A 274,402-nucleotide genomic window follows, 5' to 3' on the forward strand; every position below is an offset into this window, starting at 1 on the left:
CCCAGACTGTTCCCCTTTCTTCTCCACTGTCCGATTCCGCTGCCATCCGCACAGGCTGCCAGCGAACCACAACATGAAGCAGATGCTTTACACTGAATCCTCCCTTTGGTTTTCAAACTTAGATCCTGGGGGGAGGCCAGCACCTTGACCCTGGTTGTTGCAGCTCCCTGAGAGATGCCAGGCTGAATGCAGGCATCGACGTGAGCATCCTTGCCATGGCAGCTGGGAGAGAGATGGTTGCTTCTCCAGGTAGTTCGACTCTTGCAGGTCACTCTGTCCCACTGTCAGATAATCAGCAAAGAGCTGCCAGTGGCTGTCTTGCCTTTGGCCAGGAGGAAAGCAGGCTGGGTGTGAGAGGGAGCGTTGTACACTGGACCAGGGGGGCCACATCAATAATTATTGTAAGCCGCTTAGAGTAGCTCCATGGTGAGATTAGGTGGCAAATAAATCGAACAGAGAAATAGATAAAATTAATACAGTGGGGAGGAGAGGAGTTTCCCTTGCTGGTTTGTTTGGAGGGGAGGGGAATTTTGTACATCCAGACTTTATAACCTGTGGACTTCAACTCCCAGAATTCTTGGGCCACTCAGGAATTCTGGGAGTTGAAGTCCACAGGTGGTTGTTATAATTGCCCACCCTTGATGCAGATTGAGACAGGTTAAATGTATTGGAAAAGGCAACCAGGAACTGGGTGAAAATCAGGGTTTCGTCAGCATTACCTGGGCTAACCTGAGTAGGCTGGGGGAGCTCAACAGCAACAAAAATGAGCTTTTCTCAGACACATATATAGAGTTTTTAATTCTCTTTTGAAAATGTTTTACAGTCAGGAGCTGTTTGGTAGGATGTGTGGCAGAAAAAAAAATGTATATTATTTATTTTTATTGTTTTAATTTGTTTCAGATTTTTTTACTACTGCTTTTACTTTGTAAGTAGCTCAAGGGCAAACATACATACCTAATTCTCCTTCCTCCTCTGTTTTTTCCCTGCAACAACAGTCCTATCTAGAGGATTGTGCTGAGAGAGAATGACGGGCCCAAAGTCACCCAGCCAGCTTTCATGCCTAAGGTGGGACGAGAACTCACAGTCTCCTGGTTGCTAGGTCAGCATCTTAACCTACACCAACCCAACTCTTTTAATTTTTTTTAAATTTACTTTTATATTTATCTTTTCATTATTTTTAAATCATCTTGGAACCCAACCACATTTGTTCTAAAGCCTAGGGGCTCTTTAACAGACTGTAAGGTGGGGGGAGAAAGCAAAGAACATTAAATGCAACTTCTTAAAGAGTGATTGTTACTTCCGGTGCACCAGTGGGTAACATCAACATGTCCAAACTAGCTGTATCAGCACAGCTAAAGCCTTACCCTTTATACAGAAAGCTAATGAGAAAAAAAAAAAAGGCCAGTGAGTAAAACAGCTGAGGCACGGTAATCCGCTGTGCCGCCCCTCAGCTGAGCTTCAAAACTGCAGAAGTAAAGGAAGCCCAACCGATCGCCAGAGCAAAAGGTTCTCCTGAACCCGTGTGAACCCTGAGCAGCCCACCCCTGCCTTGGAGATCTTCTAGTCCAACTCCTCTGCTCTGGCAGGAAACCCTATACCATTGTTGGAAGAAATATCCTTCTGGGTTCAGTTCCAAGTGGGGGAAAAGACAATAGAGGCTGCTTGGAAGGTTTAATGGTGGACAGGACCACATGGCCCGGAGCTCCAGAGTGAAAAGGAAGGATGATCACATGCTTCAAGGTGAAGGAAGAGATCAAGAAAAAAGGCTGAGGTGCTGAGAGTGCCTGGGTTTTATACCCTCTGTTGGGATTTGAATTTGAGCTTGTATTCTGACTGGTTGTCAGACTCCCATGAGGCCATGCAGGGGCAACTCTGTAGGCTGTCCTGAGTTCCAGGCTTGGTTGAGTCTTGCTGGATGATGCACTGAAAGGGCTTTGGGCAATTGCTATAGTTTTACCTGGAGATCTTTGCTATGCAAAGTATTCTGGCCTAGGCCTTAATGGCCCACCCATTAATAAAGGTGGGGGTGAGTTTCTGCTTCTGAGGTGAGTTTCCGCTTCTGAGTTTCTACTCTTTTTAGGGGAAATATTCTGCCTTTTTAATATTTCCTAGGATATTTCAATTTTCTAGGAGAGGGGTGGGTGCCAACCTCCTACACCATTTCAGACAGATAGTTGTCCAGTCTCTTCTTAAAAACCTCCAGTGTTTGGTGTATATATAGTGGTGTAAATTATATATGGTGGTGTATATATGGTGTAAAAATACAGTTGAGAAAGTCCAGAAATATTTCACAAGAAGAGTTCTCCACGCTTCTACTCTTTGTAGAATACCTGATGCCACCAGACTTGAAATTCTAGACCTAGAAAATCTAGAACTACGCCGCCTTCGGTCCGATCTAAGTATAGTGTATAAAATCATACATTGCAATGTCCTACCTGCAAATGAATACTTCAGCTTCAACCATAACAACACAAGAGCACACAATAGATACAAGCTCAAGGTTAACCGCACCAAACTTGATTGCAGGAAATATGACTTCAGCAACAGAGTGGTCAATGTCTTGAATACTCTACCTGAATCTGTGGTTTCTTCCCCAAACCCCAAAAACTTTAACCTTAGACTGTCTACTATTGACCTCACCCCTTTCCTAAGAGGTCTGTAGGGAGCGTGCATAAGCGCACCAACGTGCCTACCGTCCCTGTCCTATTGTTTCTTTTTATTTTTCTTATATGTATCCATTTCATGTATTCATAACTATGTTTATACTTATACCTGTTATCTTATAATTACTTGACTAAACAAACAAACAAACAAACAAACAATTGGCAAAGCAACATCCCAAGCAGAGAATTTCTTGTTGCCTCCATACTTTTGCACACACAGGTGTATGCTCACTTTGGTGCAGCAAACCCACATGTGGGATTGTGGTGCTATTTGAGCCAGTCACCTGCTTACTCCATGTCTTAACAACAACACTCATGAACATCCACCTGCTTGGATCTCCTTCATGGAAAGATTCTTCCCCAACCCTTTTCCCTCTGGAAACTTCTAGTTACATAAAGGACGGTCTGCATGGCTGCCAGCAAAATCCCATCAGTCATTTGCAAAAGGCAGCTTTACTTGGAACAGCTTACATTTGCAATAATATCTTTAATACCACCAAGCAACAACATGGGAGGGGGGTGCATGAAGGGAGGCTCAGCCAATCTCATTGTATACATGTTGTACTCTGACAATAAAGGTAATAATAACATCTGCCTATCCCAGATCAGTCCTTGGGAAGGACTTAATAGGTGGACAAAAATGCCAAATCCAGTCTGAACATCTGACTGACTAGGATGAATCGTACTAATAATAATAATATGTTGCATTGAAATATCTGAAGGAAACACCGTTTGCCTCAAGCAAGAACTGAGCAGATTTATCTAAGCCGTTAATGAAGATATTGAAGAGTACTGGGCCTAAGACAGTACCTTGTGGCATGCCATTGCTTACTTCCCTCCATGTAGACTTAGACCCATTAAGGACTACTCGTTGAGTAGGGTTTGCCAGCCAGTTGCAAGTCCATCTAGTGCTGGTGCTATCTATTCCACCTTTTTCTAGCTTACTAAGAAGCAGGTTGTGGTCTACTTTGTCAAATGCCTTGCTGAAATCTAAATATATTATGTCCACAGTATTTTGATGGTCTACTAATTGTCACCACCTCCAATATACACTAAATAACAGGGGTGGGATTCAAATTTTTAATCATTTATGTGGGCGTGGCTTAGTTGGTGGGCGTGGCTTGGTGGTCATGTGACTGGGTGCACATGGCTTGGTGGTCATGTTATTGGCTGGGCGTGGCCAACTCAATATCACTCACATCGAGACACGCATCTCCTCGCCTAGCCTCTCATGACTGGGGATGCTGCAACAGTCGTAAGTGTGAAAAATGGTCATAAATCACTTTTTTCAGTGCCATTGTAACTTTGAATGATCACTCCACACAAGCAAAGTACCAGCAAAAGAAGGGAAAAAAAACTCCAGAGAAGTTCCTGAGACAGGAAGTCTAGTCCTGCCAAGAATGTAATAAGGGTTAACGGAGAGGCAGTTTCTGTAAGCAACACCAGAATGTTTCCTTCCTGCCTTCCTTACAGGATTAGGCCAGGAATTTCTTCTAACAACTGGTTCTCTGAACTGCTTAGAATGTTAACAACCGGTTCTAGCGAATAGGTGTGAACCCCACCCTTGCATGTGTGGGGGGGTGGGGCACACATGCAGGTAAAATCCCACCCCTGTGTGTGTGGGGGGCACACATGCAGGGAGTCACATGCACATGCGTGTGGGCGGGGTGCATGCATGGGGGCTACATGTGCATGCATGGGGTCACAGGGGTTGCATGCGCATGCACAGAGGGCAGGGCGCATGCATGGGGCATGCACACACATTGCATTTTGGGGATGCGCGTGTGCACGCTTTGGGCCCTTGGTGCCGAAAAGGCTAGCCACCACTGATCTAGAGGTTATGTTATTTGATATGGCTTATATTGTCATCCGTGCTGCTACAGAAGCCAGTCGAAGGGGATGGGATCGAGCCTACAACTGAGACGGACAGCAGTGGAAAAGACATTTATTTCCCTGCACCAGCTGTTCCTCAGCTCTGCGACATCTCCCTTTCCATGGTTAACCACACACGGCTGGCCTTCTCCAAGGCCACAATCCAAGCGCCCAAAACTCCCCCCCCACAAGCCAATTGCAATGAATCATAAAATTACCAGCTCCGATTCTTTCCGAGAAGGAAACAGTAGACACCCTCCTCCCCCTGATTCTAGGAATTCTGGCTCAAGAGCCACGAAGACAAAGTTCAGAAGAAGCCTGGCCAGAGGATTGCCTTCGAGCCATACATGGCCACCGTGTCCCCACAACAGAGCCGAGAGAGAGAGAGAGAGAGAGAGAGAGAGAGGGGGGGGGCAAAGAAGGGGCAAGATGGACCTAACTCCCACCTCAAACTAGGGGTGGGGTCAGTCACTCAGATCATCCAATAATGGGATTCTGCTGCCCGACAATGTGCTTGCAAGAGCCACATTAAAATAGGGCCAGCGTTGACAAAAATAGGGCCCCTCTGTAGCAAGGCCGAAAGTGAAAGCTCAGAAAGGATCAACACACACCTAAAGTCCCTCAGTACACAGAGATTAGTCTTAAGGGTTGCAAACACACACACACACACACACACACACAGAGAGACACACAGAAATTGTTTTACAGGGTTTTTTTTTCTTCCTGTTCAATCATGTCTGATTCTCAGAGACTTTCTGGACAGGTCCCTACAGTTTTCTTGACAAGGGTTTTTTTTTCCCCCAGAAGTGGTTTTGCATTGCCTCCTTCCCAGGGCTGAGGTAAAGTAACTGGCCCGGTGCCATTCAACAGGCTAAGGCAGAACTAGAACTCACAGCTTCCTGGTTTTTAACCCGATGCCTTTGTTCAGTACACCAAAGTGGCTCTTCACATAACATTCAAGCAAACTCCAGTCTTACTGAGCCCATGTACTCATTTTTTCACACATGCACCTACCATCCAGATGAATGGTACATGCATACATTTATTTCTTTTTTTAATAAACTTTATTAAGTTTTACAATTAAAATACACAAACAACACTCAAACAAATTGGGAAGGAAAGAAGAACAAAAAGGGAAAAGGGGTAAATGATTAAAAACGATTATATCATCAACAGTTTGTGGTTCCTTATTTATCTCATTATTTTGTGCCATATTTCAAATTAATATTGAGTGCAAATATCTAATTACTACTATTAACACTCCTCATTCACAATTTTTTATTATTATTATTATTATTATTATTATTATTATTATTATTATTATTATTATTATTATTATTATTATTATTATTATTATTATTCGGTCTATCTTCTATCAATCCAGCATACATTTATTTCTACATGGCTTGCCATTTAAAATGGGCAGGGGTTGTTCAGATCGATGTCTAATTTTAAATAAAAATTTGGATTCCCAAACAACCCATGGGAAGATCAACCAGTGGAAAGGGCTTTTAATCGATTTGAAAAATGCTCCAGATTAAATTGCCTTTGGGAACAAGCAGAATGCAAATAAAGCACATAAACAAAAAAACAAACAGTTAAAACAAAAATGATTGTCAGGCACAAGAAATCAGGATTGTTCAAATGTGTACGAGTTATGGGCACGGAGGGACTCCCAACTGATGACGTGTTTGACCTCTCCCTCAAGGTCAGCCTGGTTATCTCCTACAATGACTTCCTTGTACTCACTTGAGCACTTGAGCACATGCCTCTTCCAGGCTAAGGGACAAAGTATCTCTCCTCTCACTGATGAAGGAACCCAGGGATGGGCTTCAAAAATTTTAGCAAAGGGTTCTCTGCCCAGTGGCTGGGTGGGCATGGCCTAGTTGGCCTCCTGCACCACAGCGGTGGGGCATTTTTGCCCTCCCTGGGCTCTGGAGGTTTTCCTCGAGCCTCTGGGAGAGCAAAAACGGCCTCCCCGGGCTCCGGAGGCTCTCTGGAAGCCGGAAACGGGCCCATTTCCGGCCTTCCTGAACTTCCGGGAGACCTGTTTTTTGCCCTCTCCAAGCCTCCATGTATGCCCTGAACTTACCTGCATCCAAAATGAGCCGTGTGGGGACTTCCAGGAGGGGAAGGGGAGGGGTGGGCGAGGTCAGCCAGGAGAGAGATTTGGAGGTTCTTCAACCTGCACAGAATTTTAGCTAGGGGCTCTTCCGAACCCCTGCGAACCCCCAGCAGCCCAGCCCTGAAGGAACCTAATGATTGAAAAGGAGACATTTTGGAGTCTGATACACAGAATTTTGAATGCCTCTTTCAACTCTGACTTGACGTTCCTGTTCTCAGGGTGAGGCATTTTCTATTCTTTCTGCTTGCCAAAGAGAAATAATGAGGGGTGGGATTCAATTTTTTTAACAACTGGTTCTGTAGGTGGTGGGCGTGGCTTGGTGGTCATGTGACTGGGTGGACATGGCTTGGTGGTCATGTGACTGGCTGGGCATGGCCAACTCAATATCACTCACATCGAGGCACTCATCTCCTCGCCTGGCCTCTCATGACTGTGGGGATGCTGCAACAGTCATAAGTGTGGAAAATGGTCAGAAGTCATTTTTTTCAGTGCCATTGTAACTTTGAATGGTTACTCCACACAAGCAAAGAACCAGTAAAGGAGGGGAAAAAAAACTCCAGAGAAGTTCCTGAGACAGGAAGTCTAGTCCTGCCAAGAATGTAATAAGGGTCAACGGAAAGGCAGTTTCTGTAAGCAACACCAGAATATTTCCTTCCTGCCTTCCTTGCAGGATTAGGCCAGTAATTTCTTCTAACAACTGGTTCTCCCAACTGCTTAGAATGTTAACAACCGGTTCTAGCGAATAGGTGCGAACTGGTAGAATCCCACCCCTGGAAATAATGTTTAGGGAGACATTCTTCTTCCTCCCTCTGCCATTTTGGGGCAAATATTTTTCCTAAGAACCACATCATTCTTATGGAATTGTATACAGATTTTTTTTTCTTATTCGTATCCATTTCATGTATTCATAACCATGTTTATACCTATACCTGTTATCTAATAATCGCTTGACAAAATAAAATACATAAATAAAAATAAATTTCACTGGTTGTTAAGCGAATCACTGCGGTTGTTGAGAATCATGCAGTTGATAAATGAAGCTGGCTTCTTCTATTCACATTGCTCGATCACAAATGGTGATCAGGTAACTCAGGACACTGCAACTATTGTAAATACATCCTGTGGTTGCCAAGTGCCCAAATTTTGATCATGTGACCGTGGGGATGCTACGATGGTTGTAAATTTGAGGACAAGGTCACTTTTTTCAGTGCCCATGTAACTCTGAACAGTAGCTGTGGGGATGCTACAATGGTCATAAGTGTGTGCAGCAGCCGCCAAAAAAGCTAATGCAATCCTAAGTTGCATTAACAGAGGGATACAATCAAGATCAAGAGAGGTACTAATACCATTTTATAAAGCCTTATTAAGACCACACCTAGAGTCCTGCATCCAGTTTTTGTCACCACACTATAAAAAAGATGTTGAGACTCCAGAAAAAGTGCAGAGAAGAGCAACTTGATTGATGAGGGGACTGGAGACTAAAGCATGTGAAGAACGGTTGCAGGAACTGGGCCTGGCTAGTCTAGTGAAGAGGAGAACCAGGGGAGACATGATAGCAGTCTTCCAATATTTGAGGGGCTGCCACAGAGAGGAAGGGGTCAAGCTATTTTCTAAAGCGCCTTTAGGCCAGACAAGGAATAATGGATGGAAACTGAGCAAGGAGAGATTTAACCTGGAAATTAGGAGAAACTTTCTGACAGTGAGAACAATCAACCAATGGAACAGATGTTGCCCTCAGAAGTTGTGGGAGCGCCATCACTTGAGACTTTCAAGAAGAGATTAGACTGCCATTTGTCAGAAATGGTGTAGGGTCTCCCGCTTGGGTGGGGGGTTGGACTAGATGACCTACAAGGTCCCTTCCAACTCTGATTATCTGTTATCTGTTAACTGTGAGGAAAAAATCGTAAGTCACTTTTTTTCACCACCACCATAACTTTAAACAGTTGTTATGTAAATTGTTGCTAAATGCCCAAATTTTAATCATGTGACTGTGGAGATGCTATAATGGTCGTAAATTTGGGGACCGGCCATAAGTCACTTAGATGGCTTTAGATTACAGAGGCTCCATTTATTCCTTGTAGCTAAATAGCATTGGCCATTACCACAACAGAGCAATGGGATCAGAATAATGTCATAAATTAGTATAAATTTTAAAACAATCATTACATATGTGTGGTTGAATTTTATAATTTCCTGTGTGCATATAAACATGCACACCACACGCTAGCTGGGAGTAAAAGTCTATACGCGTTAAAGTTGCCAAGTTTGAAAAACGTCACTGAAGTGAGAAAATAGCTTTGACTAAATTTTTTTCTTCTTTATGGTATTACCATGATAGGCATCACCCCCTAGAGGTCAAATCATGATATAACCATTGAAAGTTTGACAGGCATAAGCTCTGTCCATGAACACCCTTTTTCCTAGAAGCTGAATTACTTAGGATATGAGAGAGAGAGAGAGAGAGCTTATCTGTTTACAATTTGGAAGGCTGAAGGATGGAATGTGGGGTTGAAAATTGGCTGTTCAAGTAATTTTTTTAAAAAATCTTTGTTTTCTTTCCGACAGGTTTTTAGGGCTGTTTAGCTATACATGCTTGCTTTTGAATTGTAGTGCTAGACAAGACTCTGGGACTGCAAGGAGATCAAACCAGTCAATCCTAGAAGAAATCAACCCTGACTGTCCTTTGGAAGGACGGATCCTGAAGCTGAAGCTCAAATACTTTGGCTGCCAGATGAGAAGAGAGGATTCATTGGAAAAGATGTTGGGAAACATGGAAGGGAAAAGGAGAAGGGGACCAATGGCAGAGGACGAGATACAGTGGAAACTCAGGTCACGAACGCTTCTGTTTGTGACCAAATCAGATGATGACCAAAAAATCTACCCGATTTTTGAATTGGGTCACGATTCAAAAATCGGGTGGCGAACAAAATCGGTGCAGAAAGATTTCTTTTCTGTGCTGATTTCCCCTTCGGCACCATTTTTTTTGGTCCATGCATGCGCAGTTGGTCGTGCTTCCGGTCATGACCAAATCAATTTGCAACCATAGTCCTGGAACAGATTATGGTCATGACCCAAGGTTCCACTGTAGTTAGATAGTGTTATTGTTCTAACCAAGGCTTATTGAAACACTAACAAACACACATTAATCCCCTAACCCTTTTTTCTTTATTTCAATGGCTGTGAATTTTATTCATTGACAGCCTGTAATGAGTCTCAAACAGTTTGTCAATAGTCCCATGGAAGTCTGCCAAAGTCCTTCAGGATAAGTCTGATAAGCACCCACCTTTATCTTCCTTGAAATGCTGCCAACGACTAAATTTCCAATTAGTTATACGAGGCCAAACGGAGCACAAATTCAACACAGAGCTTCACGTTTCAAACCGACCAGTACGAACAAAGTTGCTTCCTGCAAAGGCTCATGTCCCTTTGCTCTTCCTTTATGTCTTATGGGAGGGCCAATCACCTCTAAGCCTTACTCCCAGGTCACCCCTTTTGTCTTAACTGTTCTCGCCTTCTGGCAGCTCTGCACACATGCGCACTGGGAACAGGCTCCCCTTGTTCCTCTGCCTCGCTGCTGTCAGATTCTAGAGGCTCTGGAGTCAGCACATATCTCCCAGATGGCTCTGGCTCTGTATCGGACGCAGGACCCTCGTCCAAGTCCTCCCCAGACTCCCAGACTGGCCCATGTTCCTCCCAACTGTCCGACTCTACTGCCATCTCCGCAAGCTACCAGTGGACAACAGTCATTGATGCAATGAATTTGGCAAACACCCAAGAGACAGTGGACACGGGGAGGCGCTGGCATGCTATGGTCCACGGAGTTGCAAAGTCAGATACGACTTAGCGACTAGACAACAACAACACCTGCTTTTATATCTGTGTGTTTTTGATTAGGTCTTGAGCTCTGGCAACCCCTTGGATAAGTTCCTCCAGTTTTCTTGGCAAGATTTTTGGAAGTGGTTCACCCTTAACTGTTTCCTGGGCTTGAGAGAGGGGGACTGGCTCAAGGTGGCCCAGCTGGCTTCATACTTAAGGCAGCGCTAAAACTTATGGTCTCAATCAAACAATCAACCAATGGGACAGTTTGCCCTCGGAAGTTGTGGGAGCGCCGTCACTTCAGACTTTCAAGAAGAGATTGGACTGCCATTTGTCTTCTAAATGGTGTAGGGTCTCCCGCTTGGGCGGGGGGTTGGACTAGATGACCTACAAGGTCCCTTCCAACTCTGATTATCTGTAAAAAAAAAAATCTGTCTCTTGGTTTCCAGTCTGCTCTTAAACTCCATGTCACAGTGACTCTTGTTTATCAGGTTTTTTTTTTATCCTGCCTTTATTATTTTATAAGCAACTCAAAGAGGTGAACATACCTAATGCTTCCTCCTCCTCCTATTTTCCCCACAACACTTGTGAGGTGGCTTGGGCTGAAAGAGAGTGATTGACTCAAAGTCATCCAGCTAGCTTTCAGGCTTAAGGCAGGAATAGAACTCACAGCCTCCTGGTTTCTAGGCCATACCTTAGCCACTACACCAAACTAGCTCTCTGTAAAAAGTGTTTGTTGAATTACTCATAAAATATTTATTACTGCGCATATAAAATTAATGCGAGCCACATTGAAAGATGAACTCGAAAAGTGGGGCAATATTATTATAAAATCGGTAGATAAAAGGAACCAGATAACCAATTGAGAATAATACTCAGAAGGAAACAGTTCCTGACTACAGCTCCAATTATCCCAGCTCCAAAACCCCAAAGGAAAAAGTCATGTTTTAACTGCCTTTCTGAAAGTCAACAGGGTTGAGGCCAGTCATAATTCAGGGGTTTGCAGCAAAATCATCCCAAAGGGCAGTTGCCAAAACCGAAAAGGCACCCCTGTCACATCACATAGAGCCTAGAATCATAGGGCTGGAAAGTACTCAAGATCTTCTAGTCCCATGTTGGCGAACCTATGCCACGTGTGCCACGTGTGCGGAGCCATTTCCCCTGGCATGCGAGAGGTCGCCCGGAAAAGCTTCACTGCGCATGCGCCGCCACCCGACAGCTGATTGTCGGGTATCTGGCGCACATGCACAGGGGGCAGAGGGTGTGTGTGCAGGAGATGCATGTGCATGTGAGGGACGCGCTGCATGTGAGGGGGAATCACACGTGCATGCGCAAAAGATGCACCCAACATGTGAGGGGGAATCGCGCATGCATGAAGATGCACACTCACAAGGGGAATTGCACATGCATGCGCAGATGTGTGGCGCAGGAGGGGGGTCATGCATGCATGTGCAGGGGGCGTGGGCGGGGCAGCAGGCATTGCCTTCTGGGTGCTGGCACGCAGTGCGCGTGTGTGCATGCGCAATTATCGACACGGGAGCCAAAAAAGTTTAGCCACCACTGTTCTAATCCAATTCTCTGCTCAAGGCAGAAGAGATCTTATACCATCCCCATCAAATGGTTATCCTGCCTATTTTTGATGGAGCATCCACAGCTCCTGGAGACAAGCTATTCCACTGATTAACTGTTCACACTGTTCGAAAATTTCTCCTTCTAGTTCGGATGTAGAATAGAATAGAATAGAGTAGAGTAGAGTAGAGTAGAGTAGGATAGAATAGAATAGAGTAGAGTAGAGTAGAGTAGAGTAGAGTAGAGTAGGATAGAATAGAATAGAATAGAATAGAATAGAATAGAATAGAATAGAATAGAATAGAATAGAATAGAATAGAACTTTATTGTCACTTTGTACACTAATTGGCATACATTAACATTTTGTTGCATACAGCTCTCAAAGGGGTCACCACCTCAAATACCACCTCCAGAATAATGGCCTGCCACCCATTGCTTCTGGTCCTGCCCTCTGCTGCTTAAAGAGAATAACCCCCTCTTTTTTGTGACAGCCCCTCAAATACTGGAGGACAGTTATCATGTCCTCCCTAATCCTTCGGTTAAGCCAGCAAGGCAAACTTATCTGCCGTGTTGTTGGTTACCTCAGGTTTGGTCATATGACTGGGAAGGCCATGGCAACCATTGGAACTTTGAACCCGGGTTGTAAGTACAGGTAGTTCTCAACTTACAGCAGTTGATTTAATGCCCTTTGAAGTTACAATGGCACTGAAAAAGTGACTCATGGCTGTTTTTCACTTATGACTGTTGTAGCATCTCCATGGTCACGTGATTTATATTTGGATGCTTGACAACTAATGGTTAATAATAATAATTATGATGGGTAATAATAATAACAGATAATCAGAGTTGGAAGGGACCTTGTAGGTCATCTAGTCCAATCCCCTGCCCAAGCAGGAGACCCTACACTATTTCTGACAGATGGGAGTCCAATCTCTTCTTAAAAGTCTCAAGTGATGAAGCTCCCACAACTTCTGAAGGCAACGTCTGTTCCATGGGTTGATTGTTCTCACTGTCAGAAAGTTTCTCCTTATTTCCAGGTTGAATCTCTCCTTGTTCAGTTTCCATCCATTATTCCTTGTCTGGCCTTCAGGTGCTTTAGAAAATAGCTTGACCCCTTCCTCTCTGTGGCAGCCCCTCAAATATTGGAAGACTGCTATCATGTCTCCCCTGGTCTTTCTCTTCACTAGACCAGCCATGCGCAGTTCCTGTAACTGTTCTTCATATGTTTTAGCCTCCAGTCCCCTAATCATCTTGGTTGCTCTTCTCTGGACAGTGTCCTGGAGTCACTGGATCCCCTTTTGCAACTTTCTGACAAGCAAAGTCAATGGGGAAACCAGATTCACTTAACAACCGTGTTACTAATTTAAGAACTGTACTGATTCACTTAACAAATGTGGCGAGAAATGTCATAAAATAGCGCAAAACTCGCTTAACACATTTCTCACTTAGCAACATAAATTTCGGGCTCAGTTGTGGTCACAACTTGAGATCTATCTGTAGTAAGTTTTAAGTAGGTTGTAAAATACTTCCATCCTAACTCTGAACAGTCACTGTGTATAAATCAAAGGCTAATATATCTTACTCCTTAAAGTAGAGACGATGTTATGAAACTGAACTGTTGAAACACAGCACAGGTATTCCTTGACTTATGACCACAATCGAGCCCAAAATTTATGTTGCTAAGTGAAACATTTGTTAAGTGAGATTGCCCCATTTTACGACCTTTCTGGCCACAGTTGTTGAGTGAATCACTGCAATTGTTAAATTAGTCCAACGGTTAAGTAAATCTGGCTTCCCTATTGACTTTGCTCGCAAAAGGCGACCACGTGACCCCAGGACACTGCAACTGTCATAAATGTGAGACACTTGCCAAGCAACTGAATTTTGATCACATTTTATCATGGAGATGCCACAATGGCCACAAGTGTGAAAACTGATCGTAAGCCCCGTTTTTCAGTGCCCTTGTAATTTTGAACAGCCACTAAACCAACTATGTTGTAAGTTGAGGACTACCTGTATAGCCCTGTTCCTCAGCCAACAGAGATCACAGGCGTGGAAATGATGCTGGTTGCTCAGGAAAGAAAAACCAGGTTCACTACCACTCTCCCCAAAATGAAGAGCAATAGAAGAGCATTTAAACCAGGGGTGTCCAACCGTGGCAACTTTAAGACTTGTGGACTTTAACTCCCAGAATTCCTCAGCCAGCAAAGCTGGCTGAGGAATTCTGGGAGTTGAAGTCCACAAGTCTTAAAGTTGCCAAGGTTGGACACCCCTGATTTAAACCCTTAGAATAATCCTAGGAAGACAAGTTTCTAAAATATTTCCAGCTGATGATTGGGTTAATTACAAAGGACTTCCTTCTAGAAGCTGTTCCTGGTATTGCTACGGCTGCTCCCTTTCCAGAAAGAAGCGCTGCTGGCACACAGAAGTGGCCCAGAAGCGTTGATGGGAAATTGGACACTCCTGGCTGGAATGTCCCTCAATCCGAGAAGGGAGTGGAGGGGATTTTCCAGGGGAAAGACCCAAGGAAACGCCATCTCCCAAGGCCCATTCAGATTGCCTCCAGTGCAATTATCTGAGGAAACTTGGGTTGTTTTCCCAACATGGTATAAGTTACACAACTCTTGCAGCATCCTGGTGGTCATTTAATCAAAATTTGGATGCTTGGCAAGTGGCTCATATTTATGTCCCGGGGTTATATGATCACTGACAAGCAAATCAATGGGGAAACCAGATTAATTTTTTTTTTTGAAAATATAGTTTATTAGTTTTTACAATTAAAACCAACCAACAATACATACACAAATAAACAAAAAAAAGAAAAGGAGAAAGGAAAGAAAAGAAGGAAAAATTTAGAGGAAAGAAAGAAAAAGAAAAAAAGAAAAAAAAAGAAAAAGAGAAGGTTAAAAGCATTCTTATTTTTACAGTTTGCAAGATCTTTTTTCATAACCTTAATTTATGTCATGTACACACACCTGTTCTTTACTTATATCACTACCTCGTTATTATAGATTAATACTTTTCTCTTATGCCTTGTGATATATAATTTATCTTTGGTCAATCCAATTATACCAACAATTCCAGCTATCATAATATAGTGAAGTGTCTTTGTTTTTTAGCGCCAAAGTCAGTTTATCCATTTCTGCACATTTTGAAATTTTTTCGATAATCATTTCATCTGATGGAATTTGATGTTGTTTCCAGTGTTGAGCGAAAGCTAATCTGGCCGCTGTTAGAATGTGTATTGTTATATATTTAGCTTTTTTGGAAATTTGTTTATCAAAAATCCCTAGCAGGAAGGACTCTGGTTTGTATTCGATCTGCTTTTTTGTAATTTCTTCCAACCAAGTTTTGATTTTCTTCCAGTACTTTTGGGTTTCTGTACAAGACCACCACATATGGAAAAAGGTTCCTTCTTTTTTCCTACACTTCCAGCAATACGGACTCATGTTAGGGTGCATCTTCGCTAACCTCGAAGCGGGGAGGTGCCATCTATAAAACATTTTATAAAAATTTTCCTTATATGCTGCTGATTTGGTGATATTATTTCTACCCCAAACTTTCTCCCATTCCGCTAATGTGATGCTGCGCCCTACATTCCTACTCCAAGCGATCATATTTCCTTTTACGATTTCTTCTTCTAATTCTGGGAAACCAGATTAATTTAACAACCATTTTAGTAACTTAATAACTGCAGCGACACTTAACAACTGTGGCAACAAAGGTTTAAAAAGGGGCAAAACTCACTTAACAACTATCTCGCTTGGCTATGGTTGCTTTTAAAAAACAAACAAAACCCTGACTCCAGGTCTAACATCTCAATTCAGGAATGAACCTGAAAGGTTCATAGAAATGTGAATTGGAAAGCAGCAGCAGCCGGCTCATCGAATCGTTCCCCCTGCAGTGTGCAAAACAATCCTCAAAAATAGCTGGAAGCTCCACTTCCAACGTCAACATCCACAAATTTTCATCGGTTCACTGTTGTTATGAATCTTATCACTAGGAAGTTTAGATGAAATCCAGGTCGCTGCAATTTAGAACTACTGCAGTTAGTCCTCGGCTTACAACCGTAATGGAGCTTGGAATTTCCGTTGTATGTCGAACTATGTTAGTGCACTTGTACTGCATGTAGACAGGCAGAGGCAAATGGAATCAAATCATGGGCGGCAGAATCTGTAACAACCGGGGAACACTTCAACATGGTATGTCATCATGACCTCATTATGCAAATTAATATACTGAGACGATGGCAAGTTAAGTCATGCCGTTTCTGTAGACATTAATGACCTAGCTATGAGTGGCGCAATGGCCTAGAGGTGGAGCTCTCGCCTCACAATCAGGAGGCTGTGAGTTCAATCCTAGGTAGAGGCAGAAATTTCTCTCTCTGGGCACAATGAGTATATATCTGCTGAGCAAAACTCCACATTGGTGACAGGAAGGGCATCTGGACATTAAACACTCTGCTAGCTCCATTCAGTTGCCCAGACTTTACCCTGCAAGGGATTATGGGGTCGTTAAAAGATGATGATTCATGACCCGTGTATCGTCTGTTGCTCCTCTCCTCCTTGCAGACACCCACAATCAGAGCTGGGATGTGGGGGGACTGGCAAGGAAGTAAATTTTGAGGAAGCACTAAGAGCAACCTAAACTTCCAAAGGGCACCGAGATGCCTTGGAAGGCAATGGACCCTTTCACTGGAGATCTTTGAAGCAAAGGTTGGGTGGAGTCCACCATACAAACTAGAGTTTTAACTAAAGTAATTGCACATCATTTCCAAATTTTTTAAATTATTTTCTGGACATGTAAGCCTCCCCCCCTCCAAAAAAAGAGGGGGTAGACAGAAAATCAGAAAACTCCCATATACTGATAGTCCTCAACTTACATTCATTTGTTTCAGCAGTGCTGATAAAAATGTCTTACAACTGGTTCTCACATTTATGACCAATGCAGCGTCTTCGTGGTCATGTGATCAAAATTTGAGCATTTGGCAACTACTTAAGAGTTGCAGCATCCCAACGTGATCCTCATTTGCTACTCAAAGGTGCTTTTTTTCCCTTTCAAAAGGCCACTGGACAATTTTATTTGAGGAAGAAAAGGAAGTTATAAGCTTCACCAGTTATAAGTGATATAACCAGTATCAGTTATTATAATGGATAAGCTTCTTGGATAAGAAGCAAAATGGTCTCCCTCTTCTTCCTAAAAAAACCCCCACAATAGTCCAGTTGCCTTTTGAAAGGAAAAAAAAGCACCTTTTGAAACAATTATGACTTGGTTTACAGAGAATGTTCACAGACATCCTTTAACACCTTCCCAGGGGCTTTCTGATAAGCAAAACCAATGGAGGAAGCAGAATTCACTTAATGACCTGTAAAATCGGGCACAGCTCACTTAACAACCACACTTAACAATGGAACTTCAAGCCCCAATTTTGGTCTTAAGGAGAGGTCTACCTGTAAACCAGGGGAGGCATTTGCAGTTCATAAATTCCAAGTTCCAAAGCATAGTTTGGCTCACTGTGCATGACCCCAAAGAGAAAAGTTAAATTGCCACGAGATAATTTCCTTCCTCTACTTGGGAGAACAGGAAACAGAGCCGCTACATACATATGCCAACAGGAGATTTCAAGTGAAAGAAGTGCTAAAACTTTATTTTTTATTTTTTTTGCAACACAGGTGATTCCAAATAATGGCCTAAGCAAACTCCTAAACTACTTATAGGTGTCTGTGGATTTCTCCTCATTTAAGTCAGTCACTCCCTTGATGCAATAGAAGTTGTCTTCTGAAGTCCAGGTGTGATTTTGGCAGGAAACCTCAAAATAACACTTCCAAATCAGCCCCACACCCCCCACCGTTATATGATGTGAGAAGACATGGAGATTTAAAGGATGCCTTACATTTCCCAGTGGTCCTTTCCTTCTTAAACAAACATACATATTTCAATCATCCAACAATCGTGTGATTTTACAAAAAAATTCATTAGAAGAGCTTCTGAAAGCTCTTTTAAAAAAAATAAAAAAATAAAAAGATGTATAAAATGGAAGTCCCTCTGGATCTTAAGGTCTTCTGTGTGGTGTTGGGCAGGAATGATCTCCAATCCGGAGGGCATTTGGCTTGAAAGATGGCAGACCAATTCCCAAGATGTCAGTGGCACATCCGCGAAGTCATGTCCTTCTGTCAAAGAGAAATGTCACTTAGAATGTCACTTAGAAATCACATAAAATAAATACATTAGAAATCACATTTTCCAAAAAATAAATAAATAAAAAGTTATTACAGGTCGTCCTCGACTTATGAGGAGATTGAGCCCAAAATTTCTGTTGCTAAGTGAGACCGTTGTTAAAGTGAGTTTTGCCCCATTTTATCTTGTTTTGCCACAGTTCTTAAGTGAATCCCTGAAGTTGTTAAGTTAGTAATAGGGTTGTTAAATGAATCTGGCTTCCCCACAAACTTTGCTTGTCAGACGGTCGCAAAAGGGGATCACTGCAACCATCATAAATATGAGTCCATTGCCAAGCGTCTGAATTTTGATCACGTGACCATGGGGATGCTGCAATGGTTGCAAGTGTGGAAAACGGTCATGAGTCACTTTTTTCAGTGCTGCTATAACTTCAGATGGTCACTAAATGAACCACTGTAAGTCGGAGAACTACCTGTATATTAAAGTAGCCCATGAATTATGACTGGTCACTTAATGACTATTCAAAGTTCTGCTAGCCCTTCCTGGGGGCACCTATGACCCCATTTTGAAATTTTAATGGCCGCCTCCCCTCCCAGGTCATGTGACTCCACTCTGGGCACTCTGCCATTGGCAGAGTCCTGCAGTCACATGATCACATTTTACAGCAGTGTTGCCAAAAGGCTGCATTTACTTCTGGTTTTCAGCAAAACCAGCCCATAGGAACCACTGGTTTGCTTAATGACCGCCACACAAACACACAAAAAAGGTCATTAAACCAGGTAGGACACATGGATAACCTGATTTACAAGCATCAAAGTTACGACAGTGATAGGCAGGCTTCATTATGGTTGTAACTTGAGGACTGCTTGTAATTCAAGAAAGTATGAGGTGCTCTCTGAGTCTAGTTGCTTTCTTGCTGACATTTCATTACCTAATCTAGGTAATATCTATCTATCTATCTATCTATCTATCTATCTATCTATCTATCTATCTATCTATCTATCTATCTATGTTTCTCCTATTTATATGTATGGTATTTAGGTTTCTTTGGGTATTTTCCCACGTCTTAATATTTGTGCTTTTATTATAGCGATGTTTCGACAGAATCTCATCTGCCATCCTCAGGCTTGTGTATTGGGTTCTTTTTAATCTTGTGTGTCAGTCTTAGCAGCTTAACAAAAAACAGCTGCTAAGACTGACACACAAGATTAAACAGACGAACACAATACAGAAGCCTGAGGATGGCAGATGAGATTCTGCCGAAACGTTGCTACAACTTTAAAAGCACAACTATAATGATGTGGGAAAATACCCGAACCATACATATAAATACACATGAAAACTTAAGAAAAATAATAATATATATATATATATATATATATATACATGCAACAGGATCTCAAAATTAATGCAATTTTAAAAAAATTGCAAGAAAAGTAAACAAACTCATGTAGAGCTGAGTGGGAATTACATTCAGAGGAAAATAAAGATAGGCCTTAACTTACAACCATCCTTTCAGTGACCATTCAAAGTTACAGCAGCACTGAAAAATAATGACTCAGACTTATGACCATTGCAGCATCCCATAATCACATGATCAAAATTTGGGTGGCTAGTACCTGGGATGAATTTATGACAGTTCCGCTGTCCTGGGATCATTCATCATCATTTGTCACCTTCCCAGCTGGCTTCCGACAAAGTCAGCTGAGGAAGTCAGGTTCACTTAACACCTTGCATGATTTGACACTGCAGCGATTCACTTAACAACTGTGGCCAAAGAAGATCGTCCAATGGGACAAATGGGTCTCATTTAACAACTGCCTTGCTTACCAATGGAAAATTTGGGGTTCTACTGTGGTCATAAGTTAAGGACTACCCATATTTTCTTTTCAAAAACAGTCTGTTCACCTTTATGTAGTAGGCTGGTTTCAATATAGGGAACAGTTAGGCAAGACTACTGCCGAGAATGGAAATGTATGCTATTTTAATTCCTTTCTATTCCAAAGAAGACAAACCACCTAAACCAGTGGTGGCTAACCTTTTTGGGCTCCTGTGCCATCTCTTGTGGCATTCACCTATGGAATAGTCTTAGAAATGAGGACTTCAACTCCCAGAATCCCTCAGTCAGCATACTGGCTGGGGAATTCTGGGAACCGAAGTCCAGACATCTTCATGTTGCTAAGGTTGAGAAACACTGGGTTATATAGTGCTTCTATTATTACATGACTATTTTCATTCTGTTTTTGGTTTTGTCTATAGAGATTTTATTGTTTTCTTGCCGACAGTTGTTAGCTGCCTAGAGTTACCTACTTAAGATAGCCAAGTACCCTTTCTAAATAAATAAAATGAATAAATCTCAATAGTCCGATGTCATTTATTCCACTTGTCTACAATAAAGATGTTGGAAGGACTGTCCAGCTACAGATGGAAAGCACCTGGGTGTGCCACCCTTTCCTTCCTTATTTCTCTTTTCTTCTGCACATATATTAATGTTTATACAACTTTGTTAAATATCTAATCCTAATCAATAAGTAACTAAAACCTCAAGTTGATGACATGCATTTTATATATCAGAGTAACGAAAGGGAATAAACTTAGTACTATATATTCTTGTTTCTCTTTTTGTTTTGCAGAGGTATTAATGTTGATGCAACTCTGTTAAATATCTAATCTTGATTACCATAATAAGTAAATAAAACCTCAAGTTAATGACATGCATTTTATGCATCAGAATAATGCAAGGAAATAATACTATATATTCTTTTTATATTCATTTTTTCAAAAGAACACTTCCATGGTCTTATTTATACCTTCCTTGTTTTTAATGGTTATTTAAGATGTGTTTTTATTGTTTTATTGAAAGCCATTCAAAAATGGGCGATCATATAAATTATATACCAAGCTTCAGCAATAACATGTCCTAATGAATTCTGTGGCTCTTCGTTAAATAAAAATGCACCCTTTTTCTTTTAAAATGACCAAACTCTTCAGAAATTACCAAATCCCACTGTTCCGGGGTGAAACTTGAAGAACAAACTGCTGAAATTGTGCAATACCTGGGGAGCTCAGGAGGGGGAGCCCTCCATCCCTCTCATCTCAGGTATCTGAACCAAGGCTCCCCAAGTGGGACATCAGCAAAAGCGGCCACCACCACCACCCCACTCCCCTGCACTCACCAGAGGCTCCAATTCCTTGTTGTCTATGAGATTGAACTCTTTTACAAAGTAGTAGAAGTGCTTGTAGCATGTATTCACGTGGGCTTCTGAGCCCATCTGGGCGATACGGTCAAAGTGGTGGATGTAGACATGGACAAAGACGCGGAAGAGACGAGAGAGGATCTTTTTCACAACCTGGAGGAAGTTCTTGGGAAATGGAGTACCTGTGGAAGACCACGACAATTAATTTTGCTTCCTTCTTCCCCCCCTCCTTTTCCCATCTTCCTCCCTCCCTCCCATTTCTTCCCTTCCTTCCTTTCTCCTTCCCATCTCCTCCCTCACTCCCTCCTTCCCTCCCATCTTCTTCCTTCTTTCTTCCCTCCCATCTCCACCCTTCCTTCCTTCCCTCCCTCCTTCCCATCTCCTTCCTCCCTTCCTCCCATCTTCTTCCTTCTTCCCTCTCTTCTTCCTTCTTTCTTCCCACCCATCTCCACCCTTCCTTCCTTCCCATCTCCTTCCTCTGATCTTCTTCCTTCTTCCCTCTCATCTTCTTCCTTCTTTCTTCCCTCCCATCTCCACCCTCCCTTCCCATCTCCTCCCTCCATTCCTCCCATCTTCTTCCTTTTTTCTTCCCTCCCATCTCCTTCCTTCCCTCCCTCCCTCCCTCGGTTTATTTAATCAATTTATCATATCCACAGCAAGAAAGATGGCAGACAATTTAGGTAACTAGGCCAGTATTAAGTATGCAAGTTGCATATTCCCAAAATTGGAGAGTCCCTTTCCAGCACCCAGTAAGAGGAAATAAAATAAGGAAAAGGAGTCTTGGGTTATATTACTCTGTAGCTAAAATAGGTAACTATTATTTAAGATTTTACCAAGATATAAACTGAGTTTAGAACACTGTGCTGAACACTAATCTGAGAGTTCAGTCAGTTGTGGCTTAGTCAACAGACTAATTTAGAATTAAGCAAGCAAGCGTGAAGGCAGCTGTAGAAAAGACGAATCAATATCCATCATGGAGTGCAAAGGCAGCGTGTGTGTGTGTGTGTAATTAAGAGAAGGGAATGAAGGAAGCTGCTAGCTTATAAAATTTGACAAGGAACATCATGGATTATATATTACCTGAAACCCAGTTATCTGAGTTCTGGTTTGAAATGTAATAATTTATTAAATCTGTCTGCTGCCCAACTCTCAACCGCTGAGCATTTTTCCCCTTTTCACCTCTGGAACTGAAGTCGCCAATCACAGGAATAATCAAAATTTCATGAAACTGAATCCTCTCATGATTGCAACCATTTAAAAAAAAACATTCTGGGCCCCACAGCTTTTGCACAAAGTCACGTAATGGAATCAGCACTCAAAATGCAGATTCCTTTCTATATGTAAGTGGCTCCATTCATGAACTGCTTTCATTGTTCAGCAATTTCTTCTGTGTTTTAGCCAATATTTGTCTTGGGGAATCTTACGTTCCTTAAGAGCTGCCCCTGCCAGTCCAATCCATCTGTTTTTACTTTCATCTTTTCAACCACTTAAAAAGGGTTCTTATAGAGCAGGGCCGTCAAACTCCTGGCCCATGGGCCAGATGTGTCACACTCTGACCATCCTACACCCCAATTTAGTGAAGGAGGAAAAAAAAAAATCCAAAAATGTCACGTGATGCTGCCATGACAATGTGAGTCTGACACCCGTTTAGAGTCTCAACCCATTGCATTTGTTCAGCCTCCTGTAGGCATCCCCAGTGACACGCCTAAAAGACAGTTTCAATCACACCATTCCTGCATTTCTTAACTTTTCTAAACATACTAGAAAGCCCGTGTATCTAGCACTTCATCCAAGCTTAGATCTCATCCCGCCCCCCAAAAATATCTAATTAAGATAAAGGTTCCCCTCGTGCTAGTCATTTCCAGCTCTAGGGGGTGCTGCTCATCTCCGTTACAAAGCCGAAGAGCCAGCGCTGTCGGAAGACGTCTCCGTGGTCATGTGGCCAGCATGACTAAATGCCGAAGATGCACGGAACGCTGTTACCTTCCCACCAAAGGGGTCCCTATTTTTCTACTTGCATTTTTTTTAACGTGCTTTCGAACTACTAGGTTGGCAGAAGCTGGGACGAGTAACAGGAGCTCACTCCATTACGTGGTGCTAGGGATTTGAACTGCCGACCTTTCTGATCGACAAGCTCAGCGTCTTAGCCACTGAGCATAAAAGCAGAGTTTAATGATTACATGTAGTCCTCAACTTGCAACCATTCATTTGTTCAAAGCTACAATGGCACTGAAAAAGTGATTTACGATTGGTTCTTATACTTATGACTGTTGCAGCATCCCTCCTGTCATATGATTAGAATTCAGGCACTTGGCAACTGGTATTTATTTAAGACAGTTGTAGTGTCCCAGGATTATGCAATCACCATTTGCACCCTTTTCAAGCTTGACAAGCAGTCAATACAGAAAGCTTGATTCGCTTAAGAACTGCACAACTGTAATGACTCACTTAAAAACTATGGCAAAAAGTGTCTTAAAATCAGGGGTGGATCACTTAACCTTCTTTAGCAAATTCTGGTCCTAGTTGTGGTTCTGTTGTTAAGTCGAGACATTTGCTAAAAGAGTTTTTCCCCATTTTATGAACTTTCTTGCCATAGTCCTTAAAAGAATCGCTGCAGTTGTTAAGTTAGTAACACTGTTGTTAAGTGAATCTGGTTTTCCCATTGACTTTGCTTGTCAGGTCACAAAAGGGGACTCCAGGACATGGCAACCATCATAAATATGAACCAATTTCCAAACATCTGAATTTTGAGATCATGTGGCCGCGGGGATGCTACAAAGGTTTGTGCGAAAAACAGTCATAAGTCGCTTTTTTCAGTGCTGCTGTCAAGTTGACCAGTCATTAAATGAACTGTTGTAAGTCAAAGACTACCAGTAGTTGTAATCCTATGACTATTAACTATAGGTAGTCCTCGACTTAGAACCTCAATTGAACCCATTTTTGTTGTTGTTAAGCAAAACATTGGTTAAGTGAGTTTTGCCTCATTTTACAAAACTTTCTTGCCCCAGTTGTTAAGTGAATCATTGCAGTTGTTAAGGTGTCAGGGCTCCAACAAATCCACCCTCAATCCAACCTCATTCAAAAGTCTCTAGCCGCATCTCAGAGAAAAGAAAATTGATTTATTAGAGGCTGCCATGTTGGCACGTGGCTGGGTGCAGCCAATACTAAATTACATCATACATTTCCCCCTTGACCCTGGTCTTCCCCCCCACCCCCTGGGTGTGACTTCTGCAATGGGACACATACATCTCCAAGAGTCATCAATCATGACCTCCAATAACCTTCTTATGCTCCGACAAGTTTGGGCTACTGGGATGATTATCTAGGCATTTAAGGAATGCACTGTTTTCCCCCACTCCCTTTTTCTGGCAGCTAAAAAGATGAAAGGAGTATCTTTTTAGTTGACGTAAGGTAATAATACAGCTGCTAAGTGAATCTGGTTTTCCCATTGACTTGGCTTGTCAGAAGGTTGCAACAGGCGGTCACATGACCCCAGTTACTAAATGACCCCGGTTACTGTCAAGGGCTAGCTGTGCACAATTGCATTAGTCATTTTTTGCATTGGCTCCACACCATAAATCTTACATTCATTTTCTGATCAATTCTGTAATTTTCTTCCTGTTTTTTTTTCAACCTCTTCCCAACCAACTCACCAACGTTCGTAGGGAAGAGATCCTCGTTGTTGATCTGCACTTCAATCCAATCCATGAGAAGGTTCATGTATTTAGGCGCGGAGAGGGCAGTCGGCTTACGATATTTCTCATCCTGCCACCGATACTCATACTTTGGACCGCCAGACATGACGGGGCAGGATTTTTCCGTGCAATAATCACTGATTGTCCCATAGATGAGGTTGATGCGGTTGAAGAAGTCCACCACGTGAACAGCTACCCAATCGTTCAGCTCCTCATCGTGAGGGAGCTGCACAGCCAGCTTTAAATCCAGCCCAGCATTCAGGGAGGCCTGGGCCTTTTTGTGAAGCTCAAAGCGCTGTGTCCCAGGTTCAAATTTCCGTTTAGGCCGGAAGGTCCGATCCTTGTTAAAAACTTGTTTCAAAGGATTGGCCATCTCTTGCTTCCCCAAAGTTTCGAAGATCTAGAAATCCACCACCACGTGCCTCTCCAGGAGTGTGATCACTACAACCAACACCACCTTTAAATCTCCTTTGGAATTCCACTGGTGAACTTTGCAATCTGCAAGGCAAAAACATATAAAAGGAAGTTTGAGAGAAGTGGGAAAGGACGGTTTCAAAATAAATTCTAAAATTTGGTTCTCCGGGTACATCTTTTATATTCTGTTCAAACTCCCTATTCTGTCCTGTACAAAGGCAGATAGATAAACTCCACAAAGCATCCATACAAAGTCTTTTTTTATTGGTTCATCAGGCATCCTCAATAACTCACAGTTATGACAAGATTCTTCTCAATGTCCAATCCTTTGCATATCTGTCTTTCTGGGTAAAAAGATGGTTATCTCTTATCCCTTTCATCCCATATCGCAGAGGCAGGGGGTAGAGATGCTACCATGAGGCTGTGTTCAGGCAAGAGTGAAGAAACCTCCCCCAACCCACCAAGGGTCAATCCAGTGACCAAACAGGGTTACATATGTGGCCACATGACATGAACTACATTTCTCAGGATACCTTAACTACATTTACCATGATGCATTCCCTTAAGGGGACAGCTCTCAATTCATAACTAACTATCCCAAATCCCATTAACTCTAAACTGTCTGGACAGCACACTCCCATTTAAAAAAACCAAGATAGAATTGGGCAGTATTTAGATACGTGACTGGGTGCCTTCATGGGAATGCAACTTTGAGAAAAAGAGTCACAATAAGTAAGACATACACAACAGCAATAGAGATAGATATCAATTTACAATCCTAATGGAGCCTGCCTATTGTAGCAATAGCACTTAGTCTTATATTACAGAGTCAGCCTATTGCCTCCAACAATTTCGGTCCTCATTTTACCAACCTCAGAAGGCTGAGTCAACCTTGAGCCTGGTGAGATTTGACCTGCCAAATTGCAGGCAGCTGGCAGTCAGCAGAAGCAGCCTGCAGTACAGCACTCTAACCCAGGGGTCCCCAACCACCGGGCCCTGGACCGGTACCGGTCCATGGATCATTTTCTACCGGGTCGCCGGTTTGCGCCACCATCTTATTTCGACAGAAAGTGCTTCCGGGTGAGCTTTTCCGGTTGGAAAGCGGCGTTTGGGTCCTGAAGGAATCCTCGCACCTTAGTTTCATCAAAGGGGGGGGGGGCAGCTTCGAACGAAGAGCTGTCCCGATGGCGGAGGAGATCAAAAAAGCACAAAAAAGGTACAAAGGAGGAGTTGAAGGTGGCGGGGAGAAGCGGGGGACAGCTGGCTGGCCGGTCGCTCGGCTCGCCTTGTCATGATGCCAGTACCGGGACGCAAATCATTTTGTGATGCCAGTACCGGGCCGTGGCACAAAAAAGGTTGGGGGCCACTGCTCTAACCACTGCGCCACCACGGTTTATTATGGTTGTAAGTCGTGACATCCATGCGACTGATCCGATTTTACGACCTTCTTAAGCAAACACTGTGGTTGTAAAAACAAATCCATTGTTTGTTATGGGGCGTTTTTGCCAAAAACCTGTTTCAGCAAAAATGCAGCGTAAAAATATGGTCCTGAAACTATGGAATATTGCAAATGACCATAAACATGGGTCTGCTGTCAAGTACCTGACATGCTTGGTCACGGCATGTGACTGCAGGACAGTGGCCATCATAACTTTGGAACCAGGTCATAGGTAGCTCTGGGGAAGCCCTTCATAAGTTTGAATGGTCATAAATCGGAACTAGCTGTACTATGAATGACTTGTGCAAGAAGGAAAGCATTCTCAGCCTCAGAGAAAAAGTGAGGGACTCTTGATTTCTTAGCATCTTCTCTGACTTGAAGAATCTTCATTGCTTTTAAGCTTCCCACATTCCTAACCTTCTGCACATATCACTGAATAAAAATAATAGAAGTTACTCCAGAGCGTAATAGCTGTGAGGGGAGCCTGACTGAGAAAATGAGGGGAAGGGTAACAAAAAGACACCCCCTCTTCTAAAACCAGCTGTTTAATTCCTTTAAGTTTCCTTTAATTGCTTCCCACTCAGTGGCCTTAGAAGAATCTTGCCCCGTCTGATAATTTTCCAGGGGTGTGTGTGTATCTGAATTGAAGATAATCATATCCAAAACCCAGCATCTGGTATCCATCATGGAATGCTTGCCAGACCATGTGTCATGCCCCTGTTGGGAGTCTGAATCCGAGAAGGAAGCCAAACAGCTGACAGGGCATGGGAGTGTGGCTCCGGTTGACTATGGAGGAGGTTGGGGAAGGTCAAAGACCCGCTGGGCAGAGCAGGGAGAGGTAGAATAAGGGAGAGGGAGTTCAGAGGAAGACCCAGGCCCACCCCCTCTTCATCCTAGGGCACACAAGGAGGAACGGAGAAGAGAGCAACGTGGGTTGCGTGGCTTACGGGGGAGGAAAGGGCCCTGATTCCCTGCATTAGCCACAGCTAGGAAGACAGTTGATAAGAAAGGCAGGCTGCGTGAAGCCGGGAGCAAACGTGATTTATCCTGTGTTGTCGTGGCTTATCTGTGTTCCTAGCATCTTCCCAACCATGTGAGTTTTGCTGTGTCTTCAAGTCTGAAATTCTTGCTCCTGCCCTGCCAAACTAATTACTTCAGTTTGGCTTGTTTGGACTTTAAGTTAGTTTGAGTTGACCATGTTTTGGATTTAATTTTCTGCAGTCAAAGGCTGTTCCTGGGAGAGTTTTTCTCCAGCCAGAAGGTAACCTGGACACTGGGGGCAAAGTTGGAGATAATAAAGGGACTCTTATTGATTATCTGACTGGGTTGCCTTTGTGCCACACCCCAGGTCATCACACCATGTGAGCAAAGCCTAAAGTTCATTCCCAGTACAGCTAGACTTCCTCTGAACATGGAGTTTCCTTATCTGCTTCTCAGCCCTGGGTATAGACTCAGCCCCAATCTATCCAAGTTCCCTTTGGATTGCCTCCGTTGGCTACTGAACAGACCTCTGTGAGAAAGCCACAAAGGGCCAGTTTATCCTTTCCACAAACTGATATGCACAGGTAGACATCTCCTAATGTTGGACGTTCCACCGTTCCTGTTTGGGGAGAACCTATTGGCCATATGTATAAATATCCCAAATAACTCTTCATCCAATCTCATCCAGAAAGCCACGTTTTGAGAAGACTCCCCTAATTCTCCAAAAGGCCTCTCATCAGAATGCAGCCTGGGAGCAAGTACATAGAAGGCAGCAGAAGACAAATGCTGTGACTCTTCGTTTACTCAGAAACCACCCAGAGTCTGCCATCACCGCATCCTGTAAGCACCCATTTCTGTTCTGTTAAGAAAGCGGAAATCCAGTGAACGTTTACCCAACTTGCAAAAAAAAAAGGAGAAGAGAGCAAAAGGCCTCCTTTCGAAGCTCAAGACAACAAATTACTAATTTTCCTCTGAAATGAACTCGTTGGCTGCAATTTAGCTCAGTCTTTCCTAAACAACTTCTCTCTTTCTCTCTCCCCTCTGAGTCCAATCACCATAATCCATAGCAACATCAAAGATCTTGGCCAGCTGACATTATGGGATGCTGGAGGAATGGGAGAAGGCCCAGCTGTGGGTTGTGGTAACAGGAAAAGAAATAGGGAGAGGGAGTGCCATTTTGAGCTCCTGAAGGAAAGGGAGATTATAACTTCAGGAAACAAAGAAAACTTGTATTACAGAGATTAAAGAGTCTGGGGTAAGGAAAAAAAAACATATCTCAGTTTACAGTCTGTTTGGTGCTGGCCTAAGATTTCCAGGAAATGCATAAGCCAGGCTTAAAAGCAATATCCTTCCCTTCTTGCATGATGTGGTAACTAAGGTAGACTGACTGTGCTCAGGGTGGATCCATTCCATTGTCAAATCTATCTATCTAGTCATCACCTGAGACTTTCAAGAAGAGATTGGACTGCCATTTGTCAGAAATGGTGTAGGCAGGGTCTCCCGCTTGGGTGGGGGGTTGGACTAGATGACCTACAAGGTCCTTTCCAACTCTGATTATCATCTACCTACCTACCTACCTACCTACCTACCAATCTATCATCTATCTATTTATCTATCTATCTAATCTAATCTAATCTAATCTAATCTAATCTATCTAATCTTCCACCCACCAATCTTCTACCATCCATCCACTTATTATATTTTTATTCCTCCTTTATTCCTTATAAGAAATTCAAACTCAAGGCAGGGAACATACATAATATTCCTTCATCCTCCTCTTGTCCCCACACAACATCAACCCTGTGAAGTGGGTTGGGCAGAGAGAAGTGACTGGCCCGAAGTCACCCAGCTGGCTGGATGAGAACTCACAGTGTGTCCTACTTACTAGGCCAGCATCTTAGCCACTACTCTAAACTGGCTCTCCATCATACAACACATGGATATGACTTGCTTGTAATTCACTGCATTCTGAAATCCTCCTCTTCTTTGAGTTTTGGATAACTCAAGGCAGTTTGCGTAAGGCTGCCACCAATTTCCACATATAACAACAACCCTGTGAAGCAGATTCGTCTGAGAGGGGGGAGAATTGTCTCAAAATCATTCAGCTGGTTTTGATGCCTAAGGAAGACACTCACGATCTTCCAATGTCCGGGCCAGCATCTTATCTACTACATCAGGGGTCTATGTTGGCTGGGGAATTCTGGGAGTTGAAGTCCACAAATCTTAAAGTTGCCACGTTCTGTGACTCCTGCACTACACCAAACTGGCTCTGGGTTTGAATAACGCCAATGAGAAATTCAGGAAGGAACTCATCCCAACTGAAACAGAGACAGCAGAATTTATCTCGAGCTGCTGACCAGGCAACACGTTTGTTTATTGACTGTGTTTCTAAGCAACTCCACATCTGTGGTTCTCTGGATGCTGTGCACAATTGAGGTTTACGTTATGCAGAGAAAACTGCCACCACCAAAAACATCAGAAACTTGGGCACGTCTAGACTAATGAAGGACTAGGGCTGACATGATAGCAGTGTTCCAATATCTCAGAGGCTTCCACAAAGAAGAGGGAGTCAAACTATTCTCCAAAGCACTTGAGGGCAGGACAAGAAGCGATGGGTGGAAACTAATCAAGGAGAGAAGCAACCTAGAACTAAGAAGAATTTTCCTGACAGTTAGAACAATTAATCAGTGGAACAATTTGCCTCCAGAAGTTGTGAATGTTCCAACACTGGAAGTTTTAAAGAAGAGATTGGACAACCATTTGTTTGAGATGATATACGGTTTTCTGCTTAACCAGGGGGTTGGACTAGAACAGGGGTCGCCAACCTTTTGGACCTCAGGGACCACCAAACTCATAATTTTAAATCCCAGGGATCACTAACCGGTTCTGTGGATGTGGCCTAATTTATGGGTGTGGCTTGGTGGTCATGTGACTGGCTGGGCATGACTTGTATGTAAATATTATAAATATTTATATAAATATTGAATTTTTTTTTATAAAAAAAGAGCTACTTTTACCCAAAACCAGGCAAAGCAGGCAGGCAGATTGAGTTGCTCACAGAATCACACATACATTCAGAGATCTATCTATCTGCTATTGGCTACCTGAGTCTATCACATAAAATTTGCTTGCCGTGAGTCTGCACTGAATAATAGAACCTTCAGTCCTAAGGAAGGTTCAGCTATGCTTAAAAGCAGATCTGAAGAGCTAAAGACTAGAAAGCAAGAAACCCAATAATTTCCTGCTTTCTAGCTAATCTAAATCTCCCGGCACAGCAGAACAGCTGATGGTCGGGGAAAAAAAAGGAAAAATAGCAATTTAGCAGGCAAGTTTGCCGGGTAAGGAGTGAGTGGGCGGGAAGGGTTCCCGCGGGCCATGTGTGCGGCGCAGCCTTGTGTTTCTGTGCAGCCTGGATTAATTGCTTTGGGGGCTCTGCGGTTGACATTTCTCTGCAGCCCACCAAAATTTTCTCGCGGACCACCAGTGGTCCCCGGCCCACTGGTTGGCGACCGCTGGCCCCTTCCAATTCTGTTATCTATTCTGTTCTGCTCTGTTGTTCTGTTCTGTTCTAGTTGTCAGCTACTTGACAATTCTATAGAATAGAATAGAATAGAATAGAATAGAATAGAATAGAATAGAATAGAATAGAATAGAATATCCTTATAGAGGAGATGGGCAGCATAAAAATGTAATTAACAAACAAACAACAAATCCATTCCTCTTAATGGCTGGGAAATTCTGGGAACTGAAGTCCGCTTAAAATGGCTAAGGTTGAGAAATCCTGATCTACAGAGATGATAAGCAGGGGAAGCGATCAATTTACAAAACCACATTCAAAATACAGATGGACAGCAGAGGCAAAAGATTTTAGAAGTGGCAGAGGAAGAGTGTCAAAGTGGGTTGTTTTTTTTTCCCTACCAACCCCCAAAGGTGAAGTTCCTCAATTCGGTTGAACTGATGCAAAACCTCAATGAGTAATACTACTGAAGTGCATTGGTGGGACAGCTGCCCTCCACCAAAAAGGGGAATAAAAAAATTAAAAACCTCGTAATCTTATTTATATAGAAGGGCCACTCCCTCTGCCATTTAAACTTTTTGGAAGAGGGTGTGTTGGCTTCTGGCTGCAGGACCCTAAAACAGCAGCAAAGTTGAAGGGAGAAGGGAAGACTCACAGAAAAGAGCCAGTTTAAAGCGGGGAGAGATCATCCTTTTTGCCTTATTTTGTAAGTTAAATTTTCACTGGAGCGACAGAGTGGAAGGGAGCCTCAAGGTCATCAAGGCTAACCTCCTATCAAAGGCATAGCTGAGATATGGCTGCCCCATCTCAGCTTAAACTGAGTTTAGTGTCACCCAAGGCACTCAATTCCACTGCCAAACAACTCTTAATTCAATAGCTACATAATGCATGTCAGGTCATCGATTGTTGCTTATTCATATGAATAATAATTAAAAATTACACTATAATCAATTCTCATGGCTTCTCTGGATGAGTTCCCATATGGGAAGAGAGGAACAATTTATCATAATTAGCATCTACTCTTTCGGTCTTACTACAGGTAGTCCTTAACATACAACATTCATTTAGTGACCATTCGAAGTTGCAACAGCACTGAAAAAAAGTGACCTTTGGCCATTTTTCACTTATGCCCTTTGCAGCATCCCCAGGATCACGTGATTTATATGTGGCTGCTTGACAACTGGTTCATATTTATGACGGTTGCAGTGTCCCGGGGTCATGTAATCAGCGTTTGTGGCCCTCTGACAAGCAAAGGCAATGGGGAAACCAGATTCGCTTAACAACTGCAGTGATTCACATAACAAATGTGGCAAGAAAAGTTGTAAAATGGAGCAAACCTCATTTAACAAATTTTTCACTTCGCAACCTCAATTCTGGACTGAGTTGTGGTCGTAAGCCAAGGACTACCTGTACTAGATTGACTCACTACATCTGGGGTTGGAGGAAGATTTGAAAACTTCCAGCACGTGTGTACACTTATTTAAGCACCATTACATGTGAATTATGTGCAGATCAAGATCCTTAGACCTGGATCCTTTGTCTTGCATTCACATGATCCATTAATTATCCAACCACTACAGGTAATTATCCGTTTAACCACCCATTTTATGACCAGAGTTATGACCGTTGGAAGTTATGATTTATGACCAGTCCTTGCACTTATGAACATCACCAGGCTCAATGTTGACTCTGCCTTCCATCCTTCTAATGTCGGTAAAATGAGGACCCAGACTGTTGGGGGCAATAGGCTGACTCTGTAAACTGCTTAGAGGGCTGTAAAAGCACTGTGAAGTGGTATATAAGTCTAAGTGCTATTGCTATCACAGGAGCCCCACGGTCACGTGAGCAAAACTTGGACACTTGAGAACCAACTTCTATTTCTGATGGTTACTGCACCCCAGGGTGACATGATCACCACCTTTGACCTTCCTATGGGGCTTCCAACAAGCAAAATTAATTGGGGGAAGCTCTTTAACTACCACGTGATTTGGGTTTTATGGATTTTCCCTTTATCCCTAGTAAACGATGCTGGAACAAAGAGGAGGGGAAGTATTTTAATAGCTCCGTTTTTAAACAAGGAGAAGTAGATACTGGTAATCAGAAAAGTAGAAAAATTTTGTGCTATCCCCTTTCAGCATACCAAAATCACATCTTGTTTTTTAAAAGACAAAACTAAGGCTTTGAATAATCAGACTTCTGTCTTCTTAATCGTTCTTTGAAATGATCACATTTTCAAGATGAGTTCCAGCTACAGGAAATTCTTTGTGTATTTCTAAGTGGAACTCAGCCAGGCTTTTCAGAGAAAATCTCAATTCCCTCCATCATGTTAGAAATGACACTTCAACAGGATGTTGGTTTGGACTGATTCTGTTCTGCTGTTCCAGAATACAGAGAATTTAGCCTGCAATCTTAAATAGCTAAAACTTCTGTGGTGAATTTCCTGATTGCTCTAATTCACCCTCAGGATTCACTGCCTGAAAAATAGGGTTACTACTATAGTAAGTACTTAGAGGGCATAGGCAATATGAGTTAGTAGGAAAGGCTAGGATAGATAATAAGTCACTTAGTAGCAATAAACATTTATCATCTTTAGAATACAAAACAATCTGCTGAAATTCACAAGGTTATTTTGAATTGTGTGCACACAAGATAGGATAAGTGCCAAAACTCCAAACTTGGCACTTATGAAGAACACATTAAATAGCATTGAGCTAAATACTGTATAAGCAGCCATATAATAAAGAACCCAATAATATATACTCAATGACTTAATACACCACACAAGACTATGCTAAAATGGAGTTGGATTAGTTGGCAGATCAACATACAAGGGGAACCCAAACACTGTTTTAAGAGGTTGTGGGAACTTTGTATTAAACAAGGTATATTAGTTCTGGGTTACAAAACTAAAAAAAAAAACAAAAAACAATTAGCTGTTGTCTAGATTTATGTAGCCCTGATCTGGCAGCCTAGGTCACTGAGTAAACCAGTGGTTACAAGAAAGCAAACCATATTTCTTAATCTGGTTTCAGTTTGTTGTATGAAACCCAGCAACTGTGAATGAAGGCAGGAGAATCCATTCAGATTTCCTGGACTTGCAAAAGTTATTGAAACTCCGACAACTCTCTTTCCCAATACAGCTCCACCCCAGTGCCAAAACAAATCTGGAAACGTATTAAGCAACACCATTCACAAGCCTGCTGTCCTTCAGATTTGTTAAACTATAACTTTCATCGTCCTCCACCATCTTGGCTGTCTGACAAGAATGCAGAACTACCAGGCTGGGATTTTGAGATGACCAGATGTACAACCCATCACGTTTGAGAAAGTGGGGTGCAAAGCTTTTATGTGGTGTTTCTTGACCTCTCTTCTCTCAGGACCTTTCCCCACTTATCAAAATCATGGAAAACCCCTAATATATTTGATATTTATTGATATTTACTATATTGAAAATTAAAACTGGCGCCACTGCTGCTTCTCATGATAGTTTGGTGGGAATTGTTTAATTAGGCTGGCAAATAATTTTGATTTTGTGGACCCCTGAAAAGTTTTTGGGACCTGCAATGGTCCCAGGACCACATTTTCACAAGTTCTAAAGATTTGCTGAGACCCTTTCTATCATCCAAGTAAAAATGCTTGTACTATTTCATTCAGCAGTCAAAATCATTTTGCCAATGCTGCTAGCTGTGATGAGGATCATGAAAAGAAAAGAAAAGCAATAGAACATTTTATTCTTTAAAACAGTGTTTCCCAGCCGTAGCAACTTCTAAGATGGGGTGGATTTAAACCCCCAAAATTCCCCCATCCTGGCTGGGGAATTCTGGGAGTTGAAGTCCACCCATCTTAAAAGTTCCCAAGGGTGAGAAACGCTGTTTTAGAAAGATCGAAAATAACAACGCGGCCTCCACATCACTGATATTCACAGCTTATTTAATCGCAGAAACCAGCTCGTGAAACTTTCCATACCACGGCGGTAAACCGGATCAACGATCCGGAGTAGGAAATGTTGTGAGGTCGGGCGCATCTTTCCCGGCCAGTTGCCAATCTCATGAAGAAAAGCGCACGAGGGGCGATCAAGGTAATCCTTGGCGGAAAGCATTTCTTTTCCTTTGTGCCCTTCATCCTAAAGGGCCGTTTGGAGCCACTGTTCCTCCTACTATGCCTTTACTACGTCGCTCCTCTACTATGTCTTTACTACTCCCGCGGGCAAGGAGGGCTGGATTAGGTCAGAAGACAGCGGAAATCCAGCGGCAAGAGGCGCTGCTCTTCACTGCAACACCGGATTAAAGAGAGCCGGCGACCGTACGTTTGCTGGGGAGGAAAATGCAACACAAGCGAAAGAAAGCAAAGAAAGGGATTGCGGACGCGGGCAGATTCACACGTGCATCCATACCTGCCTCGGTCTTGACGAACCTTCCCAACGCGGGAGAAAAGGCTCGTTTCTCTCCGCAGCCCGAAACGCCGTCTGTCCGTCCGCCCTGCAGGCAAGATTTGAACCAAGCGCCACCCCTTCCGCCTCTCCTTACCGTCAACCCGGCTTCCTTCCCTTAAACGGATAAGACCCGTATCTTTTGCTTGTAAGGATGGCATGGGGTGGGGAATTCCTTTCCCGGAAATCCTTCGCTGGAAAAATCAAGCGGTTTTTTTTTATTGCCCTGCATGGCCTCTCCACGTGGACAGAGGAGATAGATGGATGAAGGTTTATTTTTATTTTGGTAGATTTTTGTTCTGCCTTTTTTTTTTTTGGCTTACTCTTCCTGATGGCTCTTTCTATTCCCCCCCCCCAACCGCAGCAGCGAAGGAGTAAAGAATAATATGGTTAAAAACACTTAAATGAAGTTGCTGCTTAAATTCATCAACACTTATATTAAATTTGTTATCAGGGAGCCCAATTTACAGAGATAGCCAAAGGATATATAAAAAAAGCTTGGACATTTTTTTTAGCAACTCCCCACTACAGAACCTCCAGAAAATGAAACATCTAAAAATAAAAGAAGATAAAAATTATGGTTTCATTCCATGTCACCTTCACCTTCATATTCATTCTTTTAATTCATATTATTGTACTGTCCTTTATTGCTTCATTGGTTTGCTACTGTTAACATTTTAATTATTTTTTTCCTTTTTACGCTTGTAAGCCATGACAAATTGGTCAGCAAATACATTTATCAAATAAATAAATAAATTTAACAAATTCATAGACCCAGAACTAGTGAAAGCTTCCAAGAGGGCAGTTTAGATAGACCTCAACTTATGATTAGTCATTTAACAGCTGTTCAAAGTTATGATGAAGTTGCACCCCCCCCAAAAAAACACTACTTATTACCCGATTTTGAAGTTACAATGTTCTTCCCTCCCCCTGAGATCACATGATCATATTTTGGTTTCTCAGCAACCAGCCTTCATTTATGGCTAAATACAAGGCCTGGAGCATGTAATTACAATTTACTAAGGTTTTGCTGGAAAATGGCATTTATTTCCTGTTTGGGGCAAAACCTATTCCAAAGCGAACAATGGATTTGCTCAATGACCACTGTGTTTCCTTAAAATCACTGCAAATAAATGTTGCAAAATTGAGTCGAGTCATATAGTAGGAAGTTAGCACCCACCCCTCTCACTCCCACCCACTGTAGGAAGTTAGCACCCACCCCTCTCCTAGAAAATTGAAATATCCTAGGAAATATTAAAAAGGCAGAATATTTCCCCTAAAAAGAGTAGAAACTCAGAAGCAGAAATTCACCTCAGAAGTAGAAGCTCACCCCCACCTTTGTTAATGGGTGGGCCATTAAGGCCTAGGCCAGAATACTTTACACCAGGGGTCCCCAACCACCGGGCCCCGGACCGGTACCGGTCCGTGGAACATTTTCTACCGGGCCGCTGGTTTGCTGGGCGCCATCTTGTTTCGATGAGAAAGTGCTTCCGGGTGAGCTTTTCCGGTTGGAGAGCGGCGTTTGGGTCCTGAAGGAATCGTCGCGCCTTAGTTTCATCGAAGGGGGGAGGGCGGCTTCGAACGAAACTAAGGCGCGAGGATTCTTTCAGCACCCAAGGCAAGGTGCGCCGAGCGACCGTCCCGAAGCCGTCCCGAAGCCCATCGACAAAGGTACAAAGGAGGAGTTGAAGGTGGCGGGGAGAAGCGGGGGACGGCTGGCTGGCCGGTCGCTCGGCTCGCCTTGCCTTGTCATGCGTGCTGATGCCGGTACCGGGCCGCGGATCATTTTGTGATGCCGGTACCGGGCCGTGGCACAAAAAAGGTTGGGGGCCACTGCTTTACATAACAAAGATCTCCAGGTAAAACAATAGCAATTTCCCAAAGCCCTTTCAGTGCATCATCATCCAGCAAGGCTCAACCAAGCCTGGAACTCAGGACAGCCTACAGACTTGCCCCTGCATGGCCCCATGGGAGTCTGACAACCAATCAGAATACAAGCTCAAATTCAAATCCCAACAGAGGGTATAAATCCAAGGCACTCTCAATATCTCAGCCTTTCTTGACCTTCTCTTCTCACCTTGAAGCATGTGATCATCCTTTTCACTTTGGAGCTTCAAGCCCAGTGGTCCTGCTGTCCACCATTAAACCATCTTTCCTAACAGCCTCCATGTTTCCAGTGTCTTTTTCCCCACTTGGAACTGAACCCAGAAGGACATTTCTTTCAACACCGCCATCATGACTTATGACCATAATTGCCAAGCTCAATTACGGTCATATCTCAAGGACTACTTGTACAACCAACCACAACACACAATTAACAAGTAGAACAGCTTGCCTTCAGAAATTGTGGGTGTACCATCATTGGAGGTTTTTAAGGACAGTCATTTGTCTGAAATGGTATAGTGGACAACCAGCTAAATATGAGCCAGCAGTGTGCAGCAGCAGCCAAAAAAGCTAATGCAATCCTAAATTGCATTAACAGAGGGACACAATCAAGATCAAGGGAGGTACTAATACCACTCTATAAAGCCTTAGTAAGACCACACCTAGAGTACTGCATCCAGTTTTGTTCACCACATTATACAAAAGATGTTGAGACTCTAGAAAAAGTACAGAGAAGAGCAACCAGGATGATTATGGGATTGGAGACCAAAACATATGAAGAACGGTTACAGGAACTGGGCCTGGCTAGTCTAGTGAAGAGAAGGACCAGGGGAGACATGATAGCAGTCTTCCAATATTTGAAGGGCTGCCACAGAGAGGAGGTGGGGTCAAGCTATTCTCCAAAGCACCTGAAGGCCAGACAAGGAATAATGGATGGAAACTGATCAAGGACAGATTCAACCTGGAAATAAGGAAAAACTTTCTGACAGTGAGAACCATCAACCAATGGAACAGAAGTTGCCTTTGGAAGTTGTGGGTGCTTCATCACTTGAGACTTTCAAGAAGAGATTGGAATGCCATATTGTCAGAAATGGTGTAGGGTCTCCCGCTTGGGCGGGGGGCTGGACTAGATGACCTATAAGGTCCCTTCCAACTCTGATTATCTGTTATCTGAGCAGAGGGCTGGACTAGAAGACCTCCAAGGTCCCTTCCAGCTCTGTTCTATTCTAATACCTGATCTGGTCAAATACAATCAGATTGAAATATCTAGAATCATGGACTACATCAACTGCTGTCTCAATACTTATTTTCAGTTTGATGGACTTCTATAACAACAAATCAGAAACATCCATAAGATCATCACTCTCACAATTCATACACGAAACCATAATGCAGTGTCTAGAAACTACAGAACTCCCATGCAAATAACCGAAAGTATGGATCTGGTATGTATGTGACACCATCATAATAAAAAAGGAGCAATTGGAGAAGATACATGAAACAATCAACATCTTCAAAGGACTAAAATTCACAAAAGAAAAAGAAAACCCACTACCCTTCCTAGCTTCCTCATTAGCAGAGGAAATAGTGGCAACTTAGAAATACAATATAGAGAAACAGCCCACACTAAACAAGTGTTCTGCTACCAAATTAACAATCCTACCTCTGAAGAGGAGTTGTGTAAGAATGTTATTCAAATGAGCACAAACACACTGCAGCAACCCGGAACACCAGAAAAAGAAAAAAAAAGTTCACCTATACAACAACAACATTTTCCAACAAAATGGATACCCACCCAACTTTATCAAAGTGTCTGACCACTACTGCACAATCAATGCAAATTATGAAAAGGATAACACTTGTTTTTTAAATTTAACAAATTTGTATTGCCGCCCCCAAAACATCAGAAACATGTCAGAAACAAATAACAGATTATTACAGCCATACAGCTTCATCATAGCACACAACTAAAGCCGTTCAAAACATCGTAAGTAAAACACACAACCCAGTAGCCCAAGTATAAAAATAGGAGTCATCTACCATTGTGAGGACTGTAACAGCCCCTGTGTTTATTTATTACATTTATTAAATTTATAGACCATTTAGGAGAGGCAGAAAATGAATAGAGTGCTATTAGTTTGTGATTAGAATGTGCTAATAGAGCACATTCATGAACACCAACTAGCAATAAGAAGGCACAGTGAAAACTCCATAATCTCACAACACAGAAGATCAGAACACGTTCCCTCCTGCAGCAAACAACCAGATAAGCAGGGATTAATACCAGACAAACAGTGAAAGAGAAAACAATACCCTAATCTTTATCTCAATCTTCCTTTCAAAAAAGAAAAAAAACAGCCATATGTTTCAAAATATGTTGTTATTATTTAGTGCTCCAAGTTCTTGAAACACCTAACTTCAGCATGCTGGCTGGGGAATTCTGGGAGTTGAAGTCCACACAACTTATAGTTACCAAGTTTGAGAAACACTTGTTTGAGGCAGGGGTGTCAAACTGGCAGTCCATGGGGCTAGTTGCATCACATGAAGGCCACGCCCACCCCAGCTCTGCGAAGGAAAAAAACGTCACAATATGTCATGTGACGACAATGTGACACCACGAGTTTGACACCCGTGATTTAAGGGCTCTTGAATAGCCATGTTCAATTTGGTGCTCCCAGAGTTCCTGCTTGACTTCCTTCTTGTGAGGAATTCTGGGAATTGAAGTTCAAAGTTCTTGGAGGACACCAGACTGGGTGTGGCTGTTCTGGAACAGCTGTATCTGTTCTGGAGAGTTCTATGGAAGCAGAATGTCCCACCAGGGCCCCCATTGTCTGGTCTGGGGATGTCATGTTCTGGAATAAGGAACGCAGCCGAGAATGGGTTGCGAAAGCCTCTCTGTGGCCTTAGCAATTGTTCTGCTTCTTGAGCCTTGCCTTTCTCTGGCTTGCCTGCAGTGCGACCCCAATTTCGCCAGCCACTTTTCCTCTTATGCCCCAAAATTGAGTCGTAAGTCTTGGGGGCTCGGTGTCGTGCCAGTGGCAGGACGGAGGCTACGGGGCTGGGTTCAAGATACTCTTCAGGAATTGAACCTCAAGATGTCCCCCGAGATCCGTGAGTTGTCTCCCAAGCAGGGCTGGCCCATATATCTATTTCTTCTGGGCATCAAACAAAGCTCAGTCCTAGATTCTCCAAACCAACATATAACTAGGGTTGCCAACTCATTCTGGCTCAAAGGACCAGGTTATTTGCTCCTCCCCTTCTCTTATGAGTCACTGGATCTCTCTCTCTCTCTCTCCAATACAGTAGCCGAGTCGAAAAGGAGGCTTCACCAGTTGGATTTCTGTTTGTTGCAAGCTGCTTAAGACATAACAAACCAGCTTAATATGTGGGAAAGGGATGTTCTAAGCCAGGGGTGTCAAACTCGATTTCATTGAGGGCTGCATCAAGGTTGTGTTTGACTTTGGGAGGCCAGGATGGGTGTGGCCAGGGGGTGTGGCCAACATGATGTCACTCACGCCAGGGGTGCCTGTGTGGGCCCAAGCACTCTGCCAGCGAAAACGGAGCTCGAGGGGGACGCATGCGCCCACCCCCGAGCTCCATTTTCATTGGCACAGGGCTGTAGGAGGTCGCCACAACCAAAAAAGAAGCCTTGAACGGCTGTGCGTGGCCCTCCCGAGCTCCATTTTCACTGGCAGAGGCACCACAGGCCGGTCCTTTGCAGAGCGGCCCTGTGGGCCAGATCTAAGCACCCTGTGGGCCACAGGCCTTGAGTTTGATACCCCTGTTCTAAGCCAGTGGTCTCCAACCTTTCCGGCTTTGCAGACTGGTGTTGGTGGTGGTGAGAGGGGATGGTTCTTTGTGAGTGGCATGTGCATGCCTGCAGCTTCATTTACGTGACTGGCAGGCCGCGTGCCACCCACACGCATAAATGGAGAAGCACACTTGCCACCAGGGGTGGGCTTCAAAAATCTTAGCAAATGGTTCTCTGCCCGGTTGCTGGGTGGGTGTGGCCATGGTGGGTGTGGCCTAGTCGGCCTCCTGCACCATGTCAGGGGGGCATTTTTGCCCTTCCCGGGCTCTGGAGGCTTTCCTCAAGCCTCAAGGAGGGCGAAAACGGCCTCCCAGGGCTCCTAAGGCTCTCTGAAAGCCGGAAATGGGCCATTTCCGGCCTTCCCAAACTTCTGGGAGGCCTGTTTTTTGCCCTCCCTGAGCCTCCGCCCTGCATCCATAACGGGCCACGTGGGGACTCGGGTCGGGTCAGAGTGGGTGGGGCCAGCCAGGAGTGGGATTTGGGGGTTCTCTGACCTGCACAGAATTTTAGCTAGGGGTCCTCCCAAACCCCTGCGAACCCCCAGCAGCCCACCCCTGCTTGTCATCCTCTCTGTGTGCAAGCGGAGCTGCCTGTACCTGCCATTTCTGCCCAGTTCTGAACAAGCTGCAGCCTGGTAGTGGGCCATGGCCCAAGGCTGGGGACCCCTATTCTAAGCACTGTTGACAGTTCAAGGTCTGGGCCTACCTAGAGCATATTGCTGCCTGTTGAAATAGCCACTATTCTGCCCCTATAAAACAAGAGGCCTTTAACAGAATAATAGTTCAGTTTGTGGAACTCATTGCCACAAGAATTAGTCCCCAGAATTGGAAGAAAAGGAAAGTTTTAAGACAATAAGTACCATACTGACACTTTTGTCAAGCATTGATTGATTTCAGATATTCCCCCAAAAAATCTAGATGGAGATGGCTTGGATGTCTACAATTCTCTTACTTTCTCTCCTTCCCCCACCCCAACCACCTCTCTCCAGCTACAAAGAAGTTGCACACCATAGCTACCACGGTGTATGAAAAACTTGATATGTTGTTCAAAAACCACACCTACAAACCAGGTAAATATACAGAGGCAGGTTACTACAGGTCACAGTCATTTTCTTGCCTTCGTTGTGAATTACCTTTGCCATATTTAATCATCAGGTAGATGCAAATGCGTCAGAGGTGGTATTCAGCAGGTTCTGACCAGTTCTGGAGAACTGGTAACGGAAATGTTGAGTAATTCAGAGAACTGGCAAATACCACCTCTGACTGGCCCCGTCCCCATCTATTCTCTGCCTCCCGAGTCCCAGCTGATTGGCTGGGTTTCCTTTTGTTGCCCTGCACAGGAGAACGGAGCTGGAAAGCAGGTTAGTGGGGTGGGGAGGGAATGGAGATTTTATAGTATCCTTCTGCTGCCACGCCACCAAGCAATGCCCTGCCCACCAAGCCCCGCCCACAGAACTGGTAGTAAAAAAATTTGAATCTCACCACTGATTAATGCTTTTACTTGGTTTAGTAAGAAATTTACTTAACTCACCTTTCAACTTACTTTTTCTCCTTCTGTCTATGTGTATTCACTTTAAGCTGTTTTTCTCTTGCCTTCTTGGGTTTGCAAGACACACAGAACAACAAGCTAGCATCCTGTGCAAATTCAAACCACGGGTTTGACTGATGAGTACAGGTAGTCCTCGACTTACAACAGCTCATTTAGTGACCGTTCAAAGTTACAACGGCACTGAAAAAGGTGACCTATGATCTTTTTTTACACTTACGACCATTGCAGAATCCCCATGGTCACAGGATCAAAATTCAGACGCTTGGCAGCTGGGTTCATATTCATGATGGTCAAGATGTCACAGGGTCATGTGATCTGCTTTTGCGACCTTTTGACGAGCAAAGTCAATGGGGAAGCCAGATTCACATAACAACTGGGTTACTAATCGAACAACTACAGCGATTCTCTGAATAACAGCAGCAAGAAAAGTTGTAAAATGGAGCAAGCTGACTTAACAAATGTTTCACTTAACAATATAAATTTTGGGCTCAATTGTGGTCATAAGTCGAGGAACACCTGTAATTGTAAGGAGTGTTGAGTCAATATTGATTCCTGGTCACTGCCTTAGCCAGTTTTCTGGCAGTTTTCTAGGTAAGATTTCAGAATCATTTGCTATTATTGACTCCTTCCTAGGGCTGAAAAAGAATGACTAGCTCAAAGTCACTCAGCTGACTTGGTGCCTAGAAGTTACAGTCTCCTGATTTCTAGCCTAGAAGTCCAAAAATAATCACAATATTTCTATTAAATTCAAATAGTAAAAAATCCTGCCATTCTCAAGACTTGCTGTTTCATAACCTGAGTGTTTAAAGAGATTTGGATCTGGATTTATGGAGATTGGAATCATCATACCACAATTCCCAGAGTCAGAACAGAAATGACAGATGAACAGTAATTCTTAAAAAAAGAGAATAGATGGAGAAATTGTATAGGCACAGCATTGGATGAAGTCAAAACAAATAAATCATATTATGGCTCAGTATCTCAGCCATTATCTCCCTAAATCAAAGGGATTTTGTAAATCCAGTTGCTGAATTGTCCAAATTCTGGGAGAGCCGAAAATCTTATGATCCGGATATATTCTGCATATTTACTAAATCCTTTTAAATTTCAGCAAAGCTGTTCCCAAACATTCATGCATTGGATTGCTTGGCATCAACCACCAAGTCATGTTTGTCACTCACAATTTTATGGATCTGTATTCTCCATACCTCACTGTCTCGCACTGCCTCCTTCGGAGCATCTATGGCAGGGATATCAAACTCGATTTCATTGAGGGCCACATCAGGGTTGTGTTTTTCCTCGGGGACCAGGGTGGGTGTGGCCAGGGTGGGCGGGCCAGCTTGACGTCACTCGTGTCAGGGGCGCCAATGGTGGCCCCAGCACTCTGCGAGGAAAAATGGGCTCACGAGCTCTGTTTTTGGCTGCGACAGCCTCCTGTAACCCTCTGTCAGCGAAAATGGAGGTCCATTTCTGCTGTCGGAGACACTGCGGGACGTTCCTTTGCTCTTTCCAGGGTGGCCCTGCAGGCCAGATCTAAGCACCCTGCAGGCCAGATCCAGCCCCCGGGCCTTGAGTTTGACACCCCTGCTCTATAGTCATCTCAATGTCATCCTTTATAGTGCCCAGACAAGGTACTTGGGCAGTGGTGGCTAACCTTTTTGGGCTCCTGTGCCAAAAATTGTGCGCTGCTGCTCGTGCGCTCGCGTGCCAGCACCCAGAAGGCAATGCATACCCCCCCGCCCCCTGCACATGCGTGCACAATCCCCCCACCCCCCCTTACCTGCACTGCGCCTCATAGCTGATTTTCAGCTGGTTTGAGGCCTTTTTTGGCCTCCCAGAGGCTTGAAAAAAGTCTCTGCAGGCCAAATAGGCCCATTTTATCACTTCCGGTATTAACAGGAAGTGACGAAATGGGCCTATTTGGCCTGCAGAGGCTTTTTTCAAGCCTCTGGAAGGCAGAAAAAGGCCTCAAACCAGCAGAAAATCAGCTGTGAGGCACGCACATGCATAGTGAGGTAAGTTTGCCTGCGGCTCACGTGCCGGCACAAATGGCTCTGCGTGCCACCTGTGGCATGCGTGCCATAGGTTCGCCATCATGGTACTAGGGCGTCCCCAGTGGCGGTACTCTACCGGTTCGACCCGGTTCTAGCATATCGGTAGCGCCGAAGAGCAGCGGAGACTGAACCAGTTCTCTCTGCCCCTCTGCTACGGGGCCCACCCGCCTGCCCAGGCTCCCATACTGACCTTCATTCCCAGCTTTTGAAGCGCAGTTGCTTTGTGTGGCACAGCAGATTGCCACACGTCAGTTGCTGAAGCGACAAGGAGAGTGAAGGATTGCTGGAGGTGAGTCAGAAAGCCTCTGCGCCTGCGCAAAGTGTGTGTGTGGCAGGCATGTGCAAAGTGTGTGCGTACACGCAAAGCGTGCCCATCAAGCCACGCCCACTGAATCAGTGGTAAACTTTTTTGAAATGCACCACTGGGCATCCCCTTCTCTTTTTTCCACTGATCACTCCCAACATGACTGACTTTTCGAACGAGTCAGCTTGCATGACACAGCCAAAGTATGATAACCTTTGTTTGGTGATTTTGAGTTCTACAGTAGTGATATTTTTGGTGAGGTTCAGTCTAGGACTTTGCTGCAGTCTATGGGATGTGTAATGATCATCTCCAAGTTCAAAGCTGTCCACCCTTCTCCTATCTGCCTTTTTCCGAGTCCAGGTTTCGCAGCCAGAAATAAATAGCAATTGAAAAAAAGTATTGCATTGACTAATCTGCATTTGGCTGGGAGGCTGATATCTTCACAATAATGCTAGTTGTTTTGGTTGTGTGTTCTCATATTTCTGACCTGTTGGATCTCTTGGTTTCCCAGGTGATCTTCCCAAAAAACTGGATTCTATTTTTGAAGAACAAATCCAAATGCTACAGGACGCCATCGTTGACAGTGAGCTTTCCTTGTTCTGTTTCTGAATTAATTTGAAAGCTGACGAGAATGCCTCTTCTAAGACAGGGCCTGCTGTAATATGGACCACGAAGTGGAGATGCCTCTTCTAAAATGGGGCATCCTCTAATGCAGAGGGGTCAAACTCAAGGCCCGCGGGCCAGAGGGTGCTTAGATCTGGACTGTGGAGCCACCCTGGAAACAGTGAAGGACTGGCCCGTGGTGCCTCTGCCAGCAAAAAGGGAGCTTGGGGGAGCTGTGCGTGGCCTTCCGGGGCTCCGCTTTTGCTAGAGGAGGGCTGCAGGATGGCGAGCTGGCCACGCCCACCCTGGCCACACCCACTCTGCCTCCTGAGGTCAAACACAACCCTGATGCAGCCCTCAATGAAATCGAGTTTTGATACCCCTGCTCTAATGTCAGGCCAGTGGAATCTCCCAAGATGGGCTGGTGACCTGCCCAGGGGGTGGGATGCTACCGGTTCGGCCCGGTTCTATAGAACCGGTAGCTCCGAAGAGCAGCTGACACCAAACTGGTTCGCTGCGATGGCCTTCTGGTCGTCTGTTTGGCCCACCCGGCCGCCCAGGCTCTTGGCTGTCCTTTATTTCCTGCTTTTTCAACCTCAGCTGCTTTGCGCGGCACAGCTGAGGTTGAAAAAGCAGGAAAGAAGAGGCTTTTCAAATGCTGCGCACCCGCGCGCAGCACTTGTCAGCTGTCCGGGCGGCACAGCTGATGATTTTTTGTAAATGCTGCACACACACACACACGCAGAATGCCCTCTCACCGAACCGGTTGTAACACTAGTTTAATCCCACCTATGGACCTGGTCCTTCTTCTCAGATGGCACCGGGAGGGTATGTTTCCCTTAATAGAGCAACTGTCAATAATTCATCACGGATGAAATCCTCTTTTGATGTGGCAGTGGGTGTAAATGCTTCTTCTAAGGTAAAACTTATTGAGGATAAAATTCCAATAAGTGCCATTGAAAATCACGAATCTTCTGCCTGTTGAGCGGCTCCTTGGTTACCTATCCAAAAACCTTTAAAAATTGCAGTGGGATTTATTTCTGAGTAGACCTGCAAAGGAATATACGATGAATGGATGGAATGCCTCAGCTTGGTTAACTGTTGAAATTTTTTCCCCCTCTCTCATAGGCAGACTCAAGTGTGAAAACCACTGTGGTAAGTGGGAGAGGAGAGCTGTTCTTTAAAGCAAATGAGAGATTCTGCACACTACAGTATTTTCATCAAAAAAAAAAAGTCAAGTTTTTTTTAAAATTTATATATGAACATTTTGAATACAGTGTATTGTCCAGTCATACCATTTTACAAGAGAAAAGAAAAGAAAAAAAATAGTAACATATATGCTAATAACAATAGTAGTACTACAACAGAATGATTTAACCATATTTATAATTATGTTAGATTATTTGTAATCCTATTGATTATATTAGCATACTTATAATTACAAACAATGTTCATGTTTAATTTATACATAGCAATACTCCTTCTTCATCTAATTTCTACCTCTTAACTCTAACCACTGATAAAATCTATTCCACATTAAGTAATACTCTGTATCTCCTTTATGTTTTATTTTCAATGTCAGTCTATCCATCTCTGCACAATCCAATATTTTCCGAATTATACTTTCATCCGATGGGGTGTTCTCATTTTTCCAATATTGTGCAAATACAATTCTCGCTGCGGTCAATACATGTAAAATTAAATATATCGTCTACAGTAGTTTCATACATGGCCTCCTCAGAACCATCTTCTTGTCTCTGAAGGTTCTCATGGCACCTTCCTTTGCAGTGATTCAGAAGACCCGAAGGAAAGCAAATATACATATCCCAGGATAATGTTGCGGGATCCAATGTGGGTCAGCCACAGTGATGGGATTCAAAATTTTTTACTACCGGTTCTGTGAGCATGGTTCTGTGAGCGTGGCTTTGTGGGTGTGGCATGGCTTGGTGGGCATGGTAGGGAAAGGTTACTGCAAAATCCCATTCCCTCCCCACCCCACTAACCTGCTTTCCAGCTCCGTTCTCCTGTGCAGGGCAACAAAAGGAGACCCAGACGATCAGCTGGGACTCGGGAGGCAGAGAATAGATGGGGGCGGGGCCAGTCAGAGTTGGTATTTCTCTAAACTACTCAAAATTTCCACTACCGGTTCTACTGGTCAGAACCTGCTGAATACCACCACTGGTCAGTCACTGGGTCCAGAGGTTTAGTCTTCTGAACTTTCAGACTCGTGCGGGAGCCCATCCTCAGGGAATTTAAAGTCTAAAGTTAGGGTCACCATATCTATTTGTCCATTTTTAAAATTCATATTGCAATTATTATGAAAGACTTGCGTTTTGAAGAATAACTGAGACCTGTGAAGTGACCCCAAATATATGACTATTCAAACTTCATTTATATCACACAGCAAGAAAGTCTGAATCACACTGATCATAGGACAACAACCCCATTAAGACCCAGACAGACTATTTGATCATTTAATTTAATATTATCTGCTCTTAATTGGCAGCTGTCCTTCCAAATAATTTATTCCCCTCACTGGCTTTTCTAACTTTAGATGCCAGGAATTAAATTAAATTAAAATTTCTGCAATGTTTGACTGAGCTCCAATTTCTCAACTTGATGATGATGATGATGATCTTGGAGTCTTAGTGGACAACCAGCTAAATATGAGCCAGCAGTGTGCAGCAGCAGCCCAAAAAGCTAATGCAATCCTAAATTGCATTAACAGAGGGACACAATTAAGATCAAGGGAGGTACTAATAGCGCTCTATAAAGCCTTAGTAAGACCACACCTAGAGTCCTGCATCCAGTTTTGGTCACCACATTATAAAAAAGATGTTGAGACTCTAGAAAAAGTACAGAGAAGAGCAACCAGGATGATGAGGAGATTAGAGGCTAAAACATATGAAGAACGGTTACAGGAACTGGGCATGGCTAGTCTAGTAAAGAGAAGGACCAGGAGAGACATGATAGCAGTCTTCCAATATTTGAGGGGCTGCCACAGAGAGGAAGGGGGTCAAGCTGTTTTCTAAAGCGCCTGTAGGCCAGACAAGAAATAATGAATGGAAACTGAACAAGGAGAGATTTAACCTGGAAATAAGGAGAAACTTTCTGACACTGAGAACAATCAACCAATGAAACAGAAGTTGCCCTCGGAAGTTGTGGGTGCTTCATCACTTGAGACTTTCAAGAAGAGATTGGAGAGAGTTTTTGGGGTTTGGGGAAGAAACCACAGAGTCAGGTAGAGTATTCCAGACAATGATCACTCTGTTGCTGAAGTCATATGTCCTGCAATCAAGTTTGGTGCTATTAACCTTGAGTTTGTATCTATTGTGTGCTCTTGTATTATGGTTGAAGCTGAAGTGTTCATTGACAGGTAGGACATTGCAATGAATGATTATTTTTCTAATATGTATCCATGTATTTTATTTATACCTATTATCTTTTAAGCAATTGACAAACCAAATAAAACAAATAAGTAAATAAAAATTTTATATACTATACTTAGATCGGACCGAAGGCGGCATAGTTCTAGGTTTTCTAGGTCTAGAATTTCAAGTCTGGTGGCATAAGGTATTCTGCAATGAGTAGAGGAGTGGAGAACTCTTCTTGTGAAATATTTCTGGACTTTCTCTACTGTGTTAACATCAGATACGTAATATGGGTTCCAGACTGATGAGCTGTATTCAAGTATTGGTCTAGCAAATGTTTTGTATGCTCTAGTTAGTAGTGTGATATTACCAGAGAAAAAGCTACGTAGGATTAGGTTAATAACTCTTAATGCCTTTTTGTCTATGTAGTTACAGTGGGCTCTAGCACTTAGATCATTAGAGATGAGTATTCCAAGGTCCTTTACAGAGCTTGGATCATCAACAAGGTCTTGATTATTCAGCTTGTATTTTATTTTCTGATATTTTTTTTGCCAATATATAAGACAGAGCATTTATTTGTTGAGATTTGAAGTTGCCATTTGTTTGACCATTCTGATACATAGTCAAGATCTTTTTGAAGGGTAGCAGTATTGCCTGTGGTATTGAACAGGTTTACATCATCAGCGAAGAGAATGCAATTGCTCTTAATATGATCACAGAGGTCATTTATGTATAGTATGAAGAGAGTTGGTCCTAGAACACTGCCTTGGAGGACACCACTGTTGACAGGTACAGAATTTGATAGGATGTTTCCAATTTTGACCATTTGTCTGTTTGACAGGAATGCTTCTATCCAGTTATGAAGGTGTCCAGAGATACCATAAGATTTTAGTTTTAGGAGTAGTTTGTCGTGTACCACTGAATCAAAGGCTTTACAGAAGTCTATGTAGATTGCGTCTATTGTTTTGCCCTGATCGAGGTTTGTAGTCCATATGTTTTTGCAGTGTCAGAGTTGAAGATTACAGGATAGTTTTTTTCTGAAACCAAATTGTTTATTAGAGAGTAGGTTGTTTGTCTCTAAGTGGAGGATAATGGATTGGTTAATAATTGATTCCATGACTTTACAGGTGACGCAGCATAAGGAGATTGGTCTGTAATTTTCAACGAGGCTGGGGTCTCCCTTTTTGAAAATGGGGATGACCGTGGCTAGTGACCATAGGTTAGGCAAGGAGCTGCCCCTGAAAGATTTTTCAAAGATTATGCTTAGAGGTTCGGCTATGGCAGTGGATAGCTTTTTAAAGAAGTAGGCACATATTCCGTCCGGTCCAATAGATAGAGATGGTTTTAGATTGCATAGTGCTTTTTCAACATTGTCTTCTGTAAAATTGATATGTATTAGATCATTGTAGTTGTCTGTGGTTCGACTAGGAAATACTGGGCATGATCCATTGCTGTTTACAAATTATGAGCCAAAGAATGTGTTAAAGATGTTGGCTTTAATGGTGTTGTCGTTGCAGTCTTTACCATTAGGTCCTATCAGGGGTGGGATGGACCTTGAGTCTTTTAGTTTGTTGTTTACAAAATTGTAGAAAGCGTGGGAGAAATTGGTGCGTAGAAGGTTTTCCTCTTGTTTAATGTGATAATTGGTGCATTCGGTCTTTATCTGGTGGCATAAATTTTTGTATTGGCTTTTGAAGTTGGCAACGTGACCAGACTTGTTTTTCTGCCAAAGTGATCTCTTTTTGGATTGAAGCTTCCTTATTGTTATGGGTAATCTGTTTTTTCTAGTTTTGGGAGTTGTTATTGGTACATATAATTTGATGACTCTTTTGACTTCAAGTAAAAATATGATGTAATGGTCTTCAACAGTACTGCATCCAGTGAATAGAAATTGCCAATTAAGGGATGAGAGATCGTTGTCTATAAGATCGTAGTTGCCTTTTCTGAAGTTATAATTGGGGATTACGTCATTGTGGTGATTTTTGTGTGGACGTATGTTGAGACAAAAGTCAATCATGTTGTGGTCACTGTTGAAAAAGGGTTCTATAATTTGTATTCCCTAATTTGAATTCAAACTATTGCAGAAGATGAGATCGAGGCAGTTGTTAATTCTAGTATTGTTGGTTACGTTATTCCAGTCCCAGATTTGTTACAACATTGTAGAAGGTTGCATGTATGGGTTCATTGTCACATTCGTTTAAGGTCCAGTTAACATGAGGTAGATTGAAGTCACCAAGAAAGATAAAAGTATGTGGGCAGGATGTTGCCCACGTTAGTAGTGAATTTAGCTTGTTTACATGTTCAATGTCATAATCAGGGGCTGTGTAACATAGTAAGAATCGAAATGTGATATTTAAGGACAGTTCACAGACGATGGTCTCAGGAAGAGCAAGCTTCTGGGTAACTTGGATGTTTTTTAGATGTAAGGACTTTTTATAGAAGATAGCAACGCCACCTCCTCTATGGATTTCATGATCTGATAGGTAAACATGATAGTCTCTTATTGAGGTAATGAAGTCAGGGAGAGATGCGTTGAGCCATGTTTCACAGACAAATATGATGTCGAATTTAGCCATATTTAGTAAGAGGAAAAATTCAGGTATTTTATTTACAAGGCTTCTTGCATTGAGTACCTTGCATTTAAGGCCATTTGTAGTTTGAATTGAGGTAGTTAGGGGCATGCATGCCTAGTCTTGTCTTCTTATCTTGCTGTATTTCTTTGAATTGTTCTATGGTCAGACTGGTGTCAGCTTTGATGGTGTCTAGCCAGCGTGTTCTTTGACAATCTTGCTTAACAAATCTAATAAATTCCTTAACAATTTCTATCTCACTTTGTTCAGAAGACAACCAAGACTGGTGTTTGGTGGGGGAATTACACAAGATTTCTCTCTCACCAGTCCAGGATTTAATATTGATTTTTGTGGATTTTTGCCATGAGTCTGTTGCATTCAGCGGTCTATAAGTCTGGTCAATGAATAGGCAAGCCTGAGTTTGACAACATTGGCAGATTTTTTTAGTTCAAGAGAGAGCATCTCACCTACCAACTCAGCTACAGGGCATTATAGATCTGAAGGCAAGAAGGTGTGTTGACGTGTCCAGAGATGAGGGGTACCTGCAGGGTTTGGTCAAGATAGTCAAGATGGAACAAATGATGCACCTAAAAAACAGGGACTTTTGGTCATAGATTGTCGCTATTATCTTGGTTTTTTTGGCCAAACTCTGTGGATGTATGCCTGTTGCCTGTCCGCTGGTCCTTAAACCAAATAGGTCTTTTGGGGGGGATTCTGCTTCAGTGAACAGCCATGCTTGATGCAGCTGCTTTAAGGAGTTCCAGAAAGAAATTCCAGGTCCATGCCTTCTAAAGCACCTTTCATTCCTGAACCAAGCCCACTGCAGTGCCTTAGTAGCTCTCCCTTCCAGCTGATGGAGATGAGCATTTAAGAAATACAAAATATAACAAACAAACAGACAGCTGTCCAAGATTCCACAAAGGCTCTGTTTCCCAGCTCTGTAACATTTTTGGTATGCCGAATATTTATTCTATTGAGCAGTGTGCGTGCGTGCACATGTGTATATTTGATATAAAATATTACACCTTTTCTTTGGTGACGAATTAATTTGCTGTTTCTTTTTTTTCCAGGTGTAAATCACTATGAAGCTATCTCCTGTGAGACATGCAACGCAACCAAACCAACTTGTTTTGGCTATAACTGCGAGTATGGATCATTTTTCCTTCCTTCCTTCCTTCCTTCCTTCCTTCCTTCCTTCCTTCCTTCTTCCTTCCTTCCTTCCTTCCTTCCTTCCTTCCTTCCTTCCTTCCTTCCTTCCTTCCTTCCTTCCTTCCCTCCCTCCTCCCTCCCTCCCTCCCTCCCTCCCTCATAATTATTTAAACTTTGGAGCTGGCAAAAATAGCCCTTATTATAAACAATATTAAACAATATACAGTGAGAAAAATGGCATATGTGGGCCAATATATTGTAAATTTTTGTGTAATCTGTTCTATTTTGGCTAAAAGTTTTGTATGGCATGTACTAGTTCTGCCTCTCACTTCTGTCAAGTCTCACCCAGCTAGGGAAGATCGAGAAAACAAGAATTATTGTTTCTTGCAACTGGGGCTAAGTTGCTGCTTATAAAATAAGCTTGCAACTCTCTCACCTTTTATTTCTTGATTTTTAGCAACGTTAAAGTGTGTGGACTTCAACTGCCAGAATTCCCCATCCAGAATTCTGGGAGTTGAAGGTCCACACACCTTAAAATTTTCCAGGTTAAAAAAAACATTGATTTAGATCCAGTCCCTCTTTGTCCCAAAGTTTATTTTTTTCAAGAGGCAACTGGACTTTCTGATTTTTCTTTGAAGATGTTTTACTTCTCATCCAAGAAGCTTCTTCAGCTCTGATTGGATGGTGAGAGAATGGAAGGATTTATACTCCATTCTAAATGAAACAACAATTTCATAAACTCATGGCATAACATAGGAGAAAAAACACATCAGGACTAGATTCAGCAGCCCATCTGCATTTAAAACAGGGGTTGCCAACCTTTTGGACCTCAGGGACCACCAAACTCATACTTTTAAATCCCAAAGACCAGAGACCCTTGGAAAATCCCCCAAAAAGTCTGCAGGAAAATTCCCCACCCCATTTTCCTACTGATTGATCATTCTTTATTTGGGATCTCAGGATACTGTCTTCAGCTCCGTTCTCAGGGGGAGAGAGAGAGAGAGAAACTTTTGGCTCCATGCAAGGAAAGCAGCAGAAGCAGCAGAAGTCTTTCTTTCTCTCCCCAACTCCACCAGAAATGAGTCTTTGTGAGACTTGTCATGCCGGCGCAGCTTTTTGGAACAGGATGCCTTGCAGGGTCCCAAAGACTCATTTCTGGTGCAGTTTGGGGAGGAGATTTCCTTGCGTGCAGCCAAAAGCAGAAGATGAAAGAAGTGGAAAGAAGCAGCCCGGTGGCTAGGCCAGGTACGTGGGGCAACTTCTCCCCCTCCATCCTTCCCGCCCTCCCCTCACTACCTCATGTTGTTCGCAATGCAAGCGACGCAAGCATTGTGTTCCCGCACAGCCTGGATTATTTAGTTAGTTTACTTTATTGTCATTGCACCTCGTACAACAAAAATCAAACACCATCTTCAATGCACATCATGACCATGAAAATAAACACAAACACACATCCTTCACACTCCACATTAATTGCTGGGGGGTGCTCTGGGGGTGACATTTATCTGCAGACCACCAAAATTTTCTCACGGGCCACCAGTGGTCCGCGGCCCACTGGTTGGCAACCACTGAATTTTAAAAGACACAGGCCACTCCTTTGAAGACAACAAAGCCCATATTTTGGACAGAGAGGATTGCTGGTTTGAAAGAGGGTTTAAAGAGGCCATGTATGTCGAAGTTGAACAGCCCTCTCTCAACAGAGGGGAAGGGATATGACACCCTCTATCTCCAGTCTATAACACAGTCCTTTCAGCAGTTCCAAGAAGGCTCCACACCAATTTGTACTACTCAGGTGACACAAATACAACTACAAGTGGTCTCAAGACTCTCTAAAAGAATGCAAACGACCAGCTGTCTGCAAGGAGTATAAATTCTTCTGCTCCCCCACCATCCAGTCAGAGCTCAAGAAGCTTCTTGGATGAGGAGCGAAATGCCTTCAAAGAAAATCCAGAAAATCCAGTTGCCTCTTGGAAAAAAATCATCTTTGGGACAACCATGTCCTGGATGACTGAGAATCTCCATAGACTTTGATCACTTTCCCTTTCTTCCCACAACCTCCATGCTATCAGCGTAAACAGGCATCATCTTATGGAATCATGATTAGGTTCCAGCTTTTTTGATGCAATGGTGATATATCCACAAATCTCAGAGGAGGGAAAATGCCATGTCCCTGTTGGAGTGTGACTCCGAGGGAGAGGAGGAACAACTGACAGGGAGTGGGAGTGTGGCTTCCAGAGGAAACTGGGGAAGGGCACAGGCCCGCTGGGCATTTAAAGGAAGACCCAAGCCCATCCCCTCTTCATCCTAGGGCATGCAGGAGTGGATAAGGGAGAAACAAGAATGGCGTGGTCTAGTGGGAGGAAGGGGCCCTGATCCCTTTCATGGGCTGCGGCTGTGAGGACTATTTAAAAGGACAAACTGCGCATGGGACAGTGCTGGAAGCGAAGCATGAAATAATTCTAGTCTTTCAGTTCTTATCTGAGTTCTGGCGTCCTTCCCAGTGTATGTATTTCAATATCTGTGGATGTCTTCAAGCCTTTATCCTGCCTTGTCTTATTAATTGCTTCAGTGTGGTTTGTGTTGTTGTTTTTTCTATTTATAATTTATATGTATTTTGAGTTTGAACAGCATTTCTTCCTTTTCGCAACTGTTTGTGGGGGAGTTTTTTTCTCCAGTCAATGATAATTGGAGCTTTGAAGCCAAGTTGAAGGAATTAAAGGGACTTCACCTGTTTTTGTGACTTTGTTGCTTTTGTATCCCACCCTGGGTCATAACAGAAAAGCTCCTTAAGGCAGCTTTTTGGGCAGTTACGTACCTCGACAAACCAAGGATGAAATTGTCTATAAATATGGTAGACAGGAAGGAAACTATAGAAGATAACCATGACATGGTTTGAAAACAACAATTTGGGGAATGAGTCAAATGGCAATTTCCTAGTTCCACAGATCTTGTCCATTTGACTTTAAAGGAGGACAGGACTGGTGGAGATATGCTTTAATGTCGCCAGTTGCCACTCTTTCCTTTGACAGGCTGAATCATTGTTAACACCGCGGTATCTTGTAATGCCCTCAGGCATTAACTTTCCCCTTTGAAGGACTGCCTTTCCCCAGTTACATCTGAGAGATCCTTGGGGCTATCTGAGCGTGCTTGTTTTCTTGCAGATGTTTCATTACCCTAACTAGGTAACATCATCAGTGCCAGTAAGGTGTGCCGTTTATTGTCAGTTTATTTTCTGGTAGCTTGCCCTGTCAGGGTTGGTGGGGGAGTTCTTAGAGATTCTTTGGTTGGGCTCTTTGCTGTTGGCTTCTTTGGCAATTTCTTGATTGGGGTATTGTTTCCTTGATTGTTGGTTTGATGTTAACCTGGGTGTTAATCTGTGCTGATCTGTGCGCCGATTGCTGATGGAGAAGAGCGTTTGGATCTTTTTGCTCTTTTTTTGCTCCCTTTTGCATAGTCTATAGATGTTGTTGATGTCTATATGTCTATTGGTGACTGATTTGTCAGAGGGCCAGGCTTCTAGAAATTCCCTGGTGTTTTTGGACTGGGCTTGGTCTAGGATGCTCACATTTTTCCCATTTGAAACTATGATTAAATCAAGGGTGGGCTTCAAATTTTTTTAGCAAAGGGTTCTCTGCCCAGTTGCTGGATGGGCGTGGCCTAGTCGGCCTCCTGCACCATGGCGGGGTGGTGGTGGATTTTTGCCTTCCCTGGGCTCCAGAGGCTTTCTTTGAGCCTCGAGGAGGGCGAAAACGGACTCCCCGGGCTCCGGAGGTTCTCTGGAAGCCGGAAACGGGCCCATTGGATTAAATCTGTCTATAAATTGTGAGATTAAAGAATTTTCATCATGTCTTCGGATTGCTAGTTGGTGTTCGTGGATGCCTTCTGTCAGTCTTCTGCCTGTTTGTCCTACATAGTGGTTGTTGCAGTCCTTACACTGTACGTTGTAGATGACTCCTGTATTTTCCTTCTGGGGTTGTTGGGTCTTTTGGGATGTTTTGAAGGGCTTTAGTTGACTTTGTGTGCTATGCAGATTCCATGTGGTTGTAGGCGTCTGCTGGTGGTTTCTGAGATATTCTTGATGTACGACAGTGTAAGTCTTGTGTTGGTTATGCTGTGTTGTGTTATATTGGTCAGGGACTTTTTGATAAAGTTGCGTGGATATTTATCAAAGAGTCACTGTGAGTGAGTTCACCATATACATTTTCTTAATAAATAAACCAGTTAAGTGGTTAATTTAAGATTAGGATTTTGCATATCCTTGTGAGGATTTGCACAACTTCTCGCTTATATTTCCATGTCTTATATTCCTTTTATGCAGATCCTCAGAAAAATGGAAAGATGCCTTGAATGGACTCTATGAATATGTGTAAGTCTCATTGTATTATGTTCTGGTCACAAAATAAAACCTTGAAGGTTGAAGGCCAAAAAGAACCTAGAGCAGCCATGGCCAAAAATAAGGATAGAAATGGCCCATCCAGGTGAGACCATAACACCTGGCAGCATCTCTTTGGATTGTCTGTAGTACCTCAAGGTTTCAGATACCACCTGCAAATAGATCCTGTTGACTAGAGTGATCAGGGATTGAACTCCTATTTCCTTTGTATTCATTTATTAATGATTGAACTTTTATCCCATCCTTATAGATGGGTTGACATGAGTGATCTTCACACAAGACTCCAAGCTGCTGGTTTAGCCAATCAGATTTAACCTATCAGATTTAGCCCTATTCAGATCTTCCCTTTGGTTGGGTGACCCCAGAGAATTGTTGAGTAAATCATGTTTAGAATAGGCTGCACTGCAAAGACTATGGTTTGTCAAAATCATGCAGGGATGTCTATGGGATCAGCCAAAAGCACAACAAGCTCTGTGTGTATAGAACAGGGGTGGGCAAACTTTTTGGCTCGGGGGCCGCATTGACTTTTAAAATTTGACAGATGGGCCGGGTCAGCACAAGATTTTTTGGGAATCGCCCCCCCCACCCTTCCCCCCCCTCTTCTCCTCCTTCCCCTCCCCTCGGAGGCCCCCTGAGTCAGGAGTTGCTACCACCAGCGCTGGCTCCACGTGGCTCCAGTCCCGCGTTGCCTCGGGAAGGGAAAGGCAAAAAGGAAGAGCCGCGGCGGTGCTTTGCAACGGGAGCAGCGGCACCGGAGGCTCAGGCTCAGCGGCTCCTGGTTTTGCCTTTTCCTTCCCAAGGCAACAGCGGACTGGAGCCGCACGGCTGCGCCGGCGGTAGCAACTCCTGACAGCCCCAGCCGGACACCTGAGCGGAGCCCGGGCGAAACTGCCTGTTGCTGCTGCCGGAGCACCGCCGGGTCGCCTCCTCCAAGCAGCCTGCCCGCCCGCCGGGCTTCCCCTCTGCCGCGCGGCTTGGGGCCAGGCGCGAGCGCCCGCGAGTTAAAAGGAAGCCGAAAGTTGCTGGGAAGTTGCTCGGGTGCTGGGAGCAGGCTTTTAAAGTGCTGCCCGAGCAAAGTTTAAGCAGCCCGCCCGCCTGCCGGGCGGAACCCTTCCTGCTCCTCGGCGGGAAGACGCTCCAGCCTGCAAGCTTTGCCTTTGCAAAGTTTAAGCCTGGAAGCCCCGGAAAAAAAGGGGATCGGCGGGGACTCACCTTCGGAGAGGTCGCACTCGAAGGTGATTTCGAACTCCCAGCCGAGGCCTTTGCAAATTTCTTTTCTTTCCTACCTCTAGATCGCTCCGCACTGTTTTGCAGCTTTGGGGGCCACGCGGCACAGGGCCACGCGGCATAGCGCAAAAAATCAGCGATTTTTTTTCAGGGGCGGGCCGGATTGGACAGACCAATGGCAGCAATTTTTTTTCAGGGGCGGGCCGCATTGGACAGACCAATGGGCCGGATGTGGCCCGCGGGCCGTAGTTTGCCCACCCCTGGTATAGAAGGTCCTGGTTTTTTTTATTTTTGAATGAGGGAAGGGGACACATGACGTGAGTCAGCTTGATATACAGGTTAAGGTGCTGGATTATAAACCAAGAGATTGTAAATTCTAATCTTCCCATAGCATGAACTAGATGTATAAACTCAGGTCAGTTAATCAAACTAGGCTGGTAGTTTGGGAGAAAATAGGAGGCAAGAGCATTATATATACTGCTTTAAAATATAAATATATATGCATTACTTAGAATTAATTTTAATATTTAAATGTAATTATTATAAATTAAATTTAATAAATAAATTAAAATGATATCATACAGGGAATGAGGATTCAGTATTATCATGTGTATGTGTGTGTGTGATAATACTGATATGATATGATAATAAAATGCAAAACAGAAAAATATATATCCAACACCACCAACAAATAAGAAAGAAGCAAACAAAAAAAAATTTATACAGGAAAGGAAGAAAGAAAATAACCCAAACATCAAATAAATTTAACATTAAACATATAGATTTCACCCCTGCTGGATGCCTGGAAAAAAAACAAAGAATTTTTTTTTTAAAACCCTGATAAATTCTTCTCCCCTTTACATAACAGGTCTACAATTAGTTATAAGCTTTCCGGATTCAGTATTATCTCATTGTCCCTTCGGATTGGGCTTCTTTTCATTTTAAATGTATTTAACTTACTTTAGAGCAAGCTTTTGTGCTTTTCCTGCCTCAGAATGGAATATATTGTAAGAACAATGTACTGTAATACAGTATGGAATGGAAGCAATGGATGATATTTATTTAAAAATAATAGTAGCAATAGCACTTTCACTTATATACTGCTTCACAGTGCTTCACAGCCCTCTCTAAGCGGTTTACAGAGTCAGCATATTGCCCCCCAACAATCTGGGTCCTCATTTTACCGACCTCGGAAAGATGGACGGATGAGTCAACCCTGAACCTGATGAGATTCAAACTGTTGAACTGCTGGCAGCCGGTGATCAACAGAAGTAGCCTGTAGTAACGCACTCTAACCACTGCGCCACCATGGCGTTTGTGAGCCAGTTTATTTCCCCCTTGCATTCATGTGTGGTGTGCAGAATAAGTTAGCACCACAAGACCTAGGCTAGTTACGAGGACCATCTTGCTATTAATGGTGCTTCTCATGAGTGATATAATTTGAATGCTTTCCCATAGAAAGCAACCATAATATAGTATATTTAAAATGCATCCTGAAAAAATAGAGAAGCTAATATACAGGCAATTCTCAACTTATGACCACACTTGAGCCTAGAATTTATGTTGCAAAGTGAGAAATTTGTTAAGTGCGCTTTGCCCCATTTTACGACTTTTCCTGCCACATCTGTTAAGCAAATCACTGCAGTTGTTAAATCAGTAACATGGTTGTTAAGTGAATCTGGCTTCCTCATTGAATCTGCTTGTCAGAAGACGATCATGTGACTCCAGGACACTGCAACTGTCATAAATATGAGTCAGTTACAAAGCATCTGAGTGAAAAATCACGTGACGCTGGAGATGCTGCAATGGTTATAAGTGTGAAAAATGGTCATAAGTCACTTTTGAACAGTCACTAAATGAATTGTTGCAAGTCAAGGACTACCTGTAATCAACTTTCAATTTCTGCATGGGCAGTTTGATTAAAGTTGTTTTGGGCCCTGTCTGGCAAGAATGATGATTCTTGTTAACTTGAAGAAGTACATATACATGCATATATGTATTTAATTCTAAAAGAGAAACAAGGAACTGATAGCACATCTAACCATGCAGGAAGATGATCAGATTTTGCACCAACCATTCTGTGCAAATTTAGCCATTTTTCAAGCCATTTTTCATTTTTCAAGTTAGAAACAAGATGTAGTAATGTTTCTTACTTATATGCCTTTTTCTTTTCTTTTCTTTTCTTTCAGGAAGAATTTGAACAAGTAAGTAGATAATTATCTGCCAATGAGTGTAGGCTTTTAATTAAACTAGCTAATAACCCGGCATTGCCTGGGTATTTCTTTATCCCAATGCTGTATTAGACAGGAAAATCCTGTAGTTGCGACTGACACCGTTGTACTGTCTCTGAAGCTCTAGATGTAGTAACTCTCTTGCGCAGCGTTGCAAATCTTCTATTCCTCGGGAGTTTCTTGTCTATGTTGGCGTTTCATTTTTGTATCATTTGATTCAGAGATGGCTATTCAGCAGGTTCTGACCAGTTCTGGAGAACCAGTAGCGGAAATTTTGAGTAGTTCGGAGAACCGTCAAATACCACCTCTGACTGGAGATCTTACAGTATCCTTCCCCTGCCACGCCCACCAAGCCACGCCCACAGAACCGGTAGTAAAAAAAAAAAATTGAATCCCATCACTGGTTTGATTGCACTTGGCCAATCATCTGACGTTTCCTTGGAAGCCTGAGGGCCCCTTAGCAGAGGGACTCCCCCCTTGTGGACTACTGTGAAGCCGTTACCATGGCCACTCCACTGTGCTGCACAGTAGAAACCATTTTAAGGTATACACACACACACACACACACCCCGAGGGGATGTTAGGGGTGTCTTACCCCCCACAATATGTTTTTCAGAGGGCAAGTCATCTGTCTACCACATTTGGTTGAAATTGCTCGCAGCATTCCAGAGTTATGCTGGAACATACACACACACACACACACACACACATATACATATACATATATATATATATGTATGGTATTTAGGTTTCTTCGGGTATTTTCCCACGTCTTAATAGTTGTGCTTTTAAAGTTATAGCGATGTTTCGGCAGAATCTCATCTGCCATCTTCAGGCTTCTGTATTGGGTTTTTTCTTAAATCGTGTGTGTCAGGCTTTGGCAGCCAATCAGGATGAAGAAAAAAACCATTCAAATAAAGCACAAAGCCAGCACCAAATTCAAACAGAAACGGCTGTCAAAGCCTGACACACACAATTAAGAAAAAACCCAATACACAAGCCTGAGGATGGCAGATGAGATTCTGCCGAAACGTCGCTATAACTTTAAAAGCACATTTATTTGGCAAACATCTGCAAAACACGTTGCTGCTGAAGATTCCTCTTTAGACAATTTAGACAAGGCAGTGGAGGATGGGTGGAGGTGTTTCACAGTTGGAATTGGATACTTGGCAGTAACCCTATAATTAATCCTTTGTCCACTGCCTTGGCAGCTGGCTAACAGATTCACCTTGGCTAAATTAGATTCTTTAGTGCAGACAAGAACAAATCCTCAGACATAGCTTTCATGACAGGAATGTGAGATAAAACTTTCTCTTTGACTGTCTCCTGGGCCCTCTGGAAATTCTCTTCTCCCTGAGCTAGGATGGATCCCCCTTGCAGTCATGTAGGAAGCTGATGGAAGCTTCTATTTTTCCTGAACTCGTAATGATCAAGATTGAAGGTGACTGATGATTACATTACTGAGGGTTGAATTGTGCAGGGTCTTTGGTGCTCTGAGCTTGGATAGTTTGTTCTTACAATTTACGTTGGTTGATGCTTTCATGTTTTAGTTGTTCTACACTGCCCAGAATCTCTGATTGGGGGACAGAGAAACAAGGTGAAATAAGCCAGAACGCTCCAGTGGTGGGATTCAATTTTTTTTACTACCGGTTCCGTGGGCGTGGCAGGAGAAGGTTACTGCAAAATCCCCATTCCCTCCCTGCCCCACTAACCTGCTTTCCAGCTCCGTTCTCCTGTGCAGGGCAACCAAAGAAGACCCAGCCTATCAGCTGGGACTCGGGAGGCAGAGAATAGAGGGGGTGGGCAGTCAGAGGGAGTATTTGCCAGTTCTCTGAACTACTCAAAATTTTCACTACCAGTTCTCCAAAACTGGTCAGAACCTGCTGAATATCACCTCTACCAGAACCTCTTGTGACATCATCTGATGGTTGTATCCACAGGGAACCAGAGGTGTGGGCATCGGCCCTAAGACAAGTCCCTGCATTTAGGTAAGTGCCTATTTCTTTGGAAGCCATGGGGAAAAGAGAGAGCTTTAACGCTGCAAAAAGCTCCTGGTACAAACAGGGAGAAAGGGGAGAAGGGGAACTTAGCACTGTGTGCAGAGGATTTTGGGACAAGGATGAGGTGTTGAATAGATATTGCCAAAGCTGCAAGGCTAGACTGAGACCCCTTAAGGTAAGGGTCTTCAAACATGGCAAGTTTAAGACCTGTGGACTTCAACTCCCAGAATTCCCAAGCTAACATGACTGGAAGAGGAATTCTGGGAGTTGAAGTCCACAGGTCTTAAAGTTGCCATTTTTGAAGACCCCTGCCTTAAGGCAACACTGGACTCTCACAATGCAATCTTCCTTTCTTTTTATCTTCCCATTCACATTTTTTATTGAGTTATAAAGTATTATAAAATACAAAATACAAAGTAAATAGAAAAGCAATAGGGCAGGGGAAGGGGAAAGAGAAGTGAGGAAAGATAAGAAAGAAAAAGAAGCATTGACTCTCTCTGTTACAGTAAAATAAGGCATTCACCTCAAATCACAACTTTTTGCTTTTCTGTAATGGTATGAACAAGCCATTTCTTTAAAGATCTATCAGTCTAATCAATAAAACCCAAAGTCAGAGTTTCATTCTTTTCCACACCGAGCACAAAGTTCAGAAGCAGTCTCCGTGTGGAAACAAAAGTGCTTACATTCTTTTCTTTAATCAAAGTGGTCAGTTTTGCCATTTCAGCCAATACCATCAACTTCTGCAACCATTCGTCCATAGTAGGAATCGAAGTGTCCTTTCATTTTTGTGCATACAATAGTCTTGCTGCTGTCAACATATATAACAATGAAGTTCCAATTTTTTTTCTCTAGTTCTTTTTCCATGAAACCCAAATGGAAAAGTTCTGGTTTCATTTTTATCTCTGTTTTCAAAACTTTTTGTATTAAAATATGAATCATGCATACTCCAATTTTTTTTTAACTTTATCACATGTGCACCAGTGGTGGGATTTAAAAATGTTTACTACCAGTTCTGTGGGCGTGGTGTGGCTTGGTGGCCGTGGTAAGGGAAGGATACTGTAAAATCTCCATTCCCTCCCTACCCCACTAACCTGCTTTCCAGCTCCGTTCTCCTTTGCAGGGCAACAAGCGGAGACCCAGCTGATCAGCTGGGACTCGGGAGGCAGAGAATAGATGAGGTTGGCGGGGCCAGTCACAGGTGGGATTTGCTGATTCTCCAAACTACTCAAAATTTCCACTACCAGTTCTCCAGAACTGGTCAGAACCTGCTGAAAACCACTTCTGATGTCCACCATAGATGATAAAAGATCCCCGCTGTACTTTTACATTTCCGGCATTCATTTGACAAACCTTTATACATCTCCATTTCTATGTGATCACCCCATCCAGGAAACAGCTTGCCCAACCTAAGGCTTTCTTTTTTCTTTCTAAGACTAGGTACCTTCCGCCTCTCCAAATCAGGTTAGACTACAACTCCCAGCAGCCTGGGAAACTGGAAGCTGTGGTTCAGCAAAGTCTGGAGGGCCACAGGATACCCTCATTGGACACTTTTCTGCAATATATATTTTGCTGAATGCAGTTCATTTTTTTAATGCCTTGTACATAAAAAATGCTGATGGCTGACATGTATTTTGACATATTGGTTTAGTCCTCCCCAAGGTGCTTTTCAAAAGGTAACTGGAGTTTCTTGATTTTTTTTTCTCTGCTAAAATATTTTGCTTCTTATCCAAGAAGCTTCTGCAGTTCTGACTGAAGCTCTGATTCAGTTCTGACTGACGTGAAAAATTTTATAGGAGAGGAAAAAAGCCCCCCCCCCAAATAATAATAATAATAATAATAATAATAATAATAATAATAATAATAATAATAATAATAATCCCATTGCCTTTTGAAAAGCACCTTTGGGACAACCATGACCTGGATGATTGAGAATCTCCATAGACATTAATTTAGTTCCTTAGCAAGGAGCATGCATCTTAAAAGTCGCTAGGTTGAGAAACATTGATTGAAGAAGACTTCTTAAAGGTTTTTAAAGTTGAAGGATTAGGGGAACTTGCTCTTTCTTTCAGGTAAATACAGGTAGTTCTCAACCTATGAAAATAATTGGGTCCAGAAGTCCTGTTGCTAAATGAGACAGTTGTTAAATGAATGCTGCCCCATTTTACTAACTTTCTTGCCATGATTGTTAAGTGAATCACTGCAGTTCTGAAGTTAGTCACGTTTGTTAAGTGAATCTGGCTTCCTCATTGACTTTGCTTGTCAGAAGGTCTCAAAAGTTGATCACATGACCTTGGGATACTGCAACTATCATAAATAGGAGTCAGTTGCCAAATTTTGATTATGTGACTGTGGGGATGCTGCAATAGTTGTGTGAAAAACGGCTGTAAGTCATTTTTTTCCCAGTGCCTTTGTAACTTTGAGCGTTCACTAAATGAACTGTGTTGAATACTACCTGTACAGATTTGTAAAAAACCATAATTATGGAATCTGTTAAGCAGAAATGAGGTCAGTAAATAGTTGAATCATCCACAAGAAACCAAGGAAACCAAAACAACAAATCAACCACCACCCATGAATTCAAAATAGGAGCTGAACTGACATCTTTCTAATAACTAAAAATAATTTCTCATGGTTATGTTTTTCTGTTTGTCTTTCAGTCACTGTACTGCCAAAAGGTAAGGAGTGATAGTAAGGAAGAATGTCCAGGGAAAAGGTCTCCAAACTTGGCAATTTTCCACAAGTCAGTTGAAGTCCACAAGTCTTAAAATTGCCAAGTTTGGGGACCCCTGGTATAGGGCTAAATGGGATGGGGTTTGTGTCTTAGTTCACACATTATTCAATTGATTAGCAGAAGTAAAAACAAAATCTAGCTATAACTTACACAAGAAGGCCAAAATTGTACTGCATCCATCCATCCATCCATCTATCCATTCACCCATCTCTATCTATCTATCTATCATCTATCTATCTATCTATCTATCTATCTATCTATCATCTATCTATCATCTGTCTATCATCTATCATCTATCTATATATCTCCATCCATCCATCCATCCATCCACCCACAATAGCTGCCCATTTTAGACAAACTGGCTTTTAGATATATGGTGTCCTTAGTGCTCTCTGAGCTTGGTGGTTTTCCTGCAGATGTTTCATTGCCCACTTAGGTAACATCATCAGTGCCAACAATCATCTTAGATATGTGCTATTCTCCTTTATTTATTTATTTTTAATTGTAAGCCACCTAGGGTTGATGCGGAGGCAAGCAGCCTTGAAACTGAAAAATAATAAAACAAAATAAGTTATTTGGTAGAAAGTATGTAGCACTGCCTCTTGTCCAATCAGATTCTTGTTCCATGTTCTGTATGCCCAATCAAATGCTGTCCTAGTGGGGGTACGCAACCTGGGGTCACATGGACTCCTGAAAATCATGTTGCTGAAATTCCAATGCTGAATATTGGTGGAGTGATTTGCAGGAATGAATGCAAAACCTCCTTAAATAAAACACTCTCATTCCCACCCTTATTCCCTCTCCACCCCATTCCCTGCAAGGAAAAAGGCCCATAATATTTAGTTCTGCCTCTTCAGTAGTAGCTAGCTGGGAGGGTGACTTGATATACTGTCAACTCATAAAACATTCCTATGCCTGTTTTAGTAGTTGCCATAAAAAATGGGGGGGAGGGGGGGGGAGGAAAGCTGGAAGAGCAGTGCAGCAGTTTGGAAGCGAAAGTACATTCCAACTCTTATCTTTAAAAGATTGTAACTAAAATACCAGAGATTTTGCCCACGAATATATTTAATTGGAGAACATGAATGATGACACCCAGCCTGTGAATGTGCTCAATTGGAGAATCTGTGGGAACAGGGTCACAGGGGACTGTAAATTATATATGCCAGAGTTGGCTTTATACAGGGCAGTGTCAGTATGTCGCCTGTAATGAATCCTTTGAAGTTTTTTGAAGTTTGGCTCGAGAATCATGATTTAATTAGAGCGATTGCTGGAATCCTGACACTGACCACAAGCAAGACGAGGCAGTCAGAAGTATTTTGATTTGCATATAATTGGTGCAAAGAATGGAAATTTGGGTCAGGCTAGGATTGATGCCCACAACATTCAGTTGCACCGTATCATGATGGTTCTTCTCCTGAAATGCCTAGCTACAAACTCAAGACCCATGAAGGGGATGCCACAAAGAAGAGGTGTGTATGTGTGTCAACCTATTGTCCAAAGAACCTGAGGGCAGGGCAGGAAATAATCAAGAAGAGAACCAACCTAGACCCAAGGAGAACTTTTGATAGTTAGAACAATGAATAGTGCAGTGGCTTGCCTCCAAAAATTGTTGGTGCTCCAACACTGGAGATTTTTAGGAAGAGATTGGACAACATTTTTCTGAAATGGTATAGGCCAGGGTCTCCTACTTCAGCAGTGGGTTGGACTAGAAGTTCTCAAGCTTCCTTCCAACTGTGTTATTTTGTTACCTGAAAGTTTGCCCATTCCTAATGCAGTCCTGGCATCGAGTGGCCAAAATCCAGGCAGAATCAATTGCAGGTATTCGTACACTTATAACCGGAACTGAGCCTGCAGTTTTGTTGGTAAATCGTGACAGTCATAAAATAGGTCACCACTTTATCGTGCTCAATTTTACCTTTTTTGCAGCAGTCTTTAAACCAGCACTGCAGTTGTTAAGTCAACCCATTGTTCGCTACGGGGCCTTTTTTTTTTTTGCCAGAAACCAGAAATAAATCCTGGTTTCTGACAAAAACGTCATAAATCGAGATCATGGGATGCTGCAAACATCTGTAAATTCAGACTGGTTTCCGAGTGCCCAAAATGTGATCAGGAGACTGTGGACGGATGTCAGAACTTCAAATCCGGATCATAATAGCTTTTTCAGGATCCAACATAACTTTGAATGGTTGTTAAAGCAATTGGTTGTAAGTTTAAGACTATCTATGCAAACTGAAAACTGGATTTAAACTTCATCTGAACATAAGAGCTGCAGTGGTGCAGTCGATAGAATGCAAGTACTGCAGGCTACTTCTGCTGATCACTGGCTGCCAGCAGTTTGACAGTTTGGGTCTCACCAGGCTCAAGGTTGACTCAGCCTTCCATCCTTCCGAGGTCGGTAAAATGAGGACCCAGATTGTTGGGGACAGTAGGCTGACTCTGTAAACTGTTTAAAGGCTATAAAGCACTGTGAAGCAGTATATAAGTCTGAGTGCTATTGCTATTGTTATATAAAGGAGAATATTTGTAGCTCAGGTTGAACTATGGGGTCCTTAGTACTCTCTAAGCATGGTTGTTTTCTTGTAGGTGCTTCATTATCCAAACTAGATAAGTGCTAGCACAGTGAAATGTTTGCAAGACAACAATTAAGCTCCCTGTTACCTAGTTAGGGTAACGAAACATCTGCAAGAAAACAACGCAAGCCCAGAGAGCACCAAGGACCCCTCAATTTCAACCCTGGGCTACCAATATTCTCCTTTATTGATACAATTAAGTTCGGAGAGCACCAAGGACCCTTAATCTGAACATGTGTTAAGCAACCATTCAAACTACGTATAATGTTAATACAATTTCTCCTCATGGCTTTTGTAATTGTCCTGTTTTGTCACATGAATCATCACAATTGAGTGACAATTTTGGGAAGGCTCCGGCAGCCACATCCAAAGATTTAGAAAGGGCACAATTGCTGTTTCTGCACATTGTTGGCGCAGCATTTGAAATGTTTTGAGAGATGTTTTTTTTTTCTTGTTCCAAAATGAATGGGATTGAATCTCCCACCTCAGAGAACAGCACTGCACTTTGAACTATAAACTAGCCGGCCATAATTTCAACCTAATTGTGGACTGTGCGTAATTGCCTTAATATGTTTATGATTTGGTGGGTCACATGAACTCAGAAAATTCTAGCATGTACACAGAAGAAATTGAAGAGGCCCCTTTGTTAAGAGACCCTTTGAAAGCCCGGATATAACAAAATCCTTCAGCAAAGGCTCTTTGTAAAGACAAAAATGTGATGATATTTTAGAACAAGGGGTAGACATTTTCCCCCAATTACTTGTCTATGACAACAGGAAATTCCAGAATAAATGGATAACTTTTTTAATTGGAGAGACATAAAAACTGGGGATCAGATCCGTTTTTCAATTTGTGGATAACCCATTTGGAGTTAGGAGGAGGTCAAAAGGAGAAAAAGTTTGTTGATGATCCCAAGCTGTTCAGGGTAAAAAGAAAATGAAAGGATTGCAGAGAGAATCACGAAGACACCTCCACATTGGGTGACTGGAGTTCTTCCGTATGGGACAGGGAGGTGAGGAGCTTAGCTGGTTGCTCTGGAAACATTGCAAATGCCTTACGTACTGCAGTTAGATATTTCAGCATCATTTGGATCAATAGCCCACTAAAGACCATAATATAGGGACAGTATTTCTCAACTGTGGCAGCTTGAAGTTATGTGGACTTCAACTCCCAGAATTCCCTAACCAGCTATGCACGTAGCTGGCTGGGGAATTCTGGAAGTTGAAGTCCATACATCTCCAAGCTGCCAAGGTTGAGAAACACTGATCTAGGACACTTTTTCCTAATTACTGAGGGCAAACAAGAACCACTATTAGGGATGCCTGCAGGTCATAGTCCCAAAAGTCAAAAAGACAATGGTGTGACCAAGAAACTGTCAGTTATATGCAATAAAACCATCTTCTATAATCATAACTTTGTGGACACCTCTGGAGGACAGTATCTTCCCATTTTATTTTATTTTTGCTTTTGAGATTTTGGATGAATAGGATTCTGTTGCAGGTGATGCTTGGTTCAGAAAATATCCTTCTTTGATGTTTGCATTTATCCTTCTTCAAACTTCCTCTAATACACCATTAACTTTAATTTCCTCCTTTTTATAGCCCAGATAACCTGAATTTTACAAGTAAGTTTCAAGAGCATGAAGATTTAATTCCTACAAAGAATGAGTTCAAGAGGTCCAGAGATCCATTTGTAATTTGTAATTGTTTAACATGCAGTGTACCAATGTAGTTAGTTTCCCCTACAAATGGGGGAGAGGAGAGACTAACCCCCATACCCAAAACTAACTCCAAAGTGATTCAACTGTTCATCAACTTATACAGATATTTTGAGACCACACCCTGCTAAATTATGATTTGCTTAACTGTGGTTTGAGTAAAACGCCAACAGCTGAGTTTACAAATTTGCTGATCCCAAATCCAAACCACATAATTGCAGGTGAAATGTGTGCTTTTATCAGTGCCTGACATTATTTTATGTTTAAAGTATTATCTTTAGCAAGGCAGTTTTGGGGAAAGCTGTTTCAAATCAGACTGCTGATTCTTAAGTAAGCAGGGATATGTTATTTTAGGCAGTGCTATTACTAAGTTACTTTAAGCTGCTTTACTGTACTTGATTACTTTCATTTGACTGGCTACATCTGCAAATCTTCACTAATGTGGAACCAAATCTTAGGAAGGATATGTTAGGAATGATACTGAGAAGTTGAATCTTTTTTTAGAAGGTAACAAAGTTCTCAACCTTGGTTGTTTGTTTGCAGACATTTCATTGTCCAACTAGGCAACATCATTATGCTACTGGGTGTAGGGTTTGCAATGAAGAGGTAAAGAAGGAAAACATAGGAAGAACGGTTGGAAATGGATGTTTTCCCTGGAGAAAACAACGAAGAGATATATTAACTGTATTTCAACCGTTGTTATGTAGAACCTCTAGGGCCCAATTGTTCAGTTATTCCAGAATAATTTTAAATTGTCAGGAAGTAGATCTTTGTTGGATATCAGGAATGATTTCCCAGCTGCTTAACAGTGGAATAGGCCAACTTGGGAAGACCACACTCACTGGACATTTTTAATCAGAAGCTAGATAACCACCTGTCTGAAATCTTGTTAAAGATGAATTCCAAATCTGGACAGAGTTGGGCTAGAAGATCTCTAAATTCCCTTCCAATTCTTACCTACCACAATTCCAAATATTCTGTACACCTAACACAGTCTGAAGATGATAATGGACTATCGCTCACATTATTCCCAACTGTTACACTAGCTAGGGTTGAAGAAAGCTGGAATCTAATTTCATGGGCCACACACTCGGTTACTCATAGCAGGGATAAAGAGAAATGCCTTAAGTCCATTTGTTTTTCAACCATAGCAACTTGCAGATACACGTAATCCTTGACTTACAAGCACAAATGAGCCCAACATTTCTTTTGCTGAGCAAGAGAGTTAAGTGAGTTTTGCCCCACTTTGATCTTTTTTGCTACACTTAAGCAAATCACTGCAGTTATTAAGTGAATCATATGGCCATTAAGTGAATCTTGCTCAACTTCGCATGACGGAAGTTGTCTGGAAAATTACAAATGGTGATCACGTGACCCCAGGACAGTGCAACCATCATAAATACATGCCAGTTGACAAGTGTCCAAATTTTGATTATGCAACCATGGGGATGCTGCAATGGCTGTGTGAGAAGTGGTCATAAATACCTTTTTTTCAGTGCTGTTGTAACTTTGAACGGTCACAAAACAAAAGTTGAGGATTACCTGTATATGGAATTCTGGGAGTTCAAGTCCGTGTATCTTCAAGTTGGCAAGACTGAGAAAGATTCCCTTTAGTTAAGATCAGCATTTTTTATTGAGAGAATACCACCTCTTAGATCAGGGCTATGAAATTCAGAACCTAATTTAAAACACTCTTTGAAAGTGGTCGCACCTGCCAAACCAGGCCCTATTTTGCCCAGACCAAATAGAAGAGGCTGATCTTGCTCTTCTTGATTTACTGTCCAGTCTACAATGCTCCATAGACTGTTCCCAAGAAGTGTGGCCTTCAAAACTAACCCTCCACAAAGTAGGTGGTTTTTTTTATGATGGTCTGACTGAGGCCATTTTGAGACTTTAGCGCTGACAGTCTCCTTGCTACAGGTTATATAGCAACTTCAAAATGGCTTCTTTCCATAAAATTTGGCTAACTTTATTGAACACCAAGTTGTTGCCAAAGCTGACTCACTGATGATTTTAAAAAGGGGTTGTTCAGACTTGTCCCTGGAGCAATCAGTGTCTAAGTGGAACTTTTAGTCCAGTGGTGTCCAACCTTGGCTACTTTAAGACCTGGACTTCAACCCCCAGAATTCTCCAGCCTGGATAATTCTGGGGGTTGAAGTGCACAGGTCTTCAAGTAAATAAAAGGAAATATATGTGTCCTAGGATAATGTTGCAGGATCTAATCTGAGTCGGTCTTAAATTGGCCAAGGCTGGACATCCCTGCTTTAGTCAAAGACAATATTCAAGTGAATCACAGCAAAGGGGATGTTGAGTCTGAGCCGTTGGTAATTAAAAGTCATATATTTTGATTAGAGGTAATCTACAGGGGAAAACATTTCTAATGAACCGAGACACTCCTTAGAACTTTCTGTGCTTTCCTCAATTACCAGCCCAAGTATTGAAGGGCTTGTTTTGTCTTGGGCTAAAGTGAAGCTCACTTAATAAATATGAAGTGGTGGGAAGAGTTATTAATAATACCTGTGGGTTTCCTCTCTCTGTTCATAGGTATAGGAGATACTCTGTCAAAAAACTGGCTCAAAATGATGGCTTTGAAGGATATGGAAGAGGACGCCACTCTCTTACAACTACTTGAGCCTAGTTGTTGAATTGTTGAGTTGCTGTTTCTTTTGTGTAACACAAATGTGACACACAAAATAAAATGAAGAGATCCATCCAAACTGCTATCCTGATGATTAATCCTACTATATCCACATACAAATTGAAGAAGTTTATTTGCTTAACATCCCTGTTCCCCAGCAGCGTGGGAAATGTCTTGGAGCCTTTCTGAAACAAAACGGACACAAAAAATGATAGGTTCCCTCTTATGGATCAGATTAAAGTGACTGGGTGAAGGCAGCAATGATGACTATTCACAATCTTACCAAACGAACTATGATTAAAACTCCTTTAAAATCTGGATTTCAATCTATTATCTGTTGTTAAGCGCCAAGAGGCAATTTGAACCAAGCGCAAAAGGGTTAAAAATTCTGCATTCACCATTAAGATTCAAGGCACAATTCAAAAGATTTTTAAATTCTGTAAGTTTTGAAATTTTATTCAATCATCTTGACACAAAAAATTCTTACAGCAGCTTTGTGGTATGTGTTTTGTGGGGGAATGTCGATAGTAAATAACTTTTTCTTTTAAACATAACATATTGTACAATTTTCAGAAGGTTTTTAGAATCACTGTAAGAGAACAGACTCTACATGCTAAAGTGACAAGTTTTTATCCAGGAATATATATATATATATAGATATATATATATAGATATATATATTTAAAATCCATTAACTTCAAGGAGCATTTGCCCTTTTAAGACATTTCTGAATAGGCACAGATTTCCCAACCCCCAGGAAAATCTGCACTAATTCACAAAAAGTCAACAAATAACACTCCCGGCTTTGCTCCTTGCAATAATTGCTTCACCAGCCTCTGCTGCAATATTGGGAGAATGCTAAATTATTCTCAGTAAATCTTGCAGCTCGGCTCCCAATAGACATAATTACTGTACTGATATTTAAAAAAAAAAAGACCCCTGACCACACAGAAGAATATTGAGGCACCAAATGTCTTGAAACATAGAGGACATAATGCAAGCCAGAGACCAAAGGGTTCTGTTGGTTCCATCCTGTCCCCCCACCCCACCCATGACACCGTCTCCCCAAGTTCAGGATTCTAAATATCAGTTTTTGGAGTATCCAATAGTAAAGTTTCATTGTGGGAGAATTAAAAAAAAAGGGGTTGCAAGGTGCAATTTCTCATTAACTTAACAATCAAGGTGTCCCACCCTATTTGTAACTGATCATCACTAATATCTTCCAATCTTGCGGAAGAGAAAAAGACAAGTTTGTCAGAAAGAAAGAAAGAAAGAAAGAAAGAAAGAAAGAAAGAAAGAAAGAAAGAAAGAAAGAAAGAAAGAAAGAAGGAAGGAAGGAAGGAAGGAAGGAAGGAAGGAAGGAAGGAAGGAAGGAAGGAAGGAAGGAAGGAAGAAAGAAAGAAAGAAAGAAAGAAAGAAAGAAAGAAAGAAAGAAAGAAAGAAAGAAAGAAAGAAAGAAAGAAAGAAAGAAAGAAATTCACTGGCTGCAACTATGGAGTGTGGACACTTTCAAAAACAAACTGTCACTAGATTGTGGCCATCTGCTTAGGCTTTGTAAAAGCTGGGCATGGCAGATTGGCCCCACTGTAGGATTGTTCAACCTAAACATAGAAGAAAGAAAAAATAACCACAAAACCCCCAAATCTACACAGACACAATGACTTTGGACTTCTAATTAGGGTACCTTTTGTTAATTTCAGAAATGATATATTGCATTGGGCTTCAAACATTCCTGTGGGAGCCCATCCTGATGAGAGAGGATTAACCAATCCCAGCCTCGGGCAGCAGGAAATGCTCTGGAACAACCGTAGGGAAGGAGGGAAGATGCATCCAAATTGGTTGCAGAGGAGGGACATCCTGACGTTTTTCTCCTTTTTAAGCGCGGGCAGTTTAAAACGAGGAATGGAATTTACCTGCTCTCACACCGGGAGAGGTGCAAGCAGACCCAGGGATGCTGTTGGGTTTCCAATATGGACTCTGTATCTCCTCTACCCCGTTTTCTCCTGGCCAGGATGCCAATCGGGGATCTCTTTGCTATGGTCGGACCGTTCCAAACAGAGGAGAGCACAAGTTCTAAGATGTGTAAACCGCAAGAAAATTAAAACAAAAATAGAACGAACACAACAACCCAGGAGGGAGGAAGAAATGGAAAACACATGCCCTGGGAGATCAAACATGCGCACAGAGGGAGAAAAATCGAATGCTCCACTGGTTTCAGTCCATGAGCCTTGGGATGCTGCTCATCTGGGGGGGCCAGAAGGACGAAGGGCTGTGCCCGATTCCAAGAGTATTCAGCATTTTGACAGGGTTTCTTTGAATTCTGACAACAGATTTCCCAATAAGGTTGAATCATCGCATTTTCCATCAATGGACACAGAGTTTTCTCCCTGCCAAAGGATGCATTGAAGGGGCGGAGGGGGGGAAGAGAGAGAGAGAAAAAATACTTTTTAGGGTTAAGGTAGCATGATTCTTAACTCTTTGTTTGTATCCCTTTATTACATCCAATGCATCTTCCTCCTCCTATTTGCCTCACAACAAGTACCTTGTCAGGTGAGTTGGGCTGTGAGAGAGAGACTGGCTTAAAGTCACTGGCCAGTTTTCATGCCTAAAGTGGGACTAGAACTCACTGCCTCCTGGTGATTAGCTCAAAGTCAGTCAACCGGTTTTCATGCCTAAAATGAGAACTAAAACTAGTTTCCCCCATTTCAAGCCTGGTGGCTTAATCACTAGATCAATCTGTTTCTCATAATCATCTTTCTTCTCATCTGCCTGGGAACTGAATCATGTTTGTTCTTTTCTCCTATTCTTACGAGGAGATGTCAATATTTACCTGTCTGTTAGGAAGCAACTTCATTATGGCTTTAGCAGGGAGTCAGATTGAGAGAGGTGTTAAACAGACAAGATTTAACTTACTTCTTCTCTTTATAAAGCAAATCCAAGTTGGAAGTAGACAAAATATACAATGCTACTAATGCCACTACCGGTCACCTGATGGCTATCTTCCTTGCGTTCCGTAAATGGTGTGTTTAAAGAAGTAGATGCATATAAGTATTACTGCAAATACTGAGTAAATTACAAGAGCAGCCCCTATTGTGTCAATTCCAAAAAATTAAACAATTTCTTTTGCATTAATTGTTGGAACTGATTTATTATTTAATACTGATATTCTAACCAAGGATGTTATTAAGAGTATAGATAGACCTCACTTAATGACCATTTGTTTAGGGATCATTCAAAGTTACGACTGTGCTGGAAAAAGGGATTTACATCCAGTCCTTGAAGTTGTGATCATGACTTGGGTGCTTGGCAATCTTTGCACATGTTATGATGCTTGCAGATGCCTGTGGTCATGTGACGTGATGAAATCTGTGGGTGGCCTTGAGGAAAGAGGGGAAGAAATGCTACCCAGGAAACAAACCAGTCATGAGAAGCAGGAGCCCCCAGTGGCCTAATGGTCAGAAAAGGAATCTTAGTAAGGATTGATCCTAATCGTTCAAGTGGCAGGGGGGAGTTTGTACTTTCAGACTTGCAGGATACTGATAATGTAACCACACCATAAAGTAGAACTAGTTTGTCCTGTTTGGTTTACCTGGGAGAGCTGACAGGTGATCACCTTTTGTAAGCCTAATAGCCAGATTCCAACAGATTCCAGATTTCAATGGCAAAGCTGGCAAAAGGTTGCAAGTCAGTCATGTGATGTCTCATTTAAATCCCCGCATGCGGGATTCGCTGAACAAACGCAACCGGAAGTGCCAAAACTTCCATTGTAAGTTGGTACGGTCATGTGACTTTCTGCTTTCCAATCACATCACCTACTTAGCGAGAGAGTTGCCATTTTGAATTAGAGTCATTAAGTGAGGACTACTTAGATATTTTAATTTTATTGTGGAAGTAATAAAATCTAGAGACGAGAAAAGTCACTACCTACTAGGGAATGCCTGTGATTAAAATATCTGGTTTCTGCAATTGCATCATATGCATGATGGGACAGTGTCCTATTACGCTTTATTATTTGTAACTGACTGATTAAACATCTGGTAATGCTATCACCACATATCGGTTGCGCAATTTTGTACTTTGAGCTTGGTTTTTGGATTCACCTTTTTCACGAGTAGGCAGACATGATGGCCCTGGATAGAACGGCTGTACATGGATGCACAGACCCCCATACGTTCAACAACTGAAAGAAAAAAGAAAATGGTTAAAGGGCTTCCATCCCTTCCCCAAATACAGTAGAACCTCTGGTCACAACCGTAATTCATTCCGTAACTTCGGTCACAACCCGATTTGGTCGTGACCTGAAGCGAGACTGACTGAGCATGCGCCTACTAAAAAAAAAAATGGTGTGGAAAAGGAAATCAGCCACAGCCATGTTTGATCGCCACCCGATTTTTGAATCGTGACCCGATTCAAAAATGTTGTGAATTTTTTGGTTGGAACCCGATTTGGTTGTGGTCAGAAGTGTTCGTGACCAGAGGTTCTACTGTAAGGCTTTTGGATTAAAAAAAAAAAAGATTTGCAGAGTTTTAAGGAGTGCGTATCTACATGAGCCACTGATTTAAGTAGATCACTAGCCAGTCACTCAGGCAACAAATGATGGAGAGAGGGAAGAATCCCAAGTGCCAAAAATCATGTTTATCTGACTATTTTTTTTATTGACAGTTGGGGTGTTCTGCTCTTTTTAGTGCCTGTTTTCCTTTTCCATTCTTCAGAACAGAAACAAGCCATTTTTTCCCCAAGGCACATCATTCTCATATATATCCCTAGATTTTGATGACATCACATTTGTGCAGATGCAGCAAAATTACTGAGCACCAGCAAGTAATTGCACTGAGACAGTCAGCATAGTGAATCTGTTACAGTGAAACATCTCCTCTAAGAAGAGATGCTTTTGGCTCACAGAATTAGCAGTTTTCTCATGGGAAGTCATTTGAGAAGCACTAGCAATTACGTTTTTCCTTCTAATAATGAGGCAAAACTAGCACAGCAACTCACACTACGTTCAATAAGAAGCCTCCTGCAAGCTTGCATGGTTTTAATGTCCTTTTAAAGATCCCAAGATACCTCTCTAGGATTTATTTATTTATCGCATGGCACGTGCACATCACATTTCAATAAAAACACAAGGGAGAACAATGCAAAATATGAAACATAAAGTCTAAAATATTATAAACCTCTTTAGGAATTCCTAGCTGAGAGAAGCAGATTTTTCTTGGCTGGTAGGAAATTGTCATTTCAGCTGCTCCATTAAGCTTCCATGGAATTTCTGGAATTAACTTTATTCTTGCTTTTTTTATTTTTTTCTGATGATAAAGTATTGTTTGCCCTCTGGGTGATGATTGTAAATTGTTAACAGAGTAACAGATTTGGAAAGGGACACTGGAGGTTTTCTAATCCAATTCCCTACTCAAGCAGGAGACCCTATACCATGGACAAATGACTGTCCAATCTCTTCTTAAAAATCTCTAGTGTTAACCTAGGTGTTATCAGGGTAGAAAAGCTGGCTTATACCCAGGGCACAACATATTTACTATGTAGAAGATCAGTGTTTCTCAATCTCAGCAAATTTAAGATATGTGGAATTCAACTCCCAGAATTCCCAGCATGTTGGCTGGAGAAGTTGAAGTCCACATATCTTAAATTGCTGGGATTGAAAAACACTGTAATAGACAATCCTGCATCTGAAAAAGGGGACCACCTCAGTCAATCTAACTAAATGTTTCCTACTCTCAAGTGATAGCAATTTTGCAGCATCATAGGCATGGAAAAGCTTGTTTACATTTTCCAAGTATTTAATCTATTAACCAGGAATATTCTGCATGCAAACCACAAATTATTTGGGAGCAACAAACTAGCAAGAACTATTTTCCTTTCGAGTACCTTTTACAAAAGGCTTAATCTCACATTCTTGGTTTACTTCTTTTAAACATAAATATATATGCTTTACACATATATAAACAATTCAAGACGGTAGATAAAAACGACTGCTGCATTATAAAAGAACTAACCCAAAATTATATTGGCACACTGAGTTTAAGAGAAAAGGAGCAATGAAGAACCATTAGGGGAAAAAATTAATTTTGGAACAAGAAGTTACATTTGTTCCAGCAAAGAAAAACTGCACTGTACTAACAACCATCAACATTTAATTATAGCATAGAGTTTTGGAATGTAGGGTACACTTTCAGAAGGAGCAAACTTTTGTAGCCCAAATTTTCAGAATCCAACCTTGTTTTCCCCAAAATAAGACCAAAAAAAGGCACCAGGTCTTATTTTAAGGGGATGCTATCCACTGACTAACTTGTGTGCGTTGCCCCTGGACTCCTTTTTGCTGTCAGAGGTCTTCAGGAACTTCTTCTGCGGCTGGCAAGACTTTCCTGAAGGCCACTGCAGCTGATAACAGAGCTCTGGATCAATCCGGGGCTCTGTTATCAGCTACAGAGGCCTTCAGGAAAGCCTTGCCAGCTGCAGAAGAAATGGGCTGGCAAGGCAGGTGTCGGGGTGTGTGAGGCCTGGCTACAACTGTCCAAAAGTAAGTAGTAGGGCAGCTCCATCCCCCCATCCCCACCCTAGCTTAATTTTTACCTGTGCACTCTGGAGTGGGCGGGATCTTAATTAGGGCTTATTTGGGGGGGTAGGGCTTATTTGGGCGCACATGTAAAAATCAAGGAGGTCGTATTTTCAGGGAAACAGAGTAGTTGGAGTGGATTGTGAAAAATACCCAGCCTTTCACAACCTAATATTCCCTAGATGTACTGGGAAGCAAGGTCCAGAGCTTAGAACTGGGAAACTCTGGAAGTTACAGTCTCAACAAATGGAGAACTGCCCGGCTGGGAAGATTAGGAGGTTACCTCCTCTTCAGCATTAAGAAACCAGAGCTAAAGAATGGCTGATTGTCAACTGTCTGAAGAACTTTGCAAAATGAGGGTTCACCAATCTTCGTGTCATCCTGAAGTAGGGAAGTTGATGCCCAACAGCAGAGTGGTGAGCCAATATACACAAAACTGTGAGTCAAGGAGTCTTCTTAGCAGGAACTCACCAGAGAAATGATGGTGGAAGCAAATTTTTGCCAGGAGGTGATGGAAAGGGATGGTGATGCCATCAACTTTAATTGAGCTAGCATGCAGGTCCCCCAACTCCAACAGCTTGGCAAAAGCATCACTGTGGAAAATGCAAAGAGGAAGAAGCTTAGATCAGCAGTGGAGGAAGTTGGAAATTACAGAATGGCTAACATCTACCTTGACCTATCTGATATTAGAGGAGATTTATAAAACTTATTCCAAGCTCAGTCTATATTTACTTTCTGTAATTAGAATAAAAGAGAATATATGTAATTAGGAGTTGAACTGTGGAGTCCTTGGTGCTCTCTGGGTTTGGTTGTTTGCTTGCAACCAATGCCTGGTGATGATGTTATCTGGTTGGATAGTGAAACTTCTACAAGCAAACAACCAAAGCTCAGAGAGCACCAGGGACAACACTCTTTCTGTAATCTTCGGGGATGCTTCCTTTATTGGTCATCTGCTTAATGTATTCTTTAGACAACATTAGAAAAAGTCAGATCCAAGGTATAATACAAAAGCTGTTATCATCTGGTTGACAACAAAATTCTCCAGACAGCTATTTATTTTTATTTATTCATCTACAGGCTTACTACTGTAACACAAGATATCATGAAATTGCTACAATACTTTATACTGTACATCTGACTAATCTATTCCTCAAGTGTAATCATCTGGAATCTTTTTCTAATTACATTATTCCTCACATTCTGTGCTAATTTTAATGCAAACAACTATTTCCATTAAATTCCCCATTGAGGCGTTCTCACAGATACAATTAAATACTCAGGGATGGATGCGGTGAAGGGAAACATGCTCACTTCAAACCACTTTAACTCTTTCCAAAATGTTTCTAGAGTGCCACAGTTGATGTGATTTTTAGCTACATCATCCTAAAATCCTGCATGAGAACGTAAGCTTTTGCAAGTTTTACAAATTTCAGAATTTTTCTGTGCAATTAACCAAAGTTCAAGAGATTTTAAAGCAAACATATTCATTTTAAGAACGTGCAGGGGTGATTTTTAGCTGTGAGAAATACTCTGCTACCCATAGGAATTATGTTACGGATTTCTGAAATTAAGTTTGAGTGTGTGTAACTGAAGTAACATCATTTTCTCCCCCTCCTTAAGAGTTCTTTGATTCTTCTTGCATTCTCACTGAATTTTAAGTACAAATTCATCAAGTCACAACCACATCATTGCAAGAATAATGCTGATCTATAGGTAACAGCGCAGCATATTTCTTTCAACAAATGAAGCACAAGTTGCTTTTCTTCAGGAAGAACCATTAACCTACCTATAACAGGGTGTCGTAATTAGATAAGAGGCACAACTGAAGTATAGCTTGAAGTCTAACTTTTCATGTGTTGAGCCTTCATCGTCCTGCAGCATAATGATAAGTGGAGGTAAATCACAGGACCAAAACTAGTGGATGAGACTTAGTTTAAACATTCCTAAAAGAGCTTCATCCCAAACAGATACTGGGAAGGGGAGGGAATCAGAAGGTCACACATCCTTTAAAATACAATATCACATTTTATCCTCTTTGATAGAACCCAAACATTTTAACTTCCTGATATGGCCAAATGTTTGATTTGATTCTCTCCTCATACACAGCAACAGAAAGCCAACTCCATTCTCCATCACTGCCTAGAATAGTGTTTTTCAAGCTTGGCAACTTTAAGATGTGGTTGACTTTATCCCCAATCTCCCTTGGGAACCCTACTTTTACTCTTCTGGGAGAGTTGCTATAATAGGAGGAAGCCTCAACCAAAAGCCTGCAGGGAGCTCATTTCCCACTTCCTTGAAGGAAGTATCTCCAGTTGCCCCCAAGTTCGGATATAGGTAGTCCTCGACTTGAAACCATTCGTTTAGTGACTGTTTGAAGTTACGACGGCACTGAAAAAGTCACCGATGACTGTTTTTCACCCTTACGCCCATTGCAGCACCAGGATGGGGAAAAAATTCACTCAAGCTAACTAGTGAGGGTCATCTCTTTGAAAAATAAAAAGTTGATCTTAATATCTCTTGAATCCCTTTTAATATTTTCCCAGCAATGAACTACATGCATTAGCAAAGGATAACAGGCTCTTACTTTGACTATAAATGACAAGGTCCCTTTTAGTTTTTGTGCCATGGCAATACTCTGCAGGGTGAAAACAAACTGGGTTTCATTTGAGACTCCTAAGTTTGGGAAAAGACAAAAAAAAATTAGAATGGGATAGCAGAATGTAGTTAGATTTACATATACAAAGTGAGAATTATACCTTGATTTCAAAATCTTATTTCTCACACTCAAATTTCTTTAAAATACTTAACCATTTTTCCCACTAAAGAGTACAAAGCATTAGCAGTTTAACAATAGGCAAAATCATCAATCAGCATTATTTTAATATGTACTGAAGGCAGGAATGGAAACTGCTAGAGAAAAGTACAGATAGTCCTTGACTTACACCAGTTCATTTAGTGACTGTTCAAAGTTACAACAGCACTGAAAAAAGTGACTTACAACCATTTTTCACACTTATGACTGTTGCAGCAACCTCATGGTCACATGATCAAACTTCAGATGCTTGGCAAATGGTTCACATTTATGATGGTTGTGGTTTCCCCAGATCATGTGATCCCCTTTTGTGATTGACAAGTGAAGTCCATGGGCAAGTCGGATTCACTTAACAACCATGTTGCTGACTTAACAACTGTGGTGATTCACTTAACAGTTGTGGCAAGAAAGGTCATAAAATGGGGCAAAACTCACTTAACAAATGTCTCTATTAACAAAATAAATTTTGGACTCCATTGTGATCATAAGTCGCGGACTACCTGTACCACTATAGGGAAAATACATTTGTCATTATCCACTTTAACTCGAAAAGTCATTCACCTTTAGAAAATACTCTGCATAATGGGAACCAATTAAAACTACTGTTCCAAGGATATGCCAATGGGCTCATATTCTGGTCCTCAGGAATACCTTTACAGAGATCGTATGTCATGATCAGACAGCCAACATCTTTTGGAGATTATTTGGGCTGACAATGGACCCGCAACAGCAAAAATCTGTTCAATTCTAAATCCACACCTTTGAAAATTAATCCCATAAACTGAAATACAAACGAGACGAGGCGATGTTCCTCTAGAAATTTAAGATAAACTTCCAAGGTTTGGCTCAGATGGAACTATGATACGTATTCATAACAACATATGCCCCATCCTTCAAGATTCTTTACAAAGGCTTCTTTGAAAAACTCTTTCCCACCCCTCTCACCAGGAAGCAGTCAGTCATACCAGGAGGCAGCTGAAAAGGGACAGGTATCCCATCGTGGATGGAGGATCCTTCCGGCCGCAGCATTTTAGTATTCAGGGAGTCCAAAACGTTCAGCTCCATGCTCTTTAGGAAACTGCTGCTCTTATTTTCAAAGATTACAGAAACGGTAACCTGGCTATCATTCTGGAGGTTCCCCTGGATATCGTACGTCTGCAAAAAAAGAACCATTGGAAGGGAGAGGACACAGGAGAAATTAGGAGCTCCGTGATGCTGCTGAAAACTGGTGTGGAAAACAAGAGCAAAGCATGGTAGATCCTGATCATAGTTCAAAAAAATCAAGAGAAACCAAAAATTGGAAAATTCACCTGGACTACTCACCATTTTAATGTAGGGATTTTCAGCAAGAAGAGTATAGCTTGACATAGGCTGGGAAAGAAGGAGAGAGGAAAAGTCAAGATGAGCAAAGGGGAAAGAAAAGAATGGTGTGACTTGGGAGCTGCCTATACAGCAATGAAGTGATCTGTGGATTCAGTGCAGCGTATCTATGGAGATTCTCAGTTATCCAGGTCATAGTTGAAAAAGCACTTTTGGGACAACCTTTTTTCACTTCTCATTCAAGAAGCTTCTTCAGTTCTGACTGAAGAACTTCAATGAGACCTGAAGAAGCTTCTTGGATGAGAAGTGAAATGTCCTCAAGGAAAAAATGAAGTTTTTTTGAAAAAACACCATTGGAATTTCAATGCAGTAGATTTAACAACCAGGTAATAGCAATAGCCCTCAGACTTATATACCGCTTCACAGTGCTTTACAGCCCTCGCTAAGCAGTTTACAGAGCATATTGCCCCCAACAATCTGGGTCCTCATTTTACACACCTCGGAAGGATGGAAGGCTGAGTCAACCTTGGTCTGGTAAGATTCAAACTGCCCAACTGCAGGCAGCAGCAGTAGCCTGCAGTACAGCATTCTAACCACTGTGCCCCCGCAGCTCTTAATGGTTGATTACAGTCCTAATAACCTCAACCAGGGGATGGGGAACTTTCTGTAAAGTACCAGATGCTGGGCAAAGCTGCTGCAGAACCATGCCACAGCTGTTAGGTCTTCCGGAATCTCAGTATCCCAGCTATTGAACCATTACAACCTTTCTGCGCTGATCAAATTTCTCACCGGCAGTGGCTCTTCCTCCAGAGTTCCGTTCTGCACGGATTCTGACTGTGGCTCATCCCCTCGCTCACGATGCTTTGGACGCTTCTTCTCTTTGGATTTTTCCTCCTTCTTATGCTTCTTCTTTCTATGCTTGGATTTCTGTAAGTCCACATAGACCAAAAGTCAGCTTCCTGGTTCCTCAGCTGCCTCTTGGCTCACCAGTAAAAGCTGTTTTATTTTGGACAAGTCACATATCTTGCCAGAATCTGCTGCTAAAACTCATGCTGGCCAACCTAGCCCTCTGCCTAAGATATTGCTGATCAAAGACAGTTCAGAAATTATAGTAGATCCAAACCATACTGAAAATATTCCCAGATGAGATACAAGTTGCCATTATCAGAAACTGGTCAAGAAGCATCTGTTCCCAGGCAAAATACAGAAAAGTGGAGTTCTCTAGGCCGCTTACCTTTCCTTCATCTTCTTCCTGAAATTCCTCCTCTTTCTTAGGTTCTTCAGATTCCGTTGGATCTACACTGACTTCAGGCAGATCCTGCTAAAGAAACAAACTGGGATAATGAAAGCCAGCTTGGTCTAAGAGACCATATTTGGGAACATCACAGAAAATATGCAGATCAAGTCATCCAGGTATGATCCCTGTTCATATTAGTCCAAAGTCCTCAATGTAGTCAGCCTCCTTCTCCAAGCCTCTTTGGGAATGGGCCACACAAAGGAGCCCACCAACTGAAAGTCCATGCCGGCATCTTTCCTCAATTAATGGGGTCCCCAAGTCCACTCAAAGCATATCCTAAAGCTGTAAGGCAGAAGAGGGCAAACCCCTTTTTTTTGCATTTGGCTTTCTGGTGTTTTGATTAAAATGGAGATGTTAAGTTTATTTTAATGCTTAGTTTTGCTAAAAAAAACAACAACTCAAAACCAAATAAATAAAACCACTTTCTCATAATTTGAAGGTTTGTCTCCAAAATTCGGTAGCAAAAAGTACTCCACTCCTCCACTCACAATAGAATTCCCTATGCCTCCAAGGCTCGAAATTTTGGGCCTAGACAATCTAGAACTGTACCACCTGTGGTCCAATCTAAGCATAGTTCACAAAATTGTCTGCTATAACATCTTGCCTGTCAACGACTTCTCCAGCTTCAATCACAATAATACACGGGCAAACAACCAATACAGACTTAAGGTAAACCGCTCCAAACTCGATTGCAGAAAATACGACTTCAGCAACAGAGTGGTCAATGCCTGGAACGCCCTACCCAACTCCATTGTTACAGCCTCAACCCCTCACAGCTTTAACTCAAACTGTCTACTGTGGACCTCACCCCATTCCTAAGAGGTCCTTAAAGGGGGCGTGCATAAGCACCCTGTCTTACTGTCTCCATTTATCTGTATTTATTTCCTTTGTTCCTGTTTATGTTAATACTTATACTTGTTATCTTGTACATGCTTGACAAATACATAAATAAATAAATAAATAATCATGGGGAACTCGATGGGTAGTAAAAAAAAGAAACTGGTAAGTTACATATAACCTGTGGGTTGTTCATCCTAGTTATAAGAATATCTTAATAGTTCTCAATTTGTAATCAATGGCCACAATTCCAACTATGAGCTCACAAAAAGATACTCTGTCTTATTATCTGGCCCACTTTTCTATCAACCTGGGTATCCTTAGGATAAAAGTCATCAGCACGTGCAAAGATGATTTCTCTCAGTTGTAATGAGTCTTGGAGAAAACAAGTGAACAGCAGAAAAAAAAACCTCCTCTCCCAACCTGTATATACATGCACTTCTGTATTTTAGGAAATGCGAAAAGCATCACCTGTCAAGGAAGTTAATAATGATGTAAAAGCACGGGAGGAATCACCATTTTTTTTTTTACTGCATATATTTATATAAAAACTATTTATAATAAATAAATACTGAACTTGCAGTTGTTGTTATGGGGAGGAGGAGGGGAGAGAGAAAGTAGAACCTCCCGCAGGAAATAGAATACTCCTTCCTAAAACAGATTATGCTTTCCAGAAGAATGTTTTTTTCTCAAGACCACAAGGGCGGGAAAAATCACTTCTCTGCACCCCCTGAGGTCATAACACTCAATACCACTGTTAATGCTAATGTTAATTTAACAGCATATTTAATTTGGATCCAAAATAGCAAGGGAAGGGAAGGATGCTATGAATCACCTTTTTGTGACATAATAAATTATTTACCCAGTTCACCTGGATTTTCTTTGCTAGAGCTCCCTTCTCTTCCCTGGAACCAATGTTTCTAGAGAAGGAGATATTTTTCAGAGGTTCTGCTGCACATTTTATAAAGGAGAGACTAACCTTTGCTTCCATGGCAGCGACAGGTGGTGGGGTATCAGAAAGCCACAGGTCCACATCTTGAGCCTGGAAAAACCACCCCAAAAGTATTATGGACAATTATTACAGGACAATTTCAAGCATTCAAAACACATCTTCTTCTATAGGGTTCCCACACTGCACTAGGCAGCATGTCATTTGCTTTGTTTGAGCTCAACAAGAGATACTCAGCAACTGTGATCCTGAATAAACATTATGTGTCCCATAATGTTTACAGGAATATTGTATTCCTTAATAATATGCTTAAAGCTACAGGTGCAAGAGTTGCCACCACCTGGCAGTTCTTGATTACCTACTGTGTTATATGCAAAAGAACTGCAAGATATAGTTATTTAAATCCCAGTCTAGAATTCCGGTTGTAACTGCAAATATACTATGTTTGTTCAGAAATATTTGCGCATCTTTATTATTTGCATTGTAAATATCTATAATAAATATATGCATAAATATTATAAACAGTATATATATAGGATTTTATTAAGTCAGAAACTTTGAAATAGGCTACATTTCACTGTTCCTTGTGGGCACCTATGCCTATCGAGAAGCTCTTAAAATCTTCATTGGACTTCTGCGATTGTAAAAAAATAATATGGCAGGCAGAAGCAACGAAATTACCTTTTTGTCATCTTCATCTGCTTTTCTTTCTCGCTCTTTTCTTTTTTCTTTCTCCCTCTCTTTCTCTTTGTGCTTCTTTTCCTTCTTTTTTGGCTTCTTGCTTTTCTTTTCAACCGGGGGGACTTGAGTTTCTTGAGGAGATTTAAGACTGTCGGCATTTCGATGCCTCTGCACGGGAAGTGCCTCACTGTCTGTTAAAGGCCTTAACAAAAAAGATGATAAGACCTTCAATGAAATTCCACCAAATGTCTCTCCCAGCTTCCAACAGCACTTCAGGGTCAGCAGAGAAGGTCAGAGTGAATTAGTTCCACTACATGTGATGAAATATAATTCAACACAATCTAAAGAGGATCACATGAAAGTAAGTGATGTTTATTGAACAAAATTGTTAGAATTCCATTTGTAAAATTCTTCAACATAAAAGCAAGCTTTTAAATTCCAGAGAGTGAAAACTGAGAAAATTTCATCTATCATTTTCCCAGATTGAAAAGGTGCAACATTTTCAATTCAGATCATTTTAAATATAGAGCTGTATGGTCTGAAAAAGAAAAACACGGCTTCTTTCCTGATTATTTTTGTAATCACATTCAGAAAGCTTGGAAATGATCCCTAATGCAAATATAGTAAATTTTTTATTTGCTCACTTTTTAACTTTTTCAGATCAAAATTACAATTTATTCATTCCCCCCTATCCCCGGCTTCCACATAGTCAGAATTTCTGCTATTGATGACAAATACAGAACTTCTGCAAAAAAAAAAATGTCAGCCTTTATTAAGCGGAAAAACAATTCAGAAAAGAAAATTATTGTCCACTTGAAATATATAATTTAGTCTTCTTGACAATTTTGCAAATTTGTTGTATTAATCTTGAAGCAATTGGAGATTCCTCCTTGGTACAAAACTTTAATCTTGAATCTCATTTTACAGGAAGTGGGTGGAGGAGTAGAGGAAAAGGAACAGCTCACACTGTAAAGCCCAACATTTTTCTCAATCAAATTACAATTTCTCAAATCTCTGCTAAAAGATTGGGAACATGTGTAAATGTAGTGGCAGGGTCACTATTCTTTTATTTAAATAAGATTGTTGATAGGATTCAGTGGTTATGCAACCAATCATCATAGACTGGCTATTTTATTCCAGAGAGTAAATGTAGATATTTAGTGCAAATTTAGAGATTTGGTGTTAAGTTTTCTGCATAAACAGCTGACATTTGCAATGTTGTGTTTTACAGTGTTGAACAGAAGCAGTTAGCCTTCTACGCTGTCAAAGAGGGAACTTACCTGCCAGAACTCCCTGAAATCAGACTGTGTATGAGAGACAGACAGACAGAAAGAAAAACAATATGACTACAGGATATGACAATTTCTGGGAATGGAAATAATCCAAAGGCAAAACAGAGAAATTCTATGAAATTCCAACAATGTCTTTCAGTGTTGAAAAACAAATAAGTTTTGCCTCCATTTGAAATTTAGGGAACTAATATAGTAAGATTCTGAAACTAATTGCTAATTAATAACTATTTGCCCTCTATTAGTTGAACTCCAAATCCCATCAAGATTAATGAGCATGGTTTAAAGCTGGGGACAGAAGAGATGCTGTTTAGAAACACCTGGAAAGTGCAGATTTCTCCATTCCTTCTCTAATGGCATAAGGAAGATCCAAGCCTGCAATTCTCTTTGGAAGATTCTTAATAGCAATAGCTATAGCACTTAGACTTATATACTACTTCACAGCCCTCTTTAAGCGGTTTACAGCCAGCATGTTGTCCCCAACAATCTGGGTCCTCATTTTACCAACCTCAGAAAGATGGATGGCTAACTTTGAGCTGGTCAGGATTGAACTCCTGGAAGTGGGCAAAGTCAGCTTGCAATACTGCATTCTAACCACTGTGCCATTACCAATCTTGAATTCCCTTAATGCATCTTTATATTCAGATCTCAGATGTATCAAGATAACATTCAAGTTGCCATTCTATAACTAAATTTGTAAAACCAGCTGTTTAGGAATCAAAGCCCAAGTCTTTAGCTTGTCTAATTTATGTAGAGTATCTGAGTATACCACGTTCAGTATTCAATAAATTCCACACTCGGTCACATTCAGCACTACATATTGGCATGAATCTTAGAGGGTTTTGCAAGAGCTAAGATTTGTACTCACTTATCTAAATCAATATCCAGTGCCTTGTAGGGATCATTTGGATCCTTGTCATCCTCATCACTGGGCAGAGCATTCTATGTAAGAGGCATAAGAGGCAGAAAATGAGTAAAAGGTATCCATTCTCAAGGAAAAAGTATTGTGATCTCTGTTTCTCAAGGGTGCTTTATATTTCTCCCGTTTATGGTGTCCTAAACCAATTAATCCCACTTCTATCATTCCCCCTCCCCCCTTGATCAAACAGTTTTGGTGACGAAAGCAACACTGGAAAAAGTATTTGTTGGCTGCAGTTCACATTTATTTCATTCTTTGGTGCGACTTACAGGGTACTATCTCTGAATGCCAGGAAGATAGCCTATTTTGTTGAAAAACAAACATCCATCTTCAAGCTGTGCCATCCTTGTAAAATATACCAAGAACAGGACAGCTTAATTTTGTATGACCTTGGGCCTCATTCAAAAGCTCTCTAACAGTGGTCAATCTGAATCTGTGGCAGATATTTTTCCCTGGAAAGAAGGGGATTGAGAAAGAGAGAACTAGCACCTGTAATTACTTGAGGCTGTGCTCCATCCATCATTTCTGTCAGGCCCTGCCCACCATTCGCAGAGCTAGGCCCAGATCTAGCAACTGGCTTAAGGGTCACACAATGGAACAGGAATGTGAATCAAAGTGCCCTTCATTTATTTATTTATAATCGGCCTTTATTATTTTTATAAATAACTCAAAGTGAGGAATATACATAATACTCCTTTCTCCTCCTATTTTCCTCACAACAATGACTTTTTGAGGCAGGTTGGGCTGAGTGGCAATAACTAGATCACAGTCAGTCATCCGGCTTTCATACCTAAGGAGGGACTAGAACTCACAGTCTCCCGGTTTCTAGCCTGGCAGATGGAAGTCTACAAAAAAAGGCTTAAAGCCCTGCGGCACTTACTTCTGGCATCTCCTCTGTGATAATATCCACGTGCTGGGCGGGCGCAATATCCTCATCGCTCTCTGTGTGCAGGGAATTGTGGCGACGGTGCTTGCCCCATTTTTCTTTCTTCTGCTTCTTTTTCTTCTTGTCTTTCTCCAGTTTCTGCTGGTGCCGTCGCTCCTCTTCCAGCTTCACGTACTGGTCAGATGCTGGTAAGCCTGATAAGGCCAGAGGAGAGAATGGAAGGGATTGGATGGAGGCCGGCTACTGAACGAAAGACAGCTTGCAAAGGAAAGCTTTCATTTTGATTAAGGTGCCGTCAAAACAACCCGATTTAAATTCCAAGAAAAAGTGACAAGCCTGAAGAAATTGTTAGCAAACTTTGCTAACAGATGATGCACAGATACATCACTGATCATCCCGTGTGAGAGAAGGGAAAATATTGAACCATATCATTTCTACCTGCTATCTTTATACATAAGAGAGTGTTTTTCAACCTGGGCCGCTTTAAGATGTGTGGACTTCAACTCCCAGAATTCCCCAGCCAGCAGGTTGAGAAACACTGACATAAGGTAACAGTGAGAAAAAGTTGAGATCTCTCACCTGTCACCTACCAGCATTCATTTCATAAAGTTATTTGAAATATTTCATTAAATAGAGTCATGAAATAGATTGTAACTTGGACATATTCAAACCTGCCTATTTTTCTTTTCCCAGTTTTCTTCTTTTTTTCTTTGCGTGTTGTGTCTTCTAGATTTTAAGGGTCTGATTGATAATTCTCATGTTAAGACCATAATGGACAGATCCTTTTACAGTCTTAAGTTGAAACAGTCACATGACTGAATCGATTTTATCATGGATAAAATCTTTTTATGGTGGTTGTTAAATAAACATTGCGGTCATTAAGCAAATCCATGATTTGACTGTCTACTATTGACCTCACCCCTTTCCTAAGAGGTCTGTAGGGGTCGTGCATAAGCACACCAACGTGCCTACCGACCCTGTCCTATTGTTTCTTTTATTTTTTTATTTTTCTTATATGTATCCATGTATTCCTAACTATGTTTTTACTTATACCTATTATCTTGTAAGCAATTGACAAACCAAATAAATAAAAAATAGATTTGCTGTTGGTGCATTTTTGCCAAAAAATGGAATTGCCAAGTTTCAGTAAAATCATTGTAATGTGGTCACAAGACCGTGAGATGCTGCAAATGGTCATAAATGCAGCCCAGCTCTGGTGGGGGAGGGAGGCGACTGTTGGAATTTCTAGCTCAGATTGTAAGTCCCCCTTTTCTGATTGGTGATAACTCTGAATGGACATTAAGAAGGAAGACTACCCGTACTGACTTTTTAAAAGTCGGCTAGAAAGTTTCTGACTAAAAAATTGACTGATTGAACTAACCAGTTAAATGTTGCAGTCCTTAAAAAGAACTGCTGCTTTGAATGTTATTGTTTGTCTCTATGTTGCACTCCATTTTTAAGGATTTCAGTTTACTGTATTATATTTTACAGGACTTTATATGCTTTTTAACCAAAGTACTTTTTAAAAAAAGTACTATTAATAAGAAACCAATATAGACCAGGTTCAGAAACTGCATGAATTGCCCTAACAACAATTCATACCTTGATCATTGAACGCTTGGATTACTGTAATACACCCTATATGGCTAGATTGTAGAAACAAATGCATATGTTATGCCAGGCATGACTATGCCCAAATTTATTTTGGCTATCCAGCCAGGTGGCCTTTTCCGTAGTGGCCCCTTTACTTGGGAAAGTGTTTCTTTCAGAAATACATGCAGTATCCATGCATTCTGTAAAATGGTTAACAATTGTTTATGCTAAAAATTGTTTATTAAAAATTGTTTAGGTCCTAAATCAAAGTCATAGACTTGGGGTGTATGTATCACATCTATACATGTGCATCTGTGTCAAGAAAGATAAATAGGCCCGGAAAGGGCATGAATGCTGGGAATTGGCTTTCCTGGAGAAACAGAGGGAACTCTGCTCAGTTTTCTGTCCTTCTCTTAGCAGCCAGAATTCTTTCTTTATTAACTATGCTCATGACCTGATTTTCAGATTCCTGTACCAGATTTTTTTGAACTTCTGAAAACTTTGGGGTTTCACCAAGCCTCCCAACATTTCATTATTTTTGAATGATGATTCCATAAACAATGTCCTTTAAATTTGACCAAGGAATATAGACTAAGCAAATGATGCTGAAATCTGCCATAAAATTCTCTTACCAGGAACTTTTAAAGGAACAGAGAGATCGATCTGAACCACAGGTATGTGCTCAACACCAGGGCTATCTTGGTACCTCTGCAGAAAGCAAAAAGAAGAGAAATTTAGTACTAATGTACAGACTCAGCAGTCTGACAGATGCATGCAAACACTTACATTAAAAAAACCCCCAATTATTACATAAGTATCACTAGCACTAAGTCACTATTTTTATTCCCCCAGATAAGCCTTGTTTACCTTTTGTGGAGATGGAGAACTTTTAATGTAGAAAGGATTGTTTGCCTGCTCCTGTTTCCTAACTTCTCGACGCTTTAAAAAAAAAAAGCAAACAAAAACATTCAGAAATAGGATTGCTGTGACTTGGGTTTCATTTATGAAAGGAAATTCAAAGGTATTTCTTTTCCCACTTGAATAAAAGCTAAGAATCCTGGATAAAAGTAGAAAAGTCACTTGCATTGTTAAAGAGCAGGTAAGGATTGAACAAGTTACAATTAGTCAGACAGCTTCAGTATTTCAATCAAAGGACCAGTACATTTTCCCATTAAAAAAAAGTGTTAAAATGACTAAAATTTTGTTAAATCATGAAATGTTGTGAGAACCTGGAAATCACACGTACAAAGTTCCTGGGGGTCCTTCAAGACAATTTTTTTTCCCAAAAAATGCAATGAACTTTGAAGCCTGCCTCCAGCCACCTTATGCACCCTGGAACTGCCCCTACCCATTCACCCAGCTTACCCTGGCCAGCTCCTCCTCATCCATTTCAGGCTGCCGTTGCTTTGAATGCCTTTGCTCTTCGTCATGGAATATGGTCCTTGGTTTTTCATCTTCAGAATCACTGTCTGAAGGTGGCTCATTGATCCAAGCATCGAGATCCAAACTATGAAAGAAATGAATCTCTGTTTCAGGTTATGGGAGAAGACGGCAGCCAATCTTTTAATTTTCATCCTGTTGTTAAAACAGAGGTTGCCAAGGACCCAACCCTACATAAACATAAATATAATCTCCTGGTTCTTCTAAGCACTATGGCTTATGAGATGGGCCAAGGCGACAGGCTATGGAGCTTGAGGCTTAATTTTATCATCCTACGGGGAAAAAGCAGAGCATCTCACCCTTCTGGGACTGGAACTTTCTTCTGAGCTTTAGGTGCTACAGGGTTAAGCTCCCCCGCAAATAAGGCAGTCACTTCTTCAGCCACAGGGACCTCTTTGATCTGAAGCTTCTGGATATATTTCATGAGCTGGAGGATGCAGGAAGCCTAAAGATCAACAGTGAATGAATGAATGATGCGTTCTTTCACTCCAAACCCAGCAAAATGCAAAGCTGAAAAGTCAATTTGGCAAAAAAAGAAAAGGAAACAAAAAAGGCAGATTTTTCTTACTCTCTCCTGGACTTCAAGATCGGCACTCTGCACAAACTGAGGCAGGCGGTCAATCATCATTTGGGTCGCCTCCTGGGCCACTTCCTTCTCACCAGCCTGTTCCTTTTGCTGGAGAATTGAGGCATAAAGCTTCACCATGTTTTGGACATAAACTGCTTGGATGTGGCCTGGAAGCGTGGTCACTTTAGGCCGCAGCATGGCTTCAAGGGTCTGCTGGGGTTCTTCAAGGTGTCTGAAGTGAAGAAGAAAGCTTAGGGAGTTTTTTTCTCCTCCTTGTCCAGGACAGGAAAAGGGGAGTCATAAGAAACGCTTCAGGCCTCAGCGACAAGAGAGAACTTGGCCTTCTGAAAACCCTTCCTTTTCAACCACTAGATTCCTGGGCACTTACTCTGAGAATTCTCCACATATCCAAGCTGCAGCGTACAGCACCTCACAGATTCCGTTCCTCTGCGTGTTGCTGGCCAGTAAGTGAGCATTGTCAAGAAGCATGGCCATCTGGGACACAGCAAATTTGCGGATGGCCTTCACTCGGATTGCCACGTCTAACATCTGCGAGGCAATGAGATGGCCGTGCCTTGTACCTTCCAGTCGTGTCAGCTCCACTAAGATGCTGATGTACCTGAAGCGGATAAGAAGAGGTACTGATGTGCAAGCAGAGAAACCAAGGGGAGACTATTATTATAAAGAGGAGGCCCTTCGGTAAATTTCATGCATGCTTCATGTACACTGCAATTTTCAATGATTCAAATGTTAATATCTCTATTATCCTTACAGCTTCTACACACACAAGTACTCTACTTAACCGCTTGTTAATTTCTTCCTCAGCTTGCTTTTGGTTTTCAAATTCTAGTTTCCAGCCTAGGTGCCCCTCCCCACATCATTATATGGCCATCGGTAGCTTCTGCTTTTTCTGTTCCTCTCTTTGTTTGTTCTGCCTAGCCTTTATCTGCTTGTATCAGAACGGCTCAAAAGTAATTAGCTATAGCTGCCTGCTCCAACTCTCCTGTTTCGGGTTATGTGAATTTCAGGGCTGCTCCAACAGCTATCTCCTCACAAAATCCTATTAGAACCATGGGGTACAACAAGTATTAGAGCAATGGGGGTACAACAAGCATTATTACTAATTTCTAATTTCACACAATGCTGAATTAGAAATAAAATTTGCTCAAGGGATGTGTGTGTAAGTGAATGTATGTATGTGTGTGTATGTGTGCGTACAGAAGCAGAGTGAGCAAATATGTACATTTGTATATGAGTAAACATTTTTCAACAACTTTTTTTACCAAAATCTATGTAGATTTGAAAAAGCAGAACCATTTAAATTCTTTGGGTGTTGTCTCTCTCTGCGTGTAAAACAAACAGCAGTTTTGTTTGAGGTTTGCTTATTGATTTTTTTTTAAAAATATAACTGTTAAAAACAGACTTTGCGGCTCTAATTACGAGGAAACCCAAAATAATCCAACATAAAGTGCACATTCTGAGGAAAGCAGCAGTTAAAGAAAGCAAAAAAGGTTGAGTAAAACTGATAGATATAAGGATGTGGGCTACATTTGGGAAGAAATGCTATCCATAAAAGAGAAACAGAAAAGAAGCAATAGGATATATAGTATGTGGTTTATTAGCTATTCATTGGTTCAAGAACCCTCCACACCACATCTCCTTTATGGGAATTTTGTTCATGTGTCCATGGGGTTGCTGCAATGGCTGGAATTTCAAAGCCTGGTTGTAAGTCCCTTGGTTCAGCACCGTCATAACTTTGAACAAATGGACACTAAGTGAGAATTACCTGTATTATGCAAGATTTAAACTTTACTTTGGAGGAAAACATTGTATAACCTTCTGAAATACTCCTGAGGCTATAAAGCAGGACCCAAGTATGTGATAAATACTGACCATTCAAAGTTGGTGATGTACTGGTAATTGGACTGGCTACATATATCAATGATTTTGGTTAGCAGCTCATCCCTGTAAGTTGTCCCTTCAGCTTTGTCCACATGGATCATCAGCTTTTTCACAATTTCCATCAAATTCTTCTTGGACACCTGTAGCAAGAGCCCAAACAAACAGAAACTCGGGCACCAGTTACCAAATGGTCTCTATACAGGACATGGGAAGATGCCTATTTGATGCAGCTTGGCAGAAAACCCATAGGATGTAGCAGTGAGCTACACCAGATACTTCATTCTGGAAACTTTTGACCCTCCCAGTTTCTTTGCTGTCTTGAAAGTGGCTTAGGGATACAACTGCTTAAACAAATAGTAAATGAATAAGCTATCTTAGATTCCCTTTTTTCCATCTCATTATTATCAAGACCGTATTAGTCACTCTAGTATCTAGGTTACTAGTTAGAAAAACAAATTAGCCAGGATGCACAGTAAGTATTAAACCTACCATTCCATATAGAAGATCCAAGGCTCGGAGGCGGATGGATTCATCTTTATCGTCCAAGCACTGGAGAATGAGATCCTTATGAGACTGTACTGATTTAGGATGTGTTTTCAAGATTTTGGACATTGCCAGCAATCCCAAATACTTCACTGATGTAAAGAAACAACGTACACACACACAAAAGAAAACACAATTCAGAAAAACCTCCTTGTAAGGGCCCTCTCCATTTTTGCAAGAACAACGTTCACACATGGTGATACATAGATCAAATTCCAGTAGTCTGAAGTTTTGTTCTGAAATAGAGGGTTACCTTTGCCAGTGTCTGTTGGATCTAGTGCATTTACTACACAAACAGAAGGAACATAAGCAATAAGACATTGGTCTTTATTGCTCTGACCAGTTCTGTATTTTCTATTTCTATTTCTAGACTTGCCAGCTAATACTACTTTGGAGATGTCAGGACTAAGGAGGCACATGCAATTGATTCTTTTCCTTCTTCTTCTTCCTCTTCTTCCCAAGTTCACCAATGGTATTAAAAGAGCACCATTTTGCATGTATTAATGGTAACAACAAAGAAAAAGAAAGTCCCCATTCTACCGTTGTCTCAAATTAAAATCCTCTAGAGAACAAAATTCTTTGAATTCCCAACCATCTTGTCTGCTAAAGATAACAAATTTGAAAAGCACCAGCTTGGGGAAGGTTAACATACTAGAAGCTGTTTTATAAAATGTGTCATTCTTAAATCAAATCAAAATTTATTTTCTCTTTCTTTCTTTCTTTCTTTCTTTCTTTCTTTCTTTCTTTCTTTCTTTCTTTCTTTCTTTCTTTCTTTCTTTCTTTCTTTCTTTCTTTCTTTCTTTCTTTCTTTCTTTCTTTCTTTCTTTCTTTTGATAAAACATTCTTTTTCTTCTCCTTTCTTATACATAAATACATACCTATCACTTTACTTCTTTGGGGGATAACACATCCAACTTTCACTTCCATTTAATAGATGTGGACAAAACACAGCCTTAGGCTATTTTGACGTCTTTTGATAAATTGCATTCTTTTTCATATGTTATCCACATTTTTCTAAAGCATAAGTACATTTCAAAATTCCCCATCCATTTTCCCATCTGTGGCAAACTTTCTGCTATACAAATGCATGTGCTTAGGTTTACGTGTAGCAGTTACTTCATGTTCCCTGTCAAACCTAAAAAATCTTGGTTTCTGATGCATTTTTTTTAGATCCATGCTCCTGGTTGCATTATACCAGCAATCGGACATGAATTAAATTTTACTTAAGTTCTCAGACAAACACATATCATCTGCATACTGGTGTTCATACATACACACATACATCCCAAACTAATACATCATTAACATCAATAAACATTCAATAAACTGAGCAACCAAAGAAACTTTACACATCTGTGATTTACTTCCTGCTCAGTGTTGAACCATTTACTAACCACTACACTATATATGTTTTACTATAATTATATACTGTACTTACTATATTCAGCAAAACATTCCATAATTTAAGCCTATTCATTTTAGCAAATGCTTTCTCTAAACTCAGAAGTGGCTGGGAGAGACTGAGCATCACCACAAGCAAAATGAATACATGTATATGTATATGTATATATATGTACAATATTCAGCTTTGTTCGGGTATTTTCCCACGTCATTATAGTTGTGCTTTTAAAGTTGTAGCAACATTTCGGCAGAATCTCATCTGCCATCATCAGGCTTCTGTATAGTATATACAGGCTTCTGTATAGTATATACAGCTTCTGTATAGTATATATAGGCTTCTGTATATACATCATACATGTATATCATCAAGCTTCTGTATAGTATATACAGGCTTCTGTATATACAGAAGCCTGATGATGGCAGATGAGATTCTGCCGAAACGTTGCTACAACTTTAATAGCATAACTATAATGACGTGGGAAAATACCGAACAAAGCTGAATACTACATATAAATACCCGCAAAGCTTAAGAAAACATATATATATATATACATACATATATATATATATATATATATATATATATATATATATATATATATATATATATATATATATATATATAAAGAAAACATATACATACATACATACATACATACATACATACATACATATATATATATATATATATATATATATATATATATATATATATTTTCTTAAGTTTTCGCGGTACTTACATGTATGGTATTCGGCTTGGTTCGGGTATTTTCCCACGTCATTGTAGTTGTTCTTTTAAAGTTGTAGCAACGTTTCAGCAGAATCTCATCTGCCATCATCAGGCTTCTGTATTGTGTCCGTCTGTGAGTCAGACTTTTACAGTGGTTTCAGATTTAAATTTGGGGCAGCCTATTGCTGTGCCAGAATGGTTTTTTTCTTCATCCTGATTGGTTGGGAGTCTTGGTCTGTGTTTATTGGTCTCGGAGTTTGCTGTGTTCTGCTTGATTGGTGTCTCTAATATCTTCTGTCTGTTTTTTGGCTCTTTTTGTATCTTGATTGGCTGGCAGCATTGTGTTGCTTTATTGGAGGCCTTTAGTGCAGCTTGGCTTCGGGTAAATGGACGGCTATCATTAGTTAGGAAGCTGGGTTTCATCTGGGTGCCTGGTTGGGATGTGTTTGAGCTGGAAGTATCAGGGGGGATCTGTTTGTGCCCAGGTGTTTGCCTGGCTTGTGGTGTGGAGATTTTTTTGTTTGTGAGTGCAATATATATATGCAATGTTTGTGAGTGCAAATATATATATATTCATTCATTTTAGCTATTTCAGTTTTAAAATACGGTGCCCTAGTTCCTTGGCCTTAATTACTACTACCTTCCAAGGTGGCAGCTTCTCCCATACTTACAGTTTTGGTCTGAGTCTTCTATCAGGATCCTCAGCTTCTGCACACAAAGCTGCAGAGACAGTATATATTTTATTAATCTCTTCTGCTGAGCCAAGGATTTTCCTCCTTCTGCACCTTAAGGCCTTCTATTCTTTATAAATGTCAGTAGTTCTTGCTAATAGTGGAATTAGTGGAAGACCATTCCATAACTCCTGGTGGAATATAGTAAGGGCACAGGGGGAAGAGAAGACCTGCTATAATCTCAACATGGATGGGCAGCCCAGTTCTTACTGAGGGCTCCATTTCCTGGGGGAGCTGCATGATAGGGCTACAGAAAGAAGATACGGCCATAATAATAGGAATCAATTTAGTCTCTGATCTGATCTGTATCTGATTAAGGCAGCAGGCTAGAAATCAGAAGACTGAAAGTTTTAGTCCACCTTAAGCATGAAAGCCAACTGGGTGACTTTGGGCCAATCCCTCTGCCTTCCTCCTTTACCAAAGCAACCTGGTACTTGGGATAGTGCTAGTATACACTGAATATGAAATTTCATTCAATTATCACAGTCAATATTTTTTGATGGTCTATCCTTTCATGAACATGCTATCTAACCTTGACATGGGACAGTGTTCTTGTTTTGGCTCCTAATTATTTTGTTTAGACAGCAGCCATACATGGAGAATCTTCCTACTGATCCCTCAAGAGTATATTCTGTGAGGACATCCCTATGTCCCACATATTGCTGGAATTACATTGCTAAGCTGGCCCATCTGCTCCTGAATTCTTTGGTGTGTGAGATACCAACATATAAAACAGGAAACATCTAGCTACCTGCACAGATCCCCTCTACATCCAATCTAGGTGTATAATTAAGATACCACAACATTCAAAGCCAACACAAAATAAGAGACAGACACCAAAAGCAAAAGCCTGTTACCTGGATGCTTGCACTGTGGTTGGGCATTCCCGAGGAAAGAGAAATTAACACTGTGAAAGAGTTAAGGATGCACATGTTTAATTTTCAGTCAACTTTTCCTGGAAAAAGCTAACTTTCAGACATATATTTATAAAGTATCTGCTTTTCTTTTTTACTATTTAGAAAATGTAATATACCTCAATGATACTTCCTTACCTGCTATCACTGTGTTCACGCACTCGTAGAGGAGTGACATGGCTGAAGTGCTGAGGAAAAAAGACAGACAAATGACTGAATTATGAAACACAGTTAGCCCCAGAAGAAGTTTCACCAGAAAGGTGACTGTTATGTACGGTTTCAATAATTTAAAGAACTAAGGTGTGTAAAACGTTGAAAAAAACAACTCATTATTGCTTCAGAGAGCCTTATTCATAGTCAGCCATAGTTTAGTCATCTCTTGTCTAGATTATTATAAAGTTTATGTGAGCTGCCCTTGAAAACCACTCAGAAGCTTCAGCTGGTCTAAAATGTGGCTCCACCAGCAGTCAAATGCATGCCATGATACTAACCATTACACAAGTTGCATTGGTTACCAATAGGCTTTCAGGTGCAATTCAGGGTGCTAGTTGTCAACTACAGGAAGTCCTCAACTTATGACCACAATTGAGCCCCTAATTTCCATTGTTGAGACACTTCTTAAATGAGTTTTGCCCCATTTTGACCTTTCTTGCCACAGTTGTTACGTGAATCACTGAGCTTCATAAGCTAGTAACATGGTTGTTAAGTGAATCTGGCTTCCCCATTGATTTTGCTTGTCAAATGGTTGCAAAAGGTGATCACGTGACCTTGGGACACAGCAATGGTCATAAATATGAACCAGTTGCCAAGCACCTGAATTTTGATCACATGATCATGGGGATGCTGCCAAGATTGTAAGCGTGAAAAATGGCTGTAAGTCACTTTTTTCGGTGCCATTGTAAACTTTGAATAGTCACTAAATGAATTGTTTTAAGTCGAGGTGTATAAAGCTGTATAAAGCTTATTTGAGGGTTCATCTTTCTCCTATTATGACTGCCCACTTGTAAGATCTGACAGAGTTTGCATGCTTTGAGTCATATCTATTAAGACAGCAGCCCCCAACCTTTTGGGCACCAGGGAGAGTTCTGTGGAGAGAGGTTTTTCTGCAGACCAGAGGGGGCGTGGTTTCCCATGCTGCCTGCATCCTGTGGATGGGGCTTCTGGCATGCCGTGGACTACTGCCAGTCCAAGGACCAGGAGTTGGGGACCCCCGTATTAAGGCATGTCATGATCTGATGAGTCTCGGGAGACAGGCCTTGGTTGTACCATCTGCTCTTTGGATCACCAATCCCCTCCTCCTCGCGGGGTCCAAACAGCCCTGATCCCACTCTTTTTTAGAAGAGCTGTTTCCCCAGGCCCACTGTGACTGGTTTTGCTACTGGGTCTGTTGTTGTCTATTCTGACAACTTTTCCTTTCTATGGCATCAATTGTTGCACTGGCTCTTTATGTTTTTCTATATCAGGGGTGTCAAAGTGGATTTCTTCAAGGGCTGGATCAGCATTGTAGTTCTCCTCTGAAGGCCGGCAGCAGGGGCACCAGGGAGGGATGGCAGTGGAGACGACGACAATGGATGCCTCCTGAAGCACCCTGCCGGCCAAAATGTTTTCTCCCTCCATGGCCTCCCGCAGCACTCTGCTGGCTGAAAATGGGCTGTGTGGCCTGTTTTCGGTCCATTTTCCGGCCTGTTTTTTTGGCCCATTTTCGGCCCAGTTTTGGCTGGCAGAGTGCTGCAGGAGGCCATGGAGGGTGAAAATGAGGCGTGCCCCCCCTCACATGCAGTCCGTTTTAGCCGCCAGAGGCACTGCAGGCTGGTCCCTTGATATTTCCAGGCTGGCCCCGCAGGCCAGATTTAAGCACCCTGCGGGCGTCATCTAGCCCGCAGGCCTTGAGTTTGACACCCCTGATCTATATCATCACTTCAAGTAATCTTGAGTGGGTATCCTATAGAACAAAATGATCCACGGACCGGTACCGGTCTGCGGCCCGGTGGTTGGGGACCCCTGCTATAGATGGGATAGAAGGACAGACAAATACAATTATGGAAAAGCAGAATCAACATTTGATATTTTGTTGCATGAACATTCTTCTGTATACAACATTCTTCTATATTTCATTTCTTTTGCAGAATGAAGGATTTAGAATAACTTTCTGCTTTGATTTGTTATAAATCAAAGACTGGAAAGAGTGGGAATGCCCATTTTGCTTCATTTCTTGGAAGCAGATTACTTTTAAAAATATGGATAGAGTTGCCATGAATTCTATTTAATTTAGAAAAGTGACTTTGTGGAAAAAAACAGGATTAAATGGACACTTCTTTCTTCCATCTAGTCTATAAGTAGTTCCAATGGCCTCATTTATCCCACTTGCAGTTTCCATGATCACATTTTGGGGATTTGGACTAGCTCCCTTTTACGGTCATTTGCAGTACCACACAGTCACATGACCACAATCATGAGCATTGTTTTGCTGATTTCCAGCATTTATTTCTGGTTTCCAACCAAAAACAGCCATTGCAGAAAACCAGTTCACTTAACGGCAAATAAGGATATAAAATTACAGTCATGCTTAACAACAGCCACAACTTACAACCATAATTCCAGGCTCAATTACAGTCATAAATTGAAGACTACCTGGACTACCTTCAAAGGGATAAAACAACATTCTTTTTGGTGCTGTCTGGGGAATCACGATTAAAAAATTGCATAATGGTGACAAATAAAAAAGACAGTCAAACCAATGCCAACACCCAGGATACCAATGACTAACCTTACCCAGAAGCACAAATAGTTTTATTGAATTATTTAATACTGACATTAAAATATATAGATGGCTGATTAGAGCCATCTCCCCCAGCCACCAAATGAAAAAAATCTGGAAGAATTATCTGACTTACCTATGTATTAGATTGGTCAGGGGTTCTATCAATTTCTTTCCTAGCCTGGGTTCCAAAGGGGTGAGAGCACCAAACTAAAAAAGAAAAGAAAGGGGATTACTTGGTAGTTGCCTCAGCATATTTGCTAATTCTGTAAACATGAGTAGACATACAGCAACAGACAAGAACCTGAACTGCTTCAGAAAACTACACTATTAGGTAAATTCAAACTGTCAATTAATGAACTGGCACAGTGCTTAAACCTAATCTTAGCCATAAAATATTTTGTTTGGTTGTGGCTCAGTGTGATATGCAAGCCTATGAATTGTTTAGTATAACTTATGTGTAGTATTGTGTGGGAACAACATCAATATGGGTCTTTCTGACAGTGATGAAAACCTACCAACCAGGGTTCAGTCCCGATAATTACAATCTTTCCACCATCAGTAGCAGGATTCCTCTCTATGCATTTGCTCAGAAAGAGAAGAGTTATATTACAGTCATCTCTTGCCTGTTGGCTTTTTACTGGTATCTGGTTGCATAGTGCAGAAAGGGAAGGCTGGATTTGATCTGATCAGCATACCTCTACTCTGTGGAGACCAGGGAGATACTTAGCAGGCTAAAAAATGTTTGGATTTAAAAACCATTTGTTGACCTTAAACAGTGATTGCAGAAAACAAAGGAGGATTCCAGAATTCTGCTAGATTATAAGAAAGGTCAGTCAATCTATTATCTTATTATTGTCAGAAATTACCCTGGAGAAGCCCACGACAAGGACGTATAAGCAAAAACCCATCCAACAAATGGCTCAGTAGCAACTGATAATCAGAGAGATACTTATATTCAAACACAGAAGTTCCATCTGGCTCTTAATGATTAATAAACAAATAATTGTTTATACTTCCCCCAAAATGCCTAGCACCCTTTCAAAGCCTTTAGTATAAATTATGCAGCAAATTTTATGAGAATTTTAGTCCTGAATTTAATGTCCTGTGACATTTTACTATATAGAGATCAAAAGGGAAAACATTATCTATATTACAGCTTTCTAAGTTAAAGACCATGTCTTAAAAAAAAAAGTGTGAGAGGGTATTTTTGCCTTAATCATCTCTGCCTCCTTCAGCCATTTTTAGAAATTAGGTACCCCAGACTTCTTAATCCTATCCTTCCAAACACATACACACACTGCAGAGAGTACAGCGTTGCAGACACCTTCATTTTTCCTATTCTACAATGGCCAAAGATAGGACTCCAGAACATTCACACTGGCAGCATGAAGGTCAACATCTATCATTTAAAAATTGTCTGCTTCATTCTCCCATGGGACACATATAGATAGAATATAGAACATAGAATAATAGAGCTGAAAGGAACCTTGGAGGTCTTCTAGTCCGACCTCCTGCTCAAGCAGGAGACCTATAATATTTCAGACAAATTGTTGTCCAGACTCTTTTTGAAAGCCTCCAGTGATAGAGCACGCACAACTTCTGAAGGCAAGCTTGGTTAATTGCTCTCATCGTTAGGAAATTTCTCCTTAGTTCGAGGTTGCTTCTCTCCTTGATTAGTTTCCAACCATTGTTTCTTGTCCTGTCTTTGGTGCTTGGGAAAATAATTTGACCACCTCATCTTTGTAGGAGCCCCGCAAATATTGGAACAGTACTATCATGTTACCCCTAGTCCTTTTCACTGGACCAGACATACTCAATTCCTGTAACCATTCTTTGTATGTTTTAGTCTTCAGCTCCCTAATAATTTTTGCTGCTCTTCTCTGTACTATTTCCAGTGTCTCAACATCTTTTTAATACTGTGGTGACCAGAATTGGATGCAGTATTCCAAGTGTGGTCTTACTAAGGTTTGTAAAGCAATACAGATATTTAACAATAACTTGTCTAAAAAGTCCTCCCTCCATGACAGTCATACCCATCACATTTATAGTTTTTATATTTCTATTACTGCATGCCACTTACAATTAAGTAAAGTGACAAACTTTTATAAAGACATTATAGCAAGGAATCTTTTAAGGGAGAGAGCTATTACTTATATGAGTTTATAGCAAACTAATTTTTACACTATTCCCTGAAATTTGTAAAACTACAAAAATGAAAGCTAAATTTCCTTTTCCTCCCTTAGCAGCAACTAGAAGAGTGGCAGAAATGTAAAGGAAATCTAAGAATATGAGAAAGAACTACAGTGAAGAGGCCATACCTTAAAGGTAAAAAATATTTATCTGGGTGCATAAAGCCCTGGCATCTGCAGTTACAGAAATCTTGGCTATAAGAGGCCCATGAAAAGCTACTGCCAGTCAAAGTAGATTAGGCTGAATATGCTTCAAAACCTTTTTGAAAAATAAGCTTCCAAACATGTGGGAGCATGCCTCTCTTTAAAGCAGCTGTATCTTTTTTTCAGCAGGCTATAGGATTTGACCATCCTGTAAGAATCACCACTTGCTTGCTCCAGCCTTGTCTGTGCTGGCTAATTGAACCAGCCACTTTGTGATTGACTCCACAGTTCAGGGAAGGGATCCTTGAATGTGGAATCTGCTACTTGCACATCATTGTTGGGAAAAAAAAACCACTTGACCCAGAAAAACTTTCAAATTATAGGAAGGTCTTAAATGTGTAAACTTTCTAGGGGTTATTTGTAGCTTCACCTCTCCCACTATGAAATTACCCAGCATGAGAAATCTTGGCCATTCCCTCTTGTCAGAAGTATGGTATCAAATATTCAGGAAAAGATTTTATCCTATGTAACTCACATGCTACGGAATGGGAGCATGTTCAGCTTCAATATTTAGGGCAACGATAACAAATTTATTTTCATTAAATTATTATTCTGCTTACTTTAAGGGCTAATTTTAATTGTATTGTTATTTCTTATTTTGCATTGTTATTGCTATAAGATTGTTTAAATCTTGGCATAAAGAGACGTGGGATAAAATTCAACAATAAATTAAATAAAATGAATTACATATGAATCCACAGTCAAGTTTTTAAGGTAGAAAAGAGTATGTTTCAGCAATCACACAGGTGCCAGGGAAGCTCTTTCTATTCAAGACACCAGATAGCAGCTGCCAGACCCAATTCTGTATTCCCCAGTAGCTGAGATACCTGTGTAGATTCTGGTATTGTGAAAGCATACAGGTAGTGCTCGATTTACAACCAGTCACGTAGTGACTGTACAAAGTTATGATACACCTACCTTGAGGCTATTTATCAAAGTTCTGACAGTCATCTCCCCCACGGTCATATGACCAAAGTTTAGGCACTCAGCAACATGGCCATTTGCAGCATGTTGGGGTCATATGACATCTTATGACAGCTTTGCTGAAAATCAGCATTTACTTCTGTTTTTTGACAATCTTTTCCCATAGCAAACCGTGGGTTCACTTACAACTGCCACAGAAAATATCATGACCTGTTTTGCAACCATCAACAGTTACAATGATGGGTAAACTCCATTATGGTCATAAGTCGAGGACTACCTGTATAGGATCAACAGACGGAAGTCCATGTATTACTGATTATGCAAACTCAATCCTATTTAATTCATAATTTTGTTTTTTGTAACCATGATTGCTTTTGGAAATAAGGATGGGAAGTTAAAAACAACCAGTAATGGAACTGCTGTCAAGCAGAATCTTTTTTGCTCATTCTTGTTTCCAATCTCATTTTTCTGTCTGCCTGGCAGATTTCAACTAGTGCTTGCCTGAAAACCAACAATTCCCCTCCAAAGCCTGCTGCTTTTCTCCACATCAGTCTGTGTCAGCTGCTACACCTCTGAAGTGACAGGGTTGTGTTTTTCACACCACATATACTGAGAAGAGATACCAGCTGCCAGGACCTGCTAATACTTGCCAATTTTATAATTTTAATGAGGACCCAGTTGTTAGTGGATGACGTCATCAGCTTAAAAAAGAGTGGAGCAAGAGAAAGATAATTCTTTGGATTGCGTCTGGCTAGCTCACATATAACATTCACAGCAGCTGATTGGACACCTGGAGGAAAAAAAAAGAGGGTGGAATATCTTAGTAAGAGGGGCTGTGAGGCTCATAAATAGCAACTAAGCAACACTTTTTTCCTTAGTTAATGTGCAAAATAATCCATGTAAAACAACTTAGAGGGATTTGGAAATAGAAAAGTCCATCCGATTCCTGCCCCACAAGAATGTTCCAATGACACACGAAAGGAGATTTCTAAGTATACAGTATCTGAAATACAAGCATGCTCACAAGATATAGTTGAAACTTGAAAAACATCTCCTCGTTCCCACTATGCTACTGTTTAAACTGGCAAAGAATTTAAGTTCTTTACCCTAATACAAATGGGAAGGATGAGTAGTGTTTTCACAGTCAACAAGGGCTTCGTGGCTACCAGGTGGGATCCATGCCGAGGTCCTGCATTTAGATCCAATTGCATACCCCAACCTTCCTATAAACTTGGTCTTCCAGTCGCACTGAACTATAACAGCCAGCATGCCCTAGACCAGGGGTGTCCAACCTTGGCAACTTTAAGACTTGTGGACTTCAACTCAGCAAAGCTGGCTGAGGAATTCTGGGAGTTGAAGTCCACAAGTCTTAAAGTTGCCAAGGTTGGACACCCCTACCCTAGACCTTGAGAGCACTAAGTTCGGGAAAATATGAGCTAGCTCCCACGCTGTAAGGACAGAGAGTAAAATAGGGAAGATGGTAACTAGGGGGATGGTAACACTGAGTTTTTGCCTAGAAAAAAGCATGGGGTGAATAGTATTAAGTTAGAAGGCAGAAAAGTAGAACATTAGGGGTGTTCTTGGTATAGAAAAAAGAACATTCCCCCCCCCAAGTCCAATAATAGACTGTTTTAAAGGAGCAGCAAATTCTGATCTGAGAGAAAAAAGGCATATCTACGTGTATTGTCTTCTCACATTCTAAATTTAATTAAAAAAAACACTTAATCCATATTCCCACATCAAAACTTTCTACCTGTCAAGGCCTATTTTGTCTATCACAGAGGTTCAGTGAGGGAAATGGGAACATAAGGTACAAAGCTGCTGTGGTATGTAACAGCTGTGCTAATCAGCATATTTAATTTAGCTCCAGCGATGCTGCTAATAAACTATTTTTGGGAAGCAAGATAAAGCTTTGAGAGCTTCATGAGTTAATCCGTCCCACATTTTCTTTTGCACTTCACACTCACCCTGTGCATATGCGTAAATAAATGGCGTGCAAAGCTGTTTATTTTGGTCCTAGAATGTCATAGCATCCCCAGTACAAAACTAAGGAATCTGGTATACAAGTAACATCTCTATTACTGCAAAAGACCTTATCCAGATTTATTTAAATGTACACCTTCTTCCCAGGTCAAGAGTCCCAAACTGCTTAGAATCTTCTGGATCACTAACCAGGATCTGGGTCTTCCAGTTTCTCCTTAAGGCGGGGGAATGCAGGCCGAAGGGATTCAGGATATTTCAAAAACACTTTATACATGATTAACACTGCCTTCTTTCTGATGTAAGGCTTTGTGTGAGACATCTGCAGAGAGAAAAAGCTTTTGACACATATTTTTGCAGCAATTAAACCAAGAGTCCTTCATTTAATCCTTCAGAAAACACTCCTAAAAATTCAGGGGGTTTCTTTCCTGTGGCAAGAAGGAAGAAGACATCCATTTCAATGTGATTTCAAGCCATGAAATTGGTCATGATGTTATCAAGGGGTAACATATACCTATTTATTATCAGTTAGATAGCCTATAATGAGAAGTTTATCACATCTAAAATCTGTGGATTTTCCTAGCTTTTAATAATCTTTGAGGTCTCACAGCCTGGGAGGAACAGCTTCTTAATTACGTTTGCAGCATATTAAGCCTCAGAATCTAACTCAATGCACCATACACAAGTGGAAGGCCTGTCTGACCATAGGTTTTAGCAAACAGGCCTTCTGAAAGTTGCTTTGGGGGTGGGGTGGGGGGCAGAATGAAAGGAGAAGAACACAATGCCACCCGTCAAAAGAACTAGTGACAACAGTTTGCTCTGGCTTTGGGACCAACAATTTGCTACACTAAGTCTGTATAAATAACTAAGTATGTATAACTGATAATTTTAAAGAATCCAAATGTAATATTTTTGCTAAGAAAGACATTTGAACAAAAAAGGTAATCTATTAAGAATTCCTGTTTGTAACTAAAATGGTAACACATTTAAATAAAACTATGTTTAATTAATGGATGTTAATTATTCTTCAAATAACATTTGAATAAAGTTTTTCAAGTTGCCTTGAACAAAAATCAAGTTGTGTCATCAGAAACTAAACTGGAGCCCCATTAGTAATTGAATTAATCCTATGAAATCTTGAAAATTTCCCATCCCTTCATTATATTTATTTACATCAGGGTTTCCCAAATCGTGGGGCATTTCTCCCTTAGGGAAATGTAGATAGAACGCAAGAGAGGTGTGAAGGACCTTTTTTATTTTTTATGTCTTTATTAAAAATAAAAGTTCCATTGTATCATTTTTATTGTTAATCTGTGTTCATTTCGATGTTTGGCTTTTTAGAGGAAGTGTGTACATTAAGGTTACACTAAAGGGAGCTGTAATGGCATAAAGTTTAGGAACCCCTGTTCTACAGGTTTAAAATTTAGATATCAAAGAATGGGAGAATTAAGCATCAGAAATCTATTTTCTTACCCTGCAATCTCAGTCAATCTCAAAATGCTCAATAGGTTTGGACTTGGTTAGTACTTGGACAGGAGAAAAACAGAAAATCCTAGGGCTAGGATCCATACTGGAAAGATTAAAAAAAAATCCCCAAATAATAATGTCTGTACTGTTACCAAAAAGCTCTACATACATACTGTTATAGTCACTAGGAGTCAAATTCAACTTAGGACATTTTAAAAATAAGTCAATAAGGATTTGTGACTGTAACCATTGTGTTTTTGCAACATTTCCCTGCATGTGACTGGACCACAAAATGCGTCTCCACTGCTCCTATAGTCAGCTGCTCTTGATATTCATTTACTTTGAAAACATTTCTTCCTCATTTGGAACTTCAAAGAGGGTTTGCTCAGAGTGAACAATGCAGGTAGTATGAATGGCCAGCCACTCTCCAGCTACTCACCAGAGTCATGATGTCATTTGCCAAATCTCTAGCAAGATCGGGAGTCACAAAACAGGACAAACCTGTTAGCGCAACTCCAGTATCATACTGATTGGGGCTACTCAGGTCCTAGAACAGTAAGGTAGAAAGGTGGGAGGAAGAGAGGGGGCAAGTGAACGAGAAAAAAAAATAGTATTTTTAAACTTTTGGAAGTCTGCTGCAGATTTACAATATTTACATTCAAAATTCATTGTCAATCACATACACTTTTGAAAATGTCTATCACTAAATGACTCACTCTCCAAAACATAACGTATCATCTACAAAAACTCTTTTTGGCTTTTAGAATAGAATAGAAATAGAAATAATTAGAATAATAAGAATTAAACTTATTAGAATAAGAATAAGAACAGAATAGAGTGGAACAGAATCATCAGGGTGGAAAATTTTGGAAGTTTTCTGGTCCAACCACCTGGCCAAGGCAGAAGACCTTATACCATCCCAGACAAATAGTTGTCCAATCTTTTCTTGAAAGTCTCCAGCAATGTTTCACTGATTGTTCTCACTGTTAGGAAACTTCTCCTTAGTTCCGGGCTGGATTTGCTTTCACGAGATTCCACTCACTGCTTCTTATCCTACTCCCAGGTGTTTGGGAGAGTAGCCTTCATATATTGGAAGACAGCTATCTATTTGTTAGTTCCCTTAACCGTTCATCATTTTAAATATACAGAAACTCTTCTTAGCGACTGTTCCCTCAGATGAATCTGTTTGCTTACTGATGTCATCTCTGGAGACCCTTCTTGGTGCTCTGCTTTATGAGAAGAAGTTAGAGGCAATGAAGATTGGGCTTTTCAACTACAGTGTTCCTCATTTCTACTGTCATTGCCTTGGTGCAAAAAGAAACGCAGAGAGTCTTTTTTGAAAGGAAATTGAACTGTTTTCAATGAAAATAAAGTCAAATAAAGCTTTGAAGTGTTTTGTTGACTACAGTTCAGCATAAGTATAATACAGGTGATGCAAGCCTCTTTTGGGGAATTTACCTTTCGGATCTGGTTAGTTGTCAGCATTATAACATCTGTCCCTTCATGAAAGCATTGAGAGGCAGCCAAATATCCGATCCTCTGCAAAATGAATAAAAAGTAATCACTACTTAAGACTCAATAGAGTTACGGTCCATCATCTGAGAAACAAAGAGTCTAGTAAAATATAGACTGTAGGTGGTACAAAAGAATTACATTAGGGCAACAGTTGGGGGTATCAAAAAAGTACAATATAATAGAAATAAAATGACGGGAGAAATACAGAAATAGTTCTGGATGTACAGTTTAGCTTTCTAGACCTAACTGTAAAAAGTATATTTAAATATATGGGCAATATCAAAATTGAAAAATCAGACAGCGACCCAAAAGGAGGCATCTAGCAATGATGGGGTTTCAGTGCCCTGCATAACTTCTGACACATCTTAGTGACTAGTAATATCAGAATTTTGTAAAGTAAATATTATTTTGTTGACAGAAAACAAGATTGTGTAATAATTTTTACTGAGTAGAACTTAGCCTGCTTTTACATTTTGATTTTTTTAAAAAAAGATACAAAATGTTATGGTTCCAGGTTCAGCAAGCAAAGGTCATTCTGCACAGAATTTAAAGTCCTCAATAACAGCAATTCTTGATGGTTTCTAACACTCCAAATTTCATATAGAGCACTTACTTTAAAAGTGAACTTGGATGCACTCATGACTTCAATAATGTTGAATGCTGCCCAACTGATATCATAGCCCAGCATCTGCAACTGTTAAAGGAATGGGATGTCACATTAATCTCAAAACAAGGGATAAATCAAAGTTCCCAATATATTTCAATGTATAAAATATTTGCTTGAATATTTTAACCTGAGTTTATATAGGAATACTTTTGAGATTGTTGAGTTATGGGCCCCATATTTTGGCTTGCAAGATAGCCTCTACATCAGAAACTTAGTTTGCATAAAGCAATGAAAGCACATCCTGAATAAAGCTGAACTATGGTTGTCTTTCTGGCATACTCACCAGGATGCGCTGAAACTGTTCAACAATGTCTTTATAATTAGCTGAGCTGGGATGATGGTCAATATTTAAGAGCTCATTAGCTGACAACTATGGCATATGAAGAATTCTAACTTGTAATAAAAGAGGAATAAATTGTAAAAGTATCAATTAATGAATAAATGAAAAATAGAAGTGTTACGGGGTTGGGAAACTCAGTCTAAGCCTATACAGTGGAGTTTATTAATACATGTATTATTTATTATCATCAATACATATGTATTTATAATACATAAAGTGAAGGTGTGTTATGAATGAATGAAAATGTATCTCAAAAAAGAATGAATTTGCATAATCTACACTGTTGTGGTTCATATGAAAATAGAAATTCACAGGTAACAGAACATGTGGGTATGAAAACTGGAAAGGCACTACAGAGCCAATTATTTTTATACATACACACAAAAATCTAGAATAAAAAGGTGAATTTATGTACCTCAGTACAGGGGTCCCCAACCTATGGGCTGTGGCCCACTAGTGGGCTGTGAGGGGTTTGCAACAGGGCTGCAGAAATGCTGGCGCAGATGAGCATGCACATCCTCACTCGTGCAAATAGATGAGCGCGTGTATGCTCCATTTGCATGAGAGCAGGCACCTGTGCATTCTGCTCGTGCAAATGGACTTGCACATATGTGCGTGCTCGCTGGCTACTCATGCGAAACCACCCTCTCTCCTCCGCCAGTCCGCAAAGCCGGAAATATTGGGGAACTCTGCCTTAGTAGCTGGAATAACTAATTTTAAGACATGTAAATACTAGTAGAAAAATAGTTTATTTCAACAATATTATTTGAAAAAAGAACAAATTGTATATATTAGAGCAAGCTTCTGCTGATTTTATAATAATGAAGTCATTGTTTTGTATCAAGAAAGTTGTGAATGGGAGCTTGCTTAACAACCCACAATCTTCACTTAATGACAGGAACTGGAATGCAAGGATTGATGTTGCTAAGTGATGGGGTCACGTGATGTCACACTTTTCGACTGCATTGCTTAGATATATGATGGTGCTGGTGATTTCTTTTTTTATTTTCATTCTTCATTCCATTAGTTTCTTTTCCTATGTTTCTTATGCTTTCCTGTGCTTTGCATAATGATACTTACGGTGAAGGGTATCGCACAATATATCTTTATATTTATAATCAAAAGCCATGCCAAAACAGCAAAGAACACCACAATCAATACAAAACACAAGCTTTTAAATTAAGGGACTGCATATTATTAACACTTGAAATTTATTATAGCTTCCATAAGCTGGGCTGCTTACCAATGCAAATAAAAATAATAAAAACCATTAAAAACATACAACCCAATAGGCAGCCCCAACTAAAAGAATCCAATTATTATAAATCAAACCATATGGCCACATAACATTTCTGCCTTAGAGGCCTTTCAAAAGTTGCTGACAAACTGTATTTTTAAAATGATCGAAGGAGAAATGATTAAACACAAAGGAGTTAGGCCCACCAAACACATTTAGTCAGACCAGTCAAACCTAGTCATTTATACAGCTGCTTAGCTTTAACCTAGACAATGTAAAACAGAGGTGTCAAACTGAATTTCTTGGAGGGCCAGATCAGCATTGTAATTGTCCTCCATGGGCCGGCTGGGGGGAGGAGATGGGACGGATGCCCTCTTGCAGCACCCTGCTGGCCAAAACAGGGCATGGGGGGGGGGGGCTGTCTGCGGCTCCCCAATGCCCCATTTTTGCTAGCAGAGGCATTGCGGGCCAGTTCTTTGCTATTTCCAGGCCGGCCCTATAGGCCAGATCTAAGCACCTTGTGGGTTAGATCAGTGGTCCCCAACCTTTTTTGTGCCAGGGACCAGTTTCACGCAGAAGCACTTTTTCAAGGACGGGGTGGGTGGGTGGGTGGGTGAGTCCGAGTTTGGTGGTTTGCTTGCAGACGTTTCATTATCTGACTAGGTAACATCTGATGTTGTTACCTAGTCGGGTAATAAAACGTCTGCCAGCAAACCACCAAGTTCAGGGAGCGTCAATGCCTCCTCATTGCAACCCTGAGCGACAGATAGTCCCTGAAGGACAGCTGAGAAGCCCTGCTTCTCGGCCCTGCCTTCCTCAGCCCCATCCCTCAGGTGTCTCCCTCCCTCCCTCAGCCTCATCCCTCAGGTGTCTGCCTCGTTCCTCTCTCAGTCGCTCTCTCGCTCCTCCACCAGCCCAGGAAGAAACTGCTTCAAAGAACCCTGCAGGGTGGCTTTTCCTGTCGGCGCAGCTCCTCCGAAGCGCCCGTTCACCCCCACCCCGCCACCCACGGTTCAATCCAGCGCTCCGTTCTGCCTGCCTGCCTTCGTTTCTGGTGGTTTCGGAGCGCAGCTCCTCCGAAGCGCCCGTTCACCCCCACCCCGCTGCCCGCGGTTCAATCCAGTGCTCCGTTCTGCCTGCCTGAGTAAAAGAGGCGAATAGTTATTATTCTCAGTCGAAGCTGCTCCGAAACAAACGAAGGCAGGCAGGCAGGCAGAACGGAGCACTGGATTGAACCTGGATTGATTGGCGGCGGGGTGGGGGTGAACGGCTGCTTCAGGGGAGCTGCGCTGACAGGAAAAGCCACCCTGCCGGCTTTGAAGCAGTTTCTTCCTGGGCTGGTGGAGGAGCGAGAGAGCGACTGAGAGAGGAACGAGGCGGGAAGAAACCGAAGCCACTGAGCCAGAGAGCAGGACAGGCTTTGGTTGCTTCCTCCCTCCCCTTCTTTCATTTGTGTCCTTGATCCCTGATCCCAGCAGCATTCACCGAAGGCGAAGAAAGCCGCCATATTTTTTTTAAATTTTCTTTGCGGCCTGGTGCAAAGTGATCCACGGACCGGTACCGGTCCGCAGCCCGGTGGTTGGGGACCCCTGGGTTAGATGCAGCCCACGGGCCTTAAGTTTGACACCCCTTGTCTAGAAGAACTTTAATTGACAGGTCCCAGAAAAAGTCAACTCTGTCAGATCTTACAGAATGGGCAGAAATGACAGGAGATAGGCGGTCCCTTAAATAAATAGGCTCTATGCTATTTAGAGTATTAAAGATAACAACCTTAACTTAGAATTGCACCAGGAAGTCGATTGGTAACTAAGGGAGGTCACAGAATATGGGCAAGGCACGGCTATCCATCATTGCTTGTACTGTTAGGTGCTGTACCAGTGTAGCTTCCAAATGATTTTCAAAGGCAGTCACATACAGGAATGCATTGCAATAGCTCAACCACAAAGCAATCATATCCTTTACCAGATCTTCCAAGAAATAAAATGCTGTTAATATATCATTGAACAGCTCTGGAACTTTCTATCTTAGGGCATTCTAAATGAAGAAAATACTCACATAGGTGAGTTTGCAAACAGCATTTGCTTTCACAGCAATATTATCCTGCTTCAGTTCTTGTTTGATCTCATCAATGCATTGAGAGATGTACTTTGCCTGGAAGATAAAAAGAAAAAGTAAAGTGAGGTCATTGATTATAAATAGCGTCAAGCCAGAATGACCCAAATTACTGACAGCTGTAAAACAATTCACAAATAATAAGTTTGTCTGCCCTAAGGACACAGGCAACAATTTCTATGCTGAAATGCAGTAGGACTGACTGTCTTTAAGAATTCATCTGTTTATCTCTATGACTAATTCTGATATTGGAATATCTCTATGACTAATTCTGATATTGGAATTTCCCCCCAAATATCAATAAACAAAGTATTAGAAATCCTCTCACAAAGAGAGTAAACTGTCTCCTGCAAGGATAGGTGACTTGAAAACTTTCTGCATTGGATGTGATTAAAATATCTAATTATCTATATAAAGACACTCTTTTTTGTTGCTCTTCGAAAAGGGACTGGAAGAAGGCAGTCAAAACTGGGAGACTGCTATTTAAATCATGATCTAGTCTAATAATTTGTTAGCAGGATAGGAAAAACATGATCTACAAAAAGTCGTCAGTGATCTCTCATCACTGGTTAGTGATGATGGCACTAAAGAAAGAGGCTTATGATTAGTCCACAAAGTTTGGCCATCACAGTGTCCCTATGGTCATGTGATGATTCAAGAGCTTGGCAACCAATGAGCATTTAGGATGGTTTCAGTGTCTTGCAGTCATATGACCTTCTCTAATGGCTTTCAACAAGCAAAGTTAATGGGGAAGCCTACAGTAGGAAGCTGCAAGTTGCAATTATGTAATGTTGCACAACAATTGTACATGACCTGCTTAATAATTACAACTAGTTGCTGGAATTACCATTACAAGTTAGTGCAGTCATGTGATTTTTTTTCATTTTATGACCGTACTGTTAAGTTCCTGGTCCCAATTATGCTTGTATAATTGTATATAGAGAGCCACTGTGGCGCAATGGTTAGCATGCAGTACTGCAGGCTACTTCTGCTGACTGCCAGCTGCCTGCAATTTGGCAGTTCAAATCTCACCAGGCTCAAGGTTGACTCAGCCTTCCAAGGTCGGTAAAATGAGGAAAAAATTGTTGGGGGCAATATGCTGACTCTGTAAACCGCTTAGAAAGGGCTGTAAAGCACTGTGAAGCGGGATACAAGTCTAAGTGTTATTGCTATTGTAAACGGAGAACTACCTGTACTATATTACAGGTAGTTGTAGTAGGCTTTGGCCAGCAATGTGGCTTCCTGGAAAGTTCTTCATTAGAAAACCTACCTTTGCCATGAAATTATCTGAGGAATACATAAATAAATTTGTGTTAACATGCAGTAAAAAAAAATGCATGTTAATTTTAGATGCTAAACAAATCTCAACCCTTCTCCACAACTAACTGAAGTATTTGGAAGTGAAATTAAGAAGTATTGAAGAAGCAATTGTGGAGCTTCTGACTGTTGATAGCTCTTTTCCAATACTTCATCTCAGACTTACAGAATATTTGGAGGATTATGCAAACTTGCAGCTAATCCTACTGTACTGTTATCTGACTCTGCCAAATAGTTTCAGATTTCTGCCAGCCACACCCAACACTATGGACTCTCTCATCATTTGCCTCTTGGAAAATGCTTTTCGTCACAGGATTTTGTCCTATCAACTCACTGAGGCATATGAAGTGATTGTGAAAGGGCCAGAAAAAGAAACCGAAGCTCTACAACTCTCAGTAAGAATTCAAAGTCAAGTAACATGAATTTAAGACAGAACTTTTCAAACTTCAGGAAAGAGTACACAGCTCTGTTCTAAAGCATCTGCTCTGAATGCAGACAGTCATAGGTTCAAGTGACAAAACAGCTCAGGTAGCAAAACAGAAGCCCCTTCTTTAGCATGATATTTTGGGGAGTCATTGCCTGTTAAAATAGACAATATTGGATCAGATGAATAATCCAACTAGAATTCATTTTTGTAAACTGCTCTGGGATTAGGAAAAAAATATGGAGGAATGAATGGCCATTCACACTTGACACTCAGAAGGTCAGACTAGGGAACCACAGAAAGATACAAAATGCAACCTCTTCTCTGTGCATCAGTAAAAGCTAACTGGGTTAACTCAGCCTAGATAAAATGATCAGAGCTATGATCCACATGGGAAATGCGTAGAAAATTATCCTATGTTAAGGAATGTATAGGGCTCAAGGAATTCTTAATTTCTGAGGACATACTTGGAAACTATTAATTTTTTAAGAATGTGCAACTGAAAATTCAGATTACATTTCAATGTCATGTTTTAAATTACAAGTAGTCCTCAATTTACAATAATTCATTTAGTGACTGTTCAAAGTTACAATGACACTGAATAAAATGACTTATGACCATTTTTCATTGTCTTCTTGTGACCAAAATTCAGACACTTGGCAACTGACCCATTTATGATAGTTGCAGTGTCCCAGAGTCACGTGGTCACCTTTTGCGGCCTGCAGACAAGCAAAGTCAATGGGGAAGCCAGATCACTTAACAACCGCATTACTAAGTTAACAACTGCAGTGATTCACTTAACAACTATGGCAAGAAATGGAGCAAAACTCAACTGTCTTAACAACAGTCTCACTTAGCAAGAAAAATTTTGGGCTCAATTGTTTTCGTAAATTGAGGATTACCTGTAACATGTAAATCAAAAGCTACCAAATCTGGATTATGGTACAAACATCTGAATGCAACTATCTCTTTGCTCAGGATAGTTTTGCTCAGATTGGATAGCTCGATGTAAGTCTCAATTCATGGCCTTTAGAACCTTTGTTAATTGCATAGATGAAACACAACATGTTTCATGTTCTTGCTTAACCATCAAATTCTCTGGATGACTTTACAGAATGACTGGAGTACTTTCTTGCCATGTTAATTCCCGGGATATAAAAAAGATAACTCTATGGATGCTGATTTGAGCTACTGTTGGTCATACTCCATTGCTTTCAGATTTTGAAACAAGCAAAAAGACTCAAATTTCCCATGTCTCTGCAATTCCACCTGGAATATGAGATGCTGAGAGAACTCCTTGTTCAGTATGCAACAGATCTTTTAGTATATAATTCTTCACACTAAATATTTGATGGCTATGTCACAGCAGAAGCATACAGATGCTATGGAGCCCATCACTTGCATATCTAATTCTCCAGATCAGGCTGAATAGTTCTTGTACTTGCCAAGAAAAATGCAGCTATTGCTCTTATAAAATGTGCCATTCCCAAAGCCAGTGCAAAATGTGTGGATATGGGTAGTTCAACCTGTTGACAGCAAACCCACAAGTGAAAAAAACTTCACCTCTGAATCTCAACAGTAAGACAAAAACTGAGCAAAACCAATCTGATATTTTATGTAAGTGTTGAATACCCAGTTTGGCAGGGAGAAGGGGTCAAGCATGGAGCTAGCCTGGAGTCACTGCAGAACCAGCAAATGGGCGTTGGTTCTTACCTGATACGCCTTCTCGGCGAGCCGCGAGGAGCATCCAGAGACTGGGATGTGCTTCTGAGTCCTCTTCTTGCAGGCTGAGCTTTAGATGAGGAAACGCTCCGCCCCTCACGTGGTATCGCGCAGCGTCTCCCCAGTTTTTGCGATAACGAGAAGAGAGGTGATTAATTCTTTCTAATCTACTATTGGCTCCTTGGCTGAAGCAAGAGTCCCCACCAGACGGAGAAATTAGGGTGGGGCTGGATGCTCCTCGCGGCTCGCCGAGAAGGGGCGATCAGGTAAGAACCAACGCCCATTCTCCTCGAGCCGCTCGGAGCATCCAGAGACTGGGACATACCAAAGCTGGGCTGTCCTACGGGTGGGACTCCGTCTGGCCCGAAGGCCCCTCCGGATCACTGATGATCCTCTGTAAGACCCGTCGGCCAAAAGAGGCCTCCGCTGAGGCGTACGTATCTATTTTATAATGTCTGATAAACGGGGACGGAGAGGTCCAGGTGGCTGCCCGACAAATGTCAGCGATGGGGGCTTGCGTGGCCCAGGCCGTCGAGGTGGCTGCACTTCTGGTGGAATGGGCGGTTATTCCACCCGGAGCGGGCAGGGAATGGGAAAGGTAGCACCTCGCAATGGTGGCCCTGATGCAGCGACTGATGGTGGAGGGAGAAACCTAAGCCCCAGTGACCTGGGTTGAAAGGATAGGAAGAGGGATTCCGACTTTCTCATGGATTGAGTGCGCTTAATATGAATACGCGAGGCCCTTCTAACATCTAGGGAGTGCCAGAGGACCCCCTGCCCCTGGAGGGCCTAGGGCAAAAGTTTGGTAGAACCAGATCCTGTGACCTATGGAAGGGAGAGTTGACTTTTGGTAGGAAGGTGGGGTCGGGACGAAGGACCACTCGGTCTGCATGGAACACGCATAGATCGCTCCTGACTGACAGAGCTGCTAATTCGAAACTCGACGAGGAGAAGTAATAACTACTAGAAAAAACTACCATAAAGGTGAGAAACTGAAGGGATGAGTCCCCAAAGACTCGAACGGGAACGAGTAAGATAAATGAGGACCTTGATGAGGTCCCATGTGGGAACCTGTGAACAGTGAGAGGGCACAGGTTGGTGGCGCCCCTAAGGAAAGATCTAATTCGGGGTGATGAGAAAGGGAATCGTAGTTATCACAGGAGACCACGGTCGAGAGGGCAGAAAATTGTAGTCTCAGGGTGTTAGGTGCGAGCCCTTGCGAAGGCCTTCCTGAAGAATTCTAGGATCTGAGCCACAGAGGGAGAGAGGATCAATCTGAGACCCGCTACACCACTTGCAGAACCCTTCCAAGTGGCATCATAAATTCGTGTAGTGGAAGGTCGCCTGGCGGCCAAAATAGTGTCGATGACTTGACTGAGGGCTTTTCACTAGTCAGGTGGATCCGCTCAACCTCCAGACGGCTAACTGGAGCCATTGATGCTCCGGATGCAGAAGGGGCCCCTGAGAGAGGGAGACCCAGTCCGGGGGATCCTCCATGGAGGCGTTACCGATAAAAAGCGGAGGTCCGCAAACCACGGTCGCCTGGGCCAATAGGGAGCCACCAGGAGAAGGACTGCCCTCTCCTGAATGCGTTTCTGTATTACTCTGGGAACTAACGGGAGCGGAGGGAGGCATATAGGAGCCCTGGGGGCCATGGGCAAAGCATGGCGTTGAGATTCTCCGACCGGAGAGACGGATACCGGAGAGAAGAACCGTGGAAGCTGAGTGTTGGACGGAGAGGCGAAAGGGTCCACCACCGGAAGGCGAATATTCTGGACGCTTCCTCGGTAGGGATGGATGGAGACTCCATTCTGCCTGGTCCACCGTGGCCCTGCTCAGCCAGTCCGCCTGAGTATTGTCTACTCCGGAGATGTGTACGGCTTTTAGAGATAGGAGGTTGGATTCTGTCCAGCGGCAAAGGCGCCTCGCTTCCCTCATTAGCTGGATGGACTGGGTGCCCCTTGCCTGTTGATATGGGCATTGGCCTTGACGTAGTCCGTGAGAACGAGAACGTGATGTTTGCGGACCTGAGGAAAAACTGCACAGGGCCAGATGGACAGCGTGAAGCTCTAGCCAATTGATACTGCACCCTGCTCGGTCGGGCGACCATTTGCCCTGTGCCGAGAGCGAGTTGAGATGAGCGCCTCAACCGGACAGGCTAGCGTCCGTAGTGACGGAGAGTCATTGAGGTTCCTCGAAGAGGTGGCCTCTGTTGATGGCGGGATTGGTCCACCAGAGAAGAAACGTGAGGACCCTTGGAGGGACCCTGATTCTGGCCTTCGAGTTGCTTCTTCCAGATCGTTGGAACGGAGCAGGAGCCACTGGAGGGATCTACTGTGTAGACGGGCCCAGGGAATAATAGAGATGGGTGACACCATTTTGCCCAACAATTCAGAGAAGACCATCAAGGCCACCCTCCTTGAACGCCTGCTCTGTTTGACCAGTGCTTGAATGCTAAGGAACCTCTCCGGAGAGAGGAAAACTCTTTGAGAAACGGAATAAATTATGGCACCCAAGAGGTTGATTCGGGTGGAAGGGGTAAGTTGGCTCTTTGCCAATTGACTAGAAACCCGTGTGCCCATAAGGCGAGAGGGAGACCCTGGTATCCCTGACTGCCTGGGATTTGGACGGGGATAGAATAAGGATAACGCCCAAGTAGCAGTGGAGGCGGACGGGAACGCTCCTGAGATGAGCCGCCAGGGCCGCCGGGACCTTGGTGAAGGTCCGGGGCCGATGCCAGTCCAAAGGGTAGGGCCACGTATTGATAGTGAAGGCTATTATGACAGAACCTGGGGAATTTGTAATGGGAGGGCCCTGATTGGAATATAGAGGAATGCCTCCAAAGATCTATGGGAGATAACCAGTCTCCCGCCTGGAGCCTAAAAGAATAGATTGCAAGGAGTGCATATAGAACCTACGTTGGATAAGGTGACGGTTGAGCCGTTTCAAGTCCAGGATGACTCTCCAACCCCAGAGTGCTTGGGCACCCCAAAGAGATGGGAGTAAAAGCCCTTTTCTCCCTGATTCGGAGGGACAGGTTGCATGGCCTGGATGTCAAGAAGATGATGGATGGCTGCATCCATTGGTGCACGTTGGAGGGATCCCTTGAGGAGGGGGGATGGGATGAAATAATCAGGGGGGACCTGAACTCCAGGGCGAGACCAAACCTGATTGTGTCCCTAACCCATGCATCGGATGTGGATATGTCCCATTGGGCAGCGAAGTGGCTGAGGCGGCCGCCAATGGGGAGGGAGGAAGAGGCTCCACCTTCTGCGGTAGGGCCTTCCTCCCGATCCCCGAAAGGGTCTCTTGTAGCTGCCACCGCGTCTGGTCCTGTCGTCCGGGACCGTGCGGTCCTGGGATCGGAAGGAAGGGGTCTAGGGTATCTGGACGGGAAGGGGGTAGATACTTTCTCTTACTGCGGTCCTCGACCAACAGTGGTTCCAAGCTGGGCCAAACAGTTTATCTCCCTTAGTGGGAGCAGTGGCCAGCTTGACCTTATTCTTTACGTCCGTCTGCCAGTGTTTGAGCCAGCATGCGGCGAGCCGTGACGCGCGATGTGATGGCCCTGGAAGAGAATTTTACCGACTGGTAAGTGGCGTCAGCCGAGAACTCGGCTGCAGCCACTGACTTCGCTATGTCCTGGTGTGCTCTGAGATTGGAAGCGGGGCGTGTTCCTTGAGCTGAAGTAGCCAGCGGATAGAGGACCTTGTGAAAAGGAAGCGGCCATAGCTGATTTAATGGCCCAGGCGTCATATAGGTGGGCCCTGCGCAGCGCCAACTCCGCCCGCATGTCATCAGGTTTCAAGGCCTCTAGGGCCTCACAAGGAGTAGAGGAGAAAACCAGACCCACAATGGGGTCATCAAGTTCCGGAGTGTTCAGAAGGCTAGATAGTGCCGAATCGAGATTAAGGAATCTCTTGTCTTGGCTAGAGGGTGTAGGAGGGGTCCCTGTGGAGGTGAGTTGCTTCGCCACCGGATCCACGAAGATGGAAGGGGAAGGGATGACCTCAGCTTCCACCACTGGTTGGGTGAAAATGAGTCCTCCGGGCCCTCTGGGACGGGGGGAAGGTTTGCAGGGGACTGGGGAAGAAGGCCAGAGACATACTTGGCCTTAAGGAGGAGGGACTTGAACATGTGCGGCTTGAACAGCCCCCAAAAGTGGGTTGGTCGGGGAAGTGCCCTCGTCCTCCGACATCTCCCCTCCATGATGTCAGCCTCTAAGAGGGTTTCACTGTAGCGGGAGGATCCCATCTGGGAGTCCTCTTCCTCTTCCCTGAAATCCCCAAAGTCCCCTTCCTCCTCCACCTGGGCCCCAACCGGAGGAGGGCTGTCCCTCTGAGAGTACCTGATCAACCGGGGGACCGGTTGTGGAAGGGATCTGATGGATAAAGAGTCGTGCTCTGAGGCTCATGGAGAGAAGACTGATCTGGTCATGTGTTGTAGTCCTCTGCAATGCTCTGGCGGATGGCTGATTCCATCCAAGCCCTGATGTGAGGCGGAACCTCGGAGGTAGAGGGTTCGTCCTGGCGCAGACCAGCAGCAGTGGGTGTTAAAGTGGTTGGAGGAGGAAGTATTGACGGCTCCGGGCGGGACTCCCTGAACGCCTGTCAGACTCTTTTTCCAACGCTTTGTGGCGCCTTGAGGCGTCACGTTGGGAGGCCTTGGGAGGTTCCTTGTCCTGTCTAGAGCCCTTAGGTTCCTTGTCCTGCCTGCGCAAGTAGTGGGACTTTGCCTTAGCCTTCAAGGAAGGACGTTAGAGGGATTGTCGTCTGCCATGTTAGATAATAAATACTAGCAAGGGCGGTTGGCTCGCCCAGATCAGGCCTGGATGAGGCAGGTGACGATGAAGCTGGCCCGCTCCCTTTTGGAATTTGTTATGTACGGAGATAACAGAAATATATATACTCTAATTTGTAATTTTTCTTCTCCCTTTATTTATTTTTATGTTTTATACCAGGTGAATAAACAGGTTCTCGTATACCTCTATATATCTATGAGAAATATTGGTGTACAAAAAGAATTTTTTTTTTTTTGTATTTGTATTTCACATTAGGTGACAATATGCAATACATTAGCTTCAGGAGCTAAACAGCCCTGGTTTTAAAAATATCATATATTATTATTATTATTATTATTATTATTATTATTATTATTATTATTATTATTATTTTTAATGTCATTGTAACTTTGAACAGTCACTAAACAAGCTGCTGCAAATCAAGGATAATATGCATTGTAGCCACAGATTTTTCCAATGGGATTAAAACCCTCTGTCAGGAATTGAACTCTGGTGTTTTGTTTTTGTTTTTGAAATCTATAGAAACAGTAACCGTAACAGGGAGAACTGTATCTCAGTACAGGCCAATCAGTCAAATAAACGCCTGAGGCCTAGAGTTGAAGAGAGGGCCTCTGGCAGCAGGCCTCAGACAAGAAAAATAAAACCGGAGGGGGCTGCAACTTCGCCCAAACGGGCTGCGGGAGGCCAACAAGTAATAAAAGAGCGGGCCAGGTGGAAGAGATGGGCAGCTAAGCTTTAACCCAAGGCCTGGAGCTCCAATTCACCGCAGTTAAAGTATTTAAAATGGCGCCCGACCACGATGCGGAGCCAAAATGGCGGCCGCAAGCTGAACCGGCTGGGACGCCTTCGGAGACGGAAAAGGAGGGCTTGCTGGTCAGCTCAGCTCCTAGGGCCCTAGGGGCGATGACCCTCCCGATCGGCGTTAGGGTGGGGGAATCCAGCAAAAAAGAAATGCGTGCCACGAGGCAACGCGAGGCAGCGACGCGATCTGATAAGGGTGGGGGGTCGCGCTATCGCGCTGCGAGCCCACAGCTTCGCCCCAGGGACGGGGAAATTTTCCCTTAAGTCCAGACCCTTTGCGCAGGAGGAGGAAGGAAAGGCAAACCTTATGAAGACGAAGTTGGAATAGGCAAGAAATAGGCAAGAAATGAGCGATCAGCCAAGGAGCTCTCTGAAAACACAGCCTGACTCTTCGAGGCTGAGCAAAGACTGGGAGACGCTGCGCGATACCACGTGAGGGCGGAGCGTTTCCTCATCTAAAGCTCAGCCTGCAAGAAGAGGACTCAGAAGCACATCCCAGTCTCTGGATGCTCCGAGCGGCTCGAGGAGAAAGGACAAGGACTGATCCCCTCCCCCCAGTTCCTTGGAGCCTTATTTAATTGTTCCCAAGACTGGGCTGCCAGAACAAGGAGATTCCTGTATTATAGGCAGAACATAATAAAGTAGTTAGCTTGAGCTCTACATGTGTAGTTCTGACAATAAACCAAAGGCAGCCATAGGCAGCTGGCCCCCCCAAAAAACAGCAAGAATTCTGACATCAGCAAGAAAAGACAGGAAAATGCATATGAAACATTTAGAAAAAACATTATGTAGTTTTCCTTTAATAGGTGTGGACCAAGCATGTCAGTCCAAAAATTTCACTGAATGGTCTAGGACAGGGCTGTCAAACTCCAAGCCCGCGGGCTAGATGCGTCACGTGCTGGCCACACCCATACCCGGTTTAGCAAAGGGGGGAAAAGTCCCAATACGTCATGTGACGCCATCGTGACGATGTGAGTTTGACACCCCTGGTCTAGGACTTATAGTATTGGATTTTGAGGCCATGGAACTTTTTTGCAATGGAATATGGTGCAACAATTTGAGTAGCTGAGGGAGTGCTAGTAGTAGGGAAGTACTATACATAAAAAAATTAAATCCTTCTTATTGCCAGTCTTGTCTGCAAAGATTACATATATAGATCTCAATCTGTGATAGCTATGTCTAAAAACAAGCATGCACATAGATGTATCTATCTCGGCTTTTTCAAAAACAGAGACTAATTCTGGTAGCAAATTTAAGTTTGCTCTCGCCTATTTGAGACTGACTGTTTTTGAGTCAGCCTGGACTCCTGGTGACAACCTGGACTAGTCCCTGAAATTTTCTTGGCAAGATTTTCAGAAGTGGCTTGCCATTGCTTTTTTCCTAGGGTTGAGAGTGATTAGTTCAGTTACCCAGCTAGCTTTGTGCCCAAAGCAGGACTATAACTTAACAGTACAGTCTCCTGGTTTCTAGCCTGATGCCTTAACCACTACACCAAACTGGGTCTCTTCTCTGACCATTGAGAATGCTATGTACTCTGGGGAGAATATAGTACAATGTGTTCTCAGGAAAACATCCAAATATTATGACTGAAATATTGATCAATCATGTCAGGATACAGAATCTCAAAGACAGTGTCATTTCCTTATCAAAACAGATTCTTGCTAGGATGGAGTGATAGCTATGGACACTTGGAGCTTTTCAATGAAAATATAAAGTATCCTGAGAACACTATATGGAGGAGGAACAGCATTAGCAAAAAGAAAGATCTGCCTTCCCCCCCTCACCATCACACTTTGGTCTCCCATCTGAAGCTGCTGAAGGTGAAGTGTGATTTTTTTTAACACTCTTAAATAAAGAGTCATTCTGAATTGCAATTGGCCCACTGTGGAATATATTCCTGTGTATTTTACAGTGCATATTAATCAGCTGGGCAATAGCAACTAATGGCAGCTACAGAAACATTAATCTAAAACATATAAGATGTATGTATTTCAAGCATGGCATCACCAAGGCAATTTACACCCTTTTCTGTTTACTGAAGGTCAAAGCATGTACATTAACTGAAACAATAGCCTAAAGCTAGGCAGCCACTTGGCATTAGATCAAAACTTAATTCTGGCAAACTACATTAAATCCTGACATGAGACCTAGAAAAGAAGGAGAGAACTGAAGGTCATTGTGGAACAGGGAAGGGGATAGGAGAAGCCATTCAGATCACAATAAGCAAGCCGTTTAAGAGCCTAAAAGTTGGGGAAAAGGTTGGAAAGGGGAATGAAAATGGAGGGGAAGAAAGAGTAAATAGGAAAAGCCATCTGAACAGCCAACTTCTGCCAGCTTAATAAATTATCCATCATTCTGATAAAGACAGTATGAGCTAAGATACAGATACTTTTTTCACTGTAATTCCAGTAATTGTTCTTAGAGGCCAAAGATGACTGCTGGATGAATCCATTAAAATGGGGTGATAAATATAAAAAGTTTCACCTATCTTTAATTCTTAGGCTTGGAGCAGAAAGCACAATTTTGCTCTCCCACTTCCACTGTAGATTTTCATCGATTTTTCTCATACCAAATATTTTTTCTAGAATAACTAGCATGGTATAAAATTACAGACTGCATTTCTTTTTGCAAAACACAGAGCAAGGAAATGTGCTATGCCCATTAGCCAGATGATAATTAGGAAAATTAGACAGCAGAGGTCTTTGGAGAATTGGACTTATTAAAATGTAACTGTAGATGTGATATGATGAGAAATCAACTTTATTGGAACATCAAGCAAAACAAAAGAATCAAAATTCTCATTTCTCATGCATGCTCTTTGGCCTGATATTTTTGAAGAATGGATCTTGTTTTGAAGAATAGGTTTGGCAACTGTAACATACTTCTTAAAGCACAGGCTGCATATTCAAAAGGTTAGTTCCCCCCCCACACCTTCTAGGGAAGCCATTGTTTAAAAAGTCAAATTATTTTAATGAATAGCATGAGGCTCTTGCACTTATAAGAGGTCCAAAGCACTTTTTCTGCGTAAAATTTCAAACAGGTTCAGTTCTTAATTCTTTACATTCTGACAAGATGGTCACATCATATGCATGCACAATGCCATCCAATGGCAGTAATATTTCAGGAGTCTGAGAGCCATGTGAGAATATAATCAGCATGAAGATACTACCTTATGCAGAGAGTCTTCATGCTGAGTGTAGAGACCACAATTGGAAAAATATGCATTAAGCCCGGGAAACAGAAAAAAATTAACGAGCTCAAACTGTTTCCTTCCTAATTCATTAGTATAAAAGGAAGTCAGGGAGGAGAAAACTTAAGTCAGACTTTTAAGATTCAGTTAAGATGGCATATATAAATAGAGTTCCAGGCTTAATCCTGATTTGGCCTTCCTCACATTTTAATGAATTGTTTTGGTCATTCAGTCTAAACTTAGTATCAAGCCTTTGGAGTCATAAGATTTAGGACATTAAAAATGAAAGATTTTGGTTGTTTTTCAGTGTGCTGAATTCTTCATAAAATTCCCACATTTGGAGTTGGTAAATTATTATACTTCCAGGAGGGAATTGAACAGCCACTTTTAGTTGTCAATCAAACTTTCATTTTCAGCATAAAAATCCAGGGGACATATGAAATATAAACTTTCATTCATAACCAACTTTGACATAAAAGAGCTTTTAATTTATTAATTTATTTTAATTTATTTAACATTCAAAGTCCTAAGGCTATGTATTAACCTAGTCCTCCTTTTTGCTCCATGGCATATTTGTGGGATCAGAAAATGAGCAACTTGCTGTTCTGCATGTCATAAATTCATCTGCATACAAGAGCTGCTATTAAGCTCTTTATAACAGTTTCAATATGGGGATAAGCTAATAACAACTGTCTTCTTCAAAGAATCAAGCTATAATCAATATAAAAAAACATAGCAGGAAATAGATGGCTGATTAAAAAGCCCCTGCACAATTACATCACTTTCTCTCCCAAATTTCCCATGGCAATTCCAAATCTATCGGTGAATCTTGTATATGTCTACCATTTTATTATAATCCCAAACAAAGCATGTAAGTCTGCAGTGTCACATATTTGAAAATGCTTCACGTGGTAAACATGGAGCCACATGACAATGCCATAGAAAACAGATTTCTCTGTTAAAAGTTTCCACAAATCTTACACAACCACAAATAACTGCTATGCTCAGAACCCATAATGCATTATTCCCTCCACTATAGGGTGTGAAGAAACCAGCAGCTTTCATTTTCATTGTTTTAATTGTCAGGTTTAAATAGACAGCAACCCACAAATATAAATCTTAACTGAACTCTAGTTAGCACAAGGTGCATTCCATGCTTAGAGATAAGTATTTATTTATTGAAAAAGACTGGGCCATTATACAAAACTTATTCTAAAACATTCTGCCTCCATCCCTGTGGTTTGCGCCCAACCTCCTGTCCTTTCTGTAAGAGCCTGAAGACTTGGTTCTGCCAGTTGGCCTGGGGACCCAATGGGGGAGTAACACACTATTGGTCTAACAGCTGACCCCACCTCCTCCCTGCGTATCCTTCTCCCTCCAGGCCCATCTTTTAATTCAATGGTCCCCAACCTTTTTGGCACCAGGGACTGATTTTTGTGGAAGACATTTTTTTCACGGACTGGTGGTGGTTTTGGTTTCATTTACTTGCCTGCAGGTCACCTCCAGCTGTGCAGCCCAGTTTCTAACAGACCATGGATCCGTACTGGTCCTTAGCCCAGGGGTTGGGGATCCATTTTAATTCACATTGCTGTATTTCCATTATTTATTTTTTATTATTCCACTGTTTTTCAATTGTAATATTTACATTTTTAATAATTTGATGTTTGCTGTGGTAAGCTGCCCATAGCCCCATGGAGAGATTGGGGGGGAATAAATAAATAAATAAATAAATAAATTTTACAACCAAGCTGGATGGCTCAGAAGGATACAACAGAACACAAAAGAATCATACAACCAGCATAAAAACCATTTTCAAAGCAAGACTTCCCCAATACATGAACATTCAGATTTACTGTGAATGCGTGAGTATGGGTAATAACAAGAGTTTTATTATGGGTGAACAACTTACCCATAAACTACAAGTCAGACAGACATCAAAAGCCAAGCCCTCTGTCATATGGCCAATACCTTAGCTTTCTTTATAGAGGTTGTCCTTACGATACAAATGGGTCCATAATTTCTGTTGCTAAATGAAAAATTTGTTAAATGAATTTTGCCCCATTTTGCAACCTTTCTTGCCACAATTGTTAAGTGAATCATTGCAGTTGTTAGGTTAGTACCACGCTTGTTAAGTAAATCTGGCATTCCCATTGATTTTGCTTGTCAGAGGACATAAAAGGTGATCACATGACCCTGGGAAATTGAAACCATCATAAATATGAATCAGTTGCCAAACATCCAAATTTTATTCAAGTGACGGTAGGGATGCTACAACAGTTGTAAGTGTGGAAAATGGTCATAAGTCACTTTTTTTCAATGTTGTTGTAACTTTGAACTGTCACTAAATGAACTGCTGTAAGTCAAGGACTACCTGTAGTGATTTGTGGTAATTTCCTATGATTTTCTTACTGAATTTTAAAAAAAAGCCTGAGTGGGATACAGTAAGATTAATTCTTCCCAAGACTTTTATTTTTAAAATACTGGTATGTAACCATAGAAGAGGTAAAAAAGCAAAAAGCTTAGTAGTAGAGATGCTGCTCCACCAGTAGGTCTGCTTTACAATTCATATCCTGAAGTCTTATTCATTGCTAATTGCCACTGAGGCATATAGTAGTCTTTTAAGTTCAATCAACATGTAAATAAGGTAACAAAAAGCTAAGAAATTGTTTAAGACTTTAAGGCATTCTTTTTAACCACAATTTAATCTATGGGTACAATAAACTATACACTTTAGCTTATTAAATTAAACCAGATGTGCAATTTGTTTGAACAAAAGAAACTATATTTAAATATTTCAGTTAGAAGATCTGAAAGCCACCTCATAATGGAGAAAAACTATGTGGTTGCTAGCTGTTGATAGTGACAATGGCACATAATCAAAAACTTCAAATGTGGAAAGCTAACATAAACTAAACAAGGTTAAGAGTAATTATATACTAGTCCTTGACTTAAGACTGATCACTTAATGATCACTCAAAGTTATGACAGGCTTCTCCAAAGTTACATATGACCAAATTTCAAAGTTCATACAGCCATGCTGCCTGCAGTCACATGATCACATTTTGGGCATTTAGCAAATGGTCATATGACTACAATTTTTTGTATTTACTTCTAGTTTCTGGCAAAAATACACCCATTGGCTAAAATTGGTTCATTTTACAATTACTGAAAAAAAGGGCATAAAATTTGGTGCAGTCACATGGTGACCTGCTTAATGACTACAACTTACAACTATAACTCCTATAGTTTGGAATTCATACATAAATTTAAATTTAATTTCTTCACATTCTTGTGGTAAATGAGAGGTGTAGATGAACAAAACAAAACTTGGCTAATTATGATAAATTATTTATAATTGCATCAAAAGACTAAATGTTCATGTTGTAAAGGCTATAAGACTCAGCCATTTCCTCTTTTTTAGGGGGTAGATTATATTAGGAGTCATTACAAAACAAAGTACAAATAGTTTCTCACTCACCCAAGGGCAGCTGGGAAACCAATACAATGTAGTAAGTGCTACATTCCTTAAATATAATAGATACATAGCAAACATTTCAAGGATGCAAGCTTTGCAAAAATATATAATTTGAAGTAGCTTTGTTAAAGGTTCTTCCTACACGTGCCCATATACAATTTATAAATTTTTTTGGTGGAGGCAGGACACAGATCAGAACGCTATATATACTTCCAAAGAAAAGAATATAAATCTAATATAAATACTGGATACTTGCAAAACAAAGATGGGATTTTCAGAGAAATGTTTTAAAATCAATGCGTAACTGCATGAACTACACTTTCCTTAATTATACCTGAGTCCTGAGACAGCAACCTGTTCCACACTAAACCATGGCTTGCTTAACCATTTTAAATTCAGTATCTGAGACATAAAATAGATTGGGTGGCCATTTGGTGGCCAGGGGTTCACTTAACAGTTTTGGGAAGGATTAAAACCACAATGAGTGGGATGATGAAACAAAGAGAGCAGGAGTGGAGTCATTCTCCCCTGCCTCCCATATTAGAGGTTTTTTTTTTTTAAATGGCCCATTATATACAGTACAATGTTCCTATATTTCCTATCATGAAAGAGTAGAAAGCTGTGCTGTAAAGGCAGAAAATCATGCTGTGAAATTTTAATAATTTTAATTGAAGTAGCATACCAGGACTGTAAAGGTCAGTTTTGCAGGCCATATAGCAACCACTAGTCATGTTTGGCTACACTCTTGGCACATTCAACAAATGATTTCAGTCTTTGTCTTGGGGAACAAGTAAAAAATAGTTATTCCAGTATTATCTCAAGGTGGTGGTTAAAAGTAGAATTGCGGCTAAGTGAGGACAGAAGATTGTTGCCACAGATTAGTTAGCTACAGCGATCAAATGGATTCATATTTCCAAGAAGCCTCCCTTCCCCCCACAAAAAAAAAATTAGGCATGAAGGTAACTTATCTCCCTTCCTGAGGGTCCTCAATATAGGAAATTCAGCAATAACCAGCTTTGTTGATTGAGTAGGTTTACTGCAAACTAATCAGGCTGCCTTAGAAAAGCTACTTGTCTGAGCGTCAAACCCTGTTTCCACACACCTTCAATGGCTGTGTTTGCAGAGCATGTTTATAATGAACTAAACCATGATTTAGGTAATTGTCTGAGTTCATACAATATACTGAACCATAAATTAGCCACAGAGGATAGGTTTATTCAACACAACAGGGTAAAATGTGGCTGGCTAGGTCATAGCTGTGGCATGCAAACACAGCCAATATAACCATACTCATTTAGTCTTATCACACATGTATTTACAATAGTTACTTATCTTTAAAAGCATATATGCAAAAAAAGTTGCACTAGTAGTAATGTGTTATGACTACCAGATACTTGCAACATTCTTGGGGGACTTTAGAAGTCTAACTAGGGAATCTATTGTATGAATTCATTTGCAAGAATTCAACCCATAATCTTAGGTAAGATGGGACATAATTACAGGACTGTTGAAAGACAAGATAAATAATACAATGGTGCATTCAAACACAAGCAGAATAAAGATGTTTATTCCCAAGTATTAGAGCGATGTAGTAAAGTATTTTGAACTAGATCAAGGTTCAAGTCCATCCTTATCCACAGAAGAACTGTTATGAGGAAAATTGCAGAAGTGCTATGTACGCCACTTTCAGTTCTTTGTTGGAAGAAGAGTTTGCAACACTGGTCTACTTTGAGTAAATGTGAAATAAACAAATTATATATCAGTGATAAAGGACTCCAGATTTTTTGTTTGGTCAATGTATTTTACTGACTTTTGTTACTGAAGGCAGGGGTTTATTCAACTGTAAGACCACAAAACCTAGTCTAGTAAGAGCTTGATTATATCCGCTTATATAACTATGTGGTTAATTACACAGAGATCTTCATAAAATATTGCCACAGCATAGTGACCAAGTCACTGAGATGCAACACAGAAAGCTCTGTCCAAATTTATCTTTTTAGCTACTATAGATAGCCTTAAAAAAAATTACACCTTTATTTATGAAATTTATCTCCCACTCCCTTTCAGAAATGCAGGACTGTCTTCCAATTTTATACTCACAACAACCACGCTTGAATAGGCTGGGCCAAGAGTCTGTGATTGGCCGAAATGAAAGGTTTTTAAAAATGCTCACATGATGACAATATTACCAATTTATCTTGCAAAACTACAGTTATGGAAGCTGAATAATGTCACGTTGAAAATGTAAGATGCTATTTATCACAAAACATATTTTACCTTTCTTTTATCAGAAAGGCTCTTCAAAAGGACTACAAAAATTAGTGATATAATACAGCACAGTTCCTATTCCAGGGTTTTAATGTAAAAGATACATTTATGGGAATCAAAAGGGAGAGGAATAACAAACTTCAAGCACCAGGTCCAAAGGGAGACCTTCTTTCTCTATTGTACTAATAAAGAAATCTTGCGCAACTCTTCTCTTTCCTTCCTTAACAGAGCTACTAAGATTAGAAACAAAGATGGAAGATCAGAAAAACCTAAAATGTTTAAAAAAAAGAAATCATATCCTCTTATCCTGAGGGACAAAATAGATCAGAGAGAGCAAGTTCTTTGATTGAGCCACTCCCCGCATTTGGTGTTCCCGGAGGGAAACAAAGGGTACATATTTCATTATGCAAAAAACAAAAACCAAAGGAAGGGAAAGGAGAAGGCAGCATGGGGTGGGAGGAACAGCAACAAGTGCATCCACAAATTCTTAAACCAGCTTTGTCCTTAATTTGGCTCCTTGAAGAAGCCTCGGGCTTCATTTCGCATGACATCCAGCTGGCATGCAACTAACTGTCTGGGGCTGAGGGAACTGGCAGTCTAACACATCTGAATCACCAGGTCGGGGGAACTTGTGACTTAAAATCCGACAGATGATGAAGAGGGATGCGCTATCCCCGACATTATGGCCTATCCCACCCTTCACGTCGCCCCCCACCCGGGTTAGGCTGCCAGTCTCCTCTGCTCACCTCATCCTCCTTATGGTTGCGGATGCCCCGCACCAGGTCCTGCAGGTTCTTGTCAAACATGCGGTCGATGCTCCCCTTCACCATCTTCAACGCCATCGTGGAGAGGGAGAGCCGACGGAGCGGGAGAAGCCAAACTAAATGAAAAAGAAGGCAGCGTTCCACCTAGAAAGGAAGACACGCCACAGGAGTCAGGAGTCAGGCAGAAAAAGGCAGGTCGGCGGCGGGTCACATCCCGCGGGCTGGAAAGAGCGTCGCCGCTTGCCCACCTGCTCCCCCTTTCTTTTTTTCCTCGCCTACCGCCCCACCGGCGCTTTTCTGAGGTAAAAGCCGGAGCGGCGGACAAAATGGCGGACAGTCAGCTGAGTGAATGCAGGCCACACCTCCTATCCTCCAGGCCGGCCTCCTGTCCCAGCATCACGACCGTCTTGTGAGGACGCGGCGTTCAAGTTTAGTGCACTGTAGGAACTATCTGAAATCTATGGTTGTTCCATAGAGTAAGTTAGTGAGGGTAGTGAACTGACGTCACATCCGTCTGGCGCTCTATATCACTCTATATCTGGCGTCTCTATATCACTAGCTTTGCTCATTGGGCTGTTTGAGTCCACGCTGGCTTCTTATTCTCCCACGCCTAAGTGCGAAAGCAACAACCAGAGAAGCACGCAAAAAACCTCTTAAACATTTTTTATTTTGCTTATACGATGTTACTGCAAGAGATTGACAGGGATATCCCGCTATAGTTGCTTGATAATGACTCTTCCGCGTTGTACTGAACTACAAACCACTCGGTCTAGGATGTTTTATGAAATCAATCCCTGTGGTTAGTTTTATGGTTCAATGCCAACCATTGTTTAGTCAGCTTACTTTTCTGGATTTCCAGAGTAGGAATGGAAAAAATCTAGATGATCGTTAAAGCTGAAGCCCATATTTGCTTTTATTCTCTCGTGATTTGGAATATTTTGCTACCGTTAATCTAGAAAACAGGATTAAAATTAGAAGCATGTTTGTATTAACTGGCAAGCATAGTTAACCCACTATTCTGAGTTTATATGATACTGAATTATAAATTGGCTTCATATGTTGGGACTGTACATTATATCACATCACTTTAGATCAAGGTTGGGTATTTTGTGTTTTTGGGCTGACTGCTATTACTATTTTAATTTGTGTTTCTTTTAGTTTTAGAATACTGCTTTAATCATGTTTTATTATGCATTTTATGTTTTTATTTCTGAATTCAGATTTGAATTTTTACTTAGAGAAAAACAACTATAAATTATTGTTAAGTTACATTTTAATATATTTTATCCTGCTTTTCATTCAAACAGAAGTTATTTGGATAAATAGCATTAAAGGTAAACTGATGAGCATTTTATATTGCTGCATAATAATCATAAATGCAATGGCTATGAACATGCAGCTGTCAAAGTAATCAAATATTACCTACTGTGAATGCTTTAGCATGTTATACAAACCAGGCATGATGTGCAAACCTGTCTTTATGTCTTGTTCAGTTTTGGATTAGCATATATGAATTCATTCAAACCATGGTTTACTATAGCGTACAAATCTGGTAAATAGGATACATCTATTTTGGACTGCAAACTCATTGAAGTGGGCACTTCTAAAACTTACATAGATATATTAGATTAGTTTGCGCCAAAATCACTCTTAAAAGCTTTTCTGGTGAGACAGAATCAAGTCTTTCTCCTAATATGACGTACTTGCTGTTGCTCTAATTCAATCTAAAAAAATCTGAGCTAAACCAAAATTCAGCATATCCTGAGTCCACTATTCTATCTCAATAATAGTGAGTCTCTTATAAAGGAAGCAGACATAGCACCAATTTTTTTCTCAGTCAGTAGCTGTACCATGATGCCGAATAATTAGTTTCATTTTGAATTCTCCTTTTCTGAGGCTGCAGGGATTTTTCAATCTCAGACCAATATGGATTTTTCTGGATTGAGCAAATTTGCTTTAAAATAGTGCAAGGCTATAGTCTCAACAGACTGTCTGCATCAGTGTTGTTCAGAGATCAAGACACCAGTACTAATTGGTACACGGTTTCTGGGACATGTTCAGAGGTCTGTAGTCCAGAGATTATTTCCAATGGAACCTCTAACTCTGGATTTTGTTGTTGCTTCCCTCTTCCCTCTTCATTAGAATTCTATTGAATCAAAATAGTGTTTCCAGTTTGGACGAGCCATGTTACAGAAAGTAACAGCCACTGTTATGCATAGATTTTGATGGCTAATATACACAATATGATAAATCAAAACCAAGCACACTTAGACAGCTCTTCTGTGTACATTTCTATTGAACAGATATAGCTTTTCAGTAAATATTTACACAATTTTAGCATTGTGTTAAAATACTTGTATTACTTTTTCCTATATCCACCTTATTTAATATAATTCAATTAAAATATGTAGGATAATTATTTAATTAAAAAATAACTAAAACCAGAAAACATGCATTTGAAACAAGGTCAAGTGCACTTTAGCAAAGTAATTAGAATTGTACACTTCAGTATAATATTCCGATCTTCCCCAACCCAGGCATTTGAGATCTTTTGAGCTGCAACTTCCTTCCTTCCCAGCGCATCTAGAGGGCACTAAGCTAGAAATGGCAGTTAAATATGATGCCAATATACAGTATAGTTGTGCTTATTTTTTCCAGCTGAGGGCAGTACAACACAACCCCATAGAAATATGTCTTTAAAAGCAATATTTTGGATTATTGCATTGTTGTCTGGCCAGACAGACCACTGGAAAAGGGATTGTTCTTTTCATTTATTATAAAATGGCTAGTTGAAATACTACAATATTATATAACATGCTTAACCAGCTTGGGGTGCAGTTTGTGATTATAACATTGCAGTGAGCCAGGGTCATGGGATTGTGATTGACTGATCTAATTTATATAGCTATCCATCTCATCAAAAGTGATTCTGGTGGGTGAACAACAAAACTAAAACAGTGAATAAATAAAAATCCATTTATAAAATCCAATTGTATCCAATTAATCCAATTATAAAAGCATTTAAAAATATAAAAACCAGAACAAACAAGGAAATGAGACAAAATGATGTTAATAAGTTTACCTGTCCCCTGGGACCCCCAGGCTTGCTGGCATAACCAGGTCTTCAGGGATTGTCAGAAGTGGTTGTTAGGCCAACCTCCTTTGGGGGGAAGAAGATTCCACTTCTGAAAAGGCATGCTGCCTATAGCTTGCCAAGTATAGTTCCGTAGCTGACAGAGCCCATAGCTTTCTCTGCTAGATCTAGCTGGAAGGGGCAGTCCCTCAAGTAACCTAATCCCATGGTTTTGAAGTTAACACAAACAACTTGGATTGTACCTGGAAACAAACTGGTAACCAACACAGCTCTCAAAGCAGAAGTGTAACGTGTGTTCTACCATATAATTGCTTGTGCAGCCACATTTTGCATCAGCTGAATTTTTTGAACACTCAAGGACCCCATGTAGAATGCATAGCAGTTGTCCAACTGGGAGGTGAAGAACAGGGAATGGACGACTAAGTTTTCAGAAGCAAGATCAATGGGGAAGCTGGTAGGAAGTGAGAAGTTATGGTCACATGTGGTCCTCCCTTAATGATGGCAACTGAGATTAGAACCGCTGTTGCTAAGCAGCAGGGTCATGTAATATTATGGTTTTTGACCACATCGCTTAGTAATGGCTGATGATCCTAACTGCCGTTATAAACTGATGACTACCTGTATTCTATCTTTTATTTAGGACTCAAAAACAAGAGAAATAGTGCTCCCTACTTCTATTTTTCTCCAGCAACAATCTTGTGAGAATTGGTTCAAAATAACCCAGGAAGCTTCTGTGCTAAGGGTCCCAAGAACCAGCACCTCTCAGCTGTTGGTCTTGTAATCACTGTATCACACTGGTTTCTCCCCAGTTGGAGATGGAGAAGCTATCCCCACTCCCCACAATCACTGCAGTCAGATATTTTACTACAGTACAAAATTTCATGGAATAGTAGCATCCTGGTTTCAAGTATGTCATCTAAGTTCAACCAGGCAGAATTTTCTAAAATGGGTGATGTGTAGAGTTTAGGGAGAAGAAAATGTTCTTGTCTCCAAATTCTGGCTCTTGTTCAAGAAACAAGCATTTCTAGATTTGATCAGCATTTTTCCTTTTAATTGTGTGATTTGTCCTGACAGAACATGAAGAAATACAACAAAACAGATTACCCTAATTTTCCTTCGCATTCCAGGGTGGGAAATTGAGAATACATAATCATAAAAGGTAAGAGAGATGAGAAGACTAAATGATAAAATATAGTTGCTAAAAATGTTAAGATACATTTTTGTGTCTAAGCTCATGTATATATTTGAAGAGATCCAGGGTAGCCATATTCCTGGTACTGCTCTTGAACTTTTAATAGTTACTATTAAACTATTTGTAGAAATTATATCAGTGAGGTTTCCCAGTTCAGAACTAAGAGAACCTAAACTGGAAGTTCTTGAGGTATATGATTAAAACCAAGGATTGGGCTAGTGCTGGTGGAATATATGTATCCTATCTTAGCTACACAAATTAATGTGTCCAATTTTGTACTGATTGTAAAATTGATCAAATATGACTAACTTTTTAAACTAAGGGGATAGAATTACCTTCTTGCAGTTTTCTGTCAAGTTGTACAATGTTTAACCATGGTTTATTAAATAAACATAGTTGGCTGGTTTCAGAGTATGGTAAAGCCTTAAACTTACAAATCTCAATGGCAAGACCTGCACAATGTTCCAAGGAACAATGAAAGAACAAAGCTAAAATGTACAATATATTCGAAAATATACAATATATAGTATTCCAAATACTAAAACATACCAAGTTCAGAAAGTTGTGTGAATGCAATGTGTATCAAATTGATGAGACTCATATTTGCTTAAAAAAACAAGATTTTGCATGAATTCCCCAAAGATAAATCATGGAAGCGTTTATGATACAAAGCAGATAACTACTGGAACGTGTTTCTGTGCCACATGTGTTGAGAAGCAGATAAAGGCATACAGAACAGCTGAGAAGGAACAAGGAGAAAAAAACTTTCTAGCTTCAATCAGCAACCAGCTGCCCCAGAGAGAGTCATGTTTTCCATCATGAAGTTCACTAATCTTGGAAAATGACTGGTTATTATAGTTATCTACAGCATCAGAATATTGGAAGCTATCTTCTGCTACAATGTCTATGGAGATTCTTAATCATCCAGGTCCTGATTGTCCCAGAGGTACTTTTTCCAAAAGGCAACAGGACTTTCTTGTTTTTTCCTTTGAAAATGTTTTGCTTTTCATCCAAGAAGCTTCTTCAGTTAAGTGGGACTTCTACATTTTCTCAGTGGAGTTCCTTCTACATATTTAGAGAAAACAGACTTCAATTGTTAGATTTCCCTAGCCATTATGGCCAATGTTGATAGACTCAAAGAGTGATGAAGCCAACCCTCTGCTCCGTGTAGAAACCCAAAATGAAGCTCTGTTGACTGTTGGTTAGATCAGGGGTCTCCAACCTTGGCAACTTTAAGACTTGTGGACTTCAACTCCCAGAATTCCTCAGCCAGCTTTGCTGAGACTTCAACTCTGGGATTTGAAGTCCACAAATCTTAAAGTTGCCAGGGTTGGAGGCCCCGGGTTAGATTACTTTACTTCATTTAAATCAAGGCTGTCAAACTCCCGACCCATGGGCCGGATATGTCACACATTGGCCATAATGGCTAGGGTTTAACAAAGGTGGGGAAAGTCACGACACGTCACATGACGCCACTGTGATGTGAGTTTGTCACCCCTGACTTATACATATCCAGTGTGGAGGGGCCCACCAGTTCTCTGGCTAATTGGTTTTACTAGTAGTTTTGTCTGAACTCTATTTAGAATTTTTTTTCAATATTGCTAAATTGGAATGTGATGTAGGCCTTAGTTCCTAGTCCCCCATTTATTTTTGGTGCCCTTCCCTGAAACTTCTAATTTCTAATTCATCTTTAGGTGAAGTGTCCAGAACACTTTTTGTGGTGAGGTCTGACCAAAGCAAAATTAAATGGATTTTATTTATTTGATTTGTCAATTGCTTAAGTATAAACATGAGTAAGAATACAGGAAATAGGTACAAATAAATGGGGACAATAGGACAGGGACGATAGACACAATTGTGCAGTTATGCATGCTCCTTACAGACCTCTTAGGAATGGGGTGAGGTCAATAGTGGATAGTTCGAGGTTAAAGGAGTAGGGGTTAGAGGATGTAACAACAGAGTCAGGTAGTGCATTCCAGGAATTGACCACTCAGTTGCTGAATATTATATCCTTTATTTGGAAATGATACATCAGCTGATACAGCCTAAATCTGCAGCAGCTGTTTTTGGAGTCACATCAGATTGCTGACTCATATTCAATTTGTAATCAACTATTTCAACAGTCTTTTTTGCAAGAACTTATTTTATTTTATTGGATGTAAAGGCTGCTTGACTTCCGAAGACTGTGAGTGGTTTGAATTTCCAAAATAGGAAACAAAAGAAAACATGCACACCAGTGTTCCACAGTGCAGTGGAGTGTGATTACTTTATCTGATCTTACTGGGCAGGCAGGAACTACTGAAGCTAGGTGGACCGCAGTGGTGGTATGCTACTGGTTCTGCCTCCAATGATCAGCTGAGAAGAGGGGAAGAAAATCAACTGAGAGGAGAAAGAAAAGTGCAAGATCGGCCCTCTCAGCTGCGCTTTTCTTTTCTTTATCCTCTCAGCTGTTTGGCGCTGCAGGCCTCAGCTGGTGTGGGGAAAGCTGCACATGTACGTTAGGTCTGTGCACATGTGTGCACAATCACCAAACCAGTAGTGGAACAGGTAGGATCCCACTGCTGATGGATCCTCAAATAACCTAGCTTATTCCATGATGGGCTTTACAGGTGATAACCAGCACCTAAAATTGCACTTGGAAATAACTGGCAATAAGTACAGCTCACAAATCAGCAGTGATACATTGGCATGTGATCTACCCATAGTTGGCTATGTTGCTGTATTCTGGATCAGCAGTAGCTTCTGAGTGGTATTCAAGGACAACCTCATTTTGAAAGCATTGTAGTAACCTAATTAAGAGGTGACTAAAACATGACTATTGCCAACCTATGGATTTGATTTTTGTTGCCTCAGTGAAAGTAAAGGATTAGATTGTGCTGTTGTCTGTTAAATTTCACATTTCAGTCCATTTCTCAAGTCATTGATACCACACATCTGGGAAGCATCAGTGTTGGAAAAGATTGTTCTACTGGCTTAATTCATGAAACAATTGAGCCATGGATTGTTGAAAAATAAAGCTTATTACTTAGATCTATATGACAAAAATACCCAGTTGAACTAGCTCTAGCAATTCAGCTGTGCTGGGGAAACAAAATCCATTGATCTATTTTGTGTATCAAGAAAGATATTTGGACTGAAAAAGTCTCCCCCCCAAAAAAACAAACAAACAAACCCCTAAGTCTATTCATTAAGAATTCACTGCCAAAGTCTTGCAGCCCAGAATATATTTTATATTTTTAATAATGACTGGTTGCAGCAGTCAAATTATGTTTAATGTTGAATTCCTAATAATGGGGAGGAGCTGGTTATCTTATCATTTTGGATTTATAGAAACCAAAGTTTAAGATTAATGTTTGACCTCTTCAAATTTTGATTTCCTTATAACTCAAATGAGGATTGTTCCAGATTTTGACTTCACTGTTCTACAGAAAGCCAATTTGGTGTAATGGTTAAGGATCATCAGCCTAGAAACTATGAGTTATAATTCCACCTTAGGCACAAATATAATCTTGGGCTAGTTATTTTCAATCCTAGGAAGGCTGCAATGGCAAACCACTTCTGAAAAATCTTGTCAAGAAAGTTGCAGGGACTTCTCTAGGCAGTCTCCGAGAATCAGACATGATTGAATGAAAGGAAAAAAAAACCCTCTAGATATGGAATATTTCCAAGGTATAATTTTGACATTAGAAAAGCAATAAACATGGATTAACAGTGTTTTGTGTAACATGGACTGCCTGGGATATGGTGGGTTAGCACAACATATTAAGCCTTAATATGATCTTTTAATTTTGATGAATTATATTGTTTCAATCCAAACTTACAGTAAGCCCCATTATACTAGTTGTTTGGGAATAATGCAGTAACCATGGCTAACTGAACCATAATTAAGCTAATTTCTTGTTTACACCTGTAAAAGTAAGCTAAAACAGTGCCAATTTTACCATTCAATCAGATTGCTTCTTAGGTATGTATAGTGTGGAGAGCAAAACCTTTATGCCACTTTGAAATCTACTAAGATGCAATACTGAAAGTTATGGGAGTTGCTTCAGTTCCAACAGATGTGGAGAACACCAATTTTGGAGACTACCTTGAGCCAAGGTTGCTCAGTAAAAGACATATGTATCTTTAGCTAAATTAACCAACATTTAGAGTCTTTTTATCATCAAGGGGGAATTAATTGAGGATCTGGGGTTGAGGGCAGCCTATTTTCCTACATTCAATGAATACCAGAATTTAAACCTGAAACAGTTTGATTTTGTTGAATCTGTTATATCTCATAGAAACATTTGAAGATAAAAGAGTGGGAATTGGTATAGTACTTTGAATTTTGGAGGAAGTGCAGGTTAAACATTTAATTTCAGTAATATTAAACTGTGATGCAAAAACAACTTCACATAGCCATAGAACTATTTAAAACTACAGTATTGCCATGAATAAAGTGTAGAGGGAATAGGAAAGAGAGGGTGTGGTAATGTTTATTGCCTGCTATATATTTCAAAAGCAAGTGGAAAATCTTTGAAATGTAAACCACTAGATTTGAATTTTGAGAACACTGATAAATTTTGCTGTGGACTTGAAAAGGAAACATTCTCAGTGCTAGCTATACTTTGTTTAGCTTTAAACATGCAACAATAAAGGTTGGTTTATTTACATTCACATTCATGTGCAGAAAGTTGTGATCTTGAAGATGGAAGGACACTTTGGAATTGTCCTTGAGCAGATGCTACAGAGGGACTGAATTCACTCCCTATCAGCAAGAAATGCTGACACAGTTTGAACAGCTTCTCAATGACGTCTCCTTTCAAATGTTCTGTACCAACAGCTGCAGGGAGCATCTGCCTGCACGTTCCAAGCATCCCCATTTCCCTTTGCAATGTGCCATGAAACCTCAAATTTACTAACAGTAAAGCAGTAAACAAGAGACAGATAGATGAAAAGCTGAAATTCTGTGCCTAGTTCTGATATGTCTCTTGAGCACAGTGAATAGGGTACCAGGGTATTCCACCTCTAATAGTTGCCAGGGAAGGTGATTTAATTGGAGAATTGCTTTGCCCACCTTAGAATCTCAGGGTAGCAAAAACGTTTTCCTCTTCCCAACCTCAATATTATCCTCGTGAGGTAATCTAACTGGTATTTCCCCAAATATATGCATTACCTGAACTTTTCTGAGAATACCCCCAGCACCTGCCAGCAAACAAGAATTATTTGGTATTTTAACCTCAAAGTCAAAAACAGATTTCCATCGGAAATAAAGACTTGGCATCATGACTTCACTTGTGCTGTTTTAATTCTCATCTTGATATTTGTAATTACGTGCAATATACGATCAGGAGGTCATTTTCCCAGGGCAAAGAGTAGGATTCAATTGTCCTTATGTCCCTTGCTACTCCTCAGAATAAATCGCTACAACATTAATTATGGTGTATTCTTATCACTGTGGCGGCGCGGGGGAAGCTTGACGGCAACGGCAATTTTGAGACAAGACCCAGCCAAATGAGCCCAAAACAGGAAACCTCTCCATCTGGAAAAGCATCCGCCTTCATTCAGAGGTAGATTGTGCTTAATTAAGGCAGGGAGTGAAACCTTTCCAGGCTTGCCTTGTCATCTTTTCCATGTCTCTCCCTCCTCCCCCAATCCCCCTTTTCTACGTGTGAACATAGTCTGCGTTGCGTGTGTCTACTATTTATAAGTCGAATACATACCTGAGGAAAATCTGACGTGCGCGTCGTGACATCTCGCGTGTGTAGGGAATCGCTCTGTAATATGTGTGTGTTTGAATCGCTTTGTGTGTCTGTGTGGTTGAAAACACGACTCTAAACGATTTAGGGGACTCATTGAGATTTCAGCGTGAGCGTTACTACTTTCTTCGTGCGTTGGAAGGGGGGAAGCATCGTGAGGAGGAGGAGTTCGCGCGCCGAGAGAGAGAGAGAGAGAGAGAGAGAGACGAAATGTGGGGGCCGAGGCGGGGAGGAAGCGCGAGCGCGCGGCCGCCGCAGCCGGGGCCTCCACTGAGGGCAAGTGAGGACAACGAGGCGCGCGCGCTCTGGCCAAGGCAGACAGGTCCGGGCCCGCTCTTTTTTTAAAAAAAATTGACTCCGAGACTCGCGCTCTTTTTTTTAATCCATCGAACTTCCTTCTTAGTGTACACAGGGGAAAAAAGGCTGGATGGGGAGAGCGCGCGCGCGCGGTGTGTGTGGGGGAACAGAAAGTGGTACAACGAAGGCGGGCGTTCTTCCTTTTATCTTGGCGCCGCGCGCCTCTTCTTGGTTCTGCGCGCGCGTCCATCTCCCTCCCTCCCCACCCTTCCTTCCCCTAGGCTTCTCTTTCGAATAATTCACTTACATCTGGGACGTGCGAGCGTACGTGCGTTCCCTTAACGAGCCCGAGTGCGTGCGCGCCAATCTCCCCCCAGCTCCTCGTCGCGCGCGACGCCACCTCTCCTCCCCCCGCCTCTACGTGAAGCTATAATTTTTCTTAAGAGCGGTGGAGTGAAGGACGTAAGACCAGCAATAAAAGCTGTACTGTTACATTTTGGGTTGACGTTCTCCGCCCGCACGGTTTTTTTTAAAAAAAATAATTGCCCTCCCTCTCCCTTCTCGCTGTTACCGTCATCGCCCTCATCATTACCACCACCTCCACTGGGCGGCCCCTGCCTTTGACGCCGGCGGGGGCGGCCCAAAATGGCGGCGGCGCGGCTGCTGCTGCTGCTATTGCTGAAGAAAACCCCGGCCCGGCGCGAGCGACAATAGAGAAGAGAGAGCGCGTGAAGGGAAGGAGCGGCCGCTCGCTCGCGGGCTGGTCCTCCTCAGCCGCCGCCGCCGCCGTTTCGCTCTCCGCCGCCCCGCCGCTCTAGCATGGTGCGGGTCCGCCGCCACTTGCTCCCTTTCGCCGCCCCGAGCTGACCTATCCTCTCACTGAGGCTCTGCTCGCTCTCTTCCGCCGCCAGCATGGGCGAGAGGTTGGAGCTCAGGCTGAAGTCGCCAGTGGGAGCGGAGCCGGCCGTCTACCCCTGGCCCCTGCCCGTTTATGTGAGTGTGCGGGAGAGAGAGAGTCGTCCTTGGGGAGGGGGGAGGAGGTGAAGGAGATCGGGGTGTCACGGGAATGGGGGGGTTGTCTTCCGAAGGAGCGGGGAGTCCCAGGAGGGTTACTTTTATGGGCACGGTAGGAAATGAGAAGGGGAAATGCCTTTTTTTGAGAGAGAGAGAGAGACGGGGAACCCTGCGGGAATAATTTTAGTAAAGTAAAAAGGAATTTGGAAGAAATTAACCTGAGGTGGGGGGGGGAATGCAAAGGAAAAATCCGGGTACACTTATTCGGTGTCCTGGATGGCACGTCTGTTGGGAGTTATTAGAAATAAAGGGGGAGAAAAGTTTGGGAAAGGTACAGAGTGGGAATCGCAAGGGTTTATTTTTATTTTTGGTACGAGGGAACTGGAGGCTGAAGTGAAATCGGGTCTGAGGTGGCCTCGTGGAAAAAAACCCAAGAGTATTATGGTGGAGGGAGAGCGAAATAATGTGCTGTCATTGTAGTGAGGTACCTTACAAAACTGAGTTGGGGAGGATTGACAGGCAGCTGTTTGGTGTCACTTCGGCAGGTTTTCATTTAAGATTATATGGAGTTCCCGTGAGAATTGCTTTTGAATTTTGAATTCCTGCTAAACGGAAAATGGAAAGGGTATTTTTGTGCTGGGGAAATTTAGTAACATTTATTTAGTAACATTTATTAGAGTAAATAGGTGCAAAAACTCCTTGGTTTGGATGCATTATGGGGGGGCTATTATGTAAGGCATAGCTAATGGGAAGACCTGATTGCATTATGATAGAAAAACTGAGGGGTGCTGGTACCCTCTTGTTCCCTCCCTTCTAGTTCCTTTTCTTTCTAACGAAAGAGAAAATAATCATGAAATTTCATCTTCAATATTTTCTCCTCATCTATCTAAACCCTCTTTTCTCATCCTCCCAGACTTTTTTTGTCTCAGGCACTCGTCCTGGCTTGACCTCCTCATAACCTAAGTTCTCAACTGTCTTCTAAACCAGATATATTTGGAGTTGTCCTTTAGTTACATTGCTGCCAATTTTCTTCATGCTAGTACAATATGTGTTCTGAAAATGTACTGTTTTCTCTTCTACTTTCCTTTCTCAGACTTTAGGTTTTCCTTTTGATTGATTACCTTAATAAAAACTTCCTTTCATTCCTAACACATTTATAATGGTTTTTACAATTTGCTATCACAATCTATATGCAACAGCTTCTAATGTACATATTTTTACAAGGAAGTTAAGACAAATTAATGCAGAATTCACATATTATCTTTATCAAGTTCAAAAGATAAACTATCTTAAAGGTAGTCCATCTCTTGAATGTCAATTTTTGGATTCAACTATGAGAGAGGGTCTTTAGGATTATTGAAAACATTTTATCAAACTACTGGCTGCATTCAGTGTACATATGATATTTAAATGTGTGAACTCTGCCATGTATGTTATGAGAATTCAGGAAATAGAATTAATTTAACCTTTAATATCATAGCTCAGTTAACCAAGTATGTGACAAACATAACCACCATGAAAAACAGGATTGTGGATTTGATGAAGCTTTGGTCTATTATTGCAAAATAGCTCTTCCATTCTGCTGAAAGTACTGTATTTTATATATTTTGTTTTCTTGATGCCACTTTTGCAGTCTTTATTGTTTGTTTGTTAATCATAGCATTGCAAAATTGGAATCAATTTTGAAGGTCATCTAGTCTTAACTAAATTTCTTGATGAATTCAGGATTATGGTATGCAGAAAGGGTTGCATTCCTAATGGACAGCTGCCTACATTCAATGTAGCTTTTCCATTGCCTTGGGGCTTATTTTATTCTTTTATTCTCACTGCTATTGTGATAATCTAACTTCAGAGAAGGGGGTGTCCTTACAATTCAACTGTTGCCTGTCAAACTCTGGAATTTGCTTTAGCCCCCAAATCCTCAGTTGACCCATAGATAGCTGGCCTCCCTCAGGACACTGTGTTGTTGCTTTCTTGGTTCTCTGCCAACTCTTTGGTATTCCCCACCCTGTCACTTTTTTAAAAAACTTGCAAACATTCCTTACATCCCAGGCCAGCCATTTTAAAATAATCCTACTTTTCCTGTTGTGTGTGACTCATTACTTGCAGATACTCCCTGTCCACACCCAAGCAATATTTGTTCCATTCTGTTCCACCCTCTCTGACTTTTCTACACTCCATAATCTCTGTCTGCAGCCCTGCTCAACAGTCTCATGTTTTATATTTTCATGTTTAATTACTATTGATTAAAGACTTATCTCTTTTTCTCTTTTCTTTTTCTAAACACTTTAAATCAGGGGTCTCCAACCTTGGCAACTTTAAGCCTGGAGGACTGCTGGCTGGGGTATTCTGGGAGTTGAAGTCTTCCAGGCTTAAAGTTGCCAAGGTTGGAGACCCCTGATTTAAATAACCAGACAGCGGGTTTAATACTACATAAGAAAGGTTGTAATTTGGAACTATTGTTTCTGTATGAATTAGAAAGTTTGTATGAAGACTAGGATATTATTTCTACTCTAGGTAAGAGTTCTGAACAGGTAGAAGACTGATTATAACTAAATAAAATAAATGGAATATTAATTAGCTTTTCTTTTACTTCCTTTCTTCAGGCTTACATTTTTTGAATTGCTTTGGACTGAAACATAGAAGAATGTGTAAAGTTAACTTTCTGACTGTATTGAATGAGGAATATGTTTCACTTTCCTCTGTTTTAAAAAGGAAATGAAACAGTAATGGGAGGAGGAAGATAGAATTGAAACCTAAATAAAGAATACTTTGCAAATTTCCCTTTCCTCTATTTAGTCATAAATGCACAAATTCATTCTAATTAATTCTAAGTTGCAGTCCATATTTGGTTACTGCTCACATCAGTGATGACGCTTCATATTATTTTTGTAATGCCTTAGCTGCATAATATTTTACACATTTCACAAATTTTGTCTAACCTTTTGTAATGAATCATTGTGTTTTGTAATGATGTGGCCCTGGGAAATGACAGTTAAGAATACAGAATGTATGGGGGTGTCAGAGAGAGAGAATGTGTGTATATGTAAATCTTCACATACTTGCCATACCATGTGTTTGCTATCTTAGCAGGGGTGGGGAATTGCATTTTTTGTTGGAGAATGGGAGTATAGTATTTTTTTAAAAAAAAACAACACTTGGCATGGAACTGTTTGGCTATTGCATTGTGTGACATTTCTCCATTTGTATTCCATATTTCACAGTTTAAAGGAGGTAGGGTGTACAATACGTTGAATTTGAATGATGCAGATCAGAACTGGGCATCTTTTTTTGGATCAGGGGAGGGACCATAGCTTTTCTGCCTGCCAGCTGGTCAAAAATGGCTACCTGATGCATTACTGGAAGAGGTGGGCTGAAAATGTTCAGCCTGATTTTTTACCTTGGGGAGGTTTTAAGAATAGGAATAGAAACATACTGCTTTGAAAAGGCTATATGTTTTCATTTTCAACCAAAGAACCACCCAGACACAAAGTTAAGCGAAAGCCATGCTGCTGCCCTAAATGAGGTACTTTGGTATTGAATTTCAGTGACCTGATCTTGAGCTGCCAGAAAATTATTTGGTGTGGATGTTTCGACTGCATTTCAGCAGATGATATGAGGAATTAGAATAACCTTATTTGTGGAAAGATGAATAAAATCTCCGGGCTATCATTGGCGTTATGTCATCTTGGGTCCTTAGTTATCTGGTTTCTAAAACTTCCTGCTTATTCACAAGGATGAGCTATTTTTGACTGTCATTCTCAGATACCATGGAGCCTACAATTGTTCATGTGGTCTGGTCTTGTCTGTCTGTCTGTCTGTCTGTCTGTCTGTCTGTCTGTCTGTCTGTCTCTCTCTCTCTCTCTCTCTCTCTCTCTCTCTGTGTGTGTGTGTGTATGAGAGAGAGAATTTGTGGTGAGGGGGGGGGGGTTGCACCCATAACTGATGTGTTTTTTAATTTTACTTTTAATTTCAGTATAAAGCCTACAGTAATTGTAATCCACCTTGGCTATAATCCTAAGTAAATGTACATGGGAGTAAGTGCTATTAAACTCTGCAGATCTTAGTAGGCATGTAGTAGGTACATTAGAATCTTTATTGAGTACTGGACTAATTTCCACAGAGCATATTTTGCTTAAGGTGTGATCATTATGAAACATTGTTTTCTTCCTGTACATTAGTGTTTTACTAATGTTGCTAATCTTTGAAATTTTGATTTTCTTTTTCCAAAGCTAAAACAACATATGTTAAAGGAAAATATAGCAAAAAATACAAGGATATACTTTTCTAAGCATGAGGTGAAGACCCGTTGCTCAGTGCAATGTAGTGAAGAAAATCTAATTAAAAAGATCAGAAAGTAGTTAATAAAAAAGGAACTAATTTTTGTTGTAAGGCTGTTTCCAGTCAGAAAGTTCCATGCCAAAATCCACTAGCTAGGCAAAATATAATCTGGCCTGGTGCACAGAAGCTTTTTCCGTCATCTCTTATAAATCAGGCCAGTGGGTTTATCTGATCTAGAAGCCTCTTTACTGTGATTAACATTGTAGTAGGTTAGTGATATCTAGAGGACTATATTTTTCTATCCATTGCTCCTTAGAAACAACTGAATGCAAGCATTTCAGAATTTTATTCTCCCTTTATTCACTAAAGGTGTGAACCATAAAATGCTGTGCTGTGGTGCCTGCCATAAGTCCCCGGGGAATCAATATGCTTTGGTTGCTCCATGGCAACTATCTGCAATTGGTTTGACTGGTTTTCCCACAAAATAGTTCCCACTGATGAATGGAGTGTGTAAGTCTACTCATGTTCTTGTGGAAGTTCTAGCAATGCATTAAGGACAGAATACTTATTTTATTGGGGTCTCAAATCTTGAGTGTGACAGTTGTATGGCATCCTTTCTTAGAATCTGGTACTTCTGTTATGGATATTAACCTGACACATTTCAGAATCTGTTTTTGTTGTTGTAGCAATGTGAAGTAGTCTATTGTGATTGTCCAATCCTGGCTGTCTTTATGATTGCCAAATAAATCTGTAAGATCTCTGCTGAATCAGCGTATCTGGTTTCCAACAATAGGCAACCTAGATGTTCTTGAAAAAGTCCACAGCCTACCTATCTGAAATATCTGTTTAGTGACTTTGGCTAATCATTACCAGCTTAAGTAGTCCTCCAAATTTTTTTTATTCTGCTTATTTTCTTTACCTCTATCCTGCTTTTATTATTATAAATAACTCAAGGCAGCAAACATACTCCTTTTTCCTCCTATTTTCCCCGCCAGAACAACAACCCTCTGAGTTGGGCTCTCATTTTATCTATCTAAATCATTTTCATATGTAAATCATTTGTCATCACAATATCTCATGACAGGGAGTTCTTCAGAATTGTGTCAAGAAGTATTTTCTTTCTAAATGTCAAACTCCCAGCTTTGGAAGCCTTTCCCCCTTCCAAATTAGCTGCAGAAAGAGAGAGCGAGGCAAGCCATTGCAGCAGAAATGTGCAAAATCTTTAAAAAAAATCTTGGAAACCAAAGGAGCTAGAGGAATATTGTACTGTAGTCAAATGAAGGCTTTATTTTTCTTTCTTTCCCTCCCCCCCCCTTCCCCTCCTCTGGTATAGAAGCTATTTGGCATCAAGGGGAAGAGGGGGGGGTCTGCTGTGGTTTCGGAGCATAGCTCTCTGACGTCAACAAAATGTCTCTTCGTTTCACTGCTCTAGTTCTTCTTGGTTCTGCAGGCAGCAAAGTGGGAATTGTCTGTGTTATATGTGGCAGGTGACGAGAGTGTTCCATAGAAAAGGCCAGGTTTGAATTTTTTGGCAACAGGACACCTCAGGAGACTGGAGAAGAAATTTCAGTTTCTTCCTCATACTCGGTCCTATCTTACTTTTTTCCCCCTTCATTGCCATAAAAGCAGTTCCTGACAACAGCCTCTTTGGAACATGGAGCTTAAGTGTTAGCACTTATCATCCCATTTGTACCTAAGATTGTACAAGACATAATGCAGATCTTCCAGGTTGTTTTTTTTAAAGCAATGTGGCTTTTTAAAAACTCTTAATCATGGTAGTCTCTAGCCTGATCTAGCCAAATCTCCCTAGATCACTGAAAGGTTTCTACCAGCTCTGCTAATGCAAGAGCTATAAAACAGAGAAGCAGCATATTATACTTTGGACCTTTGCTTGCCTAGCAGGCATTCTGCTACTAAGTTACCAGCAAGGATTTGTTTGTATGTTGGATTATTTCAAGTTCCAGATTCATATATTGGCAGTGCCTGTTAGAAATCCAGTATTTTTCCAGTGGCTAAGGATGGAATATCAATACTTTTACCACCAGTTATCCAGAATAGCCAAGTAGCAAAGCTGTTTATTATATTTGAACTTCATTCTTTGAAAAAGCTGCTGACAGTTAATAGATCCCTTTTTTCCTACCTCCCCTAACCCTTTCCTTGTGAAGTAGCATAGTTTAAGAGAGGAAGTTTACTCTAGTTGATTTTCATGGCTGCATGAAGATTTGAACAAAATTATCCCAGTGGTTTTCTCTTCTGCTTTCTTAGAAGTCATGTTGGGTTGGAATGATGACTAATAGTTGGGGTTTCTTTAAAAAAAGTTTATAAAGCCAATTTACGAGTCTACATACACCCAGAGTTTATTGGATAAGCTACATGTGCATCATAGTGATAAAAAAAACCCGGGACTGCTAGAGACTGTAATATTTGCATAATTGCTTAGCTGACAGAGGGGAAGGCTGCTGGTGTCACGATGTTGGTTGTTAAGAGCTTGGGAGGAAGATGTGAGATGTGTATTCCCCTGCAAAGCTAATTAAGGCTGTGGGAGAAGGATGTCTTGGTGTTCCAGATACAATCCTCCCACTGGTTTTCATGTCACAGTGAAGCGTGTGTCGCTCTGCCTCCCACCTTCAGGTTCCCTGAAAAGGGATGTAGAGGGGTTTTCTGATGAATCAGATTCGTAAGATGATTCTTACAGGGTTGAATAACCTCCCTGTCCCCCTCAGTGACTCAGAAAATATTTTCTGACGTTGACCTCTGGCATTCAAAACATCTGCATGTGAAATAGAAGTGGGGTGTTTTTTTTTTGCTTGCTTGCTTGCTTTCTGGCCACTTGTGAAAGCCTTTCATTACCACCACCCCACCTCCTGTCTTTTGCCAATGCTAAGCAAGAGGGGTTAGAGATTATTTAGGTTCTCCATAGTCACTGGGGTTAAAAGGCGATTTCACTAAATGTCTTCTAGGACAGGGGCCTCCAACCTTGGCTACTTTAAGCCTGGCAGACTTCAACTCCCAGAATTCCCCAGGAATATATATTTCTTCCACTGAGAATAGCAAAAAAGAGAAGAAAAAAGCTTTTGAGTGAAATTCAGCTTCTTGGGTGCATCTGTGCAGTTTCCTTGCAGAAGTATGGGAATAGCCTGTTACTGCCTTTTTGCAGGATGTCTTTTTTTTTTAAACTTCCCAAACTAAACTATACCTCTAATGTTCACTTGTAGACACCTCTCAAAATGCAGGTGGTCCTCAACTTACAACCATTCATTTAGTGACCGAAGTTACAATGGCACTGAAAAAAATGACTTACGGCCGTTTTTCACATGACTGCAGTGTGAAAAACGCACATTCTCATGGTCACATGATCAAAATTTGGACACTTGTTATATATTTATGATGGTTGTAGAGTCCTGGGTCATGTTACCACCTTTTGCGACCTTCTGACATGCAGGGTCAATGTGGAAGCCAGGTTCACTTAACAACCATGTTACTAACTTAATAATTGCAGTGATTCATTGAACTGTGGCCAGAAAGATTGTGAAATAAGGGAAAAATTACTTAATAACTGTCTTGCTTCGCAATGGAAAGCTCAATTGTGGTCATAAGTCAAGAACTACCTATATGGTCTGTCTCCTGATTTGGTCTGCTGGAAGCTACCATCTGCTCAGCCTGAGAATAGCAATAATTGGCTGGAAATCAGGCTATTCACAAGATATTCCATGAACTCCGTTTCCCTAGGAAGTTTCAGAATTTCCTCAGAAACTATTGTAGGTTCTTCAGTTAGAAAATAGTAAAAGAGAAAGATAATTACTTAAGATTTTTTTTTCATCTAAAAGCTCTAGCAGAAGGAGAGTAGTAGATGAAGGACAGTAATAAGGCCCAACATGTTGATTGAACCTTATCAACTTCAGGCTATACTTCAAAAATTCTCTGTAAAACACTATATTGTTTGAATGGTTCTGAGGCACATACGTATGAGCTGGCACTATATAGTAGTGATTTTGCAGTTCATGGATGGAGTGAAAAGGTGGCTGAGGAGGGTTAACCAAAATTTTCAGAATCCAGGAGACGCTTATTTGTAGTTGCCTGATTATTAACTGGGAATTATAAATTTTGATCATATTTGTTCCATAATACTATCTTGAGCGAAACAGAGTTCTTGATTAGACCACAGTTGGATCTGGCAAAATCTTTGCATCACTACTTCTTGGTTCTTAACTCCAAACACTGTGGTTGCTTAATGAAACATCATGTGACCATGACTTAAGATTTTACTTCCACCTTCTCTGTTAACTGCTTGTTGCAAGCTAATTGGGTAGTGTCCAAATGGCAATTGTGCGATTGCAAGATGTTGCAGTGGTCATAAATGTGAGGTTTGGGCACACAGCCTTTTCTTTTACATTGCTATAATTTCAGACCACTGCTAAATAATAAAAGCGCCTAGCTATTTTATTTATTATATTTTAAACCATCAGCAATTTGAAGTGCAACATTTGTATGTGGGACTAGACAACCCATGACCTCTTGGGTCATTCTTTCACAGATATTTTCTTTACCAGATTCCTCAATGATAGAGCTTCTAATCTATTACCTTCACTGGAAAAACTGAGATACATTCAGAAATGCATCTCCCTTGAAAATAATTGAACTGTTGAACTGTATAGCATAGTCAAATATAGACACATGTTCTATGACATTTTATATTATGTCATAGCAATAGAAATAGCTGTAAACTTATGCAAGTAGTCCTTTGACTTACAACAGTTCATTTAGTGACCGTTCTAAGTTATAACATAACTGAAAAAAAGCGAGTTACGACCATTTTTCACATGACTGTTGCAGCATCATCTTGGTCACATGATCAAAATCCAGATGGTTTGGCAACTGACTCATTTATGACAATTGCACTAACCCGGGGTCCTGTGATCCCCTTTTGTGACTTTCTGACAAGCAAAGTCAACGGGGAAGCCAGATTCACTTAACAATCAGATGATTAACTTAACAACTGCAGGGATTCACTTAACAACTGTGGCAAGAAAGGTCGTAAAATGAGCTAAAATTCACTTAACCACTGTCTTGTTTTGGGCTCAATTGTGATTGTAAGTCAAGGACTACCTGTATACCACCCCATACTGCTTTACAGCATTGTCTGGATGGTTTACAATGTTAGCATACAGTATTGCCCCTAACAATCAGTGACTTCATTATACTGACCTTGGAAGGATGGAAAGCTGAGTCAACCTTGAGCCGGTCAGGATCGAACTCCTGGCTGTGGACAAAGTTAGCCTGCAATACTGCATTCTAACCACTCTGCCACCGGGGCTCATAAACTGTTTTATCATAATTTTTATGTCATAAAATGTTTTATAAATTTTGCCAAATTTCATTTCCATTGGAGTCACGTGTCTTGTATTTTAGATGCATTCTGTAAGTTAGCAAGTTTGAGCTTTTGCTCTATTGTGTACCATTTTGCCCAGTTGAGGATTACAGGAATCAGAATTTTAATAGTATATGAATATTGTCTGAACCCAGAGAATCTGCTTATTTTCTGATGAGGAAGGAAGCTGTTTCATGGGCATTTGGAAATACAGGATAGTATTAAACTGAACTGGAACTAGAACCTTTAAAGAAGACCTCAGTACAGAGTCTACGCTTCAGAAGTGTTGCTTATCTTTGATAACCAAAGTTTGATGATAGGATGGATTAATTTAAACCAGAGCAATTAAAAGTCTGATTCAAATCATAAACTAAGGCTTCTAATTCTGTATTTCCTAAACTAATGGTTCCTAAAATTTGATCCATAGTAGTGTACGAGTGAAGTCTAGTACATGTAGCAAAACAGAATTAAAAATAGTTTTATCAGAGGAGACAGTTAAAGTTATTAGTTTAGATGCGTATGCTTCATGTGTCATGTGTCTCAAAAGAGAAAAATCCTTTTAAAAATGTAGCCAGAATTGAAGGAGACAGCTAAAGTTGTTTGTTTATTTAGATGCGTATGTCTCTAAAGCCAAACAGTCCCACGAGAACACAAACATCTTGTTAGGTTTGGACTTTTTTTAAATGTAATTTTGCAGTGATATAGATATGTCCAGGGGAGGAGAATTGTATTATAGCGTTGGTAGGTACCATGTTACCAGTCCTTAGTTTATTGGTTCCTAAAATCTTTAAATAATAATGCAGTGATCCACGTAAAGAAAATGCTTGGGGGTTGATGACTAACAAATAACACATCTACCCAATATTGGAGATTTCCATATGACCTTCTTGTCAAGTCAAAAATTTGTTTGATAGTCTCCTCAGTTTTCCTTGTCCATTAAGCTTTCCACCACTCAGCTAGGAAACTATATTTAAAATAAAAGTAATATAAGTCAAATATATTATTTAAAACATTGATTTTTATTAATTTCTCACTTAATACCCATTCCTAATTTTGAAAGAATGCTATTTTAATATTTTGAAAATGATAGAGAACTATTTATAGTACTATCACAGAGATTTTCATGTGACTCATATGCTGCTTGTTTCCAGTTTATCTGAAAGTCTTTGTATACTGTTCACATGATCTTCTGTTAGAATTCTGTTAGAGTTATTCACAATATATGAATAGAAAGTCAGAAGGAGGAGCTATATGTCCTGCACAACATAAAGGATGGAGATGTTCAGTGAAGTTCTGCATACCACATAGCAAATTCAGTTCATGAGTGCTTTAGATAATGGTACAAAATCTGTCTGGTTCAGAAAAAAGGTTGTTTTTATTTTAAATTTGAAATAGCTGAAAATATAGAGGGCTAAGAACATAACATTTGGAAGCAGACTTTCCTATCAAAGAAATTGCACTTCTAACTTTCTAATATTTTAAGTGTATTGTTTAAATTCTTAAGCTTTTACATTTAAGTTTCTTCATATTCTTGTAGAGCATGTAATTAAAAGATTCTTATGAGTTAAGATATTTCCATTTCTAATCCCATCACTGTCTTGAATTCACTAGGAATATGGAAAGCTTAATCAGATTCTATCTGTAGTTTCTATGTTTTCGAATTCAGTAAAGAGACCAGTGTTAATTTCTATTTATTTGTTACTAAAAGGAGATAGTTGAGATGAAAAGGACTCATAAATATGGGCTATTCTTTTGCATAAAATTTTTAGAAGAATCTTGTTGGTTTTTTGTGATATGTAGTTTTTATTAGGAATCTTTATTATAATAGTAAAATCTAATATAAACCAACCTTAAAGAAAGAAAAGTAGACAGTAAGGAGTAAAAAGTGAAAAAAAAGAGAAAAGTAAGACAATAATAGAAAAGAAATATAAAAAAAGTGACTTCCAACTGTCATCACAATAAATATAAACAAATTTAGTGACTTTACCTCCTCCAAATTAACAAACATTTATCTCTTCATTCCATATCCCTTTTCTTATCTATAAACAAATCCATAAAGCATTATCTTTTGAGTCCTGGTGTTAGCAGAAAGTCCATAAAGGGTTGCCAGAAGTTATAACAACTTGTTTTAACATTGATCAAATAAACCAACTTTATATTCTTTCCTGTTATTTCTAAAAGGCTTGATCTTTGATTTATTCAAATATTGTTGTAAGATTTGGTTTCTCTTCATTTCTTCTTTGTTGCATCACATCAAATTTTTTAAGGCTGTAACATGCTCTTTTGTAAATCCAGTAGGAAAAAAATGATCTAAGTCACTCTTTTGATTTTATCACTTGTATTTCTCTTTTAAATTTTAAAACTCTTTTAAATTTTAAAACTTTCTTTTGTAAAATCTAATGAAACATCCTTTTCTAAGTCATTATATTGCCCTGTTAGTAGTAAATCTCCTTTCAATGCCATCTCTGTTTCATCAGATGAAATTTGTTTTACATCTGTTATTTCTTCAACAATATAGAAACATATATTATTACTGACATTGTTGATATTGTGCTTACTATTTTCCAATTCCCTTATTCAAAGTCTCCTTCAATATTTTAATTGTTAAACATTTTACAACATTTTATAAGCTTATTCCTTGGTACCTAATTTTTGAAACCCTGAAATTGCTTATCTTTGTTTTGTTTCGTAAAAACCAAAACAGAATCTATTTCCCATTAGAAGCTGCTTGTTTTTTAGTATTAATTCCAAAATCTTATGAAAAAGCTTCAATACTCCAATTTTACCTGGACCCCTTTAGTCAATTTCTAACATTAAAATCTTATTTAGCTTTTTGCTGTTTATTTCAGTTTCTTTAAATATATAAGTTTATTATTATTTTAATTCAGGATTAAAGGTAGACTCACCAGGTGTTTTCAAACATGTTGTTCTCTAATAGCTTAGAACTGATTAACAAGTAGTTTCTGAAAGTGATTAGAAAGTGAGATCCATGAACTTAAGTATCCTTTAAAACTCTCTGTCTTGATTTGTAAGCAAGAAGGTGGATCCCTTTGTCTCCCACCACTCAATCCAGGGAAAATTGCTATCCTGTGGTCTCACGAGGAACAGCAGTTTGAAGTATATATGGGCAATCTTCTGTCCTCTGTTTATCTGAATAGGTTCCAAGGAGCCAATTCCTTGGTCTTTGCTGCAGTCATTGGCTTTGCATCTTCAGTTCACCCTACTTTCCCCAGAAGTCATGAAGAATCTTATTGATTTTGACTAAGGATCTAACTAATTTATATTTCTGCTTTCCACAATTAAACAGATGCTCCCAAGGGCCCCAAGAAGGGTATAAATGCAACAGCTTACCTTTGCTGTCTTTCTTTAGCACCTGGGAATCAGAGATTGGCTTCTTCTAAACATGAATGTTCTATAGAGCAGGGGTCCCCAACCCCCAGGCTGCAGCATGCCAGAAATGGGACTGTTCAAATGAGCAAAGCCCCACCTGCACATTTGTGTCATACAGACAGCGTGCAAAACCATTCCCCCTCCGGTTCACGGAAAAACCTCTCTCCGCGGAACCAGTCCCTGGCATCCAAAAGGTTGGGAACCACTGCTATAGAGATATCATGACAAGCATTGGTTTCTACTCTTGTGTATTTACTATATGAAATAATACATTTTTTTTGACATGCTGCATACAAAATTTGAAGATAAACAATAAAGAAACCTTATTATTCCCTTTTGTTTCAAAATTTAGCTTTCGGAAATGAAATATAATTGCCCTATGGATTCCATTTTGGAAGTGGAACTAGCTCCTCTGTTCCCCTGATACAGAATGCAACTGGTAGTATTTCGCATAGCTTTCATCATTCTGTGGTGCCCAGAGATAAGATTGCAGTAGGTTGATCTAGTGCTGTGTAGAAGATACAAAAGGAATACTTTTCACACAAATGTTGGGGAGAAATAGGAAGTACAGAATTTGTGTTGTGTTATTCTTTATGAAATGTTTTAATAAAGGAGGTTAAGTTTCCTTTCTCTGCTTTTGCAAACAATGTTTAATAAAGCAAATGACTCTTGTACTGACAGCCAACGTACATGATGTCACTTCCTTAGATGTCCTGAAGCCACCTCTTTCTGTTTTTTTTTTGTTGTTTCAGGACAAACACCATGATGCTGCTCACGAAATCATTGAGACAATTCGGTAGGTGTTAAGGCAAATATGCACTACAAAGCTTTCTCTCCTTTACGTTCCCAGGGCTGCATCTCAAAACAGCAAGTGAGTCTTCCGATAGGGAAAAGATGAAGAATGGAAACTTGGTTCACGTTAGGATTCTATACTTGGTGTGTAATCTCAAATTCCTAATGATATGGTATGCTTTTCCATACAGACATAAAGTACCATTTCTGGGTTCCATTAAAAACTATGAAACAAAAAAAAAAAAAAAAAGGACATATAGGACATATATTGCAGTAAGCCATTATTTTGCAACCCTGGTTTGTTGGCTGGATTCACCCATATTACCAAATCATAAATTGTGGTGAACAAATTCTTTGAGTCATACAACATCCTAATTCAAAATCAAATCCCATTCTGATGTCGGAATGGGACAACTTGCTGCAGCCAACTCACCGCAGGACAATTCAACAATTCAATTGAATTATTTAAAACAGTTAAAAAATATTCTAATTTTTCTGATACACATTTCATTTTGTCCTTCCCTTGGCATCCTTTCTTTAATGATTCTATTCCACTATTTCTTTGATATTAGTGTAATTCTTGTTCTACGGCAAATTGGCCATGGTGAGTTGTTCCATGGCAAATTGTCATATACCCTCTGATGTTCTTATGCTGCATACATCTAGCCACTGACTGACTTAGCATAAGGGGGACTATCTTGGTGGAGGTGATTACTAGATTAACAACAGATTCCCCCCTCCTCTCCTCCCTCCCTCCCTCCCTCCCCATTTTTTAATTGGGCACAGTATTTGGATCTTCACAGTATTTTATTTATGTCTTTTAGCTTTTGGGTCAATTTTATTTTCTTAAGATTGTAAGCCGTCCAGAATTACTTTGTGGTAAGGCGGGCAGCCAGTAAATTTTACAAACAAACAAGCAGATAAATAAGGCAGCCTCTTAATTGCAGCAGTAGAGTGTCCAACAATAATCTTTCACTTCACCTGCAGTCTGATTCTTATAACTAGATTTGTCAGGGATTGGACCAGGAATCCTCCAGTGCTTTCTAGTGCCAAGAGTAACAGCCTATCAGTGCACAGGTTCAAAGGTGATCATGTACCTCAGTCACTGCAGCTGCTAGTGAGGAAGATGATGCAATGTGTCACCTTGGTTTTTCCCTCAGTAATTATAGCTGTGCATCTACTTTGGGAATTGTATAGTAAGCAGTGGACTAGATTCTCTGTATCCCAGGTTAGCATACATTGCTTGCAGTTTATCCTTTTATCCTAGGACATAGGGATGCATGGAATCTTTGTCTGTTCATTATTCCTGGTTGTGTAGATCTGGATGCTGACAATATTTCTGACTAGTCTTCAGGTTACTCAACTGTGCTGTGTTCTGACTGAAAATGTACATTAAAATCAGGTTTAACCTGTCCTCTAAACAACAGATTTATTACTGTTACATGTGAGACCTACAAAGCTTGAAATATGTTCACTGTAAAGATTATCACACTAGATGTATAGCAGGTATGTCAAACTCACAGCCCACAGGCCAGATGCGTCATGTGCTGGCCTGCTCCTGCCCGGTTTAATGAAGGGGGGAAGTCCCAATACATCACATGACGATGCCATGAGGATGCGAGTTTGACACCTCTGATATATAGGATCAGTGCAGATCCCTTTGTAACTTTGGTTATACACAGTTGGTTAGTTTCTCAGGATTAGGTTTCGAGAAGTGAAATTTGAGGACATTCAAATTTCTAGAGAAATTTGAGGAAACTGGAGGAAAAAGCAAAATTTTGAGAGCACATTGTAATAATTAGATATGAACTTAATACATTTAAAACATAAATGTAACTTAAAATGAATGCATTGACATATTTATGAAATCTATAGAAGTTACAGTCTACATACATTTGTTTTAATGGTGCTTATAATTTGAACAAAACACAATAGCAACCTTAAAACTATAGACATTCTATCTTTGTTCAGAAAAGAGTGCAACGAACAACTGCATCATTTGTAAAGATGTTAAGTTTTAGTCTTGGAGAAATAGGGATAAATAAAAGTTGAAAAAAAAACTACTTGTTTTGAATTAAACAGTATATTTGAATAAATTTTGTATTCACAAATGATCTTTGATACTTATTTATATGGATTCCTGTATGCTAAACACTTTCAGTAAATATTAACATATCTGGCCTTTGGCCAGACAATTCTCATCAGCATTAATGCACATATGTGTACCTACCTGTACATGCACACGTACTTATCCATACATACTTCTTTGGTAGGAACATTACTATTGATAGCAGGACTTTCTTTGCTAACCAGTGGAAACAAAACTGAGATTTTGTCTCAAAAAAGAGGAAACCACGAAAGAAAGTAGTATAGTATGTTGCTTTGAATATTAATTGGGACAGAAAAGATTCAGTCCTTCATGTATGGGAATTATTTCACCTTTGGTCCAATAGTTTGATTTTAGTAGTGCAGTCATTGTTCTAAATAGCTACTCAAATACTCTTAGCTGAATTCTACCAGAAACTTCCTTCTGTCTCTGCCCCTTGTTGTAACTCTCTCTGATTGCAATAAGTAGCATTCTCTCAAAGACCTCATTGACTCTGTTATGAATAACAAATGGCTTATCTTGTAAAAAAAACTACTAAATCTAAGCCTTCAGATAACTCCTTTCTTTGGCTCAGTGGGATGTGGTTTTAAGTTTCTTGGGCAAAGCAGCAATTGCCTCACTCCTATTCCTATTGCCTTTTAGCGTTGTTGATGCAATACAAAAGATAACAACCTTTTATGGAACTCTCAAGTGAAGAATAAGCTGCAAATTGCTTTGCCCAATAACAGACCTTCTGTCTGACACAACCTAGCTGTTTAAAATATTATCAGTTTTTGAGGTTCAGGCTTATTGGGATAGTTTATTGGGAAGAAAGCAAAAACATGAGTACACCTAAGAGTTCCTTCTCTAAGACTATGAGCCAGTTTGGTTTAGCTGTTAAGGCATCAAACTAGAAAGCAGGAGATCATGAGTTATAGTCCAGACTTATCCATGAATGCCAGCTGGGGGGCTTTGAGCCAGTCCCTTTCTCTCAGCCCAAACTACCTCACATGTTTGTTGTTATGGGGAAAATAGGAGAAGGAAGGAGCATTAGGCATGTTGTCTCCCTTGAATTATTTGTAAAAAAAAACTATGTATGATATGGGTCAAGGAGAAAGGGAGATATGATAGAAATAGTAGTTTCCCTTTCTGAAAATTCTATATGTGCCTTGAGACATATCACAAATCATGGCTTAGCTAATAAACCAGAATTGGTAACTTACTTTGCTCAAAACCAGTGACCATTGTCTCTCCAGAAAAAGAATATAATTTGTGTGTTTGCCTCTTATCTCATTTTTATCTTGTTTTCATATCACTTCTTCCCAATGTGTTAGCCTGGTATCTCCAGGCTGAAAAAAAACCCACCACTTTCCAGACTCTCCATCAGTAGAATATAACTCATATTGCTTTTTATATCTTCCATTGAAGTTATAGGGTAGGTTTATGTGAGCTGCTTATGTTGGTGGTGTTTTTTTTAAGGACTAGCTGTTGGGGAGCTAACAGATAAAGTGCTTATATGCGGTTGCAGCCCCCCCCCCCTGCAATAAGTTATTGCTTGCCAGCATAAACATCTGTCCTTGCTGATGGCGATAAGTGAACATTTTCTCTCCTTTAATGTAGAGTTCTCCCAGTGAATAACCATCATTTTAGTTTCTATTGCCCCAAATCTTCAGCCTTTACAGTACAGGTAGTCCTCAACTTACGACCACAATTGAGCCCAACATTTCTGTTGATAAGTTAGTAACCCAGTTGTTAAATGAACCTTCCTCCCCCATTGACTCTGCTTGTGAGAAGGTTGCAAAAGGTGATCACATGACCTTGGGACATAGCAATGGTCATAAATATGAATCAATTGCCAAGCATCTGTATTTTGATCATGGGAATTTCGGGAACTGTGAAAAAACAGTCATAAGTCACATTTTCCAGTGCCGTTGTAATTTTGAATGGTCACTAAATGAACAGTTGTAAGTCGAGTATTTATACCTGTATTTAGCATTGCTGCTTGATTGCAGCATTGCAGAAATACATAAAATGTTGTCAACATCAGAAGGGAGGAGCCGTACATCTATAGTTAACATCTGCTCCGAATGATGAAGTCCAAGATGTTAATCCCTGGCATCTCCAATTCCAAGGATTTGTGGTAGCGGGCAGGGGACGTTGATGGAAATGCCATTTAGTACTGTCAGATTAGACCATGTTGGTCTCAGTGGGCTTACATTATATTGCAGCCTTCTTATTTCAAAGAAATGAGAGGAACTGAGCACCTAGTATTTCAGGTTGATTACATTATTCTTCGTGGATGTTGATAACTGAAATAATAGGTATAAAATAGATTAGTAGAAGGTCCCACCTCCACCCCATCTATGCACTGGTTTGTTTGATCTGTTTTTAACTTTTGATGAATGTAATAATGTAATGTTTTAACATAGTAATTATTTTATTCTATTAAATATGGTATTGTAAGCCACCCAGAGTTGCTTGGTAGAGAGATTGGCGGCAAACTAATTTCATTAAAAAAAAACAATAAAATAAAGTTTAACTGCCTTAAATTTATTTCTTGGAGACTTGAAAATAGCTATTATAAGACATAAGACATAAGACATAAGAATTTATTTGTCATTACACTCGCAAGCGGGTGCAACGAAATGAGGTGCTCTTCTACAAGTAAAACTAGACAAACACCACTAAAAAAGAAAAAGAAAAAAAAATTAAACTAAACACAACCAACCATACAATAATCTCTATACAATTTAAAAATGTAAATACCCCACTACTCTCAGCCATTAAACTCCACAAAAATCTTATGACCCCGCATTCAAACTCAAAACTGCACTTGGATAAAAACTGTTCTTAAGTCTGGTCGTCCTTGTTCTTAATACCCTAAATCTCCTTCTCGATGGTAATAGTTCAAAGAGTTGATGTCCCGGATGAGAGGAGTCATTCAATATGTTAAGTATCTTCCTCCTACATCTATTCCTATACAATTCTTCCAAAGAGGGGAATGAGCAGCCAATGATGTTTTGGGCCGTCTTGATCATCCTCTGAATTGCCTTTTTCTCTGCCACTGTGCAGCTCGAAAACCATACACAGAGACAGTAGGATAATATACTCTCAATTGAACTCCGATAGAAGGTAGTCAATAGACTCTCAGCCAGTTGTTGTTTCCTAAGAATCCTTAGTAAATACAACCGTTGTTGTGCCTTCTTAATTAAAGCAGCGGTGTTTGCACTCCAGGTCAGGTCATTTGTAATGATGGTCCCGAGAAACTTACATTCAACCACCTGTTCCACACGAACTCCCTCTATATACAGTGGCTGAATGTCTGCTCTTTTTTTTCTATAGTCCACTATAACCTCCTTAGTCTTCTTAATATTAAATAGAAGATTATTATTTTTGCACCAGCGGGATAGCTGTAATACCTCATCCCGATATGCAGACTCATCATCCCCAGAAATGAGTCCTACAGCGTAGTATCGTCTGCAAATTTCATTATCCTATTGTTGGGATGTTTATTTGTGCAATCAGATGAATAGATTATGCTGAATACCTGAGAAGAATATTTATTTGCTCCAGTTGAATAGGTGTTTTTTTTTTTCTCAGACTGCCAGTGAACCTCATATGATGAATAGTAAATGTATTTGGACTGGTAGGGATCTTTAAAAATAAAAATAAAAACATAGGAATTTAGGAGAGTTGGTTGAAAGATTAATTGATCTTCTTTGTTTTTGTTTTTCAGGTGGGTCTGTGAAGAAATTCCAGACCTCAAGCTTGCTATGGAAAACTACGTTTTAATTGACTATGATACTAAAAGGTGAGAAAATGATAATTATTTAATTCTTCAATAGGGATAACTTATTGTATAGCAGGACTAAATGCAGCAATTAAAGTAGGCTTGTGAATTACCGTTGCAGTTACAAAAGGTCTCTGGATAACTGGTATAGAATTAATGTCAGATGCTGTAAAAATAATTTTTAAAATATAAATAGTGCTTTTGAATATTTCTGTTACATTTTATATTTCTGTTATATTTTGTTATACCTGTATTTAACAGCTGAATATAGCAGCTTATTTACATAATGCAGGTAATCCTTGGTTAACAATGGCAATTGGGACCAGAATTGCTGTCACTAAGTGATAACGTTGTGAAGTGTGATGTAACAGGAAGTGCTGCTTAGCAACAGCAATTCTGGCAGTCCTGATCGCCAAAATTAAGCAAGGGTTGCCTGTGTCAGTAACCAAGGACCTCACATGATCGCAACTTCCTGCAGACTTCCCCATTGACTTTGCTTGTGGGAAATTGGCAGGGAACACTGGAAATTGTGTTCATGTGATTGTGGGGAGACTTTTATGGCCCGAACTCTGAAGATTGATTGCAACTATCAATTGTTCAGTGCCCTTTTTAAGTTTGAACAGTCACTGAACTAAACTGCATTGGAGCAAGTGACAAGGAGCTTAAAAAACCCTTGAGAACATATCAATTCAGTTGGCAAAAGATCAATTGTTGGCAAAAGTTTTCATCTTTATTCCATCCTACCAAATCTGAATGATTATTTGGATCCCCAGAACAGTCTTCTTTGATTGCAGTTGTGCTTTGCAACCCCCCCGCAAAACAAGGCCTATTCTATTCCCTTGTTAGCTTCCATTTGGCATGATGTTTTTATCTGCTGAGTTGCAGATTTTGGTATTGATGAATTCTTTTTCCTGGATCCAAAATATAATTTGTTTTGAGACTGTGTTTTATTGGCTTTTTGTTTTTCTTTACGTTGTCAGCATTTTTTAACATATTTGCTAAAAGGCAGATAAAAAAAATACTTTAATAAATAATAGCCCCTGCATCAAGTCTCCTGCCCCCTCCCTCACTTTTTAAACTTTTGCTGCAAAACGCTAAGCAGTAAATGAGTAGTCTGACTGCCACTTTGTGTTTTGTCTCTTAAGGCATGTAACCAGAATTGGCATTAATGAAGGCCTTTGTGGGAATCCTGATTTCATTGTTAGGGGTTGTTCCTTTTCCACTTCAAAGTAAATTGGAAGCAGATGTTACCAAAATAAACCATAGCATTTTAAAAAAATTATTATTTATATCCCTGTTAGGAGATGCAGTGTATCTTAAAGATGACTTTGGACCTTTAAATATTATTCTGCTGTGAGTTAATCTGGAGCAGTAGTCCAAAGGGTTCTGGGCTGACCTGCCAAAATAGCCTTAGGGAGCTTTAGATTATCCATTACTCTGGAATTCCTGTCAAGCAATCTTAACTGCATCTTTTAGGCAAAGCTACAGTTAATAAACTTTAGGTTTCTTATATTTAATAAGAATAAAAAAAAAATCATAAGAATAATAAAATCATAGGATTGTAGAGTTGGAAGGGACTAAGGATCATCACCCCTCTGCAGCATTCAGGAAAAACTGCTTCTTTCATCATTGAGAGATGGCTACACAGCTTCTTTTTAAAAGCTTATTGGTAGTGTTGTATGACTAAGAAGATGTCTGAAGGTTGAGCCTTCAGACAACATTACCTGCATGATTTGAGAATCTTCATTTATTCTCAACTAAGAAGATTTTTCTTCTATTTATGAAATCCAGTGGCTAAAACTTATATGTTCACTTCTTCTGCACATGGTTTCTGTGGCTTTGTGCATAGTTCTTGGTCATCTTTCGTGTAGCTTCTCTTTCTGTACCTGAAAATTGCTATTATGTGTGCCCAAAATCTTCTTTTCCTCAGACTGATCATTCTTACCTTTTTCTCACAGGGCATGCCCTCAAATCTCTGAATCACCTTTGTTGCTAACTCTCTAACCCCAAATTCTTGGAAATGTACAGGATTCCAGTTGTGGTTTCATTGGTGCCCAGTAGAGAGGAATAACAACTTCTTGTTTCTTTGGTACAGTTCTTCTTGTAATGCAGAGTACATTGCCCTTGTCTCTCACATGTTCATGCTGATTAATGTTCTTTGACAATGACCATACTCAAATCTTCAAGCAAACTCCCCATCTTATATGTGTGCTCTATATTTTTCTCTAAATGTAATTACATTTCTTCCAGTTGAATGATGTCTTGTTCTCTATCCAGATTTACAAATTTCTTTCTGCCACTCTGTACGTTGGCTGAACTTGCAGTGAAAACATGTGTTAATTGTGATAGTTCATAGTGTCTTCCTTAACTGGATGTTCTTCCTATTGAGTATAATGGCTATGGACAATGAAAATTGTGGCCTAACTTCTGGATGACAGCAGGCTTAGGAAAGCTAGTTTAGTCCTTTCTTTGTGTTTTTTAGTAGGTAAAGAACTCCTTGGGCATAATTCATTAGAAACTTTTAATTGTTTTTAAGTTATTCTTTGTGTAATTTTTTGAATATCTAGCCTTTAACTCCTAGAAGGTTTAAGTACTAAGGACAGTGATACATGCGATAAACCACAAATGAAAAGCAAATAGCAGATAAAATTATTAATCAGATCAATTAGATTAACTTTTCAATTGCTATGAAACAATAGCTTTCAAAGAAACAATATGATATATATTTAAAGAAACCGTTAAACAGATTTCATGGGGCAGAAAAGTTCTGTCCGATATTCTGATTAAAAGAGGAATAGATATAAAGGGAATATACAAAGAAGCCTCTACAGCTGATTTCAGTGGCAAGACAGGACCCTGCAGCATTAGGATTTAATTAAGGAGACCCTGAAAATAAATTTTGAAATTGTAGTCACTTGTCAGTAAATAATTTTTTTTTAACCATGATACTTTCTGCACATATGCTGATTGTTGATTATTTGAACTTCACTTTTTTTAGCAAAAAATGGAGAAGTTTAGAGTTTGAGCATTGACCTTAATAAATTCTGGAATGGGGTGGAGGTTGTTTATTTCATTTTTTTGTAGAGAAACTGAGTTGTTTGCATGCTATTCTTCCCTTGTGAAATGACAAAACAAATACTAAATCCTGCATGTCATCTTCAACCTAATCAAGGACCTGTGTTAAACATTAACTGGCAGGACTCAATCAAAGGTTGAGCCTTTGCAGCACACATGGGAGTATAGTTTCAGAGTATAATCTATGTCACTCCATTTTAATTCATGAGCCTTTTTTTCCAAGAGAAGCAAAACATTTTAACTTTGACAAATTCTCTTCATGGATTAAATCTTCAGTACTTAATATTATACCAAGAGGCTGGTACTATGCCTTTAGGATATTGGTTAATGCTATCCCATTTGTCAATAATTGCACAATACAATGGATAATGTTGGCAAACAAGATTGCTGCTCATTACCAGTTTAACTGTTTGTGAATATCATGAGTCAATCTGGTAAATTTTTCATCTGGGTTTTTTCCCCCTTTGTGCTTTCCCTCTGTACTTTACACTTTGAAAGGTACGGCTGTTAATTAATGTGTAGGTAGGCATGGTTTATCAGATATTCTTTGTTCTTTTATTAAAATTCTGTGATCTTCTCTGGCTGTACTTCAGTTTTGCATTTGAACCTGCCTTCCCTGGTTCCTGATTTCTCACACTTCACACAGCACATGACACTGAAGGACAGTTTTGCACAAGTAACTCCAAGTAGCAACTACAGAAGTAGTTAGCAACTTCAGAGGCAAAGAGGTTTTCCCGCTGCTGATGTGCCTGTTCCGAACATATGGATTCCAATGTTTATGGAAACTGTAGGCATATTTCTCTAGGGAAAAAAAATGTACTTCTGCATTCTCATTGCAAGAGTTAGATAAGCCATTGGTCTCTTTCCAAATAGAGGGAGTGTGCTACTATGAATGCCACTGAGGTATCCTGAGATACCTTTTGAAAATACAAACACGACAAGAGATAAATTGGAAATTGACCACACACCCTTGGGATTAGGCAACAATATTGGTGACTGTTCAGTTACAAAGACAGGTTTATTGCTGACATGCTCCAATATGCTCTCCTGTTGTTTTGGCCGTAGCTGCACAGCTCTCTGCACTGAAGCTTGAAATCTGATTATGCCATGGACATGTGACTGCCATGTCCCTCCCTTCTTTCCTCCCCCTCTATCCTCATGACCTGAGATGATTCTTTAATTCTTTCATCCTCAGTTAGGTTGCCTGGTTTAGGAAAAAAAAAAAACATTAGTCCAAACAGCTCATATGATGAATCTGGTATGCCTAGAGCAGCATTCTCTAATCTGGTGCCCTCTGGGTGTTCATGGGATTACAATTTGCAGACTATTCAGCTAGCGTAGGCATCAGAGGGCACCAGGTTGGAAAACGAGTATCATTTACTTAGACAATCAATTGTCCCCTAGGAGAACTTCGGCACTGAAATATTTTGAAATGCTGCTTCTGAAAAATCAGAATTATTAATACCAATAAGGGTGCACCAGTGTCCATGCATTTTAATGCTGTCATGTTAAGCAGTGTAAAAGTTAATGAATTGTGCTTCATTGTTTTAAATGTTTCAATAAAACATAAGTTTGAAATGAAAATGTAATTTTATTGGCAGCGCTAAAGTTTCTATCCTCTTACGTATGATTGAGTCCCTGTGAACTCAGTAGAACTAATTTCAGAATAGACTATGTCACAAGAGTATTTTTGTTAAATGTTTTTTTCTAGATAAATATTTGAATTGATTTACTTGTGGCTACTGGTAATAGGTTAGATGTATTTACTGACAGCTTGTATTGAAATATATATCCAACATGTTGATCCTATAACCGTGGTGGCGAACCTATGGCACGGGTGCCACAAGTGGCATGCAGAGCCATTTGTGCTGGCACGAGAGCCACAGGCAAACTTACCTCACTGCGCATGCCCACGCCTCACAGCTGATTTTGGGGGGCTGGTTTGAGGCCTTTTTCGGCCTCCCAGAGTCTTGGAAAAAGCCTCTGCAAGGCTTCTTAGGCCGAATTATAGGCCCATTTGACAAAACAGGCCTATAATTTGGCCTAAGAAGCCTTGCAGAGGCTTTTTCCAAGCCTCTGGGAGGCCGAAAAAGGCCTCAAACCAGCCGAAAAAATCAGCTGTGAGGCGCAGTGCAGGTAAGGGGGTGGGGGTGGAGATTGTGCACGAATGCGCAGAGGACGTGGGGAGGGGGCGCGCGCATTGCATTCTGGGTGCTGGCACGCAAGTACGGGTGTGCTGGCGCGCTCACAGTTTTTGGCACAGGAGCCCAAAATTATTAGCCCCCACTGTCCTATAACCTTTAAGGAATTAGAAGATACTTCAGAAAAAATTTCTGGAGAATTGTCCAAAGATATAATTAATACAGTTTCTAAAGGATGTTTGTGGCTGGGCAGACAATTGTAAGAATATTGAGAGAATATGTATTTGCCTAATGGATTACTCTTGTCTTTTTATCTCATTATTTTAGTTTTGAAAGTATGCAAAGACTTTGTGACAAATACAACCGAGCTATTGACAGCATTCACCAATTGGTATGTGTTCCTTGCTATTTTGTTTTTGCATTTTTGCATTTTGTTGGGGCAATTGGTTTCAAGGTCATCAAGCAGTACAGCTTATTTTGCTGATTCACTACAGGTGTATGTTTTTAAAAGTGGCTCACTAACCAGTAATTGTCTGATCAATAGCTAACTAGCAGCCAAATCAATCCCCAAATTTGGTAGGTGGTGGGGTGAATAAGGAAATTTCAGTCTTTACCTATCTGTCACCATAAGACATAGGAGGTCCTGCTGGACTGCTTTTCAATTCCAGCATAGTATTTTCTGCAGTAGTATTCTTGATTGTTCTGTCTTCAAAAAAGTATAAAAAGAAACATCCACGCACATAGGTAGCCCTTGAATTAAAATGATTGGTTGCTTAGTGACTATTTGAAGTTATGACATACCCCCTCAAAAAGCAATGGTTTTGTGCAGTGCACAGAGTCAGCATATTGCCCCAACAATTTGAGTCCTCATTTTATCAATCTTGGAAGGATGAAAGGCTGAGTCAATCTTGAACCACTCAGAATTGAACTCCTGGAGTGAGCAGTGAGTTAACCCTGAAGTATTGCATCCTAACCACTGAGCTACCACGGCTCTTAGATGAACCACCCAGAATCATTGGGACTAAGGTAGCAAAGAAATTTAATTAATAGTAATAATAGTGAATAATGAGTTAGGAAAACAAAGCTATATTTTATATTTTAATATTGGAATATCTTAATTTTTAATTTCAGCATATGTGTACCACTTTTGCATAAATTACAATATAATGATACAAAATATAACATCAAATATTAATATTAATCAATTAGAAATAATCATTGTGGTAAGTAAAACAACTGAATAAACAGACAAATCCAACATTTATATATAAATTTATATATGTATTACCTTTCCTGTAGAGGACCTCAAGGTGTAAGCCTTGGTTAATCACTTTTCTTCTACCTTTTCCCCATTTTTCGTTAAAGAACATTGTGAAACACTTTAAACTGAGAACCAGAGTGACTGGTGAACTTCAAAGTGGTATGGGGATTTGAACTTGGGTCTTCCAAGGAGCAAAATGATAATCCAGAAGACTTTTTCCTTATAGTTTTGCCTACAATTTGATAAAGTTAGAACAAAAGCCAAGCCTGTCAAGCTGATTTGAAACACCAGATAAACGTGAGATATAGTAGCCATTAACATAAGTGTCTACTGCATAATGTCTACTGCATAGAGGAGGAAAGATTGATCAGTGACAATTAGCCATAATGTTTGTAGGGAATGGTTATTTTAGAGACAGCCTGTCTTTAAACATCAGTAGCTGGGGGCAGACATGACAAAGAAAGCCTGTTGCTTTCAGGCTTTGTTTATATGCTTTTCAAAGCGACTTGTTGGCCAACATTAGAATGTTGCTCAGCTCAGGAATGCTGAACAAAGGGAAATAAAGAGCTGCAAACCATAGTTTATTTACTGTTTAGAAAGCACAGACCATGATGTATATGATTTTCATTACTACCAACAGTACACTTCGTTAGAATTTCGGTAGCGTACATGCTTTACTTAATTAAAGTAGACTAGATGTAAGTTGATTATACTAGGGTTAATGCTTCTATGGTAAGTCTAGTTACATAGCAGATGTTTGTCATAGGGTGAAGGATTTACTCAGTAACTTTTCCAGCCTTCTTATTCGAATAATGTTCTTGGTGCTGTTGATGTTATGAACAAGTGTTGAGGGGAGTTTTGCACTTTAAAAGCTGTTTTTGCTATAAGGAACAAATTGTGATTGAGATTAAGTGGGTTTCTTGTTTCATTCTTCAGTGGAAAGGAACCACCCAGCCCATGAAACTGAATACCCGCCCTTCCAATGGGCTACTGCGCCATATCCTACAGCAAGTATATAACCACTCAGTGACGGACCCAGAAAAACTCAACAACTATGAACCCTTTTCCCCAGAAGTATATGGAGAGACTTCTTTTGACTTGGTGGCCCAGATGATAGATGAAATAAAAATGACTGAAGATGACCTCTTTGTAGACTTAGGCAGTGGTGAGTGTTCACTACCCATTTCTCTTTTCTGACTGGACTCAAAATAGTTCAAACAGAATTGCTATACTGTTTTCTGAATAACCAGTCCATAGCTTGAAATTTGTGTTTTGTTTACTGGAAAATGATGTTCTTTGGCTTTGACTTTCTTCTGTCTTGATGAGCTCAGTGCTGGCTTCCAATAGACAGCACCAAGTTGGAAATATAATTTACTGTAATGCAAAGCTTGGTGACTGGAATTAGAAACCATGGTGGTTTTCCAATTTTGACATGATGGAAATAGATCATAATTTTGGCAATTGACATCGTCAGTGTCCAACTAGGTCATTGAGAACCACAAAATGAGGGAGGTAACTAGAGAGTGTGGGAGTGTGGATGTGGGTGGAAATAAAAATAATAGCGTGTGGCATCAAGCTCTTGCCAGCCAATGGTTGTGATGTCTCCAGCATGTGTTGTTTTAGCCATGTGAATTTTTTTGTCCCTTAACATCTAGTACTTCTCTTTAAATCTCTAGGTGACTCCAATACTATATTCCTCTTGTGTGCTCCTATGCTTCCAAAAAGTGCTTGGGTTCATTTGTTTGATTTGGAAAAAGACCTAAGTTTAATATTTCTTATAATTGCAAATTTGAAAATAGTGTTGCCGGTTTTGGCTAAACCCAGAGCATAAAATTCACTAAAATAGAATCTATTAGTTGGAAAAGCAGGAACTTTAGTTAATGCAACTAACAGCATTTCTGTGACCCTGTCACTGTCAATTTGCCCAGAAAAAACAGTGGGTGGCAGTTCTGGGTATCTAGGGAGGGGCTGAACCTTCCTTTGTTGAAGAGCAGCACCCTGTGCCATATGGCAAACCCACAGTGAAACTGAGAGGAATGTTGCAACCAATATGGGGGGGAAAAATCTACTATGCAATCTGAAATTGTTGGGTTCATCTAGAATAGTTTTTTTTTTTTTTTGACTGAATGATTCCTTCTCTTGCAGCTAGGTAATTAGTTAAGGGGCAGAGGAGAGTTAAAGTTTCCAGAGTCTTTCTCTTAGTCTTTGAACTCCTTGTTGATTCTGCTGTACAAATTCTTATTTTTCCAGCTGTTATGGTCATGCTAATGTGAAATCTTAATATATTTTTGACTAAGGTATTTCCCTATTGCTTCTGGATAGGCAGTAGAATTAGCAATGTCATGCCTTGCTGTTTATTGTTATTATTATCATTATAGTTTATTTATTTGTATCCTACGGTAAACATATCCAACACATCCTCCTCCTCCTATTTTCCACACAGCAACAACTCTATGAGGTTGGCTGAACTGAGAGAGAGAGAAACTGGTTCAAAGTCACTCAGTTTCCTACTGTTTTGTCAATGAAAAAAGAGCTACATATGCTTTCCCCTCCCTCCCTCTCTCTCTCTCTCCCTCCCTCCCTCCTCAGTTGGTGATTGTTTTGAAGTTTCCCCTCCTATTTTTAAGGAAATAAAGTTGTATTTGAAACATTTTCATGAGCTGATAATATGGGATTGTAAACTAAATAAACCATGGCTTGGAGAAAAAGGCAAAATCTGCTGAACTCTAATTGTGAAATATCGGTGGCATTAAGTGCGCACAAATCTATCCATGTATTTCTGAAAACAGACTTGGCTTTAAGTATCTGGACTATTGCAGTGATGTTTTGAAAACAGCTCTGGAAACTTCAGTGGACTGAGAATCTGACAGCCAGATGTCTGTCTGACATATATAGCCTGAAATGTTTCACTCTGGTCTTATGTCAGCTCCGTTGGTAACCTTCTTTGCTTCAAGCTTAGATCAAAATGTTAGTTTTGCATTTAAACCTAGTTCTATATGTTAATCTGCATTTCTAACGTGTAGCATTAAGAAAAATCCTGGACTTCGTGAAGCAAGGCACTGCTGTGCAAGGCACTCTCTGATCTACAAAATAACACGTTTAGAAGTTTATTCATATCCTTGAAGTTCTTATGTAAACTTTACTCCAAATTTAGCTTCTCATGTGACATTGCGGCAGTCCTCGTAACTTTAGTACTCTGTTGTCTTCTTTTAGGTGTGGGTCAAGTTGTGCTCCAGGTGGCTGCAGCAACAAACTGCAAGCATCACTATGGTGTGGAGAAAGCTGATATTCCAGCCAAATACGCTGAGGTAACATAGTGCCTTGAGTTAAAATTGTAATATATGTTAGAAATCTGGCCAGAGTGATTATATATACCATCCATTTTTTAAAACACCGTCTTCAACATCCAGTGCTTAGATTAGTGTTGCTTAGCCTCAGTCAGCAACTTTAAGATGTGCAGATTTCAATTCCCAAAATATCCGAGTCAGCATGCTGGTTGAGGAATTCTGGGAGTTGAAGTCCACTGAGATTAAAAAACACACTGGTTTAGTTGCTCAGTTTTACAGATTGTGGTGACAGTTAATAAATAGTCTTCCCCAAGAGTAGAGAAAGGAAAGAAACAATATATGGACCCTAAAGTTATTCAGAATTTTTCTGGCTTCTAAAACTGAATGTCAGGGCTAAGAACTTTTCAAAATGGCAGCTCAGGTACTTATTCCAGACCCAATCACCTTATTGTTTGTTATCAAACTGCATCTTATAGTGCTCCGGTAGTAACAATTCCAACATAGAACTGCCCTTGCAGAAGGTGAAACCTTACTTGTGAAGGAGCTGCCCAATCTACCTTATTGTTGGCTGGTCGTTTTTTTTTCTTCCTCATTGTGCTTGTTGTCTGAGTTAAGCCATATCAGTAGTTTTAGATTTTGTAGTGGGCTGTATTAAAAGGATTCTTTTCTAAGCCAAATACCAAATAGAAGGTTTGGGTATAACACATAGAAAAGGAGGTGGCATGTGGGCACCAGAATGCATTGGCAGGCTGGGCTTCAGCAGAATTGTGACTGGAAGATGGGATATTGCTTCTCAGAACAATTTCTTAGGAGGTGGGTGGGTAAAATATACAATTCAGGGATAATTTCTATTACAGGGAAGGCTGCAATAGCTACCAAATTTGGCTCTGTAGCAGCAAGGGCTATATGTGAGGCTGCCTTTGAACAGCATAGAAATCAGTGCATAGTTTTATTTGCTTTTTTCCCTGAGAGTCCCTGGTGCTCTCTGAACTTGCTTGTTTTCTTGCAGACCTTTCATTACCCAAACTAGGTAACATCAGTTTATATTCTAATCTAGTGGCTTGCCCTGTCAAGGTTGGTGGAGGAGATCTTTGGTTGGGCTGTTTGCTGTTGGCTTCTTTGGCAATTTCTTGATTGGGGTATTGTTTACTTGATGGTTGGTCTGATGTTAATCTGGGAGTTAATCTATGCTAATCTGGGTGCTGATGGCTCCTGGAAAGCTGCTTGGGTCTTTTTGTTCCTTTTTGGGCTGGGTAATAGTCCCTTTTGTATAGTCTATAGATGTTGTTAATGTCCATGTGTCTGTTGATGGCTGATATGTCAGAGTGCCAGGCTTCTAGAAATTCCCTGGCTTTTTTGGACTTGGCTTGGTCTAGGATGGTCACATTTTCCCAGTTGAAACTATGATTAAATCTGTCTATATGTTGTGAAATTAAAACAGTCTTCATTATGTCTTTGGACTGCTAGTTGGTGTTTGTGGATGCATTCTGCCAGTTTTCTGCCTGTTTGTCCTACATAGTGGTTGTTGCAGTCCTTACATTGTATGTTGTAGATGACTCCTGTTTTTTCTCTGGGTTTGTTGTGTTTTTGGATCTGCTTAGGATGTTTAGAAGGGCTTGTGTGCTATGTTGATTCCATATGCTTGTAGTAGTATGTTGGTAGTTTCTGAGATATTCTTGATGTATGGCAGTGTAATTCTTTTTAGGATTTGTGTTGGTTGTGTTGTGAGTTGAGTAGTCATGGACTTTTTGTTAAAGTTGTATAGTAGATATCCATTATTCTTTTTTCTTCCTTTTAACCTGTAGATGCCAGGTATTTTAAGTTCTTGAAAGCATATCCTCTGCCATTGATTTTAGTTCCCATCTGAGACTAGGACATGTTTCTCTAACCCATGGCCATCTGTGCTCCTTGGGAAATAGCTCTCACAGGGAATATTTTTCTGAAATTCTGTCAAATGGAGCAATCTGAGTTGAAATCTATACAGGTAGTTGTCAACTTACAACCACAGTTGAGACCAGAATTTCCATCGCTAAATAAAGCAGTTTTTCAGTGAGTTAGACCTAATTTTACAACTTTTTTTTTTGCTATGGATGTTAAGTAAATCACTGCAGTTCTTAAGTGAATTACCTGGTCGTTAAGTGGATCTGAACCACAGTGGCTCAGTGATTAGAATGCAGTACTATTACTTCTGCTGATCACCGGCTGCCAGCAGTTTGGCAGTTCGAATCTTACCAGGCTCAAGGTTGACTCAGCCTTCCATCCTTCTGAGGTGGATAAAATGAGGAGTCAGATTGTTGGGGGCAAACAGGCTGACTCTGTAAACAGCTTAGAGAGGGCTGTAAAAGCATTGTGAAGCGGTATATAAGTCTAAGTGCTATTGCGATTGCTATCTGGCTTACCCCATTAACTTTGCTTGTCAGGCACTGGCTGGGAAGGTTGGATATGGTGATCACATGACTCTGGGATGTTGAAGCCATTGTAAATATATGCTGATTGCGAAGCGCCTGAATTTGAACAGATGACTGGGGGATGCAGCAACGGTTGTAAGCATGAGGGCTGGTCATAAGTCATTTTTTTCAGTGGCAATGTAACTTCAGATAGTTGCTAAACAAATAGTTGTAAGTCAAGGACTACCTGTAAGTTTCCTAGTGCCAAGTAGGCTGCTACTCTGTGAAAGACACTATAAGTGTTGAATTTTTCAAGTGGTAAACCCAAAAGCTGTTCAACAAGTCTTGCTGCTAATTTCACCATGCTTCTGTAAAGATAAGATTAAATCCAGCTACCTTCCACATCCTAAAATGTTATGTTAATGCCAGTGCAAATTTGTGTATGGTAGCAGTTTTTCATTAGATACTCTCATAGTTGCCATTTTCTTCTATTTGTGGAAATATAATCTCTGGATTTTCTTTTTATTTTAATAATTTTTTGTTTTTATTTCTTCCACCTTTTCTAGACGATGGACAAAGAATTCAGAAAGTGGATGAAATGGTATGGGAAAAAACATGCAGATTACACAGTAAGTGAAACTAAACCACAAAGTTCCTTTTAAAACCAAGCAAATCTCCTTTCATAGCCCTAATGTAGATAATGACTTTTTATTTTAGTGTAGGAGTTTCTGAGAATTATCTTTGAAGTCAACTGCAGATTAAAATTAAAGTTGATCTGAAAAGTCAAAGGAACTCTGGTCCTTTTGGTGATGAAGAAAACTTTAATAAACCAGAATATGAATTAATCATTTACAAGTTCAGGCAACTCGTGTGCTCTTTAATTAAAGTCAAGTTACATTTCTTCTTTGTTTGGACTCATCTAAGTTTTGACTTGAGGCTTATGTATTGTCCATCAAAACCCAAATGCAGTTCTCATTCTCACCTTGAAAAAATGTCTTCACCACAGAGCAGGAAATGATATACGAATATGGCCTTTGAGCCAAGAGCTTAGAGGATATAGTATTGTTCTGGCATTTGTAAATTTTGCCTTTGAATATGTAATAAAAGAGAGCTACTTCCTTTAAAATTTAGACCAGTGTTTCTCAAATTTTACAACTTTTAAGATGTGTGGACTTCAACTCCCAGGTTCTAGAATTCTGGAAGGCTACACATTTTAAAATTACGAAGGTTGAGAAAGACTGTTTTAGACAGGTGATTTAGAGTTTGGCATTGATATACTATCTGGGAATTTCTTCTTGTGCTTTGAGTTAAGACTTAAAACTCTTTGTAATTCATGTAAACTGATAACAGGGAAGTATCACCACAATTGGCAAACTAGGCAGGTACTTAGGGGTGTATTGATATTAAATCACTTAGATTTGAATGGCTGTTTCTAGAATCTTTCTCTTAAGGATGTCATCCCTCCCTCCCCTGAAGGCTTTCCATGTGTCACTTTTCCCTCTCAATTTTCTTAAGTTATGTTCCAAGTTATTAATAAGGGGCCTAGAAATAGAGATGGACTTAATGAGATGGTGCAACTTGCAAGAAAATGTATGATCCAGTGGTAGGTTATAATTTTTCCTTAAAATGCTTGGATTAGGGAGATGATCTGGTTTAATGTCTCTCTGCACAATCGTTAGCCAGGAATTTTAAAGTGTTGAAAAGCCATTGCTTATACATAAAGTTAATTCAAAAATTGACACATTAATGCTCAAGGCAGCTGTCTCCAAGGCTGGGAAAAAATTTGCTTAGCTATGTTGAATATGAACAGGCCATTATGTCTATTCCTACTTTTTTTGGTTTCTTGTTGAGTGAAAAATAATGAAAAAAGTAAATGAGGCTGTCAGGAAAAAAGTCAAGTGAGATTAGGTGCCACCAAGTCTCTTCGAAATGACGTAGACATAGAAAGATAAGTCAAGTGAATTGTTGAATCCTTTTATCCGGGTTAAGAAGAGAATTGCCCAAAATTAGAATTCAGATTAAATTGGTGAGCTACAAAAGCAGAAACCAACATCCTTCACTGATAGAAGATAAATGAGACATGCCATAAAGAATATGTATTCATTTGTGTAATTCATTCAGCCTATGTATCTGCCCACTTAGCCTACAGTGTAGAGCAGCCTACACAATTTCCAAAAAGCAAATGTTTATCTGTCTCTGTGTGTCTGTCGATCCATCCATCTCAGTATAATATAATGTATTGAACCAGAAGTAATTGAAAAACAATGAAAATCCCGTTCCCTGGGGATTTTATTTCCCCATCACATTTCCTTCCTTCTTTCCTTCCTCCCTCCCTCCCCAAATGACTCAGGGCAGGGAACAAAATCTTTTAAAAATAAAAAACAATTAAAATCTCCATCTCCTTTCTTTTTGTTTCTCTCCCCCCCCGCCGCCCCCTTAATAGCAACATCATAGCCTTCGCCCTGCTCATCTACCCTGTGCAAGGACTGCTTAACAGATCTACTCTTTTGCCACAAAGAAAGCCAGCAGAATATTTACTTGTTTCTGGATGAATATATTTACCGCCCATTTTTCAGCGGGAACTTCAGCCCGCTCAAATATTTGAAAAGCCCTCCAGTCCCTCCTGTGGTTTTGAAATAGAGCCATGTTTAGCCAGTGTTCCTTTTTTATTATTATTTTAAAAATAGCTGTGTGTGCTTTTCCAGGCAGAACAATTCCTTGTGAGCCAAGTGTATCAAACAGTGGCTGTTGGAATGAAATTGTGTGTGTGTGTGTGTGTTATTATATACACAGGCAGGCAGCCAGGTCCTGGTTCTTCCTACTGTGAGGGTGTGATGCATTTGCTGTGGGTAGATTTCTTTTCTCAGATTTCTTTTTGAGCTCTAAACTCCAGAAAAGCAGTCTTTTTGGAAAGGGACTGGTTTCTTAATGTGATTGGCCCTCTAGCCGTATGTCATTCTAGTGCTCCTACTTGGGATCCCAGCTGCCTCTTTGGCTAGATTCTGGTCTTTACTTGCCATAAATGTAATTCCCATGCCTTTGGTAGATAGGCCTGGCATTGGCATATGTATAGAAACCTGAATCAAAAACTTTTGCTACATTTAGAATAGTCCTGAATTAGAAAACGCTTGCCGAAACAGGGAATGTTTAACCAAATAGTACTGCAGAAGGAGACACATGTTAGTCTATGGCTGTAAAAAAGTCAGGAGTCTGATAGACTCTTTTAATAAAATTTGTTACAAGTAGTCCTCACTTAATGACCAGTGACTTAGCAGCTGTTTGATGTTACGAGAGACCTCTGTATGTTATTTATGACCCATTTTCAACACCCTCACCCCCACATGGTTACATGATCACATTTTGAGCATTTGGCAACTGGCTTGCATTTATAGCCAATTTGCAGCATCTCATAGTCAGGTTTTTGGCATTTTTTTTTTTTTGCCAAATTTTGAACTTTACTTCTGGTTTCTGACAAAAACGTCCATTGGGGGAAAACATGTTCATTTAACAACCAAGGTGTTCACTTAACGGCTCCTGCATAAAGGATCATAACATCAGGTGCAGTCGCATGCTAAGCACTTAATGAAGGCCATAACATTCAACTGTACTTCTGGCCTTAATTCTGGTCATAAATTGAGGATTATCCATAATCAGAAAATTATCTTCCTGATTTTGAAATTAGTAGCAGTAACTGGCCTGGATCCTCTAGTTAAAACGTTGGTTATCTCTGTTTTGGCATATATTGTGGAGCGTGATTAAAACGTTGATGTGCCAAATCTTTTCTCTTGTGTAACTGTTCTCACAACTGTTTGGTTCACACAGCATATAAGCCACAAAGTACTATTATCCTGTGTCTGGGCCCCATATCTGTGCTCAGATTCTCAATACCTGTTTTAGGTCGTGGTAAATTGTACAAGCTATTGACACCATGTGCTGTGTCTGAAATACAGAATTATATTTCCTCTCCAAAGTACATTTTCATTCTGAAAGCTGAATGGTGATTGCAGTTGGGGGCTGTTTAAGTCTTCTGCCTATTTGGAATTCCTGTCCTTTCCTTTTGGGTCAGAAGGTAGGATGGGAAGTAAGAATTCAGAATGGAGGAAAAGGTTTAAGCATCTACTCTTCAATCCTCTTTTAATAATTATACTTTGCATAGTTGCTTGTGTGTTTTTAATGTTGGGAAAAAAAAAAAAGCCTTTGGGATTTACATAGGCTTAGTCTTCTCTTGAAACAAGTAACTGGTTATATTAGAATCACAAATGAACTTTGCAAATGGATTATGTTCTGTTTCATACCATGTTTTGATGCCTTAACATTCAACATTAAAAAACCATAGATTCTCCCTCTTCTCTATTCTATGTTGTAATAGATATGTTTGGATTAGATACCTAAAAAGTGGCTTAGTTTAAATTTGAATTTCAAGGTCCTTTTTCCTTTAATCTATTTTTAGCTGGAAAGAGGTGATTTCCTCTCAGAAGAATGGCGAGAAAGAATTGCAAACACAAGGTACAGTTTTAACCTGGGTTTCCAGGGCTGCCATCCTAAATATACAATTGTTTGATAAAAAGTCAGTCTCATCTCCCACTTTGAGGATTGCTACTCAGTATCCCATTAGCTCCATTGATTTGTTAGCAAATAATATTACTGTTCCCTGTTTCTTGGAATTTCAGAGATAATATATTCACAGAGCGGGGGACATTCTGTATGGGAAAACAGTGTAGAATTTAAGCATAGCTTTCCATGGTTTTGGGGTCAATTCCCCAGGGAGGTGGTGGACATCCATCCCTTTGATGGATATATCCAGGCATATCCAAACATTCATCTGTTGAGAATGCTTTAATTTGGACTTCTGCCCTAAGTAAGGGTTGTATTAGAGGGCCTAAATAATCCCTTGATTTTGCTATCTTTATATGTTTACATACAAAACTAAATGAAGTCAAAGGATATACATTGCTGTTCAATGGCAGATTCATTATTGCCACAATATAGCTTCAGAGCAGTAGCAATAACAGACTTATATACCGTTTGATCATGCTTTACAGTCCTTTCTAAGCGGTTTATAGAATCAGATTATTGTCCCCAACAGTTTGGATTCTCATTTTACTGACCTCGGAAGGATGGAAGGCTGAGTCAACCTTGAGCCAATGAGGATTGAACTCCTAGCAGTGGGCAGAGTCAGCCTGCAATATAGCATTGTAGCCAATGCACCATTACAAGGAGGTCCTCTTTTTTGAAAAATTATCTCAGCCCATTCTTTAAGTATTTTTAATTGTACACCACCCAGAGTTCCTCTGAGAATGTGATGGGTGGTCTCTAAATTTGATAAATAAATAAAATAAATTCCTCTGCCTACGCAGGCAAAGCCTTTTAGACCTTAGATGGGATGGTGGAGTTCGGTTCTCTTAAGGCTATGTCATTCCAGTATGCCAAACTCCAGTGATCTCTTAAACATTAGTTTCCATTAGTATAAATTCTGTGGAGTATTATTTGAACACAGATACTTTTTTGAAGAAGAAAAAATTCTCACCACTAAATAAGGGAATGAAGCTTTAGTCTATTTCTTTTTGGAAAGATTTCTCTGAGTGTAGGTCAGGGAAGAGTAAATAATCTGAATTATAGCACGGGGTTGGACAAAATGTAAATCCAGATCTGTTGATAGATCTCAGAAGGAATTATAATAAGATTTAAAAAGGATTTATATTTCCCAAATATTTAATAACAGCAACAAAACAGCCAAAAAGGCCTCCTTAAAAATACTTAGGGAAACTTGGTTTGCATATTTATGTAGACGCTTCTGTGAGCTTCATTTTCAGTTCTGATACTCAAACCAAAAGCTGGGCTTAGAATTCTTTAATTGTCTTGAATTTGTTTTGTACCAGATTTCAGTTAGTAGAACTCTAGAAAAGGAAGCTCCAGAAAACTAGAGAAATTACATACATTTCTTGAAGTTTGTCTGCTTTCATTCTAGTTCTTCTCCTTCCTGAAATTTAGAAGAAAATGAAATTGTATACTGAGTCTGATACAATTAATTGCTATTACAATGCTCTTTGTGCTGCACAGTTGTCATGTAAGGCATTTTATCAAAAGCCATATGTGATTATAGGTAGTCCTTGATTTATGATCCAGTCGTGGGGGAGGGGGGAAATCACGTGACTGAACTTTGGGTTGCTTGGCAAGATATGCTGCAGTCACATGACTCTTTTAGAACAGTTTTGCTGAAAAGTACCACTTCCAGTTTTCAGCAAAACTGCTCCAATGGCAAACCATTGGTTTATTTAGCAACCACAGGGCTTGCTTAATGACGACTGCAAAAAAAGATTATAAAACCAAGGGAGTCACGTAACCAATCTGCTTTACAACCTTCGTGATTCACCACTATGATACGGGGCAGGCTCCATTACGGTCATAAGTCAAAGACTTCCTGTATTCAGTTCTTTTACAAACAAAAGAACACTTTGTAAGTTTCTCTGGCTTTATTTAAGTATAGTGAGTTAAATTTTGTAAGAGGTAAATGTTCCCCTCAGCAGAAATCTGTTTTAAGCCTTAATGGGAAATGAAGATGTTTTTTCCTTGTTTTGCTAACACACCGTTACTTTGCAGTGTTATCTTTGTGAATAACTTTGCTTTTGGTCCTGAAGTGGATCACCAGTTGAAGGAGCGATTTGCAAACATGAAAGAAGGTAATAAATCCAATGTTCTTTGATTAAGACTTTCTTGAGTTAAATATACATGCACATGCATGCATGCATACATACATACATACGTACATACGTACATACGTACATACGTACATACACACACCAGGCTGGAATGCAGCTACAGGTATGGGGGGAGGGTTTGACTTGTGATTGTAACCATGAAGTTTATATAAACTGACTGTGCCTTTAATTTCAAATGTTGCATCCTAGAGCTGATGTCTTTTATCTACCTTTTCTTGGCTTTGTCTCTTCTAAGATTGTAAGCTCCCTGAGTTCTCTTATATGAATGTTAGCTCATAAAGCTTAATATACATGGAAGCAATCAGTATTAGTAATATCAGGGACTTCATTCTTCCTATCTTCCAAATATATTCAATGATGCAATTACATAACTTTAGGCCAAGGATCCCCAAACTTGTGGACTTCAACTCCCAGAATTCTCCAGCCATCATATATAGCTGGCTGGAGAATTCTGGGAGTTGAAGTCCACAAATCTTAAAGTTGCCAAGTTTGGGGACCTATGCTTTAGGCTCTGAACTTCTGAGCACTCTCCCCTTTAGCAAATAATCTTTACATGCTATTTTTATTACCCCTATCCTTCTCCCTCCCTCATTTTATTGAACAAGGCCTTGGGCTTTTGACCTATTTTATATTTATCTTGAAGCAATAATATCATTTGACCTTGAAACCCATGTAACCTACTTGATTTTCTCTAAGAGAAACCTTAAAGCTTTATGAAGAACTCTGTTAATGACCTCTTTGGCATCATTTGTGCTATAACCACAAATTTTAGAGTTCCTTTGAAAACAAACCAGAGCAGTTTTGTTTGATGCCAGCTACAAGGCCCTTTGATATGTTGGTGAACACCCCACCCCCCCAATGTTGACTGCCCACTTCAGAACTCATGTGCCAGCATGCTTTCAGCATAGATTACCATAGGATCCTTGATACTCTCTGAGCTTGGTTGTTTTCCTGTAGACATTTCATTATTCAACTAGGTGGCACCATCAATGGTAAAAAGCAGTGGGATTTGCTCTCTGCTTATATACAAGTGGCTTACCCTAGGAGTATTGGTGAGAGTGTCCTTGATTAGGTAATGTCTGCAAGAAAACAGTCAAGCTCAGAGAGCGCCCTGAGTTACAGATATTCTCTTCTGTAGGCATAGGTTGTTATATATATGTTGTTTTCTCTACAGTGAGGGTTGTGGGTAGTGATCAAAGGAATCAGATTTTGATCAGGGCTTTGAGATTGTGGCAATGGTCCATTTATTTGCCATCTTCATGGAGCTTCCTTTACATTAAAAGCATTAAGAGTAATATCTCTTGGCTATGTTTACATTTTGTACCTGAGCCTGGTAGCCTTATTAGCCATCTGCAGCTTTAAGATGAAGACAAGGTGTTTAGGCAAATGAGTGGGAGGCATCTCAGTTTGGCATTGTTAGAGGAAGTTGTTGGATTAAATAAGCTTGATCTGATCTATTAGGGCAGCTTTTAAGTCCTGCTTTTGGAACAAGCATTCCAGTCTTCATCCTTAGCCAGAAACCTGACTTAGGTTTGCCTTACCTTATAATTTATTTTAATTACCAAGGGAGAGATTTGGCATCTGTTCTTGAAATGTGATCCACTGCACAGTCCTAGAGCTATACAATTTCTTCTCTGGTGCTTATTCTAAATAAAGTTTTGTTTTTTTTTACTTCACCTGCCAGGGAGTTGCCCTGTATTCAAATCCTCTTGGGTGTGGTCTTTGGAGTTATAGCCAGTTGTTCCCTTTCATTAGGCCATTCATTTCTTAAGCCATCAAGCACTCTGAAAGCTCTCACATTCTCAACCAAAAACTTTCTCAAAGGCAGATTCACAGTAAAGTTGCTGAGCTGGTTTCTTTACAGATGTAGTGCTATTAAGACATGCCTTTAATAGGGATTAGGAATGGCTGAGTAATTATCTCTTATTTAACCATTTTACTTATCTGTTACAGTAAAACAATGAAAAGTCATGTAGCACCTTTTAGGCTAAATTCTTTTATGGCTTAAGCTTTCACCGCCTAAGATTGCAGTCCACCCCTTTCACCAGATGCATTAAATGTTGTGCTGAGTCATAACATGCAATTTAGACGGATCCTCAGCTGTGGGAGAAAAATATATGCATGGGTAATAAAAATATATGTATGGTAATGCATTTGGGCATCAAGACATGTTTATTGTGGCCATTTGGGTACATGAACACTTCCAAGCCATTATCTGAGCTATAATTCACCCAGAGGTTTAGCTTGACTGTTATAATCCAGCTATTTTATGAAAGTTTCCTACTGCTTATATTTTTCTTAATTTTGAGATGGTCAGGCCATAGACCATATGCGTCCCCCTATGATCCCCACCTCCAAATGCCCTTTTTGCTCTGTGTTGTTGGAGATTTGGGGAGGAGATTAAAGAAAAATGGGAAATGTCTCCCTGAAAAGTACCCGGTTCTCCACAACTTCCTCTGTTACCACTCTGTTTCATGGAGGGGTTTACCTAGCAAAAAAAACAACGATCAAACCTCAGGGTATAGGTATTGCCTCTTAATCCTCCAGCTTCAAATAGCAAAACCTGCCAACTTTTTGCTGCCTCAAGGAGCCAAAGCAATTAAAATACGGTCCTCCTAATATAACAAAAATGTTCACTGACTCACATTCATAGTATATAATGGTTGCTTTTGTGAAGAACAAAAGATCCTAAGAGCGATTCTTTATAATTTCCCTTTTTATGCAAGTAGTAAATCAGGAATGTCCAACCTTGGCAACTTTAAGATTTGGGAGTTGGGCAATTCTGGGAGTTGAAGTCAAAAAATCTTAAAGTTGCCAAGATTGGACATCCCTGCAGTAAATTATTTTTGGGGCTTTCTATAAACATCAAATTGACATTGGATAAACAGCCTAGTCTTGCTGTCTGTCTTCTCCAGTTCATTGTTGTTTTCCAAGAAGATAGGTAGTTCTCCATCATTTATTTTCTCCTGTATTTTCTGTCATTTTTTTTTGCAGTTTTGTGTTTCTTGGCCTCTATTTTCTCTGTTTTAACAGGGTGGTTTTGAAGGATTGTATATGAACTGAAGATTAATATTTACATATACAGAGATTTGTTTTTCAAAAAAAAGTAATAATTTTTTATTTTGCTCTTTTCCCTTTCCTTCAACTATTTAGACAGAAACTGAGAGCTCTGACCGCCAATTTTATCTACAGGTAGTCCTTGACTTACAACCGTAATTGAGCCCAAAATTTCTTACGTTGCTAACTTACACAGCTGTTAAGTAAGTTTTCCCCATTTTACAACCATTCTTGCCACACTTGTTAAGTGAACCATTGCAGATGTTAAGTTGTAACACGGTTGTTAAGTGAATCTGGCTTCAAAAGGTGACCACATGGTCCTGGGACACTACAGTCATCATAAATATGATCCAATTGTCAAGCATCCAAATTTTGATCACCTGACCATGGGGGAATGCTACAGTGGTTGTGTGAAAACCATTCTATGTCACTTTCTTTAGTGCCATTATAACTTCAAATGGTCATTAAACAAATGGTTGTTAAGTCTGGGACTAACTGGACTTTAAACATATCCTCTGCCATTATACTCAGCATTTATATATATATATATCACTTGAAAACATTACTGATCTCTGAAATCACCAGATAGGTTAAGCTCATCGGATAGAGACATCACGAAATGAAAAGATATGTATATCTTTATGACATGAAATTAAATAACTTCACACATTTTTTCCTAACTTGCCACTGCTAAGGGAAATTAACCTGTAGCATATTTTTTCCCAGGTGGTCAGATAGTATCTTCAAAACCTTTTGCACCATTAAACTTTAGAATAAACAGTCGAAACTTGAGTGGTAAGTTTTTGGCTTTTTCTTGTATATTTTCTTGTGTTTTAAGCTGCACATTGAGAAGTAACTCAAGTGACAAAACATTCCCAGCATTCCTCCCTCCTATTTTCTCCACAATAACTCTGTGAGGTGACTTGGGCTAAGAGAGACCAACTCGCCAAAAGCCATCCAGTTGTCTGTCTTTCATGCCTAAGACAGGACTAGAACTCATAATCTCCCAATGATTGGCCCAAAGTCACCTAGCTGGCTTTCATGTCTACGGCGGAACTAGAACTCAGAGTCTTCTGATTTCTAGGGCAGCATCTTAAGCACTCCACCTATGCCCTCTAGGTGTTTTGAACTCTAGCAGGTTTGCAAAACTTGTTCCTCCCTCCTTTTCCACTGAACCTATCCTAAACCTCATGTGTTTATAAGAGTGAGGTCTGAGGGAGGCATTTATATGCTTGGACCACAAGAAAAAGCTTCTGGTAATTAGGAATAAAGCAACATTCTTTACTAGGTGGAAGTTGGGTGAATACAAATACAAACCCATTTCTGTCCTTCCTGCCGAATGCAGAAACCTGGTGGGATTGGGACATGAAGGTAGGACTTGCATTAGCACCTTTGGGTCCACCCTCCTCCCTTTCAGTCCTAACATGGGGTAGTGATTGCCCCCTTTAGGTTTTGCTGCATCTAAATCTATATACGGTTGGTTGCAATTGTATTATAACCGCCTTTTCACTCCAGGGATTCTACTCCCACAGATTGGAGCTAAGAATACTTAGCTTGTGTTGGTGGTTTTGCTGCAATGACCTAACATAGGTGTCTTTACAAAATCTAATACCATCTATATGTAGTTACATAAGCTAATTACTGAAGAAAACTTCCTAATTCTGTCACCTTTTATTTATTTCTTTCAAAGATATTGGCACTATAATGAGAGTTGTAGAATTGTCACCACTGAAAGGATCTGTCTCATGGACCGGGAAACCAGTTTCTTACTACCTGCATACTATTGATCGAACCATAGTAAGTATTTGTACAAGCTGCACTGAATGCCAATCAACTTCCTGGTTCAATTCAAGATATTTTGGTTATTATCTATAAAGCCTTACATGGCATTGTACCTTGTTGTTTGAAGGACCGGCTATCTCCAATGGTCTCTGCCCACCTGGTATGTTCCAGCAGTACAGGTGCTATGGCATGTTTTGTTTTGTAAAGTAATTACCATGGCATCCAAAGTAGTGGTGGGATTCAAATTTTTTTACTACCTGTTCTGTGGGCATGGGGGTGTGGCATAGCTTGGTGGCTGTGGCTTGGTGGGCGTGGCAGGGGAAGGGTACTGAAAAATCTCCATTCCTTCCCCACTCCTGGGGGAAGGTTACCACTGGTTCTCCGAACTACTCAAAATTTCCACTACTGGTTCTCCAGAACTGGTCAGAACCTGCTTGAATGCCACCTCTGATCGCAAGTGAATAAAAGTTATCATAATTTATATTCCTAGAAGGCCAAGTATCTTTTAAAAAGAACCCTTTGCCTAATTATACCTGATTGGCTCAGTATGAATTTTTAATGTTGCTTACTTTAGATTCTTCAGAAAGCTGGAAAAATATGTATGGGAGGCTTTTGATTTCTAAGTACATTGTCCACTATTTTCTCTCTCTTTGTGAAATGCATTATAAACTTCTTAAATGTTTTTTTCTGATGCCCATTTGTCATTTTCACTTTCTTTTTCATTTTAGCTTGAAAATTACTTCTCTAGTCTCAAAAATCCAAAACTCAGGGTAAGTGATTGTTATTGTCAACAGATCTTATTCTTCCAAAGAAGAAAATAAAATAGTGAAAACATTAAATATTAGTCCTTCTGATTTTGGAAACTTTTGTTTTCCTGTAAGATAATGAAGTAGACATAGCTCTTCTGTGTCCATAGGATTGCATCAACTTGTATGTTTCAGTTCTGTGATGGCACAGAAAAACGGCAGAATACGGAGCTAGCCCTGTTTTGAATATCTGTACCTGGCAGATATATTTTCACTATCATGAACATTCATTTTAAAATTAGGAGGAAAAATGAACAAATCTTTAAAAGTAATGATACATTGAAAAGTATTACTTATATAACTTGCATATAAGTCATCATGGTGAATACAAATGTATTCATTTCCTTAAAAAATACTAAGATGTTTTGGATTCAGAAGTCCAGGACTGTCACTGTCACTTTCAATAGAGTCTGGATAAAGATTAGTGACTAATATATTGGATAGTGGATCACAAGAGTGCAATTAATTCAATTTTCTGTTCTAAAGATACTTGAATAATATTAAGAGGTTAATCTAGAGCCTTTGTCCTCCTCAGTTAGCTGAGGGACGGTACTCAACTATTTCCTTTATTTTATTTTCTGCAGGAAGAACAAGAGGCAGCTAGACGTCGACAGCAAAGAGAAAACAAGAGTAACACAACAACTCCAACAAAAGTCCAAGAAAACAAGGTCTGATTCCAATTAAGGCTTCTTTACATATTTACTGATAATCTATATAAATCTCACACACACACACATAAAATTCGGCAGAAAAGAATCTAGAATCTGCATTAGAGTAATACTTTCATTAGGATTAAATGATACAGATCAGTTCTCAAAACTTTAGTCGATAAATTTCAGTTAATACCAATAGCTAGTTGGTCATCTGCTTTCCGTTAGATGTAGGCTCCTATCCCAGCTGTCTTTCTGGACTCGTGAGAGCTGTTTTTGAAAACATGATAAAACTACTTTAGTTTGTGTGCAACATTTTTGTGTTGCCAACAGTGAATGATGATACTCTTCAGGATTTCAGACCTAAGAATGTCAGGGGAATGGCTCTTCTGAGATCTTCTTCCTAGCGTAGCAGGCATTCCTATTAAATTGCAGTTTTTCCAGAATTCCAACAGTAGAATAATGACTTGGTTGATAAGATGCTCTAGATTGGAATGAGACAGAAGAGATATGATGACAGAATAGATAACATGAACAGTAAGTCAGTACAGGTTGTCCTTGACTTATGAACATAGCTGCGACTGTTGCTAAGCAAAACAGTTGTTAAGAGGATTGTACCCAACTTTGCGACCTTTTCTCATCACTGTTGTATGTGAATCTCTGGAGTTGTTAAGTAAATTACTTGGTTGTTAAATAAATCCAGCATCCCGCATTAACTCTGCTTGTCAGAAAACAGCTGAGAAGGTTGCAAAAGTGACCACATGATCCCAGCATGCTTCAATTATTGTAAATACACGTGGCACCCGAATTTGGATTAGATGACTGTGGGATGCTGTGAGGGTTGTAAGTGTGAGGATTGACTGTAAGTTGCCATTGTAACTTTGAATAATTGTTAAATAAACGGTTGTATGTCAAGGACCGCCTGTGTTTGTGGCAAGTACACCCTGATTGCCAGCCAATTTGAAGCTCTAGAAATTATTATATTATAGCAGGGGTCTCCAACCTTGGCAACCTTACGACTTGTGGACTTCAACTCCCAGAATTCCTCAGCCAGCTGAGGAATTCTTGGAGTTGAAGTCTACAAGTCTTAAAGTTGTTAAGGTTGGAGACCCCTGTATTACAGTACTGGCTATGGAGAATGGAGGAGTTTAACATCGTAATGCATGTCTTTAGAGCAGTATTCCCCAATCGTATGTTCTTCAGAAGTGCAAGGCTTAGGACTGATTGGGGTATTATTGATTGGGATTTGTAGTCAAATGGATCCAGAGGCTGTATTAAAGGTCAAGCCACCCAGTTTGCTGTTTCATAGATAATTACTCTAAGCCATATATTGAATTGTCTCTGATTCCTTTAGAGATTACCTTAAAAACAAAAACCACACTTCTCTCAGGGATGAAAGGATATAACAACCTTCCCTGGCACAGTAGGCTTACACAGGAAGGTAATTATTAATATGCTATTTTCTTCTAGCATAGCTGGCCTTCTTTAGTTGATGGCAACTGTTCAGGTCTCCTGCAGAAAGATAATTTTTTTATAGTTCCACTTGATGGTAGTACAGGTAATCCTCGACTCAGGACTGCAATTGAGCCCAAAATGTCTGCTACTAATTGAGACAGTTGTTAAGTGAGTTTTGCTCCATCTTGATGACCTTCCTCGACACAATTATTAGATGAATCACTGCAGTTTAGTAAGATGGTTATTATTAAGTGAATCTGGCTTCCCCACACAGACTTCATTTGTCAGAAGGTCACAAAAGGTGATCACATTACTCTAGGACACTGCAACAGTCATAAATATGACCCAGTTGCCAAATTTTGAACATGTGACCATCGGGGATGCTGCATTAGTCGTAAGTGTGAAAAACGGTCATAAGGTACTTTTTTCAGTGTCATTCTTCAAAAAGTCACTGAATGATTATAAGTCAAGGACTACAGGTACAACAGTTCGTTTAGGGACCGTTCAAAGTTACAACGTCACTGAAAAATGTGTCCGTTTTTCATGGTCACAACTTTTGTAGCATCCTTATGATCATGTGATCAAAATTCAGATGCTTGGCAACTGGTTCATACTTATGACCGTAGCCGTGTCCCAGGATCATGTGATCCCCTTTTGTGACCTTCTGACAAGCAAAGTCAATGGGGAAAGCAGATTCAATTAACAACCAGGTTGCCAACTTATCAACAGCAGTAACTAATTTAACAACTGTGGCAAGAAAGGTCGTAAAATGGGGCAAAACTCACTTAACAGAAATTTTGGGCTCAGTTGTGGTCATAAGTCAAGGGCTACCTGTACTTGTACTAAAGACTGAATTTGGGATGTTGTTTTCGACTACCCCTCTCCACAAGGAGAAAGATCCTTTTTTTTTTTCTTGACTCAAAGTTGCCTTTTCCTTCCTTCCTTATTTCTTTTCTTTTCTTTTCAAAGGACGATGGTGCTGAAGAAGACAAGAACCTAGGGGCCAACACTGTTAAAAAGCCGTCTCCTTCCAAAGCACGCAAGAAGAAGCTGAGCAAAAAGGGAAGGAAGATGGCTGGTAGGAAGCGTGGGCGTCCCAAGAAAATGAACGTGGTGAATGCCGACCGCAAGATCAAGAAGAACCAAACCGCACTGGAGCTTCTCCACGCTCAAACTGTATCACAAACAAACTCATCCTCTCCTCAGGGTGAGCCTTACAGCTGGGGAATGCCAATCCCCTTAGAAAAGATCTTCTTTTCTGTCAGTTTAGGCTGGTGCAACTCAACCTCAGTGACTTTTTAACTATGTGGACTTCAACTCCCAGAATTCCCCAGCCAGCCATGCTGGCTGGGAAATTCTGGGTGTTGAAGTCCATACAGTTAAAAGTTACTGAGGTTGAGAAACATTGATTAAAGCCATCTGACCCAAAGCTATTGTGCAGCAGCATCTCCTTATAGTCCAAAAGGTGCTTTTTCAGGAGGCAACTGGACTTTCTTGGTTTTTCTTTTGAAGACATTTCACTTCTCATCCAAGAAGTTTCTTCAGCTCTGACAGGATAGTGGGGAATGGAAGAGCTGAAGAAGCTTTTTGAATGAGAAGCGCAATGTCTTCAAAAGAAAAAACTAAGTCCAGTTGCCTCCCGAAAAAGCACTTGTGGGACAACCATTACCTAGATGGTTGAGAATCTCTACAGACATCCCCATATAAGAACACAATTTTTTAATGTGTGCCGATCTTAGGTGTTTTATCTTACTTTGCAAGAGAAATGGGGATATGGTCCATTGGTGCGCAGACTTCCACATGGGAAACTAACACACCGAATGGAATGCTTAAAACGTGCTGATGCTAAGAATCTAGCATTTGTTTGTTTTTGTTCAGACATTTTTCCTGAATTTGAAGTAGTTGTTAGTTTGAAATTCAATTGCTGGTAATGAAGCAGTTGGGCCCATCTGTTAAACTTGACTTCAGTGGTATATTTGAACTGACTGAAATTTAAAATTGCCCAATTGAGTATAGATGGGCAAGGACTGATCTGCTGAGATCCCCATCCTTGATCGGTTTTTATCTTGCTGCGGTTGGATGTAGCTTTCATATATGCTTTTGTTAGTTATAGTTCAGGTGGACCTCAACTTACAACCATTCATTTAGTGACTGTTCAAAGTTACAAGGGCACTGAAAAAAAGTGGCTTATGACTGTTTTTCACATTTACGACCATTGAGGCATCCCCATGGTCAAAATTTGGGCCCTTGGCAATTGGCATGTATTTTTGACAGTCGCCCTGCCCTGAGATCATGTGATCGTCATTTGTGACTCCCAACCGGCTTCCAACAAGCAAAGTCAAAAGGCAATGCTGGATTCACTTAACAACTATGTGATTCACTTAACAATTGCAGTGATATACTTAACAACTATGCCCAAAAGGTGGTAAAATGGGGTGCAAGTCACTTAACTGTCTTAACAATGGTCTATAGCAGGGGTGTCCAACCTTGGTAATTTTAAGACTTGTGGACTTCAACTCTGGGAGTTGAAGTCCACAGGTCTTAAAGTTGCCAAGGTTGGACACCCCTGATCTATAGCGTATTTTTAAAACTGTGAACTATTTTTAAACCGCACTGGGGGGAAATTATGTCATAGACCAATAATTACATCAAAGGGGAATGCTGAATGTCTAATCCCAGACTGGCCAAATGGACTCCTTCCAATAGAAAGAAGCTTAATGGACCCATGTTCTCTTTTCACACAGATGCCTACAGGTCACCTCATAGTCCATTTTACCAGCTACCTCCTAAAGTGCAGCGGCATTCGTCCAACCAGCTCTTGATTACTCCTACTCCACCTGCACTACAGAAGCTGTTAGGTAAGGGCCTCTCTCCCATTTTGTTGAGCAGTTCATATTTCTTGACATAGCATCTGCTGAAGGTGTAGAAAGAAAGGCTCACAGTTTTATGACCCCCCTTCCAGACTTTCTGAGGATTCACCTAAACTTCAGGATCCCACTTCCCACGTGGGCGAATTCATGCACTTGCAGGATCTCCATCACAACCTATAAAAAATAACCGGTGTATTTTCTTCTTAACTATTGGGATGAAAGTGGTTGAAGATAACCCAAAATAGATATTGTGGTAGTGAAGCCTATCAAGCAGGAGAATGGTGGAAAATTATTTGGCAGATTCAGTAGTAGACATTGGAAGCTGTGGTGCGTGGCCTAGAGGTGGAGCTCTCACCTCACAATCAGGAGGCTGTGAGTTCGATCCTAGGTAGAAGCCGATATTTCTCTCTCGGGGCTTACTAAGAATATATCTGCTGAACAAAACTCCGCATTGGCAACAGGAAGAGCATCTGGCCATTAAAATGCTCTGCAAGCTCCATTCAGTTGCCCAGATTCCACCCCGCAAGGGATTATGGGGTCGTTAAAAGAAGAGGATGATGAATAGTAGACATCTGAAGGAAAACAGCTTCAGCTGTGGAATAAAAGGACAAGGCTCCTCTTAAATCAAGTCTTGGAATTTGTTTTCGCTTCCTAAACTGAATGTACATTTCTTTCATATAAAATTTTAGTTCTGTTTTTTTTAAAATAATACTTTTTCTTTCTCTCCACTCTGGTTTTCATTCTTTTAGGGATTTAACTTACTGAAGCCATTTTAAAATTTTTGTTATTAGGCGTTATCTATCAATCCTTGATGCTTTATTGTAGATAGGGCTTCAACACTAGATTCCAGTCAGATTTTTTGCCTGTTTAGTATCTCCACTACAAGGCAGGGTGTTTAAGATTCATGATAACCATATCCCAACATACTGAAAGTGCATACATATCTCTGTTTCTTATCTCTTATTCCAGATAAACTCAGAATATGAAAAGTACCTTTCAGCATATCTCTTGGGAGTTGCCAGACAAAGCAGTAGAAAAACAAGTTCTCTCACTAGAGCCTCTGTGGATAAATAAGGTTTATTTTTAATACAAGGAGGAAGAGAAAAGGCCAGAGGTCAACAGATTGCTTATCTGGATCTACTAATCAATTACAGAATGACTAGCAGGAGGTAGTTGAGAATTTCTGAGTCTCACTTGATTAATAAGAGTAGCATGAAAATATTCTTTTAAATTAAAGAGCTGGAATGTATGAAGTTTTAGTAATCCCGGAATAGATTTTAGTATTTGTGTATTCCTAATGTAGATGCAACAAGCTAAAATTGTATAAAAGATAAATGTACTAATACTGCTTGCAGGCTGTTCATTTTGGGTTTTTTTCTGTCTCCTTAACTTACAGACTCTTTTAAGATCCAGTACATGCAGTTCATGGCTTATATGAAAACAAATCAATATAAGGCAACTCTTCAGCAGTTATTGGAACAGGAAAAGGTAGGTGGCCCAACTTGGTCCTTTAGGAAAGAAACACTCTCGACTCCAATTGTAGCAAAACCATTACTTTTACTAAAGCCAAGTGGTTACAGTAAGCAAAGCCAGGACGAAGCGTTTGAGTGGGAAAATTCCTCTGGTTAACTTTCCCTTTCTTGGCCCACCCTCCCATTACCACCCCCACTCTCTAGTCACATTCAGACAAGATGTTTTGGTAACTGTTCCCCCTGTAGTTGGTTAGATGGATAAGTGCTGCATTCCAAGGGTGAAATTCAATTTTTTTCCCTACCGGCGTGGCTGTGGGTATGGCTTGGTATAGTAGTAATAACAATCGGGTGAGTTTTTTTATCGATTCAAGTCGTCCCGACCACCAGGGGTGGGATTCTACCAGTTCGCACCCATTCGCTAGAACCGGTTGTTAACATTCTAAGCAGTTCGGAGAACCGGTTAGAAGAAATTACTGGCCTAATCCTGTAAGGAAGGCAGGAAGGAAACATTCTGGTGTTGCTTACAGAAACTGCCAGGTCCTCTTATCAGGTTCCCCCCTTGCCTCCCTCTATTCTCCCCACCACCAAATGTATAGGAGACTGACATCTAACAAAGCACAGATTTGAGTGCTTGAAGGATAGCAGCTTTGATATTAGACTGTTTTTTTTAAAGGACTGCCAATTAATTGCCAATAGAATCAGATCACTCCATACTCCAAGTCGATCTTCCAACTGAGTCTAAAAGGTTGACCTCTAAGGTCTTTTTCAATTCTGCTTCTAAGATTCTGATCTTATTACATTTGTTTCCCTCCAATCCTTCTCCGCTTATAGTATCTATATGCTTGTAACCCTGTTATGTCACATTTCAAGGAATGACATATTATTTTTCTGAAGTGTTGGTGTTTCCTTCCCTTTTTTGTTCTCTAGGAGAAGAATACTCAGTTAATGGGAAAGGCTCAGCAGTTGTTTACTCACTGCCAGGCTCAGAAAGAGGAAATCAAGAGACTCTTCCAGCAAAAGCTAGACGAGGTACAGTGAGGAGTGGGCTACTGTACAGATTGCAGGGCAAAAGGGAAAGCTCTTCGATGCTGCGGGTTGTGAACTGCACCCCAGTCAAGGAAAAAGGCAGAGTTGGTAGATCCCTAACTGAGAATTAAGTCCAAATCTGAAAATGAAAGATGTAATGAATTTGACATTTTTAGAATAGGCCAAAGTTCAAGGGATATAGTGTAAATGTGGGCTTTTTTTCATTAATAACAATCGTGTCTAACAATTGCGATAATGGTGGGCTAAAATTTAAGCGATGAAAATTAATTACTACCTGAGGTGGATGTAAAGTAAGCTTAAGACTTCACTGGATATAACTCTGAGGAATCACTCGGTTTTCCGATGGAGTTCTTTTAATTTCTACAGTGCTTTTCCAGTGATTTAGTCCAACGTATTTCTAATAGGGGAAGTGAGATCAATGCATAATATCAAACTTTGTTGTTCTGAGTAAAATAAAAAACAAATCAAGAGCAGTTCTTAATAAGTAGTACACAAACATTATACCTACTAAAACACTATATTAATTGCCCTATTTTATTGCAGTGTAAACAGAACTTTTGTTTCTTTTTGTTTTGTTGGTGCCTTTGAGTCAGTCTTGACTCCTGGGAAATGCCTGGACATGTCCTTCGGTTTCCTTGGCAAATTTTGAAAGTGGTTTGTTGTTGCTTCTTGTAGGACTGAAGTAGCTTGAAGTCATCCAATATGGCTTTGTGCCTAAGGCAAAACTAGAACTCACAGTCTCCTGATTTCTAGAATGGTGCTAACAGGGTTTCTAATATTCAACAAAATCATTGCCTTTTTGTTGTTGGAAAAATAGTAGTTCTAACTGTTTCTGTCCTCTTCCTTTTCCTTTGTAGCTGGGTGTTAAGGCACTAACATATAATGACCTTATCCAGGCCCAGAAAGAAATTTCTGCTCACAACCAGCAGCTGAAAGAGCAGACCTTACAGCTGGAGAAAGATAATGGTGAACTCAGGAGTCAGAGTTTACAGCTGGTTCGTATTCCTAGATGCATTAAGCCACAGTTTTATCTTGTTTTGAAACCAATCACAAATTCCAGTTCTGCCTTTAATGTTAATTAAGATTGTCATCCTCCCTGGGCCTCCAGTCCCAAAAATGTAAGATTCTGAAATGAATGGGGGATTAGTGATTAAAAACAAGGCTTTCCATTTAGGAGGTCCCAGGAACATGGAGACTTGCACCAGTTGAAGACAGATTGTGGTGGGTTAGATGTAACAAGCTAGTGTGAAACTTTGTACGCAGGTGTGAGCAAAAACCTGTAGCTGGACTACTTTAAGCCAAATGAGCTGCAGTCAGCAGCAGAGCACATGCTTTAAAAGTTTGGAGTTCTTAGAATTTTTCCATCACTGGAGTCTTATCCAGCAGACCCTGCCTAAGATGGCCAGACAGAAGAAGCTAAACTGGAACTGATAATCTAATATGGGATACATCACATTTTATATCAAGAGGAGAAATAGATTTATATGGCATGAAGTGTTGTTTTGACAGTATGATGTAACATTTTCCAAATAATATATGTCCCTGTTCTTTTTTTGCCTCCTTCCAGCTGAAAGCTAGATGTGAAGAACTAAAGTTGGACTGGTCAACACTTTCACTGGAAAATCTTCTCAAAGAAAAGCAAGCATTAAAAAATCAGATTTCTGAGAAGCAAAAGCACTGCTTGGAGTTACAGGTAGCGTATGGCCAGGATGTAATAATATATTTTGTTAGCATTGACTTCTAATGTTGCCTTTAAAAAAAAACACTGGGCAATGAATTCAGCAGTGCTCCTTGGTAGTCTGGTGGGTGACCAGGTGCTTCACATGACTAATTCCTTATCTTCAGAGGGGATTACAGTTGATGCAGTTCAGGCAAAATAGGGCAGCCTATTGAGCAAGGAGCATTTACCACAGCATGTTTTGCTTTCCTAAATGGAAGAAAGTGGAGCAGGGTTTGTTGAGTTTTTAGAGGAATCAAAGGAGCTTCACGATCGAAAAATGTGAAGGGACTATTATTCCTAAAATATCTTATTATAATAGTACCAAATGCTTTTTAAAAGTCAACTGGACTTTCTTGGGTTTTTTCTTAAAAACATTTGGCTTCTGATCCAAGAGATTTCTTCAGTTCTGACTGAATGGTGGGGAATAGAAGGATTTATATTCTTTCCTTAGCACTCTGAAGGCCTGTCCTCCTATTCCCCACCATTCAGTCAGAACTGAAGAAGCTTCTTGGATGAGAAGCAAAACACTTTCAAAGAAAAACAAAAAACAAGAAAATCCTATTGCCTTTTGGAAAAGCCCCTTTGTGACAACCATGACCGGGATGATTGAGAATCTCCATAGACCAGGGGTGGGCAAACTACGGCCTGTGGGCCACATCCGGCCCGTTGGTCTTTTTAATCCAGCCCGCCGAAGATTGGTACAGAATTAAGGTTTGATGTGAACGATTGAATGATTGCATTCATTTGATTTTGACTTGTAATGACAGGTATTTCGACACCAGGTAGCGCATTAGGCGCAGTGACTTGATTTTGCGGAGATTTTGCAGTTTTTTATATGTATCGTATCTTGTGCTGACCCGGCCCGTCTGTCAAATTTTAAAAGTCAATGAGGCCCCCGAGCCAAAAAGTTTGCCCACCCCTGCCATAGACGCTTATGATAATAACCTTTAATAATGTTCTTCTCCTTCCTATCATTTTAAAGATCAGCATTGTGGAGCTTGAGAAAAGCCAAAGGCAGCAGGAACTCCTGCAGCTGAAATCCTACATGCCTTCTGACGAATCGCTGCCAGCCCAGCCACGCCACAAAAACCATCTGAACCGGGAGGCGGAGCCTGACCACAGCACGCTTCACCTGGAGCTGGAGTGCCCCAAGTTTCCCGTGCCCCAGGTCAATGGCATGAGTCCCGAACTGTCCATAAATGGCCATGCCACACCTTACGAAATTCACAATGCACTCAGCCGACCAGCTTCTAAGCAGACTACTCCTCAATATCCACCTGCCCACGTGGACCAAGACATAATTCCTTGCACCCCGATCCATAGCTGCAGGCAGAAGCTGGACAAAGGCTCAAATTTATCCCTACCAGATTATACCAGGTTTTCTCCGGCTAAGATCGCCCTCCGGAGGCATTTGAACCAAGACCACGTAGGCAGTGGGAAAACAGCACCCAGTGAGAACCATCAGAGGTGAGGAGCAGGGTGGTTCGGTCGTGTTCTCCCCCCACCCCCCCTTTGGTGGTTACCACCTTGAGTGAATTATCACTGCAGGTAATCCTTAGCTTACGACCACAATCCAGCCCAAAATTTCTGTTGCTAAGCGAACAGTCTTTAAGTGAATTTTGCCCCATTTTACGACCTTTCTTATCGCAGTAGTTGTGAATCACTGCAGCTGTTAAGGTAATAATATGGTTGCTAAGTAAACCTGGCCATTATACAAAACTAGCCTTCTCAGTATTACAACCATGAACCATATATATTATCTAGGATTGGAAGTTACCTTTGGGGTAAGAGTGGCACTCTGGGTAGCTATGGAGGATGGATACTCTGTGTGTGGGTGCTACCTTTGGCTGAATCCTGAATGGGGAAACTCTGAAAGTACATGGGAAGCTGGCAGAGCACGATCCTCCAGACTCGCTTTTATTAAGAATGCCTCTGTGTTTAGAGGGAAGCTGCATCCCTCAGTCAGTAGAAGAACCTGAAAGCATTCTGTGGATGGAAGAGAAAGAGAGGGTGGCAGATAACGGTCTTTGAAACTACATTTCCCCCCCCTCCCCTCCAATATCTTCCTTAGCAGCCATTTTGGGCATAGATAACAGTTGGTCTGGGATGGAGCCTGCAGTGTCTTTTCAGTTTTCAAAAGGCATAATAATTCTACTACCTTGATGCATCAAATATTATCTAACGAACCCTTTCTTCCCATTAGAAATCTATTAAGCTGTTAAGATGTAAACAATGAGCCTTTTTGAAGATAACCAAGCTATCAGAAACATTTTTTTCTGACACATGGAAGAAGGGCTTTCTCTGCATTTTTTTCTTGCTAAAGGATGCACTGCAAAAATCTTTGTTTTTAACCAAGCAGAAACCTTCAAAAGTTTTTTTGTTTTACGTTTCAGGGCTGAACATTTAAAAGAAAATGGCCTTCCATTTCAAAGCCCTTCGGTATCAAACGGCATGAAGATGAGCCCCCTGGAAGCCAGACCCTCTTCCCCAGCGGCCTTCCCAGCTGGGAGTGAGAAGGTAAGGAATTTGGGGACGATGCCTCTGAACCTCTCGGGGCAGTTCTTGTACCGAGCAGCCGCGACTGAGTGGGAAATCTTGGTGCAAATGGAGAGCATGCTAAGGGTCAAAAATTAACACGACTGAGGTGGACTTAGGGGATGCAGAAAAAAATCGCTGAGTAGAAGAACCAAATACAGATAGCCTTTGATTTATGACCAATTGCTTAGGACTGTTTGAAGTTAGAATGGACTCACAAAAAAGTACTTACAACCTGGTTCCATAGTTCTGTCAACCTCTTTGCCACAGTCAGATGAATGCATGTCAGAGATTCAGCAACTGGCCTGCGTTTGTGGCCTTTGCAGTATTCCACAGACATGTAACTGCGTTTTTCACAAAAACACTCCATAGGGAACAATGGATTTGCTTTACAACTACCGCACTTGCTTAATGACTGTCATCAGGATCAGTCACATAGGTCACCCACTTTACCACCATCATGACTTACAACCGTAATGGGCAGGTTCCATTACAGTCGTAAGTTGAGGATTAGCTGTAGCATCTTGAACCAACACAAATACAGTTACTTCTGTAACTGTCTTTATCCATAACACTCAGAAATAAATCAGATCATGAACAGTGCATTGATGCAAGTACTCTTAACAATTGGCTATTGTAGTAAATAAACCGCAAGGGAACAGCAATCAAAAAGGAGAAAACTTGAGTCACATCTTAACCTGGCATTATGATATATTAATCTCAACTAAAAAATTGTAATTATGATTTAATTATATTAATAATCTCAGGTTTAGATACGTGTGGCGCCAAATGGACTGTGTGCAACAAGCACTCTATTAGTTTATTACTTTTATGATACTTTCTTAAACCAGGATTACTGGTAGAGTTATGTGCAAGTCTGATTGGTATTTTTTCTAGCCAAAATGAAATGCAGAAAAAAATGTACTGCTGGACTAAAGAAAAACTCAGGCTAAAGTCCCAATATTTAAATTCCTAATGTGAAATACATTTGTCTGCTTCTTAAATGTTTTATGAATCTACACAAAGCTTATTCTTTTCCCAGTCAACATTTTTATTGAATTATAAAGTATTATAAAATACAATGCTTATTCTTGATGAGGTGTGGAAGAGGAAGAGAATATATCTTGTTTTGCATCTCCTTCAAGTTTAAATGGGCTTTGTAACCAAGCGCCAAATTGTAATCAAGCTTGATTAAAAAATGAGGCATAATTTGTTTGCAAATTAAAGTAAACATGATGGCATAACTATTTAAATCAGATGCACTGTTGTAGAAACAGGTGCAGATAAATTCATGAACTCCAAAACACAGCTGTGTAATGGGCAGCGTGAGACCAGATCTAGTTCCCATTTCTTCCCTTCTATGGTTTCCTTTTATTTAGGAACCAATTCCTCCATTAGTTGATTAAAATATAACTCCCAGCATCCTTCACTTGCAGGCTTTAACATCTTGACAGAATTTGGGCTATAAGTTCGCCATTCCAGAATAATTTACTTACTGGTTTGTTAAATTTATATGCCACCTATCTTGCTATCACGTGACTCTGGGTGGATTACAACATGAAATGAATTGTCATTTTCATGACCATAATTCACATCAATGGCAATCTGAATTCCATTCAAACTAAAACTGCCATTCCGTTGTAGAGTCTGGTTATGAAGCAATCATACATAGATGGAACAGAATTGCTCTTTTCTAACTCTAATCACTTCTTTGTTTTGGACTATAATTTTGCCCCCTCATGCTTTCTTATTGGTTTGCAAATCTTCTGTTTGCATTTTTAAAATGCACACTATTCCCTATCAGAGTTTTGCAGATTATTTTTTTGTAATAATAGTATATTCTCAAGAATCTTTTTTTGTAAGTTATTTACGCTATACCCATTTTTTTAAAATTGCAAACTGCACCAAAAAAATCCTGCAGATATAAGAGTTAGCACCCTTTTTTTTCAGGCTTATGCAAAAAAAAAATACTTAACTACTTTAATAAGCAGAAAAAGGGATGCTGTGCTTGTGTGTGCAGGAGGAACAAATCATTTTCAAAGAGGTAGTCCTCTACTTGTAACAGTTTGTTTAGTGTCTTTTTGCAACTTTCTGACAAGCAAAGTCCATGGGGGAGTCAGATTCACTTAACAACCAGGTTGCTAACTTATCAACTACAGTGATTCACTTAACCACTGAGGCAATAAAGTTCGTAAAATGGGGCAACACTCACTTAACAAATATCTCACTTAACAATAGAAATTTTGGACTCAACTGTGGTCGTAAGACGAGGGCTACCTGTATTTATATCCTGTATGTGCACGTATATAAAGTTTATGGCTAAAGTAACCAGGGAAAGTAGCGAATATTCTTCAGACTTACATTCTCGCTATTTGTGTCCTGATCAGAGCTAGAATAGCATTCTGCGCTGTATATGTGTTGTTATTATTCAATCAGCAATCAATAATAGCTTGCTCAGACTTCCACAGCCTGGATCCCTCTAGAGACGTTAGAACAGCAATGCTGTAATTCCCAGTTGGTATAAGCCAATAGGTTGTGATTCCAACTGAAGGGCATAAGTTTGGAGAAAAGGCGAACCATCTATTGTGCAATATGACTTAGCTGTAAATTTACTATATACTCTTTGCCATAGTGACACAAGGTTATTGAAATATTTCCTCATGCACCATAGCAATCCTAAACACAGCTGCTAAGTATAAACACTTGGCGTGGTAAGTGTTTTAGTTGGGCGAGCGACACCATTGCGGTTATATTTCCCTATTAGATCATTAAGTAAAACATGAACTGTTTGTGCGGTATGTGTGTGTCTATGTTGGCTGGCTGATGCAATTGACCTTGTCTGCATCTGTAAGAACTTTTTTTTTTTTTTGGGTTTGTTTGACGGGGGAAATGCTTGCGATTCTTCAGAACGCCTCCTTGCACCGAGTACTCGGCCAACAGCCATGGCCCAGAAGCACTGGCTGATGATGCGAGCTGCATTTTTGGCATTGTCTGCTTTGTATGTTTGCAGGCTTTGCGCGAGAGGACGTCTGCGAATAATGGGGAGACCATCACCAGCCTTCCCATCAGTATCCCCCTCAGCACAGTGCAGCCCAATAAACTCCCTGTTAGTATTCCTTTGGCCAGCGTAGTCCTTCCTAGCCGTGTTGAGAAGGTGGTGAGTAGGGGTACTTTGTTTTCATACACCCCCCATAACCCTCGCTGTAAAGCCAATTGTACCATATTACAATGAATGTATAGCATTATTTAAGTGCGGTGTAAGATGAGGGAGCATGCTTCCCTCGGGTACTTTATTTGTCTATTTTTATCCTGCTTTTATTATTTCTACAAATAACCCAAGGCAGCAAATATACCTAATATTCCTTTCCCCTCCTATTTTCCTCGCAACTATCTTATGTGGTGGGTTGGGTTAAGAGAGAGAGCGACTGGCCCAAAGTCCCCCAGCCGCTCTCATCCCTAAGGTGGAATTAGAACTCATAGTCTCTCAGTTTCTAAACCGATGCCTTAAGCCAGGGGTCCCCAACCACCGGGCCGCGGACCGGTACCGGTCCGTGGAACATTTCCTACCGGGCCGCCGGTTTGCTGGGTGCCGCCATCTTGTTTGACGAGAAAGTGCTTCCGGGTGAGCTTTTCCGGTTGGAAAGTGGCGTTTGGGTCCTGAAGGAATCCTCGCGCCTTAGTTTCATCGAGGGGGGGGCTTCGAACGAAACTAAGGCGCGAGGATTCTTTCAGCACCCAAGGCAAGGCGAGCCGAGCGACCGTCCCGGCCGTCCCGAAGCGAAGCCCATCGACAAAGGTACAAAGGAGGAGTTGAAGGTGGCGGGGAGAAGCGGGGGACGGCTGGCTGGCCGGTCGCTCAGCTCGCCTTGCCTTGTCATGCGTGCTGATGCTGGTACCGGGCTGCGGCACAAAAAAGGTTGGGGGCCACTGCCTTAAGCGTTAGACCATATAGTTTTGTTTCTTGCTGCCTCTTAACTGAACTTACTAAACCCCTTCAAAAAATCTTTTTAAATTCGATACATGATGACTGATTCCTAAGAAATTACACCTTTTTTCTTTTTTAAAATCACTCTTATATTTTTCATTTATCCAATATATCTATTTGCTTTCTATACATGTACTATAAAAGGAGGTTGTTAAATCTGTGTTCAGCGCTTAAGCTACTTTGAGCAGCTTTGTTCTAGCTTCTGGTTTTATTGTTGAAGTTGTCAAGCTGTTAAAAAGTAACTATTTGAATAAAGTCTAGTTTAAATACTTGGTATGTGAATGACAATAACCTTGTGGGTGATACTGATTGTATAGAATATTGTCTTTCCTAGATAAAACAACTATAGCTTGAATGACTGACCACAAATTTTGCATGGAGGACATCCCAGGTTCAGTCCTGATTTCAGTGGCTAGGATGAGGATAGCCAATCCTTTAACGGCTCTGGGTTGCACTTAAAATTTTTGTGGAGACTGAAGGCAGCAGCGCATGGAGCAATGCTTTATAATGAGCACACTGCATCACACATGTGGCCAGAGCCTGATTTTTCCATGTTTTTTTCACAGTTTGGACCTCTTAAATTATGTCATTGCTATTAACGCCTGACACCCTAGTGTTTATTTGTGCGCAACCTCAGTATGATGGGAAGCCATGTCATTTGCTTGCAGCCATCATAGTTAGAGGGTCTCTGAGGGCTTCGAAAAAGGATGTGACCACATATAATCCATGGGCTAGAATGTTAGGTCAAGGGTGATGGGCAGAGAATGACTGCTAAGCAGAGTAGACAACTGAGATGGCTAAATAGTTTGACATGGTTTAAAACTGTTGCTGTTATCTGCAAAGAGAAATGCTTCCTCCTAGAAAAATTAGAGTTCTGAATGTAACTGTGTTTTACTTTGTTTCTGACCACTACTTACCAGCATAGTAACTTTACACAAGCATAGTAATTTTAAAAAGTACTTTTTTTTTAACCAAAGTTAATTTTATTATACTTCCTTTTCCAACCATCTCCTTTTTCTCCCTTTCTTCTTTCAGAGAAGCACACCTAGCCCTGTCCATCAGAACCGAGATTCCTTTTCAACACTTGAAAAACAATTTGGTGCTAGTTCTCACAACAGCATTAGCACTGCTGCTGGTAACAAGCCACTGACCTTGGCTACCTCAGGTGAGCTCCTTCTTTTCCTACTGCTGCTTTCCAATTTACAGTAGGTGGTGTGTTTGAGAGGGTAGGGATCAGTTGATCCACTTTGGAGAGAATGCCTGATATTGATTGTAAATAGCATGAAGAAAGCTATTTCTCCAGGATTTAGCCTCTAATGACACTCTAATCCCAGGAATATCTGTAAAGAACCTCTTGAAGATCTTAATTTACAGAGCAACATATATGCATTTATTTTATTTTATTAAAATTTTATTTACCATCTCCCCTATAAGGTAACTCGTATGCATAGTTTTACATGTTTTAATTTGCATAGTTTTATATTTTTTTAACTTTCTATTTATCTTTCTATGATTTGTAAGCTGCCCAAAGTTGCCTTATCGGAGAGATAGGCAGCATATATATTTAATAAATAAACAAAAATGTGAAGCGTGGCTAAAACAATTAACCAATTCCCCTGATATCTAATTTTTTTCATTCCTCATTACACAGGTTTTTCTTACATGTCTGGCTCTGCACCAATTGGCGGCACAGTTCCAAATAGCCCTGGCCCATTGAACCCGGCTGCTGACAGTGTAGCTATGGAGGAAGTGTCCAGTTCAGGAAGCTTGTTCAACTCCACTGGGTCTCGAAGTTCTACTCCACAGCATCCCTCCTTGCTTACATCGTCCTCACGGAATTCTGGACAAAACTCACCTGCACACCAGCATTCCGCGAGCCCAAGGTTGAACGGCATCTCCCAGAGCTTGGGAGGGGTACTGCAGTACATAGAGAGTCAAAAAATGTTTGCCGAAAACGCCAGAGGAGACCCTCCATCGGACTCTGCCTTTTCTGACCCTGAGAGTGAGAGCAAACGAAGGATCATCTTCACCATCTCCCCTGCCACAGGAACCCTCAAACATTCTCCATCAAACAAGCACAGCCCCCTCACCGCAAGTATCCGGGCGGATTGTGGCCAGACATACATGCAAGATGGGAAGAAGCGTGGCCGGAGGAAGCGGTCCTCCACAGGAATGCCGAGTGTGAACTCCGGGGTGTCACCCAAACGCAAATCATTGCCCCCCATGGCTGGGCTCTTTGCACAGCCTTCTGGATCTCCCCTTAATATCAACTCCATGGTGAGAATCGAGGTTTGAGCTCTGCAGTTTTAAGACCAGATCATTTTGCCCACCTAAAATAAGGCCTTAACGGATAACCAAAGCCAAAATTTATTTTGAAGATGGATGTTAGGTTATTGACCAATTCTTTTGTTAATAGAAGATCCTAGGTTAAATCTTAGTATCAGTCAGTCCATTGTTTTATTTGAGCAATGATTACACAATTATATGAAAACATAATTAAAAATAATTTTCAAACTTGCATAAGCTGAAACTCTTGGGCCTGTCTTTGAGTTCAAACCTGCTTCATCCCCAGAAGAGTGTTTATCATGGGAAATGGTGCAGAGGTTGATAAACATATAGCCTATTTGGCTTAAGATAGATTCCAACATAATTAGAAATTGTTTCCTGAATGATGACCAATAGGATTTTTCATAGACTGATGATCTTTTGGAAATTACAGGTAGACTTCTATTTACAACAATTCATTTAGTGACCATTCAGTGTTAAAACATCACTGAAAAAGTGACTTATGACCATTTTTCACACTTAACAACTATTGTGGTCTCCCCATGATCATGTGATAAAAATGGCAACTGATTCGTATTTATGACATTTGCAGTGTCCTGGGGTCATGTGATCACCTTTTGCAACCTTCTGACAAGCAAAGGCAATAGGGAAGTCAGAGTCACTTAACAATCGGGTTACTAACTTATCAATTGCATTGATTCAGTTAACAACCGTGTGGCAAGAAAGATTGTAAAATGGGGGTAAAACTCAACAAATGTCTCATTTAAGAACAGAAAATTTGGGCTCAATTGTACTTGTAAGTCGAGGATTACCTGTATTTGAATAGCTGGATAAATAGCATATATACTGTTTTATCATGCACCAAAGATAATTGTATGGTTCCCTTTGAGAATCTGTTAATCAGGGAACTATAAAAAGTTTGGAAAGTTTTGGTAGCCTTGTTTTGAATAATCTCCTTAGTGTTTCTTATAACCCCTTGCATTAATTTCTGCCATCCTAACTGTGAATGAAATTAAGTTGCTTTTCTGTATATATAGGAATAGGCAAGGAATAGTGCTCACTTTCTCCTGTGGAGGGAAGCAATATAACACAGGTTGGGATCTTCCTTGAGGTTTTATAATCTAAATAGGAAGGCCTACTCAGCTCAGTTTGGTCCTATGGTACAAGTTCCTCATTTCTGACCTAAATCTTAGGCAAGTTATTCATCCTAACAAAGCCAGCTGGCATGGCACAGATTTTCCACCCTTCCCTAAAGAATTGTAAACTTGCAGTGTAAGGCAGGAGTGGGCAAGTGTGGCCCCTCAATACCTGTGAACTTCAACTCCCAGAATTCCTGAGACGGTGATACTGGCTCAGGAATTCTGGAAATTGAAGTCCATAGGTCGTAAAGGGGCCATAGTTGCCCACTCCTGGTCTAAGGAACAATTTTTTAGACATGGAAAAGAGGCTGTTTGCCAGGAGCCTTGGTGGCACAGTAGTTAGAATGCAGTATTGCAGGCTAACTCACTGTTCACTGCCAGCAGTTCGATTCTGGCCAGCTCAAGGTTGACTCAGCCTTCCATCCTTCTGAGGTCGGTAAAACGAAGACCCAAATTGTTGGGGGCAAGAGGCTGACTCTGTAAACTGCCTAGAGATAAAGCACTATGAAGTGGTATATAAGTCTAAGTGTTGTTGCTATTGCCAACCACCTGGACCGTAATTTCAGGATTGTGGAATGCTATGACATGTATGCATGAGGAACACTTGTAAGTCACTTTTTTTCAGCACTGTCCTAACTTCAAATGGTCACTAAGTGGATGACCCTAAGCTGAGGACTACTTGTAATAACTCTCCACCTAAAAAATAATGTATTTCCTTTCTCTTCTCCAAAGCTGAGTAACGCTGTTGGCAGCTTTTAATAGGGATTGAAACGAACAATTTTTGGAACCCTGAGAGCTGTCTTTAAAAGCAGAATCCCTAGAAACACAGTTAGCTCTTTCTTCCTGCCCCTTGTCTTTTTTTCAATCCTTAAATGTTCTCTTTTTGTCTTCCCTCCTCAGGTCAGCAACATTAACCAGCCTTTAGAAATAACAGCCATTTCTTCCCCCGAAAACTCCCTGAAGAATTCTCCTGTTCCATATCAGGACAATGATCAGCCACCTGTGCTGAAAAAGGAGAAGCCTCTAATTCAGACCAATGGCATCCATTACTCCCCGCTCACCTCTGATGAAGAACAGAGTCTGGAGGATGACCATAACAGCACCAGGTGAGTAGTAGCAGGTGCAGTCCTGGCGTGAGGGGCTGCTTCAAGCCACATATGGTCTCAGATCCCACAGCATTTCTTTCCTTAAGCCTGTGCTTAAGTTTGAAAACGTGTTTTAGGTTACTTTACCATGTAATAAAAGTGCTTTTATTTTTTCGACAGGCAAACTAACTGTACTTTCTGGTTTTTTCTTTGAAGACGTTTCGCTTCTCATCTAAGAAGCTTCTTAAGTTCTGACTGGATGGTAGGACAATGGAAAGTTTTAGACTCTTTGCAGACAGCTGGACATTTGCATTCTTTTAGCGAGTCAATTAAGGTCACTTGGAACTTTAAGGACCTGCTAAAAGAATGCAAACCAGCTATCTGCAAGGAGTATAAATCCTCCCATTCCCCACCATCCAATCAGAGCTGAAGAAGCTTCTTGGATGAGAAGCAAAATGTCTTCAAAGAAAGTCCAGTTGCTTCTTGGGGGGAAAAAAAAAGCACCTTTGGGACAACCATGTCCTGGATGACTGAGAATCTCCATAAACACTTACCATGTAATAATACTGTGCATTTGTAATATGTTCTTGATCCCACTTTTGATGTGACTTTTGAAACTATTACTTCTCCTTTGGGTGCCCTTATTAAAATCACACCCTAGTGATGTTTGCTGTCTTGTAGGGACTGACTTAAATTCTCAGCATTTAGAAATAATCCTTGATTTATAACCGGTCGCTTCAATGACTGTTGGAAATTACGACAGACTTCCCCAGAACTACTTACAACACGTTTTCAAAGTTATGGTGGCCATATATACACCTAGTGGTCCCTTGATCGCATTTTGTGCACTTGGCAACTGACTCATGTTTGTATCTGTTTGCCTGCAATTTGTGACTTCTTTGCCACTTTCCAGATTTACTTCCAGTTTCTGTCAAAAAGTGCCTAGTGGGAAAAACAGATTCATTTAATGACTGTTGTGTTCGCTTAATAACCACAGTGGTCATTAAAGACTATGGGTGTCCACTTAATGATTGCCACAAAAAATATCAAAAAATCTGGTCCTATCACATGATGCCTCACCTCACAACCTCTGTGACATGACTGTAATTCTGGGTTTGATTACTGTCATAATATAATGGTCTTTTAATAATATGTAACCTATCATCATTCTTAATTATTGTCTGATTTTCTCTCAGGAGGGGAAAGAACACATTTTATTAGAAACCTTAACAAACAGTAGTATGTTAAATTAAATTCCTGAAGGGTGTTAAGGGCTTAGGTAAAATTCCCTGGCATTACAGCAAAGAGACCTGATGAATGTAGTGTTTAGTTTTTCATTCTAGAACTATAATCCACAGGAATCTCAAACTAAAATGATTATGAGGACCTCCCTATTTAATATGCTTGAAATGTCTGCAAGCAAACAACCAAGCTCAAAGAACACCAAGGATCCTACAGTTCAGCCCTGAGCTACAAATAATTCCTTTGTTTGGTAGTTTGCTTGTTGGAAGCCAAGGGGCAGTTAGAGGTCATGGTCACATGATGTCCTCGCTTTATTACAGCAGTGAGGACTGGTATTGCTGTCACAGTGTGATGTAATATCTCATCACACTTTACAATCACATCACTTAACAATGCAAATTTTGGTTCCAATTACCATTGTACCTCGAGGACCTCAACCTAATATTTTGTAACATACTGTTTTGAGGCAATAACTGCAATCAAGTGCTTTCTGAAGCTCCAGTGGCAGTAGTTTCTTTCTTTCTTTCTTTCTTTCTTTATATTTATTGGCTGCCCAACTCCAGTTGTCAGATGAGCAAACTTCCAACTGTGAGTTGGAGCTCTTTTCATGGATGTTATGTTGGATTCAGATCATACAGAACAGTTTAATATTAGATTTTCAACCATTTTTGGGTTCTTTTAGGACTTGGGCAATAGCAATAAGACTTATATACTGCTTCACAGTGCTTTACAATCCCCTCTAAATGGTTTACAGAGTCAACAATCTGGGTTGTCATTTTACCGCCCCCAGAAAGATAGAAGGCTGAGTTACTCTTGAGCCTGGTGAGAATCGAACTGCTGGTAGCCGGAGGTCACCAGAATTAGCCTGCAGGACTGCATTCTTACCACTGTACCATCATGGCTGTGGGTGTATGTTTTGTGTTATTATCCTCTTGGAGGATCCATGACCTGTGCTTTCTAACATGTCTGTATATTAATCAAATAATCCTTTTTTTCTTTCCTAGAATTGAAAGAAAAATTGCGACAATATCTCTGGAAAGCAAATCTCCACAAAAGCCGCTGGAAAATAGTAAGTTTGTAGACCAGTGGGTGGGCATTTGATAAGACAAAATGGATTGATAAGGACAAGAATAAACTCTACCACTTGTGGTTATCTACTTGTCATAAAGCCTTTCTAAAAATGTTCAAGAAAGCAAGGAGCCACAAATTGTTGGCCTAGCATGTGGCCCAGCTTCCCATTTTTCCCTCAGCTTCAGTCTGGTAGGTAGTTTGGTTCGCTGATGGTAATGTTTTTTGTTCTGCTATGTTGCTGTAGATTTAGAATAGATGTAGATTTCTGTGGGGAAAAAAAAAAACTAAAAAAAACTGCAAACCTGTTACCAGCATTAACACAATTCACCCGAAGCATCATGGTCCAATAGCTGTTACTGAAATCAAAATGTGTGAATTCACTGTGAAGTGTTTAAAAAAAATAGGTGAGCATCTAAGTTTAGGTAGTGACGGAAATACTATTTCAAAAGATGTGAAACTACTGGCCCTCCTAGTTTTAATCATTGAGTTGATGGCTGAGTTCAGATAGCTTGTGCTCTGTTCTAAGTCAACATATCTTTTGTGGTATGAATCTGGGTGGCTATTTTTAGAAGCCATAGTGCTGGACTAGATGGATTTTGATCCAACCAAGATAGGCTGCTGTTCTCTACTTGTGACGAATGCAGAAGTCACAGAAGTCGCTCTCTTTCCATTACGAGTCCTTGCACAGTAGACGATTTATGTATGGCAGGTTCCTAGCTCCAGAATTCTGGTAGACAGTCTAGCATTTTCTCCTTGGGACCTTTTAAAAAAGCCAACCCTGTCTAAAAACAGTCCCCTTGTTTAATTTTATTTCTTTCCCCAAAAGGGGGAACACGTTCTCCTGAACTGATGCCTACATTTCCTGTCTTTGCAAACCAGGCTTCAACTCAGCTGGGAGAAAGCAAGCTACTGAAAGCATGAACAGCAGCAAGTGGAAGTCAACCTTTTCTCCGATTTCTGACATCAATCTTTCCAAAAGGGCAGAGAGTCCTTTGCAAGCGTCGGCTGCATCCCTGAATCAGAACGCCCTCTTTGCCTTCAGACCATCCTCTGATGATCACATGGCGGGGGACAAGGCTGGCACGCATGCAAGGAAACACATGACTGCATCGGATGGGCTTGGCCAAAGTACCAATGCCATGAATGGATTTGCTTACAACGGCGGGCTGTCGGCAGACGTTGGTTTACATAGCTTTACTGATGGTGCTTCGCTTTCTCACAAAACTGCTGACGTGGTGACGGCTCTGGGGGGCTCCTCACTGGGTTTCCTTGTACAAAGGAACAAAGAGGCTGGAGTCTCCGAGACAAATCCATTCTTGGGCAAGAGGCAGCTAGAAAGCCTTGGCGGTGGGAAAGGGGAAGATGTAAGCTGGTCAGGACTGAAAGGCAAAGAGACCAACGAACTGAGTGTCCGACTGGGAGGCTCTTCAGACAAGGCTTCGGTGCTAAACAACAAATTCGGCAAAGGACGGGAACGAGATGTGGAGTTCAAGAACGGCCACAACCTGTTCATTGCTGCTGCTGCCGCTGCTGCCGCTGCTGCCGCCGCCCCCTCTGGTGGCCTTCTCAATGGCAAAAGCCTCTCTGCAGCCAGCTCTGGCAAGTCATCCAGCACGGCCTCCTCTACTCAGACCCACCACCCTTTCTTGAACTCCTTAACCACTGGCACGCAGTTCTCCCTTGGCCCCATGGTAACAAACTCCTCGGTACTGCAGTCCTTATTTAATTCAATGCCAGCCGCCAGCCTAGTGCATGTATCATCAGCTGCCACCCGCCTGACCAACTCACACACAATGGGGAACTTCTCTCCCGGGATGACAGGTGGAACAGTTGGAGGTAAGCTCAACTTTATTCATGGCACACTATGACTGAAAGGAGCATACTGTCAGGTGCAAAGAAGCAAGAACGACATGATGAATTGTTCAATGTAGTTTCTTAATTGCTGTTCACCCATAGGCAGGAATCTTGCCAGACTAAAGCACACTCTGCATAACTCTCAGATAAATCTTATGAAGGTTCAGAGTGGGTCTAGACCTTTTCTACACACCAAGGACTCAAGGCTGATTTGTCTTGTTAGTTCCTTGGGAAGGAGCCCTTCCATCCTGAATTCAGCGCCAGATTCCACCACCCTTCCTGGTATCTCATACCCTTCATCCTGATGACAGATACTTTCAAGCTTTCTTTCTTTCTTTCTTTCGGAAATCTTTTTTCCACCTGGATTTATCTCGTGAGAAATCCCTGTGAATCCCTGTCACGTAGCTGAATTTCTGGAGCATCTTTTAATCAGTTCTGTGAGAGTGTCTATGAGCTAGGACGAGGAGGGACTTGGGAACACTTTGCAGCATTATATTTTAGGCTTTTCTCTAAACCGAGGCACCTCAGAATTTCAGGAAACAAAGCCCCGCATGTATCTTGAGAGTGGGCCTAGAATGAATGGTAGCTTTTCAAACGATTCTGACTACTCGGGGTCCATGTGTTGATCTCCGCTGGGGGTTGTGTTGGGGTATTGAGTTCAGCCACGGAGTTCCCCCTTGGTGCTTCTATAATGCGAGCAAGGAAGAGGTAAGTGTGTCTCTCTTTTCTGCTAGGTTGTGTGTGTTTTTTTTATTTTACTGCCACTGCCCATTGCCTGCTGCTGTTTTCATACTACATTATTGCTTGCCTGCCTGCTTTTGTTTTGCTTCTCTCGCTGAGAGCTGTATAAAGTCCATCTGCTGAGGGTTGTTTTCTCTCCTGTTTGCAGGTATTTTTAACCATGTGGTGCCTTCTGCCTCCTACTCTTCCTCCTCCACTCCCTCCCCCTCCACTTCCTCCTTTTCATCCTCCACTCCCTCTCTCCATTTTGGCAACGGTGCCGTTTCCAGCTGTACCCTCCTAAGCTTGAATCCTCTGCAGGTGGCCACCAGCTCCCCATCATTCCACGTGTCCCCCAATCCAGCACCGTCTAACGACGCCCAGCACCTCAGCCGCGCCCCACCACCTGCCACCCTTCGGACTCCACCTCCTCCTAACGTTTCATTGCCACCACCTCCTCCCCTCCTCACTTCTAACTCTGAACCTGTCCTCCTACAGAGTTTGTCATCTCTGCCAGTTTCCGAGGCTTTCTTGCCGCCATCTTCCACTGCTAACTCCGCTTTGTCTATTAAACTAGCTTCTCTTCAGCACAAAACCTCCCGCCCCTCCTTCACTGTCCACCATCCGCCTTTGCCCCGCTTGGCGCTGGCCCAAGCCACGCCTGGGATCCCACAGTCCAACTCGGCTGGCACACCTGCTATGTGGGTCACCCTTGGCATGCAGTCTCCTTACGCTTCACATCTCTCTGGAGTTAAGCCACGATAACGAGCTAGGCTTAGCTTTTAAGCACTGGTGCTCTGTAAGGTAAGGCTGGTGTGGGTTGCCTTGGGTAAGGTCAGGGTGGTCAGCAGGAGGTTGGTGCTCTGACATGCTAAGACCGAGGATGGAATCGCAGGCCTCTCCTTTCCGATCTGTACTTTGACCTTGTTTCCCTTAACAGGCGAAGCTCAACAGCCGAGTATATATTTTTTTTACAAGCAAAAACTCCTTGAATTTAATTCCTGCCTTGTTCTCTTGGGAAAGTCCGGTAGCAAGGAGTGAGAAAAGCCCTTTTCTACAGGAGACCTTGGGGAGCTGCTGCCAATCAGATATAAACCTTGGGGACAGTCCCTAACTAAGTAGTGAGGTCCAGGGTTTTACACAGAGAAGTACCTCAACACTACTCCCAAAAATAAAGGCCGGTGGGCCTCCCCGGGGTGCACACAATCTGCAGGACCCTCCCAGATTTGCAGTGTTAAGCAAAAAGGAAAGAAAAGTGTGTGTGGGGGGGGGAGAGGGGGTTGGAATGTAGCTTTGGCTTTGCACAGTGAGGTCTTAATTTGTTGTCCCTCCTTAGCACACAACAATCTTCCAATGATACGACTACTCCCCTTTGTTTGTTTTTAAATGGAAATTGTGGTTCTTAAAGGTTGCCCCTCCCTGCCGTAAAGCCTCACGATTAAAAATAGCATAGAAAGAAGTTGGTCTGAAAATCTTTGCACATTAAAGGTAGGCAGTAATGAGCTTAGGTGGGCCAGATTATTCTGAGGCAGAAAGTGGACGACTGTTGATAACATCAGGTCTGGTCACATAATTAGCGACCAAAATTCTGGTCCCGTTTGTGGTCATAAGCTGAGGACTTACCTATGACCTACTTTATGGTTCAGTGCATCCAACACAAGACAGAACACATAGGGAAACGATAACAGTCCTTGCCATGGATCATGGTATGACCATCAACGCATGTAGGAGCTATGTTGATGTCCTGGAGTGTGAAAATTAATGCTGAAGATTTGAATATTTCTGAAGTTGCAATAGTGGCTAAAGACATTTAATCTCAGCCAAAGTTGTATGGAAAGAGAAAACGGGGTCAACAGAAGGCTTTATAACTAATTCGTCTTCTGATGTTTTCTATGCAAACTTAATTAGTCATTTAGGCAAATCGGGGTCATGACTAAAACCCGAAATAGGAAAAAAAACTACACTGTATCACACAGACTGTAATATATATATATATACTGTAATTCTTCATAGAGATTTTGGGCTGTCAAGGGAAAGGATGTGGTTGAGAAGTTTCTCAGTGTCAGGAAAAGGGTGGGAGGATGTGAAAATGAAGATAAGGATGAAGACTGCACAAGGAAAGAAAAGATAAAAGCAGACAAGCAGCAAAGAATTAGGAAAGAAGAGGCTTTCAACAGCAGAAAAGACAACAGGAAGGAAAAAAGGGCATTCTCGGCATCTGCTTGACAGTTGGGCAACCGCTGTGCCCTTTGCCCAGATCTGTTTTGGTTATGAGTTGAGCCCATTCCTGGACTGGGAGATCCTCTTTCCATCACTCATGCCTTGGCTACCTCGTATGCAGATTATTGCCATGCACTTTATATGGGGCTGCCCTTGAAGACATAGAAGCTTCGGTTGATCCAGAAAGTAACCATGTGAGCCGCTATGGGCAGGTCTTACTACATCCATATAGCTCTGATTACCACTAAATTGGGCGAACAATTCTGGTGCCGGTTATTACCTATAAAGGCCTACCTGGCATGGGGCCTGGTTGTGTAGGAGACTGACCATTTGGATAGGGCGACACTCAGTATGCTGTGAACTGTTGTTTAGAGCACAAGGAGTGATTCTTTAGATGTGTTTATAGTTTTTTTTTTAATTGATTCATTGGGTGAGCTGTCCAGAGTTATCACAAATAAGAGAAACCTTAGAAATCTCCGTCAGTCTCACCTGTCTTCTCCTTCTCCTTTATAATCAGGGATCAGACACAGGTGCTAAAACAGAGTTGGCATGCTCAGGGTCTCACGGATTAAACAGTGCCCTCTAGCAGACCCAGGAAGCACGTCTTCTCTCTTTCAGCCCCTGCCCACTGGGCAGCACTGCCCCCACCTCACCCTTATTCTGCCTGTCTTTTAATAAGCCTTAAAAAAAAACCTGATGCATCTCTCAGGAGTAGGACTAGGATGATTGTTGGGTCTTTTTAGCCGGGTGTGATAACAGGCGATAGCACTTAGACTTATATATCGCTTCACAGTGCTTTAGAGCAGGGTCTCCAACCTTGGCAACTTTACGCCTTGTGGACTTCAACTCCCAGAATTCCTCAGCCAGTGTATGCTGGCTGAGGAATTCTGGGAGTTGAAGTCCACAAGGCGTAAAGTTGCCAAGGTTGGAGACCCCTGCTTTAGAGCCCTCTTTAGGTTTACAGAATCAGCCCGTTGCCCCAACAATCTGGTTTCCTCATTTTACTGACCTCAGGAAGGATGGAACGACTGAGTCAACCTTGAACCGGTCAGGATTGAACTGCTGGCAGTCGGCACAATTAGCCTGCAGCGCAGGTAGTCCTCGACTTACAACCACAATGGAGCCCAAAATTTCTGTTGTTAAGTGAGACATTTGTTAAGTGAGCTTTGCCCCATTTTCTTGCCATAGTTGTTAATTGAATCACTGCAGTTGATAAGTTATTAATAGGGTTGCTAAGTGAACCTGGCTTCCCCATTGGCTTTGCTTGTCAGAAGGTCGCAAAAGGTGATTGCGTGACCCTGGGACACAGCAAAGGTCATAAATATGAACCAGTTGCCAAGCATCTGGATTTTGATCATGTGACTATGGGGATGCTGCAAAGGTGGTAAGTGTGAAAAACGGTCATAAGTCACATTTTTCAGTGCTGTTATAACTCTGAACCATAACTAAACGAACTATTGTAAGTCGAGAACTACCTGTACTGCATTCTAACTACTGAGCCACCACTGGAGAGGGTTTCGTTGTTCCTCAGGAGTCTATAATTCTTTTTTAAATTCGTCAACCGTTTCAGAAGCAGGCACTTCTAGAAATCTGTTTTATAATTAAAATAAGAATTGCACTGGCACAAAGTATGTGAGGCAATGAAATGGGAAGGAAGGAAAGAAGCTGCATCAGATATATGGTAAGCCATGGATTGTACATCTATGCTATGAATTACACCAGCTTGATTCATACAATATAATAAGCCAAAATCAAGCAATCTGTCAACTAAAAAGATACTCCTTTGGTCTTTTTAGCGGCCAGAAAAAGGGAGCGGGGGGAAACAAGGCATTCCTTAAATGCCTAAATAATCACCCCGTAGCCCAAAGTTGTCGGAGCGTAAGAAGGTTATGGGAGAGCATGATGGATGACTCTTGGAGATGGATGTGTCTGGGGGTGGGATTCAAATTTTTTAACAACCGGTTCTGTGGGCGTGGCTTGGTGGTCATGTGACTGGCTGGGTGTGGCCAACTCAACATCACTCACATTGAGGCACGTATCTCCTCGCCTGGCCTCTCATGACTGTGGGGATGCTACAACAGTCGTAAGTGTGAAAAAGGGTCATAAGTCACTTTTTTCAGTGCCATTGTAACTTTGAATGGTCACTCCACACAAGCAAAGTACCAGCAAAGGAGGGGAAAAAAACTTCAGAGAAGTTCCAGAGAGAGGAAGTCTAGTCCTGCCAAGAATGTAATAAGGGTTAACGGAGAGGCAGTTTCTGTAAGCAACACCAGAATGTTTCCTTCCTCCTTCCTTACAGGATTAGGCCAGTAATTTCTTCTAACAACCGGTTCTCCGAACTGCTTAGAATGTTAACAACTGGTTCTAGCGAATAGGTGTGAACCTGTAGAATTCCACCCCTGGATGTGTCCCATTGGATAAGTCACATCCAGGGGGTGGGGGGTGTTGAGGTAATTCCCCGTTAGGAGAATGAGCGCACACAGGGAGATGTAGTGAGAGTGGTGAAGAATAACACAGAACCAGCACACAGATACACTGTATTGTAAAATGTAGGTTTTTACTTCCAGTAAACGGTTAAGCAAAGTCCAACAAGCAGTCCAAGTCATTCACGGTTATAGCAGTCAGTTTTCAGTCCAGTGATAATCCAATAAGAAGGTCCAGTATCAAAACCAGTTCAGTAATAGACTCACATTAATCCCAGAATAACGACGATCAGCAACAGTCAATAGGGAAAAATGCAGGAACCAAAAACAGCGAACATCAGAACATCGACCAACTAGCAACACTCTCTGGGAAACCAGGTTTCTGGCTCCATCTTATGGCCATTTGAGGAACCACACCCAATTACAATTTTTAGCATTCCCTTAAACAGACAGTATTAAAATGTGTATCCTGGTTTATATATTTCCAACCCAACTGTTAGGTGACTTACATTCCTAACGGGGAAACCAGGATCAAGGGGGAAATGTATGATGTAATTTAGCATCCAGCTTACACCAACATGGCCACTCCTAATAAATCAATTTACTTTTCTCTGAGATGCAGCTAGAGACTTTTGATTTGAATGAGGGTGGATTTGTTGCAGCCCTGACAGCCAGCCCATATTATGGCCTTGGTGTTATATTTTAATTGGCCTATGGCAGCATGAGTGAATTCCAAGCTTGATTCAGTCTGCTGTATCCATATACTTCAGCAAAATGCAACGTCCATCCATCCAAGCTACATAGGCAGGGAGTGGTGACAAATTATTCAGAGGGGGGATCTATCTACTAATTTTCTGGATTGCCTATTTGGCTTGCTTAACTATGATTGTTGGATACTCATCAATTGACTGGGTTCACATGGTATACTAAGTCAGCTATGGAGTTAGTATATTTGGGAAGCCCCAGTGGATTTTTTTCCTGAATGTTATTTGTCATGTTTTTTTAATTCTTTAATTCATTTCTTTATGATTTGATTGAATTTAGAGCTGCCCGACTCCAGTTGAACCATGTGTTGTTTTAAATGTTGTAAACTGCCCAGAGCCTATTTGTAGTTGGGCGGCCTCAATATCCAATAAATAAGTAGATAAAAACGTTGTGCCACTTCATTAAATAGGAACCAACAAACTTTATCTGGGATGTTTTGTAAATTCCAATGCAAATCTTATTTAGCACAGATCAGGAATTCTTTGAGGTTTGTTCAGCTTGTTGGGTGTAGACAGGGAACCTTTTTGTTACAAGTATTGTTAAATAATTGGAAGCAGGAAACCATCATAAATTCATCCTTCATTCCCATTGACCTTTTGCATGTCAACGGTAAAGTGCCAAAACTGTAAAAAGTTCCAAGTCTGTCTGTCTTGCTTGCTGAGAACTTTACTTTAGATCTATTATTGTCTGACAGTCTGGAAAGAATTAATGTAAAAAAAAAAGAGAGAGAGAGAGAGAGACTCATTGTTGACCATTGTTTAAAATGCCAACTTAAAATTGAATCTTGTCCTTCCCTTTCTTTCCTTCCTTCCTTCCTCTTTTACAGGTAACTAGGACTTCTACCTCAACCTGATGTGACCTATGCAAGGACAACATGGACCAACTTCTCTCAGTTCCCACTGAAGGTGCTTGCCTCTATGGCTTAAGGGTGTTTTTTTTCTCCCTCCCGCCCCACTTCTCTTTTACTACTGGACTCAAACCTAAGTCATAAACGTAAAACCAGAGGAAAGAAAATGCTACTGTGAATCTTAAGTTAAAATATATATTCAGACTGCAGAAGAAAATGCTTAGAAACAGCTTCCAGTTTGTACTGTTGATAGAATAGATATTTATATATTTTTAAATGTTTAAAAAAAAAACACGCGCCACCACCTGAGCCCCCCTCCCACAACCTTTTTTTGTTCCACCTGAAGTTGTAGAACTGAAAAAAAAAAGAAAGAAAAAGAAAAAAGAGGAAGGGAACTTTAACAACAGAACCACCGTTTTCTCTGAAATAAAAAGACTGGCACATCAGCAGAGATATAACAGAGCTTCTCTTGGTGCTATTGACATCTGACAAACTGTGCCTCTTCAGTTCTGAACCCATGGTGCTTTTTTTATTATTTTTGTCCTGGTGCAGATAATCACCATGAAGTTTTGTGGTTTCTGTACCTCACACCTGGCTTCTTCTATTCTTCCTGCTCCCGTTGGACACATGCCAACTGGTTAGTTTTTATATTGAAATCAAGAAAGAAGGTGGATGTGGGAGAAGGGAAGTGGGGGGAAGCTCTTTTGAAAACTTTATTTTTTAATGATTCAGACATTGGTGTAATTTATAATGCAAGCCTTGGTCAGCTGTCTCTCTCCCTCCCTCACTTCCTTCTTTAGTCTCTCCTGGTGGAATTCAGCTGTGGTGTTCGTGTTGGGCTCTCCACCAGTGTTCAGACATGCAGTGGTTGTTTGGAAGAGGGGGTACTCTGCCTTAATTGTGTGAAAGCCAAAGGGTTGCATTAAAAAAATTTTTTTTTGAGGGTCTGAGTCACTGGTGAAAAGAAATTGTACCTTCTATGAATATGGGTGGTTATTAAAATGATCCTTGCCATTCCAAGTGGTTGGTTTACTTTGGGCAATCAAGAATCAGGTTCTTGACTTGTCAAAGTCTCATAGTTGCCATGCAGGCTGACTCCATGAAGCTGTGAGTAGACTAGTCTCTGCCTTTGTTTTCCAGATTGGGGTGTTTTGTTTTTTTTGTCTTGTGTGAAAGTCTTCCAGGATCACTAGATCCCAGCCTCCATCAGTCCCAGGTGGCTAGCGGTCAAGGCTGCTGTGATTTGCCATCATCTGGAGCAGGGGTCTCCAACCTTGGCAACTTTAGGACTTGTGGACTTCAACTCCCAGAATTCCTCAGCCAGCATGCTGGCAATTCTGGGAGTTGGAAGTCCACACGTCAAAAAGGTGCCAAGGTTGGAGACCCCTGATCTGGAGGGCCATGGGTTCTTGACTGGCAATTAGGAAGCTTTTCTCTTTCTTTCTCTCCCTCTTTGTTTAGGGGTTTGGGATTGCATCTTCTGGGATTCATACTGTTTGAAAATTAATTTGTAAGAATTCACAAATTGGAAGATCATCCAACCAGCTAATTTGCCTTTTGTCCTTTGCACCTTCCCCTTGGGAATACCTAGTAAGCTTATTATGTATTTGCAGATCCTTAGGAACTGATCTAGGAGCCAGATAGGAAGAGAATATTCCTATCTGGCTTTATCTTCTGCATACCACCTCCCTTGTTCAGAGGGAGTTGCCTACATTTTATAAAGGCATAAGTCCTTTGATGTTGGTCTGACTGTTTGTCTGTCAAACTTGAGAAGTCAAGGCAGCTGAATCTTGCGTCAAGAACGGACTGCCCTCAGGTTCCTCTGTTGAGTTGATTTGTTTGAAGTACAGTGTATTTTCTTAATTAGCAAGACTACTACTTGATTGAGAAGCAGTTTGGGTTTTGTTTTTGTTTTGTTTTGTCAAATTGAACACGTGCTGGTTTTGATATATGGCATTTGCTTTTAAGGAAGCTTTTAATATTATTTACTTTCATGTTAGAGGAAACAACCACAACACTCAAAGTTAATTTTTTGTTATCACTCTGAGTATATTTTTTAAGAAAAAGAAAGAAAGAAATCAAATCTGTGATTTGGGAGTTATCACTTTACAGAGGAAAATATAAGGCACACAGTTTGGGAAAAGCAACAAATATTTTATAGAAAATGACGGTGACTTCTTGTTTATTTTTGTATCAGACTGTTCATAGTAAAATGGGAAGAGGGATATAAAGTCTGGTTTAATTTTTTCAAGCATGTAAAAGCAAGTGTGAAAGGAAAGGAAAACTTTGGTGTAAACCTTTGAACAGAAAGGAGCAAGAATCGTGAATAGAAATACAAGTGAAATGAAGAGTAAGGTAAAAAACATGTCAGTGTTCCCATTCAATGAGAGTCAATCAGTTGATCATATTAATAAACCTTAATATCTTTTTCAGACAACTTTAGAAAATACATGCATGCAGGCTTAAAGCTCTGGGTAACTCTACAGGATAATTCCATAATTTTTTTTTTTGCCTTTTTGGTTCCATAAAGCATATCCTTCTGGCTGTTTTAGACTACAGCTTCTCTTAATCTCAGCAAGCCTCACCAAAGTTCAGGAATGAAGTGAGAACAGGTGAAGGAAAACAGGCTGGGTGAGAAAAATGCTTTAGAAAGTTGAGCTCTTTCTGATGATATTTAAAAACATTGCATGTTTTGCATAATTTCTGCATTTGTTCCCTTTGAGCCAAAAGGAAGGGAATAAAGGGGAAAATTGCCAAACTATTCAGTTTCCCTTAGGAAGAAGAAGGTTTTTATACCAACTGCGTAGCTTGAACAGAAGGTTTTGAGACACTTTGCAACCTGGAACAAACACCCCAAATAATTATGTAAAATAGGATGGTTGTTTTTCCTAGCTTGCCATGAGGAAAGGAAGGAGATTGTAGGACAGGAAGGAGATTAGAAAATGTAAACCAAGTAGTTGAGTTCCTAGATTTTATGGCACAGGAATGTGGAGTTTGCTACCTTCCAGTGTTTCTCAATTTCAGGAGCTTGTAACTTTAAGAGGTATGGACTTCAGGGCTTGCTGGGGAATTCTGGGAGTTGAAGTCCATACCTCTTAAAAGTTGTTGAGTTTGAGAAATACTGCACAAGAGGCATGTTCTGGCTGGGTATAAAGGAGAGGACTTTTCATTCTTGATACCATCATTATAACTTTAAGCATGTATAGCATATTCACCTGCAGTCTTTTTAAAAATCTCTCCCCTTTCTGTGTTCTCTCTCTGTTGTGGTTTGCAAGGGCAAGCTCTGGAGTGGGGCATTTTATCTGCTTTCTTTCTATTTTTCTTCCCCTTATCTATCTCAGAAAGCCTAATAAATTCCCAGTTTTGTTGTTCTACTGCCTTTCCCCTAAAAGTTTAAATAAGGGGCCATGGATTAGAAACCTCTTCAGAATATATGTGAGCTACAGGATAACACAGCATATGGTTAATTTAAAAAAAAAAGAGGTTGTGCTGATCAAAATACACATTCAGTGAAATTGATTTTAGTAGAGCACCTATTATATAATTAGGTGGCTGTTTCTCTTTGGACAAGCAAGATTATAGAAGAGGGGACTATGAAGCTACTATCTTCCCCAAACTCTTTGCCTTATTCCACAATGAGCATCTAATTTCTTGTTGGTGCTGTTCAGGTGTAAGAAATGCATAATGCAAGAAGTTGGATTTATGAAGCCTAAAACTCTCGTGAAATCTTCTCTCCAGCTACATGATTATCTCACTATTCCTGAGGCCAAGATAAATTTCTATGGTGCTCCAATCAGTTCTTTGCACTACTGGGTATTGGGAAACGAAACCTGTACCCTTTTCGATGTGGAGTTTGTCCTGGCTGAGAAGAAAATTAATGGCTAAGAAGTCTTTGGAACATTTCTGGGTCAGTCAGGATGTTTAAGTGGAGTGGGTTAGTCATATTTCTTCCTAGGCACTTCATGGTTCCTGGGGTTTGTGGATATTTTTCCCGCACATATCCAATTTTAGCTGCATCTCAGGTGCAGCTAAAGAAAGACCAGATCTTACCTGTTAAGTATTTTTCAACCTACAATCTATCTGCCCTTAAATGTACAGAAAATGAATTTTAAGCAGATTAGAAAATCACAGCCTGTATTTCCTGCAATTACATTTTCAGGAGAACAAGTGCAAACACTCAACTTGACCCCATTTCAGCATAGGTTATGGTGCTATTAATCTGGGTGCTTTCTCAGGCCAGCCTGGGATCTGTCTTATCCATGTTTCTTCTTAGATTCTTCCAAGCACAGGTACAGCTGATTTGTCACTGTTATAGATAATCTTGTTCATTGTTTGTTCTAGTGTAAGGCTCTTGTTCTGGATTGATTAATGAAATGTGGCTTTTATCAGTGCTCAGTGTCTTGATGGCACCCCTTTCATCCATGTAATGGGAAGCGTGCAGTCTTGAAATATAACCATTTCATGTATTTTGCTTCCCCTCGTCTGCCTTTAAATATCTTGCATCTTCTCTTTGGCCTGATATGTAAGCATTCTTTTTTAAAAATTTATGCTCAGAGCCCAAAATCAGTGAATGAAATAATTGTCTACAGTTGAAAGGTTTGGGGCGGGGAATGTTATGTAATTCATGTGTGCTATCACAGCAGCAAAGATCAGATAAACTTGCGTTCAAGGGACATATTGCTTGAAAAGAAGAGAACCGAGGGGAGGGCATGTGGTCTCCCAAGGGATATTATATATGCAGGGACCTACAGATGATGGAGCAGACTTTCACTGTGGAATCTGATCCGATCTTTCTGATGCAGGAAGTTAAGCATTAAGGTTTCATCTCCAACGTTGGCTTCTATGGATCCTTAACACCCAGGGAGATCTTTTTAAAATCTGCCCAAAGGTCACTAGAGTTGCAGTTTATAATATCCAGTAGCAGTTTGGGGATACGGGAAGAGTAACTTGGTTTAGGAGGACTCTCTGGATTCCAGGGTGGCAGCCTTTTCAAACGCCCGATTCAAGCTGAAGCGGTCTCCTGTCCAAATTTCAGGAACTTAAATGAAGGGATTTTCATATTATTTAATTCATTTTCTCCCGTATGCCTCTCTCCTAACCCCCACATAGATCGTGTTGCAGTTTTTCAAAGATTACCTTTGCTAACTCTTAACTTTCTGGGATTATTTTTTTTTTAAATGAGGAAAAAAAAGACAAGTCTAGCTCATATGGTGACTTGTGTCAGCGTTTTGCATTTTTGAGCCTTTTGGATATATATTCTCTGCAGAATGGAACGGAAGTCTGTGTTGGAGTTGAAGGGGAACTTCAGTCAATAATGGAAATTGCTGCTGCTCAGGAATTCATTTGTAAAATATTAAAAAAAAAAATTATATAAAATCCATTTGTAAATGGATTGAAGAGAGTATCCATTTTCTTAAAAGGTGGCAATATGGGATGTTTTTTTTCCTAGGGTCTAGGAATTGATTTGTACACATTAGCCCATGGACATTTATTTAAAAATCAAATTTCCCACTGTGGTAGGACTACCTAGATCTGAGCTGCGAAGAACCAGATTGACAGCAAAGATGCAGAAATCTCCTTGCTGCCTTCTAGTGGCTATTCAGAGCCTTGCAGTCCAGATCGGATAATCCTATTCCACTGTATCTTTCTCTCGTCTTGTTTTTTAAACTTTGCTCCTTAAGTTTTATCTGCCGTTCTTCCATAAAAGTCACATAGAAAATTCTGGCATGTGTATATATGTATGTAATAATAAGCTTATTGATATATTTTCCACTCTTCTGATCTTTCCAGTTCTAGAATTTCCATTCTAATCTTCTCTTTGAATCTTCCCACACTTCACTTTGATTTGTAAATGAAAGAAAAATGGCTTTGAAGTTTGTCTTTATATTAAAAATGTATGTATTTTAATACACTGTACTAAATGTGGTGCTTCCATTCATTTTAAAGTTGGCTTGGGATATATTTTTTTTATCCCATACGCAGGTCGCTGTATCTATGAATTGTTTGTCATGAAATACAGTTGTGGCCATGAATTTGTGTGGCTCTAATTGCTAAGCAAATCTAATGAGGGAGATAGATCTAGCAATTATATAAACAAAAAATATAAAACTCTTCCTGGCTTTTGGCCGGAGTCAAATAATATCAGATAACCATCACTGATATTCTGTTTCCTGGGAATGATGGCATTAGCATGCTGAACTGGAGAAGGCATTGCAGAAACTATAATGTACAGAAGGCCATACCTTAGAGCAAGGGTGGGGGACTATGGTCCTTTTATGACTTGTGGACTTCCAACTCCCATGGCTGGCTCAGGAATTCTGGGAGTTGAAGTTCGCAAGTCATAAAGGGCCCATAGTTCCCCAACTCTGGCTTAGAGCAAAGATGATAAGCCTTTTGAGCTCGGTGTGTCAAAAATTTGTAAAATACCTACCTTGGCTCTGCTGGCATATTAACACACACATACACAAATGACAAAAGGGGCCTCTCCGGATCTCCTCTCCAGATCATTTGGAAGTTGCGTGAGAATATTTACATGGTTTATGGATACCTCAGAGGCTGGATGAGAGCAAGACCATTTCACGTGGCTTGCAGAGGGTCTGGAGGCCTGGCATGTCACCTGTGACACGTGTCATTATTTATATCCGGCCCTTATTTTTTTATAAACAACTCAAGGTGGTGAGCATATCCAATACTCCTCCTTCCTCCTATTTTCCGCATAACAGCAACCCTGCGAGGTAAGTCGGGCTGAGAGTGTGTGACTGGCCCAAGGTCAGCTAGCTGGCTTTCATGGGTAATGTAGAATTAGAACTCACAGGCTCCTGGTTTTTAGCCTGACACTTAGAAATGTTTGCCATCACTGCCTTAGAGCCATTCTAGCAAAAGGAATGTGAAGAGTTCTGCTTGCCCTACACTTTTCACTCTAATGTTCAGATACCACTAATTCTATAAGTGATGGTAATGGAAAAATCTATTAACTCCTTGCCTTTAGATGCGGAGTCCGGTCAGAATCAGCTAACATGGCCAATACTGGGGGATTTGGTTTATAACATTGGGAAAGCATCAGGTTGCTCACCCTTAAAAGTTTGACTTCTTGTCATTTCAGTGACAATTTCCCAAAGACTGCAGATTGGATTGAGGTTAAATATTGGGAGCATTAAAATTCTTAATGTAGGCAATTTTCCCTATCTACAAGTAATATGGCTCTGCCCAAACATCCTTTTTCATTCTCTTTGCCTGATCTGCAAGAATTCTTGCTCCAAATATTGTTTGGAGGGGGGGCTCCCAAAGAAAGTGTCAAAGAAATGTGTTTTGTCCTGAGAATAGGTAGTTAAGTAAATAACTAGAAGAGTTTACAGAAAGCATGAACCATGCTTTATAAACTATACAACCAGCTACATCACAAAGAAGCAAACTGTTTTTGACTTAACGTGTTTTGTTGCCAACCTGGACAGATGCTTCTGGCTTGATCACTTGGTTGATAAGACTGGACAGCCGCTTGTCAGAAATGGTATAGGCCAGGTCTTCTGCTTGAACGGGGTTGGACTAAATGACCTACAAGTTCCCTTCCAACTTTGTTATTCTGTATACGGTTCTGACAGGAGCCGGCAGATGTTATCTCAGAATCATTGTACCATGTATTTCAATTACAACATTTCTAACCCTCTAATTTTTCAATACGTCTAGGGTGCCATTCACTGACTAGACCTAAGCAAGTTTCTTTCCTAAATATTTATCTGTCCTGAAGAACAAGTAAATAATAAGTCACCAAATAAAGATTTGTTGAAAGTCCAACACACCTACTTGATAACACAGTAATGGCAGAGCAGCAGAAAATAAAAGCAGATAACAAAAAGGCAAAATAGGCAAAATAATTAAACCCATCAATGGAAAAGTAATTGCTTTTTTATTATACAGAGATGGAATGGTAGGGGAAGAGAAGGGAGATTTGAGGTTACAGTACATCTTGAATTTCTGAAGGCTCTAAACGCTTTTCTAAATAACCACAGGCATTCTGTCGGAGAAGCGTTTTCCCCATTTTCTTGATAAAAATTAAGAAAACTTTCAAAATGCCTGAAGAAATTTCACAGCAGGTTTTAAAATACATTCAGCTGCCAGTTCCCAAAGTTGGACAAGAAAGATACTGGAGGAAACAACAGAAAGACACTGTAACACCAAGAATGTGGTGGATACAGGGAGAAATTTTACAAACACCAGACGCTTCAGGAGTACATCTTCACAGCTGCTATGAACCACTAGTCACCCAACCTAAACACCAAGCATGTAAGATTGAAAAGAGTCTTCCCTTTTTATTCTTGCAGGAAATAATCACTACTGACTGTAAGGGCTGCCAAATGATCTGTTTGCCACATCAAAGGCTGAACGTCTGTTGAATCTATTGTTTTAGATCAGCAAACCTGGGCCTACTTATTTTGATCACTGATTTAACACCGACACCCCTGTATTCAAAGAGGCAGAGTGCTTGCTGTGTCCATTTGCCAGCCAGCCTTCCACTTAAAAAGTACCTCACATCAAGAATAAGTTAAGGACTGCCTATCCATTTTGTACCTGGGAGAAATCGCTGGCCAATGCAAGGAGATGGTAGGAAGACCAGTCTGAATTTGGGAGTGGACACAGCAGAGCTGGGCTACCTATTAAATTCATCTCTGTTGATGACACGTTTTGTCATCTTGTCACTAAAACCTCCCTGCCTTACCAAAGGGGATTAAAAAGAATTAAAATCGAGGCCTTCTTCCAAATGTGAAGCTCCCTTTCCCCATTTCCTTTATTTTTACAACTGTACTTGCTCTGTGCACCTGTATATGATAGAGGCAGGACTGATTCAATTAACCCAACCACAAAACTGATCCTCCTTATCAGTAATCTTCATTACAGAGGTGGCTATTGGTAGTAGCAAAACTGAGATCACAAAGCAGCAGAAGAGATACAGCAAGTGTGGACAGTGTGGGTATGTTTTTTTTTTTAAAGAGAAACATTCCCTTTCCTCTCCCTTAAAGTTCGTAAAAAAAAAAAATAGAGAATTTACTCTGTCGACATTTCAGCAGTGGAGTTCCTGTGTTCACCTTTATGTGGATTAAAGTTTCCGTGCCCCCAACTGGAAACGGGCTTCCTCTGAGATGCCATATTGCTCCAAGGGGTCCTGCATCCAAAGAAGCAAGAAGGTGGCAGGTTGACAGTTTGTTCCACAAATTATCTGTGTTCTCTTCTATGCTGATTCAAACGGCCAGCTACCTATGTTCATCTGGCATATGTTCCACTGAGGTCATCTGTATCTCCTTCCAAGTTAGCAGATGCACCGGCTTGGTGCTGAACAGCATGACACCTTGACTTTTGCTCCTATTCCTCATCTGAGAATCCTAACTCAAGACTTTAAACATTAGATGCTTCTAAGATTTCAGCTTGATTTATCCCCAGGCTCTTGAAATCACACTTTCCCCAGGGAAGGTATACAATCGTATCTGTAATTCACATGAGAACAGGAGCAGAAAGCTATTCATGTCTTCCCTGCCTGGCTTCAATCACTATCTTCTAGCTACTAAATGTTATCAAATGCCTTCAGAAATGAAGCTGTCCTATATTGCCCATTCTAAGAGGAAACACTCCAAAGCCCCCCTGAAACAGTCTCACAAACTTATTTCAAGCCACAGTCATGGGTTTATCCTTGCCATGGAGGTAAGCCGATTTTATTACCTAAAAACCACACCAGCACAGAATTCTACACTGTGATTTACAGACAACTGCTTTCATACAACATACCCAAAATTAAAATATCAAAATATGTGTGTGAATCTGGTTGGTGTGCGTACATCTCAAAGGCCTTTAAATACTCTTAGCAATCAGGATGTTCTGGAATAAGAATTGTCATTTATAGCCACTGGCTTACCTTCCCGGTCATCTTCTGGATCTCATTCCGATAAAAGATCAAGCTGCTTCTCATGAATTCATAACTGTAAATCGAAGAACAGGAGAACTGAAAGGACTGGCCCATTAGTTTGGATGCAGCTGATGGGATAGATAGACCGTTTTGCTCTCCGGTGATCACTTAAGAAAGAAATGCCACCCAGCAGAGATGGAGCCTATTCTTTGTTTTTCCAAAGCAGCCCCAAGGTAGGCAGTGAATGTTTTGAAGGCTACAGTTATAGTTCCTGATGGCCAAATAAAAATAAATCAGATAACAATATCATCTCTGCCTTCAAGCTTGCCTTTAACTGATACTCTCCAAATAGACAAGACAAATAAGATTCATCAACCTACAGGTGATGAGATGAGCTCACCTGGCCTTGCGAAGCACCTCAATCCATTCCTGGCACTGCTCTTCTGTATCACATTCAAAGTAGTATTTCCTCTCTGGCTCTTCGAGGAAGCCTAGAAAAACAAGCCCACAAAACAGTCATCCAGACAGCTCCTGTTGCTTCAACTCAACTCTCCCGGAAGAGAGAAAGTGTGTTACGGACCCCGCTGGTTACAGAATTTCAACGGGTGGGATCCAGGAAGAGAACCCACCTTTCATAGATGGGGTTGGCCTCCACCCCGGCCCTTTGGAAGAGTGTCAAGATCTGCTTGTGCCAACTCATGTGGGACACAAAGAGGGACATGCAATCCTGGAGGGTGTGTGTGTGTGTGTGTGTTACCATTCCCATTAGCATTTAGTTTTTTTACTTATAGTATCTGTGTTTTTAGTTATGTAATTTTTAAAATGTTTTTTAAAGAAAGTTTTTATTTTTTATACATCTCTTCAAGTGAGCAATATGATTTCAGGTTACAACATACATACATAATCATAATTACATTTCCAGCTTTCTTATCTAGTTCCATATCAAATCGTTATCTATTCCATTAAACTTTAAATGAATTATTCACTTCATTTTTTCAATTCATTAATCTAATAGCAAAAACATTTCATCCTCAAGCATATTTTCACTCTTTATCCCATTATTTTCATTTCCAGCTTACCACCTATTTTATTTTATGTATTATCTTCTTTAATTTTCTCAAAGCTGATGTATACCCCCGCAAAAAGAAAGAATAAAATAAAACTAATATATTCAGGATCCCCCCAATCTACAATAAATCTTATATTTATTCCAGAGATATTCATATAACCATTTCATATTTCTTCGTTTCCATTTAATCAAATTTTACCTATGTAATTTTATTAAGTTTTCATTCCTCACTTTTAAAATCATAATATAATACTCTTGTTACAAATACTTTACAATATCATTTCTAGTTTACCATATTCTCTGTTTTTCTAATATCCTTTGTATAATCAATTACATTTTCTATTTCATATCTAGCATATGTATATAATAAAAATAAGGAAAAAAACATATTTCCTCTTTATTTACATTTAATCAAATTTAGCCTACAAAATTATATTTAATTATATTTAATTTTCATCCCTCACTTTTAATAATATAACCATCTCATTACAAATATTTTATAACATAATCATTTCTAATATCATTTGTATAACCAATTGCATTTCCATTTCCCATTAAATATATGTTTAAAAAAAGAAAAGGATTTAATAATAAAACCATTCTATCATTTTTCCCTGTATATAATTATGTAATGATCTTACAGTGAGGTCTTGTTCCCCTTTAATTCCAATTAAGCTTATTTCTTTATTTTTAAAGATGATTCTCAATAAACTTTAAACTTCAAAACTCCCCCATCTATATTTCTAAAAAAGAAAAAAAAAACACCAAAGCACATTTCCATGTGGTATCCCCCCTTTATTTTATCCTTAGCCCTCGTCTCTAAATCTCTCGGCCCTATAGTTTCTTCCAATTTTAGCCAATTTCCCCTTTTCTAAGTTTTCCCAGTCCTTTCTCTTAGCTCGTTTTTTCCCTCCTAATATTATTTTTATTTTCATCTCTCATTCACTTGTTTTTCCCCCTCCCTTTCCTGATGTCTTTTCTGCAATTTCTTTTTGTATAGCTTCTTTTGTTTAATCTTGGAAGTATTTCCCTTTTTATTTACCACATCTATCAGCAATGTCTTATTTTTAGTTTATTTCTTGTCTTTTTGCAATGTCCGTTGTTCTTTTGGCTCTTCCTCCTTGGTCTTTCTTCGTTCTTCTGTAGACTGCATCACCATTTCTAATTTTTCTACCAATAAATCCCATAGTTCCATGCTTACTTTTATCATTCCTCTCACATTTTGCAGTTCCAATCCAAGTTCTTTGCATATTTCACTCATCTTATTTAATCAATCGAGTTATTCTGTTTTGTTAAAAGCCGACGTCTTCTATTTTAATTAATTTCTCTTGTTAATCTTACTGTTTCCTTATCACAGTCCCAATCTGCCAAACAGTCCCAAGATATTATCTTCGTTTGTCCCTTTGTTTTTGTTTTTTACGTTTTTTATGTTTTTCTGTACACAGCACAGAATCGTTCTGAGAGTGAGATGGGTGGTATCTAAACTTAATAGATTTTTCCACTCCTAAATAATGTGGTAATGAAAACTCAGATTCAACAACCATTTACACAGAAGGCAGATATTGACCTAAGCCAGGGGTCTTCAAACTTGACAGCTTTAAGACTTGTGGATATTTTAAGTGCTTGACAACAGAATCTTTAAATGCATTTTCCCCAGTTTCTCTGTTCCCCTCTTCAAAATAATCAGAGCCCTCCCACCATACAGCTCCCAAATCAGCCCCACCTTTCCTGTGACCTTCCTTGCTATCATATTCCCACTTTTGGGAGAACTGTCCATTCCTGCTTCATGATGTAATTTAACTGTCAACCCTGCCAGAAAATTACAGCAGTCCAAGCAGGATCAAACTAAAGCTTGCTTTATCAAGAGCTATAAAATGTTGCCTATTGGAAGAACATATTGGATTATCATATGAACAGAATTCCATTAAAATGTGACTGTTTCGCCACCAGAAGGAATGCAGTATATTCTACTGCAAGGAGGACAGAAGATTTATAGCTCAGGGTTGAACTGTGGGGTGCTCATTGAATTTGGGTGTTTTTTTGCAGATGTTTCATTACACAACTAAGTAATGTCATCAATGCTAGGTGTCTTCCCCCCCTTCTCTCTCTCTCTCTCTCTCTCTCCCTCCCTCTTTTTTTGCTGTTTTTATGCAGGGGTTCCCACAGAACTTAAAATTATTTAAAGGGTTCCTCCACAGTAAAAAGATGGAGAAAGGCTCAATCTCAAGCTAGTTACCTGCTTTGAGAGTGGAATGACCACAACTCTACCATATTGCAGTTGTGATCATGGACTGTTGAGATTTCACTGAACAGGCTGTCTTCTCCCCAAGTCTCCTTCCCTGGTTAGTCACTCTCAAGACCTCTCTCACCCAGCTCTACGTGGTTTCCCCAGCTTCCCCGAAAGGTAGGAAAGAAGCGGCTTTTTTACTGCTGCCTAAAAAGGGAGTGTACGAAGCAAATGTTTTGATTCATCTTCCTCTTCCTCAAGTCCCCTTAATAGGAAGAGATTGGGGTGGGGGAATGTATAATAACTGTCTAGTTTCTCAGTCATCCAGGTCATGGTTGTCCAAAAGATGCTTTTTCAAAAGGCATCTGGACTTTTGTTTTTTCCTTGAAGGTGTTTCGCTTCTCATCCAAGAAGCTTCTTCAGCTCTGACTGAATGGTGGAGGATGGAAGGATTTATATTCCTTGCAGTCAATTGGTCATTAGCACACTTTCTGAGAGTCATTGAGACAACTTGGGAGGTTTATCTGTGCCCTCAGGATCACCTGAATACCGCAAATGGGTGTAAAAAATAGTGCAAATGGGTATGTATAAATAACTGTATAAATAGGGAAGGCAGCTGCCAGTCAGAGCCAGCAAACCTAGACTGAATGAATCAGTTAATTGACTCAATGTACTCAGTGACATTGTTATGTTGTCAATGTTTAAAAAAAGGCTGCCAATTTGCTAGGGGAAAATTTTTTGCTCCTCACAAACATCCCAACAACTCTTTCTAAAGCACTTACTGATGGAAAAGACATTTTCTTCTTCTTTGCTGATCTTGCAGCGTTCCAACAATAAAGCACCAATGGGCTGAGGAGAGATAAAGGGTACGAAGAGAAAGAATCAGATCTGCTTTTCAATTAAGGTGGAAAGGTTTATAGGTAGTCCCTGACTTACAACCACAACGGAGCCCAAAATGTTGGCCATCACTCATTATGGTTGTAAGTCGAGGCACCACGTGACTGGACTCGATTTTACAACTGTTTCTATGACGGCTGTAAAGTAAGTCACAGTGGACATTAAGTGAACCCGCATGGTGGTTAAACAAACCTTATAGGGTTCAGTGAGTCCAGAATATCTCATGGGCTTTTATTGCAAATTTATGCCAGAAAACGGCAAAAAATGTCGCAAATCACAATCACATGACCACAGAACTCTACAACCACCCTCCTACATTCCAACTCTTAGATTTATTACAGGAGTAGGCAACCTTATTGTTCCAGATATATTGGATATTCTGTTTTTTTATTAGTCTCAGAAAGCAGGGCCAATAATTCAATTATAGCTGAAGGGCCACAGATTCCTTCAACCCAGTTGATGGCCAAATACTAGAAAAAAAATTGTTAGTCATCAGCCAATAAAAATATCAACCTAACTCCTGCACAATGTACTTAGGTGTACCTTAGACCTAGGTGCAACTAGGTGCAATTCATATCACATTTTAACTAAGGTACAATGTACCTTAGGCCTAGGTGCAACTAAGGTGCAATTCCTATCACGTTTCAAAACAGTTGCTAACTACTGTTACCTCAGCCTCGTCTGTTCGGAAGTAAAAGAGAAAATTGACCACTAATTTCACCAGGCGCTTCTTCAAGGCTGCAAAGAGAAAAGAGACACAAAAACTGTTTTTATTTTTATTTACTTATTTATTCAATTTCTGTGGCTGCCCAACACTACCAAATGACTCTGGGCTGCTATAGTTTGATAGCTGGGTTATCATCAGGAAGCCGGTAAATAATCCTTGAGTTTGGAATAGCATAGCTCAGCATCTGCTACACCCCAGCAGATCCACGCTATGCACCTAAGACCAGTTATAATCAACCTTTGATAAAGGTTGCTCAAACCTTTTCTACACACATAGGTAGCACATTAACACAACCTTAAAACTACTGTTAGCATCAGCATATAACATAATACCCTTTTGTCTTCCTACCCCGTGTCAGTTAATGGCAAAGAGCGGTTAGAACAGTAGTTTATGACTGGCAGAACAGACTTCTAATCCTTAGTCACAACATTCGTTAAATGATTTGGTACTACTCACTCCTCTCTTGGCCTCATCAGTCTTAATGGAGGAGTATCAAGAAGCATGTTGGCTGACATATGTCAATCTGAGTTTCATGGAGGAAGAATATCATATAAATAAGAAGCTTTTTACCCTCAAAACTAAAGAGTATTTAGCCCCCTAATGAAATCAGTACCATTCGATATTATAATAAATGGGCCCATTCTGTCTTGTAAATTCAGAATGCTTTAGAACAGTTTTCCCCTGCACTTTAATAATTCTCTTTCTGGAGACTCGCACTAAGAAAATTAAATCTGGAGGAGTCAAAAAAGATCTTTAAAATCATTAAAATCAAATATGTGTATCATACTGGGAGTGAGGAATTACAATTCATCATAACTGGGTGGGGGGGATATAATAAGATTTAGAAAGGGATTAGTGTATGGTTTTGGTAAACCATACAAGTGGTGCTAAAAAGGAGCCTAGTTATTAATCCCTGATGCAATAATGCTGCATTTATGCATGCACATGAATAAGCAAAATAGCCAAACTGTTCACTTAAACAGAATGGCATTAGTATTCACAGTGGAACAGCAAGTTACCAATTGTCACATACAGCACTGACACGTTCCAATAAGCAAACAATGAAGTTAATTCTCCCAAGTGCAGCATCTTCTGAAATCAGGACAAAGTACCCCAGAGACATGTCCTATACAAACCTCAGAGTTGACTGCTGCATTATGGTGGGGAGAATCTCCAAACTCACCCCCTCAAGAACTGAGCAGATTAAGGGGCTAGGAAATAGGAAATATCAGGGAAAAGTATGGAGTAGAGCAGGGGTCGTCAACTTTTCGGACCTCAGGGACCACTAAATCTATAATTTTAAATCCTGCAGACCACTAATATGAATTTTAAAAAAAGATAAATAGTATTTAGTGCAATATAAAAAATGCAAATATTTTTTCTGCTGACCACCAAAATTTTCTCACAGACCAACAGTGGTCCATGGACCACCGGTTGGTGACCGCTGGAGTAGAGCACCCTTCTTTGACAGATGGGCCTTCTGAATATAGAAGCCTCTGCACTAGACGTTTGTGCATCTATATCTATAGTTATATTAAAATTTATGATAAAATGCAGTCATATTAAGGAAGGAGATTTTAATATGTTTAAGAAAGTATTTTTTATACGAATTATGTTAGAAGTAACTTGTCAGTCAGTTGTAGCAAAAACTACCTAGTATCTTGTGGCACCTTAAAGCTGAACTACAGGTAGTCCTTTACTTACAACAGTTCATTTAGTGACCGTAGTGAAGTTACAACGGCACTGAAAAAGTGACTTATGATCATTTTTCACTTATGACCATGGCAGCATCCCCATGGTCATGTGATTTACATGTAGATGCTTGACAACTAAACTCCCATTTATGACTTTTGGGATCTTCTGACAAGGAAAGTCAGTAGGGAAACCAGATTCACTTAACAACCATGTTACTACGGTATTTTAAGAACTGCAGTGATTCGCTTAATAAATGCAGGGGAAAAAGTCGTAAAATGGGACAAAAGTCACCAAAAGTGGCACAGCAAGTTACCAATTGTCACGTTTGGTACTGATTAACACACTTATCACTTAGCGACATAAATTTTGGGCTCAAAAGTTGAGGACTAGCTGTATTTTACTATAAATGCACCGTATTACTCTTGGGGAACCAGGAAGCATTAGGCAAAAGGCAAATACAAAATAAATATAACACATAAACTGTAAACATAAAACGGGTAAATGAGTCACGGTCATCGTGAAAATGAACAAGAGATTAAGGAAGACAAAAACTAAATAGAAGCTGGAACTGAGGACTAGTATCCACAGGGCTGATAAAAGCCCACTCAAGGGTCTAGTCCTCAGGGATGGCAGTCATGCCAGAGAGGCCCTTGAACATCTCGCTTCCATTTTCCCCCAGCGCCCCCAGATGACGCAATTATCGCCCCCCCCCGTCCTGTCACATCCCCCTCCCTTTCGCTCCGTGACGTCACGAGCCCCTTCTCATTACCACTTCCTTTCTTGGGGGCGCGCATGAGAACCTCCGCCGCCTTTTCGGCCGGTTGCCGGGAGAGCGACAGCAGCTCCCGTTCGTTGTACCGCATCGCTTCCACCGCTGCCCCGCCCCGCCCCGCCCCGCCCCCTTCGCCCTCCGGCCTCTCGGATCGATGGCTTCTTCCCTCTTACTTCCGCCATGGCTTTCTCACGAACTGGACTTGCCCTTCTGTAACACTTCCGGGTCCGAGTCTCACCGCCCTCCTGGCAATGTGGTCTCTCTCTGATCATCTTCCATTCCTAGAGCGGACGCCTGGGAAAGTTTTCCCTCTTCTTCGGCTTGAAAAAACTTCCGGAAGAATATCCGGGCCAACGGTGATCTAACCCGGAAGTGAAAGCTACTTAAGCGCTTTTGGCCTAGTACATTCCAGCGGCAAGAAGGCGACGCAGTAAATAAGGCCTTGGTCGCTCGGGCGATTCGGTGCCCCTCGGCGGCTGATGAAGCGAGAGGGAGTCGAAACGGCACGGGTGAGGAAAGAGGGAGAAGTTCTATAATGCCAGCCTTGAGCTCAGGGGCCATGGTGGGGAATTAAACTGTGGGTGAGAAACATGCGGGAGGACATAACTAAGTGGTGGTGAGACCGGAGTGGGAGCAACAGGACTGATGGGAGGAGAAAACAGCCCCCCAAAACTTAGTGGGGCTCAGCCAGTCGTGGGAATGGGGGTAATAGAGGCAAATGCCCAGCTTTTGAGGAAGACCTGCATTCCCTTGTACAAGCTTGCAGAGGTAGTCCTCGACTTACAACACTTAGTGACCATTCCGAGTTACAAAGGCACTGGAAAAAGCGACTTATGACCATTTTTCACAGTTACAACCATTGCAACATCCCTGTGGTCACGTGATCAAAATCCAGATTCTTGGCAACTGACTCATATTTATAACGGTTACTGTGTCCCAGAGGAGTCATGAGATTCCCCCTTTTGTCATCTTCTGACAAGCGCAACATCAGTGGGGAAGCCAGATCTGCTGAACAACCATGTGACCAACTTAACAACTTCAGTGATTCTCTTAACAACTCAGGCAAGAAAAGTCGCAAAATGGAGCAAAACTCACTTAACAAACGTCTTGCTTAGCCACTGAAAGTTTGGACTCAGTTATGGTAATAAGTTGAGGATTGTGTGTAATGATGGGAAAGGCAGGGGGTAATGAAGTTAATAGGGCAAGGAATTGGAAACTCAGGAGCCAGAGTGGAAAGGAGCTTTATTGCATGGCAGGGGAAAGGGGGCCAGGATGATGGTAGTTGGAGCAGAGGCTATAGTTTTGGTTGGAAGGAAGGAGGTAAACAGTTGGAGAAAGATTTTCCAGCCCAATGTGGAGAATTAGCCAAGGAAGAATGAAAGCTTAGCCTGGAAGAGTTAAGCTGGAAATGGGCACTGACATAAAGGAGAATCGAGTACAAACCTCTACAGCAGCACCAACCAGAAGAGAAGATCAGCTTTTCCATCTTGCAGGCAGACTGTAGTCATGAATGAAAGTGAATATTTGTGTCCCAGGGTAATGTTGCAGGATCTAATCTGGGTCAGTCACTGGGACCAGAGGTTTTGTCTTCCAAACTTTCAGATTTGTGCTGGAGCCCATGGTGCATGGTGCAATAAGATTGTATGTTTGTTAGTAGGATTCACTGGGTTGGCGTTATGACTTCACTGTGAGTTGTGTTGGGGAGGGGTGCACGAAAGGAAGCTCAGCCAATCTCATTGTACACATGTTGTACTCTGAAAATAAAGGTTGGTTTGATTTGATTCAGACAAAATCTCTGATCCCGGTGACCAACCCAGATTGGATCTTGCAATAGGTTGTAGTGTGTGAATTTGAAGTTTATTTCTCTACAGGCTATTGAAGTTGGCTAATGCAGCATTTTCCTTTTGTGCTCTTCATTCTTAATAAAATGGTTATTAATTGGATTATTCATTATATATGAATTCATTATGGTCACCCACAGGAAAAGACTTGCCTTCGCACTTATGTTAATGCTCTTCACATGTGATATTAATGTCCTGGAGGAAAGATCATTGTTTTTGTTTTAGAATGATTACGGCCCACTCTATTAGGAAACCTTGTTATTAAAACTTGGTTTTCAGTTTTTATGGTTTCTGCCTTTTCGCTTGTCTAAACAATTAAATGTCAGAGTTCCAGCAACCCTCCATTCCAATCAATAACTCCAAGACAGACATATCTCAAAGGTACCTTTATTTGGATAGTAACTGGCACATCTGTGGAATTCCGAATCTGAAAGTTTCGGGCTTCCTTGCAAAAATGAAAAGTACAAATATATCCTCCCTTAACCATCACCACATCACATGGTACAATCAACATCCGTCCTAAAGTAAGATTCCCATTTCATTATGTGCCACACTCAGTGACCTTGAACCAAACAAAAGATTTTTATTTTGTCTAACTAGATACACTCAAATGAATTCCTCCCTCCCACTTTCTCAGGCTCAGTTGTGGCAGCGTGGGAGCATCGAATCTCAATATGGCTTCCAAAGCTGACAAAGTTTCTTGTAACAATCGAGATGGGTAGCACAATGGCTCAGCGGTAAGATGCTGGTCTTGTCAGCTAAAAAGGTTCGAGACCCGAGTGTTGCGCAACTGGGTGAACTCCCGTTTTTGCCCCAGCTCTTACCAACCTAGCAGTTCAAAAGCATGCAAATGTGAATAGATAAATAGGTACCACTTCGGTGGGAAGGCATCTGGCTCCATGATGTCATGCTGGCCACATGACTGGACAGTGCTGCCTCAATAGCCTTGAAACAGAGATGAGCACCACCCCTAAAGTCGACTACAACTAGCAGAGTAAAATCTGCCGTTCCTTTTTACAACAATTGAGATATAACGCTTACTCTCGTTCGATTTTACCTCTTTTAATTTTTGTGCAGATTTTCCATGTTTTCTCAGGATATATTAAGACCAAGACCATTTAGGCAGTACCTGAGTCTGGAGTGACTTTGGGCAGATCACAGTGTAAAAAACACAATCTAGATAATCCTACGCTTATCATCATTCATGTACACCAACTTCATTTTCTCCTCTCTTTCTCTGTCTCCGATTCCCAGGATTTTGAACCACAAAGACTTCAGTCATGGATTTTCAGCACCGTCCAGGTGGAAAAACGGGGAGTGGAGGTGTTGCCTCAGCCTCAGAAAGCAATAGGGACCGCAGAGAGAGGTTGAGGCAACTCGCCTTGGAAACGATAGATATCAATAAGGTGAGCTTCTACTTTTGTTGTTTTGTGTGGTGAATAAGAAGTATGACGTAATGATTAAATAACGGACTGATTAATCTATTGCTCCATAGCCACCATCATTCAACTGTTAAGGTGTTAGACCAGGGGTATCAAACTCGGTTGCATTGTGGGCCGCATCAGAGTTGTGTTTGACCTCGGGGGGGAGAGGCGGGGAGGCATAGCCAAGGTGGGTGTGGCCAGCTTGACATCACTCTTGTCGGGGTGCCTGTGGTGGCCTGAGTGCCAGCGAAAACGGGCTACCGAGCTCCATTTTTGGCTGTGACGGCCTCAGGCAACCCTCTGCCAGCGAAACGGGCTACCGAGCTCCATTTTTGGCTGTGACGGCCTCAGGCAACCCTCTGCCAGCAGGAGCTCGGGAGGGCCATACGCAGCCCTCCCAAGCTCTGTTTTCACTGGCAGAGGCACCGCGGGCCAGTGCTGTTTCCCCTGCGGGCCAGATCTAAGCACCCTGCGGGCCTTGAGTTTGACACCCCTGTGTTAGACTAAGAAGACCAGGTGCAGGTCCATCCTCTGTCACAAGAGTCCACTGCATGACTTCTGCCATACACTCTCAATCTCACCAGCTGTTTGCAAGGATCAAATTAAGGATAGAAAGTTAAGGGTAAATGCACGCCACAATGAACTCCCGGAAGAAAAGCAGTATGTACACTCGATAAAGAACGGCTTGCTTAAGACAGAACACATATTTTTCAACAGCCTATCTCTGGTTTAATCCTCAAATCTATAAAGTGGCATTTATACCTTAAATATTCAAGGCTTGCCGCTTCCATCAAAACTGCTCTGAACTACATCGATCCAAAGTGGTTTTTTTTTGGGGGGACACCCAGAATTCCTCAAATGCAGCATCTTGAGGCAGCAGGTTTGGGAAGGACCTCTCTTTGATTGGTAGCTACCAATTAGAACAGACAGCACTGGGCTAGTAATGAAAAAATATACTAATCAGAGGGCTCCAAACTTGGCAACTTGAAGACTTGTGGAGTTGAAGTCCACAAGTCTTCAAGTTGCCAAGTTTGAGGACCTCTGTACTAAATGAAACATAACATCATGCATCTCTCCATGGATTTGCATCATTTTTCTTTTCAAAATTACCATAATAGCAACTCCGATGTAAAAAAATTACATGTGGGAGGAAGTCAAAATTGGGGCACTAGGTTTTAGTTCACTTCCAGAAATCATCTGTAGAAGTTGGTTTGGTTTTGTGTCTTTACATCACCATTGACTTCTAGTGACTTCCTGGGCAAGCTTCTGCCATTTTCTTGGGTAAAATTTTGGAAGTAGTTTGCCACTGTCATCAGCGTTGAGAGAAAATAATTGGCTCAAGGTCAACTGATTGGCTTTGGGCCCAGGGCAGGAGTGATACTTATGGCAGGGGTGTCAAACTCGTGAAAATGCGTTGTGTTGTATCGCAACTTTTTCTCCTTCACTAAATCGGAGGTGGGCGTGACCATGCATAACGCATCCGGCCTGCAGCCCGTGAGTTTCATACCCCTGACTTACGGTGTCCTGGTTCCTAATCTGGAACCTTAACCATTGCACACAACTGGTTGTCTCACATAGGTAGCTTGTGTGAAGTCTTACACCTGGGTGTGGTACATACGTACTTTTTATATTGCCTAAACTGAGACTTAACCCTTATTTCTGTTCCCAACAGGATCCCTATTTTATGAAAAATCACTTGGGGTCTTATGAATGTAAACTTTGTCTGACACTGCACAACAATGAGGTGAGGACTTATTTTTGCAAAGGCACTTTGTCTGCTAAGGAATGGTGTAATTTAGCAATAAGTTATTGTAGATGCCCCAGCCTCATCAGAAGTATTTCTAGAAGAATTGAATCTTGTTACAATCTTTTTAACATTCTAAAACCTGATGATTGGTTTAATTATTGATGTTGTTTTATTTGGCTGTGCTAATTCTTTATTATTTTTATGTATTTATTTATGTCCCACCTTTACTATTTTTGCAAACAACCTGAGATGACAAAAAATATCCCACACATCTTCCTCTTCCTGTTTTTCTCCATAACAACAACCCTGTGAGGTGGGTTGGGCTGAGAGAGGGTGACTGGCCCAATGTTGCCCGTTTGGCTTTCATGGCCAAGACAGGATTTGAATTCAGTCTCCCACTTTCTAGTCTGGTGCATTAACCATTAAACCACGCTGGCTCTCTTGATATTATTTATCCTTGTATTGTTAATAACCTTGATTTAGCTGTTTAATGTACATTTTTAACTGTTACGGATGCATTTGTTGATTGTTTTGCAAAATGTTTTGAATCTTGTTTTGTTTTGATGGTATGTAACAAATGATAACATCTTTGAATGGATATAAGGCAGTTTCCTCCAAATCTGTTTAAAAGAAACCCTTCCTCGCTTTCACAGGAACTAGACTGTTAGCCTGGGTTTCCACAGTTGGCTACAACAGGTCGGGAACCCTATTGTTTACAGGTGTTTTAGGAGATGGGAACCCAGCCATGCTCTTAGTTCAGTGTGAGAACCAGTGAGAACAATCAACCAATGGAACAGAAGTTGCCCTCGGAAGTTGTGGGAGTACCATCACTTGAGACTTTCAAGAAGAGATTGGACTGCCGTTTGTCAGAAATGGTGTAGGGTCTCCTGCTTGGGTAGGGGGTTGGACTAGATGACCTGCAGGGTCCCTTCCAACTCTGATTATCTGAATCTGAATCAGATCATCATATTAACCCATAATATAGTTTGTTTGTTTTTGCAGTGCCTATGATGCGAACAGGAATTATGTTTTGTTAACTCATTTCTAGCGTAACTCATTTCACCTATAGAAAAAGTTTAGCTGAATAGCAGAATATTTCCTTTCCATGTAAAAGATTTACAACATCTGGGCACCTCCTGAGAAGGCAAAGAAAGACACTCATCTGAAACTCCGAAAACTGCTGCCAAATGAAGAGCAGAAAATGTTTAGTGAAATTAACCCAGCAGTCTGAATAAATAGCCCATTTAATTAAAACCTTTTAAAAAAAACACTTTAGGGCAGGGGTGTCCAACCTTGGCAACTTTAAGACTTGTGGACTTCAACTCCCAGAATTCCTCAGCCAGCAAAGCTGGCTGAGGAATTCTGGGAGTTGAAGTCCACAAGTCTTAAAGTTGCCAAGGTTGGACACCCCTGCTTTAGGGAGAAGTTTATCCCAGAATTGCCCCCTTGACAGTGCAGAGTTAAAGCTCAGCTGGAGATTTGAGTCTGCTTAACTTTACTGATTCCTTCCCAGCTTTTTCTATCCTTGGAGGAGCCAGAAATTCTTAATCCAGAATTTAACTAGTCTCACCCACCCTTTCTTCTTGTCCCACAGGGAAGCTACTTGGCACACACCCAGGGGAAAAAACATCAGACCAACTTGTAAGTTGCTAATCGTAAGCACCTCTTTCCTTTATTTTTATCTAAACCTCTCCCCCTGTTCCCCTATTCTTGCATAGGGTAAAAGCCTATACACTTAGAAAGAGCAAAGAGTATATTGGGAATCGGCTAAAAGTATGCTAGTTACAAAGACACAATTGTCTTTCTGTAGCCTTGGGGCAGTCTGGGATGTAGCGTTTTTGTTTTTTTTCATGACATCCGTCAGCCTTCCTCTACCTGATAAGAAACTGTCTCAGGAGTACTCCTTTGGCGGTAGACACAGTGTGTGTGATTTCTCCTAAGATTGTGCCGCTATGTGTATGTGGGGTGTGAGCGCGTTGTCTGAAAGCTCCAGTTGAAGGCCAGTTTCACCGTTCAGCATTACATGAAAGTTTATTTGATCTCAGAAGCATTCCTAGTAACTATAGTTAAAAGCAATTTGGATAGTTTTGTTTGTATGGAGGGAGAACCAAGCCAGGGCACATGTTGCTTCTTGTTATTCTATAATTATTCTAAGATATTTAATTAAGATATGTAATTATTTTCGGATATTTCTAGAAGCAGATAGGTCTCCAAGCAGGGGTGGGATTCTACAGGTTCGCACCTATTCGCTAGAACCAGTTGTTAACATTCTAAGCAGTTCTGAGAACCGGTTGTTAGAAGAAATTACTGGCCTAATCCTGTAAGGAAGGCAGGAAGGAAACATTCTGGTGTTGCTTACAGAAACTGCCTCTCTGTTAACCCTTATTACATTCTTGGCAGGACTAGACTTCCTCTCTCTGGAACTTCTCTGGAGTTTTTTTCCCCCCCTCCTTTGCTGATACTTTGCTTGTGTGGAGTGACCATTGAAAAAAGTGACTTAAGACCGTTTTTCACACTTACGACTGTTGGAGCATCCCCACAGTCACGAGGGGCCAGGCGAGGAGATGCGTGCCTCAATGTGAATGATGTTGAGTTGGTCACACCCAGCCAGTCACATGACCACCAAGCCACTCCCACCAACTAAGCCACGCCCACAGAACCGGTTGTTAAAAAATTTGAATCCCACCCGTCTCCAAGTATTGTTAATAAAGCGGTGGGACCGATATAAATGGCAGTGCGCGTGCGCGACTCTCCCGCCCCACTGTGCGTGCGTGCACGACCCCCTGCATGCACACCACGTACCTCTGTGCATATGCGTGCGACCCCCCCCCATGCTGCGTGCCTCTGCGTATGTACAGGCGTCTCCACCACGCATGCGCGTCAGATACCGGACAATCGGCTAGCGGGGGCGCACGCATGTACAGTGGGGCTCTTCTGGGCAACTTCTCGTGTGCCGGCAGAAGTGGCTCTGTGTGCCACTTCCGACATGCGTGCCATAGGTTCACCATCACAGTACTAGACTAGTATTTTTTTCAAGGAGGCACGGTGGCTCAGCAGTTAAAGATGGTCGGCTAGAAAGCTGACAGTATCTAACAAAATGAAATTCAGTGTAGAGAAAAGTAAAGTCCTACACTTAGGCAAGAAAAACCAAAAGTGCACATATAAACTGGGTGAAACCAGGCTCAATAGCAGTAACTGTGAGAGGGATCTTGGAGTCTTAGTGGACAACCAGCTAAATATGAGCCAGCAGTGTGCAGCAGCAGCCAAAAAAGCTAATGCAATCCTAAGTTGTATTAACAGAGGGATACAGTCAAGATCAAGGGAAGTACTAATACCACTCTATAAAGCCTTAGTAAGACCACACCTAGAGTACCGCATCCAGTTTTGCTCACCACATTATAAAAAAGATGTTTTTTTTAATAAATTTTTATTGGTTTCTAAAACAAACAAACAAAACATAAAAACATCAAATCATCTTCCATATATGTACATACAGTGTGCTGGTTGGTTTACAAATTGTTTTGTGCTTCCATTTCATAGTCTTCAATTATAATTACATTGTATATAATCTCGTATTTTCAATCAATATATTAAATACATTAATATCATTATTAATCATTTGACTATACTTTTATTCAATCATGTTTTCCAAAATGATCATATTTTACTTAATTCGTTTTATGACAATTCAGATTATCATCCCAGATCTATCCTAGAATCATTTTGTAGATATAATAAGAAAAGAATACATCTTTATACATTTATTATTTTCTAAAAGTCTACATATTTCATTACTATATTTTATTGTCTAACCTTTGATAGAATAGATCCCAAATTTTATAAAATTGTTTATCATCTTGTTCTCCAAATTCAAATGTCAATCTACTCATTTCAGCACATTCCAATATTTTCTTAATAATTTCCTCCTGTTATGGTATTTTCTCATTTTTCCAGTTTTTAGCAAATACAATCCTAGCCGCTGTTAATACATTTACAGTCAGGTATTTCAAGTCTTTACTATATATTTCAGGTAAAATTCCCAATAAAAATATTTCTGGTTTCAAATCTATATGCTTTTTTGTCATTTTTTCCAACCATGTGTGGATTTTAGTCCAGTATTTTTTAGCATCCACACAAGTCCACCACATATGGTAATATGAGCCAGGTATCTGATGACATTTCCAATATTTTTCGGATTTATTCTTGAACATTCTTGCTATTCTTGTCGGGGGAAAGTGCCACCTGTAAAACATCTTATACAAATTTTCTTTATATGCTGTTGACATTGTCATTTTATAATTTTGAGACCACAATTTTTGCCATTTCTCTAGATCAAGATGTGTGAGACTCTAGAAAAAGTGCAGAGAAGAGCAATCAGGATGATTAGGGGACTGGAGGTTAAAACATACAACGAACGGATGCAGGAACTGGGCTTGGCTAGTCTAGTAAAGAGAAGGACCAGGGGAGACATGATAGCAGTCTTCCAATATTTGAGGGGCTGCCACAGAGAGGAGGGGGTCAATCTATTTTTTAAAGCGCCTGTAGGCCAGACAAGGAATAATGGATGGAAACTGAACAAGGAGAGATTCAACCTGGAAATAAGGAGAAATTTTCTGAAAGTGAGAACAATCAACCCATGGAACAGAAGTTGCCCTCGGAAGTTCTGGGAGCACCATCACTTGAAACTTTCAAGAAGAGATTAGACTGCCATTTGTCAGAAATGGTGTAGGGTCTCCCGCTTGAGCTGGACTAGATGACCTACAAGGTCCCTTCAAACTCTGATTATCTGTTATCAGACCGGGCTTGAGACCCAAGCACAGCATGACTTGTGCAGGAATAATTTTAAAGACCTTATTCACAGGTGCTGAAATATTTATTGGTTCCCCCAATGGTGAAGACCTTTGTAAAAGACACCCCCCCCCTTTTCTCAGAGTGGTTTGTTAATTTCGTTCCCCTTCCTTTCATCGACAGAGCTCGACGAGCTGCCAAAGAAGCCAAAGAGGCCCCAGCTCAGCCTGCTCCAGAAAAGGTGAAGGTGGAAGTGAAGAAATTTGTGAAAATTGGCCGGCCAGGATACAAAGGTAGGCCCCTGCGACTCCAGGAGGCCTCAGAAATGGTCTCACCCTGATGGGATAAGCCCGCCCCACTCATGCCTGCAGAAGGCTCTGCGAGGCAAGGAATTTTGGCTGGCAGGGTCCAGAAAAAGAGCCTTTTCTGTCTTGGCTCATGCCCTCTGGAACATTCCCCCACTCCTGAGGTCAGATCTGTTCCCACCCTTTTGACTTTCCGAAAGGCCTTGAAGATATGACTGCACCAACTAGCCTGGGGCCCTAATGGGAATGTGACATGTTGGAGGTGGCTAATGCAGTAGAGAACACCCTCCCTCTCCATCTTGCTTAGTTTTATTTTGATTCAGTTTAAAATGTTAAAATCTTTATTTATTGTTTTAATGTTTTATTCTGAATATTATCCAACGTTTATAAGCTACCTAATCTCTGGTGAGATGGGTAGTATATGAGAGAGACAGACAGACAGACAGACAGACAAACAGCAAAGTATTCCACAGCATTTCTTTGGAAATAGTTGAATTTGAAATGGGTGTTTTTTCCCCCAACCGCTTTGTTCTTCCTGTGTGCTTGAAGCAGCCTTCATTTCATGGCTGCTTCATATTCATACTCATAAGAGCCGTGGTGACGCAGTGGTTAGAATGCAGTACTGCAGGCTAACTAACCGCTCACTCCAGGAGTTCGATCCTGACCAGCTCAAGGTTGATCCAGCATTCCATCCTTCTGATCAAACAAGGACCCAGATGGTTGGGGGCAATGTGCTGACTTTGTAAACCGCTTAGAGAGGGCTGTAAAGCACCATGAAGCGGTATGTAAGTCTAAGTGCTAGAGTAGAATAGAATAGAATAGAATAGAATAGAATAGAATAGAATAGAATAGAATAGAATAGAATTCTTTATTGGCCAAGTGTGGTTGGACACACAAGGAATTTGTCTTGGTGCAAATACTCTCAGAATACATAAAAGAAAAGATACATTCGTCAAGAGTCGAGAATCATAAGGTATGACACTTAATGATAGTCATAGGGTACAAATAAGCAATCAAATCATACTAGGAAACAGTCAGTATAAATCGTAAGGATACAAGCGACAAAGTTACAGTCATACAGTCACAAGTGGGAGGGGATGGGTGATAAGGAGTGATGACAAGATTAACAGTATTGGACAGTGTTGAGGGAATTATTCGTTTAGCAGAGTGATGGCTTTCGGGGGAAAACTGTCCTTGTGTCTAGTTGTTCTAGTGTGCAGTGCTCTATTGCATCGTTTTGAGGGAAGAAGTTGAAACAGTTTATGTCCGGGATGTGAGGTGTCTATTGCTATTGCTTTGTAGTTCTTTGAAGGGGACATTCAATAGGAGATTTGATTCTGAGCTCTTGGAGCCCAAAGCTGATGAAATAAAGGATCCTGTTGCGAACCCCTACTTACCCCTCTGTCTCTCTTTAATCCCTCCTTTCAGTAACCAAGCAGAGGGACCCAGAAACAGGCCAGCAGAGCCTCCTTTTCCAGGTAAAACACATATAATTTTTAAAATTTCTTTAATAAAAATTACATGCCAGTAGTCCTCAACTTACAACCCAGTTGCTTAGCGACCAATTGAAGTTAACGACAGATTTCTCTTGGGGCTACTTCAGGCATTGACAGCCATTTGCAGCATTCTGTGATGACATTATTTGAGTTTACGGTGGTTTTGCCAAAAGCTGGCATTTATTTCTGGTTCACCATTGTTCATTCAACAACTGCAGCACTCGCTTCACCGCTGCAGAAAAGGTGGTAAAATATGGCCAGTCAAGTGACCGACCTGTTTTACGGCCATCATAAGCTGAGGGCTACCTGTATGTGTGTGTGTGTGTGTGTGTGTGTGTGTATCCCCCAGCAACTAAGACTAACCTGAGCACAACCAAGCCCCCACCTGAACAGAACACACCTCCAGCCAATCAGAACACGGCCAACCCCTCAACCAATCAGAACACAGCCAAACCCCCAACCAACGAGAACACACCCCCACCCAATCAGAACACAGCCAAGCCCCCACCCAATCAAGTCACACCCCCACTAGCAGTTAAAAGGAAGAAGCAGCTGCAAGCTCACATCACTCTGAGAAGCACAGAGCTGAAGACAGAAGCCTGAAGATGATGAATGAGACTTCATCGAAACGTTGCCTAGATACTTCCAATCTTACGCGGGAGAAAACCTGAATAACCAAAGATCCACATACAAATACCCGCGAGAACCTCAGAAAACACACATACATACATACATACATACATACATACATACATATGTTCAAAAAGTGATTGGCTCAGTCAAAAAAAACAAAAAACCCAATTTTTGGAGTCCCTGGTGCATTCTGAGCTTGGTTGTTCCCCTGTACGTATTTTTCTCTGTCCTGCAGGAGAACAACCAAGCTCAGTGAGTAGCAGGGACCCCACAATTCAGGCTTGATCTACGAATATTCTTTCCCATTGGTACCCCAACTATTGAGTATCAGTTCGTGAAACTGAGCATAGAGCAGGCCTGCTCTTTCTGTCCCTCCCCTTCTTTTTATCCTCGGCTGTTCTCCATATGAGGAGGCAGTCGGGTTTGTTGGATTTAAGCGGTCCTCCCACCTTCCCGTTCTTCTGGCTCCGCACCCCACAGATCGATTACCCAGAGATCGCTGAAAGTATCATGCCGAGGCACCGCTTTATGTCAGCGTACGAGCAGAGAATTGAGCCTCCCGACCGGCGTTGGCAATACCTTTTGATGGCAGCAGAGCCCTATGAGACCATCGCTTTCAAGGTAATGTTCTAGTCTAGCCTCTTTTTTGGTGAGGTTCTTGGGACATGCAAAAGGGCAGATTTAGCTGTGGAAATGTAAGTGCTTCTGGGAAGGGCTTTGGTTTGAGGGCTTTCAAAGGAAGGGGAATGATGTGGAACAGAAGTCTTAAGATTAGGGCTTCTATTAAACTTTGCCATGAAAATAAATCTAATTGTTCTAGAATTTCTGTTTTGTGTTGGAACAATTGGTATCGTGAGATCAAATCCTGAAAGCTGAACTTGAGTCTCAAGCTTCCCTGACTGGTTGGTTGTCCCTTCTCAAGGAGACAATTCCTGGTTATCTGGTGGATCGAATGAGAGAGATTACTCGTTTCTTTCCATGGACAAGTACCAGCTGCTGCTGCTGCTGCATATCGAATGCAGCCAAAAATTGGATGCTGCACTTGGGATGTCAGGATTGATAGTTTGCAGCACCCGAGCTACCCGATTCAAAAATGCAGCGTGGTGGCCTAGTGGTGAAACGCTCGCTTCCCACTCGGAAGGTGGAGAGTTCAATCCTAGGAAGCAGCAGATGTTTCTCTCAGCTTGATTTTTCTTCTTTCGATTGATGCAAAGATCAAAGCACCGTCGACTCTTTTATCTTGGCCTTGATAGGGAAAAAAAAGAGAGGTTCCCCCCCCCTCCTTCTGTTATTATCTCTTTGAACAAACTGGATGCCTTCTTTCATAAGCTGCTGAACCCAGCCTTTGATGTCCTGGGATGCCTCAGCTTGGCACCGCTCCTAACCTCTTCCCTTCCTCTTTTGCAGGTGCCCAGTAGGGAGATTGACAAAGCTGAAGGCAAATTCTGGACTCACTGGAATCGAGAAACAAAACAGGTAAGTGGTTAAGGGGTTAAAAGCCGGCTTGTCGAAGGGAGCTGGATAATTTGAAAGCTCCTTTTAAAAACCAGCCGTCTATCACCTTGGCAGAGGCACTGTTGAGAGGAATTGTAAGCCAAGATCAGAAATCCTAATCAGCATCGTGAATAGAAAAGTAAAGATCACCTTCCTGGATCGCCGTCTTTTTAGTCCTAGACGTTGGAGTGGCAGGCTTAGTGCCTGAGGCATTCCTGTGAAGCCTGTAGCATAAATACTTGGAGGCAGATTCTTTGGAAGCTGGAGAGGACTCGGAGACAGAGTCTCTAAAACAAAATTTATAAAATAGTGCACTGGCTGAGGAATTCTGGGAGTTGAAGTCCACCAGTCGTAAAGTTGTCACGGTTGGAGACTAGTGGATATTTCTGTGTCATATCTTTTGCGTAACTTGGATTCACTCAATCAGTTGGGGTGGCAGAACCGTTTTCAGCCAGCTAGGTAGGAACTCTTGTGAATCAGGCTGACCTGATCGGAAGTGCGCAAGAAAGCTTCTGTGGATGTTTACTCCCAAGCCCTGGTTTGGAGGAATCCTTTGTGAAGATCTAACAAGATCCTTGCAGTCAAATAAAATCTAATGTTCTCTCCCCCCCGCTTTTTTTCTCCCCCCTTCTAGTTCTTCCTTCAGTTCCATTTCAAGATGGAGAAGCCACCTGCTCCTCAAAGTATCCCACCTCCAGCTACCGTGAAGCGGCCTCCTCCCCCCCTCATGAATGGCCTGCCCCCCCCCGGCCACCACTCCCGGAATCTGTCCCACCCCCTCCTCCTGGGGGCATGGTTATGCCTCCCATGCCTCCCCCAACAGGACCGCTGCCCCCAGGCCCACCCCAGTTGCCCCCAGCCCCGGCGTCCCTCCTCCTGCTCCAATGCCCCCAATGCTGAGACCCCTCTCCCCACGGAAGGACCGGGAGCATTCCTCCACCACCCCCTACCAGTTGAAAAGTCTGCGCTTCCTGTCCTTCCCTGGCACCATTTTTTTTAAAAGGCACCAGTTGATCTTGTCTCGTTTCTTTCCTTGTGTACTTTTTAAATACATCAGTGGCTTCAGTTCAGAATCTTGTGACTTCATTTTTTTTTTAAAAAAAAAACCTCTTCATTCCTCCCATCCTTCTAACGAAGAAGAAATATCGATCTTAAAAACTTTCACCTCTAGAGAAGCGTTTCTCAACCTTGGCAACTTTTAAGATGTGTTGGACTTCAGCTCTCAGAATTCCCCATGCTGGGAGAATCCTGGAACTTGAAGTCCACACATCTTAAAAAGTTGCCAAGTTTGAGAAACGCTGCTGTAGACTACTTTTAAGTAAAATAATTTGTTTTACATTGGGGGCTTTGCTTTTTGAAGATAGTTCTTTGTGGGAAACAGATAACCACCAAGATCCTGGTTCCTTCTCTGCCTAACTAGATTTGCCATTATTCGCCTCAGATGTGTGCCCAGAGCTAATCAAATGCAGAAGGCAGCTTCAAGCTTCATTGAAACCTATGGCCAGAAATCTTAGAAGAGCACAGCTGGATTGTTAGGTTTATAGTTTGCTTTGGGTACTGCTGTAATCAGCAAGGATTCCTGGCAATTAACACCACAATCACATAAACATAAAACCCACAAAACTACAGGGTTGCATTACTAACTCCTGGTGGCACCAGTCCTGACATTCTCCAGAGTAATTTGGTTTAACCAGTTTCCACAAATTCGGTAGGAGTGAATGGAGCCCAGGGGCCAGGTTCTTCTCTCAAACAGTCCAGATGCTGTCTTTTATACCTTTCCTAACAATCCCAATCACAGAATTTGGGTTTGTTTGTTTGTTTGTTTTCATAGCTGCTCCTATGGCTTGACAATTTTACTGGCTATTTGCCACTGATCTTTTTTTTATGTTAGCAAAAGTGATTCTAAAAATGAAGTAAAAGTAATTTTTCAAGTTATAGTAATGCAGAATTTGTTCAGGAACCAATAGTTGGGGCCTGGGATGGACGGATGGATAAGGTAGGAAAGTAGATGTAGGAAGGAAAAGTTGACTACACAGAAGGAATTTGTGGTTGCAGTAAAAGCACAGTGGGGTTCAAGATAATTGAGATACAGGTTGTTCTAAATTAGCAACCACCTTGTTTAGGGACTTACTTGCAGTTACAGTGGTGATGAAAAAATAACCTTACAACCAATGCTCACATTTACAACTTTTGCAGGTAGGTAAAGCAAAGGAAAACTGAATTAAGATAATAAACATAATTGTGGTTCACTTAACAGCCATTTCCCTTAATGCCCAAGTTGCCTATTCCAGTTGTTGCTAAACAAAGGACTATCTCTATCTTGACATCTATAAACAATCATTGATTACACTCATTTATGGTGAGGTTCCCCAGAAAGTTGACCACAAGGGTCAACTTGTGGTTGACCACAAGGGTCAATGGGATAATTCAAGAGGTCAGTAAATGGGGGTCAAAGGGGGTTAGTAAAGGACCAGATGATAGTGGTGAAAAAGTCAATTGAGGTCAATTCATCTTTTGGGGTTCCTTTAGATCTTCACCCTAATTCTGACAGTGAGGGGGCTAGTGGTGAGACTCTGACCCAGGGTGGGATAATCAACTGCTAGAGAGAGCAGCCTTGTCTCTATTATTTGTAATGCTATTAAAATATTAACATTTTTATATGATGGAACAATCTGAAACTTCATGAAGGTTTTGATGAGCCTTGATTTTGAGGAAATCAAGGAAGCCTTGATTTTTGGCTACACAGCTTGTTAAAGTTGGGATCATATCAAACTTCTTGCCATTTTGAAAAATCACAGTGCACTTGAGAACAACACAAGGTAATGCCTCAAGAATGCAATATTAGCTGAGCAATACCTATACCACGGGTGTCAAACTCATGGTGTCACGTTGCCCTCGCATGACGTATTGGGACATTTTTTTCCCTTTGCTGAGCTGGAATGGGTGTGGCCTGCACACAACGCATCCCACCCGTGGGCCATCAAGCTGACACCCCTGACCTATACTGTGGAAGCATGGCAGGTATAGTATATAAACTTGCAGAGATTGCAAGACTAGGATGATCTGGCTTTGACCGTGAAATAAATCTCTTACTACCGGGTGCATGTTCACACACCAAAATAACTGCAATTGATCAAAAGCCACAATTTGTAAATTAGCGCTGGTTTGGACCAAAAGTGTTGTCAATTTGTTCACATTCTTTAATGTTTCAGCAACTTTTAAGATGTGGACTTCACAGAAATCCTTAGCCAGCAAGACTGGCTGGGGAATTCTGGGAGTTGAAGTCCACATGTCGCTGAGGTTGAGGAACACTGTTCCAGGGTAAGGATTTCATTAATGCCCTACCTCCTTCCATGGGAGATTCCCAATAGTAAGGCATGATTAAGGCCTTCTTCCTACAGTTTGTAAACTCAGGGTTAACCAGGGGTGGGTTTCTACCGGTTCTGTCCACCTCTGTAGAACCGGTAGCTCTGAAGAGCAGCAGACATAGAACCGGTTCAATGTCTGCTGCTGTTTTTGCCCACCCGCCCACCTGGGTTCTTACCTGGTCTTTATTTCCTGATTTTTCAACTTCAGCTGCCGAACGAGGCACAGCCACAGTTAAAAAAAGCAGGAAAAGAGGGCTGTTTCAAAGGCTGCGTCTCTGCTGATGACGATTTACAGGTGCGCGGCTCACAGGGTGCAGGGAAGCTCGTAAATCCTGAACCGGTAGTTAACCCTGTCGTATCCCACCCCTGGGGTTAATCACCACAGTTCATCAAAAAATTGGATCCATTTTTTTTAAGATTTTATCCCAGCACAGTCTGGATTCCCCCCATTATGCTAGGTTAAAATGTGGTTGGCTAATGTGTATGTTTGTTGCAAAAGCCACCTTCCCCACGTTCATTTAAAATAAGATGCAGAACCTAGCCTACGTCCATTAAATCCATAGCTAATCTTTGAGTGGCCAAAGGCTGCCCTTAATATTTTTGGGTTGGGAGGGTCTACAAAATCAACCATGACATTTGGTCAGGAGGGCTGGAGATCTCTGTAACTATGATGTGGCTATTTGAGGGCACATATCTAGTTCCCAAGTTAAAATGCCTTCTCGACCAAATGCATTTATTTTATTACCATCACCATCCCAATGCATAAAAAAGGGACAGAATTTTTATCCTGTTCCTCCAGTGAAGACTGTAGAATAGATTGTCCATTGTCTTGAGATCCCCAGAGACCAAATTTTTTAAAAAAGTTTAGCCTCTGGATAAAAGGTATTGCTAACTTGATTTAAAAGTCTGTAGAGATTCTCGGTCATCCTGGTCATGGTTGTTCCAAAGGTGCTTTTTCAAGAGACAACTAGAATTTTGTTTTTGTTTTTTTCCTTGAAGACGTTTCGCTTCTCATCCAAGAAGCTTCTTCAGCTCTGACTGGATAATGGAGCATGGAAGGATTTATACTCCTTGCAGACAGCTGGTCATTTGCATCCTTTTAGAGCAGGGGTCCTCAAACTTGGTAATTTTAAGACTTGTGGACTTCAACTCCCAGAATTCCTCAGCCAGTGAAGCTTGTGGACTTCAAAGCTGGCTGAGGAATTCTGGGAATTGAAGTCCACAAGGCTTAAAGTTGCCAAGTTTGGAGACCTCTGTTTCAGAAGGTCCTTGAAGCACTTGGAGGTTTATGTGTCATTCTTGTCAGAGCTGAAGAAGCTTCTTGGATGAGAAGTGAAATGTCTTCAAAAGAAAAAAAACAAAGTCCAGTTGCCACCTTAAAAAACACCTTTGGGGCTAACTGAACTAACATTTGAGGGAAAAGGCCTTTAGTACATCTAGTAACAGTGAGTTCTATCATCAGCTCAACCTTCTCATGAAGCATTGCAGGCAGCCATTAAAAGACAAAACAAAATGTCCCTGAAACATTTTCTTCCCAGATTGTTTTAATAGCTAAATTCTTTCACTCCTTAAGATTTTTTCCCCCCTCACGTTCAATTGTGTCTGATTCTCTGATCCTTTAACCTACTTCAATGTATTAATTTAGGTGATAAATATTTAAAGGAACAAATACTTTTCTGCTGATTAAAAAAAACAGCCTTTATATAAGATGATTAAGGGGGAGGAAACACGATAAGCGGACTCTGATACAATGTAAAGACTGAGGTACAAATAGTGTGTGAATGTGGGTTTTGCTTTGATCTCTTGGGGGTTGGGGGATACGATAAAAAGTGTTTATATCAAGGTTGAGCCGGCTTGGATGTTTTGCATTTGCTAAAGCATTCAGACTTAAAAGATATCAAAAAACCTGCAAATAGAACAGCCAGCTTGTTGCAAGAATTCTTCCAAGATCATTCAAGGCCATTAAAGAAGAAAAATTCAGGCCATCTCTCTCTGTGTCTGCCTGTGTGTGTGCGCGTGTGTGTAAGTGTGTGTTATCCGATGCTTTCCCTCCCTTCTGAATTTTCCCTGAGGAATCCTGGAGAGGTGGCTTTAGTTCTTCAGGGAAGCAAGCAGCCATGCAGCTTGGCCTGGCCAGCATCCTCCTGGGTCTCTGGCTAACAGCTGAGTCCCTCTCCTCACCTGCAAAGGGAAACCTCCTAGAAGAAAACCCTCCGAGACAAAGGGAAAGTCCCAATTTAGGAGAAGTGGAATCCCCAGAAGAAGAAGAAGAAGAAGAAGAAGATGTCAAGGTTGCATTGGATTTCCAGGAAGCCCCTTCAAAAGTCCTGGTGGTTTCCCTGGAGTCAGAAGACAGCCTTGGACATCTCCCACCCCACCTGCCCTTGGCTGAGACAGAAGGGAAGCCCTTGAGTTTATGGCCCCAGCCCAGTTCTCAGTCCTGGCTACACGAAAGCTCAGAGGAATCGGTGTGTCACGTGAGGCTGGACGGGGGCAGCTTTTGGGGTCCTAACCATCTGGAGGTAGGGGGTCTCCTTAGCCGTTACGACAGTGGGTTCCTGAAGGCACTGAGCAGATCTGCCTGGAACACAGAAGACCTGGAGACCTTTGGGATATGTCCCTCCAGCCCACCCCACAGCCTTCTCAGGTCACTCCAGCGTGTGGCTGATTCTCTGGGCAGGCCTGCAGGACACCGGTTCTTCATGCTGCATTTGGAAGAAGGTAAGTTCAGACAAGGAAGGGTGGAAAGACATTGGCATTATTACCACTGTCCCTTCCCTCTGTTCTCATTTCTAGAAAGCTTTGTTTAGAATTTCCAAAACGTCAATGGGAGTTTTAGAAAGTGGCCTTGGACAATGGTAATGCTTAGTATAAAGTCATAAAATAGTATCAAGCGATAGTAATAGTATAAAATGTTATAAAATGAGGAAGTGCTTATATAAAGCATCTAAGGTGCTTTTCTAAAATCCCTCCTCCTTTCCCTTTCCTTCTCCCAATGTACATTCTTTTGCTTCAGGCAATTCTATGGAATACCAAATTTAAATCTAAAGTACATTAAATCTAAGCCGATTGTTTTGTAACACCAATACTGAGGTAAATATGCAAGCAGAAGATAGCCGTATCAATGGGTGGCAAAGGAAAAGGGAAAATACTTTTTTTAAAAAAGAAAAGAAAAGAGGAAATTGGAAATTGGAAAAGGAGGGGAAATGGTCCATCTCTTAACTAGGGCTGAAATAGCTTAAAAGTGCAAAATGCAGATTTCTTGTGGGCATGGAGTCCTTTTGATCAGACCAAATAGAAAATAGAATAGAATGAGCTGGAAGGGACCTGGGAGGTCATCTAGTCCAGCCCCCTGCTCAAGCAGGAGAACTTATAGCATTTTTAGATAAGTGGCTGTCTAGTAGACTAGCAATATCATTTAGATTTGTATACTGCTTCACAACTGCTTTACAGCCCTTCTCTAAGCTAGGGTTTGTTTGCTAAGATAAACATGCTCCCTTGCATGCTTTTGGGTCCCGTGTAGCGTCTCTGCCGTCTTCACACAACGCAGGAAACCCTGCACGTGTGGAATTGCCAGCACTGGGTTGGGGATTTGAGCCAAGATATTGACTGGCCAGAAGTCCAAATCAGATCCTTCGTAGGATTGCTCCTGTCCTACATCTCCCTTTGGTGGTGGCGACAGAAGGGGAGAGATTTTTCAGAAAGGATCAGCTGCCCTTCTGGAAAGTAAATAGGGATCAGCTGCAGAGGTTACAAAGAATAAATATCCATCTCCAGCTGTTGCAAATAGTTTGGGTGGGGGGAGAAAGGATTTTCCCAATCACTCTGATGATAGTGAAAGCTTCAGCTGCAGCTTTTAATTATTGCTCTCCAATCAAAGAAAATGGCCCCTCAAATTAGATCTGCTAAGGCATGAAGCAAATCAAGTCTTTTTTTTTTAATTTTTTTTTTTGCAATGCTTAATATTTATAAATTGGGATGACACCAGATGCAGGCTCCTTCTTCTCAGCAAACGTGAAAAGAAACCTTGTAGGATGGAGCAGATAAGACCTCTGCTTTTCCTAAAGGCAGACATAACAAAAGACGTGGACTAGATAGTAGCCTAGCCCCTCTTTTTTAAAATTGTATGTCTTTTTTCAAACTCTTTGGTGTAGTCCATATCTTGCTCTTAGCCAGAGACTTAACAAATCCAATTTGCTACAACATTGGGTACAACATGAGGTAATTCCTCAAATCCACCAAATTACAGGTAGTCCTTGATTTACAACAGTTGATTTAGTTGGCTGTTTGAAGTTACAACGGCACTGAAAAAAGTGACTTATGACCGTTTTTCACACTTACAACTGTAGCAGCACTCCCATGGTCACATGATCAAAATTCAGATGTCTGGTAACTGACTCTATTTATGACCGTTACAGTGTCCCAGGGTCATGTGATCCCCTTTTGTGACCATCTGACAAGCAAAGTCCACGGGGAAGTCAGATTTCCTTAACCCTGTTACTAACTTAACAACTGCAGTGATTTACTTAACTGTGGCAAGGAAGGTCATAAAATGGGGCAAACTTCCATTTTGTTAAGTGAGGCATTAAGAAACGTCTCACTTAGCAACAGAGATTTTGGGGTCAATTCTGGTTGTAAATCGAGGACTACCTGTATGGCATCTTTGAGGACTTGGACTTGGTCATACAATTGGCTAAGTCAGTGACTGGATTCAATGCACTAAATCAGGGGTCTTCAAACTTGACAGCTTTAAGACTTGGGGACTTCAACTCCCAGAATTCCTGCTCCAGTTATGTTAGCTCAGGAATTCTGGGAGTTGAAGTCCACAAGTCTTAAACTTGCCCAGTTTGAAGACCCTTGTGCTAAATCTATCCTGCTTCACCTCAGCCTCACCAAATATCATGTGTGAATCCACCAGTGTCAGGCTAAAGCTCCTCTCAATCTATCTCTTGTTAACGGAACATATCATTTTTCCTTGAGATGTAAACATGGATCAATGGTATTGAACCCCAGGGGCACCTGCAGGATACGGCCAAAATAACCAACATGGCAGCCACAGTACTCTGACTGAGGTTCAGCCCACATTCTGTGGATGCCCCTGATTCAACGGTTTTCAATTTTTAAAATACAGCCAGTTGGCTTGCAACCATTCATTTAGCAACCATTAGAAGTTACCATGGTGCTGAAAAAAAGTTATTTATGACCATTCCTCACACTTATGACTGTTGCAGCATCCTCACGGTCATGTGATCAAAATTTGCACGCTTGGCAACTGGCATCAGGGGTGGTATGCTACCGGTTTGGCCCGGTTTGGCCCAACCGATAGAGAGGAGGAAAAAAAATCCTCCAACAACCAGCTGAGAGGAAAAAGAAGAGAAAAGCGCAGGATAGGCCCTCCAACCCCCCTCTGCGCTTTTCTCTTCTTTATCCTCTCAGCGGATTGGCGCTTCAGGTCTCAGCTGGTATGGGGAAAGCTGCACGCATGCGTTAGGCCAGGGGTCTCCAACCTTAGCAACTTTAAGACTTGTGGACTTCAACTCCCAGAATTCCTCAGCCAGCTTTGCTTCTGGGAGTTGAAGTCCACAAGTCTTAAAGTTGCCAAGGTTGGACACCCCTGCGTTAGGCAAAGCACGCCCACCAAGCCACGCCCACCGAACTGGTGCTAAAAAAATTTGAATACCACCACTGACTGGCATGTCATGTCCAGAGGTCACATGGTCAACATTTGCAACCTTCCCACCTGGCTTCCAATAAGTGGGAGAAACTGGATTTGCTTAATAACCATGGTGATTCACTGAATGACTACAGCAAAAACAGTGGTGAAATCGGACATGCCTCACTTAACAACCCCCTTGCTAACAATTGCAGTTCCGGTCTCAGTTGTGGTCACAAGTTGAGGAGTACCTGTAGCATAAAACATGAAGAAATAATTTCAATGTGAATCAAATGATGGGTTGAAACTCCAGTGACCAGGAGACCAGGCAGAGAAGGGAGTTGGATAATATGAGACAGGACTGCACCTCAGATGGTTTGTTTTTAAGAGAAATGGGCGGTTACCTGCTTTGTATCCCTTTTTAATTCTCTTCTTCTCTTTTGGTAGTGAAATGGGAAGTCGAGACCAAACTCAGGTTTAAGCTGACCTTTCAGAAGGACGTGGAAGAGCCTCTCAGCTCCTTGCAGCTGGTCCTCCTCGTCTTCTATCAAGGAGAAAAGGAACTTGTGCATCATGGGGTCCCAAAGAGGTTTCTAGTTGGAGGGGCAGGATTACATCAAAAGCAGGTTTGTGGGACAATTCCCCCCCCCCTGCATTATTTCTAGTAGCTCTCCTTCCTCCAAGGAGATTAAGATAGTGTGCACTCCTCCCCCAGTTTCAGCTATATTTATTTTTTTTACTTATACTTATTTATTTGTAAGAGAAGAAACAGACATCTTGCCATCTCCGGAACTAAAATTATATTTATTATACTTACTAAGCTTTCGTCAGTCTCTGCTGACATCATCAGAGTATTAAACTACCATTACAGAGATCTATGCTTTTATATATCATTAATCAGTTTAGCGCTTGCACATGTAATAGGCCCTTCCAACCGCCTCCCACCTGTAATTAACTCTGTTGCTTTTGCTTCAGTCATGTTGGTCGATTGAGGTTTATTTATTTGTATATTTATATCCCACCTTTATTATTGTTACAAATAACTCAAGGCAAACATATATAACACACCTATTTTCCCCATAACAATAACCCTGTGAGATGGGTTGGGCTGAGAGAGAGGGACTGGCTCAAAGTCACTCAGCTGGCTTTCATGTCTAAGGCAGACTCGAACTCATAGTTTCCTGGTGATTGGCCCAAAATCCATGCCTAAGGCAGGACTAGAACTGCCAATCTTTTGATGATTGGTCCAAAGTCACCCTGCTGACTTCCATGCTTAAGGCGGGACTAGAACTCACACTCTTTGTTTGTAGCCTGGTGCCTTAACCACTAGACCAAACTGGCCTTCAGTTCTTTGTTTGTTTGTTTGTTTGTTCATTCATTTATTTATTTATGTCTACTTATATACCAACTTTCTGATTTTTATAAACAACTCAAGGTGTGAACATACCTAACATGCTCTCTCTGAGCCCAGCCTCCTTGTGTGTGTGTGTGTGTGTGTGTGTGTGTGTGTGTGTGTGTGTGTGTGTGTGTGTATATATATATATATATATATATATATATATATATATATATATATATATATATATATATATATTTTAAAAAGCATGATGATGTTGATGATGTCCTACACAATGGATGATTCAAGGAGCTCTTTTGCTTTTTTAGTTCAGATAGTTAAGATAGACGCTCTACAGAATTCCAAAAATGCGACATCAAAGAACCCAAGTACAATTGTGAAAAGCCCCATTCCTGTTTCAATACCATTTACACTTCATTTGACGTCCCCTCCCTTCATAGAATGCTCCCCCCTCCTGTAATTTTTTTCTCTGTTGAAACCAAGGGCCTGGTTTGAAATTTAAAGAAATGAGATTCACTCTGAATATTAGTGAATGTTTGGCAGTGGGAGATCCTAGTGGTTGGAGAAGACAAGTGTTAAAAGAGATGTGGACTTTACTTCGCTGGGATTTTAAAATGGAGACTGGACTGCCAGCTTTTTATGGAAAATTTAGTAGGTTTATAGAATTGGTAAAGGGTTCATTTAGTCCAGGGCTGTTAAACTCACTGCCCGGATGCATCATGTGCTGACCTCGCCCACACCTGACATCGCTGTGACGATGTGAGTTGGACACCCCTGGACTAGATGAATGTTTCTTAACGCCAGCAACTTGAAGATGTATGAAGTTCAATTCCCAGAATTCTGGGATTTGAAGTCCACGCCTCTTAGAATTGCCTGCCAAGGCGGAGCTGATGCTTTTAGCAGGTCACAGGGATTAAATCATTCTTGACCTGAGAATGAAGCCTCAAGGGAGTTTCTGCATTTCATGAGGCAAATGAATGTTTTGAGGAGGGACTTCAATCCATATATGGATGTTGGATTATGTTTATTTTTTAAATTTTCCCATCTCAGGTTGTTTGCCTTTCCAGAGGAACCCGCTACCTTGTCCTCCAAGGCTCCGTGATGTCTGGGAGACATTCTCCTGGTGAATTAAGCTATGAACTTTCCTTGGAAATCAGGCACCAAAACAATACAGGTAGGTGAGAGTTCCCTGGGGGGAGGAATCTCCTGTTCCTCTACTTGAAAAACATAAATTCTAAATAATTGATCAACATGCAGTGATTTTGTCTGGCACAAAATGGAGGCCTTTTGCAGCATCACAAGCAGGAACATTGTGGATCTCCAAAAGTGCTAAACTACGACTCCCAGCAACTTTTCATTATGTGGCCAATAGCGAGGGATGCTAGGAATGTTAGTTTAATGACATTTGGCATGTACGTTTCCTTGTGCTTATGTACAGGTGGTCCTCGAGTTACGGCTATTTGTTTAGTGACCACTCAAAATTAAAACAGGATTGAAAAAAGTGACTTATGACCAGTCACTTAGCTTTCTAGCTAATCTAAAAGCAGAGCTGAGCCTGAAGCTTCTATTATTCAGTGCAGACTCAGGTAGCAGATGGCAGGAACACAGATCTCTAAGTGAATCTGTGATTCTGTGAGCCACTCAATCTGCCTGCCTGCTCTGCCTGATTTTGGGTAAAAGTTGCTCTTTTTTATTAAAAAAAATCAATATTTACATACATGGTGTGTTGTGAGTTAATTTTGTGAGTTTACTTGCTAGAAAATTTTATAAGTTTGCTTGCAAGCAAATTTTATGTGACAGACTCCGGTAGCCGATTGCAGAAAGACAGATCTCTAAATGAATCGGTGAATCTGTGAGCAACTCAATCTGCCTGCCTGCTTTGCCTGATTTTGGGTAAAAGTTGCTCTTTTTTTAAATAAAAAAATCAATATTTACATAAATATTTGTAATATTTACGTACAAGCCATGCCCAGTCAGTAAGCCACGCCCAGCTGATCACATGACCACCAAGCCACACCCACAAATTAGGCCACACCCACAGAACCGGTTGTTAAGCAATTTGAATCCCACCCCTGATGACAACCCTGAGGTACAACATCTGTGTTATATTTATGGTCTTTGAATTCATTTCCATTGTTTCTTGGGCCTCAGAAACCTACGACAATAAGAGGGAGAATCTCATTGCTGGTCCAATAAGTCATTTTCTTGTTCCTTTTTTTTTGTATCCTTGCCTCCCAGACGCTGCTGTCTCCTCTGATGAAGCCCAGGATCTTCTGTTTGGCTTTGATGCCAAGTGTTTCACTCGCAGGACCCCGGCTGTCTTGTTGTTGGTGAAACAAAACTTCGGTGTTGGCTCCCATCAACCCTCTTCTTTCCTCTCTGCGGACGGCAAGTTAGATGTATTGCCATACCTGAAACCCAGGTAAATAGCGTTCTCTAAACTTTGCATCCCATTCTCCACTTGTAGACAGGAACTGGTAGCCGTGAAATTCCAGGCCTGCATGAGAGAACAATTGCACCAATTTGCCTCTCTCGGTGTTTGCAGTTTCCCTTGATTGTGTAGGCTTTTTCCTTGTATTTATTTATAACCTGCCTTTACAGGTAGTTCTCAAATTATGACTGGTCACTTAGCGACAGCTCCAAGTTACAATGGACCCCTCCCCAAAAGATACTTATGACCCAGTGGCAAAGTTCTGAAGGAAGATCAGAAAATCAGGTCGGTCACATGATGAACCACTTGATGACCGATGACTTAGAACTGTAATAGGGAGACTTCAGTACGCTCAGAAATTGAGGATTACCTATTATTTTTATGAATAATTTAAGGCAGAGAACATACCTAATACTCCTTCCTATTATTTTCCCCAAAGCAACAGCCGTGAAATGAATTAGACTGAGAAAGAGTGATTGGCCCAAAATCACCCAGCCAGCTTTCATGCCTAAAGCAGGACTAGAACTCACAGTCTCCTGATTTCTAGCCCGGTACCTTACACAAGTCATGTGTAAGCATGCACATGCTCTACCACTGCTTTTTACACCCAATTTTGTCTGAAAAACAACTACATGATAAATGGATTTTTTTTCCAATCAGAATAGAGCTGGAAGGGACCTTGGAGGTCTTCTAGTCCAACCCCCTGATTAAGCAGGTAACCCTATACCATTTCAGACAGATGGCTGTTCAGTCTCTTCTTAAAAACCTCCTGTGATGAAACACTCACAACTTCTGAAGGCAAGCTGTTCCACTGGTTAATTGTTCTCACTCTTAGGAAGTTTCTCCTTAATTCTAGGTTGCTTCTCTCCTTGAGTAGTTTCCATCCATTGATTCTTGTCCTGCCCTCTCTGGTGCTTTGGAAAATAAGTTTGGAAAATAACTTCTTTGTGGTGGCCCCTCAAATATTGGAATACTGCTGGATCAGAGGGAATCACCATTCAATCCAGCATCCAGGTTCCAATAGTGGCCAGAGAAGTTACTTCTTACATGCTCATGTTTTAAAATGGCCAGATTCTATTGTGTCCTCAAACTGCAAATGGCACCAGAATTCCCATTGCTAAGCAAGACAGTTGTTAAGTGAGTTGTGCTGGGTTTTTTGATCTTTTTTTGTTTTGTTTTTTTGGCCACAGGTGTTAAGCAACTCATTGCAGTGGTTAAGTGAATCACACAGTCCTTAAGCAAATCTGATTTCTCCCCTTGGTCTTCTTACTTGTCGGAAGGCAGGTGAGAAGTTTGCAAAGGATGATCACATGACTCCAGGACATGGCAACCATTGTAAATACAGGCCGGTTTCCAAGCACCCAAATTCTGATCACGTGATCGTGGGGATGCTATGATAGTCATAAGTGCGGGGCATGGTCCTAAGTCTGGACTGTTGCTAAATGAATAGTTTATAAGTCGAGGACTATCTTAGTCTGTTGCCAAAACAGAGACGGGTAGAAATGAAGCCCCCTTCCCCAAATATCCAGAATATTGCAGAGTTCACACAAGACATTTAGACCTCAGGGTTAGCCAGCCACTCTCTGGATACCCAGCACTTGCTGGAAATATTTTGTAAAGGGTTTTTTGACTTCCCTGAAATAAATTGAACTTCTCAGAAGATCTGAGATTCCTGCAGGCCTCTAATTGCTTCCAATCTTGCCTGCCCAGAAGTCTGATAAGGACTTTGGGAAACCCTCAAAGGGAACATTTTGTCGCTTCCGAGGAAAGCAACAACGTAAATAAAGGAGATAAGAGCCATTTCATCACCATTTGTTTCCAAAATCTCCTCCGAAAAACACTGAAATTTTGTTTTTGTTTTTTGTTTTTTTGCAAAATTGAAAGAGCAGGAAGTGTCAGTGGTTCTTGCAAGAAGATGGCCATTTTAAAATGTTCGCATAACTTTAATGTGAATGTAATTAAGTCAGTTAACTACTCTTCATTTAATGTTTGAGGTCTGCGGGCTGAATGCTATCTTGCGTTGTCTCAATGTTTTCTTCTGTGAAATCAGCTTTGTTTCCCTTTTCTTCCCCTTGAAATGCTTTGAGAATCACGTTTCTCTTCATGCATCAAAATTATATATTATTAGATTTTTTTATCCCTTTATTATTTTATAAGTAACTCAAGGCAGTGAATACACCCTGTACTCGTTTCTCCTCCTATTTTCTCCACAACAACCATCCTGTCAGGTGGGTTGCGCTGAGAGAGAAGAACTAGCCCAAAGCCAACCATCCGGCTTTCATAACTCAGGTGGAACTAGAACTCACCATCTCCTGGTGATTGCCCCAAAATTACCCATGCAGCTTTCATGCCTCAGGTGAGACTAGAACTCACCATCTCCTGGTTTCTGGCTTGATGCCTCCACCACTAGACCAAACTAGCTCCACTGAAGAGTACAAATGATGCCACTGCTAGTATTGTTGCTCTAAATAATAATTACCACCTCTCTGTTTGCCACATTTCCCAAAATAAAAAAGGCCCCATGAGTGGGATTCCTTTGGGATGTTGTTGATTTCATTGAGGGGTTGGGTCGCAGAGGTGGTATTCAGCAGGTTCTGACCAGTTTTGGAGAACCGGTAGTGGAAATTTTGAGTACCACCTCTGGAGATTTTACAATATCCTTCCCCTGCCATGCCCACCAAGCCATGCCCACAGAACCGGTAGTAAAAAAAATTTGAATCCCACCAGTGGTTGGGTGCCAGTAACTCTGTCAACCTTGGAGAGCATAGGAAGCTTCACAAACTCCTCTTTTTATTTGTATGTCAAGTTCACTGCCCTCTACTGCTGAGAGTTTCACTGAAATCCCTTGTTTGGGGAAAAAATGCAAAAGCTTTCCTTCCATTAAGTTTAATGAGAACTGGTAGGAAGAAAATACGGGCACATTTCCCTACACAGCATTATTTCAAACCAGTTGCATATAGTGGCAAAGGGGTCCATGGCAGGGGTGGGATTCTACTAGTTCACACCTATTCGCTAGAACTGGTTGTTAACATTCTAAGAAGTTTGGAGAACTGGTTGTTAGAAGAAATTAGTGGCCTAATCCTGTAAGGAAGGCAGGAAGGAAACATTCTGGTGTTGCTTACAGAAACTGCCTCTCCATTAACCCTTATTACATTCTTGGCAGGATTAGACTTCCTGTCTCTGGAACTACTCTGGAGTTTATTTCCCCTCCTTTGCTGGTACATTGCTTGTGTGGAGTGACCATTCAAAGTTACAATGGCACTGAAAGAAAGTGACTTATGACCATTTTTCACACTTACGACTGTTGCAGCATCCCCACAGTCATGAGAGGCCAGGCGAAGAGATGCGTGCCTTGATGTGAGTTAGCCACGCCCAGCCAATAACATGACCACCAAGCCATGTCCACCCAGTCACATGACCACTAAGCCACGCCCATAGAACCAGTTATTTAAAATTTGAATCCCACTCCTGGCCCATGGTGGTCTGAAATTTGAACCTCGCTTTCCTCTTCCTAACCTACATCTCAGCTGCAGAACTCAATGGGTGGCTCTCTTTCAGCCCAATCAATTTCATAGTGATATTTTATTGTGGGGATAAAAGGAAGGGAGACCACCTAATGTAGCCCAAGAAAAGGCAGTGATCAGTGATGAGTAAAGAAACATGGTTTTACGGCTGAGCATGACGTGTGAATCTAACTTATTTGTGAGCAACTTGCCATTTGACCTTGGTATCCTTGAATGTCTGCATGAGGCACGAACGCAGAGATGAGTTGGGCATATGCAGAATAAGGAGACAGCCAAATAATTTTTAAAACATCTTTCTCTCTTTGCACCAGCTTGCCGAGTTCCGCCATAGCCCACACACCCTCTGAAGCTGCCACCGTCACTAACCAAACCAACGCCACAGTGTCAGTGCTTACAAACCCTGGATACTTTTTGGAGATCCTCTCCCAATTTGTCAACAAAGTCCTGAACCCCTCCGGTGAGCCACCTGTCGCCCAGGGGCACCTCCAGCTGGATTTTGACACCATGGAGGCCCTTCCTCACGAACTGCTCAACTTGTCAGAGAAAGTGGCTTTTGAGCGGCTGGTGCAGTCTGAAAATCACCTCGTGGTCCTCTTCCCCGAGAACAGCCAAGCTTTCATGGAGCGCCAGCTCGGCCAATGGTACCTAGAGGGAAAGTTGCTTCAGCAGCTGTTGGAGAAGCTGCATTCTGTGATCCAAGAGCTGAAAGCCATGCCCTCCTTCCAAGCCAACGCCAACCTCTTCCATACTCTGCTGGCTCTGTGCTACTATCCTTCGAGGGGCTCCGGAAATTTCCCCGCTGGCGAGTCTGCAGAAATGGAGGAAACCCAAACCCGCAGAAAAATCCACAGCCTTCTGTTGCTCAAGGCTCTCCAGGTGGTGCGCACTCGTTGGCGGGAGGCCAGGAAGGTGTCGTTACGTGCCAACCGTAGCACTCAAGTCCAGGATGACTACTGCCGTCTGCGAGAGCTCAGGATAAACCTGGTCTCCACCAGGTACATCATTTTACCGGAGTCATACAATGCCAACAATTGCGTGGGCCCATGCCAGAGCCCGCTCTCCACCCGCATCCCGGACTACTATTCCCACACCATCTTCCTGCTGCGCATGCACGAACAGGGCATGCCACTCCAGCGAGCCCCTTGCTGCGTCCCGGTGAAATATTCCAAAAGTCTCATGGTTACTTTTACCAGTGATCAAGGGATGATAGTTAAGGCCTACCCAGATATGGTGGCGGAGTCCTGCGGGTGCAGGTAGAGAAGGGCAGGGGAGACAATAGAGATGGGGGATGGGATATTGGACAGTGTCCTGCTGTCCTGGCCAGTATGGGGTACCGTTTTAAACCACAGCACTACAGTAATCCCACTTCTATTGATGAAATTTATGCAGCTGTGTACATAGCAAGCTTGCAACATTGTTCTTGCTTTTTATGATGCTTGGGAAAGTTGGAAAGATCCAGTTTATTTGCAGAGAACCCTAATGAGCAAAGCGTAGGATGAGAATTTTTACAGATTAACAGAGTTGGAAGGGACCTTGTGGGTCATCTAGTCCAACCTGCCACCCAAGCAGACCCTACACCATTTCTGACAAATGGCAGTCCAGTTTCTTCTTGAAAGCCTCCAATGATGTAGCTCCCACAACTTCCAAAGGCAACTTCTGTTCCATTGGTTGATTATTTCTCACTGTCAGAAAGTTTCTCCTTATTTCTAGGTGAATCTTTCCTTATTCAGTTTCCACCCATTGCTTCTTGTCTGGCCTTCAGGTGCCTTTGAAAATAGTTTGACCCCTTTCTCTCTGTGGCAGCCCTCAGATATTGGAAGACTGCTATCATGTCTCCCCTGGTCCTTCTCTTAACTAGACTAGCCATGCCCAGTTCCTGTAACCGTTCTTCATATGCTTTAACCTCCAGACCCCTAATCACCCTGGTTGCTCTTCTCTGCACTTTTTCTAGAGTCTTAACATCTTTTTATAGTGTGGTGACCAAAAGTGTATGCAGTACTCTAGGTGTGGTCTTACTAAGGCTTTATAGAGTGGTATTAGTACTTCCCTTGATCTTGATTATGTCCCTCTGTTAATGCAATTTAGGATTGCGTTGGCTTTTTTGGCTGCTGCTGCACACTGCTGGCTCATATTTAGCTGGCTGTCCACTAAGATTCCAAGATCCCTCTCACAGTTACTGCTATTGAGCCTAGTTTCACCCAGTCTGTATGTGTACTTTTGGTTTTTCTTGCCTAAGTGAAGGACTTTACTTTTCTCTACATTGAATTTCATTTTATTAGATAGGGCCCAGTGTTCAAGTCTTCAGAGGATCTTGAGATGGATGTTTAAGATCCAAAGGGACAAGTTAATGTTTATTAACTGATGTGGCCCAACAGGAAGCGTGCATCTCTTGAGTTTTCAAGGTGAGGGAGAAGTAGAAAATTCAATACAGGTGATCCTCGGTGAAATGGGACTGGGAACTCTGTTGCCAAGCAACGCAGTCATTAAAAATGAAAGATCATGGGACTGCTTAGACTTGACAGCAGTTCTGGCTGCCATTTTTAAGGGAATCATGCTTGGTTGCTAAGTGTGATGTCACACGACTGCGACGTGCGACTTGCTTCCTCGTCCACTTCGCTTGTGGGAAGTTGGCAAGGAAGTTGCAAATGGAGATCGGATGACTGCAGGATGCTGCAGCTACCGTAATCGCAGTGCCCAAACAGGGATGCTGTGATGGCCACAACTTCAAGAACCAGCCTAAGTCTCTTCATTCAGCCATCACCATAACTTCGAATGGTCGTTAAAATGAGTGGTCTCTAAATGAGGACCTGTACTCTTCCTTTAGGAAGTCAGCTGTGTAGAACAGTGCCCCAATTAGAGAAATAGAGGGTTGAGACAATGAGAGGAACAAAGAGCTAACAAAGAGTTAATACCTCTAGTGATCAAGAAGATAAAATGTGAAAAGCTGGTAAAGATAGTCCTCCAGTTATGACCAAAATTGAGCCCAAACGTCTTGTTGCTAAGCAAGACAGTTGAGTTTTGCCCCATTTTACAATCTTTCTTGCCACAGTTGTTAAGTGAATCACTGCAGCTGTTAAATTAGTGACACTGTTGTTAAGTGAATCTAGCTTTCCCCTTGACTTTGCTTGTCAGAGGTCACAAAAGGTGATCACATGACCCCTGGGACACTGCAACCATCATAAGTACATGCCAGTTGCCAAGCATCCAAATTTTGATCACGTGACCGTGGGGATGCTGGAAAGGTGTGGAAAACGGTCATAAGTCACTTTTTTTCAGTGCTGTTGTAACTTCAAATGGTCACTAAAACAAATGGTTGTAAGTCAATAACTATCTGTGCTTTTTAGAGTTGCATTTTCAGCAATAGCTACTATTCACCCACATTATTCTGGAGTGGCACAATTATATGTTAGGGAGATTGAAATCTTGCTCGTCTTCTCACCCTCTTTATGCATTGGGAAGCTTATCCAGACATGCTCTTAATACGCTAATGTTTTACCCAACAAATTTTCTAATGTATCTTATTCGACACAAGAGAAGACCTCAGATCTTGGAGAACTTTCCTACCTTGGACCTGCATAGCCCCTCCTTTGATGCCTTTCAAAAGAAGCCTTGAAGATTTATTTATTCCAAACTACTGTTCGCCGGTATTTATATCTAGCTGCTTGTAATGCTAGCTGGTATTTCTTAATTATGTTTGCAACAGGTTACTGTATTTTTCTGTTGTTTTCTTACGCTGTTATTATATTTCTCTGCTGCAACGAAAATATTTGAGGGAGTCATGTATTCTATTTGATGATGCTATGTGTAATATTGTTCAGTGAACTGAATGGGCTTTGAAAGGGTCACAACAAAGCTGCCTTAATAAAGAAATTGTAGGAAATGACCAGACTGACCCCGAGGGAGGGGTCAAACATGTCATCAGTCTCAAGTCCCTTCGTGCCCCCAAGAAATCTAACTCCAGCCCACCTTGAATTCCATTGACTAATCTACCACCAATTGGCTTTAGCTGTTAGTGGTTCAGATTCTTGTAGAGAGCCTAAGCTTGCAATAAATCTTTATATTCATTTGAACTGCTTGAACTTCCTGATTTTCCTCTGCTTGACAGAAATAAAGTTTAATAATTTGTCTCATTTCAAACTATATTTAACATTTTTGGTGGTTGAAATTTGAGTTCACTGCAGTGGTGAGATTCAAAAAATTTTACTACTGGTTTTATGGGCGTAACTTGGTGGGTGTGGTGTGGCTTGATGGGTGTAGCTTGGTTGGCATGGCTTGGTGGGCATAGAAGGGAAAGGATACTCTAAAATCTCCATTCCCACCTCACACCTGGGGGAAGATTACTGCAAAATCCCATTCCCTCCCCACCCCACTAACCCACTTTCCAGCTCTGTTCTCCTGTGCAGGGCAACAAAAGGAGACCCAGCTGATCAGCTGGGACTTGGGAGGCAGAGAATAGATGGGGGTGGAGCCAGTCAGAGGGGGTATTTGCCGGTTCTCCAAAATATTCAAAGTTTCCACTACCGGTTCTGCAGAACTGGTCAGAACCTGCTGAATACCACCTCTGGTTCACTGCCATATATATTTATTTTATATATCTTTTGAAAAATGGCTTGTGATGTTAATTTTTATTAGGTGTACTTTACTAGCTAGCACCATCACTTTTGCCGTAACCTGGTGTTTCTCAACTTTACAACTTTCAGGTATGTGGAATTCTGGAAATTGAAGTCCACATATCTGAAAGTTGCCAGGGTTGGAAAAATTGCTACAGCCACATCCAGGGTTGTCACAGGGAGAGTCACAGCTTAGAAAATGGTCTAATAAACAAAATCTTGAGTACAAAGCAGGAATCGGGTGTGTGTGTGTGTGGAAAAACATCTCAGTAATTACTTCCCTAATCTCAGAATTGACCCTCCCTAGTTCCAGAATGGGACAATTCACCACAGCCATTCTACCGTGGCTGCCTCACTCTGGCCAACTCACCCTGGCCAACTTGATGTGGCACAACTCAACATAGCCAATTCCATTCCACCATTTCTTTGATATTAGTGTAACACGTGTGTGTGTGTGTGTGTGTGTGTGATAGATATATAGATAGATGATAGGTAGATAGTTATAGTTAGTTATAGTGATAGTGATGGTGAAAGTGAGTGATAGATATAGATAGATGATGATAGATAGATAGATAGATAGATAGATAGATAGATAGATAGATAGATAGATGATAGATAGATAGATAGATAGATAGATAGACAGATATAGATAGATACAGATAGATAAGATAGATAGATAGATAGATAGATAGATAGATAGATAGATAGATAGATAGATAGAAAGAAAGATAGATAATAGATAGATAGATAAGATAGATAGATAGATAGATAGATAGATAGATAGATAGATAATAGATAGATAGATAGATAGATAGATAGATAGATAGATAGATAATAGCTAGATAGATAGAAAGATAGATAGATAGATAGATAGATAGATAGATAAGATAGATAGATAGATAGATAGATAGATAGATAGATAGATGATAGATAGATAGATAGATAGATAGATAGATAGATAGATAGATAATAGCTAGATAGATAGAAAGATAGATAGATAGATAGATAGATAGATAGATAGATAGATAGATAGATAGATAGATAGATAGATAGTGTCATGCCCCTGGTGTAGGAAAAGGAGGAACAGCCAACAGGGAGTGGAAGTGTGGCTTCAGAGGTGGTGGAGGAGGCTGGGGAAGGGCAGAGGCCAGCTGAGCAGTCAGAGGAGGACCCAGGCCCATCCCGTATCCATCCTAGGGCAGGCAGGGAGGAGAGGATCAGGGGAAAGCGTAGTCTACTCGGGAGGAGAGGGCCATGATCCTCCTCATGGGTTGCAG

General features: G+C 41.0%; 7 protein-coding genes and 1 long non-coding RNA gene across 24 annotated transcripts; 5 read left to right on the forward strand and 3 right to left on the reverse strand.

Moving 5' to 3' along the window:
• Positions 1–17,671: 17,671 nt before the first annotated feature.
• Positions 17,672–36,137, reverse strand: MOB3A (MOB kinase activator 3A). 2 transcript variants are annotated; one of them, XM_026681097.2, is made up of 4 exons: positions 35,858–36,137; positions 25,073–25,612; positions 21,399–21,601; positions 17,672–18,215 (listed from the first exon to the last, which is right to left on the reverse strand). In XM_026681097.2, the coding sequence occupies exons 2-4, from the start codon at positions 25,485–25,487 to the stop codon at positions 18,186–18,188; spliced, it is 648 nt and encodes a 215-aa protein (XP_026536882.1). In that variant the 5' UTR covers positions 25,488–25,612; positions 35,858–36,137; the 3' UTR covers positions 17,672–18,185. The 2 variants fall into 2 exon arrangements, with proteins under 2 accessions (XP_026536882.1, XP_087808766.1); XM_087952640.1 differs by having other exon boundaries at positions 35,862–36,009.
• Positions 36,138–40,653: 4,516 nt separating this feature from the next.
• Positions 40,654–57,557, forward strand: IZUMO4 (IZUMO family member 4). Its single transcript, XM_026681095.2, has 6 exons — positions 40,654–40,888; positions 42,577–42,657; positions 46,006–46,077; positions 47,226–47,252; positions 53,109–53,184; positions 57,506–57,557. The coding sequence occupies exons 1-6, from the start codon at positions 40,654–40,656 to the stop codon at positions 57,555–57,557; spliced, it is 543 nt and encodes a 180-aa protein (XP_026536880.2).
• Positions 57,558–73,121: 15,564 nt separating this feature from the next.
• Positions 73,122–134,720, reverse strand: AP3D1 (adaptor related protein complex 3 subunit delta 1). 9 transcript variants are annotated; one of them, XM_087952641.1, is made up of 34 exons: positions 134,595–134,720; positions 134,215–134,376; positions 115,414–115,509; positions 111,728–111,808; positions 111,058–111,138; positions 110,039–110,146; positions 108,325–108,454; positions 106,803–106,942; positions 102,969–103,042; positions 100,213–100,262; positions 100,018–100,067; positions 99,101–99,149; positions 96,245–96,390; positions 95,747–95,895; positions 94,242–94,472; positions 93,854–94,085; positions 93,585–93,730; positions 93,211–93,352; positions 92,713–92,784; positions 92,478–92,553; positions 90,247–90,446; positions 89,316–89,389; positions 88,439–88,462; positions 87,159–87,360; positions 86,508–86,570; positions 84,629–84,715; positions 84,184–84,321; positions 83,398–83,445; positions 83,040–83,229; positions 81,847–81,935; positions 81,049–81,134; positions 79,734–79,855; positions 76,795–76,874; positions 74,835–75,081 (listed from the first exon to the last, which is right to left on the reverse strand). In XM_087952641.1, the coding sequence occupies exons 2-34, from the start codon at positions 134,308–134,310 to the stop codon at positions 74,986–74,988; spliced, it is 3,648 nt and encodes a 1,215-aa protein (XP_087808767.1). In that variant the 5' UTR covers positions 134,311–134,376; positions 134,595–134,720; the 3' UTR covers positions 74,835–74,985. The 9 variants fall into 9 exon arrangements, 8 of the variants coding, with proteins under 8 accessions (XP_087808770.1, XP_087808767.1, XP_026536907.1 ...); XM_026681122.2 differs by having other exon boundaries at positions 134,481–134,611; XM_087952643.1 differs by lacking the exon at positions 88,439–88,462.
• A 1,755-nt stretch (positions 134,721–136,475) lies between these two features.
• On the forward strand, positions 136,476–141,654 carry LOC148133532 (uncharacterized). The gene is made up of 3 exons (XR_015746961.1): positions 136,476–138,485; positions 139,161–141,015; positions 141,066–141,654. It is a non-coding gene; the product is annotated as an uncharacterized LOC148133532 (long non-coding RNA).
• A 3,521-nt stretch (positions 141,655–145,175) lies between these two features.
• Positions 145,176–223,241, forward strand: DOT1L (DOT1 like histone lysine methyltransferase). 8 transcript variants are annotated; one of them, XM_026681115.2, is made up of 29 exons: positions 145,176–145,546; positions 159,359–159,402; positions 165,221–165,295; positions 170,818–170,881; positions 172,688–172,916; positions 174,965–175,059; positions 177,992–178,054; positions 181,876–181,931; positions 184,026–184,105; positions 187,928–187,996; positions 188,892–188,998; positions 189,712–189,753; positions 190,374–190,457; positions 192,864–193,101; positions 194,639–194,752; positions 196,161–196,252; positions 197,164–197,265; positions 198,141–198,278; positions 198,851–198,976; positions 199,986–200,470; positions 201,397–201,520; positions 204,549–204,695; positions 206,559–206,688; positions 207,175–207,800; positions 209,849–210,054; positions 212,280–212,344; positions 213,226–214,182; positions 215,090–215,724; positions 221,155–223,241. In XM_026681115.2, the coding sequence occupies exons 1-28, from the start codon at positions 145,466–145,468 to the stop codon at positions 215,683–215,685; spliced, it is 5,235 nt and encodes a 1,744-aa protein (XP_026536900.2). In that variant the 5' UTR covers positions 145,176–145,465; the 3' UTR covers positions 215,686–215,724; positions 221,155–223,241. The 8 variants fall into 8 exon arrangements, with proteins under 8 accessions (XP_026536900.2, XP_026536903.2, XP_026536902.2 ...); XM_026681118.2 differs by lacking the exon at positions 215,090–215,724; XM_026681117.2 differs by lacking the exon at positions 204,549–204,695.
• Positions 223,242–229,059: 5,818 nt separating this feature from the next.
• On the reverse strand, positions 229,060–238,573 carry PLEKHJ1 (pleckstrin homology domain containing J1). Its single transcript, XM_026681066.2, has 6 exons — positions 238,452–238,573; positions 235,931–235,998; positions 235,146–235,212; positions 231,468–231,558; positions 231,077–231,140; positions 229,060–230,332 (listed from the first exon to the last, which is right to left on the reverse strand). The coding sequence occupies exons 1-6, from the start codon at positions 238,543–238,545 to the stop codon at positions 230,267–230,269; spliced, it is 450 nt and encodes a 149-aa protein (XP_026536851.1). The 5' UTR covers positions 238,546–238,573; the 3' UTR covers positions 229,060–230,266.
• Positions 238,574–238,802: 229 nt separating this feature from the next.
• On the forward strand, positions 238,803–253,247 carry SF3A2 (splicing factor 3a subunit 2). Its single transcript, XM_087951317.1, is given in 12 exon segments — positions 238,803–238,963; positions 241,550–241,701; positions 243,392–243,463; positions 245,061–245,107; positions 248,438–248,547; positions 249,988–250,037; positions 251,169–251,309; positions 252,096–252,164; positions 252,817–252,921; positions 252,924–253,038; positions 253,041–253,101; positions 253,103–253,247. Coding segments are annotated over 11 exon segments (933 nt in total). The 5' UTR covers positions 238,803–238,963; positions 241,550–241,575; the 3' UTR covers positions 253,140–253,247.
• Positions 253,248–257,535: 4,288 nt separating this feature from the next.
• Positions 257,536–269,910, forward strand: AMH (anti-Mullerian hormone). The gene is made up of 5 exons (XM_026681109.2): positions 257,536–258,271; positions 261,651–261,829; positions 263,611–263,734; positions 264,799–264,982; positions 268,827–269,910. Exons 1-5 carry the CDS (start codon positions 257,668–257,670, stop codon positions 269,770–269,772), a joined length of 2,037 nt encoding a protein of 678 aa, XP_026536894.2. The 5' UTR covers positions 257,536–257,667; the 3' UTR covers positions 269,773–269,910.
• The last annotated feature ends 4,492 nt before the right edge of the window (positions 269,911–274,402 follow it).

The sequence above is a fragment of the Notechis scutatus genome, chromosome 1 (genome assembly GCF_049901735.1).
Source record: "Notechis scutatus isolate UNSWTSFEM ecotype Mainland chromosome 1, rNotScu1.2, whole genome shotgun sequence".
NCBI lineage: Eukaryota > Metazoa > Chordata > Lepidosauria > Squamata > Elapidae > Notechis > Notechis scutatus.

Excerpts from the sequence above, each read along its gene's own strand:
- MOB3A (XM_026681097.2), bottom strand. The coding sequence starts at position 25,487 with ATGGCCAATCCTTTGAAACAAGTTTTTAACAAGGATCGGACCTTCCGG. Across the intron at positions 21,602-25,072 it reads TCTCTTCCCTACGAACGTTG|GTACTCCATTTCCCAAGAAC; the intron begins GTGAGTTGGTTG and ends GGTCTTCCACAG. Across the intron at positions 18,216-21,398 it reads ACAAGGAATTGGAGCCTCTG|AAGGACATGACTTCGCGGAT; the intron begins GTGAGTGCAGGG and ends TCTCTTTGACAG.
- IZUMO4 (XM_026681095.2), top strand. The coding sequence starts at position 40,654 with ATGGGTTGCGAAAGCCTCTCTGTGGCCTTAGCAATTGTTCTGCTTCTT. Across the intron at positions 42,658-46,005 it reads AAACCACACCTACAAACCAG|GTGATCTTCCCAAAAAACTG; the intron begins GTAAATATACAG and ends TTGGTTTCCCAG. Across the intron at positions 47,253-53,108 it reads CAAGTGTGAAAACCACTGTG|GTGTAAATCACTATGAAGCT; the intron begins GTAAGTGGGAGA and ends TTTTTTTTCCAG.
- AP3D1 (XM_087952641.1), bottom strand. The coding sequence starts at position 134,310 with ATGGCGTTGAAGATGGTGAAGGGGAGCATCGACCGCATGTTTGACAAG. Across the intron at positions 89,390-90,246 it reads TCACAGAGGAGATGCCAGAA|AATGCTCTGCCCAGTGATGA; the intron begins GTAAGTGCCGCA and ends CCTCTTACATAG. Across the intron at positions 81,135-81,846 it reads CCTTGTCATTTATAGTCAAA|GACGATGAAGGCTCAACACA; the intron begins GTAAGAGCCTGT and ends ATTATGCTGCAG.
- DOT1L (XM_026681115.2), top strand. The coding sequence starts at position 145,466 with ATGGGCGAGAGGTTGGAGCTCAGGCTGAAGTCGCCAGTGGGAGCGGAG. Across the intron at positions 197,266-198,140 it reads TCCAGCAAAAGCTAGACGAG|CTGGGTGTTAAGGCACTAAC; the intron begins GTACAGTGAGGA and ends TTTCCTTTGTAG. Across the intron at positions 201,521-204,548 it reads TCCCAGCTGGGAGTGAGAAG|GCTTTGCGCGAGAGGACGTC; the intron begins GTAAGGAATTTG and ends GTATGTTTGCAG.
- PLEKHJ1 (XM_026681066.2), bottom strand. The coding sequence starts at position 238,545 with ATGCGGTACAACGAACGGGAGCTGCTGTCGCTCTCCCGGCAACCGGCC. Across the intron at positions 235,999-238,451 it reads CGCCCCCAAGAAAGGAAGTG|CCTTGAAGAAGCGCCTGGTG; the intron begins GTAATGAGAAGG and ends TTCTCTTTGCAG. Across the intron at positions 231,141-231,467 it reads GAGGTGCTTCGCAAGGCCAG|TTATGAATTCATGAGAAGCA; the intron begins GTGAGCTCATCT and ends TTCGATTTACAG.
- AMH (XM_026681109.2), top strand. The coding sequence starts at position 257,668 with ATGCAGCTTGGCCTGGCCAGCATCCTCCTGGGTCTCTGGCTAACAGCT. Across the intron at positions 261,830-263,610 it reads CAGGATTACATCAAAAGCAG|GTTGTTTGCCTTTCCAGAGG; the intron begins GTTTGTGGGACA and ends TTCCCATCTCAG. Across the intron at positions 263,735-264,798 it reads CAGGCACCAAAACAATACAG|ACGCTGCTGTCTCCTCTGAT; the intron begins GTAGGTGAGAGT and ends CTTGCCTCCCAG.